The sequence below is a fragment of the Dermacentor silvarum genome, chromosome 8 (assembly GCF_013339745.2).
Source record: "Dermacentor silvarum isolate Dsil-2018 chromosome 8, BIME_Dsil_1.4, whole genome shotgun sequence".
Lineage (NCBI taxonomy): Eukaryota > Metazoa > Arthropoda > Arachnida > Ixodida > Ixodidae > Dermacentor > Dermacentor silvarum.
Genome location: NC_051161.1, coordinates 31,362,749 through 31,651,106, shown reverse-complemented (window position 1 = coordinate 31,651,106; position 288,358 = coordinate 31,362,749). Strand labels below are relative to the sequence as shown.

The following is a 288,358-nucleotide window of genomic DNA, read 5'->3' as shown; positions in this document are numbered from 1 at the left end:
CAAATGTCTAGCCTGTTTTTTCGAAAACTGTGTGTTTGTTGACACGTTTTGTCTTGTGTCTGTGAGCAGGGGACTTGGTGTTCCCCTGTGTCTAGGTTGTGTTCTCTGTGTCGTGCACTAAAATGGTTCCCCTCTGCTGTATTGCTGCAAAAGCTCCTGCCCGCCAGCTCAGATCCTCCTCCGCTTTGGCAAATATTACTGGTGGATTGGGTAAGTTCACTCTGGGCTGTTGTCAACGCAGCACGTTACATTTTGCATGCTTATCTGGTGCATTCACACTGGGGTATTTGTTGTCAAGAAAAATGTTTTTGTGTGTGTATGCACAAGTAATACCGTATATATACTCATGTAAGGGCACCACTTTCTTTTTCTCTATTTCTGCAGGGTGCAGATGGAGATGCGCATGTTAGTAGTCCATCTATAATTGTGTCGCTGGTGCTAGGACGCATTTTATCAGCACCTTCAAAAGGGCAGTCATCCTCGTTGCTGTCCATAGCATTAGAAATCCCTGCAACCTTGAGGTTGTTAGTGATAATGTCCGGAGACATCGTATGCCACACTTTCAAGATCCAGGAGCAGATAGGCTGTTTGTTTGCCACCTTATTTTTCCCCCTCAATTTACGAGCCATCAAGTACGGGGTGTGCGGCCCTTACTCAAGTATACTATACGGTATTTTTGAAGAATGTGTACTGGGCTGTGTGAACATTTTGTCAGCCCCTACAGAAAATATTGCCAAGTTCCACTGTTCTTGCTGAATATTGAGAGCTCCCAAGCTTTGTGAACCAGCAATTAAAGAGTTTGGGTACCACAGCAATTTTCACTGCAATAAGAATCAGTTTTATGACACCAAACCCCACTATGAACACGTGGAGGAGTTTTGACCGCAGTTCTGGGCAAGTTCGCGGTTGCCTAGACTACAATTGTATTAACACAAGAATCATCCACTAGATTAGTAGGAGTTATTGAACTCTAAGTTAAATGCAAGTGTGTTGGAATGGAGAAAATGTTCAAATATAGCTCTAATCTATGTGCCAACATATTATACAATATTGTTTGTGTAATGCTTTAACAGTGTAGCCAACATGATATCATACATGTGGATTACTGTTGAGGCCTGGTTTCGTGGTAATATTTTACATGCCTACAGACAGACAGACAATGAACTTTATTTTTTTACATGCCTAAGTGGTAAAAAATACAGCACACTAACATTAATGGAGAAATCAATGAGGTGCAACCACCCGCCTCTTGTTTTTTGCCTGGTTTCAATCTTTGGTACCCTAACATTTTATTCTGTTACTTTCATTGTAATGTCGCCCTGTAAATACAAAGAAGCTGGTTTCAAGTTTAGTCCTTCCTTGGCATTCCTTTAATCTTACTGCTACTCATAGATAACCTATAAAGTGACTGGGCACCAGATGTAAGAACAGTTGGAGGTGAAATATCACCACTGTGCATATTACTTACTGAGGGTACCATTAGCTACAAGGAAAGGCATAGAGAATTGTTTGCTTGGATGCCAACTGCAAGGAGCATTTCCTTGGAGCTGTCTGGTTTCGCTCCTTATGTTCTCACACCATGTAGTTGTTGAGTTTACTGGAAAAAAAAGAACAGCAGAAACGTGGTCGGTTGCTGCAGTCAGGCAAGCATCTTGCTAGGATGTTTTATGATGTGGAAGATGGAAGGGGAAACTGTCACAAAGAAGTTCACTCTTTCATTTATCTGTGTCTGTTAAAGCTATTAGTGGAGATATCTGATGGGCAGGGCCTGTGGGCACAACCATTCTCAGGTGGCCTAAGCGGTTACGGCAGCGACAGCGAGTCGAGCAGTGGTGCCGAGAGCGGAGAGGACTCTGAGGAAGAGCTGCAGCGCTCTATTCGCGACAAGCGAGCCGCGTTTGCCGAGTGGGAGCACCAGGTGGCTGAGGAACTTGACGAAGAGGACCGTCAGCATGAGCGCCGGCTGCAACAGCAGCAGCAGCAGCAGCAGCAGCAGCAGCAGGCAGCTCAGAAGGTAACGGAAGACGGGGGCGTACGTAACAGCAACAGGCCTGGTGAGTAGATTGGTTATTACTTTAATGCTGGCTTTGCAAGTTCAGGGGCCGGGGGTATGTGGGCAATGCTTCTAAATAACACCACTTCTGAAAGGGAACCTGCAACAACTGAGTTTATCCTGTAGAGCTCTGTGTTCTACATTTTGATCTCGCAACTCCTTTATTGACAGCATAGCACCATGATGCGTGCGTTTGCATCACTGAAGACAAGAGCCAGTGTCAGCACGTTGTCTCCAACAGGAAGACATACAGGGCATGCGAACAGGCACATTGGAAAACGTATTAGTAATAATAATTAAATTATGGGGTTTTACATGCCAAAACCACGATTTGATTATGAGGCACGCCGTAGTGGGGGACTCCAGAATAATTTGGACCACCTGGGGTTCTTTAACGTGCACCTTAATATAAGTACACGGGTGTTTTCGCATTTCACCCCCATCATTAAGGGGGGACGTGGCTTTGAAAATCAACTCCCTGATTTCTTCATGGATTTTGATGAAAATTGGCACAAATGTTTAGAATGTCTCCCTGATACTTCCATAAAAGTTTCAGAGTGATACCTTGAGAACATTTTATTGAGCAGAATTTTTCTCTCTTGAACTTTCTGGAGGGCCTGGAGAGCTTAAAAAACATGATGGAAGGCTCGTTGAGTATTGACTGCATAGCTCAATGCGTGCTGAAGGTCGTGACAGTCTTACTTTTTTTTTTTCGCAACACAAATTTTTTAGATAGTCATTTTTCAAGTTACCTTCGCACCAAGCACACTTTCGGGGTGAACGAATAGCCACGCCATAAATTTATAAAATGTCAAGATAAAAATGCGAGACTGTCTCGACCTGCACTGTAGTCCAAGGAACGTGACAAAAAAAACAGAATCAAAATAGGCTAAACGGTAACGAAGAAATCAGCTCCAGAAACTGAGCAGAAAGGCGAAAAAACAGTTTTGAGAAAACGGCTCTCAAAGTTGCACCTTCTCTTCAGTTCTCTAAAACGCACCAAAGTTGTAATCTTTGATGTGTTTTGTGATGTGGGGCTTCTTGGACATGTGGCCTCTGGTCTGCTGAGCCTTCGTTCTGCCTTTTTCATGTTTGTATGGCATTCTTTACTGCTGCTCTACAAAGAGCATGGTGCCTGGGTTTCAAACCAAGTGAGGTGCAGAACTATGTGGGCGTAATATATATATATATTATATATATTAATATATAATAAAATATACAGTAGTTCTAGCGTTGTATCTGCAGACTGCCTCATTGATAGCAGCCTATAGTGCAGTCAGTGAGGCATTGTTTTCTTTTGGTAGAATCGACCATGTTACTGAATGAAGGCTCTCAGCAGCCTTCTGAATCATCTTCCATTGACAATGGCTCTGGAGGTTAGGAGAGCCACTGATAGATAGGCAGCAATGCAGCTGCTAGGTGCTTTCCAGCCTGTACTTTTGTATCATGCCTCACTTCTACAGCCAGGTGTCTGTGCCAGCCCAAGTGGCCTAGTGAACAGAGCTCATGATGAGGTTCTCTTTATGAAGGGGTGGTATGATAGGTATTATTACTAGATATCGTGGCATTACGATAACAGAGTCGGCGCACGATGTGCTAAGTCGCGGGTCGATCCGAGGTGCCGATGTGCGAAATGCCTGGTCGCGGGTCCGCGGAATAGACGCTCGACGAGCTTAGTCGCGCAGTCCGAGGTGCCGATGCGCGAAATGCCTGGTCGCGGGTCCAAACGCTCGGTAAGCTCAATCGCGCAGTCCGAGGTGCCGACGCGCGAAATGCCTAGCCGCGGGTCCGAGGAATAGACGCTCGAGGTGTCGACACTCCATGAGCGATGTGCCGACACGCGAAATGCCTAGCCGCGGGCTCGAGGAGTCGACGCTCGAGGTGCCGACGCGCGAAGTGCCTAGTCGCAGGTCCGAGTCGACACTCGATGAGCGATGTGCCGACGCGCGAAATGCCTAGCCGCGGGCTCGAGGAGTCGATCCTCGATTAGCTTAGTCGCACAGTCCGAGGTGCCGACGCGCGAAATGCCTATCCGCGGCCTCGAGGAGTCGACGCTCGCGGTGCCGACGCGCGAAGTGCGTAGCCGCGGGTCCGAGGAGTCGACACTTGTTGAGCGATGTGCCGACGCGCGAAATGCGTAGCCGCGGGCTCGAGAAGTCGACGCTCGATTTGCTTAGTCGCGCAGTCGGAGGCGCCAACGCACGAAATGCTTAGGCAAGGATCCGAGAAGTCCGCGCGCGATGTGCTCCATCGCCGAGTCGGAGACGCCTACGCGCGAGAGGCTTAGCCGCGTGTCCGAGCATTCCGTGCCCGAAGCTCGGTCGCGAAGTCCGCGTCACCGATGCTCGGAATGCTTAGCCGCGGGTCTGAGACGTCCACAAAAAGCGGGATCGGCCACACTACTGCTATGTCCACGTAGCGCCCGCTTTAACACTCGTCGAAATTACGGAAACTGTCCGGAGCTCGCGAGGACACCGCAACAAGCGGAGCAGACGACGCCATCACGGAGCGAGCACCGAACCAATGGCGAACCGCGCTGGAGTCACGTGGCGGGCGCGGCCAATCGGTGGCTCCGGCACGACCTTCAATCATTTGCTTTTTGTGTGCTTGTTTCTGTATGGAGGAGATAGCTGAAGCGGCAGATTTGAAGACGGAGAAATGCGCTTTCCAACGAGACCAAGATGGCGGCGCTCGGCTGCGCCGTTCTGAAGATATCGTGGCTTGAAAAACGCCATTTTTTCGCGATTTCCGCGGAATTTTTCGGCACTTTGGCTGATACAACAATTTTTTTAGAGCACTTCTACTTGGTTTTCAGTGATGATATTTCGGAATCAGATAGAATAAGAGTTACAGAAACTGAAAATGTGATTTTCAAAAAATCGATTTTTTAGCCATTTTTCGCGATGCGAAAGCCGCGTCCCCCCTTAATAATAATAATAATAATAGGACAGTAATGGTTGCGTATTATTGCCGAGTGCACTCCTTTTGTTGCACTGGGCTTCAAGCCTTCTTGTTTGTTACAGATGTGGAGAAATAACAGTTTAATCAAAATGTGTTGCAAGTCCTCTTAAAATTGGATCAGCTTTTGCTAGGGGTGTGCGAATACTCGAATACTCCATTTCGAATTGAATAGTGAGCATTAAAATACCGTAATCGAACATCTACTATTGGACATTTTGAATATCCGGTTTTTAGAATGTTCAGTGAAAAACCCAGCTGTGCCCGGTGCCTTGACAGGCGAAGCGTGCTATGTCTTTCGGTACAAGGTTCGAACAGGTGAGCGGGACTGATCGAAATGATGAACGCGACACGGACAGAGGGAACAACAAAAGCAGCACATTTGAAAAGCATGAAATCATGTGCAAAGGGCCGATTAGCCATTGGAAGGCACATAGATTGTATCAAGTACGCGTGTTCAGTAGTGTTTACGCATGTTCGCAAACTGTTGCAGCCGTGGACTGCTTCCTTAGGCAATAAGTCACCCAGGAGTGCTAGTGTTGTCCACTTGTGAACATGGCCAACTGCACAATATCAGCCGCATGAAGCACAGTGGCTCACTGTATATGTGTTTGCAAGTATGGAAGGTGGGCAGGAATCCCCTTGTGAACTACATAGCTATACATTGAATACCAGGGTAATCCCCTCCAAGTCATTAGATTATATGCTTATGGGTTCTGTGCTGCAGACTACAGTCCTTTACAAGCTCACCATTGTAAACAGGAAAGGAACATTATAAAGGAAGAAAGTTCACAGCAGCATGCCCCTTATAGCTGTTCTTTGTATTTGCTGGTTGTATGTCAATTGGAACAAGCTGTGCAATTTTGGACTTTTTTTTTTTACCTCTGTAAAATTGTGGGATGCTGCTGTTCGTAGCAGGAACTTCAAACTGCCTCTAGGAAAAATATTTTGTAGCCAAGCTGCACAGATTTCATGTTAAACACCTGTTGTTCACATGTCATTGTGAACAGTCAGATGGTTGTTTTGAAAATCCTTGAAAAAAAAGCTATAGAAGAAGAAAATGCTGACAGTATTATATTTGCTAAAATTTTAGTGTCTGATGCGAGATTGGTACAGGGGCGCTAACGAGTGAAATGTGGCCAAGCAGCATTCAACTGCTTTCTGCGTGACTGCGGTGAATAATAGACTGTAAGACTAATGCTGTCAACATGGATGGCTAGTTTGTGAAAAGAAAAAGGGAGAAGTGCAGGGAACTATGCCAGCACATGTAGATTAGGGCATTGATCTTCTCTTCTATGACATTCAGCACTAATGTAAGCAATTAGAAGGAAAGGAAAAAAATTAGGGGTGCACAAATATCAAATTTTCCATTTTGAAGCGAATTCAAATAATGAAAACCAAGTGCGAATCGAATCGATTTTTTTTTTTTCAAAGAATACTATTCGTTTTGCAAAAATTAATTTTTTTTTTTTCGCTAGCCAGAGGTAAAAAAAAGTGCGAGTTTATTGCACAGCAAATAATGTACAGGAAAATTATGCTTTGTTGCCAACAAAATTTTGTAGTGCAGCACTCTTCTCACTTGACGGTATCATAACTGCAGTTATTTAATGTTTTCATGAAGGAAGAATAGCTGCTTGACATGTTCGGGCTGCAGCGACACCCTCCTGCATGTCACAATTTAGTGTCTGGTATCGGCAGGTATCTCTTTACAAGTCGAGCCAACAGTGGGCACGATGCTTATACCACCACTCACACAGATTCTATTTGGCCCAAAATATCATCACGCGCATATCTCTCAACCTGTGCTTGTGGTAGTGAAAATTTGCAGGTGGTTGATGAGCTTATGAAAACCTTTCCACAGTGGAAGGAGCCTCTTTAGAAGCTTTTGTTGTTGAGAGCATATCCCGAGTTTCTGGGTGAAATTTTTCTTGCGTCTTCTAAAGCCAGATTTTTAACTCAGTTTGCCATTGAAACATCTCATCCTTGTGGTACTCAACTAATTTAAAGTGAGGGTCTAAAAAAATTGCCAAACTTGCTACTTGGTCAAATTTGTGGATTGGAAAACATGTTTTTAGGCACTTCGCCATATTAGTAGCAGAGAGAGAGGTTTCCACCTGGTGGCTGGTGTTGTCCAGATGCATGAAAAGGTAGCTCAGTTTCGATACTTGAGCTGGTAGTGTCAGGTAGCCATAATAAGCACCAGCAGGGGCCCCGCGGCAAAGTCCCCATTCTTAATTTTGATATGCTTCATTGCATAGCGAATGTGCTTCACCACAATACAGTCTATGTTTCACCGCATAACACAGCCGTGCTGCTGCGGAGCTGCCTTTAAGATTTGACAACAGCAACTTTTGGGGGCTCGAATATTTCAAATAGTAAAAGTGTCCCTTGAATCGAACCGGATATTCAAATATTTGCACACCGCTAGAAAAAAATTAATGTGAACATCTTAATTTTTTTTGCCCTAGCATTACAACAGTGGCTGAATACCTACACCATCATCAGAATTGGTATTTCTGTGGTGGTGACCTTTTTTCGGTAACCTCAGGATTTGAACAATGTGTGAGGGTGCCATCGATAAAAAAAATTGTTGTCATTCTGCATAACTGATTGGGGTAAAATTTCATGTCACGTGCATAACTGATTGGGGTAAAATTTCATGTCACGTGCCACTGTACACATTACAAGAAAGGATGTTCAACGCTGGTACCACTGCAACAACTTCTGCAAATTAGTGCGCAATAAATGGTGCTGTGACTCTTGGGTTTAACAACACTGTGGGTAAACTCCATGTTTCTGTATGTGTTTTTTATCATCTTGCGAACATAACTTTACGCAGTGGATTAAGTAATCTTTATGGTTGTGTTTGTAGCCGAGAAGAGTTCTACCGGTGCTTTAGACACCGACTCCCCTAGAGAGGCCGTCCACGAGGAGACAGCAGAGCCTGATGACAATGAGGAAGAACGAGAAAGTGCTGGTGACACTCCGCAAGAAGGCTGGCCGAGTTCACCACAGATGCAACTTCCAGACGAAAAGGTCAACGACAAAAGCAGCAGCACTTCTTCTCCCGAGCACAATTCTTCGGAGACAGATGATCGGCGGCATGACGACACCTCCTCATCAAGGAGAGACCGGGAGAAGAGCTCAAGGCGCGAATCAATAAAGTCATCATCAGAGAAAACAAGTGTAAGCAAAAAGCGACACGACAGAAGGAGCCGCAGTTCTTCCCACCGAAGAAAAAGTCGGAGTCGTTCTCGGGACAAGAAGGAAAAGCGCCGGTCCCGGCATTACCGCAGCAGCAGCAGCTCCAGCCACAGCCGGAGTAGTAGCCGGAGACGAACCAAACGACGGAGCCGATCAAGGGAAAGAAAAGACAGGCACAGGCACCGGAAAAGTAGCAGCACAAGCCACTCCAGAAGCCGAAGTCGAAGCCATGGCCGACGAAGGAGTCGCTCAAGGAGTGCAAAGCGCTCGAGCCGTAGAAAAGATCGGAGTCGGAGCCGAAGTCGGAGGCGCAGACACAGCTCTGAAAGCACAGGGTCGGGTAAGAGGTCCAGTCGCAAAAACAGAGACCGATGAGACGTGACATGTTACAGGTGCAGTATGCCTTTTTCTTAGTTCTCATTTCGAGTGCCTTTGTTCTTCTAAAGCTATTTTTTCGTTCGTTTAATGGCTTTCTTTATTTGCTGCAAAAACGAAGCCACAAAGTAATATCTAACACAGACTAAAAGAGCAATATATACATATATTTTTAAAAAATCTTTGCTTGTTAAAAATGCCTTGCATAAGTAATTTACTGTTGCTATGAACTGCCGACAGTCATGGATAAGAAGTTACCTGTGCCAAACGGGGAAGACATGTCTGTTGGAAGTTATACTGAGCTATCAGATATTTCGGAAAAACAAGAACAAGAAACCCCTTCACCAGATAAAAGCTTTCAGTGCTTGTTCAATGGCTAAATTAACAGTTGACAAACCTCCGCTAAAGATACCGCTTGCTAAAAGTAATAGCAATATATAAATGAACTGTGCTAAATTGGAGTATAGAAACTAGCCGTTTGTCAATGTAGCTGTAACAGTGCAAATCGAAATTTTTGCCAGCATTTAATTTTAATTACATATTTGCAGTCCTTTATCAAAATGCTGTCATGGCAAAGCCCTAAGATAGGTTGCCATCTTTAGATTGATCTTGTAGTGTTAAGGGATGCTAAAAGCAGACATTTACTTAGACTAGACTGGTATATTACACCCTCTCAGGACTCTCAAGTACAAAGAGCTGAAAGTATTGCAACTGTGCACCAAATTTTCTTTCTAAATATTTTCTGGATTGCAAACTCCAGCAACAGATGTTGCAAAATCAAGGCATTCTCTTTGCACACAACTGCCAACATATCAGTGGGCGCCATGCACGGTTGCCAGCACAAGAGCAGAAACGTCAAACAAGAATGGATTCAGTCTTATGGCGTATAGCACAGGTGGGACTAAGAACAATATGTACAAACAGTACACCAAACGAGAAGAATGAGGGGATCCGAGGGGCTAATTTTTTTGTTAGTCACAACATAGGGGAAGTTGTATGTCACAAATGGGGGAAGTCAGTTATTTTACTTGAAATGTAGAAATAACCAGGTAAGGGGAAATGAAAGGATGAAAAAATAACTTGCTGCAGGTCAGACTGAATCTACATACCTCATATGAAGCGTGCGGTGCTTTACGAACTAAGCTACCGTGTACCATCTCTCTGGCCACTTTCTTGGGTATTCGTGTACAAAGTTAGTCCTGGGAGTGTTAGCCAGCGCTGACAAGATCATTTGATAGTCGTACCCAGTCAGCACCCAAGAAAACACGAGGACTGAAAGACGAATAAATGGACATGGACGATGCACTCCATTCGTTGTTGGCAACTCCATTACCTTTCATGGCTTGTACAATGTAAAGAAGTACAGTCACCGATCGATAAATTGGACAGCTCTGCCGCACCGCCACTGTAGACTTAAATGTATAAGGACAACCGAAATTTCAGACACCTTATAGTGCGTTGTGCGATAATTCGAGCTCTGACTGCACGGCCATATGCTAATTCGTTTAGATTCATCGCTGGCATGATTGTCAGCCATGTTGCTGACAGCACCTTGAAATCTATCACTAGCGAAGCATAGTTGATCAAGTAGTTGCCGACCATGCACAAACTGCAGGACAAATCAAGCCACTAAGTTGTAAATGCTGCATTCATGATTTGCATGATTTGTCATGTGAGTTGCTCTTATCATCCACCGTTCGTGGCCGGCTGATCCCGCTGATAACGAGAGTATTTCGTCGCTTTTACTACTGATGAAGTGGGAAAAAGGAATAGTAGCATAAAAGGTATCGCTAGAAAACTGCAGCCAAAGACTGTCAAGGCCTAAGGGAAGCTTATGTGCGTCTAGCAACACGTTGACAAACTTGAGCCATATTCTTGGACGATCACTTCCGAAGATGCTTCCACTTTTGCAATATTTCGCGTGACTAGCGCCAGACACGTCAACGGGTGGTAGGACTTCCACACTGTGATAAGATAGCGTGCAAAGAATGCCAGCGCTCGTACACACCAATGCGTCTTGCTAGATCTTGCTCAGATGACGTGAACGATAACATGCTCAGCACTATGCCAAGAATGCCTGCGCTCATAGACGCTGATGCATCTTGCGCCAGTCATGCGAAAGACAGCGTGCTTAGCATTGTGCCAAGAACGCTGTCCTTGCACTAGTCGCATGAAATTGAAGGTATCCCTGAAAGTGGCGATCCGAGAATACGGCACACCTTTTTTGGCCACTAGTGGATTAAAGTAACTTATTTTCTGGCGAAACTAGTATATTTCCGGTATGTGGACTGTTTGGTGGTCCCCATCGAGTCTGAACTGTCGGTCGGCGACTCTACTGATATCGAAGTTCAGTGGCTTTTGTTATGCTGCTGTGTCAAGCAATAACCACCTATAATATGAAAAGGCTGCGCTGAAAGCCATATTGGAACTAGTTATTCAGGATGCTTCTGATGCTGTTATTAACATGGCAGTTTGCAGAACAATTACCCCACCTCACTAGACATTTCTGCTGAATGCACCAGTGCTTCCCTGATAAATTTGCAGAACTTGTTCCCCGTTTGCTTTAGTGAGCACATCTGCATTTTATTTTTAAAAGTTATTTCAAAGTGTAACATCAAGCACTACTAAGTTTGTTTAAAGCAACGCAGAGGGATGGGTTTAGATTTTTCTGTGCCCCCAGTATGTGCCTGAATTTTTAAACTGCATCAGTACCTGTTTAAGTTAGCTTAAGCTAAGATCCAAGATATTGAGGGGGTGGGGGAATATGCATAGTGTCAGGCTGGAACAGATGTTGATGGTCATCTTGGGTAAGCAAGTATTTTGCCCTTTGGTTAATTAGCTAATCACGATTTTTTTGTCCGTTTTGTGTAAGGCACAGAAAGTACTCTTATTAAAAATTGTGGTGATCAAATTATCTTGTCATAGCAAAAGTATTAGTTGATACCACTTGTAACGAAACCTGATTACTGCGTGGGCAACATTTATGTCCAAATGTAAGAGCAATGAGTTTCCTGGAATAAAACAAATACACCTGAGAAAATTTATATTGAGAAAGCATTCCTGTAACGCATAGTGAGCCGCTTGGTAATCTGTTGCAGGCAAGCGATTTCAATGACATTTTAGAGGCGATCATAGTTGATGTTGCCCACAGTTACCAGCAGAAGCATCAGCAGGCAGAATTTTTGCTTAAACCATGCTTCATTCTCATTCTTTTTCACACACATAGCAACTTTTGCAACTAGATTCGAATCAAGTTTACAGTGACAGCCGTTGATCAGGTCTCAAAAGATTTCTGCTACTTTTATTTCACCCATTGTGGTAGCTCAGTGGCCACTATATTCTGCTGGTGAGCACATTGCCCTGGGCTTGACTCTCAGCCGCTGCCATTTTTGAGCTCAGCATTTTGAAGCAAATGAGCACACCAGCACATTTGCTCCTGCTTTTTTCCTGCATTTTGTATCCTTCCCCGTAGTGGCAGTAGTTGCAGACTATACACAAAAGAGGGCCTAGTTTTTGTTGAAAAGTTTTATGTTTTGAAACAGTGCATCGAAACATAAACACAATGTGCCAACTTTTTTTTGCATGTTCAAGACGTGCCAAATACGTCAACAATGTACAAACACCTATCAGCACCAGATTTGCCGCAGCAGCTCAGTGGCAGTGGCCATCTGCTGTTTAGCAAGATGTTGCGGGTTCTCTTCCCAGCTGCAGTGACCGCATTTCAGTGGGAGTGAAATCCAAAGACGCTTGTGTACGTAGATTTATATGCGGATTAAAGAATGCCAGGGGATCAAAATTAATCCAGAGCCCTCCACTACGGCATCTCTCATAACCCGCTGTGCAATTTCTGGACATTAGGCCCCACAATTTAATTAATTTAATTATATAGCCACCATGCCAAAAGGTACTAATTTTTGGGCCTTGTGGTTCAATAAGGTTTCAAGGTCGTTTCCAGCACTCTGGTAGCTCTCTCTCTCTCCAGCCCTGGAGCTTGAGAGGTGTGCTCTGTGTTCCATTTACAGGTGCAGACATGATGAGCACCTCTTCCTGTGGAAAGTCGTCACACACACTCAAGGGCTCAGCGTTGCGAGCACGCTGGTCAAGTATGATTTCCTCTTGTGAATAGTAGGGCATTGTGTACAGAAGCTGCAGTGTGCGGTACTGCAGCCACATTTAAAAAGAAATCCTACTGGTGAATGCTCAGTGAGGAACTCTGTCCACCAACCAACCTCCCGTCCTTCTTTCCTGCACTGTGTTGTCAAATGTGTAAATAGAACGAGGCTCTGAAAAGCCTCCTCCATCAATCAATCAATCACTCAGCCAAGTTTACCTCGCACAAGCACTTCCCCTCATTCACTCAGTTCTTTTCTTCGTGCCCAATAAAACTGCATTTGCTACGTTTGGTTTCCCATGGATTGGTGTTCTGCTGCAAATAAACTTTGCCAATGTTGTATACTGTGCTTTAGCAGTTGTCCTTTAAATTTGTGTTGCAAGCATCACTAGTCCCAACAAAATCAGCTTTGGGGTGTGGATTGGTGTAAGTCAAGGCTTGCACAACTCAAAGCCACGAAGGGCCAAAATGATTTTTTTATAGGAGCCACATGGGCCACACTCTATAGTGGGAGGTGTAGCATCTTTTGCTTGCAGAAAGGCAGTCTGTTTGGTGTCATTTGTTGCTGCCTTCGTCGTGTTATTTTAATGTCATGTCAGTCCTTAAACATTGAAGGTGACTGTTCTTCAGAGTCAAACAAAACTGCTCGCAGGCGTAGGGGTTTCCTAAGAGAAATGCTAGTTTCAAGGTATGGTTAGCTATGTTTCTGTGCTTTATCAAGGTTCCTATTGGAAGGGCTACTCTCTCTGCATGCCTTTTAGCTCTGGTAAACATTGCAGCTCTGGCTGCACTGTATTACTCACATGATAGCAGCGTTCTGGCATCAGTGAGAAAGGGTTGTAAAACTGGTCACTGTTTCTTACCTTCAAATTACATGAAACACTGTTTGAATTCTGTTAAAAAGTTCTTGACATTCACATACACAAACATTTATCCTTTAAATGGAAAGCATCTGTTGTTAGAAATTACCTAAAAAGACTGCATTTCAGTTTTTCATGCATATAGACAATATTGCAGCTTTCTCCATTAAAATGGACCATTCACCATTACAATAGAAGTGGCTCTGTCTGCATCCCAATACCGCAGTGAGTTGGGCATGTTGCAGTAGACTTCCGTTACTCCAGTCAATTCAATTTTTCGTATAATTTAATCCTGACCAAAGGTCCTGGGGAGTGCCCATGCATTTCCATGGGCTCAAAATTTCGTTATTTCGATCCTAAAATTGGCCATGCATGTCAACAAGATTGGCATATAGTTCCTATAACTTCCTACTTTACACTTGCCGCTATGAATACAAAATTCTAGCGGTCCATTTTGTTAATAAACAAACAAACAACATATTTCATGTTTGCCATGGGGCTATGCCGCCGCACTGTGTACAGCAGCATATTGATTTTAACTTTTTGGCACAGATTCACAGTATACTAACAGTGCAAGACAGGACAAAAAGGTAGACGACGTCCATGTGTTGGAATGCTATGATGCTACGAACACAAGCGACTGCAGCTCCTAAAAAATTTGTGGTGTCAGCTTTTACGCCTTTTGAAATATTCAGTGAGTACTTCTATACATAATTACAGCACACGCACTGCATTGCACGAAACAGGCTAGCGCTGAGATTGCAGTTCACAACAGAAATTCCATTCCACGTTCAGTAATCGCACAAAAATCATTTGCGGCTTCCTTCAGGGGCAGACGTGAGCTTTCGAGTTGGTGCTTGCTTCTGCATTTGGTGCAAGAATATGGCTAGGAGCAGGCACCGTTTATGTGCAAGTACGAGCAATATACACACACTATTTCTTCAGAAGCCGACGCTAAGCACGGGTAGCGCGCGAGTCTGACTGCATTGACACGGCGACTTTGCTGCAGCCGAATTCCGATACTGCATATGTGATAAGGGTAGCTGTATGGGTTTGTTGATAGGTCATGTAATTTGTTGTAGTGCAGGCAGAATGACACAGACATAGAAGGCATATGGGACCACACACGGTGCTGAATGACCACCTGTGAACAGTCGCAGCCTCTAAAAATCTGCTCCTGGGCCATATGTTGTGCAGCCGTGCTGTTAATAGATGCTGGGGTGGTATTTTCAGACTATTAATTTCAGAAATACAGTCGTTCTCACTACATTTCACGGAATCGGCACCGAACGCGTTGACATCTATGAGCGACAGTGTGCTTAGCACGCTAAGTGCTGTCACAAAATTTCACGAGCTCACGAAATCTTGTAAAAGTGACCATATCTCCAAATGTCGTTTTAGAATACCTCTCTTGCTTATCAGTGAAAGTCGCCAAGTAACAAGTTGGCCTGATTTTTTTTTTTTTTTTAACGGTGACTATGTGCTGTGCTGTAAATTGTTACGTAATTTATACTGCACACTCCGACTCAGATAATTTGTGCACTTAGGCACTGAAGATTCTGGTTCACACGTTTGCAGTCTACTAAACAACGATTCAATGAGTGACCAATCTTTCCCTGGTACACACTATCATTGTGTACCATCGGTTTTATTGCTGTGGCAGTGGCTGGGTGGGACCCTTCGCTGGACAACTTGTTGCATGCGAAAAGGTCCTGAAGGTCATGCAAGTTATTTTTATTACTTTGAGATTTAGAAGAATAAACTGAAAGCTATGAAAACAGTTTCCTTCCAAAGAAGAGCGGCGAGCAGTGCCAACAAGATGACACCTTGAACATCAGATTGATACTAGTCACTTTGAAGGGTATCGCCACATTCACAAAGTGTGTGGCAGGTTGTCTCAATTTTTTCTGGGGTGCTGACGAGTGAATCTGAAGAACTAACGAGTGAATCTGAAGTTCTAAAGCAAATAGCTTTGTTTGACTACCGTTCGACTGCTGGTGGCCAACTATCTTGCAGAGGGAAAGGGCTGCATGTGTGTTCAGAGGAGTGTGTGCTTGCTGATTGGCCATGCCAGTGCCTCCGTCACAACTGAAGTCACTCTAGGAAAAGCGGGCACCAGGAGAGGGAAGGGTTGCAAGGCATATATGTTGTCGAATTCCAACTAGCACAGGTTCTCGTGTGAGAGCTCTATGACATCCAAAGGCTTAGTTAAATTCCGTGGTCAGCTGTGGTGCTGTTGCATTTCCCCACCACCTCGGCTGAGAGTTGCTAGTTGTGTATGTTGCTGTGGTTCAATGTATGCCTTTTGTCGAGATTTGCCATTTGGTTCTATGCTGGGTTGGGCCATTCTTATAGATAGATAGATAAAGAACTTTATTGAGGTCCTGAAGGATTCCGCCCCCGTTTTATAGGGGGAGAATCGCGGGCCGCTCCCACGTAGGGACGGGGAGGCCTAGCCTCACCGCTGCGTCGTGGGCCTTCTGGACAGCCTGGAGTTGTAGTAGGACCGGGCTCTTGATCATTCTTATGATCATATTCAATGGTTTCTCTATGAATACTTTTTTACGCGAAGCACTTATAGGATTGCTCCCTGGGTTTCGATATGTCATCATCCGCTTGGGTAGTTTCCTCATCCTTCAGCACCACGTGTGTGTTTTCTCGTTCTCTCTAGACATGTGTCATGCATTGTACTCCAGCTGGAGTTCAGCATTCTACCACAGGTACAGGTCGGTCCACTGTTAGAGGGAACACGCGAGCGCGTGGCTCACGCTCCGCACAGCGCCATGCACGGGAAGCGGCGAAAACCAAGCGCATGCGCGAAACGATGCAGGGGCGGCGCATGCCGCGCGTCGTCTGCTACGGAGCCACCCTCTCGCTTCGGCAGCGCGCGGCCGCGCTGCCACGGCCCTGCCGTGCAATCGCACGTCAAGAGCCCCTCTTTTAAAGGTGAAACATTTAATTTCGTGCACTGCCAGCTGTGAGACGTAGAAAACACATAACTACACTCAACCCTACTGCAGTGGCGTAGAATGTGAGTAAGCAGCTGCGGAAGTAATTTCATTCGGAGACGGCATTGTTGGACACGCCAAATAACATCTCTGTGGTGCGTCTCGCGCATCTAATCCGCTGACGGAAACAGATTTACAACACCATCGCCAACTGCAAATTGTTGCCTATTTTCTTACACACACGCACACACGCGCGCACACACACACACACACACACACACACACACATATATATATATACAGGCTGTCCCCGTTAAGTTGGACCAAGCTTTAAAAAAGACCAAGAGCGCTAGAGAAATCATACCGACTGCATAGTAGCGACAGGTGTGTGTACTTACGGCCAGTATTTTTTTCATCACGAAGTATTAAATATTTGATTGCTTTTAATTCGTGAACTTGCAACTTGCAAATCCCTTGTAAACAATGTAACAAATTTACGTAAGATATAACTTGACATAAAACATTTGTTCGCTTTGAATGCTCTAACGGATGCAGTTTACAGAACTGCCATATCTGCTCTTGGATCAGAGCTACGAGTTTGTAAACCTCGTGCTTTTATTTTTTTCGAACTTAGGAATTTTGAAAATTCTTTTCAACAACTTCAATACCTAAATCAATATTCTGCTTCCCACAGTCACTAGAATGTAACTTTCTCTCTCAAATGCCACAAAGTTTATTAAAGTCGGTCCTGGGTTATCACGGAAAAGTGTTTCGGCGTTTTACATGCATTTGAATAGGCGGCATCGCAGTTCGGCCGGAGCTAAATCAGACGACCGCACGGCGCGAGCAGCCGAAGCGAGAGGGTGGTTCCGTAGCAGACGACGCGCGGCGTGCACCGCCCCTGCATCGTTTCGCGCATGCGCTTGGTTTTCGCCGCTTCCCGTGCATGGCGCTGCGCGGAGCGTAAGCCACGCGCTCGCGTGTTCCCTCTAACAGTGGACCGACCTGTACATCAGGAGCTCAGGGGGGTATGCATTAGTCTGGTTCTGATGACCCCTAACAAACCCAAACAACACATAGGAGCAGCCAAATGGGCTATACACAAGTGAAGTACTCGCAAAGCAAAAAAGTTATAACACTTGATCAGATGCGTTTCGTAACCAAATGCTTCACATTATTAAAGATTCCCACATTGTGTGGAATCTGCATAGCAAGTTTTTATTATGCTTGTGTGAGAATTAAGTATGTGAAAACCATAAATAGAGCAGCAAGCGGTACTGACAAAATTACATTTTGAACAGCACACAGACGCATGTCACTTTAAGGCGTATTACCATGTTTATTGATTGAGAGAAGTTGCCCGATTTTTAGGCAGCGTCCCTATGCGTGCTTGCGATGCATGATGTCCATGCCAAAACATTGGTCATCAACTCTGAAAGGGAACTTGCATGCAGCTAACCATCGGAAGGCACTCCTGCAATGAGGTGTGTTTAGAATAACTCTAGTGGATCAATGCTGTATGTGCCTGTGCAGTGTAGTTCTGTACTTTTTTTTTTTTTGAGTGAAAAATTTGCTTAACCTTTCCAGATGCCACTTAAGTATTCAATCAAAATTATTTAGACCTAAGTAAAAAAAGATGACAAAATTTGATTATGCGGTAGCAGTATTTACCTTGTAAACATACACACTTTTGTATGCAGGACCACAATGGCCGCAGATTCATTGAGAGCACAGAGCATTTTCGTGCTCCATGGTTGAGAGCATGAGTGTAGTTGTGATAATTTATATATGTTGTTTGTTAATACTGTAAAACCAAGGAACATTTTGCGTTGTGAATTGCATGCTGGCAGTGTTAATTGAATAGTATTGAAACAGCTCACTTGTCTCCAGTCTTATGTAGTCCACTAGGAATTGCTTTGCATTTTTGCCAGAATGCAAAAGATGCCACTTCTGATAGTGGTTGTCATGCCAAGATTGGGAAATGAGCCAGTGCTAAAAGGGTAGTCTTGTCCCTCTTTCTATAAATGACCTAGCATGTAATCTACACAATTGTGTTAGTTCAAGCATTGTTTGCAGCCTGACTGACTAGACTCAAAACGAATGGAGGTAACAATTGATAATCATTTCTCTCTTCATCAACTTTTTTTGTAGTGGAAAAGACTCTTTCAGAGTACTTTTTTAAAAAGCAAACTGGCAGCATGTAAAACAGTTGGTATTGCAGATATAAGTGCAAGTTTTGTGCACCTGGACGGATGCATCTGCACGAATCTCTGGCAGAGTTTATTAGACTGCTTGGAAAATCCATCTGCAGAGAGCATTTTTCTAACTAAGATGGCATGCCAGCATGTTGTTGGACAATACATGATTCCAATATTGGCCCTTGCACCATTTAACCCTCATTTAACCATCATCTATACACTATTGCAAAATCCACCTTTTGCTTAGACGGGCTTTGAAACACCTTTTTTTTTTGAAGTTGAGCAACACACTGGAATTCATGTGATGCCGTTCAGTAAATATATTTGTGAAAAAAAAAAATCAAAATGACATACAGGTAATATGAACAGCGATACGAGTCCAATATTTACTTTTTTTCTGTTGTTCAACGAATTGGTTCCTTTCAGTCGCGGCAGTGCTGGTAGCAATGCCCTGCCTATCACTTTCTTTTCTAGGTGGTGAACTTATGCTATTCTTTCGAGGCTAACGTCTCACAAAGGTGCCAAAGGGCAACAGAGAAGCAATGTTAGAACAGGCGGGATACATTAACCACCGACCACTTCCCCCGCTTCATAGAGAAATCTGGAACAATGGGTATGCATGTCCCAATGGCCGACATCCATGGGCTGTGGTCGCACTTTATGTAATTTAATTGCTGATGTGGCCTAGTGTGCAAGGACACAGGAGAGAGCAAGTGATCAATTATGTGAGATTGTAGTTTCCTTGCTGCATGCGTAACATTTGGCTTGCATGTTCATGGCAGCATTGTCTACAGATCAGGAATGTTTTCCTCGTGTTCAAAATGTGTTTGCCACCCCTTTAAGATCCAGTCTCGATTTAAGAGTCAAGAAGGCATGGTGGGGCAACCAGTGAGAAGAGGAACAATATTATTCCCCGAAAAGTGATCATTGCAGCAGCGCAGTGAAAATTTGACCATATGAAATTCCTAATGCTTAGAAAGAAAGAGTGAAATGTCTGCTCACCTGCTTTTTTGGTAGTTTGCAGTAACAAATGACACTGCTATGTGAACAGCAGTAAATATTAAGCAGAAATACTACTGGCAACATGTGGAAAACATTTATTTACAGCACTTCTCAGTAAAGCCATATAACAATGGCCATTCTATATTAGCTCAAGCATGGCAAAAAACGAGTGGGTTGCCATTACTGGTCAAACCTTCATTTCCTGCCCATGTAAACCCGTGTCTGAACGGCTCATGTTATACCAAAAGCAAGTTGTTTTGGGCAATGAACAAAAAGAACCTGCACTTCTGGGCTGTGCAGGAAACACCCAAATTAACATTTATTTACAGCATTTTTCTAGCAGAGCCACATAATGTGGCCATCTTGTACTCAAGTAGCCCATGCCCACCCATATGGTGAAAAAATTGCAGATATCCATTACTGGTAAAAATATTCATTTAACCGCCCACGCAAACTTGTATGTCTGAAGAGCTCATCTTGCGCCACGGGCAAGTCTCTGTGGAGGCAAGAGATTGAAACGGAAAAGGTACCTGCAACACCTTCGAGCAATAAAGAAACATCCAAATTAATAAAACTTAAGTAACACATTCATACACTAAAAGGAAGACTTAGTGTTCCTCCTCTAGAACGGATCATCTCATCACTGGGACAATGGATTATGGATGATGGAGGATAGCCAACTTGGAGTCTTGGGTGAAGAACAGTTGCGCTCCACATGTATCACAGTTACTTCCCGAAGCGCTGTTCTCTCTTGTTGTACTTGGCAAGTGCTTCCAAGAACTCCGAAAGCCGGAGGTTGTGATGAGTTGGCAAAGTGCTGCAAGTAATGATACCAATGACCTTTACTTTTTCTCTCATCTCTAGCTTTACAACTTATGGATGCATAATGCAAGTTGCACATGAAAAAAAAAATCGACTGTGCTTTTTTTGCTGATTTGGACAGCGAAAATTCGAACCCTATGCCTCTATAAGGTCAAAGCCTCTACACGAAACTTTTGAGGGAATTGGAGTGCTGCCCTGTGGGTTTCCAATAACCATATTTGTGTTTCTGCATATAAGTAACTCAAATTGATTCTTACGCTGCCACTGTTCTTTGGTGCCTTGTAATGTTGCATTACAAGGTTCCTATTCAAAAATGTACAAATCAACTGCAAATTCTCTGGCAACTTGAAACGCTTGTTAATACAAAAGTTGTTCTTCATACTGATGGTGCGACTGAAGTTGCCGCAGTCAGCCAGATGCATGGTTGGTACACGTCCTTGAAATCCTGGGAAATTTGGCACCATTATTTTATTTCCTGTGGTACAGGAATGCTTAAAGCAACAGCTAACGCTGTTGTGCCTGCCAAGGTGATTCAGTGACTATGGCAGTCTGCTGCCAAGCACAAGGTTCTGGGTTTAATTCCCAGAAACCACAGCTGCATTCTGACAGGCGGGATGCTGAAACTACCAAGCTTTGAATAGCATGATAAATAACTCCACATTATCAGAATTAATCTGGAGCCTTCCACAATGGCATCCCCGTTGCCCATGTTTTGGTGTAACACTATCAATCATACCAACACTACCATTACAATCCATCAATTAAGCAGCCTTAATTGACTGACATCGGTGAAATGTATGGCACAATAACAGTACAATGACGGCACACTTACACAATCTCTGTAAGTCTAATCTGCCAAGGTGGGTAACCCAGCAGGCTGTGTACACAACCACACCTCAGCAACAATTCAGGGTCAGGAACATCTGTCAAAAAAGAAAGCATGCATCAAAGAAAACATTCAAGTGCCTGGAATCGTAATTAGTTACTCAATTTCCAGTGTTGGCGCTGTCAGTAAAAAAAAAAAAATCTAGCCCTTCTCCTCATCCATTTTCTGTGGCAGACAATGCACTTAATTGATCGAACTGCTCAAACCTTCAATCACCCCCTTCCATGAAGCTATCGTTATAATTTCAAGGCATGCAATTAGACATTAAAGAACTTTCAAGCTGAACTATGGATGAAAGAAAGAAACAACGTGCTTCGTCTTTAGCAATGTGTTTACTGTTAGATGTAAATTAGGAACTCGCCCAAGCTTTTCTGCTTGTACACTCCAGGCAGTTTCAAAGCAGCTACCAGACAGAGATGATGTGCTACTAACTTTGACTCCCACCTCCAGAAATGTTTTGCATTTTACCAATGTAAAAGTCGTATCTTTACACTAGTGAATTAAAAACAGCTGTCTTCTTAAAAAGAAAGCAATAATCCCGGCTTAGCCATGCTGTGAGAAATGGAGTACTCCTTTCAATCAATGGAAGCTTTAATGTTCTTTATTTTTATTGTTCGCTGTCAAACAGCAATGCATTTATTACTTCCTGGCGTCATAAATGCTCAGATGGGTCCATACTTTTTTAGTTCCACTTTGTGGAGCCGGATGTCTTTCCCTTTGCGAAGAAATTTACAGCTATCTGTGTAACAGCTTGGCCCAGGCTTTTAAAGTTTTAAAAGAAAGGTGGCACAGCTATTATGCAGGTTAACTTTGTCATAAGAAATTAAAAATAAGTATGGCGCGAAGAGCAAACCCACCTCCCAGCTCTCGCTGTATTAAATGAGGAGTGATATCACTGGGTGCCATCTCTCCTCTCTCCACAGCTTGGCAAAATGTGCGAGCTATGCTCGCCAGGTGTGGGCGGCCATCATCACCGCTTGCAAGGTGCACGTTTATGTGCTGCTTGTAGCCATTCCTTTGACCTGGGAGTTCAAGACAATGATGAGATTCTGCAGCAGTGCAGCCACTGCTAGAAAGAGAAAAATGCTTGAACCATCATTTAACTTATATTTGCACTGATCCAAACAGAACAAAGTTTCACAGGCAAAGTAACCAATAGTAGTGAAACAAGGTATGTCTGAGTTTGCAGCCAGCACTTCGACAAGGCGACCTGTTTTGATCAGGACAGCTGTTTGTAATCTTTGCACTGAGTGTCAATTGCAATGACCTCGTGGCCCAAGAAATGAAGCCACTCCTTTCAATCAACCAATCAATTAAATTTTTATTGTTTTCTGCTGTGAACAAAGATTATTCAAATCTATGCTCTTATAATACATGTCCCATCAAAATGCACTTGTTGCAGCTGGAAAATGAATAAGCAAACTCGACTGCAGAGGCAAAACAAGAATGCATTTTGTACAAAAGCACAATGATAGACAAGAGCCTCGATTTGACACTTTCAGCTCGGAATTCAATTACAGCCTGAATTGTGCTGGACAGTGGCTGTGAGGCAGCCTTCTCAGCTTAGTGCTGATTGTACCAGGCTATATTCTCAAATGTCTAGATGGTATTTAACCTTTTAACCCCCAATCACGAGCTTTACTCTTCGTGGGAGGTTGTAGTAATACCGGCAATGACGAGTCGCACTAGTTAAGCCCTATGCTGTGCTGCTCCCACTGCCAAACATGAGTTACGGTTGACATTGAGTGAAAGCTGCCCTCAAAGGCGGCCTTTCTATTTAAAAACAAAAAAATTTTTTTTGCTTTAGTTCTAATCAGAAACCAATCAACTAATACATTTTCAAAATCAGAATGACATAAAAAATTATGACAAAAAATTTGGGGAATTTGGTACATTGTTACGGAATTAATTTTTGGGAAAAGGGTTAAGATTCAACAGTCTGTGAGGTTGCAATCCATTGTATTTCTGCTTAGTCTCTTTGCCAGAAGTCATGAATCTTGCTTTTCTTCACCATGCCCTGCACCTACGAGATTTACTAGTCTGACTTCAAAAGCTGCCTAAGTTACTGTAAAAAATTATCAGGTGTAGTCATAACTGCTCACCAATCAGGACCTCACCCCAACCTATCTTACAGCTCTACACACCTGTACATTCTTCTAATCCAGCTGTGCATCCACTGGGGAAAGGGGAAGAGAGAACTCTATACTTCCCCCCAAAAATCAAGGCCTCACATCAAAACCCAATCTAAAGACTCTCTTGTGTTGGCTAAACCACTATAACATAACATTCTTATGTACTATCGACCAAAAAAAGTTTACGGACCACGGGATCTCAGAAAACGCTAAATATCCGAGCAGCCTTTAAAAGTGGCCAGTAAAACTACATCACAATGTTGTTCGCATATACCAGTAGGGCTGGAAATGGGAATACCAGGCTGCATTTTGAGGCTGCGGAGGTATTCAGCTTTTTGTCAGATCCCTTGGTCCGTGAACCTTTTTGGTCGATAGTACATGTGTACAATAATAGACTAGAACACAACTTAAGACTTTCTGATGTCAATTTCATAGCTTATATACAAGCAAACAACATATATGCCAGTGGTACATTATTTTGCATCGGACCAACATCCCTTTTCCACAAAAAGCAAGCAAGTACTTTCAATCTGTTTTTTCAATACGTGATGAATATAACCTGCCAAATGTTTCTTCTGTATTAGAAAATGAGTTGGATATAACTAGTGAGGGGGTTCTTGCCATGCTATTAAAGCTAGATAATAAGAAGTCCACTGGCCCTGACGGACTGTCAAATGCATTTTTAAGGCGTTACGCTCAGCAAATCTCAAATTTTTTGACCACACTATTTAAATGTTCAATAACTTCTGGTGTCGTACCAGCTGACTGGCGTGTAGCCCGTGTGGCGCCTGTCCATAAAGCCGGTGATCGGCTACTTCCTAAAAATTACCGTCCTGTTTCTGTTACTAGTAGTTGTTGTAAGCTTTTGGAACACATAGTGGTGAGTTTTATTCAGGAATTTGTTATTAAAAACAATATTTTGTCTCCTCATCAGCACGGCTTTCGAAAGGGTCTATCTACAACCACACAGCTTATTTCGACGGTACACGAGATATCGAGCGTACTTGACCAGTCCGGTCAAATTGACATTCTGTTTTTAGACTTATCAAAAGCCTTCGATAGAGTGCCTCATGGAAAATTATTGCATAAATTAGAGTGTATAGGGTTACCTTTGTAGATTATTCAGTGGATTGCCTCGTACCTAGCCGACAGAAAGCAGTTTGTGGAAATTGATCATTGTCCGTCTAGAGAGCTGTCTGTTACCTCGGGCGTTCCACAAGGGAGTGTTTTAGGTCCGCTGTTGTTTCTCCTTTATGTTAATGATTTGGTGGATGTAGTGCCTCATGATGTATCCATAAGAATGTTTGCTGATGATTGTGCTGTTTTTAAGAAAATATCATCCACAAATGATCATTTCTTGTTGCAAAAAACTCTTTTGGCAATCGATGATTGGTGTATGCGTTGGGGTATGGCATTGAATTCGGAGAAAACTGTACTTTTACGTGTCACAAAGAAAAAAAATGCCCTAGTTCTTTTTCTTATGAACTCCATAACCAGCCTGTATTAGAAGTTTCCAAATGTAAGTACTTAGGCGTGACTCTAACTAATAAGCTTGCTTGGTCAGAGCATATATTGGACATTGTTTCATCAGCCCTGCGGAAGCTATGGTTCCTTAAAAGAAAACTTAAACATGCTCCAGTCAGTACCAAAATGTTAGCTTACAATACATGTATTCGGTCAAAACTAGAGTATGCTGCCTAAGTTATGGGATCCTCATTTTCAGAAAGATGTTATGCAACTCGAAAGAGTCCAAAGAAAGGCAATCAGATTTATTTTTGGGAGATATAGAAGGCAAGGTTCGCCATCCTTATTCATGCAGAAGTACCATGTGCCGACTCTCGAAGCTCGCCGGAAAATTAGTCGTCTTGGTTTTCTTCAAAATTGTCTTGCAGGGAAAACTAAGTTAATACTTCCAAATTGTATAAAACCTTTAACTACAAGGACAACTAGACATAGCCATGAATATTCTTTATTGCCAATTTTCGCTAGAACCGATGCACACAAGTACTCTTTTTTTTCCCACGAACGGTGTCTGAATGGAATTCTTTGCCCCGAAAGGTTTTTGAATCCGCCGATTTTATGAATGAACTCGAGTCTCACATTGTAAGCTTCCATGGTTGAACATTGTTACGGTCTTTGTGTTCTCTTGATTTTTGTTGTTGTTTATCTTCGTTACATTGTATTTATCCTTTGTAGCTCCTCATGCTAGGGCCAAATTACTGGCCTGCAGTATTGTGTAAATAAATAAATAAAATAAAAATGACCTTGCTAAAGCTGTGTGCAACTCGGAAACCCGTCTAACTGGGGCCTATGTTTAAATGGCAATAACATGTTTTGTAAGCCAGACGATAAATGTTTACTGCACCAGGACATTATCAGCACATCACACATTTTATGAAAACGTAGAGGGAAAAAAATGACATCAACCTTGTCTTAAATTTTCTTGAAAGTGCATATTCCACAACGTTTGAATGATTTTTACAACATACGATTTCTTTTTATCGCGTTTAGTTTTGAAACAAAATTATTACAGGGAGAACGGCCGTAAGGAGACATACCATTCTTTTCTGGCAATTCCTGGCCCTTTACATGCAGCGCAATTTTGCAGCGGCTGTTGAACCCAAAGTGTTCAACCTGGCTCCTTGAGATCTCCTTGTAGAGTCTGGTGACGTTCTCTTTTAATGCCCCTTAGCGAAAAAAAAGGACGAAGGATAAAGTCTCCGGTTCGTAAATATGCAGCTGTATACGGCGTCGCACGACGTTAGACAGAACACAAGTCCGTATCGCGAACAAGCGCTTCACTGCTGTCGATGCAGAACACTCAAGTCGAGGCAGAAAACAAATATGAAAGGGTGACGCTAGCAACGATAGAGAAACATAACACGTGTACTCGCCAACGCGTAGCGCGCCGAGTGTAAAATGCCACATGCGCACGGAAGTCGCTCGCTCGTCAAAACATCGGCTTAAGGAAAACGATGGCAAAAGCCGACGCACGATCAGGCGCCCGACAATGCCATCGTAACGCTACATAAAAGTTACCGATTAGCCGGGTAGCAAAGCGATAAGCTCGCTTGATAATACATAGCTACTTCTTTCGCCAAGAGTCATGCGCCGCTGATCATAAAGTGCAGTGTTGGGGTACTTTTTGGAAACAGGGCTGAGGGAACAACTTGGCGCCAAGGTAACTGCAAGTGAAAGTAAACCTGCAGATACGAAGATGCCGAGTCTGCGTGAAGCGGTCTGGCATAACCGGCATCCTCTTCCTCCATCACCTCCAACAACTTGTTGGGACACCGAACTAAGACAAATATATAAATGCTAGTTGATTTCTTATTCCTCGAAGACCACAACTACAATATGACGAAAGAAAGACGCTGTTTGCGGATAAGACAGTAAAAAAGAAGAAACGAACGCAAAAATATAGAGATCCGAAAAGTGTGTTAAGCGCAACTCACCTTCGGCATCGTAGAGAGTTACGTGCGGTATTCCGGCAAATAAACACCACACTACGAGATTTGCAGCATCTCGATACGAAATGTCGTGTTCACCAATTAAAACAGCTATGTGCTTGGGAACTTTCTGCAGTAAGTCCATGTCGGTGAGGGCACTCGAGGAGCACAGAAGTTTCGCGTCGGCAAACTTTGCATCATGCACACTCGAGTACTTCAACCGATGAAGCAGCTTGTGTTTCACCATAAGAAATACGTCTAAGACATATAGACATGCGTGTAAAAGACACAGTATAAATTTACACACAAAGCTAGTAATGAACATTGTGCAGCAAGCAAAATTCACCGGGTCATATCAACATAGTTACACGAAAGCGCGAGAGCGGCGAGCGAGGAGGCGTCTGGTGGCGTCGTGTTTACAGGACGGCACAGAATGCGGTGGAACGCAGCAAATCGAGTTGTAAGCATGCAGTTCTGTTAAAAGTTTGCAAGTATTTTCTCTTAAAAATTGTTCCTTACTTATTTGTTTATATTGAGCTAGCTTTATAAAAAGATACAAAATATTAATGATCTTGCTGTGAAACCCTCTCCCCCCTCTCTCCGTCTATGTTATGGCGCGAATTGTCTGCTTTGCAACACCATTGCAAGCGGTGACGAGTGCTCTCTTGGAAATGCTTTTGAGCTCATATGTTTGAACTTAATTAGGGCAATTGGCGCACGCGAGTGTTTTTGGGGGTTTTGTGGTTGTCTCTGTATTTTTGTGATTTACCTTATCTTTGTAATCCTCCCGTCGATCCCTATGATGGGTTTCGCTGTGAGAATAACTGGTTGGTAGAAAGTACCGCTGATCGCGTTGCTGGAAAGCTTATTTCACTTTTTTTTTTCTTTTCTTTTTGTTGTGTACTCCACGAGCCATGTGTACATCGCACTGTGTGCAGGCGTGAACGTCACTGTGCGCATTTGGTCACCTTAGTGGTCCACGATCTGCAGCTGTGCCGTGTACGTTTCGCGTGTTGTATGCCTGGCGCTTGCATAGGAAGAAAATCCAGGTGCTGTTGACTCAATGGAAGATGATGGCGATGCAGACATTTATTTTGGCCTTGGCGAATACTGTTCTGAAAGCACACCTGATACCAAGGAGTCGCACTCGGCGTCTGCTACCGAATTGGATCTTTTGGACTCGTCCGTCCTACCAAGAGAAGTCACACCTGTAAAGAAAGACCGTCGGCCACAAGTCAGCGGCAGACCTAGTGGTGGAGACGCAGTGAAACGCGGCAATAGGACTGACACTTATTTAGACCTCGCTCAGTCGTCTTCCGCGAGTAATAATGACTCTAAAGACTTTCATTCGCCAGTATCTGCCGAGTTGCACTTGGACACTTCTGTGCTTACCAAGACAAGCGAACCCAGTTGAAAAGGACCACCTTCCAAAAACTATCGCGAGACCTCGTCCAGAGGAAAGTTCGGTAAGCGTTCCCTTGCGAGTCTGATCAGATGTGCTTGTAACTGACATGTTTAGAATAAGGTTTACTAAGATAATAGTATGGTCCTCCCTGTGATTCATGGATGTGTTTACATGGTGGGAATAACTTTTTTAAAGCACCCATCCTTCATATACTTGTGCTGACTGGTGTACATCGATCACAAAATGTCAAAGGCATGTTGGCACTTAAACGTTTTATTTAACACTGCCATGTTTATGAATGTGTCAACTTTAGAACTGCGATGTGGCGTTCAACTGCCTTCTAGAATGAAGCACCTGAAAAAAATGAAAGGGAAAAAAATGCTTATCATTATGACTAAACTTTCATCGTTCATACTGAATGACCTTGCTTTCCAAAGTCATATCATTAACAAAGATTTGTGGGCAGTATTTAGTACTTCTGCTTTGTTTAGTCATGAGCTTTTCATTGCTGTGCTGAAACATGCACTGGCTAAGATTAGTTCAATTTAGCACTCTTAAACCACCTAGCTATATCGAAGCAAATCTAAATATGTACTCTGTGCACTTTCCGGAGATCATATTTTCAAGCCTGTCAGCTTTTGTTTTCCATAATGCAAGTCTTTATTAGGTCACATCCATTAGACACATTGTAAAAACATCTATATTTGCAATGTACACCTCTTCTCAAAATTGTCATGGTGTTTTAGCAGCAATTTTTACTTATGACTGCAATAATTATGTTAAATGCTCATGACTGTTGCTGCCTTTGTTTGTTTTTTCTTAGTGTTTTTAGAGCTGTTTTCTTCGTGCCTTTCGATTCCAGGTTGCACATGGTGCCAAGCCCAGCACCTCTTTTGTAACAACTGATGCACAAAAGACCATTCTTACATTGAAAAGAGAGAATGAGATGCTGAGGCACAATATTTCCATTTTGTACAAGACAGCCAAGCACCTTGTGGACTCAAAGGAGAAAGAGATCGTAAACTTGAAGCGAAGGTAGGTAAACGTCCTAGCAAGGTTTCGTGACTGCTTTATTGTGGCAGACTTATAAAGTTAAGCATGTTAATGATTTGCTGTGATAAACATTTGTTTGGTGCTTCTTGTTTGGCAACACATCTTTCACTCTTTAAAGAATTTATACTGTATTACTGAAGAACTAGTGTGTTGCCTTATGGAAGACTTGTTCAGACCTCTTTCCTGCATTGCCTGAGCTAGCTGACTTCTTAGTGTCACTCTTTGTCAGAAACCCTGCTTAAAGAGAACCCCCTTTTAATAGTTTATTATTTTTTTTTTTTCACCAAAAGTGCTAATTTGTTTTGGTGTACTTTTTTTGTTTGCTCTTAGGCAGTGCAGAGAGTATTTCTTTTGAGCTGATCAGAGTATTATTGGCAGAATGTTCATTAAATTGGTTGAATAGTTCAAGTGAGTGAGGACTGACATTTTAGAATATGTTTCCTTTAAAGTGGTTAAACGTGCATTGCAAAGCCCACTAACCCTCAGAATAAGCATGATGGGAAAACATTTTGTGAGGGAACTTTTCAACCTGCAGAATCTTTATTCTATACATAGTCATGTTCCGGAAGCACCAATCGTTAACAGTGGTAGGCATTTCATGGTTCACGAAAATATAGTTGCGCCTGCTCTAGCACCATTAAATTAAAATTTATGGGGGCGGTGAACAGGAAGCTCATTTTGAAGATTACAAGGTGATAATATAAAAATGCAAAATTTGTTAGAGGCAGAAACACGTGCTACACAATCACTAGGGGTTACAGTGATGCGTATGCATGGTCGTGTGGTTGATTTTTGAGGTTTTATGTACCACTGCAGCACATTGGCAATGACGGTTGCTACGGCAGAGGGCTTCGGACTAACTTTTATGATGATGAGGTCTGCGCATAATTTCACCAGAGAGCTTCACTCAGTTTTGTACATCTTTATCTTTCAGTACTGGACTACAACATTTACAGCGAAGCTGTTAAGGGCTCACCTTTCGATCGTCGCGTCCGGCAATAGAAAAAAAACTCTCATTGGCCGCATGCTGTATGTGCGAGTGAAAGCGAGCGAGGGCGAGGGACGCGCGCTTTCACGGTGAGCGAAAACACGGTGGAGAGCAAACGGGGCTTCCCAATGGAAGGGGAGTGGTGGGCGAGGAGGGCATCGAGGCACTCTAGACTGTGCGTATGCTGCCCGCTCTCCCACTGCGGCGCATGCGCGCAGCCTTGTCGGCCTCTGCCGCGAACTCTCTCTGGGCTCTCGCCCGCCTCTCACCTAATAGTGTCGACAACGGCGTTTAGCTGTTTGTCACGTAGCCAGCGTTTTGACAGCGGTTGTGTGCGGTCACACAAACAACGCGCACAACTGTTGTCGACAGCGGCGGCCTTTTGCCCGCGTTCGCACCGAACGCTCGCGGCGTTGATGACGTGTTTATAAAGAATGTGCCAACCTTTGCCGTACACCCTATGGCGGTGTACTGTAACAACCATAAGGCCATGGTGCCTGTGGTCACTAAATAAATTAAAACCAGCGGATCATATATATTTCTCATTCTTTAATAGTTCAAATAACCAATTACATCATCACATATTAATAGTCATAATTGGAAATACATAATTCCCACCATAGTACAGCTTCGCTGGTCTGCCATCTTCACCGCAGTGGAAGGGCTGACAGTTTTTATTATATAGCTTTGCTATTATTTTCTGGGTTCTGTCAGTATGGTGGATTGTATCAATGTTAGAGAACATCATTTAATCTGTATCCCAGACATTCAAGATATTCTGGCTGGTTTGGGCTTTAAAAAGTGGTGGTGACAATGCTAAGGAAATAGACCTTGTCTGCTTTTTCATTGGTGATTTCAAGTTTTAAAATAAATTCTAAAGTGAAATTTATATGAGCTGATATTCTGGAAGTTTCCGGACTGCTATGGCAGTGGCAAGTGCATTGCCCACGCAAAAACAAAGTAGTGCACCAAAAGCACAGTCTCCTTTTATGCATTTTGTCAATAAGTTGTTACAGAGCATCTGCCATTGGTGGCTTGTGCCAAACCTCCTTGCGTTGTCAGTCAATAAATTTGACTTAACTCATTGTGAGTGCTACTAATGTTGCATGTTTGCTTATGCAGGTTAGACAACCTTGTGTTCAAAAGGAACCGGGGGTCGCAAAATTCGTCGCATGCCACAGCAAGTGGAGGTGCGCAACAGCAGCGCAATTCACCCAGTACACCGACAACGCGGAGCACTCGTGATTCTCCTCTTCAAATCCCCTGCAGGAGAAACCAAGCTTTACAGAACTCACCGGTTGACACTACAAGCGCAAGAGATGCACGGCATCATTATCAGGAGCAAAGTGAGTCAGGCGATTCACCTAGAACACCTTCCACACAAATCTCTTGTGGCTCTCCCCTCCAGGAGCACAGTTGTCATATGCAGCCTGCTATGCCGACAAAAGCAAATGCTGACATGTCGGAGGATTTGCAGCGACTTTATCAGTACAACAGTGTAAAGCCCGAAAACAGAACTGAGTTCAGCCGGGTGCCTGCATTAGCGCTTACACCACAGAAGAAAAAAATTGCTTCCAGAGGAGTGGTCACTCCAACAAAGTCTGCAGCACAGTTAAATGCAAGAAGGCTAGTCAGAAATAGCATCAAGAACGTAACTGGGTCCCCAACCAAGCAACCAAGGAGGCTGGAAGTGTACAAAAAGAATGGTTCCTCACCGTTCAAAAGGAGAAGGGCTTCTGAAAGAACCGCATTTTCTCAAAATCTTGGCACAGCACCCCACAAAGAGAGAGGAGGTGCTTCGAGATCAGAAATTCCACCCGAACGTTGGGTGTGGGAACCACATGTCAGGCAGCCAAGGACACCACCCTACTCTGGTAGTAGGGTTTCTGAAAGACCCCGCACACCAAATCAAGGCTGGCCCGAGGAACCAGTTAATAAATATTACGGTTCGCCCCCACTCAGAGAAAAAACGGTTCCTAAGGGTTCCCAAACACCACCCGATTACCAGACAAGGACATCGGGCGGAGCGATCCATCATACTCCACCACCCAAAAAAAAGAGAGTTGTTAAAGGACCACATACGCCACCTGAGGAGCAGTCGGTGCAGTGGACTGTTGATAAATCCGAGACTCCTCCACTCGATGGTAAAATAGTTTCTGAAGTAAGGCAAACTAAACTCGAAGACCACCGAACGGACTCGCCTGCAACGCGGTCTAAAGTTACTGAGATTGGTGGACCATCAAAAAACGCTGTGGCACCAGTTAGGCTTGCGAGTGGCAGGTCGTCACCGTACCAGGAGATGACTGCTGGGTCGGGCAGACCGTCGGTAGAAGTCCGACCTAGGGAACGTTTGGGAATCAAGCGCAGGAGGTCCCCTAGTGAACCAACACGCAACAAACGTGTGCCTGAAAGCAGCTCCACTGTAGAGAAGCCTCTCAGAGCGTGCTCTCCTGGGCGTGGCTTGGCAGTGGAGAACTGGAGAGATCACAGTCCACGAGAGTTCAAAGACTCCCGCAGCATGCCAGCAAGACGGCACAGATCTCGTTCGCGCTCCTTGTCAGCTTCACCTCCACCAAGGCCCCGCTCTCCGTGGCAGCACTCACAAGCTCACAGGATAACAGTGCGTGACCACTTTGGCGTTCACCCCGAAAGACACAGAATTCCAAGCCACCGGCGCCATAGTCCCGATGATAGAAATATCCGTCGGCGATCGCGAGAGCGTTATTCTCCCTTGCCTCGCCGACACCATCGGTCAGAAAGGCCTGTGCGTTCACCGTCTCCACCTCGACTCGGAAGGACGCCTCGAAGACAACCTTCACCTGGAAGGAGACCAAGGAGTCCTTTGGTAAGAGATAAGGTGGCCAAAGTGGGTCCACCGAGCAAGCAGCCAGCTAAGGGGCCAGACAAAAGGACATCGAGCGTGGTTAGGAGTGTTGTGTTGGTGCAAGCGAAAGAGGACACTGGTGTGCGTCAGGAGCCGGATGTTCCGAGACCGCCTCCTGAGGACACAGTTCCTTGTCCGCTAGGAATGTGAAGCACTCAGGACAGACAGTGTTGGTGGCATGAAAGATGAGCCCAAAGAGCTAGCTGAGGGGACAGCTGTGTGTAATTCTGGCAATAGTTGACTATTGGACACTGAGATGTAGCTTCCTCTGTTATATTAAAGAAGAAAGAAAATGTTTATCTTGTTAATATACTATATACTTGAGTGTACTTTGAAGAGCCAAAGATTCGCTGTCAGAATTATAATTCATGTGCGTTCTGAAGGCACGCAGCTCTTCACAACGTTGCGAAGAAGCTTTATTTTAGCTCGGGCCTTATTCATATAGTAGAGTCCAGTTAGAAGGACGTCTTTCATTGCGGAAAAAGTGTTTGGTATATGGGAACATGCCCTCAAAACATATAACAGAACCGACGAAGGACAAAGCCGTCGCTTGAATCTCGAAGGCAAGGCCACAGAGCAACACAATGAATTCTTAGATCGGAAGGCATGAGTGATTTGAGTCGTGACGTCAATCGAGAAGGCCGGGAACTTACGCACTGACAAAAGAGCGAGAAAAATGAATAGCAAAGAGGAGGGGGGGAGTGACGTTATAGCCTAAAGTGCGCAGGGGCTTCTGTTGTCTAGGAGGTGGTCAGATTACTAATCTGCTAAAATGAGCTCTGGCGCGACGAATATGCGACGCTCTGTTGCCTGTCATAAGGCTAGCATTCGTGTAAAAAACGCTTCCTGAAATTCGCGCTTAGGTTGTCGCTTCATAAAGTAGAGGCTACTTAACGCCGTAGTGGATCTTATGTAAAGGGATTAACGAGGCACTCTCAAAGGAGTTAGTAGAAATAAGCAGTACAGGGTATTGAAGAATTGCGAGTGAGAGAAAGAGGGTAGGCAGGAGCGGTCACCCAATAATGGGTTCCGTCTTGCCGCACTGCACAAAGGTGGAACGGCGACATGGAGGCCAAAGAGAAGGTAACCAGGGCAACGTGCGCGATAAGTGGCTTCACATCCAATAGTAATACTTCCAAGAGATACTTGTTTGCGCTGCTGAGCACGAGGTCGCGGGACCGAATCCCGGCCGGGGCGGCCGCATTTCGATGGAGGCGAAATGCAAAAACGCCCGTGTACTTGCGTTGTAGTGCACGTTAAAGAACGCCAGGTGGTCAAAATTAAATCGGAGCCCGCCACTACGGCGTGCCTCATAATCAGAACTGGTCTTGACACGTAAAACTCCAGTTAAAGAAAAAAAGAAGATGCTTGTAATGGACAACAGCTCACGAACACAAGGACTTCAAGAAACGAAGAAAAGCGTCACTTCGCTTGCCTTCGTTCCCTTCCCTGTGATTCTTTTTTCTTTTCTTTTCCCACTACGATTAAGTTATCCAATAACTCCGTATCATTTTCGATCATGTACATACTCATGATGTCGAACAAAAAAAAAATTGACGTGGAGGTTATATTGCGTCACCTTAATTTTAATTTTAAATATTTTTGTCTAAACATTTTTAAAGGATTGCTTGTAAAGCAAGTTACGAGTTACCGCCTTACTGCTCGGAGCTAGGCATCCCCGCCGCTGCATTCGGTCAAACGTCAGCCTCAGAATCAAGTGGGCGCAGGTTCATAAAAACAGGATCATACTGAAGTATTTATTTCATTGTTTATTTACTCAATACGCCGCCCACCGCAGCCGCCGTGGTAACGTTCTTGTAACATGCATGCATAAATATTTTCAGCCCTAAGGAGTGCTTCTCCGCACGAGACCCCTTCTTGTGGTAAAGCCAGCTTGCACGAGCGCTTTTCACGAGCTACGCGCGCACGCTCGCAGGAACAGGCCTCTCGGTGCATGGCAAGTACTGTCTGTGCCGTAAGTTTCCCAGCTACTCCAGGAGTAACTGCAGCCGTCTATGGACTGCGTAGGCGTTCTTTCAGTGACGTTCCTTAGACCATAGCCGCTCGCGCGAAACATTATGCTAGTGAGTAAATTTATATAGTTACCTTCGATTGCTGTTAAGTTATGCCTTACCCCGTTTATTTTATTTATTTGCTGCACCTCATACTTTTTGACACCGGCTGTTTCATCTGTAAATGAAGCGCTGTAACCTTCTTGTCCAATAAAACATGATCATATGAGTTCATGCTTTCTATTTATTTATTTAGTCTCATTCTAAATTATATGCTGGATCATTGGACGTGGGGTTAATGACCGCTTGGGGTTCCTCACTTTCTTACAATATGATTACATCGCCCACAAGTTCGTGACAGTACAGATACAATTTACATTGCCCAATTCTTCCAACGGAATGGTCATGACACTTATGTCCACACTTGTGTCTCGAATGCTTGAGCGCTGCTTGCTCTGGGAGGCAATGAGCCATATTGTCACGTGGTAGTGACAGGTGCTGAAAAAAAAAAAAAACAGTAGCAGGATGAATAAGAACCGAGATATTTATTGGGCGAACTGGTGCCCAGAAAGCAGATCACGACTTTGGTGACAACAATAGCGGTGACCGCGATCGGCGAATCAAGTCGCGCTTCTCGAGCCTGTACCGTATACATGCTGGGTGTTCCCGCCAGCATGAACGATGTTAAAGAAAAAATAAAACCGAGACTCTCAGTGCGATTGTAACCAAATGTACGTTGTTAGTAACCTCCTTGAGAAGTTTCCGGTACTCTTTATGTTGGTGTAATAGAACAATTACTACTACTGCTTAATTAACATACCTTTGACGATGTACTTTTGTAGAGCTCAATTGAAGACATCACTTGCAGTTGTTTTCGGCGCCTTAGCGTTTGCGTGCTGTGGCACGCGAGTTGCGTTTTTTTACTGGTTTCGCGGGCTTTCTTTTAGGCGCGGAAGGAAGAGCTACATAAGAGATAACACATCGCAAACAACTGAGAGTGATGTTTATCAATGTGCTCTACAAGCCTTGCAATGGCATTGTGGACGTAAACTTAATCAAAAGTTATTTAATAAATCAGTACCAATTACTCTATTATTAAGAACAATAAGTACTTGAGGTTTCTTCCACACAGTAGGCTTTGATATTGTGTGTGTATGTGTGCGTGCGTGCGTGCGTTTAAACATGACCCGTGTTAACGGGACAGCTGGTATACACGCGTCACCGTACATTCCCGAGTAATCGCTGGTAGTTTCGTAGGTTGGGGATTGTTGAGCACTATATTCGCGTCGCGCGTGCAACCAGCTGATTATACACCCCTGTCTAGCGAGAGCGAGACATTACGTTCATGAAAGTTTGTGGCATATACGTAAGCGTAATCGTGCGTATTGCGCTAACGTGATGCCAATGACCGCCTTCAAAATTGGCCACCTACAAAAACAAAAGAAATCCTTCGCAGATGTATTCCAGTGTAGGCGAGTGATATACATCACGGACAGCGAAGCTGTGTAACCGAGTTCTCACACACTTCGCAATGCTATGACTCCGTTTGCTGGCTAACCTTTGTGACGGCTTCCACGCAGACTGCGTTTCAGCACAGCGGGATCAGCTTTCAGGGCCGTAGTCGTACAAACACCTAGCTGACTTCCAATTTGGAGCCGGTAAAACATGACGTGGGAAATAAAATAACGGATTACTGGCCAACAACAACGAAAAAAAAAAGCTAAATAAGTTGGTGTTTATTCGAATGAGATATACGCAAGGCAATGTTTATTTCATAATAATTGGTAATTACGTTTCAAAGCGAAAATTCGGAACTATGGCTGTTATTTGATTATCATTCGATAGCGAGCACGCAGCCTCAAGCCAGCCTTCGACGCCGCGCGAAAACAGCTGTGGAACTCCCTTCAACAGCTTCGCTGTAAATGTAATGTACGCCTGGCAACATTTTAGAGCGCAGCTCTTAGGCTCCCGTTGCTGCGTTGAGCGTCGGCGTGTCTCGGCGTCCCTCGGCGTAACTGAGCGAACGAGCACAGCGAAGGATGAAAGAACGAACGCGGAGCGCACCACGGGATGAAATACGGTGAGAGCGAAAGGAGCGAGAGAGGAGGTTATGGAGAAAGCGCGAGAAGAAAAGCGTACGGGCTGCGCAAGACGGGCTCTGCGGCGACGACCGTTACGAGATGGCGCCAGAGTAGCGCGTCGTCGTCTGTTCAACGATGATATGCGGTGAGCGCGTCCACCGATACCATATATGGAAACAAAGCGCTGCATGAGCGGAGGTCTGTCTGCGGCGGCTGCTGTGAATCGCACCCACGTGTCGCCCACGCGCTGCCTCTCGCGATCTCCCGATTGGCGAGGCTGTCTCGCCACACTTGGCTCCGTTTGCAATGTGCCGCGTGAGAGAGATTGTCCGCGCCAGCCAATTTGTCGCGAAATGAAAACACGTATAGAGCTGCGCTCAAATTTCGAATTAGGGAGCATCGTGATCGTTTCTTTTCTTTTTCTGCGTTGTTGCTGGCTTTTAGAGACGATGCTTGTGAGCAGGAAGGACCATACGAACACGGAAGCCGCACAGTGGTAATTAACCATGGGGTTTAGCGTCCGGGAACTGCACATTTGGTTTTGATGGACATCGTATAGTGGAGGTCTCCGGATTAATTTTCACCACCTGTGGTTCTTCAACATGCGTTCGAAGCACTGTACACGAGCGTTCTTGTATTGCGCCGGGAATCCAACCCCCGACCTCTCGCGCTCACTAGCAGAACGCCACGGCTATTAATCAATCCATCGGGGTGGGTGCAGCGCAGTGTTCAGGATGTCATCAAGATCCTCGCAGATACTGTCGCTGTGTTGAGATGTACATAGATGACGCTTTCTTTGCCTTGCAGCTCAGAGCTTGGGCGCTCCGTATACGGAAGTGCGGTAATTGTACAACAGTAAAACGCCTGTCACACGACAGTGGTTCCTTGTCGATTTACGATCTCGAAAGTCGGTGCCGTCGATAAGCTGCTGAGTAAAAGAAGCGACACGCTGGGCGGCTTCGCACACGTCGGCTGCGCTGCGAACGCTGCGTCTTTCTCTACACATACACACGTATATATGCACTGCCCGCGTGCACGCTCAATTTCAGCTCCTCTTAAGCGCCGACTCCCCCCTCCCCTTCTCGCGTGAACCCTTCCTTCCTGTTGACGCCTTGTCCCGCTATCTTCCTTTACTTTCTAGCTTATTTTTCTTTTTGTATCTCGGCGAAAACCGTCCCGACTCGATGTGCTAAGTTTCACCAACTGCTTATTTTCAAAAGCCATCTGTATAACGCGCAGAAAGTAAGCGTTCTGCACCGACATCTTCTTTATTTATTTTTTTAATCGCTCTCTCTTCGGCTAATTTACTTCGGGTGACGGGACGAAAACGAGCAACAAGCAACAGGACTGCTATCTCACTGAAATCCATGCAGCGTCGCAGAAGTCATGAGCCGCGCTGAGGCGGTCACTGTACGTACGGCACGCAAAGGAACAGTTTCAAGTTTTAATAGTCGTTAGATGGCGGGCCCGTTGCCGTCCATGCAAAACTTGAGCTTATATAGTACGCGTCAATGCAATGTAACTGCGCACAGCGCAATGTCGTCTGCAAAACTATTGCTGGAGCAGACAACGTCGTTCCCGCGAATATTTATGCCGCGAAGGAACACCCAGCGCGCCGGTATAATCTGCTCGATGTTATTGTTGGAAGACGCTGCAACTCGAACTTCTACGGTGCTGCATGGTTTTCTAGAGCCACGACGACATGAAGAGCGCCGCATGAGACGAGATCAGTGGGAGGGAGGAAAGTCGAGAAGACGTTTCACGAGCAGCTTCCGTCTCCTCTCCGCCACTGGGCGTGTGAGGCTTCTACGGTTTCATGGTTTGTACGCTCTTTTTTTTTTTTTTTTACGGTATTATTATTATTCTTTCTCTCTCCCTTCATTTCGGACGACGACTGCCACCTTTAGTTTGTTTTGCGACGGGCTTCGAGCGGGCGGCGACGGCGGCAGAAAGGGTTCGCGTGTAGTGGCTTCTCAGTAAGAGCGGAAGTGTTTGCGATGCGACCGCAGACGCGACGCAGGCGTACAGCAGACGCTCGCACTTCGCGTCGCATCAACTGGGCGACGAGTGAAATTTTCCTTGCTATTCAAGGCAACGCGTCGCGAACCCCCCTTTTCCTATTTCTTTCTTTATCGCATTTTTTATTTCAGTCTGGAGTGCTCCTGATCGCGCTATGCAAATTGCTACCGGTATTTTCGCATTCCCAGTTTCAAAAAATTATTCCATTCATGAGTGCTTATTCTCACTGCCATATCTGTTACTTTTCATCATTGCAGTCTCTATCATTACAAAAATGGAAGCCCTCTCAAGGCGTCAGAACGAGGCTTAAAAAACTTCGAGGACTTCGTCTTTAAGAGTGAAATGCGATAGCATTCAAATATCTCTGACTGCTTCTCACGCTTCCCGGCGACTGCTACTTATGTAAGCGTAATGTTTACCGGGAAACGCTGGCGGCGAACGCTATGCACGAAGGCGAGCTTTCTGGTAGAAACGCGGCCTCTAGCGTGGGCCAATGCCGGAGATAGTGCACAGCCGTGCAAAAAAAAAAAAAAAAAAAAGAGCACCATTTTCAGCTTTTTTTATTGTTTCGCATTTTTAATATTTGAGTCTGAGAAGATTTAACATAAAAGGCATGCGCTGTCGGTGTTTTGTTTCATGATGTTTGTGGGCTGTCAGTCTCAAAATTCCGAGGAATAACTTTGCAAAAGAATGTAAGACAAGGTATGAACAACTTTAGTGATAAAAATGTGTGGCAATATAACCCGCATAAACCGCATGTCATATAACAAGGCGTGGCATATACATATACCTAGATATATACGGAAATTTTCGCTCGCGGACTACTCCGCTGACACCGATGCCATATTTTCTGCGACACGGGGCCGTTAACGCTATCGTGTTAAAAGAATAGATTGTAACAGATGGAAAGGGCTCTGAGAAGAGCGCTCCGGCCAGTAGTTGGTGAAACTGCGGCATACCAACCGCACGCGGTATGTTTCAAGTCTCCATTCGCTGAACGCGGCCACCCTTACGTTCAGGCTTTCACCCCGATCTGATCTAAATCAGGAGTAATCGGAATTTTCGTTCCGATCGAATTAATACGTATTGTTATGGTATCCTTTGCCGAACAGGTTCGTTTTCACAACTTTATGTAATTTGTTGTTCTTGAAAACTGTACCAACTTTTTTTTCTTTTTTCTTTTTTTTTCTTTTCTTTTTTTTTTTTTTTTTTAACGGGGAGGACAGGCAGACAAAACACAGTGTATGGTCTGAAACTCCGTTTATCTTTATTTTTATTTTTATTTTCTGCTGCTTTCTATAGTGGACTCTCTTGTGGCTTTATTAATATGTCAGCCTTACCACCCTTGGCCTGTGCGCCAAATCATAAACAGAAGCATGGACCGTCGATGACTGTATTAATTGCCTCATTAACAATGTATTTTTGCTGGGCTAGTCGCTGCATACTGACTTGTTCTACTAACGTTTGGCAGAAAGGGGTGCTCAGCGGTGTCCTAGTTTTCTTTCTGTCCTCACCGTGTAACGTTATGCTGGCTGAACCAGTGCATTAATAACGTCGTCATAATTCTTCATCTACGTCATGGCTACCATGTCCGCTTCCAACAAGACGCCGGGGCGGGATCTTGGCTTACAATTTTCTAGCGCCGCCTTAAAGCCTTAACTACACTGAAGGGAAGGGTAAAGCGAATTTGTGCTACGCTCCGAAACCTGGTCTAATTACTTTTGCGTCCAAAGCGTGATGAACTTTTCGCATTTCATAACCTTGTATATTTTCTCAGAGGACGAACGCGCATCCTAGCTGCCTAGGAAACTGTAGGAAATAATCTTTTCTCAGCTCCGCTAGCTAAACTAACAGGGGTGCTCAGTTACACGACAACGAGTACATTTGCGAGGAGAGCATTAGCGCGCGCACACGATATATTTACTTTTCTTTTTTCCTTACGGTCGTTTGTGCATGCTCCGGATAGTTTCATGCCTCTGTGTTTTGCCATAAGAACGGACGCGATTATAACAGTACAACTGCCTCGTTCGAGCGCTTGGAATACTTGTCGATTCTCGTGTCTTATTAAAAAAAAAAAAAAAAAAAGAAAAACGAAAAGGAATGCATCAAGGTTTCCTGGAAGCGTTCTATTTTCTTTTTTTTTTCTCTCTCTCTCTCTCTCTCTCTATGGTTTCAGTGTCTTATTCTCTAGTGCAGACTTTTTCTTTCTTTAATTGTGCGAAATGCGGAAGGCGTCGAGGAGCAAAGGCAGCCCGGTTAGACTCCCGCTGTAACTTGTTTACAATTGGGTGGCGCTTTCACATACGTCTGGGAACCCGGAAATACGGTGCTCTAACTTAAGCCATCTACACTTACCGAAACTACGTAGATGTGGATGCTTGAGCCTACGAGTGCTATAGAACAAACGATCCTCGAAGGCGAAGAACCTGAATTGGGCTCTTTCACGTTTCGGTCATCACACGCAACTATGCGTGCTTGACATTAGTGGGAGCTTCAGTGTGACCAGGTGAGCTGAACGTGGCACGTGGCGCACAAAAACAAATGAAGGAGGAAGTGGACACACTATATGCTAACTCGCAACCGTTCATTTCAAAGCTCGAGCTAGTTTTTTTTTTTTTTTTTCCCCGATACCCGGTGAAAGAGTTTACGGCATGTATCAAACAAAACCGGCAACAGAGATCGACTAAAATGTTGAGAAATGATTCAGTGCGTTCATAGACTAACAATATGTTCTCGGCGTTTCCCAGCTTATCCAAAACGTATACTCTCTACATAGGAATGCAGATTCCAGCACAAATGCGAGGTGGGTTTCTTGTAGACGTTCGGCCTGGACGGGGAAGAACTCAGTGCTAGTGTGCACAGACCCGTTCGCGTCTCTGCATGTAATACATTTAGTCATACAAGTCGGCGCAAATATTGACAAAATTCTTCAATGCCGTTTGCGATGCTTCGGCGGCTTCGCTGAAGCATGTATATCGTTAAAAATACCAGTGAAACTGTTGGCCAAACTGAAGAGCAGGAGCTGCAATGTTCTTTATTTCTCATTTCATTTCTTCTTCTTCTTCTTTTTATTTTTGGGTGGCATCCACATCGAGTGGCATCCACATCGCAGCCATGTGGATGCCACTCGAACGGCCATTATTGTCCAGTACATGTTTCGAATCAAGAATTCTTCGAGGAAACCGTTTAAAGCTAAGTCACCGCCACGGTCTTCAATGACTCGATCGTTGCTTCGCCATGTTACCATCGCCGAAACTCACCGGTTTTGCTTCCTTGCGCAAGGTCGTATGTCCTATACTGCATGCGTTCTGGTTCAGAGGACGCCGAAACTTGCCGTCATCATTCGCAACATATCTAGCGACTGTTTCGAACAATCCATTGTTCCCCGTATCTCTTTTCTTGATTATCTGTATTTCCTGTGCCCTACCTATCAACTATACCCTTAGAGACTGGGGGGCGTTGCGCTCCTGCCAGAAGCAGGTGCCGGACTGTCTCCATAGCTCACTTAGTTGTGGTTTCCGACTGCGCTGACATTCGCCGAACTCCTAAATGTTTCGGTCGGGCTTAGAGACTATACTGGCTGAGTGGTGTGTAAAATAGATGGTGAATGAGCGCCTTGCTGCATCGCGAAATATATCGCAGAGTAATCGTAGAGAGCGCAAGGGACTGTGGGAGGCCAAATGCTTGTTGATGGGTTCTCTCTCTTCTATAGTAAATTCATATCACTCTTTGCTTTGGAACAACGGGAAGTTCCAGCTGGGACGAAAGTACGAGAGTATACTGTGGCTTTTCTCGGTTCCCATTTTCCCGCGCTAAAGTTAATTCTTAATAGGTATCAAACGATAGGGCCGATCGCACAATCCGTGGCTACAAAGAAACCGCAGAACGCTTTCTATGCTATATATATACTGCCATTGTTTTGAAGATCAAAGTCTTACCTTCAGTACCGCTGTAAATGAGCTAGACGGAAAACCTTTCTCGGTGAACGAGATCTCGCGACCATGATCTCGCATATCACAGCTGCCGAAGGTCACAAGAGCGCTGCTACTGCGGTTCTTGAAGTTAACCCGGACTGAGCGACCGTCAGGGACATATCCTTGAGATTTCCATTATATGTCGGCGACTCCAGTGCACATCAACTCTCGACTTTCTCTCCTTGTCTATTGATCATTTTTTTTTCGCCTTACCCCAGTGCGGGGTAGCCAACCGGGCTCAGTCCTGGTTAATCTTCTTAACTTTCATTTATCCTTCTTTTTTTTCCTCTCTCTCTAATCACGGTGCATCTTGCACGGCAACCGCTCATAGATGAACGGAAATTTTACGGGACGGAGCATTGTGTGAAGAGAATCGGGAAATCAACGCTCATCGACCACTTAAACGTATAGCCATTAAGGCTAGATGCCTTCTTATTCGGGTGTCACGCGGAATGTGCACATGGCCCTCTTTCTTTAATTGACCCCAATTGCGTTCACGTGCTGCGTCGTTCCCGAGGACGGAACGGGCCGTGAGAGGAACTAAACATGCTTTGGCTGAGTCAAACTCACCGTCGCGTGCACCTATCGTCTCCCGTGCAAATTAAGTGCACTGACATGCTGGTGTGCCAAGTCACAACAAATAATTTCGTAGTACAGATAGATAGATAGATAGATAGATAGATAGATAGATAGATAGATAGATAGATAGATAGATAGATAGATAGATAGATAGATATATAGATAGATAGATAGATAGATATATAGATAGATAGATAGATCGATAGATAGATAGATAGATAGATAGATATATAGATAGATAGATAGATAGATAGATAGATAGATAGATAGATAGATAGATAGATAGATAGATAGATATACTAATGAAGGTGTAAAGGTGTGAGATAGCCCGCGCTCATATATGCAAGGGTCAGAGAAATAATGATGGGAACAGCAGTGAAAAGAAAACAACACCTAATTAAATAAGTTAATAACACTTTGCTCAACATGTGTTTATGTATTGTTTCTGACAATTAACTTATATCGTTTCTTTTGTGCCTGCAGTCACTCTTTGCCTTGCAAGGCGTCTCCAAAGTTCGCACTGCGATTGCATCACGGCTCGTGCATTGAGCAGTGAGGACGTTCTTATTCAGGAGTGCAGACACCGATACATCGGGTAAAGACTTTTTGCTCTTGGGTAATACACAGCGTTTAGGGGACCATAATAATAACCGCCATATGCACGACCTTGTCCCCAGTAATTAGGTATCACCCAATTTCCACCGCACAGTTTCCTGTTTCAATATTCCCGCCAGCAGGAGTGAAAAACCTTCGAGTGGCGTAAATGTTGAGTACCCGACGTCCCACATAGGTCCCTTAAACCACCAAAGCGTTGACGACAGCAAGAACAGACGCGTCGTCTTCTCAATTTCACACGCTCCCCTCGCCCTTATGGATCCACTTCCTGAGGGCGGAAACTTTTTATGGTTATTTTAACAACAACAACAACAACAACAACAACAACAACAACAACAACAACAACAACAACAACAACAACAACAACAACAACAACAACAACAACAACAACAACAACAACAACAACAACAACAACACACGTGCGCCCGTGTTCGTCAGTGCCGAAGCTAGGTGGGAGGCGTGCACTTGAGTCTCCCGGCCGTTCCTTGGTAAACGCACGTGCAGCCGTTCTGAAAATGTGTCTCCACAGCGTCTTTAACGTCACACTATTTTGCCCTGAACAATGACGGTTTTATGATGGCTATCGCGATGAGTCCAGAGAAGGGAGCCGCGTTTCATTTCTATTCTTTGAAATTGATATAAGTTACCTTTTAGCCCTCGGCTGTCTGTCATAAATCGTGAAAACGTTCCTCGCAAGCATGCAAAGGTTATGATATACACGATTTACACTCTAAATCTGGTGTCTATACGCTCCTTTAATTTTGCTCGCGCAGAAGTGGGGTGCTGCGTGCTGCGTGCAACGTGAGCCGCATCTGCCCTTCCTAGCCGCCGTAAAAACTCAATGAGACTGCGTAATCTTTTAGTGTGTCTGTGCAAGCGTGCAAGTGTCCGTTTGATCACGTCTGTATAGTCGACCACAAATGTTTACAGACCACGGTATCTCAGAAAACGTTGACTTTCCGAACAACCTGTAACAGTAGTTAGTAAAACCTTACATCACAATGTAGTTCTCATATACTAGTAGAGACTGGAAATGCGAATACCAGGCTGGGTTGCCAGGCTGCAGATATACAGCTTTTTCTCGGATCCCGTGGTTCGTAAATTTTTGCGGTCGACTGTACGTGCGCGCAGTACGTACAGGCGTGTATCTCAGTAAAAATGTGTTTTCAAGTTCCTCAACCAAGCGGAGTTCTGGAATCGTTTACTCATGCCGCGATTATCGTCACCGTCGAGGTACCTCACCTAGCTGCCATGCTCCCTATGCCTTTGTCCACGAAAACAGGATAGAAAGCATATCGTTCAGAAAGGCCAGCATTACGTCATGAAATTTTCCATGAATGACGCGTCCTCACGCAGCACAGTTTTCGAAGATATATATAAATCATTCCTTCAGAAAAAGCAGGAGAAGGTCGTAATTTGTGTTGTAAGTTCCTGGCCCATCTCTCTCTGGCCAGAACAGTCTATGCTCAACAGGGTTCGTCAAAAGAAAACTGTAGAGGTCAGTCAAGGTAGAGGTATAATTTGCAAACAACACAAGAGGCAGTACCTTAAGTTAAGCAAGGGTATAGGCAATACAGGCGCATGTGCCAACGTTTCGACTAGGTGACTTCAACAGAACGCTTTGACGAAAACATTTGCACGCTTCGAAACGTCCTCCTTCTCTATATACCTTCGTTCTCCTTACAAACGCGCATCCTCCAGCTGCGTTCTATTTGCTCCAACCTTCGCCGAAATCGGCACCATGCAGTTTAGGTGGACTCGCTGTGCTGGAAGACGTTGCTCCGCTCCTCGCTCCATCCGCGCGGACACATCCCTCACGTTCTGCGCCGCTCTCCTCTGGGCCATTCATGTGTCATCTCGTGAGGCACTGTCTCAGCAAGTGAGAGGCGGTGCGTTCTCCCCCCCTCTCCGCTTGTCTCGGGACGACGGAGACGGCGGCGGATGTGGACGATTAGGTCGGCACTGCCCTGTCTCGGCGCGGCTGTCGCTGCCAATTGAAGCCCCCCCCCCCCCCCCCCCTCCCCCCCTCCTTCCTCGAGCGCCTCTTGCCCGCGGCAGCAACGGCCGTCATCTTTCCACCCTCGCGCCTTCTTCCCACTTTCGCTTTTCTCTTACTTCCACCAGCTCGTTTCACACGCACACGAGCCTCGAAGTAAAGCGACCGCCGCCGCTGTATCCACAAGTCTTGCGCGCTGTCACTGCTGCTGCTCCGCGGGTGCGCTATTACAACGGCGACTCGCTCGCCAAGGCTGTGTCTCACGGGTTCCGTATCTGTCCGAGCTCGTGCGCTTTTTTTTTTTTTCTTTCTTCTCTTCTTTCGAGTGAGTGTAGTGTGGGTGTGTGAGTGTGTGTGCTTGTGCTTGTGTCCGCCTCGTGTTCGATGCGATTCGTGAGTCCGGTGTCATGCCACGCTCTTCTGGCGACGATGTGAGCGAGCCTTGTGACACCGTCGCCGCCACCACCACCACCGCGGCCACCGACGGTGCATCGACGGTAGGTTTAAGGTTCACGTATACACAGCCTCACTTGAACGGCGGCGGAGACTGCGAGGTTGACCGCCGGCGCATGCGTCTGTTGGCAGATATATGTGCGGCCACCGCCGTTCAAGTGACAGCGCTTCCGGGTCTTTCTGCCCGGCGTTGATGGGCCTCGATATGCAGATAGGAAAGGCGGAGGGCAGAGAGAGGAAACGATCCATCGCAAGCAATAGCTTCTGAATGGTTTGCCACGATGCCTATTGCTTGGGTGGCCGTGAAGTACGCGTCGCTTTATGTATGCGCGCCGCATGCCAGCAGCGAGCTATGACGACCGCTTGAAACTGTAGCTTGCTTGCCTGCTTCGATAAAACTTCGGTTGGGGCTAGTTGGTACCATAGTATTTTAAGGTGAAAAAATTGAGCGCAAACACCCAGGACAAACCACAACAGCGCCGCCAGTGCGTGTCTCGTCTTTTCTTTGTGGTTTGTCCTGGGTGTTTGCGCTGACTTTTTTCACCTTAAAATGCTTGCCTGCCAGCAGTGATTATGAGTGACAATATGCAAATTACCTTGCTTGACTTTATTGCCTTACTGCTGACGCGCTTGCGAGTAGAGCCGCCACAATTTTAGGTCGACACTTTGCTCTTGCGCTGGTTCGTCCACGAAAAAGCGAAGCACCCATGTTGGTTTTTTTTTTTTTTTTTTTTAGAAATCAGTCTACGGGAAGTCTACAAGACGTCTATAGATAGGATGTGGTTACTCCAAATGTATAAGAATAATTGGTCAGTGGCTAGCTCTTCGCTAGCATATCTCGTTCACAGTCACGATTGGAATTGACCATCACTGTGACCACTGACCCGTTCCAGCGTACAGAAAGCTCTTTGAACACGTTCGCTGAACACGTCCGTTTGATCTCGTTTCTTTTAATTTGAACGATGCAGTTGTGGCATAGGGCAGGTGTTCTTTGTATTTTTACAACGAAGCTTTCTTTGCCGTACAAACAACTGGACGCATCAGACTTAGTTGTATAGCCTTACAGTTTATTAACTGCTTCACTTCCCATCAATTCCAGCATGTGCGCCGGACCTGCTTCGTTTTTAAAGCCTAAAAGTAAACTTTATACTGCAGTTGTTCTTACGGAGTGCTCTTTTTCTTCTTCTTCTTCCTTCTGCTTCGTCATCGTTGCGTATTCTTTCTTTTTTTTCGAGGGGGAAGGGGGGATGGAAAACTAATTACGCACGGGTTTTGTTTTTGTTTTCTTTTTTTTTTCTTTTTGTTAGATGTAGAAACATCTTTCATCCCCACTGCGACTCGGCAAACAAAGGACCTCCATACCAATTTGTGCTCTGTCTTCTAAAATGTTTCTTAAGCCTTCTAAACTGAACCTTAAGATTCACAGCGCGTATATATAATCATACACTGGGACAATGCAACGGGGCACACTGGTAGGGGAGCTGACATGCCTTTGAACTTGCAGGACATTTAATTTCATGGGCAAATATTCCAGCAGCTGTCAAGCAAATTGGAGATTGAGAGGGCGTTCGTGTGCAAATGAATCGCACACTGCCCCACACTGCCGACATACTGATAAAGTCAACCTTACTAGAAATATTAAAACATATCTGAAATGCGGAGGTCATCTGGGCCAATGTCAATAATTACACACTGGGGGTTCGCCGCTAGTAGTCTGTCTCTTCCTGGAGAAAAGAAAAAATCAAAAAAGGGGGAGAAGGAAAGGGGAGGAGGTATGCATAAATTTAACGGTTGGACCGACGACTGCAAATAGGCAACGCAATGTTCGAAGCAATTTCGTACCACGCAGCTTGGTCGAAATAGTCCTTACAGATGGTGAAATACAGGACGCACTACAAGCAGCAGCCGATGTCACCCAGAAATATGCCCGGGCAGGGGGACTTACGTGCGCAGCTCAAAAGTCAGAACTGCTTATAGTAAAAAAACTCCAAAGGAAACATCACCTACCACCTGACATCACGGTGACTATCGAGGGTGAACCTGTAAATAAGGTGAATAAATTGCGCTTACTAGGACTCCATGTTCAAGCCAATGCGAAAGCGACATATACCCTGACGCTACTGAAGAAACAGATTAATCAAGTAGTGCACATGATCCGGCGGGTCACGAACCGCCGCCACGGCCTAAAGGAATCCGACGTCATGTGCATCATACACGCTTTAATCGTAAGCCGCATTACCTATCACGCACCTTACCACCGTCTCACCCAAAACCAAACAAACCAGCTAGACACACTCATACGAACAGCAGTGAAAACGGCGACAGGCCTTCCTATCTACACCTCAACAGCCAGACTATTACAGCTTGGTCTACATAACACCACGGCCGAATTAATCGAAGCCCAGAAAGTCGGGCAGATCGAACGACTTAAACGTACATCGACAGGAAGGCACGTACTCAGACAATTACGTTACCCAACATCAGAGTTTTCCCCACGAGAGCCCCTGTCAATCGCCCCAAACATCAAAGAAAACATTACAGTGGCCCCCATACCTCGGAATATGCACCCCGAACACCATAAAGGCAGGCGCACTGCGCGTGCAATGGCACTGCACCGAGCATACTGCAACGACCTCGACACCTTCTATACAGACGCCGCGTGCTACCCTGACATTACAGCCAAAGTGGTAGCGGTGGCCGACTGGAGGGGCGAAGCACTATTATCAGCCACAATACGCACTGACAACTGCACGGAAGCCGAAGAATGTGCCATAGCCCTCGCCATCAGCGCTCAACCCCCAGATAAGATCATACATATTCTTACAGATTCCCAGCAAGCATGTCGAAACTACGCACAAGGACGGATTTCACCGATCGCTCATAAAATTCTACACAAGAAGCAAAACATTCCACTAGTTCACCTAGTCTGGACACCTGGGCATGCGTCTCTCCCTGGCAATGAGCGCGTTCATGCGGCAGCCCGAGGCCTAACCCTCCAGGCACCGGTGGAAGACCAGTCCAACCCAGACAAGGTGGAAACGATACCGCTTACATACACGCATATACTACAACACCACAGACTATCCCGTAGAATATTCCCCCCACCACACGTGAAGCTAAACCGTGCAGATGCAGCCGCTTGGCGTCAGCTCCAAACTAATACGTTCCCCAGCCTTGCTCTCCGCCACACTTTTTACCCTAGCCAGTACCCCGACAAATGTCCTTTCTGTGGTGGTCACCCAAACCTCTACCATTCTACGTGGGAATGCTCCAAACCACCCGGCTTACCTAGAATACCCAACCCCTCCCCATCCCAGTGGGAAGCCGCTCTTTCCAGCACAGCCTTCGACGACCAGCGATGCCTGATCGACCGGGCCAGCCGGATAGCAGCAGCAAATGGGGCCCTGGACTGAGGGCTCCACCCTCTGGGACTTCGTTCTTAAAACATAAAATAAAGTTTTCTACTACTACTACTACTACTTACACGAGGCTGTGGCTAATTTGACGTCATTTTAGGCCTTATATGTTTGGCATCATTCCTTGAACAGAGCTAAGCAAGAGAACACTCTGAAAGTAGATGCACTGTCTCAGGTCGCCGTGGCGATTTGGAGTACAGTGATCGTCTCACCTTTGGCGGTACACCTTGGTGAAGTGGCGCACTAGTGATGTGTTGTCAAAACCTCGTGATGTATAAACGGAACTGGCATTGCTGATAATTGGTGGAGGCGCGCCGACGCGTTTCCCCCGTGCCACTGCAAGTTCTAATGATGAAGCTTATAGTGGAGGCGTTGAATATACGGCTACAACCGTTCAACCATCATTCGCAAATATAGTCGTTTGTATTAACTCTTGCTCGCTGATCTATACGCCACCGTTTGCGCGTACGATCAGCTTCGTCGGTCATGAGCTAACCGTTATTCTTGAATTACTAACTAGGAGCGCCGTCAATACTGAACAAATATGAGTTGACATGGTCGTCGATGTTTTCTTTCTTTCTTTCTTTCTTTCTTTCTTTCTTTCTTTCTTTCTTTCTTTCTTTCTTTCTTTCTTTCTTTCTTTCTTTCTTTCTTTCTTTCTTTCTTTCTTTCTTTCTTTCTTTCTCAACGCTCTTGATAGCGAGTTTTAGCATTGAATCTGTTTCTAGACATTGTATGTTTATAAGAAGGAAACTTTCTAGAAGGTATGGATAACGTTCCGCTCGACTATTCACGACAGCCAACAATACAACGATGAAGGTTCTGGCTATTGGCCGTTCAAAGAACCATTCTTGCGCGCAAAGGGAATTTTAATCTCTAGAGGCCACAACGCCACATGCCCTATTTAGTTTGAACGTGAGGTACGTAACGTGTAGTTATACTGGACAAAGGACCTAACAATGGTGGTTGCGTTAATGTCAGGGCGTCGTGAAGCTCGCTGAAACGTTCCACCAGAAATGCTCGACAGAACGTTTTAGCGTGTAGCGTTGCTCTCCTTTTACCGTTACAGCCCCGGTCTGGTTACAGTTAGCGGTAGAGCGGTAGGCTTTGCTAAGCCGCTCTACTGTGCACGGGCCCATGCGCTGTGATGGGCGCACAAGTCGCTTTGTGCACGCTCTGTAGAGAGTGCAATGAACAGTCGGTTAAACATGGAACGCTCATGCAGCTAGGACTGCAAGTCGCATGGTCTGCTTGAATGAATCATGCACCGCGAATGAAGGGATTAGTATGGCCTTAAAGAAGCTGCGATGGTTCTATACTTACGTGATACAGTTATTTACGTGCTAATGCGTACACTAAGTTCATTCTTGACCGACTGCACACAGCGTGCCCACTGTCTATGCGATGGTCTTAGAGCGCAGTTCTTAGGCGCCCGTTCATGCAGCGATCGTCGTCCTCGTCGGCGGTGGCGTAACCGAGCGAACGAGCCCAGCGAAAGATGAAAAAGTGAAAAGCGGCGCGAGAGAAGGCGCGCGAGAAGGAAATCGGAGAGGAGGCTGCAGCGGAACCACGAGGCGGAAAGCGGAGGAGGGTATGGCGAAAGCGTGAGAAGAAAAGCGTAGTGCGGTGACGATGGCTACGAGATGGCGCCAGAGTAACGCGCGTCGTCTGGGAGGTCTGTCGGCGGCGGCTGCCGTGAATCGCTCCCACGCGTCACCCACGCGCTGCCTCTCGCGATCTCCAGATTAGCGAGGCAGTCGCGCCGCACTTCGCTCCGTTTGCAACGTGCTGCACGGCAGATTTTCCGCGCCAGCCAATATATTGCGAAATGAGAACACGTGTACAGCTGCGCTCAAATTTATCATTAGGGAGTATCGTAATGGTCGGTGAATTTTTTATCAACAAGCGTAAGACTGCTGGTGTAGCTCCTTCGATGTGGTGTAGCCAAGCTCTTTGTTTGATAAAGCGGATGTTTGCGGAGACGTTAATTCAGCGTGCTGGCTCAACGTCTACTGGGAAACGTGGAAAACGATGAGGGTGGGGAGTCAGAGCGAGCTCTAAATAAATATCAAAACATGTCATTAAGAAAGTAAGCTGTTCGGCTACTTTGGACGAAGTATTTAGAAAGAAAACAGTGCGAACTAACGGGACAAAGAAGCGAGACGCAGACACAGGTGCATGTGTATGTCTCTCTCGCTTGTCCCGTTATAGCCCGCACTGTTAGCGTTCAAAATATTTGTTGAAATGTTTCGACGAATTAAAAGGGTAGTGAATGCGAGCTAGTTGGTACGAATACATCGGTAAAAAAAAAAAAAAAAAAACTGCGCGAAATAAACACGGACAAGGGAGGAACACAGGACAAGCGCTTCCTTCCATCCGACAGTGCTTGTTCTGTATTCCTCCGTCGTCCGTGTTTATTTCGCGATGTTCTTTCACCGATGGCTTCGACGAATATTTCGCTCTCTCGCGGTTCCTTGTCCTCAACTAATATAAAGAAGGGGTTTAGTGGGTATCGCGGTTTTAACGGTGCACGTCGCCCTTTCCGGTGTTCCGCCACCCCGGCAGTGAAGCCACGCGGCGTCCCACTGAGTTGGCGTGTACAGTACGCATACACGCTCGGCACCTGTCCGTTCTGCGCACGGCGGCGGCGAGGGCGGCGACAGAAGAGGGATGTGGGTCGGGGTTCGGCGTCCTCCGTGGGCGAGCCGGCCGTTCCTTGGCGAAGGCGCCGAGCGCTTCGCGGGCGGCCGCCGCCGCTGGAGCACCGTGCGACAACAGCTGTGCCGTTCAGTTGCGCCTGCAGTGCCCGTCGTCGGTCACATCGTGGCTGCCGACAGTGATTGATGCGGCCGCGTCTTGTTAGGGGACCCTTCGTCGCCTCTGCGTCCGACGGTACGTACATGTACGCGGAAAGGGGGTGGGGAGGGGAGTGCGGACACAACAAGCCGGGTGTACGCTTGCGTCGGGTGCGAGCACGGTCGGGCGGCGGCACACGAACGCGTGCGCCGCGGAGTCGAAGTATAGCGAACGCGGGCTTTATCCCGTCACACATGCCTACTCTCCGCGTTGGCGATTGTTTTGGGATTAGGTTTAGGATTAGGCAAACCTGGATTAGGTTTGCGCTCCAGGTTAATTCCTCCGAATCTACGCGGGGCACGTTCAGTTTTAGCCCCTCAGGTGTATTTGGCTACTTTCCTATGTTTATAAAACTGCTATACTCGACTTGTGGCGGCCCGGATTCGCCAAGCAGTTGTTACAGTAGAACGGCTGGTGCAATCATAATAACGAACATACTCCTACAGCGAAGGCGTCCTACAGCGACAAACGGTTCATGCGAACTAACGGCATGCACTGTGGATTCGCGGCTCCTGTGTCTACGGCTCCTTAAAAATGTTGGTTTGTTTCCAGACTTTCTTCTCCTTTGCTATAATTCGATGCGCTTTGTGTGTTAAGTAATACACGTACGCTTGACATGAACATTTCACGTGAAAGAATGCTTTTTCTTTGTGGCCCCTCTCCATTCCTCCACCTGCTGTTGTTGTTGTTGTTGTTGTCGTCGTCGTCGTTAACCTAACTTAACTTGACATAACCTAAGCTAACCTAACCCAAAAGAAAAAGAAAGGAAATAATCACGGTGTTCTACGAACATAACAGAAAGTTTACAAATACACAATACAGAGCCTATAGGAACGTCATGTTAAAAGCGTGAGTAGCTTCTGAATCATGCTGAAATACTTGAGTTCACACAAAAGCGCATAAAAATTTACCGACGCGACAAAGTCATCACGAGTCCTGCTTTCTCTCTGTCTTCGCGTCTTGCGAGAACTTTTTTCTACATGTTTAAACAATACTTAGGGTGTGCACGTACCATCCTCCACTCTTCATATGTATTTGTGTGGAACTATGGCGTCGGTTCTAACGCGAAGTGCAGCGCGTGATGAGGGTCTGAAAAAAAAAAAAAGCGAGAAAGTTCGAGCTTAAGAACATTCCGTTTGCTCGGTGCATCAAGCATTCAATGTCATGGCAGAAAAAAAAAAGTTTGGAAGGGAGCACTGATTGGGAAAAAGGAAGCGTACGTGACGCGCTTAGACAGCGCCTTCCAAGAAAAGTACTAAACTTGTCGAGAAGCGCCGGTCGCCTTATTGTTTCGCGAGAGACAGTGATGATAGATCGAAGCGAGAAAAGAAAACAAAACAAAAAGAAACAAAAGGCCGGAGAGAGGGCAGAAAGCTTTCGCAGCAAAACGAAAGAAAAGGGGAGGCACGCGGGAGGGGGCGTCTCGTTTACGCATTCTCAAGAAAACCGTGCAGCAGCACAGGAGACAGAGCTGACGCATCTGGTAATACGAAATTAGAGCATACCGACGCTCCGCGTTGGTTGGCTTTCCCATACAAAGTTCCTTGGGTACTGTATAACCGGCTTTCTAGTAACCACAGTTCTCGTGTCTTTGTAGCTAATGAGAAACTCTACCTGCTGTGTTCGTCACCACAAACGCTTTTTAAACATAGAAAGAGTGAGAGAGAGAGAGGTGCATTTATTGATGTGACACAATTAACTGCACAGCTCGCGAACACACCGCACGTAGGCGTACCGGAAAAACACTCTCGTTAAATGTGTGAAACACTATCGAAATGTGTGCCAATGTTTCGCACTGCACGCTTCTTCAGTGCGCCTTCTCAGCACACGTCGTACAGTTCACGGCGATGTACTGTATTTGCGAGATAGAACGAAGTCTCTTTACGCCCGAAGACTCTCCGCAGGCGGCGAATACAAGCCTGAGCATCCCGCTATGCGCCGCTGGCATACTGCATCTCCTAAGGTTCGAAAAAAAAAAATTGAGCGCGTAATGAGGCGGAGAAGTTCGTGCGCTCTTTCTACACCTTCACTGTTGCGGGACGGGGGTACAATACACACTATGTTTCAGCGCTGCGTCGATTTCTTCTTCTTCCCTGCTCGTGCCTTAGCTACATAGTCGTGGCGACGTGCTCGTGCGTAGCATATGTGGACTCTGTGTGTCATGTTGCGCGCTTTTTCCACGCAGTCGGCCGACATGCCGGACAACGACGAGAACGGATGCGCCGAGGAGCCTGCCTCGACCGAAGAAGAGAACCTCGACTTGTTTCAACGCAAGATCAAGACCGATAAAGGTGAGCCGAGCAAAAGGAACCGATTCTTTTGGACTCTTGAGAATTCCGCAGAAGGCTTGGTCGGTTGGACTTCCTATAAAACTATCTTGCGGTTAATGTGAAACCGAATGTGCCAAAGTGGTGTACGGCCACCTACACTGCTATAGGACAACTAGACATACCCATAAAAGGGCACCTGCTTAAATTTTTACGAGATATAATGCTTATAAATACAGCTTCCCCCCCCCCCCCCCCCCCCTAAAACTTGGTCAGACCGGAACTCTGTGCCCTCCAGTGTTTCTGATGCATGTGACCTTTGTTTGCTTTTGCTGTTCCTCTGCTTTTATTTTTTTTCTTGCTTGTATGGTTACGTTTCTCAAGATTGTTTTTTACTTGTATGGCCTCTCCTGCGTGAACCACACGGTTGTCTGCAGTATTAGTAAATAAGTAAAAAAAAAAAAGCAAACATATTGTTATGATGTAGTGGACGAAAAAAAGGTCGAGTTGTATCTCGTTTCGCCATTTTTGGTGTCGTGGCCCCACTTGTTGTCCCCGTGTATACATAGTGTAAAGAAATCCCTTGTTCGAACGTGTTCCCGTGACAATACCGTTTTCAGAAGGGCTGACAATTTCTGCATTACGAAGAAAAACAGTGAGTAAGGTTAGGCAACGCGACATGTAGAAAACCATCTGTGAATCTGTTAGGAGCCCGGTCTTTAGCTTCTTCATTGTGTTTGTTTTTACCCTAAAGTATAAATAGAACCACTGAAACGGCGCCAAAGCGCAGAACGGCACGAAATTAATACGCGTTATGATAGCGATCTGTTCGATTAAAAAGGAAAATCTGTTAAACGAAATGGTCTCCTTCCCACGGCGCAGCTACGCTTACTCGTCCATACAGATCCATGAGTAAACTTGATGATGGTAGTAAGGGGCCTAAGGTACAAGTGGTGTTTCTGCGAGTCGTTTAAGTATAGAAGGGTTCGACATCTCATGAAAAGCTTGGTTTCAAGTTCGAAGACGCAGGATGTACATGCGGCCTTTCCGCTTTTCTGTGTGTGGGAGGCCAAGTGGAATGAATACAACTCATCGCGATAGCTTGCTTCAGAAGCCGGCGGAGAAATCTGGCAAGGCTAGATCGTCTAAGCGTCGCGTACAAGTCTGTCAGCAGCCTCATTGCCCGAAGTGCCCACGTGAGAGAGCAGCCGCTGAAATTACGAACTGTAGTTTTGATCTGTATTCACACGACTGTGCGAATTAAAGGCTGCGCACTAACGGTGAGAACCAGTTGGAATGCCATTGGTGCTGACCTGCCCTACTTTATCTCGGGCATGACGTGATACGAAGTGAAGTTTGAACGTTGTACGGACTCCGCCCATTACTGTCGAAAACGTGATGGGCAAACATGTGTGTACATGCTGCACCATCATCATTTATTATATATAGAAAGGCAAACAAGATAAAAAGACTGATTAGTACACATGTTACGCGTAACTAAATGAAATTGCGACGTGCAATCATTCCGTAGGCACTTTCTAAGCATGACGTAGTCTCAGACATACGTTTCAGAGCCTAACTTAAGCCACGGTTACAAATACAGGTGAACCTGGAAACACAACAAGATACTCAAGTCATTTTCGACTTGTTCGCGTTTGAACTTATGCTGATACTACTTTTAAAATGAACAAGATTATATTATGGGCCGAGAGATCCAAAACACAGACACAAACACAAATAAGGTTCTGTATTGCCTCTTGGGAAAACAAGAACATAATGTTTCAATTAAAAACAACATTAGTGGATCTCATTGAAAATTAGAACTATAATCTTCCGGCTCCCTTGATTTGAGCGCGTCCATATTTTCTTGACCGCCTATTGAGACCTCGTAGTCTGGCTTTTCTGCACAACAATCAAGTTTAGCAATAAGTCAACTTTACAGTGCTCTTCCGGGTTGCGTAGTACTTTGAGCGCACCCATATTTTCATAAGCGCCCATTTGGAGAGCGTAGTCTGGCTTCGCTGCTTAACACGTGAGCTTAGCAACAAGCCATCTTTACAGTGTTGAGTTGTTTTCAAACTTTCAAGGTTTCGTGTGTGCGTGCTACTTCGCATGCGGCTTGTTGATTTGAAAATTTTGCAGAAGAACTTACACGGTGTCATTTCTAGTTAAAAATGCGCACTTTACGGTGCCAACTTTAGTATAACCACAAAATTCTATAATGGTATGTGCGCAATGTGGCTTCGCGAATTTCTTAATGGTTATTACGGCGTAACCATTTGCCATTCACAAGAATAGTGTACTGGGTTAGTTGAAACGGAATCGTAATGTACAGAGCGAAATAAAGCAGCAAGAAAAGCTGGATAAGTAGCTGCGCTCGTGCTGTCAATACTTTTCCTTGTCTGCGCAGTTTTTCGCGCTGTAAGTTGTGAGTAATATGAAGTCGACCATCGAATTTGTTTTAAAGCAGCGGTTACTCGTGATGTGTGTATTTAAGTCTGATATGTTATACTGTAACAAGTAGCTTTTCCGTTGAGCATTTAGTCTCACTGAGTACTTTATGTGGGACATGTACGCTATGGCCTCTTGAAAGCAATTTAACCATTCTATTTCATATTGCTCGAGGGGGAATACATTATGAACGCATATCTTCGTGATACCAGTGGTACCACATAGCAATGGAAAATACCTTTATCTTAAACATTTGATCAGAAATTGCCTTTAGGCTTTAGGAACAACGAGGGAGATACAAACGACCCCGCAAATTGCGTCTCTGTCGCAAGGGTCTGTAGAAATTGAAAACATTCGCTTTCACAATTACCGCGTACTCTTGCTCATGCGCTGGACCCTTTTGCTACAGCCTCAAAGGATCATACCTGAACGCAGTAGCGAAAAAGCCAAACTTTTGATGCAATGCCGCGGTCACGTGCCTAACCATGAGCGTTGACTTGCAACTTGTTGGGTTAGCTGAAATATCGACAGCTGCTGACCGAGGCAGTCACTGTGGAAGCGTCGTTGCATGGTGAACCTACGAGCATGCGCAATACAGCGGCTGCAAAGTTGGCGGTTGATACCATCACGTGACAGTACGCATGTGGTAATAAACCCATGGTGATCCGACAGGAACCGTTTCATAAGAAAGCAGCGAAACGGTTCCTGTCGGAGACTGCTGCGGACTGCCGTGGGAAGTGCGTGTGACGATCGACCAGCTTCGCTGTTTCAAGCGTTGCGCGGCCGAGCTGCAAGGTTAAGCGTTATTTTTTATTTCTTCTTTTCCTACTCTTTCTCTCATTTCACTGTCGCGTAGTTTCTGAACCGGAAGCTCTCCTTTGTCCGCTGCGCTCTCGCAACCAACCGTTGGTAATTGAGTGATTAGCCATCGCTACAATCGGCGCATGTCATCATCAACAAAGGCATTTCTTTCGCGCTGTCACCGATGTGGAATAAACCACTCTGTCGCCGAAGCGCCGTCCCAGACGCACACACCCCCACGTCACAGAGGGGCCGGCTAATCTGCAGTAACGAGATGAAGGAACAAATGGGACGCGAGTCGCGGAGACAGTTGCGTCGCACAGCGCAGCGGAGAACAAACGGCACTCCCGGGAATGGAAGAGGACGCACTGTCTCGCTCTCTGGACGCGGCAGCGCAAAGACGTGGAGAAGAGAGGAGAGGAGAGCGTCGGTGTGTTCCCAAGTGCACCGGGGAGCAGAGGAGGCGGCGTTCGGAGGATGGAGAGCTCACGTGACGGTTCTGGCCCACGTGATGCACCCGGAGGCTGCCGGGAAGACCAAGCGAGGAAAGAAGAAAACGCGGGCTTCGGCTACCGGCCGCGTGGCGGCAGGAGAAGCCTTCCCTCCAGTGAAGCAGCGCTCGAAAGGGAGAGCCCCCATCACACACAGACGCACAGGCACGCTGGCTCGCTCGTCGCTGCTGCTCACTCCTGTGTTCCTTCGCAGTCTGAGAAGCGCGAGCTTTTTTGGCGGACCCCTTCGAGCTTCGGGGCTTACGCCTTGTGCTTAAACTGCCGCCGCTGCAAGCACTTATCTCGGCGCACCGATGCTGGAATTATTCGCGTGACGATGGGAGGAGACGGTGCGGCGATGTGACAGCGACGTTGCCGGGTGCAGACGGTCGGTGAAAGAAGCGTGCGGGGAGGAAACATCGCCGACGCACGGAATTTCGTCTGCAGCGGCGGGAGCAGGAGCGAGCGCCCGGTGTTCGCTGACGCACGGTTCACGAAGGTGCGTTGCGTGCAACGCGCGCTTTGCGCGCTCAAGCTGCTATACGGCTGCTTTTTTTTTTTTTTTTTTCTCTCTCGATTCAAAGTCACGGACAGAGACGGGCGTCCGTTTTCAAAGGCGCTGCGCGCGGCGACGAGCGCGTGCTTGCCTCTGGAACACTCATCGCTTATGCACGCGTGCAACGGATGACGCGATCTCGTCGAGCTCTGTAGCAACCGGACATTCCACACGTCTCGCAAAGGGAAACGGCCTTCTTGGTTTGCCACAGTGTCATCTGCTTTGCTCGTTGCTATAGCAGTCGTTTCTTTCCCGCCACCGGCTTTGAGCAGACTGTGTTTTCATCGCCCGTTTATCGACAACGTGCAACCAGCGACGAAGTGTGCCACCGATAAGGAAACCTACGATGTGGGAAAAGCGCTTTGCAGCGTGCGGCTTCGTGAATGCGTGGTGTTTGTGAGGTGCGTGTGGTTCCGGTGTCGGTGGCAGGCTGTGCGGGCTCCTCCTCTTCCTGAAAGTTTCTGTCGGCGTGTGCGTCGGAGTGTTAGTGTCCTCCGATCGTCAGTATGCATCGCAGACGACCCCCCGCGATCCCTCCGAGACCGTCATTTTCTGCAAGTTTCGGCAGCGGCGGCGGTGGTGGTGTCGGCGCCGAAAGCGGTCCTTCCAGGCGCGGAGGCTTCGTGATCCCCACGCTTGACGTGACCGACTACGACGACGAGGAGGACGACGAAGAGGCAGCGGCAGGAGGAGGAGAGGAGGACGAGGAAGAAGACGATGACGACGACGATGACGACTACGAGCGCGACAGGTGGCGTCGGCGGAGGCAGGACGACGAGCTCGTGCTAGACGAATGTGAGTGTACATTAAGCGCATCCCTGCATGCTCCAGTTTACGTACATAAACAAAAAACAACAAAAAAGTGGAGCGGTGGGGGGGGGGGGGGGGTGAAGTTGGGTTGCGAATCGTGGTGCATATAGCATCGTACTTGTACAGAATACACATAGTGCACAGTACAGAAGAGCCGGACTGCACCCCGCTTGTCCTCCGATACCCGCCGCTTTGAACGTAAATCACTGGCCGGAAGCAAAACATCGGAACATTCCACGAGGCATTGACCTGGTTTTGTTTCAGCTGGATGTGGCACATATGTCAGTTGTCTGTCTTCCAGGACCCCCAAAACAACTTAGGGTCACAATTAAGGGTCATAATCTGCGGCGACTAAGTGTGAATACCTGCAGCACAGATGTTGGCACGTTAGTGCGCGTAACCTAAAACTACAACTTACAATGCTTGAAAATACAGCGCGAGAACAGGACTAGGACGAAAAAAGGAGGGATCGGGATACGGTGTCCCGTTCTTTCCTTTTTCGTCCTAGTCCTGTTTTGGCGCTGTATTTTCAAGTATGCAATATTTACAACTAACCAGCCGTCTATTCTGCTTACAACTGACAATGTAGCAACAATGAATGCAGAAATATAGACAATACATATTAGGGGGGGAAAAAAACGAAATAGTGCTAAGAGCAGGAGAATTGAGTAACGTTAAGAGCTTAATGTTTTACTTTCTCTCGAATATATGAAGCGTAGGGGTAAGATTATCTCTACACTTTAAACACGACGGACTTTAAATTAAATTTGCATATTTTTCACATTTTCATCTCAGCCTAACTTGTGCAACCTCAAATGCGCCAGCGCGACTACTTTCTCTTTTGCTAATTGACCGCTACAGCATCCATCAGACGGCACCACCACCGTCATACTCAATGGGAACGTGCTTTAAGAACCTTATCGTTCCTTCCAGAACCAGTGCCGGTGTTTTATAGTTACAGTGCCTTGACACTTCAAAGTACCAGTTATATTTGTCTTCTTTTCAACACCTCCGGCTTGTTCCCTAAAACCTGCGCATGTTAAGACAGGCAACTAGAAAAAGCGTCTTTTATGTGGCATGACAGTGTTTTGAATAAAATTATCTCTATTTAGAGAGGCTTGCGCTTCAGCACGTGCCCGTGTTTTGGCGGTATACGAAACTATCTTAAGCGCAGCAATTTCTACGGTGCGCCGGATGTTCGCAAAAGAAGCAGCGCTATCTATCTATCTATCTATCTATCTATCTATCTATCTATCTATCTATCTATCTATCTATCTATCTATCTATCTATCTATCTATCTATCTATCTATCTATCTATCTATCTATCTATCTATCTATCTATCTATCTATCTATCTATCTATCTATCTATCTATCTATCTATCTATCTATCTATCTATCTATCTATCTATCTATCTATCTATCTATCTATCTATCTATCTATCTATCTATCTATCTATCTATCTATCTATCTATCTATCTATCTATCTATCTATCTATCTATCTATCTATCTATCTATCTATCTATCTATCTATCTATCTATCTATCTATCTATCTATCTATCTATCTATCTATCTATCTATCTATCTATCTATCTATCTATCTATCTATCTATCTATCTATCTATCTATCTATCTGCGCAAGATAAATAATGAAGGGGCGACACCCGCTGGAGTGTTTTCTTCCACCCGTCTTCCCACATCCGTTTCATCATCATTGCCTAACAGCAGCGTAGATGCGTGATACACCGTCCTTCCTAAGGAGCGCGCGGCAAGACCAGAAGAGCCAAGACGGCCGGTATAACAATACGGCACATTCGTCTGGCCGCCAGCAGAGCGCTCCGGGCGCGCTACGCAGGTCGTGCATGTCAGCAGCTAACATACTTTGTGCAAGCGCAAGCGGTTTTCAATGGCTATAATGCAGCTATAATAGGTGACTGCTAGTAATTACTAGATTATTCTAGTAACGCAGTTTAAAGCTATCCTAATGACTTCTGTAGCACAGCCAAATCGCTCCAGTAAAATGTGCGGTAAGTTATGTCTCGTCTCTTCTGATGAGTACCGTATCCGGGACGCGTGAGTATAAGCTGGTTAGTTAGCGATGGTATGTATGCCATCTCTTAATGAAACATAGGCATTCAGGGCTTCGCAACGTCTTGCGGAACTGTTATGCAATTGAGCTTTTATTGCGACGTTAACTGCACTCTCACGTCATCAGTATGGTTGTGTGAACTTAACTCTTACATATACTAAAAGAAGAGCGTTCAAACACACATAAACTGACTGCAAAGAAATAAGGATGTGCGTGTGTGTGGAAGGAGTGGGAAAGGGGGGGGGGGGTGCGTGTGCGTGTGGAGATTGCAGAATACATAGTCTGACTCGTCTGGGGAGCTACATACGTTGCAAGCAAGGATGGAAAGAAACGAGGGAAAGGAGTGGGGGGTAGGAGGAGGAGGGAGAAATGGACTCTACAAGAATGGGGGAAGAGGGAACAATTAAAAACATACAATTAAAAACACATGCAACAAGATGGCGAGTTGGACTAGTAGGTTGAAGTTCTCGAGAGAAAGCGATTGAAGCGCAAAAGCGCTCGCACAAAAAGAGAAGAGAGAGAGAGAGAGAGAAAGAAAGGAAAAGCGCTGCGCTGCCTGTATATTTCCTTTTTTTCGTGTTTGTGCTCTTGCGCTTCAAGATCTTTCTATTATGATAAACACAAGCGCACCGCAAGTGCTCCTATGTACACTAGCTCATCAAATTACTGCACTCTAAAGCTCCTTTTACGGACGCCGTAATATCTCAGTTAAAAAAAAAGAACAATAAATTAAGCAGCGTTAGTCTGAAAGAGTAAAGATTGGAAGCGGCACGCTCGTAATCTCTAAAATCAAGCTGAGGAACTAGCGTGTAGAAACAGTGCAACGAACGGGACTAAGTCGAGGGAAGACAAACACAGTGCTGTGTTTAGCCTTCTTTGACTTCGTCCCGTTCCATAAGCTGTTCATGCTTGTTCCATTTGTATGCCAAGCGGCCTACTTCTGCTGAAAATTTTAACGAAATGTCTCTTTCTCTTTTTCACTGTCCTCCCCCTGCGCTTGCTTCGTAAATATTTAGACGTGTAGGCCAATGAACAATCCAAACATACTCGATTTTTTAACAGCAGTTTACTGGCATAATTATACCAGGTCACATGTATAACCAACGGATTGAGTGATGGATATATAGAAAACGATTAAGAGAAAGAAATGGAGAGAGAGAGAGAGAGAGAAAGGGAAAGAAAGACAAGGAGGTTAAGCCAGTGTAAATTTTCTTACTTCAGAAAGAAATGAAATGTCTTAATTTCAGTAAAGCTCTCGCAAAAATCAGTGTTTGTTAGGATACAGTCCAATACTGGGATAAGAGGAATCTGTGTACTCAGCCAAATCAGACTGCCTCATAAAAATACATGTTATGTGCAAACGTTTACGTAACCGTCACACCAACATGATATAAAACATGATATATATAGTTTTTTCGTTTCATTTATGAGAAAATGCAAAATTCTAGTGAGTTGTAGTCGCAGAACTCTAATTTACACCATCAAAGTGTTTATAAAGATTAGCTATAAGAAAATTTCCAAACGAGAATAATTGTGACAAGTTTACAGGGACATAACTTCACAACTACATAACTTCTGCTATTTGCTAATGATAGTGAATTTAAACCTAACAAAATTAAGATCTTACCTTACAGTTCACATGCATTTTTATAGTAACTGGGCTACATGAGTTTAGCAAGTAGCTAAACAGCAGCGTAGTTTATAGCCACGTGTAATGCACCAAATTTGTCCGCTTTCTAAACACAGATTTCACAAAATTGCGATTTTGATTTGCTGCGGAGCTATGGAGTCATAAGCGTGGGTTTGAAAGTCCAATTTGGAATTTGACAATTTTCTTCATTTTTTGTTAGTAAAATAGCGTCTGCTATTATAATTTGACTTGTTCATTAAAGAAAATAAAAATTATATTGGAAATTTTGAAGTTGAGCGATTGCTTAATTCGAGCACATCTGCATTTGTCATGCATTTGCATCGGAAAGCTGGGTTTGACCCTAAGCTGGTGGTTTGCGCGACTCCTAACAGCGACGCAGCATAATGTATTGCCGCGCGGTATGCGTGAGTGTTCAACGTTAGATGCATATTTCGCGTGCTCGTGCATCTGGAACAGAAATTTATCTGGACCAGAAATTTATCAATCACTTGCAGTCGCCATTACTTCCAGACATGTTTGTTTTGAACAGCTTTCTGCGTCTCCGCCAAGCACATTTCAGGCTAGGTAAATGACATCGCAACGCTTTAACGAAATTAAACATAAAGTATCATACGTCGCAGCATACATCAACGACGACAATGACAACAACAAGACGTTAAAGTCATCATCATCATCATTAACGGCTCGTTTTGAATGCAACAGTGGTCTAGCCGCGTTTTCTATTGAATTATGCCATTTGATTTGAAAATCCTTTTTCAATCAGTCAACGACTTTTTATTTTCACCCATCCACTCACTCATCTAATCAATCAATCAATCAATCAATCAATCAATCAATCAATCAATCGATCAATCGATCACTCAATCAATAGATCAATTCATGAAGTAAGCAGGCAAGTAAGAAAGAAAAGTAGCTTGCAAATGGTAGCGAGTATTTTACCTCTGCAGTAAATTAAAAGTAATCAAGAAAACATAAATTATTCATTGCTTTTCTTCCGCTTCCTAACTTAGTCTTCGTCTTTCGAACGAGCCATTAATACCCCAGAATTATTTTGTATTTATTCGTAACAAGGCTTGGGGACGAGACTGTCAACGACATTAGGGTGTAGATTTAAGCGGCCTACGAAAATTTATTAGGTTGCGCAAAATGATATATATATATATATATATATATATATATATATATATATATAGAGAGAGAGAGAGAGAGAGAGAGACAAACCTTCTTGCGAGTTTTTAAGGGGATTTGCGTTACAATTCAGATGGAAAGGCTATAGGTTTGGATGAAACCGATTTTACAGCCATTTCAGAATATAGCAGGACGATCTAGGGCCCTTAAATCCTAATGTAATTTACTCGATGGCGCATGCAAATATTTAAATGACGTTAGTCTTAATGGATGTGCTTACGTAAGGCGATACCCAGCTCATGCGCGTTACGCCAGCATAAGAACGGAAGGAAATAAAGAAAGAAGGAAATAATTATAGAAAGAAAGAAAGGGGCGGAGGCCTAATGATCAACAGACAGCCTATAAAGATCCAAGCGCGTAGCGAAGGTCAAACATTACGCCAGACCTGGAGGGGAACGGCGAATCATTATCGAATGCAGGCAAAACTTTCGTAATGAACGTGAACGACTTTACATGTTTGACGCTCTCCGTTCAAAAACTGTGAATGAAAAATAAAATAGGCCGTCTCTCTTTGTCTCTCTTGTTGTAGACATCCGTGAAGGTATGCACATCAGATTTTAATTTTGCGTTATTTGCCAGGTTACTCTGTGTTTCGCTATGGCTCTTCAGTGAAATCTTCCGATAGCCATGGCATCTGACGGTATTAAACATATACATGCTACAGTGGCTTTGAATGCAGTAGAGTTAAGAAACTCAAGGCTTCAAGCATTCAATGCCATCAGCGACAATCATGTAACGCGGACATATTCGTAGTGCGCCGACTCGGACGTCAATTCCTCATGATAAACTTTTGTATCACTTTCTCGACGCCATCTTCACCATTCAGTCAGATCAAGTGAGCTTACAAAGAGACATAGATAAGAAAAAAGAAAGAAAAAGGAATAGGGAAATAAACTTGAGGCAAATAACATGAAAAAAAAAAGAAAAAAGAAATACAGCTCCTCGGAAAGGAAGACGAACTGCGTACTTCTTTACTTCTGACGTATTGGGGTTTATGTATTTATTATTTATTTCTGTTGCATGAAGTCTTTGACGTATTGTATTAAGAATACAACACCCACTCGCCAAGAAAACTATTCTTCTGCGGTGAAACAAGTCGACAATTTCTGCATTTGGGAAAACAGCGCTGTCAAGAATTTTTCATGTGAGAGAATATGTAACAGAGCCGTGTGTCGCTGGGGGCACATTAAATCAGCTTACCTTGGCTTTGGGGCATAAATGTTCATTCGTATCTGAAGCAAAAAGAAGGAGTAGAAACACGAAACAAGCAAAAACACTGAAATGACCCCGAGGGAACACACTGTATATAAGCTGTTCCTCAAAAGCGAAATTAACTCTGAGCGCGGAGTGCATCTGTCTTCTCCGTACTTAAGCCTGTCCGAGTACGCGCTTGCTTGCGAGTGAATATCAAGAATGAAGCCGCCGAGAAAAACAACGCGCTTCGCTCAGCTCGTCGTCTCGCGCACATGTGCGGCCCTTCCCAGAAAAAGAGGCGCTGAGCAATTGATGCGCGCGAGCCCTCGCCCAAGGCCCCGCGCCGTCCAAGAATAGGACCGCGGCCCTCTCGAAAAAAGTCGGCCGAAAAGCCGCGAAAAACCATTCACCTTGCCTTCCTCCGCGCTCTATATGCACGCCCGGTGGAAACACGCGGCTCGGTGTGCTCGCGCGGTCTGGAGCGAGTGCTCATCAAGGTTGTCGCGGTTCGCTGCGCGTGTTAAAAAATAAATTAAAAAAACTGATAGAAAGTGTAGAGACTGTATAGAAGTCGCAGTAGAAGAAAGAGCCTGGGAGGAAGCAAAAGCAAGTGCAGTTTGTCGGTTGTGTTCCGTGACACAGCGCCCGTGATCTCAAAACGCGTTGAAGGAGTCATGACATCGAGTCGGATGTATGGACACTTGGAAATACTAGCCACCTTGGAATGGTTTATATTTTTATTGCGATATCAATTATATGGACACTCCAAGCGCATTTCTGCCGTCACCGTGATGTTCCGTATATAGTCCAAACACGATAAAATCGTCGCCGCGCGCCGTATGCTGTATGTGCGAGTGAAAAGCTTTTTTTGCGAGGGTCAGCTGACGATCGGCGGACTACATCTAGCGGAGCGAGACAGGGACCCCTCGCTTCCGAGCGCGCGGCGTTAGCCCACTACGCCACGAAGCGCACATAGACACACGCACCACGATGGCAATAAATACCCAACATTAACGAAAGGCCGCGTTTCTAGCGCGTTTCTAACGCGTTTGTGCTAGCGCGTTACGGCCCGTGTAAGAAGCTGGTGTAAGACGCTGTGGCCTCTCCGCCTTACCTTCAACGCGTTTCGAACGCGCTGCCCAAGGCGGTGGCAAGTCAAGTTCAAGTCGAGGAGCGTTTATGAATACGGGGGGTATACTCTCTCAGCAGTCATGTGATGGCGTCGGCGAACGTGGTGCACGTTCCGGCATGTGTAAATGGCTGCGTAAGACGCTGTGGCCGCTCCCCCTTACTAGAGAGTACTGCACGTTTCTAACGCGTTTGTGCTAGCGTCCCCTTAAGCGGGAGATCCGATGATTCCCTCCGGAGCTTCGCCCACTCATCATCATTCACCCCGTGGATATGCTGTGATTTTTTTTTTTTTTTGCGAGAGTCAGCTGACAATCGCGGCTCAATCTCGCGCGCGCGAGGTAGGAAGGCGGTGCGGAAGCGCACCGTCTTCTGTCGCACGCGAGGCACGGGAAAGAGGCGAGGAAGGGGGGGGGGGGGAGTTCTACTGCCGCGCGCGCCGTATCTTGAAAGCGATCTGCGACGTGGACGAACTACGCCGGCGGCCGGTAGCTTCGTATGCACTGTGCTTTCGACGTTTAGTTCGCGTTGAAGCGAGACACAGCACGAAGGTCAATTCGCTCGCTGCTGCCGCGCTTCCTGCCTGCAGCGTTTTGACAGCGAGTTTCCGTAGTCATGCATGGAGCGAGATGTGTTCATGTTTACCTGTGCGCGCGTAACACCGTACGTGCTTGTTAATTTAGTTAGTAAGCGAATGTTTACAAGTTTATACGGCTGATAAAACTATTATCCTTGCTTCATATAGCTGTCTACTAATTTGCTATCGCAATCGATGCTTCGCCTTTCGGGCGAAACTGCGACTTTTTGTCACATTGAAATATTTGTTTAAATAACACAATAATAACTGTTATGCGCGGTTATGGTAATTAAGCGTCACTAGCTATTAGTGTAGAATGACTTTACCTGCCGGAATCGTCGAAACTAAAGCCTTGAAGAATATAGTGGAAGCACAGAATACGCACAAATTTCAAAACAGCACGGATGAAAGAGACAAGGAGAGATTGAAATTCAGGTCAATTCAGGTGTTTCGCGATGTACAGCGTTGAGCCACGCGCCTGGTGACCCATCGGTAATGTCGTTGAAGTGCCCGGAACGAGGTGACGGGCTCGATTACCAGGGCACGGCGGCAGTAGCATTCAGATGGCGATAGAATACGTGATTGTCCATGTGTTAAAACCACAAGCGCTTTAGAAGATATGGCGCACCATGGCTTCCAAAGCCATGTCAGACATGGCTTACGACCGTCGGCCAGCGTTCGATGCGACTTGCCCCTATTGCCCCTATTGCAGGCCTACCGCACCTATGGTGGGGTCGATCATACCGAATGACTGAGCTCATCAAGGCGTCACTGCTGCCGAAAGTAAACATCTATCCAGGCCGCCCACCAGACTACTATCTGTGAATGTATGGGCTGCATCGTAGATCGCTGCTGGACTTAATTGAACAGAACAAGCTATACAGGGTGTTCATTTTTAAGTTTTACGGAATTTTTAAAAATTGCCTGTGGCAGGTAGCATAATTCTTATCGTTGAGCTGGTTTATTCGAAGAGGCGGACATTAGTAGCACGAGAAAGCGAAACACATATTCGGCTAATTAACAAAAACTCACTAATTAACTACCTAGGTTAATTACTTTACGACACATATTGCAATTTACGAATTGTAGCCGGTGAGTTTGCAAGACGCATCCACTTGAAATTAATTTCCAGGATGACACCAGTTTCGAGATATTATTTCCCAAAGTGTGTGACGAAATAGCATGGGCGTTCCAGTTACTTTTGTGCTTCAATGTATAAAACGGCATTTTGGTAAAAAAGTAAGTGGAACAACAGTGCATTCTTGTGGCGAGTTTGGTGTCATTCTGGAAATTAATTCCAAGTGGATACGCCTGACAATCTCACCGGCTACAATTCGTAAATTGCACTATGTGTCCTAAAGTAATTAAGAAGTTAATTGGTGAAATTTTTAATTAGCTAAATATGTGTTTCGATGTCTCGTGCTACTAATGTCCGCCTCTTCGAATAACCCAGCTCAATGATAAGAATTATGCTACCTGCCACAGGCGATTTTTAAAAATTCCGTAAAGTTTAATTTTGAACACCCGGTATACGCACATGTAAGATGACTCACCCGTTTTATGCCGCAGGTTGAACATTTTACCTTGAAAAAAATGAAAGTACCCTCCTGCACGCCTTTTCTCATAGCCCATAACTAGGGCTCCGTGCTTTCGGATAAATCCGAAAAAATTCGATAAACACTCGCCGGTAAAATTTTTGACAATTCGGATTTATTCGATAAACTCCGAATTTAACGGCCAATATGACCCTGTTCCGTTCTATATCGAAAGGGCACGTTCTACGCAGTCATTGATACATCGGCCGGTTTGGCTGATATAAACTTTACCTCACGTCAACAGTATCTCGTAGACCACACCCATCGCACATTTAACAAAGGGCTTGTCGCGCACGGAGCGAGAGACGTATGACCGCTCAACGACTGTCACCGACCTTCATGGATACTACGCTGCTGTCGCTGAAAAGCGGAGACAGACAGTTGAGAGGAACCTTTTCGATGCACTCCAGTACACCAGTGAATCGTTTTGGTATAGTGTTCAAATTGTGAAACTAAATGTGAAGCATGAGTTACCCCGCGCGTTCGAAACGTAAGCGCCGATTTTTAAGTTAGTGTTTCTTGAAACCGACGACATGAGCCAACTCATGAGTGATTTTTGCGAACTGTCAGAGCTAATTAATCAGTAACATTGTAGAACCCCTGTCGCTTTGGTGACTTCACACTGTCCAATGGCCAGTGCTTTTTCGCTGCGCGCTGAGTCTTCTAGCGCAGACGTTGAAAAGGCATTTTCAAAGTTGAGAATCATCAATCGAAAGGAGCGTGCTTTCATCAGTGACAGTAACCTCCTAGAGTATGATTGCGTCTATTACAACAAGCTTTAAGGTTGTAATACGCACAGACGTAGGTGTTTTATATTCAAGAATTTGTACTTGTGTGTATATGTGTTTGTGAGTTCAAACCTTCCAGACAACAAAAATACGCTTCGTGTGTTCTGATATCATTTCATCTACGATTTTGGAGAAATGAGAATAATGCAAAATTTAACTCCGAATTTCGGTGAATTCAGGATTTACGAGAAATAAACTCCGAAATGCACCCTCCAAATTTCAAGAAAAATAAACTCCGAAAACATGGAGCCCTACCCATAACCAATCTAATATTCAATTTGATGTGTAATCTAATCTGATCAATTTGTAATGAATAACTGCATCATACCCTGCTTGCTCAACGCAGCACGTGTTTATTTATTTATTTTATTTTATTTTTTAGTGGTACAACGTGGCAGACACGATTGCTTCTTATCCCCGCACATACGATGCCACTTAACAATTCTTTCCCGTCGTTCCGACGCGCGCCCCTGTCGGTTTTTTTTCCCTCGAACATTACGGTTGCCCGACGATATATAAAACCTGGGGCATACCGCATTTTCCTTTTCCCGCCGCCTCGCGCGGCCGCGACGGAACCCCGACCAGATCGATGCTAATGTACAACTGACGGGCACGTAGGCGCCCCAGAGGAGACGTGCTTTTACGGCTCCGTACCGCGGGCCATGAGCTCATGAACGCGCGGGAAATGAAGTTCACAAGAGTGGATATGTCTGGACGTGTTGGTATTGCGCTGCTATATGTAATAGCACGAACACACACACAGACGGGGCTGAATTCACCAAGAGTGATGTGGGGGATCGGCTCCGTACCTTGTGCATTTCGCGCTTTTACATGCCTAGCAGCGCGGGAAAGTTCTCTTCGCGCGCTCGCGTCCCCCTTACGTGCTGTGCGCTGTGTGCGCTGGTGCGTTATACCGTATACTGTGGGAGCCCCGCAGTGGGGGCCTTCCTTTATTCATATACGAGTCGCGTAAGTTAACTTGCAACGCCCACACAGGTCGACCATAACTCGCTTTTGTCCGGGACTTCGTTCGTGTATACTAGTGTCACATAACGTATGACATTGTAGGTGTTGCGCACGGTTCGTAGGCATTAGTGGAGGAGGGGCACGGCTTCCTGTTTGGTTTAGCACGTAGACATGCGTGCGCGAAGCATGTTTAATTTAGCAAGTAGCTCGGAGTACCGCGAACTGTGGAGTTTCGTGTTTGTCCGCTGTTCGCTGAACTGTGTGATTCGCTATATATGCAGGGTATTACAGTGCGTTCAATACAACAAAACATGCCAGCTGCACAATTCATATTGAGTCCGCAACTGCAACTACGCTCTTTGTAACGAGAGAAATAAGTCGCCGGCTGCCCTATCAAACATTCCATCGGACTTTTGGACACTGTCGTATATGGCTATCACTATGCCGTCCACGTATTAGCCCTATCTCTTTACGTTTTCCGCTCGCGATGAGTATAGGCCATCACAGCTATCAAGTGTGATAGGAACAGAGATTAACTGGGCCTCAAGAAATGTGTATCGATTAACGCAGCGTTTCATTGTGGTCTCAATACCGATGCACAAACAGAGAGTGCTGTAGCGGAAGGAATGGGTCTCCGTGGGTGCCTAACGCAGGGCGCAGTGGGCGTATAATTTCGTCGCGTCCCCGTAGACAGCAGGCGAAGGCAGCGTGGGTGGCCGTCGTCGTCGTCTTTTCTAAACCGGGCACGTTTTCTCCGACGCCCCGACCCGGAAGCGGCCGGGTACGACCATGCGGAACCGCCCGATTGGGAAACGCGCGCACATGCACAGGGCCGAAGGCGCGTGGTTCATGATGCTTTGCTGCACTCTCTGGAGCAGCAGCTGCAGTAACTGCGCTCCCCTGTACTCAGTGAAAGTTTAAAAAATACATGAAATATGATTACTAAGATGGAACATGGCAGGGTACTTCAAAACAAGGACGTAGCAGACTGAACAAACTCGAACGCTGTACTGCAACTATCGGTTTATTACTGAATACGCATACATATGTTACGGTTAAGGTTAAGATGTATTAGTAAGCTATACGCTACTGCAACAGCAGAACGACCACTCTCAATTTGTGAGGGGGCTTGACGTGCCAGAAAAAATGTGGTTGATCCCTCTTATATAGGAATCGGTATAGAACACGAAAGTGAAACGTGTCTTCACAGAAGTAGTGTAATGTTTATTGCACATTGATATAGAATGTCTATTGGTGTTTTGTGGCTAAAGCGCCCTTAGGCGTTGATGCACCCACGCTGACGCCTGGTGGCACGTCTCCTCCATCACGACTACCAACGTCGATGACCATGAGCAACCGTCGTGCATACGGAAGCTGCACTACGCTGCACACGCTAGCACAACGCGAAAGACGAAGCACGTAACTGACACACTAATACAACGCGCAAGACAAAGCACGTAACTGAATCGTCACCGAGTCAAATCAGCGCGTACAGCGCGTCGTAATTGCAGCCTCCGCGATCAACTTCAGAAACATTTTCAGAGCTAATTGCGGAGGCCACGCTCCGCTGTGCTGAGTACGGTGAACGCCACCTAGGTGGCGTTGGTAGTGCTTCTTGATGCCAGCGTCCCTTCGAATGCTGGCATCGAGGCGTCGTAGTGCTGAGACCACCGAAGCGTTCACTGTCGGTGCGCGTTAGTGTCATAATGCAGTACTTCTCTTTTCTGCTCGTAGGCGGCGGCACCGCCCCGAGCAAGAGCGCGGGTACACGGAGGAGTGTTAGATATATAAGGCGCGTCTGTGTAGCTCTCTGCAAATGCGTTTGTGGCGCAATGGGTTAAACGCTCGGCGATCTATCGTCGCGGACCGAGAGGTCGTGGGTTCGATTTCCAAATTTTGCATGTTTGTGGAACTTTTTCTTCTGGTTTCTTTCTTTGTATTATGTTCGTGTACATTGTAAGCTGACGTATTTCCGTGACGTATTTCCGTGACGGAAATACGTCAGTGAAGTCTTGGTGGACCCCGGCATAAAACACTTTCGTGTTAAAAAAAAAAAAAAACGCTTAAGCGAGAGTCTCGTGGCGATACCGGGCAACGTTTTCGCACGAGCATACTGTGACGTCATACATTTTGACATCGCCTACTTGTGCTTAGTTCACCAGGGAAAAAAGAAAAAAAAAAAGACTACACTACATTTTAAAGAAACCAGAGGTGCAGTCTAGCAGGTTTTGATGACCTTCTCGCACCAGAATGACCGATACACAAGCACGAGAACGAGGTGAGAGCAGAAGCCAACGTTTCGACAAGTGGACTTTTCTTTTTCAAGGCAACGTATGCTCTCCTGGGCACATTATATATAGGTACGGTTCTTCTAAAGGGGAGATAGAAATAAGGCGAGTGGGCGAGGTAACGAGCGAGGGTGTGTTAGCGGCGAAGGTGTAGAATTGAAAAGAAAGATAATGCGCTACTGATCGTCGGTGGAGGAATTTGAGGCAGCACCTTGTGTTAGCCGGTTGACGTCTCACTCACTCACTCACTGCACCTGCGCGACTGTACTGCGTTAGCATTATCAAGATCGGCCCACCCACACCCTTGATTGCACTGCCTCCAGGGTCGACTCGCATTACGAACCACATTAAAACCCTTGCGAGAACACATGTCGTGCACTGGTGTCAGAATCGGGTCACCAAGAGACTTCCGTTGATTAAACAGTCTCCTGGATGGGCCCAGATTTGATTACATCATCTCCGAGATCGGTCCAGTCTTGTTTGGCGAGAAACCGAGCCACGCCAAACGCCGGCGAGGTAGGCAAAGAACGCTTCGTTAAAAAAGAAAAAGAGAAAAAATAAAGAATTTCCGCCACGTCTAAAGCCCCTATACATAGGGGCTTTAGCCACGTCAGCAGAAGCGCGGCGACGTCCAGTGGCGCCACTGGCGTAGTCACGTGACTCGAGCGGCGACATCAGAGCCGAAGCGCCGCGACGTCACGTGACCAACGGTGTTCGTCACAAGGTGCGCACAACGCAAGGTTCCCACAAAAGGTCGAGGGTACGACTCCCAACAAAGGTGGTGGGTTTATGTGCCTTACTTAACTGCGTCTTCGTCGTAATTAACACCAATGGTCGTGGGTGCGACTCCCACCAATGGTCGAGGGTTCGTAGCCTTTTTGGACCATCGTGGGGTCACGACAACACCGCATTTTGCTCATCATGAGCCATATCATGCTTTCGCATAAAAAAAAATAAAACGTATCATCGAAACAGCAATGAACAAGTTGCTTTTTATTACTCCCTCCGCCTATATACAAGCAGAACTTTGCACGAAGGTCGGCGGCCGACACTCCAGGTAACGCGCGATCACCACTGGAGTTCGTGCCCCCTGCTCGACTATTTCGGAGCAGCGGATTCCCGGTCTCTGCATGCAGCTGCCGCCCCGGCTGAAAACGTCGTGTGTAGCCCCGCTGTTTCCCCGGCCTGTTTCCGCGGGGAGCTATAGACAGCAGCCACGTGGAAGCCTATCAGTCGTTCCGTCGGGAATCGCGCTCCTCGGCTGCCCTTCGCTGCTTCGCGAACCTCGCGACAAGCACACCCCGAACTGTGCACACCGGTCGGAGGTGGGGAGGCGCACACAGCCGAAGGCCCCTCTCCCTGAGCTGAGCTATTTCAGTTGGCTGCGAGGCGACCGTTACGGGGCAATTCGTGTTGCGGGACTGCGCCCAGTCGCCGCCGCGCCTTCTGCGTGCTGGGCAATTGCGCCTTGCCGACGTTTCCACAGGTGCACCGATCAATAGAGAGTTTTAGATTAGGGGCCCCAACGCTTGCGTGCCCCCTCATCTAAAGCTCTCTATTCACTTCTTGGGTATAACGGAGCCGCAGAGAAAAAACACGAGACGGAAAGGAAGGCAAAGAGAACACATGGGACAAGATTTCCGCGTTTTGTTCTGTTTCCCCTACAATGGCTCTTACCCACCACGGGGAGAGAGAAAATGATAAATGAAGGGGGCAGTGAGGTTAACCAGGACCGAGCCCGGTTGGTTACCCTACACTGGGGGAAGGGAAAAGGGGAGGGAAAGGTTAAGAGAAGAAGAGAAAGTCCGCTGTGGATATCGCCGACGCAGTAACAGTTCAGAGGCGGTCATTCAGTCTGGATCACAGACGGTCACTCAATCCGGCGGTATCTTTCAAAAACCGCAGAAGCGCTTTTGTAGCCTTTCGTGGCTGCGACATGCGAGGCCATGGTCCCAAGATCTTGTTCAAGGGCAAAGGGTTTCTATCCAACTGATTTATAGCTGTGCAGAGGTCTTGTCTTTCATTTTCAAAACCACGGGGAAGTGGCCAAGAAGTAGGTGGTATTACAAATGTGTTTTTAAATAATATTATAATCAAAGTAACAGAATATTAGATTGTGGATGAGAGAAAGAAAAAATACAGAAATAAGAAGAAAGCTATTTAGGAATAAGATAATTCGAAATGAAGAAATAAAATGAAAGAATCGATAGATTAGTTTGGCAATTTAATAAGGTAGTCGTTTTGTGTCCCTAATAAAGTTGTGAATCGCAATAATGGTGTCCCTGTGGCTGAGTACCAGCGAAGACGCCCAAAGGGAGATAATGGCTGGCGACGTTAGTGATAGCCCAAGCTAGCGAAATGAAGCTTGTACAATTTTTAGTTTCTTATTATTTTTCTTTTGGTGGCAGGATAAAAAGAAGTTGCTCAAGAGGTTCTGGTACATTGAAAAAATAACAAAGTTGGCACTTCCTTGGTTCGATGTTTTTTTTTTTTTTTAATGGCATAAATATACATTCTCTATTAGGGATTGACCACGATTCGAGTGGAATTGAAGGATTTTTAGTTCTGACAAGAACACAACGGAAACATTTGGGAATAGTCAAAAGAATAAAAGTATTATAAGTAACTAAAGATTCAACGAGCGAGTCACATGGAACCTATTAATAAGTTCTTCAACGGCTGAGTAAGCATTCCTATGACATTGTCCAAAATAGGAGGAGGCTCATGGAGAACGTATATGTCGGGAATGGAAAAAAACTCACTGCAAGTTGTCTGAACGGTATTTCTAAAATGCTTTTGTTTTCTTGAAGATGAGAAATGGTAGCAGAATAAAAAAAATTATGATTACTCAATAAATGAACTCAAAGAGCAGATGATGATGATAAAAATTATAACTAAAATCTGGGGTTTCACGTGCCGAAACCACGATATGATTATGAGGCACGCCGTAGTGGTGGACTCTGGATTAATCTTGACCCACTGGGGTTATTTTACGCGCACCCAATGCACCGTACACAAGCGTTCTTGCATTATGCCGCCATATTTATTATTATTATTATTATTATTATTATTATTATTATTATTATTATTATTATTATTATTATTATTATTATTATTATTATTATTATTATTGTTATTAGTAGTAGTAGTAGTAGTAGTAGTAGTAGTAGTATTTAAACTATAGCTCAAACCAACTGTTTGGAAAGTATAAAGAAAATATACGAAAGAAACCGTCCGTAAATAAAATATTGCGTACTATGCGGTCTAGTCAGCCTTGTATTTATATTTCACTCTCATGTGTTATTTTTGACGCGATAGTGTTAAAGGCCCCGTGTCGCAGAAAATCCGGCGTCGGCGGCGTTGGTGTCATCCCGAATCACTCCGACCGCGCAAGGCCCTCCGCTTGGCGCAAGGTGTTGGGTGCAGGAGAAAATCATTCCGAAATATCCCGACCGCGCAGGCCCTCCGCGTGGTGCAAACTGTTAGTGAACAAAAATTGAAATTCTCACAGTGAAATCTGTCAGAAAAATGCTAAAGTACGACTTAACCACAACCTACAGACATGGTATAGCGTCGGACTGTTATTTGAATGTACGAGAAAACATACTTCTGTTACGAGGAAACTCAAACACAAACCCCTTTTGCCAGCCTTTTTACCATACAAACAGCGGCGCGCTCGGGTAGGCTACTTGCGAAAATCTTATCCAGATAGCGCTCGCATCCTCGGCTGGTCAAATTGGGACTTGGCCTGCCAAAGGCGTTTTGGACACACGCGTGCGTCGGGGCAATAGCAAAAAATTGATAAAATAATAAAAAAAGTCCTAGGGCCTTCACATTTTAATATAAGACGACTTATATTGCCCATGGAAAAACGTCTTCCCAGCAATGCATTTCTATTTAAAAATGAAGCCGACTTTAAGGGGATCGGTGTAAGCTTGGCCTTTGTAAGCTGGCTTTCCCACGTTCTATGTTGCAGTGAAGCCTACTCAAAGAAAATTGCGATGCGAACGGGTCCCGATAACGCTATCGCGTTCCACTCTTAAAGGCGAAGCTTAAGGGTCCTCCATTTTTTTTCTGTGGCGCCATTTCCGATATGAAATCATAGATTCGGCACGTGTGTTATCGTGCCTGCCTTCCTGTCACCTCTTTGTTATTATCTTTTTTTCTTACATTTTTTTGGCGCCATTGCCCAAGAAACGAACCCGTACTCCATACTAACACGCCAAGCCTTCCGTACATACGTCAGCATCATTTGCGCTTCTGAAGTATTTCAACGCAGAAGCGGTTTTGCTTCGTCTCCTTTGAGCTTCCTGTCAAGTCCTTTAAGGGATATTACCCAACCACCAACAAAGAGCTGAACCAGTGAGGAAGGTTAGAATTGGGGAACGAGAAATATATCTGGCGCTTTCCCAGCCGCGTACCAATTTCTCTAACTATATTCCGCCGTGCAACTGAGCAAAGTTTTGCCAACCTCGTGTTTCTTAATCCTGTTTATTTTTCGTCGTTTCTGATGCCTATATCTCTGGTGCGTGCCGTCTTACTCTTCGCCGTTACCTCGTTCCAGTTTCACGTTGTTTACATCGTTAAACGCGGTAGTTTTCTTTTGCCCGTGTGTTCCTGCTAACTTCCTCCGACAATCCATAAAGGTACGTTTACACTAGCGGTAAGAAAAAACGCCCACCGCGACAGCTGGCTCGCGCCAACGTTTTCTTACCGCACATGCGAACCGGTCTCGGAGCTAAATGGGGAGACCAATGATGAGCTGCTCATTTCGTCACGTGGGAATACGCCCCGCCGAACTATCGCGTCTTTCGACTCAGCTCGGAATTAGTGCCGACTGCAGTGAGTAGGCAAAGCGCAAATATCGGCTATTACAGGAGTGCCGTGGCGGGACGAGCTAAATAGGCTCGTCCTAAATGCCTAAAGAAAGATGCACTTCAAGTAATACAGGCAGACAAAGAAGGTGGTTTTGTCGTTCTGCCCGAAACGTTAATGAAAGAGAAATCTAGGTACGCTGTTGTGAAGAACTTTAAAGAAATTTCATTCGAACCGAAGAAATCAGAAGAAAGCCGCCGTGAAGCTACTCAAGGATATGCACCTGAACTCGTTGAGGCAGCTTGTCAACACAGCAGATGCAGAATTCTTGGAAGTGTTCTTCACATGCAAAACGCATAAGCCTGATCACCCTCTTAGGGTAATTGTATCCGAGAAGACATCTTGGCAGTGCCATCTGGGGAAGTTTCTACAAACTCATCTCAAAAAGCTGCCGTTAAAGGACCCATTCCTGGTAAGAAGTTCAGATGAAGTTATTTTGGCAATCAAAGAAACTCAAGAGACTGATCAAACTGCATTTTCAATAGATGTCGAGGACTTGTACTATTCAGTGCCGCATGATGGTCTTATGTCAGCTGTGCGTGAAAGAATGGAGGATTTTGGGGAATTTCAGAATTCTGTGGGCCTTAGCAGCAACAACTTTTTAGCGCTTTTAGAATTTTATCTTAATTCGACGGTCATCGAATTTGAAAGCCATTTTTTTTAAAGCGAACCGGAATTTGTATACGTTCAGCCATAGCTCCCATTTTATGTGACATATTTTTATGATCTCTTGACAATGCTATCGCCGATAAGTTAGTAGACACGCCTGTAACACAAGTGTTCAGGTACGTTGACGATTACCTAGTTGTTATGAAGAACAGCGATTGCGCCCTTTCACAGCACCAAGTTAATAACATACTAGACATTTTCATCAAATCTTCGCGAGGACTCAAGTTCACGCACGAGTTGCCGATCAATAACAGAATTCAATTCCTTGACATTAACCTACCCTTTTCATCAAGTAAGCATATATGCTGCTCCTATCAGCCTAGATCCAAGAAAACCTTGTTGCCATATGACAGCGCACAGACAAAACTGATTAAGAGGGGCATAGCCACCACGTGTATTAACGCAGCATTAAATAAGTCGTGCGAGCACGAATGTGAGCGTAGCCTGATGAATCAGCTGGCAAGGTTAAGAGATGCAGGCTTTCCCCAACATGTCGTCACATCTGTGTGTGAGACAATCCTGCAGAGAGCAAAAACAGAACCAGGCAAAAAAGAAAACAACCAAGACAAGAGACCAGTGCACGTTGTTCCGTACGTGCACAAGCAATCACACAATCTTAAGAAAGTTTCAAATAGGCATAATGTCAACTTGCTTTTCAACGCCCCTTGCAAGCTGTCTTCGATTTGTGCACGCATGAAACCAAGATACAGGCCCCCCGCTTGCACTGTCAATCACAAAACCCGATTTTTGTCTGATTGCACAAGTAATGTAGTGTATCAGGTTCCCTTGAATTGTGGAAAAGTTTACATATGTCAAACAGGACAATGTTTCAATGATCGAGCTCGACAACACTGCAACAACGTAAAGAACGGATATGGTAGCCATTTAGCTGACCATTGTAAGAAACATGCATGCGCTCCGATGTTTAATAAAACGAAATTTATAGGAAAAGGAAAATCTAAGAAGGAAACAGAAATTTTAGAGGCCTTTTGGATCAGCATCGAAGGTGACAATTGTGTAAGTTCGCCTTCTCTTCTACTATCGGAGAAAGAAATAAACTTCCTGAAAGAAAGATTGGCATTGTGATTAGCGAGTGTTTGATGTACGCATGTATTTTGAGTATGTATAAAAAAGGCTGGTTTTCTTGTAATAAACATTCAGTTGGCAGTCAGCGCTTGTCCTGTAGTCTTCGTTCCTTTCTCGTCTTTGTTAATTACGCGCTGTTACTTCATACCTTCGCTCTAAATAGGCGCATCTCGCGGGCGAAGCGGTACTCTGCGCACGTTCTTGCCGCCAGTGTGAACGCTTAACAGAACTTTAATCAGCACTTGAGCACGTCTGAAATAGACAGCCTGTTCAGATCGGCAAACTATGTCACTGGTGTCCTGAAGATGTTCATCCTGCGGATAGCTTCTGCGTTTACCTGCTCTGCTTTGCAAATTAGTCATGTACTTTTTTTTTTCACCTTGCTTTGAAAAAGGTCGTCGTGAGTTACGGGTTGAATAATTCACGGACGCCTCATACGTAACGTCAAGCCAAAACCTTAACTCGTACGCTCCATGTCGGAAGCACTGCCGTTTTTCTTCTTCTTGTGGCTCGTCCGTGCGCAAACAGCGGCGCAGATGTTTACGCGGATAGCACCCGGGTACGAATAAGACACGCGCAATGTTTACACTTCGGGTCTCGCGCAAACGTGACCCGTCTGGTTTTCCAGCGCTCTCTCTCGGATCCGAGCTGCATCTGGAGTCTTCCTTCCTGTTTGCTCTGCGCGGTAGCCCGATCCCACTTGCCTCTTGAAGCTGTATGGAGACGACAAGTTCTGGCTTCTGTCGGGCATTTATTTATTTGCTTTTTTACATCTTTATTCATTGCGGGATATGTTTCCTTTCTTGTACTTTCAAAAGCGAGCTCGAACGTCAGATGCCCATCTCGAAGGCATGATGACGACAGAAAATACTCGTTCCCACTGCTGATCGCTTGATTGGTTGGTTGATTGATTGATTGATTGATTGATTGATTGATTGATTGTCTTTATCGCCCAAGAAAAAAAAAGAGCGAGGGAGGTATAGCTGCGGCATACCGGCGCGAAGCAGCGGGCTATACCTATTATTGATTTCTCCGATTAATTTCGAAAGCGCCAGCGGATTCCTTCCCTGACCACGCAAATAAGCTGAGTTCAAGGTTTTGCTAGCGATGAAAATGCGCGGAAAAGAAACGATACAGCTCGAAACACGGACGAATTGCCACTGATTACAGTGACGCGTCATATTTCACCCATTCTCATTTGGAGTCTATAACCTGTCCCTCTCCACCTTCCATCAGCATTTTCATCATCGTCGACATCTGTCTCTCTCTCTCTCTTTCTCTGAAACGTCCTTGAAATGCACCCTTTGCTGGTTGCGTGATAATGCAACTCGGTGCTGCGTACGGCCCGAGTATGTATACTCTTTTTCATTATATTTTATTTGTATTCCGTTGCTGTATTTAACCGTTGAAATCTTTCCTGTATTCTTTATTCGTCGTCTGGCTATGTGCGGGGATGCTGTTTATCCCACTCCATACAGATGGACAGGTAGACATGAAGCTCCTTGAAATGTCCGTATACGGCTGCCATCGAACTCCTATATCATAAACAGTTGCCGAGAGCCTGCAACACATCTCGAAAGTTTCATCTCATATCTTCCGTTACGTGTTTTCAAAAGTACCTTTAGGGTGGCGGACACGCAAACAGTGCACCTGTCTACTGTAAAACGAAAATTACGAAAGCGATAACGAGGACGGAGTACACGTTATGTTATGGGCGCCCGAAATACCGTTATACACACAGAGACTCCCCAATTTAGATGCTCTGGCAATACGTGTATAGGTGAGAAAAAGTGCGACCACATTCCAGAGTCCGCATTGCGGGTTGTGCCAGTCCATACCGTATAGACTCGCGCAAGGTCCGCACCCGTGTAAGGACCGCACCCCCACTTGACATCCCAAAATTTGTAGAAAAAAAAATTCCAACGGAAGGGCAATCGCGTTCGGCGACCGAACCAAAAGATTCGGGACCGTGTAAGAGCCGCACCTTGTCAAAACTATGAAAAAAAAAAAAAAACGTGCGGCCCTTACACGAGTCTATACGGTATGTGGCCCGTCGTCTCGACGACTAGATGCTGCACCGTCCAGCGGCAATAGGCGTTTCGGCCGCACTGAAAGTATGGGCGCTTCGGGCGCCATTCCCACTCTGCGGTCTCAGCGGGGGCCTGGCGATTGTCTTCGCCGCACCTTCCGACGCCGCTTCCTTGTGTTCAGGGGCTTCCGCTTGGGATCGATGTTTATGTGAGCCCTTAAAGAGGGAAGCCGTGTTCATGGCCGAAGCTGTTCGGGGCTGCCGAGATGGCGAGGTGGAATGAGAAGGAAGGCGCTCGGAAGTTTCCTTGCCGACTGTTTAAACGAGGATCAACTGTTTTCATCTCTGCTTCTTTGGTTTCTATTCCTTTCTGTTTTTTTTTCATTTCGTGTATTTGAAGACGTGGACAAGAACAAGCGCAGATACAGGCACAGCATAGGAGGACGCTTTCCCGAAATCGTGATTTCGCGGGAAAATGCTGCGAGCTGTATTAAAAGAAGCACGGCTTCCCCAATTGAAAACATGCATCGAAAAGAGCATTCCGCACCCGGGTGCGCAGACAACTTGCAAGAAAAAGAAAAAGAAAAGAATTCCGTGGTATACCACGAGAAGAAAAGGCCTCCCGCTACTTCCAAGTTCAGTGCCGCACGTACAACATCGCGGCGTCCAAGAATGCGCATCTGGAGAGCGCCTCGAGACATTACGCACGGGCAACGCGGATGCCATGTCGGCGAGCAGGCAGTCGGCATCGGAGACCCGCACTTTGCTCGGCTGGCCTCGGTCTCCTAAAAGGAGCGGCGAATGACATCGGAATCGCCGTAAAAGCGGCGCACGCTATATACCGCGAACAAAGAGCGGCGGACGCAGCTATCCGAGCGCGTGATCGTTTTCTGCGGTCGTTGTGGAATGGCTGTGCTTTGTGGTTCTTCCCTCGCCGCGTCGCACGGGTCGCACTTCGTGGCGACCCCGACGCAGCCTGTCGCGGCGTTGCTCGCTTCTTTTCGGAGTGCTTCTGTTAGCAATATATTTTGGGAGCCGGGGAGAGGCCGGCGGCACGCAGACGCGATTCCACGCACCGATAGCGTGAAGCGTGTTTGTGTATTCCTGAGCGCGAAAATTGCCTTCATTTTCTTTTCTTTCCTTTTTTTTTTCCTTTTCTTTCCTTTTTATACACACTTGAAGGAGTGATAAGTTGGGAGGCGTGTTGACGGGGTCAGAGGCGAACGGCGGATTCGCCGGTTGTTAATCGTGCGCTACTGCGCGCTGATAATTAAGCGCAAAGCGCACGCCGGGTGTGTAACTTGCATGGAGAAATTCTATCTCGCGGTCAAGTCACGAGATTGTTACTTGACGCTTACCTTTTGCTCCGTCTTCCACGTTTGAGGTTTTGGTCAAGCGTATATACGAACCTGTACGGGCGGAACTCCGGGAACGCTCCGATCGCTCGTCTGATATCGTTCTTTGTTGGAATCGACCGCGGCTTCGCCGTAATCTCAAAACTCTGCGCCCGTATTACGGAGTGTTCGTGCGCGCGCAGATTAATGCGTCTTAACGAATGAGCGAGCCCGTGAAAGATAAGGGCGAGTTTTCCCCATGAATGTCGTCAACGTAGAACTACAATCGAGGCAGTATAAATGAAAACCTGAAGCTGAACACCGCATGACAGTAAATTTTGTTTCGCATATACCTTGTTCCGAATAGCACTCCGAGGCGTAGATCTTCAGTGGCAGCAATTCATCTTTCTTTCTTTCTTTCTTTCTTTCTTTCTTTCTTTCTTTCTTTCTTTCTTTCTTTCTTTCTTTCTTTCTTTCTTTCTTTCTTTCTTTCTTTGACTTCACATTTATCGAATCAAAGGGGCCCTTGATAGTTGATACACGTTTGATATCAACTGGTATCAAACACCAGTTGATAGCCAGCGCCCGTGTAGTCATGTTGTCTGCGCTGTTTGTTCAGTATGCCTGTTATGATTTTATTTGGTCGGCAGGATTGGCTGGAGCTATACCGTCTCCGTGTACGAACAACTCTGTGAGACATGAGCGTTTCCAATACACTCAATCTTGTATTCCCTGTTGAAAAAAAAAAAAAAAAAAAAAAATCTGATATGCAAAAGCGGGCTTCACCACAAAACGAGTGTTATTGTGGAGAAGCTAGCTTCCAAGGAGCAAACTACGTGCGTGCAGACGCTCTTGAAGTCGCGTTCAAGTTCATGTGCGCACAGGCACCTACTGTCCACAATATTGTTACAACGCTGGAAACAAGGTGGAATGAGGAGGGCACCATAATCAACAATGACTCCACATTCGAGATAAGTCAAGCCTCTTGGACAGACCTTAACTTTCTATTACGCAAGTACTCGGTCCATTTGTCATATCCCGCTAAACAGAGATGTGCCTTGACAGCTAGATATACGTGATTTTCTTGTAGACAGCAATCCATTTAATTTCAATCGATTAGTAGATTTTTATGAACTTTATGTAAATTGAGTGTTTGATGTCAGGACTACTCGAAAAATGCATGACCCATTTCACTCTGTGAAGGTGGATGACCAGCGAAGCTGTTTAGCGCACGGCACAGATATGACACAGAATTTTGAACAAAGGTACGAACATATTTATTGTCCTGATCCGTGGTCATCGTGACGATAGGTACGCACACACATTCGCGTATCACCTCGGTTATTAAATCTGTCCGTCACGTAAGACAATGAATGGCTCATACCCTTTTAAACAATGACTCCTACCCCGTAAACGCGGCTTCCCCGTCACGATGACAGAAGAGAAGCGAAATTCTACGCTGGAATTATGAGCGGCAACGCAGCCAGCTGTGGAAGAAGAAGACGACGACGAACGCGTGAGCAGTGGCACAAGCGCGTTCGCGCGATTGCGCAGACGGGCGCCAACGGACCAGCTGTGGAAGAAGACGACGACGCTCGAGCCATTGCTGATGATGATAGTTCTCCTGGCGGACGCCCCAAAACCCCATCTCCTAGCCATAGACAGCTTCGCTGTACATTCCTGTGTTACGTGTATTTAGTAGTGTATTAGTAGTGTGTTTATTGTACAGCGGACATGAACGTTTACCTAACGCGGGTGCACATGGGTCGCTTCTCCTGGTTTGGGTGTGTATACTTCCCATCAGGATGCAGTTATTAAACAAGTGCGGCGCGTCGACCTGGGATGCGTGTATTGGTTTATCTAACCCTGTTTTTACTGACATTGCATATGGCCACTGGAATCACGGGATCTCCCCCGCTGTATACCGCACGACAATGAAGCTAAGATTTTGCAACAATCTTTATCCGTATTTTTCTCCCTTCGTCATTGGCTGGCGCGCCACCCTACCACCGTAACAGCGGGGATCGGCCACTCGGCATGGCGAATAATTAAATAGAATAAAATTTCAGTAAAACAGTATTTACAGAATACGGCCATAGGATTGCATTAGTCGATTACAGAGGCGAGCTTTAAGTTCAGACGCGTGCCTCAACATTTTGTGAGCTTGAGAAGCGTTGACATACGTTCTTGTCGGTAAGACACACTTAAGAATGTGGATGGATAGATAGATGTATATATATATATATATATATATATATATATATATGTGTGTGTGTGTGTGTGTGTGTGTGTGTGTGTGTGTGTGTGTGTGTGTGTGTGTGTGTGTGTGTGTGTGTGTGTGTGTGTGTGTGTGTGTGTGTGTGTGTGTGTGTGTGTGTGTGTGTGTGTGTGAGCGTCCCCTCTGAAACGGTGTGGTGGGTTGCGCTGCCAAGCTCCTGTTATTATTTTGCCTAATGTCCTGCCCATATTTAAAGAAAAAATATCCCCACAGAAGTCCCAGTGTCATACTTTCTGAACCACTATAGGGAACTTTGTTTTTGTACGCCCCCGTTGTTTGTGATCTCCCTATTTTCCTGCCACCGAACTTCCAATCGCGTCTTACTAATCTCTATTTAATATAATCTCTCTGTTTAAGAGCCTTGACAGCGCTAGTTTATGTCCGCTCGCTTGTCCTCGTTATCAGTACGCTTAACCATTCTTAAGTATACGTTGCGAGTATCGTGACTACGTAGTTAGGCTTGATTTGTGGGGTTTAGCAACCGAAATCAACGCACGGGCATGAGAGACCCCACAGAGGAGGCTCCTCCATTATTTTTGACCATTTAGGATTCTTTGACGTGCACCAAGTGCTAGAAGGGCTTTTGTATTTCGCCCCCCCCCCCCCCCCCCGCCCCATCGAATCAGTTAAATCTGAATTTCGTATATTTTCTGGCGGCGTTCAACCCTAAGAGACAGCGTTTTGCCCTATTTCCTGTCTGTGTACACTGCGTGAGTTGTCCATCGCGCCTTACTAACCGTGAGGCCAGGTTGCCGCGAAATAGACGGCGAGCCGCAGTGGTGTATACGTGTCGACTACTAGTAAACATTTTTTTTAACTGCGCGAGCTAACTACCACAGAGAGAGCGTGAAACAAGGACAGGCACAGTCCCAACAAACAAGTTCTTCTAAATCGACTACCAGTTCCTGCGTGGATTCAATTATTCAGCTACACTCGCTCGAACTGCGACGCGAATATTTCATCAACCCCGGACAGCGGCTCGAGCTCATTTGAGGCCGTAATCCGCGCTCCTGTGTTTCGAGCCATGGAGCCGCGCAGCGTGTGCCAGCGTGGCAAGTATCGTATTCGCTCAATGCCAACGGAGCATTTGACTGAACAAACTCTGAGGAAACTCCCAAAGCGGATAAAGTTTCTCGCAAGGAAAAAAGAATATTTGCGAGATAAGGCTCATAGTGTTGCATACGTCAGGCATCTCACTCGTGCAAGCGTGCAAGAGATTAACGAATTCAAGCTCGATTTAAACACGCTCCTCGCGCCTATATAGTTGCTCCCGAGGCTATTGTTTTGTATCATAGTTAGTTAGTTAGTTAGTTAGTTAGTTAGTTAGTTAGTTAGTTAGTTAGTTAGTTAGTTAGTTAGTTAGTTAGTTAGTTAGTTAGTTAGTTAGTTAGAAACTTGTCATTTTCATTCATTAGCCGTTCGTTTCCATCTCTCCTGGGAAGTTGACTGCCATCCGTTTCATTTGTAGAGTCCGTGCCAAGGTCAGAGATGATCGCCCGGTTTGAGAAGGCAGCTCGGCAGCTCTCGAACACCACGGGGACAGTGGGACAGCGCCTTCACCGCGGTCTCGGTTCCGGCGCGCTCGGGGCGACCTGAGCGTTCCGCTACGCTAACATACCATGCCGTGCGCACTGTGCAACGTTCGCGAGCCGCCGCAACGGGTGTTGTGAGTCAGCAGCAGCAGCAGCAGCAGCCAAGTAGGCCTCCCAAGCTGCGCTCGCCCTTTACCTTCTCGCGCGCGCGCCACGATATGCTATTCTTGTCGCGACTGAGGGTTCTGCCCCGATGAACCTCGCCCTCTGAGCACAGAATGGGGCGCGCCCGCGAAAGAGAGAACGGGCTGCGCAAGTTTTGAAGTGAGGGAAGCTCGGAGTAAAATTGATCTCGAAGAACGACTGAGGAATGTGAAAGAAGGTAAATGGTGTGCGATAGTGTTCAGATATATTTGTACGAGAAGAACGTTGGCTCACAGTGGAGGAAACGAACTAGGAAGCTTACCAGCAAGTATCCGACTGGTATGGTCAGCAACATGGCACCAAAAAACGCCAAACGTAACGTCAGTAAGGCTGAGACAATCTCATGGGTGGCGGCAATGGTAAAAGAAACATGCTATGAGTAACTACCTAAGAGGAAATGACAAAATCAGGAAAGAAACAATTTATGATAACTCAAAGGGAAACTCTTTACTTTTCGAAGCCAGATCAGGATGCCTTAGAACGCGTACTTACAAAACTAGGTACATCAAGGAAGAAGAAGCATGTGCTTGCTGCGGCAAAGCTAGGGAGACGATGGAGCATGTTTTATTAGAATGTGAAGATATCTGCCCAGCGGTCGGTTTAGGCTCCTCTGGCCTCCTTGAAGCCCTTGGGTTCAGCGACAGCAGGGGTAAAGTAAACATGTCAGCAATAGAGATTAGTAAGAGGCGATCGGAAGTTTGGTGGCAGAAAAGTAGGAAGACCGTAAACAACGGAGGCGTACAAGAACAAAGTTCCCCATAGTGGTTCAGAAAGTTTGATGCTTAGAATTCTTTGTGTTTTTTTCTTTTTTTAAAATATAGGTAGAACATTAGACAAAGTAATAACAAGAGCTTGGGGGCGCAATACACCACCCCGTTTCGAAGGGGACGCTCATAGCATCCATTCATCCATACATCCACTGGGAGGCGTGAAGGAAGGGCACGCCGTTCACTTCGCCTTCGCCATGCGCGAAGGCTTTGCGGCTTTCCCTTTTCCCTATAGGGTCATTTTATGAAAAGGAAAGAAAATGACCTTCACACGCCGGTCGCATGAAGCTGCAAAAGAAACCCAGATGGGTTTATCAGCAAGAAAGCATCGCGGTTCAAGAAAATTTCGTCCTGGTTCGGGAATCGAACCTAGAATCAACGCCTCATTGCGGTGGTAGCTCTGCCTTCTGAGCTATAACCAGGAGGCTCAAGCAGATCTCAGGGCGAGGGCGAATTAGTCGACAACACGATGCGCCCACACAGTGAATATGGAAAAGGAGTCCTGCAGAAATGCTATTATTGGACGGTGATTTTGTAGCAATTACTTCCGCTCGGTTCTATATGGGCCACTCTTATCAGCCATCGTTCACGTCATTCTGAGCCCATTGATAACGCTGGCAAAAAAAAAAGACTCATTGCCAGAACAAATAATTTCGGAAAACCGACCTTACAAGCCGTCGCAGCAGAGGGCTACGAAGGCATTGCTGCAATTTTAAAGGACAACAAACCTACACAAACGATTTCAGCACTGACAAGCGTTAACTGTTATACTGTGCTGTGAACAGCAGGGATTGTGTACATGTTCTGTTTCTCTCTCTCTCTATTTCTTTCTGAACTTTCCACGACACCCTCCCCCTCCTTCTTAGTGTAGGGTAGCAAACCGAATGTTTGTTCTAGTTAACGACCCTGCCTTTATGCTAGCTTGTCTCTCTTCTCGGACCCCAATACAGACACCTAATCGTCTCTCCTTATTACTTTAGCTGCCCCATCTCTCTGGTGTTGAGGAAAACAAATGGTGATGTGGCGGCATTCCCAAATGATCGCGTGGAAGGCGCGGAAGCATGAGACTCGAGATGCGCAAAAAAGAGGATGCGTTACGCGTCAGTGCTCGACAGCAGACATTCGTGCCTAATTTTACATCATATAATTTTACCATATAAACGCAGCTTGCGAACATTTCTCACATTCACTGTAAAAGAAATGTTCGGCCTGCAGCGCCCTCAGCTCCTGTTTGGGGCAGAGGTAAGCTTTCTTTGCCAGGAGAATTGTAAATACGGCTTGTATTGTTTTTGTTTTCTTATCGATCCGCGCCACACAATCAAAACCGTGACGTCAAGCGTGACAGTATGGCTGAACAGGATCAGCGACTAGGCAAATAAAATATCAGAAAACAAAAGAGAAAAGGGCATCGTTGCATCACGTCACGCACGTGAAACGGCAGCTTTTGGCCAGTTAGATCAAAAAAGAAACAAAAAAAGTGGCACCTCGGATTACCTTTGCTCGGCACGCGGCGCGTAACGTAAGCCGCATCGCACGAGCGTGCGGGTGTGGGAGTGAAACCCGAGAACAAGTGGATGACACGTAACGGCATCCGAATGGGATCGGTGGTGGCCACACATCTACGTACAAATGCTACGTCATTTGCTGTAGTGCGACGAGACTGTTGGTAGACTGACGCCTGTACTTCGCGTGTCGCCGATTCTCTTGCATTCTTTGCGGTAAGAACGATATATCGTCTGCTATTATCTAAAGATTCGGCTAGCTGTCGATCCAGATTAGCATCATTGTAAGAAGAAAAAAGTATATTCAGTCACACAGACTATATCAGCGGGAAGAATAATAATAATAATAATAATAATAATATAATAATAATAATAATAATAATAATAATAATAATAATAATAATAATAATAATAATAATAAAAAGACAAACGGGCTCGATTTTTTTGTTGTTGTTAATCACAACATGATGTCAACGCGGATGAAAGAAAAAAAAAACAGAGAAAATTAAATGTCCTTTAATTGAAATGCGGTGGCTCTTGCATATTTGTGTGTGTTGCAGATCTAGCATTGAGATGGCTATTACCGGCGTCACTCATGGCTGTGACGGAGGATGTGAAACATCCTTTGAACCACAGGCGTCACGTAGCACGTGAAATTAGAAGCACGCAACTAGCAGATATACCCTCGTAAGCAACATTGAGTACCCCATGTCATTTTTGTTTAGCTTATGTCATCTGAAGTTATGCTGCGATGCGCTAGTAAAACTAGCAAAGACGTTCCACAGGGCGACAAAAGTCACCTTCTATAGTTCTAATCTCTGTATACCGCTTGGGAAAAGCTTTGTTTGTGGACGACGCTGTATAAGGTGGGCCCTTGTTGATGCACCAGTGCGGGTATATATTTTTTGACATAATTACGATAATTAGTGATGTTCTATGGTGTTTTCGATTCTCATAGAATGTTTTATTTTGTTTTAGAAGGCGTTCTGTGTGTTTATCAGTTCCTTATATGTGCATTTCGTGCTGAAACAACCTCTCTTTCGTACGGAATTCTTTGTTTTATTACATCGCCCCTTCGTAACAAGATATTTGTGGTCATAGTTCACATCTCTGGTTATTGTCATTGTTTCAATACTTACGCAAGTTACAGCGACAAATTTTAGGCCTGTTTACAGCCATGCTACATCTACCATTCACAGTATACATTCCTCCATTTCATAAACAATTCATTGAAAGGCCACCACCATGTGTATGGCGCTATTTGGTCATATCTGGCCCTTGCGCCATAAAACCCCATACATATCGTCATCATCACGTTGTATAAGTCCGCGAATGTGTTGCCGGCCATCTTCCAAGTGGTGGGAACAATCGTGAATATGTGCCTGGTTGTGTATGTGAATGGAGTGGACGCTGCGACGGAAGGAGATAGGCATGCGCGTTCATTTCCAAGCATTAAGCACTCGATACTCTTTCTGGAGCAGTACTTAAAAGCTGGTGGTTCGCTAGAATATGATCTAGACCTTGGTGACCAGAAAGCCAAGGTGAAGTTCTCAGGCATGGCTGGCTGTCGAGGCATCCCATGCCCCAAGCTCGGTCCTTTGACTCCGTGGTGCTGTCCGTGTACACCTCTATCTCTCTCCCTTGTTTTTATTTCCCTTCTTCCTTCCCCCATCGCAGGGTAGCCAACCGGACTGTTGAGTGATTAACATCCCTGCCTACTTTTTTATCTATCTATCTATCTATCTATCTATCTATCTATCTATCTATCTATCTATCTATCTATCTATCTATCTATCTATCTATCTATATCTATCTATCTACTATCTATCTATCTATCTATCTATCTATCTATCTATCTATCTATCTATCTATCTATCTATCTATCTATCTATCTATCTATCTATCTATCTATCTATCTATCTATCTATCTATCTATCTATCTCTTTCAGCGCTTGAATGCACACTTTTATCGCAAGTGTTAACACTCTGCCGTCTTGAGCTCGAGCAAGCGTTCGTTCTATTACTGCAATGCTGATGCGCTGTTTGTGTAAGGGGAGATAACAAACCCCGAAAAGCTAGGTATGAGTACAAAAGCGAGGCGGTTTCCCCATTAGTACAGCTCGACATTCGCAATAGCTGCGCCCATGAATAAAATACACTAAGTGTGCAGAGTGTGTAGAGTGTTTTTTTTATTTTATTTTGGATGTAAGCACAGGCCCTAACGAGTGACAGGAGCATGCAGACGAAATATAGGAGTGCGTGCAACAAGTGTAACCAAGACACGCTTACGTTTGCGTACATGCAAATGCGGACAGTTTCGCACGATGAACGGCGTTTTCTATTCAAAGTATGGCCTACGATAACATATTTATGCCTCCACTCCATGGATTTCTTTTTTTTCACTCTTATTCGATGTGGCCCTTATACATCGCCTTTACTTAATGTATACGCATTTAGAGAACGCCGTAAGCCGGCTTCGCATCCCGATAGGCTGCGATGAAGGGAACACAGATAGCAAAGGCTTAAACTTCGACAATAACGAGATCTCTCTAATCGTAAAGTTTGCGCGGACTTTAGGGATGGGCCGTCTGTCCCTCTCGTTCCTCTGTCAACAGAATACGGAATACATGTTTTACTGCGCCTCTTTATTGCCTGCCGCGATCCTTACGCCCGCGAATGTCCACGCGCCCTTATTAGACATTAGCAGCGCCCTGCGTGACGGCCAAATACCCCCGGCGCGAGCAGACCTTACTTTCTTGCTTCCTTTCCTTCCGCTATGCAGCCTTGCTGCTCGTTACGCGTGAAACCGTGGCATGTCCCACTAAAAACGTGCAGCACTGCGGAGGCTATAGAGATGACGTACACTAGGGAGGCGCCGAGTTCAAAAAGCTACTCCCGCTCATTCTCGTGACCCTATTAAAAAGATAGATAGATAGATAGATAGATAGATAGATAGATAGATAGATAGATAGATAGATAGATAGATAGATAGATAGATAGATAGATAGATAGATAGATAGATAGATAGATAGATAGATAGATAGATAGATAGATAGATAGATAGATAGATAGATAGATAGATAGATAGATAGATAGATAGATAGATAGATAGATAACCAGCGTGGCTCCTCGCCATGACGTCACTTCCAAGTTAGGGGGCGACCGCGGTCAACCTCCTTGACCGTGGTGAGTTGAAAATCTCGGAGATGACGTGCTTGGGATCTGCGTCATATTCGCTAACCACAAGGGGGTATGCGTCGTCTGTTTGAGCGCTGTTTAAAAGCTGGTAATAAGAGCAGTAGACAATTTCCAGCCCTTCAGCTTTGACAAGATTGCTTCAATAGTATATACAACTCATTTATAACCAATTTAGCCAAAGTGGAACTTTGTCGAAGTCGGCCTTAAGCTTCCGCGCCAACTCACCATAGAGTCATAGATTTTTACGGTGTCTGCTGATGTGTGCACTTGATTGATTATGTCAAATTACAAGGGCTACATTGCACTTGAAAGGAGCAAACGGACTTGACGAAGCAGGTTTATCGAATTTTTCTAGCGCAATGTGGCTATCCTCCCCACGCGCCTCTGGCGTTGACCGATATTGCTGCGTTAACTTGACCTCGACCGTTAGCCACGCTGTTGCTATCACTGAAGTTCACACCACTGGCTCTTCCCGTCAATCGGTAACCCCATACAACTCATTACTGCCAGGTTTACGGCGTAGTCGATGCGCAACGTAAGGTAGACACGCCGTTTCCGAACGCGACCATGCTATAAATACTGTCAGCAACACGTTCCAAATGGTCGTCTGTTATACGTTTACTGCATACGTACACAAGTGGCTGTCTGGCCGAAACAGTAACGATAACGGCAAACGGTAACGCTCTAGCGCTAAACGTTTATTGCATATAGGATATTCACAGCACATAAGCAGACAAAATAAGAAAGCCTCTAGGGGGGCTCAGTAGAGGGGACATAGAATGCAGATGAGCAGTCTACAGACTTATCCTTCGATAACGGTACGACCAGCACCCGGATGGCGGGAGCCAGCTCTAGTTTCTCCAGCGTTGCAGGGTTTTGAGATGGCATGCAAAGTGCGGATGACAGCGCACTTTTCTTTTTCTTTTCCCCCGATACGGATGTACGTGTGTCATTGTCCTTTGTCCCTTGAAAAGTCCGTCGCTTGCATTCTCCCAACCTCCCATGTCAAGCTTGCTTTATATCTATTTTTTCACATTTTTTGTTTAAACTTCTCATTTTGACGACCCAGAAAGCGAGCTTCCCGGAAAAGCGTACACTTGTATTTTCATCCTGTATGTCACCTTTGCACCCACGTGTTGCTAAGCCTGATAATACGTCTATTCCAACAGCAGCAGCGAGTGCATATTGCTGGGGGAACACTCGGCCAGAACTTTCACCGCCAGCAACAAGAACAAACGAAACAAACGCGAAAGCATTCTCATACTATATTTTATTATCTAAATACACTGCAGTTGGAGCAGCCATTGTCGTTCTGTGTGGAGCCCAATCTAAACGTTATGCCAACGTCGCTATAAGGGAGGCGTCTAACGTCCCCGAGTCTCGCATTTCTTGTATTTTATGGCTGCTTACATGAACGCCACCTTGTTGGCATGCTCTTCATCAGCCTATAGTTTCCGTTGTCCATGATGTAGTGAAAGCCAAGAGGGAAGTTGAATGCCGAGTACACACACACACGCGCGCGCGCACACACGCACACACGCACACGCACACACGCACGCACGAGCAAACTAAGTAACGGATATTATATATATAGAGAGAGATGGTGACGGTCAAAGTAGGAAATAAAAGAAGGGCGTCATATTTAGTGCTTATTGTCAGAAGCACTCAATGGTGAAGGAACCGGGCAGGCAACAAAACAAACAAGCAGAAAAAGAAGAAAGATGACTAACGGCAAGCAAATGAACTGCATTGGCCGGAAACAGCCGGTGTGCAACCGATTAAGAGCTTAGAAAGCCGCTGACACTGGCTGTTGCGACCGCACCAGCCCGGACTCGACCAGCGTGAGCCTCGAAACGTGGCTTGCTCCGCATTACTATCACAGTGCGCTGTCACACCATCGACTGCAGCCAATTACGAGTGCCCCAGTTAGCGAAAGCCGAATAAATTGGCAGCTGGAATGACAGTGAAGTTTCTTGACGAGGAGCAGCGAGCAGCTCTGCTTACAAAAAAGAAAAAAGAACCGTTCGAGCAACAACACGATGATTCAAAGAGTATTGCGGGTTTTAAATTGCTTAGCTCAAATTGGAGTGTGCCGCCCCCCGTGGGACCCGCCTGCAGTACATCACGCGAGATGAGTTTCGCATGCCGCCAGTGTGCGCGTGGTTCGGCGCTTATCACCTCGTCCCAAGGCGCGCCTCGGGCACCGCGGGAGCGGAAGCTCGTTTCTTCATCCTCGCCCCCCTTCCCCCTCCCCCCTCCCTCCCAACCTTCTCCCTCGTCGGGTGTATGCCTTCGTGCGGAACGCGCCACGCGGAGACGCTGTGGTAAGCTATATTATATGCCCACGTCCCGCTAGTTGCGTGCACTGGGCCAGAGGCTAAGGCTATAGGGTCCGTCCAATTAGGCGAAAGAACACGTCCGGAACAACGCGTGAATCACGTCACCTTCACGCGTGCTCACTTGTTCGAAGTGTGTGCTCGTGTTCGACGGACGTGCTTGGGAAGATGCGTCGAATGGGAGGAGGAATGGCACCGGGTTCCGCTTACTCCTATTTTCTTGAGCTGTTTGTCATGAATACCTGCATGGACAGACAGCCGGCTGGCATACTTGGAGGGGGGTGGGATAACTTCCCCTCCTCCTCCCCCATGTTTCGGTGCTCTGCGTACTGTATTTGTCTATCTCAGGTGGGTTTGTGGCAGATGGTCTCTCTCTAAAGTGCGCATCATTTATCTGGCGTAGGCGACGAAGTGTGCTACCTTTAAAACCTATAGATAAGCGCATACTTTCACCCCTCAACAATTATGAATGCCCGGTACCCGTCGACGCCCGCCCGCTTACACGTTCGCTTAATTACCCTTTTGCGGCACTAATTTTGCAGTAAGTGAAAATTTCCAGCACACAGTGGCCGAGATTGATGCCTATTGTTATTCTGTGAGAAAAATATGCTCGCACCTTTTACATAAAGCGTAGCCGCACCTGCCATATCAAAGCCCGCACGCGCCAGCACCTTGTAGACCGCGTGTAAGCGTGTCAAAATGTGCTTATATATGCGTTGTTTCTTTCTTTTAATTTTATAGCCGAGCAGCATCAAATGGGTGGTGCATATTATATATACATGTAGTTTGATTTAAATAACTGTTTATAGAGATGAAATCAATCAAGATAACGCAATCATTCTCAATTCAACTTTCGCATAAACGTTACGCGCGAGCTACGGGAAGAAAGACCACAAGAATGACTCAACAATGCCATGCACTAGTTTTTCCTAGCCTTCGCGCAAGTCCCACGCAACGTTAACTTGTAATTACATACTCGTTCCTATGCTTTTAGAAGTCTTGACAAAATTTAATTTATCTATACGTCTACGCTACATTGCCATTTATTTTTGGTGCCTTTAGCGTCACGCAGTGCTGCGCCGAACTATAGCTAGACCGTACGGCTGGGACGTGTGCTCACAGTAGCTGTCCTTTGTGCGACAGGCCCAAGAGTGTCGGCTGGGTCCCTTCGTCGTGGTCTCGTCGAGCACCTCCTACTGTTCGCGGCTGACGGCTAGGCGAGGAAGTTTTGAGCCGTGCGCGGACAATGGCGGTGCCTTGAGCGAGGTTTCGCTCCTCGTGAACAGTTATAAGAGTAGTGCGAGCTGGAAGGTGGGGAGCAGAGGGGGGAAGGAGGCGTGTTGGAAGTATACAGTGCGACATTGCGGAGCAGTGTCCCCGCGAGGTGGGAGAAAAAGAAAATACCGTCGTATACCGCTGTGGACACGCCGCGCGTGTCTGCCTCCACGGTGGTCGCACAAGGCCGCATCACATCCGCGAACGTTGGAAATTAGTTTCACACTTGACAAGCCTCCCGTAGGTCGGGTGTTTTTCAGATTTCATTTTGCTTTTCACCCCTGAGACGATAAGTTACAGCATCAAACACGCAACTCTATATTTTTTCACCTCGCTCGAATAACTCAAACGCTTTTATCATAACAATGGGTACGCATTGCTCGCCCAGTGGGTAATGTGACGTTCGTGTTTTTTGTGATGTAGACGTAGTGGAAACGCGCTGCTTCGAATTCCCCGTGCACGGCTTCACTCCGTCCTGTCGATCCGGACGTTTCGAAATCTGAGCTTTGCAAACACATCTACTGTTTCTTTGCGTCACCAATGTATCCTCATTCAAGCATGGCAAAGCCAGAAAGCAGTTTTCGGCCGAAGGAAGAGAGCTTTATAAAGCTATGTAGCGTTGGCTCTTCGCGTGCTACGAGACTGTACGTACACGCCACCAGTACCACCCCCACTACAATACCTTCATTCGCCTCGTTTAAGGGCACTCTCTTTATGCAGCCCACATACGTCAGAGCAGCGCGGCAAGCCTAAATGCCAACAATGGGGCAAAATAAACCAACGTTGGGCTTACTTGCATGCTCGCGAAAAAAATTTCCAAGTTACCGATTTCAAGTGTCCTCGTGTTCGGCGGTGAAAGCGAGCAAACTAAGAATAAACTAAACAGGCCTTGCTTTTTCGAAGACTTAATAATTGTAATGCCTTGACTACTTAGAGTAGAAAAAAATTTTTAGTAAATTTTGATTTCAGGTGCTTAAATTTCGCTGATTATCGCTTGTTTACAGGTTTGATACACCACGTCGAGCGTTAGCGGTGGGCGCTTCCTACGTGTTTTCCTCGCTATACAAACTAATAAAACTTTCAACTGGCATTGTTATGGTCTTTCCCTCGATGTGATACGTTTCAGAAAAGCTGTGCTAATTGGTATATCATAACTGTACAGGTATTGGCCCTGCTAACGTTACTAAGACGAACAAAAACGATGAACATCCAATAAACTCGAAATACGTACTTCGGCACCATGTCGACCTGTATGAAAAAAAGTGGTCAAGAAAATATACCAAGACGCCGCAGCCAGAAAAATGGAGCGAACAAAGAAAAAAAAAGACAAAGAAGAAAATAACAGAGCGAGAGCCTTGATGTCCACGTAATGCACATGGACGTTTCCGCGTCGTCCATGCTTGGTGGAGACATGCGCACTGCATGACGTCCAACTACATTTTCTTCAAGACAAAGTCCATTGATAGTTCGTCACTGTCGTGTACTGTGCTTCCTTTGCGCATCGAATTAGTTTTCAATTCAGCGCAAATTAATCCCCGAAACCAAGTACAATCAAGTAGCCTTGTTTTGTGCTTTGTTGGGAAAACTCAGATCCGGTAACGCCTGATGTTCCTTCATATGCATTTATTCATTTGCAACGATCGACACTAACTGTGATCATAGTAACGTCCCAGCTTACACGTCTACACGTAAATGCTTCCTATGCACTTGTCTTTAGCCTGCGACGGAAAATACGGAAGTGGGCTTTTTCACACTTACAGTGTCATTGTGGAGAAGCTATAGCCTAGGGTGCGTCTGCGACGCGTGTACAGGCTTATCCAAAGTCGCGCTTAACGCTCGCAAATGCTCGCCAGAATTCGTAAAACGGTAAGTATTCCTCTTATTTTTGCACGCTGTGGTAACGTCTGCTGCGGGCGGTGTATTTATGCCGGACTGACGGTGCTCCAAAGGTCCAGTAAGTAAGACGCACCCTCCTTTTCATGCTGTCTTACTGATGGTATACCGCTATATGAAATCTAGCACAGAGCCCTGTACTTGTCCGACTTATCCGGGAATGAGCCTTTGTCAGGTCAGTAACTGTAACGAATCGTCAGTACACTCGGCTAGTTAAGATTGGTTCATTCGGGAATAGGGAGCGTGAATCAAACGAAGGAAAGCACAACGAGTACAGACACACGCACCGATCAAAGAAGTCAGAAGTACTGGACTATTGAGCTCGAGTTTGAGGCATTACCAGATCCCAATCAATAGAACACGAATTTAAGAAGAGAGGCGAACTGGGCGAATTGGGGATGATTTATTCTTGAAAAGGCACGTGAGACGAACGCCGGGGGGAATACAATTGCGCCTTTAATCGGCGCATGGGGTCTGTATTTTTTCTCCACCTTGCCGATCGTTTGAAGCGCTTTTTAACGCGAGAGCTTTAAGGGTCCCGTGTCGCAGAAAATTCGGCGTTGGTGTCAGCATTGGTGTCGGTGTTGGTGTCGGCATGGGCGAGGGCCACCTCGACCGCACAGGCCCACCGCGTGGCGCAAGAAGTGAGTGAACGAAATTGAATTTCTCAAAGTAAAATACGTCAGAAAAATTCGTAAAGTACGACTTAACCACAACCTACGGACGTGATAGCGTCGGATTGTAATTTGAATATCCGAGAAAAAAAAGCCTGATAAGCAGCCAGGGATCTTTGAATGCTATCGTGTTCCACTCTTAAATACGAAGCTTAAGCGCCCTTCATTTTTTTTTTTTAGAATGTATCAGGTCTTTACTTCCTGCTTGTTTCTTCCTTGTTCACAATTTTATTTTATTTATATTATTAGATTTGCGCTAGCCTCAGTGGGTAAATAGATTACTATGGGTAGAGGAAAATACATAATTAAATAAAAGTGCTGCGAAAAAAGCTTCCGGAAACGTCCGTGTCCAAACCCACTTTGTATGCAGAGAAGATCGATAAATCGAAATTAAATAAAGTGAAGCGATACAACAGTCTTGGTGGTGCGGATTGGCGTTCGACCTATCGAGACAACGTTTACGCACATAAAGTCTGGTGTTTCATGTAACAGATTATCCACCAGTCACTAAAACTGCCTCAGAAAAGGCCAATTGTCCAAAAAAGCACATCCTGTAGTGGAGGTAAAGGATATTTTGTTAGCAGAGTGGAGCAGAGAGGTCGGGCCGAACTTGTGCGCTCTGACTTGCTACTCTGGGCCCGCATTCGTTAAAAATCTCTTACGCTAGGAATTGTTCGTAAGAGTAAAATCAAGCCAATCCTGATGCTGGACGTTAGCGAAGGCAGATGACCAATGGCAAATAAAATTTACGAACTAAACGCTTTTGTGCACTTATGCGACTGGACTTTGTGTCGCTGTGTTTCCGAGTCGAGTTTCAGGTTTAGTGTGGCATTGTCTACTTACGTGGCTTGACTTTGTCTTATTGTGATTTGGAGTTTACTTTCAGTTTTAATGCGTTTAGGTTAATTCTTTTTATACAGTATATACTATATCCATGTGAAAAGGGGTAGCAGACGCCAGTTAAAGGCGACAACATCTCCTAAGTACCACATAAAAGTTACAAAAAATAGAAGAAAAAAAAAAACTTAACAACGAAAAGCGTTTGTGAGTCTGTGCCCACTGGGGAAGGCGAAAAAGGGGAACTGAAGAGAGATGGAGGAGGATGATGACAAGACTGTGGAAAGGAGAGGCGTAGGACAGAACCAAGAATCAAGAGCAAAAAAAAAAAAAAGTAAATAAACAACGGCCTCAAACATTCCTCAGAAAGACTGCATGTTTAGTGACCCCGCTCTCCCTCTTCTATTCCTAGCGTTCTTCGTTGCAGACGGACGCAGCGCTTTATTACACGTCCTTCAAGCTCTGTGGAGAAGGATCGGCCTTATTCCTTGACCGGCTTGTACAGCCTCTTATATACGTACGGCGAGCCATCAAGCGCCCCCCCCCCCCCCTCCCCATTATCGCCTGTCGGCGATCGCGTGCTCACACGCCTCGTGAATGCTCAACGGGGACTCCTCCACGACCACGGCAGTTAAATAGGGCCTAAGATACGGGTGGTTCGCTATACAAACATAACATAAAAAAACACCAGAAAAATACGCAAAAATGGGTTATTTTTAGCGAATCGCCAGTCGGGCTGTCGCATCACTACAAAGCAATGATAAAAATTCTTTGCACACTTTGCTCTTGTATGATACGCTCAAAGAACACACACAAAAAAGCAAGTTTTCAATGGATACCCGGACATTGCAATATTCTTGGTAACACTGCAGTGGACGCAGCTGCGAATCGGGTGCGCAATAACGCAGAAGCAATTAATCTTCCTCTTTCGCGCAGTGAAATCCGTCGGCTCCCGAGACAGATATTCTGCTGTCTCAGCAAAACTACTTGATTTGATCAGCAATCTAAGAACTTGGAGTTGTACTTTATAAAAGACTCATGTATAAATCTATCAATTCCGTAAAATCTGAGAGAAAACAGCAAATTCGAAACATTAGTGCAGCGCCTGCGGCTTGGTACTGCATATACGCGACTCTTAATTTTTATGCAGGATAAAGCGTGCCTCTAGTCCGCAGTGTTCTTGGGGCCATCGATACAAATATGCACCTCATCTCCTCCTCGAGTGCACAAAATATGATTCACCACGAAGGGTATTGCAAGCACATTTGTTTCCTTTAGATAGAAGACCATTCGCTCTAAAAAGGTAGTTGGTCCATGGCCAACAACGGGACTTCAGAAAAGATTACTTCTTTCTTTGAAAAAGTTTTTCGAAGACAAACATTTTGGGGAAATGTTAAATTTCAGTTTATCCTAATAGGCTAAATGAGTGATATAAATGTTGTTCTGCGTTCAAAATTCATTTAGGTGGTGATCGTGTTTTTTTATGCTATGTGTATTTACTTATGTTCTGTGTTTTGCAGTGTAATTACTTGCGTTCTGTGTTGTTGCCGTTCAAAACATTTGACTTTACATATGCACATGTGTACTGAACTCATACAAAACCTTGTGATTCATGTACTGTTGGACTGTATTGTATTTATACGGTACGTCTGTTGTTCAACTGAGTGCCATATTTTGTGACATCGTTCACTCTTTTTGCGCATTCCTTCGCTAAGTGAAGCAAACTTGCTTTTTTCCCTGCCAGCACAAAATCTATCTATCTATCTATCTATCTATCTATCTATCTATCTATCTATCTATCTATCTATCTATCTATCTATCTATCTATCTATCTATCTATCTATCTATCTATCTAATCTATCTATCTATCTATCTATCTATCTATCTATCTATCGTCTATTATCTATCTATCTAGTTAGTTTAGTTATTAGTTAGTTAGTTAGTGTTAGTTAGTTAGTTAGTTAGTTAGTTAGTTAGTTAGTTAGTTAGTTAGTTAGTTAGTTAGTTAGTTAGTTAGTTAGTTAGTTAGTTAGTTAGTGTAGTTAGTTAGTTAGTTAGTTAGTAATTCATAACTCTCATGACGCTAAAAACGAAATGCGAACTCAGCAGTGACCTAACTAGTGCACCTATAGCACGACAAGATACATTAACCACACACAAAACTGCATTGGAAGAAATATAAGATATAGTGGCACTGAGAGTCACGAACAACACGTTCATACATCCATAAGTAATATTACAAACCTATTTGAGAAGCACTGCAGTAAAATACCGACGAAAAAGAAAGAAGTACGCAATGATAAATGCAAATACACGGTGTGCACACAGAGCAGCGAGGTAACGGAATGAGAATGCAGGAAGTCGCAACCGCATCCCCACGGCTGCACGTAAGCGTATATACGCACAGCTGGGCATTATACTCGTACACAGCTACTTGTCGTCATACACAATTGCACGCACACGCACCATCTGCGGTGGGGAGGGTGGTAAATTATATACGAGCCGCAGGTTTCGTGAGCAAGTGCGAAAATCCTCGCCTGGATACGGACACACGGACTCGCGTAGCCCATGGTATTTTAGCGTATAACACAGCACTGGTGGCACGCACGGTTGCACACTGCGCACCTGTCAATTATGGCAGCGAATGCGCAGGCTGCTAGAAAATTGAATTTTCTTTCATTTTCACGGCCTGGTGTGCAGGTGTCCCTACGCGTTTCTACGGTGGTACGTACACGCGGTTTGTCAACAGCGCATGCGATGCGTGGGGACGTGTATTCATATCTGGGCAGTGTGCTGAGACCCACATTCTAACCGCAGTGTTCTATCAGCCCAGATAGCGGGAAAAGTTAGCGGCCTTGGCCAGATTCACAAAGCTTTTCTTTCGTCAGTTCGCTTTGCCATTGGCTGGTAGTCTTCGCTAATGATATGTCTTGCATCCCGATTGGCTAAATTTCTTTCTTACCAAAAATTCTAGCGTAAGAAGTTTTTGTGAATTCGGGCCCAGAGCCGCATTGCGGCCATTATTCCTGACGCATGTCCCAGCAACCGAACTCAAGCCATGCATACGCAACGGCATTGTGTATACCTTTTTCCAACCTCTGCGCATGCGCAAATGCCCATTCATCATCGCTAGCTTCAAGGGCCGTATTCTGAAACGTTCGCCTAGGCGAAATTTCTTTTTTCGCTTTCAGGCGTGCGCCGATTGGCTGTTTTAGCAAAATTGGATGAGCTGATTGGGTGGTTGAGCCCGACGTCATTCAATTTTGCTCAACCAGCCAATTAGCGCGCACGCTGATTTCGCCTAGGCGAAATTAGGCGAACGTTTCAGAATACGGCCCAAGTACTAATTTCTATTTCTGTTTATTCTCTAGTGCGAGAGAGCGCGCCAAAAATTTGGCATCGCATAGGAGGCAATAAGAAGGAAACAAACAGCTGCACGAGAAAACGAGGCGCGTACGCGTCAACCCAATTATAGGTCTGGGAGCCGTCACGCCGTAGTATACGAGTATAGTATTGCGGGCGCCATATCCACAGCCTTTGCTGCTGTCCGTGACGTGCAGGCGGAGCCGCGGCGGCAGTGTCCGAGGAGGGAAAGAAAGGTCAGTGCGGGCTGCGTCAGATTGGCCGCTGTCAGGAGTGCGCGCGCAAAATTGGGTCCGATCGCGCTTGACATCCCACTGGGTGAGAGGAGGAGGGGAAGGGGATATCGGGAGAGGAGGAGCCGTTCTGCTAGTCGATCGCTCGTGCATGCGGTTCCAGCTGGTATGTGGAGCACGGGAATTCGCGCGTCTGCAGGGACGTGTGCTTTATCGACGCGCGAAGTTGATGTCTGCCGGAGCGTTTGTTTAACTGCAGCACGAACGCCGCTGGGCTGTTCGGCTAATTCGTTGCGTGCGGTACAGTGCAAATGCAGAATTGTATGGAGGATAGAAGAAACGAAAGAACAACGCAACGCTGCTACCTATTTCCGTCGGTGGCGCTGCCTTAACAATCGTCAGACGTGTGTCTTCTTCAATGTGTTTGTAATGTGTGCTCCGTTGGGAGCTGTACTTCACACGAAATGTCAGTTGAACATTCGCGCATCCATATTTTTTTTATTATCTTAGTTTCTTTGCTCTTTGACGATGTTGACTTAGTCCTTGCCTTATACTGTGTGACCTGCTATATCAATGGTGTGGCTGCGAGGAGCCTTATTTTCAACATCTACCCCACGAAGATGCGTGGTTTGAGAGCATATCCCGTCTTTGTTTCTAACCTTATCGTGCAAACCAAGGCCTGGTGTATCGTAAGGACTACTTACGCTCAGTTAGTATTACTTTATTGTCATTCATCGCTCACGACCGGCTGATGCTGGTGATGACGTAAGCAAAGCGCCGCTCGGAGCATACTGAGGAACCGCAAGACGGAAATAATTTTAATGGAATCGTTATATTATCCTAATATCCTAATATCCTAATATTATTGCAGGTGTTTTGCAAACGGGGGTACACAAAATCGCTCAGGTCCTACAGCTTATCAATATTAGCGCCGAACGTGTATGGATGCAGGTTTTCTTGCCGGGCAAGTTGGTATACATACTGGAAACCAGCGACCAGACAATTTACATAAGGGAGCAAATATATGGGACGAGCGCTGGACTTACGACTAATTTTATCCTTGAAGGATCTTCCACAGATAAAGCAGGGCATGCGCAACACCATTTTGGACAAAATAATACGTAAGACTGTACCAGGCTACCTGTCGTTGCACGATTTTGCTGTTGAAAGCAAAAAAAGTTCGCACATCTTTTGTGGCACAATTTTTCTTGCAGATACGCCTCGACAAGCACGTTCGTGCTTCGTTTTTCCTCGTCCCAATAACGGTGACGTCACTTAACGCGAGATCGCAACCGCACTCTTTACAATGCTGCGACAAATATGTGCCTGGAGGGACCACGTTCACACAATCTGTAACCAATACTTCTCTCTGACGTACACATCAAAATTTCCAGAGGTTGGTAGTTGTAAGTCTAGCACTCGCGCCGTCCATGTTCTTTTCTCGCGTAAGCATTCATTTGCAGGTTTCCTGTTAATTCACATGCGTAGCTGCATGATACTTATGTATGCATGATGCTTAGTTGTTTTTCCTTTACCGATGTTGCATTAATTTGTAGCAGCGGGGTTCTTCAATAACAAGTCTCCACGAGCAGCTCTTCTAAAAATAAGGACATACTTCATCCGGCGGGGAATAAATCATCATATTCTTGTCTATACTAATCAGACGGTTAGAAAAGCCTCAAGTCTCCCGGTCGCGCAGCTGCAAAATTTCAGTAATGGCTTTATTCTACGATCGGCGCGTTGAGCAATGTTTGTATATGTGCCGAAAGCAGAGGGAAATGTGTTTGTGTCTTATAGTCAGAGAGTCATGCGCCACTCTCAGCATTGGGGGCCCATAATAAGAAGTCATAACGAAGCTCACATATTTTCAACTGTCCATTTCTCTGGCACTTACCTGCTACCAGCTATTGTCCGATAGCATTAATGTGGGTAACCTTAATGTGTCCTTCCTTCTGCGTGGTGTCGACCCCCTTCTGATACATGCTGCGACCGAAGCACTGAGGGCCACGACACCGAATTACGTTCTACTCGCGATTAGCCTATTAGCGCGAAAATGTCCTTCCCAACGATGGCAGTATATATAGCCATCACCTTCAGATGTCTTCAACGCAAATCACTAGCTATGGGACTTGACTTTGATGTCATGGTGCTTCGCTGCACACACAATGCTCACTCTCTACCTCTTTTCCTCTTTTTATTCCCCCTTTCCCCTTGTGTAGGGTAGCAAACCGGACGTTCGTCTGGTTGACCTTCCTGCCTTTCCTCTCTTTGCTTTCTCTCTCTCTCTCTCTCTCTTTACCGTGTGCCGCTGCCATGAAGTGCACGCACATTGTAATATTGATTGATATGGTAAATAAAATGACAGGCCGGAGAGCGCCAGCAGTCAACCCCCTATAGGCTTCTCGTGTTATTAGTAAGGTCAACAGTGCGGCCGTTGCAGAAATCTGAGAAATCCAACGTTTACGGACCGTAATACCGAGTTGCATTGCACTTATGACTAAGAACGAAGATGTGCTGGTTTTGATGGGAAATGCAGATGTTGATCTGACCACGCGTACATGACGCGCTTTCCGCTTGACGAAACAACTCACGATGGAAGCGGTCGATCTCTCTGCATTTCTGCATCTGCATTTCTCTGCGGCTGCACTGCTGCAGAATAAGTCGACGGCCGCGAATGGACTTGAACCGGCGATGTAGTTCGCCCTGCTTTCTTTGTGAGTGGGTGCAGTGAGTGTTTCATTAATCAGCCACGCCTGTATGGCTTCGATTATTCCTCCCGCCGACAGCGATGTTGTGCTTGGTGTCGACTGTATGCGCTCTTCGGATGCAGCGGAAACACCTGCACGACCGGGCTTGCTCGGGACTTCCTGGTTCGAGCGTTCAATCTTGGCCATCGCTGCCCGCCCGCGCCATGCCCGGCGCTCATCGGACCGTTATACGAAGACATGTGTCCTTCCTTCTTGCTTGGATGAACCAAAGGGAGGAAACGAAACAAACAGAAAAGCATCTTGCCGCGCCAGTGAGCGAATAAATAATGGCAGCAAATACAAAAAGAAGGCCTGACTCATACTGCTTGCTCGTAGCCATCCGACCAGGAGAAAGGCCGTAGCGTCCTCCACCATGCGATGACGACGTTGGTGACTCTGTCTCTTAAAAGCGCGCACCGCTGTGGAAGCGGTAGGGCGGACGAGCGTCCACTAATAAAGGCCAAAATCACGTCCCACCGCAGTAAAGGACAATTTCTGAATGGTCGGTGCCCGTGCGATAACCAGTCACGATAACCAACTGCGGGACATCTAAGGCGTGGGATCGGCTAATCACATGCAGGCCGAGCTCACAGACGCGTTCGTTCGGGAGAACTTTTTTGGCATTGGCTGTGGCCTCGTTTGTCATCTCGTTCGATTCCACAATTGGCCGGCACCCGTCCTTTCGAACCGTACCGACACAAGGAAATCCTGGCGTGCTTAATTGCGAATAATGTTGTTAATCCGAGCCTCGACTAGCCATGCCCAGCTAAGATTGTGTGCATAAATGCTGCACTCTTTTAGCGAGTAGGCCAGTGGACATTCTTCATGGCTTCCCATTCTTTTGCGGGGGGAAAAACGCAGTGGTCGCGAGATGGCCACAGAAGGGAGGGTAGGTCAGAGAGATTGGGGGAGGGTGACGTGAGCGCTGTCGAGTGTTATGCAGGTACGAAGGAAGAGAAGAAAGGGGGGGGGGGGGGAAGCAGAGGGGGTCCGTGCTCGCGATTGAAGGCACGCTTAAAGAGTCGGACGGCGTGCTTCCAGGCGCAGTTCCGGTCGCCGCCGGCGTGAGTTCGCAACCTGTCCGCTAGCTCGCAGCGCGTCGGCGCTGGCAGCTTCTGCCGCCCCCCGGTCGTGACTGCTTCCCGGAGGCGCACAAGAGAGAGCGCCAACGCGCGCCCGCCTGTCCCCTTCGACGCTCGTGCATACCATTTTCTTTTTTGGTGCACAGTGCGTAGCGTACAGCGCCGGCGTATGTACCTGTGGCGAGCGCGCTTCGCCGGCGAGCTCGTGTGCGCGCGTGCGTGTGCGTGTGTGTGTGCAGCCGTGCTGGCTTTCCTCAATGACGACGCGACCGCGTGGGATTCCCGAGTTTGATCAGCCGCGACTGTGCGTCGGCGGGTGCAGTGTCGCTTTGCACGCGGTATGAGAAGGAGGCGACCGTCTTTGCAACGAAGGCCTTTCGCTGTTCGCTGCCGAGCTAATTTATTTTTTCGTCATCCTCGTCTCCCGCTTGCGTCACCTCTCCCCGGAAGAGTCTGCGGGTGTTACGTGTGCCGCTGCTGAGCGAAAGTTTCGATTACAACGTGTTTTGAATTACTTTGTGTGTGCGAAGCAGCGCGTATACTTCGCGCTTCGGCAATGAAAGCGCTCCTGCTCAGATTAGTGTCGGAACAATGTTATCTGCTTCATTTGACTCGTTTATCGATGTGCAATTAGAGTTCCGGATGGCCGGGCCGGAGCGCCCGTTATCGTCCTGGACCCGCAGGCATTCCTCTACGCTGTCGACGCGGCGGCAGCGGAGGCCCTGAACTGCCATTAGCCGGCGCTCGAAACTTTTCTGCGTGCCCGGACAGTGCCGCGCTTGGCGATGCACGGCACTACCGAAGTGGGAGAGCCCCTTTGCATACCCCGTCAGCCGGCGGCGTCCGAGGAGCCCAATCGTGTATCTCACGTCCGCGACGAGAAAAGAAGACAACGTCGTGCGCGAGACGTCTACGCTGGACAGAATTGGAGCAGCGGCGGCGGCGGGCCGTCGACGAGCCGTCCCTGAAGAAGTGTCTCGATCAAAGGCGGCCCCTTCTCCGCTATTCCCTTCGTAATTTTGTTTTTTTCCTTCCACCACCCGAGAGCTATCAAGCAGCTCATCCAGCGATTCTTCGAGGCGCGCGGAGTCGTGCGCCAGCGCTCGTCTGCTGCGAGGAGCATATTGCAATGGCTCGGCCGGGGCTTGCCGGCGAACACCTGCGTCCGAGCTCCGCCTCGCTTTTCGGGTCCGGGGCTCAGACGCCGCCAGCTGTGAAGCTTTCCTATACCGCCGGCGTGTCTCCATAGACGTCGCTTCGTTTCTGCGCTGCCTCGGTGCGTAAATGCCGCGGATGGCGTCGGAATTGGCGGTGTTCCCAGCCTCACTTGTGTGTAATCAGTGTTGTGTGTCATTCACGGGCGAGCTGTGTACTGTGTGCGTCAAGGTGTAACCGACCTGCTGCTGGCTGGTCTATTTTTTTTTTTTCTGTGCTTCCCGGCGTAGGATAGTGCGGTCTGCGCCGATGCCGCACATATACCGACGCGCCGTCGTCACCACGTGGAATACGCACTGCAGTTCCAACACGTGCGTTCTTGAATACGCTGCGCCGGCGGTATTACGATGTCCAAAATTAGCGGACAGCGTCAGTCTGTGTGAACCGGCATACGCGCCGAGCTTTCCGATCGCACGCGCGCCGGCCGTGTGTATTCACGTGCGCGAAGAACTGTAATCTCGTCGCCAGCCTGAAAAATTTCAACCTCGAACGAGACTGGTCCTCCCTTCGCATGGCCAAGGTCATGTGATGTCCGTCACGCAGCGTCAAAAGTCCAGGAATTGTCCAACCACCCAGTCTTTGTTTGGACGACAACGCGGCCTCCAGACGTGAAGGTCGCAGCGGGAGCGCTTGATTCTCGTTTGCGTGCCCGATTCACGGTGAAAGGAAAGAGCGGAAAGACCAGTGAAGGCAGCTCATCTCGATAAACTCGCTGTCACTTTGGTGGTTACTGCGCAGCTGGACGCCTTGCAGGATAAAATACACCATTCAAGCAGTGTTTCTTTTCTTTTTTTCCCCTAACCACGGGTAGTTGAGGGATCCTATCGTCCGAGTGGGGTCGCAGCCAAGTGCACTTTATGTTTACCTTGTAAAGAACGCTCTTCCTTCTCTAAATCTTCTCATCGCCCGAGTTCTCAGTTCCAAGATTACCGAACTGCTCTGCGCACTCCCGTGAAGCAGGTGGAGTTTTTGCTTTTGCGAAAGTTCCCACGACCCTGCTGGATGCTGGTCGGCGATGGATGTTTGATGCATGAATTCACCAGCGCGGGGACCTACGGCGTGCATTGTACAAGAACTTTACGGATGGTCGAGCATTTTCTTTCCTTCTTCTAGCATTTTTTTTCCGTGATTGCAACAGTGCACGAAGGCGCGCACGCTGAAGAGAACGAAGAAGGAAGCCACGCTGTGTATAACGCGTTTTAGTTCGCGCCTTGGTGTGTTGCGGTTCTCTCGAGCGTCGACCATCTCGAGCCTCCCGACTTGAGGAAAAGATAGCGTTATAGACGAGGGAAATCCCTCCTGGACGAAACGAGCGACGTGTGAAGAGGGAACCCGTGCCCGAGACCCTGTCTGCGTGACACCATAAATCGTTCCGGCGTGATCACAGCGGCCGCCGCATCGCCTCCGCGGAACTGGAGTTGTGTGCAGTGATCTCGTATATATACACACACAAACTCGTATCGCTCCAGGTGGGCGTGACCTGCCGTAGTGCGCGGGAAAAACGACGGGCGTCAACCGAAGCGCCGCCGAACTTCGACACGATTCGTGAGAGGCGTCTTCTCCGGCCCGTGCTCGACCCCGAGGCCCGGAAGTAAAAAAGACATAATTTTGTTTTTCTCGGTTCGGTTGTCGTGTTGGGGCGCCCCTTTTCGACGCCTTCGAGACCACCGCTTGTGACAAGTATATACATGGTGAACCGTTCCTGGTGCTGTAGTACCTGACGGAGACTATGTCCAAGGTTGCCTGGTTGAAGATCAAGCGCAGAATGGGTGAGTTCAAGTCGCTGGAATCTCTCTACGGAGCGGAAGTTGTTGCTCCTATATATGAAGTTGCAGTCTTTGCAGCCGCACTTGCAGTTTGCGTCAGCGATGGTATAGTTGAGTGTTCGTCTTCGTAAATTCTGAACTATTCCCCAGAGAGAAAGGGAGAAGGGGGGGGGGGAGAGACTTACACACAGAAAGAAGTCTGAGAGAACAAGTTCTATACTTTGACTCTCATCGTAGTCAGAGCAATCGAGTTGGGTGTGTGTGTTGTGTTTCGCTATACCACCGTTTCCCGGAAATGAATTGTTTAGCCCAACAAAACAGAACTCTTCCCGCGAGAAGTTCCTGTTATTTTATTTTTTCCCCAACGTGTTTGTAGGGAAAGTGACAGTTGTTGCAGTAAATCGAATAGCTATAGACAAGGTGGATACTCTGAAGAATGACGACCTCTGCAAATTGTGTGTGTGTGTGTGTGATTGGGGGGGGGGGGGGGGGGGTGACTTGTACTTAATTTTGCCTGTTTGAGGTTGACTGTCTTCACTGAAACCGGGCTGTTTTCGAGACTATGGCGATATTGTCTTCATCGCTATTTAGTGTTGTTGTTTTTATCCTGAATACCATTTCCTTTCACACCTATTATTATGTTTTATGCCGAATATCGCACTGTATACTTCGCATTCACGATTCTCCCACTCATGTACGCCCCGGAATCGAAGGCTTATTTATTTGAGTGTAAATGGGCCTGCTCATCAGGGTGTCGCCTCGGTCAACTGCACATTCTAGGACTGTTGACTGATCGTAAACGCGCTTATTGTTCGAAATGCAAGCCTAATTTAAAGCAGTCGTCACTATAGGCTGCTGACCAAGTTCCAAGAGCTTGTTCTTTCACCATCTTGATTCACTGACATAACTGCGCTTCAAGTCGGGCTATACGAAGCTTTCAAGGTTGTTCCGGAAGTGTGTTCACCTGTGGGACTCGACTCTCGTCTGCGATGCTCCTAATTTATCGTTGTGCAATGCCCTCCATCTTCTTGCTTTTTCTTCCTTCTTTTCTCTTCTTGAAGCAGGTAGGCGTGGTGTTCCTTTCAGGAGATAAATTGCTAGCGTGTTTATTCTTCTATTCTGTGTCGTGTCTATGTTTACCTGCATAATATCATCATTATGATAGAACGTCCGGAGTTGTACCCATCTGTTTCGGGCGTTGTCTTCCACCGGAGGAGTATGAAGCTGTATAAGGTAGAGTAAAGGACCGGTAGGTGGATTATCAACAGGTGATTATCATGGCTGCTACGGCGCGGAAACGACGCAGATGAGACCAAGGAGGAACGGCGCTGGCGCGTTTCTTTTTTTCCCCAACTGAATGTGTATTGGATTAGCGGGCCGGGCCGTAACATGTGCGAAAAATCATGAAAAACATGAAAAACGAAAAAAAGAATAATGAATCAACAGGAAACAGCCAAAACTGATATAGCAAAACTGTGAAAGTAACCCGCCGAGATTGCTTAGCGGCTATGGTCTTGGGCTGCTAAGCGCGAGGTCGCGGGATCGAATCCCACCCACCGCGGCCGCATTTCGATGGGGGCGAAATGCAGAAAACACCCGTGTACTTCGATTTAGGTGTGCGTTAAAGAACCCTCGGAGGTCCAAATTGTTCCGGAGTCCCCCACTACGGCGTGCCCCATAATCAGATCGTGGTTTTGGCATGTAAATTACCCCATAATCTAATTACTTCTTTAACTGGGAAAGCAAACAGTAATAAAAACACGGGTGATCTCTGGGAAGGTGAACTCTTTTTCTATGGGGCGACAATTGACTGCCTTACGCATGATACAGCGTTAATTTCAACATTTGAGGCTTCCGCAATCTCACGGGTGCCCTGATCCGGGGCGTGATGCAGTGATACTTGGTGCAACGCATGTGTCATCGATTATGTAATGATACGCTACCGACAACGCTGATATACCGCTATGGCAGTGCTGCAATCTTGCGCTTCCTGGCGTATCGCGCGTTGATTGGCAATTGCGTTCGCACGCTCTCATTCGCATTCTCGTCGTATTACATACTTCGACCGTTCAGATGTATCGGCACGGTCGCATCCTCTCCCGCACAGACGTCGTGCTGAGCCAACGCCTCCTAGATAGCAGGCCTGTGCACTCTGCTTTATGACGTCATGCTATGCTTGGACCGAAATTTCCTCTGTCAAGCCCGGCGTGACGAAAGCGGTGACGTCAAAATCACCGCGGCTTATACTCGGAAGCATCCGCATTGGATTCTATGGCAGTCTGGCAAGGTATAGCATGACGTCGTGGATCGAAGTGCACGGTCTTTTGCTATCTAGGAGGCGTTGGCTGAGCCCAATTGTGCTGTAACAACCAGTGAGATTTTGTATCTTTCTCTGGGACGGAAGACCCCAGCCGGCGTTCGCACAGCCAGGTTTTACGATATAGTTCCAAGGGAAGTGCACTACGGTCCGAAGCCACACCAGGTTGTCTGCGAACACGGTGTTCTAGGAGAAAAATTTGCCGACGACGACCATACACACGCGTAGTGTGTGGAAATACGCATAGATTATAGAGCATGTTTGGTTAGCATGTCGCAGTATCTATCCAGAGGTCAACGAGGACGCAGTAAACCTGTCCGAGGCCTTGGGCTTTAAGGATAATAAGAGGAAAGGTTAATGAAACTGCGGTTGAAATTAGTTACACATGGCGCTATTATTGGCTGTGTAAAGGCAAGAGACAGAGGAAAGTTGGGGAGGATTAACCAAAAGTAGTTCTCCGGTTTGCTACCCTGCGCGATAGCTGGGGAAAAGGGGGATATCGAAAGAAGGTAGGAAGAGATAGAGAGAGAGAGAAAAATAAGTAGTAGCTAACTATAGGCGTTCACTGCTTCCGGTGGATCACAAGAAGCACAACAATGGCTTTGACAGTCTTCTGATAAGATATAGAGTCCCCCTACCTATGTTGGAGGATTGTCTCTTCCGACAGAGGTCGGTCGTCGAACTTGTTGAGCGCAGCGGTAAGTGATAATCTCTGTGCACAATACTGCGAACACTGGCACAGAATATGGCTGATGGCTTTCCTTTTCACCGCATCAGATGACATCAACCACCACCTCGTTTCAAAGGCTGAGCTTATAATATCCATCCGTCGGCCTAGGAGTTCCATGCTAAGTAAAAATTGGTGGACTACATGCTGGTGCTTGCATTTCTGCGTTGCAGAGGTGAAACAATAACATCGATCGCTCGAGAATAGAGAACACGGCAGCGATGTAAAAAGCTAAGTCGTGACATCTACACCTGCGCAGTTTCAATGCCAAACTACTTATTGTACGAACTGACTAGCCTAGCAGTGTGCTTTGTTGAGCAGGCAAGGGCTGCACATTTGACGAATAATTCGTTTCATTGCATGATTTGCAGCGCCGTAATAAATCACGACCTTTTCGAGTGCACGTGTCGCCAAATATAGATCATGTCTGGTAAGTAAAACTCACCATGCACAATTACCTTTTAATATGAACAGTTGTTTTTGTTTTCAATGTTCTGAGAACCATCGGATGGTAGAAGTTAGAATCTGAATGAGATAATTGTTGCCATACAGCACAATTGGAGAGAAAAGAAAGAAAGAAAGAAAGAAAGAAAAGAAAGAAAGAAAGAAAGAAAGAAAGAAAGAAAGAAAGAAAGAAAGAAAGAAAGAAAGAAAGAAAGAAAGAAAGAAAGAAAGAAAGAAAGAAAGAAAAGCGAAGAAATAATGTCAGAATTAACAAGGCCTCTTCAAACTGCGGAAGCACGAATTTTAGGCAAATACATAATGTACTTACTGGGAAGGCACACAGGTGGCGCACGCAAATATACCAGCGCCAAAATTTCGTCTAGTTTTGTTCCTAGTATAAATCTCTATGAGTCACGTGATTGGTGCTTCTCACGTTTGTCGCAATGACCTTTCGGCGGAGGCAGCAAGAACGACAGAGTTTAGCGATGGCGTGAACAAGTCCACGCGGGTGATAAGGGAGGGGGTGGTGGAAGAAAAAAAAAACGTTATTGAAAGGTGATCTCAATCCAGAGCTAAAGGGGGGAAAGGGGGGTGGGGGATCTGGAGGAGACTGCGGCATGAACACACCTGGCAGCTAGTTAAAGACGGGCGCTATAACCAAATACTAGAAGGATACACATCGCGTGTTTAGGAGGCCTAAAAAGCGCAACAAATATTATTCAGCCGCGCCCTTAGCACGCAGTAAATAGAAGCGCAGTTAAATTCAATGATAAACAATAAGTTAAAGATACGAAAACGGTTTTCTTTTGTTTTGTTCTTTTTGCAAGTATCGCATGAATGATGTTTTAGAGTCCATGTCGAAGTTATTTTTTGACGCGTAAATCACAGCAATGAGTGAAAGTGTTGTACTTGCTTTATACAGTTTAGGTGTGGCTCACGCTTCGTGCATCAGAGATTCTTGCTGTGCCTTTTATTATTTTTTAACGCCATTCATGCTTTAACGTCTCGTCCTGCGGCCAACTCTGAACCATTTTGAGTAAAGTTAAGAAAAACATTCGCTTTAACGGGACCTCAGCACGGGACCGCGTCACAACCGTTGTTCCGGGTGGTCGTCGGCGCGCGCGCGTCAGGAGAGCTGGCGTTCGGCTTGTTACCACGGAGAAGGCCGCGCCATCAATCTCGAGCTAATAGTTTGTTGTCCAGACAAGTCAGTGGCGCAGCGGTCAGGTTTGGGCCAGCGGCCAAGCTAAACGTCGTTACACAAATAAAGTCTCGAGCCTGATGCGGGGGGCCGAGCTTCCCCATTTCCTGTCGGAACAGCCGCGTCGTTTAGGAGCACGCGGAAAGACCTTCGACTGATTTGCCGCTCACGTGGACAGAGCGCTCTTTGTGCATGCTCTGTTCCTGGCAGAAGTAAGCGCAGTTGTGAAAGCTGAAGCAAATACTATTTGTAAGGAACCATTTCATTTTCTATTGCTTTCACTCTTCGTACGGCTCGGACGTCGCCACGCTGCTGTTATTGCGAGGACTGGTCACTCGGCACGATGGATGATCAAAAAGCATGAGAAGTGAAATGGATTGTTACGAAATACATGCAGTTCCTTGGGGGCAGTATCTTCGATTTACCGCTTTCTGAGATGTTGCTCTCTTGCACGCTCTGATTGGCTGTGGCTGCGGTGGCGGACACGACGAAAGAAATTCGCGTCGTTGTATAGTTTTGCTGTGAAGGGTGACAAAGGACGCCGGGATCTCGAGGAGAGACGCACTTCGCTCGCGGCCAATGGAAAGTCGAATTCTTCGCTGCTGAGAGGGTGACACTCTCGCGTCCTCGCGACATCTGTGTGTAGCATTTTGTGTGTGTGTTTTTTAAGTTATATTTTCTCTTCTTCGCGCCATTTTCTATCCCCTTGTTTCTCGTTGCAGTCTGAGAGATCGCAGTACCAAACCGCGATGACCGAAGAGGCAAATAGAGGAAAGTTTAAACAGGCCAGGGTCAACAGGCAGTCATCCAGTTTGCTGCATTGCTTGGAGAAAATAGTTAAGGAAGATTAAGAGGGCTAGAAAGAGTGAGTGAACACTGCGCGTAAGCTTTGTCTCTCAATGCCTGCCGTTAATCTTTCCGTCCGCTGAGCCACTTGGACAGATCGAAGCACCACGGATGGATTAACGGCGCAGCACAATGGGGCAACGCATGAGCCCTTTTAACAGCAAAGCTGTTTAAGCTATCCGTAAAAACGTGCTCGAAAAAACATCGCTGAGCGATGAGACACCTGGGTTGCCTAGCAACCACCTCGCGGAGCGGCGTATGTTTCACCTCCTCTCCGTGCCGCGCACTTGTTGCCTTGACATGGGACGTTAAGGAGAGGAAAGGAGAGCATGCGCGCGCAGTGCTCGGGAGAGGGAGAGAGAAAATGAGAGCGAGAGAGAGATAAATTGTAGCAGCACCAACGAGGCAACGCGCAGAGCTGCTGCCGACGCCGCCCGCGTTTCCACGCGTTCGCGCCAAACGCGCGTGGTGTCCGCGACTGCAGCAGGCGCCTCTGGCGGTGGCACGGCAGGTTTCTACCAGTCACGCCCCGGCAAGTGTGGAGCCTAGTAAAACTTGGAAGAAGCTAGGTCGATCAGAAGCTCCGCTGTTTACTCCAGCCTTGCGCCACTAGTGGAAGCTGCCCACGTTTTTTTTTTCTTTCTTTTTTTTTTTTTTTTAGAGCGCAGCTCTTACCCGTTCTTGCGTTGAACGTCGGCGTCAGCAACGGCGTTGTCCCTCGGCGTAACCGAGCGGACGAGCACTGCGCAGAATGAAAGAGCGAACGCGGAGTGCAGTGTGCGATGAAAGACGGCGACAGCCAAGAGAGGGCGAGGAGAAAAGCGAAGGAGGAGGGTGCAGCGGAACCACGAGGTGGAAAGCGGAGGAGGAGGGTATAGAGAAAGCGTGAGAAGAAAAGGGTAGTGCCGCGCAAGACGGGCGACGACCGCTACGAGATGGCGCCAGAGTAGCACACCATCGTCTGTTCACCGATGGCATACGGCGAGCGCATCCGACGATACCATATCGGTATACGAAAACGAAGCGCAGCATGAATGGAGGTCTTTCTGCGGCTGCTGCTGTGAATCGCGCCCAAGCGTCACCCACGCGCTGTCTCTCGCGCTTAGCAAGGCAGTCGCGCTATACTTCGCTCCGTTTGCAACATGCCACACGAGACAGGTTGTCCGCGCCAGCCAATATATCGCGAAATGAAAACACGTATAGAGCTGCGCTCAAATTTCGCATTAGGGAGTATAGTAATCGTCGGTGAACTTTTTTAGGATCTCGTTCATCAGTGGCTGAAGCGATCAGTAGACATGTGACTGGGCTGCGCGGGTTTGGTGAGAACGGAATACAAATGATGCGCTGCCGATCCCATATATACAGTCAGTCACTCAAACACGGTGGACCAGTGGTAGCACTCGAACTGCTCGCCATCAACAGGTGTGTTCACGGTCTCAATTCATATTGTAATCTGTCTACATTAAGTCTTTTTTATTTCTTATTTTTTTCATATGCGCCGTCTTCGTCTCGTCTTTCGAGGAGATTCTCGGTGCCTTGGTCATTAGAATCTTGTCCCTATCAACCACGAACTCTACAGCCGAAGCCTGGCATATATCGCATGCTGTGTTTAAGCCGGTAAAAGTAACGCTAAAACATTAGAGCAATGCTGAAATGAAATGTTGCTGATCGCTTTTGCTTTATAGTCTCCTCACAAAACCCGCCGTGGTGGCTCAGCGGCTATGTGGCGTTGCGTTGCTATAGGGGCGAGGCTGCTGGTTCTATAACCGTCCGCGGCGACTACATTTCGATGGGGACGGAATACAAAAACGCCCGTGTACCGTGCAAAACCCCCACTACGGAGTGTCTCATCGGATCATGGTCTTTGGCACGTAAAACTCCAGAATTTATATTTGTTTCTCAGATCCGAAGACTGCGTGGGAAGATAATCGCTTTTCGACTCGGTTCTTATTACCGACTGTTATTTTTTTGTTCAACTACTCTGGTTTGGGGCTTAAGGCAGAATCTTAAAGTAAGTGGAGAAAGTATAACCGTCTCTTCGCGTTCCTTACCGTCGAAACCGCTTTTGTTGGCCTTAACACACAGATGAAGGTGTAACGGATAGGTTGGCATGTTGATGCCGCATCAGCGTCGTGGCTAAGGCTTTCAACTAGCGGCATTCGAAACGCACTTCACGAGCGATTTCCGTCGTCTATGACGACGCAACCAAAATTAGTGTCGATTTTCGCGATAGCTAATGGGAAGAACTATTTTAGTACACTTTCGCGTGGATCCCACTTTATATCGGGAATGAGTAATTTACGTAATCACCTCCGAGTTAATTTTTAACAGGATTGAAGGCAAAGTTCATTATGTGATGTACTCGTAATTATAAAACTGCAGTTCTAATTCACAAAATAGCATGCACTAACGATTCCTTTCCGTCATCGTACCTAGAGCGGTCCCATCGTAACACAAGGCAGGCGAATTGCATGAATTTGAATTGGTCAGAAGCCCAGTGAAATACCCCTGTGGATTTAGCATACCCGGAATTTTATAGCCGCTTAAAAAAAAACACATAATACCACAAATACCACAAAATTCTTTGTCTTATTAACATTAGACGTAAAAGTGTACCGCACGTAACCTATCCGTTAGCTTCATTAAACATTACATAGATTTTGGGAATATCAATTATATCCTCTGTATTCACTATCCATGTATCCACTTTTTTTATGATATATTTTTGTGATGTGTGTGCCTTTTCGATTGCCTTTTGCGTTCATCTGTTTTGGAATATTTTTATGTAATAGATCCATTACTAGCCTAATTGGCTAAGGATGCAGATGCGTGGTCACAGTATTGCTGTACCACTTATAGTTGCCAATAAAAGTATTTCATTTCATTTAACACTTCGTGACTGCGGGAAAATCGGTAGTTTTCGGGTAGTCTGGCTATTATTTTTTTTCCAGCCACAGGAAATGATTCATGTTGAAATGTATGGTATCAAATTGTAGAAGAAGAAATTATCTTTCCAATGGTATTAATTTCAAACAGCATATTTATTAAAAATACTACGAAAAAAATTATCAAAACAAAAAAATCTCATCAAGAACAGAGCAGAAGTAAAGGGACCATGGGTACGGCAATAAAAGACGATTTTTTTTTAAATTTCTCTGACTATGAATGCAACTTGAAAGTGGGGACAGCATGCGTTCCAAACTCAGCATCGCGAACTTCCCAGTGCACTTGTCAATCTCAGTTTACGCGTCTCAATGACCAATAAATTAATTTTTTTTTTCAGCGAGCCCATCGTCCGTACACTTTTGCTCACGGCTGTACAGGGGGTCACAGGAGGACATGCGTGCAGCGCCTGCGTTTTACTCGTGAGGGGGGCGGGGGGGGGGGGGGCAAAATGTGTTGTAACTCTGTATATATATAAGACCGCCTGATACTTTAGTATATACCATATAGCCACGACTGCGTTTTTCCAACTTCTCTTTGGTTTATTTTGCCGTTGCCGCAAATATTCGTGGGGCGCACGTCATACTTTTCGGGACAGCTTCCGTGGTAAATCGGCAGAAGTTTACTTTCCTCCGCTGAATGAGCCAATCGCGAGGCCGGGGCATCATCGAAGGAAACCGTTTCGCAAGGCGCCGCCGCGGTCGGGCGAGGGGTTCGCGCGGCCGCAGCTACAGGGCTTTCGATCTGCGGGACCGCGACACCGGATCCGCCACGGCCTCTTTGGCCACGCGACCCACGTCGCCAGGCTCCGGGGGCGTAAGCTTGCGACCGACGCTGCCTGTCTCTTGTCCGAGGCAGCGGCCGAGACTCCCCCGGTGCTGTTTGGCGCTCATCTCTGTCGATTGTCCTTTATTTTTTTTTCACAAGGTTGTTAACGCGGCGGGCGTGTGATTGGACTGTCGAGTCAATTTGAAACCCGTCGGGCAGCTTTTGATGGCAGCCAGTGTGCCATGCTGACCATTCACGAAGGAGTCGTGCTCGGCCGGCCCGGCCCTCAGGGTTCGGGCCTCGGTCCGCTGGTGTTACCTCCTTACTTCGGAACGCTCCAGGCGGTCCCCGAACAGCGTGAGTGCATGCGTTTTTGCCTCTTTTTATTGTATTTGTATCGACAAGCGTGAAGCGTGAAGCCAATGCCAAACGCCGCTCGGGTAATCAGGAGTCGGAAGGCATTGTTGTGGACGGGCCGGGCATACTAAGCCGCATATGCGGCAAGATTAAAATTAAACGATGCTTTTTTCTAGAGATTTCTTCAGCGCTCAACATCTTTATTATTTTCACTGCTCAGGTAGTTTTAACCGCTTGACTATACTTTTATTTTACTTGCAGCAATTTTCGGACGCCGTGATTACATTCCGATGGGGGCGGAATGCAAAAACGCGCTTGTGTGACAAAATTTCGGCGCGAGCTAAAGAATCTCGGGGGGTGAAAATTAGGCTGAAGTTCGCTACTACGTGGTGTCTCTCATAGTCCCATGTGCCGCTTTGGGACGCTATCGAGAAATCCGCGAACCAGCCACGTCTCACTGTTCTCGCAACCCACTCGATGCTGCAGTGCACGTATCACATTCTTGCTCTTCGTTCGACTTACCAAGTGCACTTTTATCGCTTTCTGGTGCACGCATCTGACGCGCTTCTTTCACTGATGGTTTGAACCTTGAGCAACTTCAGTTCCTTCTTTCCTACTGAAAAAAGTCACGTTTACTTCCCTTGTTACCTCGGAGGAGCAATCACGACCGCCGAAACTGTCAAACTATTGCTATTGTATACCCTCATACCGTGAAAAGCGTAATTATGCGATATCTCACATATTGCCGCTCTCTATGGCTGATCTACACTCGAGCCGCCCAGCGCCGCAAACCGCACGCGTGTGGTCGTGCGAAAAATTGCACATGTCGGACGCTTGTGCACAAATTTCGGTTTACACTGTGTACGGTTTACACTGTGTACACAGTATACACAGTGTAAAGTAAACCGAAGTTCGTGCACAAGCATTCAACATATGCAATTTTTCGCACGACCGCACGCGTGCGGTCGTGCTGGGCGGCTCGAGAGTAAATCGGCCTGCACTGGAACACGAATGAAACAGCAGAAAGTCAAGGGTCCCCCCGACCCGGCTTCTTCACTTTGTCAGTCTACACACTTCGTACGAGTGGTAAATCATGTCCTTATCTTGAGATAGAGAGAGAGCGAGAGAAAAAAACAACTTTATTCGGTAATTTGAGCCGCCTATTCTTCGCCCGAGATAAGCGGCTGAAAGAAAAAGAGAAACAAAAAAAGAAATAGGTAATGCCGGTGAAATAACGTTTACTCGTGGATGTATGATATCACTCGAGTAGACACTTATGTATTCGAAACGTTTAATGACGTATCAAAATCACAGCTGTATACAGTTGTTAACAAAAGTAACGTGAGTCGTTTACATTTTCCACTGAAGACCTCCGTGTTGAGCTGGCATTACGCCCTCGAAGCATCACATACGCTGTCTAATCACGTGAGAACAACGTGAGAGTGCTGTCTCTTTTCGCGGACGTTCCCATAGAAAATTAAAATTTAGTTATTAGCATTTCCAATACTGAGGTTCTAAGTATTGTCAGATGTGATTGGAATTTTGTTTTCGTCCAGCACGCCTAAAATAGCATCTATTAAAAATAATTATGGGGTGTAATATCCCGAAGCCGCCGAGTGAAATTCCTGCATGAGGAACCCCGTAGTGAACGGCTCCGGATTAATTTTGACTGTCAGGAGTTTTTTACAGCGCACATAAATCTAAGTACGGGAGCGGGTTTTTTTTTTGTTTTTTTTCTTTCCGTCCCCTTTGCAACGCAGCCGCCGCGGCCATGAAACGAACACGCGACCTCGTCCTCGACCTCGTCCTGAGCAACACGAGGTCGCACATACACAATTTGTGTATGTTCTCTCGAGCAGGTACCCGACTATCGCCATGGTATACAGCGTTGGTCGTGGCAGTGCCCAAGCGGATCTCATCGGAAAGGCCCACAGGGCGTAAAGGAGGTACAAAAACAAATAAGAGGTCATCACCCTACAGACGAGTGTGCAGAGAATGGAACTTAGGTTTCGTTGCTATCGGGAAAGTGTCCAGTACCGTGCCTCACTCGGTTGTGGAAAGCAATTTTGCCCTCATCTGTGTTTGCACTAAAGGTATACGACACTCTGGTGTACCAGTCGAGTCTCGCCTCTGCGGCAAGTGGACGCATATCGACTCGAGTTCATCGATCAATTGTCGCACACGCGTACCTGAACACGCGATGCATTGCTCCATCTCGCGTCTCCAACTCGCGTGGTCTGCGTGGTATACGCAGTATTGGCTTTCGCCCGTCGATTATGTTGCGTCAAGCGCTGCATGGAACCACACTTCGACCGGTTGGCAGCGAATGCTCCAGGGTGTATGTTGCGGACTGCGGTACTCGCATGTGTGCGACGTTTGAGTATATTGTTAATTCGATCCTCGGTCTCACTTGGTCTGGGTATATCGTGATTTGTTCCTCTTATATCTCTATCAAAACAGAAGCCGCTATCCTTTAAACGACATACTCAAATCGAGAAAGAAAGTGCTTGTCTGTTGAGTTCGCTTCATTACCAATAACTGTTATATCTTCTTCTGTGGACAAAATGCTGCTTTGCTGTAGGCGCGATTCTTAAGTACACTCCATAAACTAAGTCATCTTACAATTATTGCTTCCATCAATAGCAGCTGGTGGCAGTGAGATTGTTACGAGCGGTTACAGTGTACAGAAATGGCGACATGAATGACGTATATGCGCCTAATTACGCCTATTGAAGTTGTGAATGCATTTTTGCTGTTTTAAAATTTAATCATCTAGTGCTCTCTTGTCAACCTGTTTTTGCGTTACCGTATTTATAAGACGCTACTGTAGACCCTGTGTGCCAGAAAAGCTCTCTACCTGTACATTAATATGCTTACATTAACTACTTATATGTCAGTTACGCAAACCTACTTATTAAGCGAACTATCTGTGTGCTGTATACATGTGTTGCTGCGCATCCATGTACGTGTCGTTGAACTGTTCGTATGGTGCAAGGAGGGGTCGCTATCCAGGGAGATTACAAAACTGTTTTATATACACTGTACATGGTATATTACAGGGTGGGCTCCATGATATTGGAGCCGTCTACGTGCTAACATCTTTGCATGTGGTAGCGTTTACATCTCCGAGCGTTCTACATGGTCGAGCGTGCTCTACATCGTCAAGCGTGCTCTACATGGTCAAGCCTCAAGCCTCCTTCACAACACTCAAGTCCCCTGTTTTATCCCTTTCGTTTCCCTCTTTCACTCGACGAGGGAACACACTGTAGTTCTTTTAGCCAATCAGCATCTTGGATCAGGTGGCCATATCCCGCACGTGATGTGTCGTCGTTTCCCGCCGGGCTCCGCCTCCAATCTTGTTAGGTCGCCCCCGAACACAGGCAGCGGTTGACACCTTGGGAACCGAACGTTGATGTCGTTCCCCCGGGATTGCCAGACACGGGCCCCTTTCAAGATTCGCCTCTCCATAGCGGTCAGTTCGCGGAACCAGGTAGGGCGGTGGCTGTCTCGAAAGGCAGCAGTCGGCGTAGCGTCGTCGTGGTTCGCTGAACCAAGGCGACAGCATCTCCAGTATATCAACTAATTTAAAGACAGTTAGGTTCGACCAATACCATAGGCCACTGAACCTTACATAGAACTCCATAAGGCTCTAATAAAGTTCATGCTTAATATGAAACAGACAAAACTTCATAGGAAGATGACAACTTGAAATGTTCAACCGTAGTTGGACAAGAGATGTCTCAGAATCCAGCGCTTCGACAAAATGGTTAGTCTTCGTCAAGGCAGTGTCAGTGTTGCCTTTGGCAACGCTGACTGTCCGCTGACTGTCCGCTGACTGACTGTCCCTGACGAAGACCAGTCCTCTTGTCGGAACGCTGACTCCATAGACACCGGTTGTTCGACCTACACTTGATCGTACTGAAAATGAGCGGCACGTCATTTGGGACTTGCGATTTGAAGGCCTGCAAACGCTTGCGTCGATGTACGAAACTAATTGTCACCTTTACCGTTGGCGCCAACGCAGCACACTATAGCGTTTCTTATGAGTGTGCAAGCGTGTGCTTTTGGTGATGCCTAAATACTACTAAAGTGATATAGAGACGTCCAGATTTCGGCGCTCAGTTCCACAGTACGCATGATTAAAGAACGCCACCACGCGGCTTCCCGTGGCGTTGCGTAATATACAGGCGGCTCTGATGAAAGAGCCGCGCGCAGCATATACCGCTGTGCAGCGGAGTCGGGTTCCCACATATGCTTCATCTGAACGGAGCGCCTGCGCTTGTCAAAACAAGCCCCTTAACGAACTGACGTTTACAAACGACCGCTTTGTTCTCCAGGCTGATGCGGACGTGCTGCGCGGACCGTGCTTTATTAAACTTTTCACTCCTTCACGTTCCCGCCAAGCCACCTGCAACTTAAAACTGCATCGTGCAGTCTACGCTTGTCCTTCGGGAAACCATAGCAGCACTCTTCCAGTTCTGTGTAAAGGTGGCGGCTGAGGTTAGAGCCCCTGTAGCTTTTTCGCCGTGAGTGGTCGATTGTCTAGCCGGCTTCTCCTGAAAACTCACGTGCGTTGCGTTGCACTATCGTTGTGGTCCATTGTCAACTTCATCTTGATATCGTTTCTGAGAGTGAGAGGGTAAACCAGAACGCTTTTTATTAAGCTTCGGCAAATGTCAGCTATTTTATTGGCTGTCCTCTAGAGTCAATTTGCTTAATCATATCGTGTATTATAAAGATCTTCACCTACGTACTTGGCTTCAAGACTATCCTCCATTGTTCGTGCCGCCTTTCCTTTAAGCGGCCTTATATTTGCTTTTTGTCACTAGCATCAGTAGTCCTTGACTTATCGTTTTATATGACTCTTGTAAAGTATGACACGAAAATTAAAAAGAAGAAAGAACTTTTCTGTCGCTTATATAATAAATGATTGCTGCACTTTTATATGAGAAAGGTACAGGAGCGAACCTGCGTAGCTTTGGATTTCTTTGTTATTAAATGACGAGAACATGGAATGGTTCATGCGAACGAAGTGCTTTCAAAGGCTCTTTTAAAGGCATCGTGTATTGAACCCAAGTTTCCGGAATTTTTAAGCGTATAACTGCTGCCTTGGCACAGGTATCTATAATACTGAGCTCGCAAAGCTTTTCCTTTGTAAGGAGCAGAAGATCTTGGACCCGCGTGGCCTCGTGCGTCTGCTATGTACAGGGCTACAAAGGCGCTGCTGCGTTTTTTTTTTTTTTTTAGGTGCACTGGCCTGTATGACCACCTGTGACGAAACTCAGCGATGAACGCTTGACTGTGTAAATGCGCAAGGTGTGAACTTCTCTCTTCCTTCTCCTCTTTCAATCCCTTCTCCCCCTTCCCCAGTACAGGGTAGCCTACCGGGCTCAGCCTGGTTAACCTCCCTGCCTTTCCCTTATGACTTTTCTCTCCCTCTCTCCTTTGTAAGAATTGTTCGTCAGAGGCCTGCCAGCGTTTGTTCTTACGACTACCTTAACGTGTGATTGATCTTCTCATTGATCAATTATTTACCGTATAATTATTTAATTGACCTTAACGAAGCAACATAGGGACCACGAGAGACGCCGCATTGGACGACTTCGGATTAATTTCGACCACACGGGGTTTTCTTACGTTCGCCCAAAAGCTTAGTACTAAAGCGTTCCTGCGTTTCGCTTCCATCGGATGGCAGGGAATCTAACCTGCGACCTTGTTCCCTGCAATAGAAAGCTTAGAACCACTGAGTCTATGCTGTTTAAAATCAAACTCGTTCGTATACAGACTTTCCATTGATTATTCATACACACAGCCGAGCGATTCGACGAACAGAATAGTCGGTAAACCCTTTCAATACTGCCCTGCATGCGCTATGTATGACGCACGCTCAGAAAAGAAGCCACACTAATGAAAATAACGAAGCCAATCCTTCCGTTAGCATGCTCGGAACGTTGCGCTTGGTTTGTTTCAATGTTTATTTATTTATTTATTTATTTATTTATTTATTTATTTATTTATTTATTTATTTATTTATTTATTTATTTATTTATTTATTTATTTATTTATTTATTTATTTATTTATTTAATTTATTTATATATACATTACAGGCCCCTAGATGCATGGTGTAAGGGTGGCGAATACAATCAAAGACTATAACATATACAATAATTAGAAAACATATGTGAATACATATACACAAAAAGTATAGGGTAAGAAATACGCTAATATGCAGTAATGTAGCGTTACATTAGTACTGTTTATTCCTTCATTTCTTCCTTCTTTATTTCTTTTTTAGCAGCCACCCTAACGAAAATAATGAAGCTAATCCTTCCATTAGCGCGCTCGGACCGTCGCGCTTGGTTTGCTTCATTAGTATATAGTTTATTACTTTAATTCTTCCTTCTATATTTTTTTTTCTTTTTTAGCATGTGTGATACCTAGAGCGAGACAGTATATGCTACGCGAGACAGCCTTTGCCGAAGATTTACTCCCCGTTGCACGTATAGCTCTCAGTCGGTAGCGCACGCAGGATCTTGAGCCGCTTATTCACCCGCGCATCCTCCGTGAACCAATATTCTTACCGAGCCTGCAGCGTGTACGCCCGGTTTGCACTGGGAGGTGAAAGGCGTCCGGGATTAGAGGAAATAATGAGCGTCCAGTGCACGCTGATAGGCTATACGGCACTCCCTTACCCTTACGAGGAAAGTGCACCGACGCGTTCCGGGGGCCGAATTAACGATGCTTTTATTTCGTAGAAAACTGCGTTAGTCGATAATATTATGTTGGACATTGTACGTTTGGCTGGCCCCTGCTGTCACCAACTACCTATACGCCAGTGCACGTGAACTGACAACAGAACACCTACGAACGAAAAACTTTGTGAATGCGGGCCCTGTTCATTGTGTATACGAGCTGCCAGTATTCTTGTTTTTTATTCGTTCCGGAGCGCGGCAAAATCACCTACTGATGATGATGATGATGATGATCCTATAATATGGCTCGCACCCACCATGGGGTATTGGCCAAGTATTGGTCACCTGAACTTTTGCATGATATGCCAAGAAACTGCAAGCTATGTGCAACTGAGTAATCAAAACAGACATATTAACGATTCTCCTACAACGGAACAATTTATAATAATGCTAGGATTTAACACAGAACTATCGCTAAGATAATTTATAAAAGTAGGAATTTAAAATCCTATTCGTTTTGTCGATTGAACGAAACCGAAGAACGGCATCAAAGACGCCCCTGTGGCTAAAACCCAGTAGTGAAGCACCGATAGTTAGTACAATTCCTGATGTTAAGCTTACCCCCCCCCCCCCCCCCCCCCCGCCGTTTAGCAAGCGTAGTTTCAAGAAGTCTTTTTCTTAGTAATTTTATACCGGCAACATATTAAAAAAATTGTGTTCTATGGATTCTATTTCTTAGCAGAATTTCATTAACAGTGCGTTATTCTTCTTTCTGTCCTAATTGATTTGCCTCTCTTCTTTGCGTCTGCGTCACTCCAGCTCGCTCGAAGCTTCCGCTTGTTTCTACGTTGCGCCATGGCGCGCGCCAAGCGAGGTGTCTTGCGTAGCCGGTAGATGTCAGCATCGTAGCGCACGAGAGGGCGAACGCCTGTATGGCAGGGAGCGACCCACTTTTCAGTGGCACCGTGCAGCCTTTTCTTAACTATGAGGGAACAATAAAGCTGCCCTGGTGTTGCTCACTTCTCAGGAACGAAAGAACTAAAAACACACACACACACACACACACACACACACACACACGACGTATATGCGAGCTGCTCGATCTGATGGAGGAGGTAAAACTAGCCACACCTACCATATTCTCGCACTTGTAAGCGTGGTAGCTTTAACGCGATAGCGTAAATGTCGCAGAAAATCCGGTGCCAGTGCCGGTGTCGGCGTCCCGTGAGCGAAAATTACCGTATATGTTTAGGTATATGTATATGGCACGCCTTACTATATGACATGCGGTATATGCGGATTATATTGCCACACAATTCTATCGCAATTGTTGCTCATACCTTGTCTTACATTCTTGACAAAGTTATTCCTCGGAATTTTGAGAATGACAGCCCACAAACAAATGTCACGAAAGCAAAACATCGACAGCGCATGCCTTTTATGTTAAATCTTCTCAGACTGAAATATTAAAAGTGCGAAACAATAACGGAAACCTCAAACTGATGTAATTCTTCTGTGCGTGGCTGTGCACTACCTCCGGGATAGGCCCACGCTAGAGGCCACGTTTCTACCAGAAAGCTCGCCTTCGTGCATAGCATTCGCCGACAGCGTTTCCCGGTAAATATTACGGTTACATAAGCGGCCGTTGCAAGGGAAGTGCAGTCGAGGATGGCGGCAAACTAGGTGGGACGATGAAGTTAGGAAATTTGCAGGCGCAAGTTGGAATCAGCTAGCGCAAGCCAGGGGTAATTGGAGATCGCAGGGAGAGGCCTTCGTCCTACAGTGGACATAAATATTGGCTGCTGCTGCTGCTGCTGCCGGTGATGATGCTGATGAAGCTGCAGTTGCCGGGAAGCATGAGCAGCAGCCAGGGATCTTTGAATGCTGTCGCTTTCCACTCTTAATGGCGAAGCTTAAGCGTCCTCCAATTTTTATATCGCGTGCATCTCAGTTTGTCTGTTGTTTCTGCGTTTGTTGGCATGCTAACGGTTTAGCTGACGCTCAGGTTCTTTATTTTGTGCTATTTTACTAACACGATTAATAAGTACATGTTAAGAAAAAAATTATTTACACGATTAAAGTAGAAGTGCATCGCAGACGTTTAAAGTAATAAAACAACAAAAGTTTACAAGCACCAGGAAGGGCGTAGAAAATCGCAAAGGTAAATGAAAGAAACACGTGGTATAGAATGTCAGTAACAACACATAACGTCACGTTACTAAGAGTGCTCGTGAAGCGAAATTTCCATTCGAATGCGATTATTCGATAAAATGGTCTTCGACCAAATGCCTGCTATTTTCTCATTTCGAAACAAAGCGAAGTATACAGTCTCGTGACAAAGAAGTATATAGGAGGCTTGTTCACACCATTTGATACATGTAATGTCGTTCAGAACTGGATGTCCGCTCAAGTGAGGGGCTCGTAAGTGTGAAACAACTTAAAGGTGATTCGTATCTGGCACACGTTGAGTGCTGTGTTCGTTGAAGGAAAAATGTGCGATACTACAAAACCGCAAATCGTATAGAACGATATGGGATTTTGAGGTATTACACAGCACATAAAGGGACGCCAACATGGCGAGATCGTCCAAAAAATAAGTTGTTTTGGCTAATTGTATTCATTAAAAAAAGGTTAGACCAGAATTAAACCACCGCTCTCTGATATCATACTTAGGATGTGATGATTGTGACGTCTCGACAACTGCGAGCGCCTGCGTCGCGGGCGTCCTTCTACACTCTCATTTATCAAAGTGACGTTTCTCGTATCTCTTACAAACTTGCGATTTCGTGTCCCCTGTGACGCGTTCGCGTACGCTCAACGCAGCTCGAGTTTTCGGTTAGATACGTCTAAAATGGATGAAGTCCCCCTATATAATGCTATAAAGGTATGCGTGACCGATGGTTGGATCGAACTTCTCTGTGTCTTTTAGCACAGCAGCCCAATGACCTAGCCACTGAGCCACTGTCGCCTACCGCCAAAGTGACTCTTTGAAACGAGCGTCACGTGTTATGGTTTCTCGCATTTCTTCCCTCGTGAGATCTAATACTTTCTGGCGCTGGTTCAGACAGTACTGCTTTCGGAATCAGTCCATATTTTTTTTTCCTCAGAGGAACGTGATACCTCCAAGGTGGGCGAAGTCCGCCTGTATAAGGCTATCGCAATAAAATTCGTAAGATGCCTAAAGGCGAGGCATCCTTACTGAATTACTTGAGATTATTGAGCAGATGTTAGCTACTCCATGCATTGACTCAGTAACTGGTGCCTCTGCACAGCAACCGTGGCTCGCCTGCAGCAAAATGATTATAGTCTAGTCCCCACTTGCATCAGCATTTGTGCCCCGAGGCTATAAGCCCAGAGGCCAATTTTCAATCACGAATAAGGGCCACCACCCCATTTTTTTAATAATTGCTGTTATTATATATATAACATATTACAATAGAAATGAATATTCGAAAACTTTTAATAGCCTAGTGCATGAATACAGTATTCTACTCCTATTCGAAATATCATATATTCGCACGCCTTTACACGTGAAAAAAAATGACATGTAATATCACTGCTTCCACAAAAACAAAAAAAAAAACACGATATTAAATATCATTCAGACAAGACAAAAATCCGAGGACAACGAAGCACTTCATATGAGTTGTGAATGCGAAAGCATTAATTTCCAATTGAAGCGCCGCTGAGCGGTCCCTTCTAGTTATGAACTCCTTTCGTCCACTCTGCTCCGTCGAGGTGCACTCGTGACGTGGCGTCGCAGCCAATGGGAACCTGGGTGCCGTTTCACTGTTACAGACGCCGCCGGTTTTTTCGCTTAATAGGCCGTTTGATGCTTTCGCATAAAAAAAAGAACGTTATGTTCACTTGGTGTCTTGATCTCGCAATATATGACTGGCACTCAGGCTTTTGATTATGATAGCTTCCAGTGTCTCATAATTATGCACATGAAAAGACATTAGCATGACGCGTAAGAAACGAATACTAATATTGACTGGTTGATTGATTGAGTCGTTAATTTATTTTTTTCATTCATTCATTCATTCATTCATTCATTCATTCATTCATTCATTCATTCATTCATTCATTCATTCATTTGGATAGTTGAAACGCTAGAACCATTTTTCGCCTAACCATGGGTGTGACGGCATGTAGCCATTAACGTAATCTACGCAAATATAGAAGGCACACATCAAATTATAAGGTACCAAACGGCGCACTGAGCGTCATACTTTCGCATTCTCTTCTGAATGCTTATGAATGCAGCTTGCAGGACGCAGGAGATACGAGTCTGTCTACAGCCTACAGGTACCGTCATCTGTACAGCCTGGACGAGGATGCGTCCCATGCACTTCGGTTAAACTGAACTGAACCGCGTTCCCCATATCTCGTCACGCTTTGAGAGCGGCAGATAGACACGGAGAATATGCGCACGCCTCTCTTTGTCAACCTGAATCGAGTCGTCCTTCCGTAATAACAGTCGTTTCCTATATCTATTATCTCCATCTGCATGGCGCCATACGAACGTCTTTCCAACGTGGGTCTCGTTGGCCGCTGGTTAAGAACGGGGCGCGCGAGTCATAAATTTGGTTATGCGAAACAATAATCATATCACTTCGACGCATACCAATCGCAAACCTCGCGGTCAACATGAGTCTATTTTTATTGTCCACTGCAGGACGAAGGCCTCTCCCCGCGATCTCCAATTACCCCGGTCTTGCGCTAGCTGATTCCAACTTGCGCCTGCAAATTTCCTAACTTCATCACCCCACCTAGTTTTCTGCCGTCCTCGACTGCGCTTCCCTTCTCTTGGTATCCATTCTGTAACTCTAACCGTCCACCGGTTATCCACCCTACGCATTACATGGCCTGCCCAGCTCCATTTTTTTCTCTTGATGTCTATTATAATATCGGCTATCCCCGTTCGCTCTCTGATCCTCACCGCTCTCTTCCTGTCTCTTAACGTTAGGCCTAACATTTTTCTTTCCATCGCTCTGTGTGGTCCTTAACCTGTTCTCGAGCTTCTTTGTTGACCTCCAAGTTCCTGCTCCATATGTTAGCACCGGTAAAATGCAATGATTGTACACTTTTCTTTTCAACGATAGTGCCAAGCTCCCAGTCAGGATTTGGCAATACCTGCCGTATGCACTCCAAGCCAATTTGATTCTTCTGGCGCGTTACCGCGAGGTAACGCGCCACTAACATGCATGTGAGCCACATAACCACTACCGTGCATATTAAAGCAATATCTATTTTAAGGGCTCCGTGGCGCAGAAAATCCGGTCTCATCGGCGTTGTTCGTGAGTTTACCGTGAGTTGACCGTGAGCGAAAGTTCTACCAATCATAGCTCGGCACGCCGCGTTTCTACCAATCACAAAGCGGCGATCGGTTCCCTGCAGCACCATCAGATGGCGCTCGCTTCTGCGCACCCGCGGAATCGGCGGCACCGGCCGTGCGGGGGACAGAAAAAAGAAATAAGCAGAAAGCTCGCCTTCGTGCATAGCGTTCGCCGCAAGCGCTTCCCGGTAAAGGTTACGATTGCATAAGCTGCAGTTGCCGGGAAGCGTTGTACTCTTACATGCTATCGCCTTGTACTCTTAAAGGCGACACTTAGGCGTCTCCCAAGTTCTTTACCATTTTGATGACATTTTACTGTTTGGGAGAACCTTCCATGGCTTCGATAGAGCACAGGCTTCACACATTTTTGCCGGTTTTACGCTTTGTTATTCACGGTACAGAAAGAGGGGTGTGGTTTGAATAAGAAATGTGGGAAAGTTCTGAGCAGTACAGGAGGGGAGAAGGAGAGGTGCCACAAGAAAGCACGCCGGTAGTCCGCACGTTGATATTTTGAACCGCATATTCGGATCATGTGTGAAAGAAAAACAAAGTAAATTATAACGCGGAAAATCCGGGAAATAAGCCTCTATCCCTTTCTCTCTCTCTCTGACTGTGCTTCGATTTTTTATTGGTCTATTTTTTATAACTGTACCCGAAATCAAGTTTCTGCTTCCAATAGTCGGTAGAATATGAACTTCCTGCCTTAAAGGTAACTCATTTCAGTCAAATCAGTTAACCGGTTATCAACTGAGATAACTTCTGCGTCTCGCACGCATTCTAATAGAAAAATTGGAGTGGACCCTGAGATTTGTAGGCGTAGGCGAAAACAGCAGATGAACACATTGACGTTCCATTTCTTCTTCACTATTCCCCGATTTGAACAATTAGATTCGGCAATAAAACTCTTGCAAATTTGACCTCAAGCGTTACCTTATCCATGGCAAAAACTCGTGTCACTACAGCGTCTGCGGTAATTTGGCTAATTGCGTCCAAAACCTCTTGCGCGCGCATCACTCAATGGAAAACGGCGTCCATGTTGGCTACTCCTAAACTGACGGCTGCTCCGCCGCTGCACTCTGACGTCACGCTTGTTTAGTGCGCCGTGGTGCAGTACTATAGCGTCTATCCCCTACGGCGCGTTGCCTTTGCAGAACGCGGCTTGCCTTCGCCTCTATCTTCTCTCTTTCCTAGACGACCCCTCGCTCGCTTCCTCCTCCTCCTCTGTCGTCATCTGCATCGAGGTCGAGCAGCCGTCATCTCCCACGACAGAAGGAAAGACAGACGGCGACAACCGACACCGAGACGTGACAGACGGGATGAAAGAAGTCACTCACGGCTTGCTGCCGGCTGCTTTTCCATGTGATTCACCGCGCGGATGGATGAATAGACGAAGGCACACTTTAGTTTACAAAAGACGCTGGGATCAGCCTCCGATGGCTTTACCCCGCCATAGCGCAGAGCTTCCTTATTGCCGAATCAGTTTGCGGTGAACGGAATGGCATAAGACTGTAATGCCGTTCTCTTATAGACGGCTTGTAGTAAAATTACCCCCTCTATGTATACCAGATGTACCGGATTACGAGATTATTAAAAAAAGGGCAATCGTGATTTAAAGACGATAGTTTCGGCTACACATCAGTTGTGGTGGTGGACGTCAGCACCAATGTCATTATCACTATTGATCGATTAAATTACCATTTAACATTTACTTTAAAAAGAATGGGGCTATGTTGTAATGAAAGCTGTAGGCCAGCTTTTATGTAAAACGTATGCAAAACATACTCATTTATTATATTCACTGAGCACATCCCTCGAGAAATGCATATACAGAGTATTTCACTTTAGCTGCACCAAATTTTAAAAAATTGCCTGTGGCAGACACCACAATTATAATCCTTGATCTAAACTACTCGATGAGGCGGCCATTACTTCCACGAGAAATCAAAACGCCTAATTGAATAATTAACATAATTACGCTAATTAACTTTCTTAATTAATTATTTTACGGCACATCTTTCAATCTACGAATTATAGCCGCTGAGTTCGCAAGGCGTATCCACTTGGAAAGAATTCTCAGGACTGAACGTTTTGAGATATTAATTTTCAAAGTGTCCGACGTAATGCATGGGCGTTCCAGTTAACTTTTTGAGGAAAACGCTGTCTTATGCATAGAAGCACAAAGTTAACCTGACTAATAAAAATCGGACCCCTCGGTGTCATTTCTTCTCGTTCACACACGCACACGCACGCGCGCGCGCTCACACACACACGCACACACGCACGCACGCACGCACGCACGCACACACACACACACACACACACACACACACACACACACACACACACACACACACACACACACACACACACACACACACACACACACACACACACCGCTATATATATTATTGGACGAGCAGCTTCACAGAAGTGCGATTGTTTCACCACGCGTTCCATCATTCCCTGCAGGGATATAACAGGCGCTAAATTAAACACTGTGCGTATCTCGTTATCTTTGGTCTACGCCTCCGGCCTTTCCAATGTAAGGTAATCTGCATGCACTGCCAGCAATCCATAGCGTCTGCTATGCGATGCACTTTACACGCTTCGGCTGCGATCAAACCCTGAGGCTGTTTGTTGTTCTGCCTACCGTAGAGAATGGCTCATTTATACTGGCTGCCCGCTTGGCGCCAAGACCGCCTGGTATAAACCATACGAGATGCGTAAACAATAGGCGCTCCTTTGCACATCCTCTTGTTAGCTCGAGAACGCCTCAGAGCGGCCTCTGTGTGAATAGTGCCCCGTTGTCCCAGGAGACGTGACAAGATTAAGCGCCCTCCTTTCTTAAAGCTGATTTACGCTCGAGCCGCACGGCCGCACCGCCCGCCTGCCGTACGTGTGCGGTCGGGCGAAAAACTTTACATGTCGCACACTGGTGCGCAAATTTCGGTTTAAACTGCATGTGCGGACACAGTGTGAACCGAAATTTGTGCCCCATGTGCGACATGTGTAATTTTTCAGACATTTGGGCATGAGGGGGGGGGGGGGGGGGCGTGCCCGGGGTGCCACGCCCTGGCTACGCCACTGCTGGCACATTGCTGCAATATATTTATGCTGCGAGACACCGTAACTATCAGTTCGCGAGTCAACCTCTTGATTTGTATCGCTGATTCGCCTTTTCTAGCAGGCAATAGTCGTTGCATCACGCCGTAGAACCTCGGACGCCATCGCCATCTCTGTGTACCTTTATCGACGGTAAATAACACGCATCAGAGAACGCATTTCTTTGCTCAGTTTCAGGTAGAAAGGAAACAAAAATAGCGGCACTCCCGTGTCGAGCGTTATCTGTTTTTCTCCTGCTCTGTGCGCCCATAAGAGCCGATAAAACCCCCCATAAAGTATTTTATCTTTGGTCAACGATCTCCTACCGCTTACGAAGTTCGGTTGCTTGAGTGCCGAGCAGGTCCGCTTGACTTTGTGTCGCGCAAACACTCCCGCCTACAAAACTAGATCTAAAAGCCACCGCATTCTGTAGTCTGTGACTTGTGTGAGCTCGAAGCTATACTACTCGCATTTTGCTCCGGATATAACGTCACGCATCACGTGCTGACTTCATCGCGCGTCAATGTCAACATGTCCTAATAACATCGAACGCTCGTCCTTTTCTGCTTCCTCGGCGTGAGCAAGGGTAATTCCCCGAGGAAGGGAGACCAACCGGGAGACCAACCAATCTGATGATGAATGCCACCATCAGCATGTTTTCTTCAACTGGCCCTGCAGGGCTCGTTTTGCAATGGCATCCAAGAAAACTACGACAAAAAAGACGCATCACGAATGGTCGCAGCGAAACTCTTATGTTTGCACGTGACCGGCCGAGTGTCACGGGCCTTGCGCACCTGCACTAAATCCCGCGATCCGACGCGCTCATGATGTCTCGAGGAGTGATTAAAAAAAAAAAAAAAAAAACACACACACACAGACACAAGGAAGCGGCTGCTTCAATAAAAACGCGTGGAGGTGAGGCGGTAGTGAAGCCATGCAGTAGTCTGAACATGTTCTCGCTCTCCCTTGGCTGGGCACGCTGCGACATCAGTTTCCTCCGCGCTGCACGCAATTTGCTCGCGGCAACCGAGAGAACAATGACGGAGCAGCCACGCGACCGTCCAACGTATGTACTCCAGTGCAGAGCGGCTGCGCGCCACCGCGTAAGCGTATATATAATACATGTGTGTACACGTGTACGAACATGACTGGTGGCTGCAGAGCGATGGGCCCGCGTCTTTTTTTCTCTCAGCGGCGGGGCGAACGCACTCCGCGAAGAACCAAGGCGCGTACGCGTTCAGAGCTCGCAGCTGGCGTCCGTGTGCGTATACCGCCCTCGTGCGCCCTGACCCGCTCCGCGTTTCGGGATGCCCCGTGGATTATTTATGCTCCGGCGGCGCGTGGGTACGGAGGACGAGCCTCCACCCAGCTCGGCACGCTCTTCCGCGCCGTCTCTCGGGTTTTAAGGCTGACGCTGAGCGGAGAGGAAATCTCCGCGAGAGAAATCTCCGAGGAAGGGGAAACGGCCGAGTCCGTGAAGGTGGGTTCGCGCTCTGCCGGATCCCAGAAAGCGAAGTGCATTCGGCGCCCGCCGCGTTATACTGCGGACAATGGGAGAGACCCGAGGGGGCAAGGTGATTTTATTGTGTCTGCCGCCGGGTAAAGAAAGCGGCACGGCCGGATCGAGCGAACCTGCAAAAGGCTAAACACAGACTCCGCTTCCGTGGAGGAGGGCTCGGCATACAAGACAGTTAACGAGTGGCTGCAGCTTCCGTGACACAGAGAGAAGGCCTCGGCTGAAGCTTCGTTTGCACGAACTCTGACGCGCGAACGGGTCGAGTCAGAAATGGGGCTAACCTATATCGACCTGGCGACGTTTACGTGCATGTACAGACTCAATGCGCCTCCAGGCTCTGTCGGTATATAGCCCGATCCGCATACACGAGCCGAACGGCATGGATTCCGGCCCGACAAGCAGACTGGGTCCCGACTCTATAGCTTATTTAAACGTAGCTCTGAGAGCGAGTGAGGGTAGTTGGGGTAGCCAATCCTCACCCACGTCTTGTTTCTAAGTACAGCCAACCACAAAATTTTACGAAGCGCGAGATCTGAGAAAAAGCTGAATATCTGCGCAGCCTCACAATGATTATTTACATTTACAGCCTCTACCGTGCATATGTGAACAACATTGTGATGTTCGGTTTTGTTGACTACTGTTGCAGGCTGCTCAGAAATTGATAGTTTTCTGAGATCCCGTGGTCCGTTAACTTTTTGTGCTTGACTGTACGTCCATAATTTCCTGGCTTAATCAGAAAACACTCACTCCTTATTTTCGCTTCAAGTTCGACGTTAACCATTCTGGTTGAGTCGAGTTGTGAAGAGCCTGCCTGGCGGAATTTAGTGTTGACGTCGATTATAGCTTATAGTTAGTTATAATTATAAGTATAGTTGTAGATCTGTATAACTATAGTTATAGTTATAACTATAGAAAGTTATAGTTTATTTTGCTTGAGCTTGTTACCCATTACCATGAGCGCTCTGAAACTGTTTACGTCGCTTCCGTTCTTTCTTGCTTGAGCTTGTTACACATAACCATGAGCGCTCTGTAACTGTTTAAGGCACTTCCGTTCTTTCTGCTCGTACACGCTGATTTGTAGGCTGCAGCCATGCATATTAATTACGTGCGGAGGAAAAGCATGAATGAATGCTGTGAATGTTGCGTTTCCTTCAGCTTCTTCACCCAGTATCGATGTATACAAACTTCCATTTCTCGCAAAATTGTATAGACACACTCGGAAACATACCGAACGCCAAGCCGAAAGCATGTTAGTTTCTTGGTCGGAGAGTATACTGTGACCGAGCAGATCAAGCACTAAAAAATCTTGCCGTTACCCGAGAACCGGCCTTTACACAATGGGGACATTCAATCTTGTCCCCTCCCCTTCCTGCTACTGTCATTAGCGTATGTACAAAATGCCCGACACTATAGTACTGCATGTATAGGCTCCGCCGCCAGACAATATGCATCTCAGAGGTGGGTTTTTTTTTCTGTTCTTTCTTTTCCCAAAGGAAATATCCGGCAACGAGAGAGAATAGCACAGGGCCACGCTCGGGCGGCAAGACTTCGCGGTCGTCCTTCACGCGCTCGTGAGCGCGGCTGCAGTTTCGAAAATTGCCCCCACTTGGTGGCGCGACGCCGGCACAGCTCGCGAGGAGGCGAAACAGCGTGGCGCGGACTGGCGTTTACTACGTCCATCAAGCGCGGCGCGCGGTCTGTCACACGCAAGATCACGGAGCACATGACGGCCGCTCGGTGTGCGGAGTCTATAGTGTGTTACGCCACCGGCGACGACGACGACGTTTGCACCCACGTGTGTGTGGGAAGAATAGAGCTCTCCCTGCATGCAGGCGAGCTCTGCGTTCGGTTGCACTCAGAACCGTGCAGTACTGCTGCAGATGCCTGCGCGTAAAATAAGAAGATATAGAGCGTTCAAACAGCGGAGTGTGTCCTTCCTATCGGCGCAGTCCGCATCGGCGCACCGTCGCTTGTGTTGGCGAACACTGCAAGCAGGCGACACTGCGAAGGAGCGGGCGAGTTTATACAAGAACAAGGTGGAAAACGTCCGCTCGAGTTTAATATACATATCGTATATTAATAAATATTACTCGGTGCAGCAAGAGCTTCTTGCCTGGCTAATATAAATTGCATGTTACAGTAAATGAATTGCCTATTATTTTAGTGTGACAAAGTTCAATAACATAAAATAGTATTTTTTTTTTGTTCAGTATGGTATGGAGGCCAATTAACATTTACGTTTCTACTGTATTCGTGCACGAATATGGCCGATATGAGGCGTAAGGCTGCAAGACACGCTTTGCGAAGCCTTCATGCACTTATACAATGTATTGGACAAGGTAAGTTCAGAAATGCTAATTAACTGAGTCGTCTCCTTATGTGTAACGAGCGGTACACAGCACGGATCACGCCTGGAGGCAGAATCCGAGTTCTAAGCGGACATCCAGAGTACCGTATATATGCAGCCTATACATTGCATGCCCAGCATTTATCTATAAGAAAAGGCTAATCTGCAGACACGGCGTTACCCGCGATGCTAAATGAAGCCCCGTTGAAACTGTCGAAACGTATGCGATCGTTTCTTAATATATACTCCACAACTCGTAGTTGTCACCTCAGCACATCCCGTAGCTACGACCACGCTGCACGGTATTAGCGAGTCGGCGTGCAGCTCTGAACGCACGCCACTATACGCACGACGCTGCACAGCGCATACACCGTTCCGCAATGCACACATATACGGGCGCGCCGTGCTCAATTACAGATTGCCACGCCAGCTGAGCTGGGCTGTGCATCCAACCGTCCGTATCCAATGCAGTGCCGGTGCTGCCCACAGCGTGTATACGTATGCAATGCACTCACTGCACTGGCTGCGGGGCCACGCTTGCAATGACGACCGGCGCCCCAGATTTGTGCGCTCGCGTGCGGGGAGCCGCAGGTGCGTTGGATCCATTCGTGTCGTTCGACGATCGCCGCTGTGCGTATTACTGGCGGCGTCCGGTGTGTGACGAGGCCGCGCGTGTCGACGTCTGGGCGCCGACGTCGAATTCTGGGACTCTTTTAACAAGATAGCGTTAAGGGCGCCGTGTCGCGAAGAATCCGGTGTCGACCTTCGTTCGGCGAAAAATAATTTCGAACCACAACCACGCAAGCCCTCCGTATAGACACTAAATACTTCTTTTACCACCTAAGTTGCTCACACTTTGTCTTGCATTCTTTACAAAGTTATTCCTCGCAATTTTGAGAAAGCAGCCCACAAACAAATGTCATCAAACAAAACACCGACAGCGCATGCCTTTTATGTTAAATCTTATTAGACTGAAATATTAAAAGTGCGAAATAATAACAGAAGATCGGCCCACGCAAGAGGCCGCGCGTTTCTACCAGAAAGCCCGCCTTCGTGCATAGCGTTCACGCACCAGCGTTTCCCGGTAAATATTATACGGTTACATAAGCTGCAGTTGCCGAGAAGCGTGATAAGCAGTCAGTTATGGATCTTTGAATGCTATTGTGTTCCACTCTTAAAGGCGAAGCGTCCTCCAAATTTTTTCCAGCTCCACCCTGCTTCTGGCCAGGGCAAAGTAAACCACACCTGAAACGAATATATATATATATATATATATATATATATATATATATATATATATATATATACGCAGAGCGCCATATACGCGCTTTTCCCCGCTCTTCTTCGTGGACAGTTCCTATAGATCCCTCATATATATGCCGCCAACAGTATACGCGGCAAAGACGCTTGCATTATTCGACAGCTGCATGTCGACTTCCCGCACTTCCACTATATACAGTACGAGGCCAGAATGACCCGGTTGCAATGAATACCCGTCATTACGGTACTGCTTGTATATTCCCGTATTTGCATATGAAAGCATGCCACGCCGACATTGCTATAGCTCGCGTGTAACACCTTATATGCACTCGCAGTCTTGATCGGTCTGTCTCGTGACTCAAACACCCAACATTCCAATCCTTCAGCGTTCAGCCAGCATTCATTGTGACAGGTAGGAATCAACCAGCCAACCAACTATAATCAGCCACCGGTACTCTTGTAAATATGAAGAGGAATTTGGAAAAGTGCTCTCCGCAGTGGGTAGCGTTATGTCAGCGCAACCAGCTTTCACCATTTGTATTTATGAGCATCTGTTTCAGTGTGTGTTTCAGGCCGTCTTCAGGCCGTCTTAAGACCGCCTGTTTCAGGACGTCTTGTATGGTGCAGTCCCGCTTGCGCCTCTTGTGTCTCCGTGCGCGCATCTTTTGTCGTCTGCGCATTTTCCCCATCTGTGGGCCTGTTAATCACAGACGGCATCGTGGCCTCGTGTCAGTATAGTGTGTGGTGCAACTTGTCCACCGAAACCTTTGATATATCTGTGTGCTCGGTTTCCCAGACCATCTATCGGGACCTCGTTTAAACTATTTAGCTCTCTCCGCTCTTGATTTTCCGAACATGTGAGGTTTCTTATTATGTTAAAATAATGTAGCTAAAATTAGCATTATACGAATAAACGTAGCCGTGACCATTATAAGGCGATCAAATCTCTTTTATTTACTTGTGGAGGTTGCTTATAGTGGCTATGGCATTGCACTGCAGAGCACGAGGTCACTGGTTCGAACCCTGCCGCGGCGGCCGCATTCATGGGGGCAGGGTGCAAAAAGCTTGTGTACTAGTGCGTTGGCGTGCACGTTGAAGAGCAACGGCTAGTCAAAATTAATCCGGAGCCCTCCAGCTAGCTTCCCACCCTCATAAGCCATGTGCGCGCGCAGTTTCGGGACGTATACTATAAACCCCGCAATTTAATCTCCTTTATTTTCATTTCAATAAGGAAAGAATGTAATGACCGAATGGAAAGTCGCAAACTGCATCGGTATGGGAAACGATGTCCTGCGGCAGACAGATGGGCCTGAGAGCGCACCGGGTTTGCCGACTTCAAAAAGGCCACCGCCCCGAGAAGCTCGTTTTGAGATTCACGACGAGCGGACCAATGAGAACGCGAAGAAACGCTCGGCCTCTGCGCATTAAGCGAAGCTATTTTTTTTTTTTTTTTTTCACCAAGAACGACCCGTTTCTTTTTTTCTTTATTTCTTCCGGAGTCATGTCCTGAAAGAGGAGGAGTGGGTGAGAAAGAGGGTAGCTTTAATGAGAGACGGATGGGGCGGCGTTTACTAATGGAAGGGCTCGCTGCTTCGAATGAAGACGAATGCGAGGGAAGTCAGGCGAAATGCAAAGCGTTTTAGATGAAAAGAAAGAGAAAAAGAACGTTGCGAAAGAAACGCCTGAAGTGCGTATTCTTCTGCTTCTTGCCAGACTCTCCCAAGATGGTTTAGCTGCATGCACTAGTTTTTCGGTTGGCTTCCCCGCGTTATGACCGCGGCTCAAGCGAGTAATGATAACGAAGATGACTAGCTATGTTTTCCAGCAGGAGGCATCATGCGCTACTAATTGCGTTCTGACTAATGGCAAAACTCTTGCGATACTAGACGACAGTGATTCGTCATTCTGAGCAAAGCGGGCAACTGAGCTTTCGACGCGTTAACAGTGAAGACACTCTTAATCCCGCGCTTCCATAGCGTGCGCTATCATTCTATTTCACGTCAAAACCATCTTCATTAATGTATGTGCTCCTGGCCTTGGCAATTATTAAAGGACGTTTGTTCGGCGAAAAGACCTGGACCAGTATTCACAAAAATTTATTACGCTAGAAGTTGCTCGTAAGAGCAAATTCCAGACAATCGTAACCGATAGCCATATTATCAGCGAAAACGGTCGGCCATTGGCTAAAAGCACTCACGAACGAGAAGTTTTGTGAATTCGGGCCCCGATTTACTAGTGGAGAAAATTGACTACGACGCGCTTGGAGTTTTTCATTTCCTGTCGCGTCGAAAATGCGTAGGCTTTGACGTAAATAGATGAATGACGTTCCAGACTCCGCGGGGATTTTATTTACACGCGTCTGGGTCCTTCTTGCAGAATATGAAATAAGCCTAAAAAATTGCTATTGCAATTTTGTTTCGAAAGACACAATTCACTGGCGTCGGCCAGTCGTTGCACGTAATATGTGACGACATAAGGAGGAACTTCTCGAATTTGAGGGTGGGGCGCCAGCCTTGTTTCACTTTTACATACGTGTTTTCTTGGCTTTCAAAGCAAAATTTCCAGATAATCGTGGCTGACCTAGGAGGGATAACACCAACTGATTGTTTCCCGACGAATTCATTCCCGATCACCTGACGTGGCGATAACTACGGCACTACATGGGGTGTGCATACGCGAAGGGCGAATATAATGGCTATAAAAATGGATCGTTATGATCTCGGAGTCTAATGATCACAAAACTTTTCGGTCGTAAATGATCTGTGCGTATGGCCGGTCGCCTTCATCAGTGATCCAAGCGGCGCCCCGTGCAACCGCTATCCTCGGGATCGGCTGGCAGTAAACGGTAGATGACAAGCAAGGGCTATAATGAAGCGAAATGAATATTTACATTATGCATGCCCATGCAGCACTTACCAACGAAAAGCTCCACGAATTCAGCCCCGAAACTCCAGTAAGCCACTTACGAAACGAACGTCACACGTCACATTCTTCGCATGGGATGGACTAGGGCCCCCTACGCTAGAAATATCCGTAAGAGCAGATGCTATCTAATCGTGATGCCGGACATGACGTCATGTTAGCGAAAGCGGCCGGACAATATCAAACAGCGTGCAGGTACAAAAAAAAAAAACTGAATTCGGCACTGTAATTTAGCATCGGTGACGGTGAACGTGCGTGGTCTCATAACTGTATGATTTGTGCGTTGTCCGCGACGCACAGCCGCTGTAATAACCGACAATTAAAATTACGACCGCGCGATCGCGCCGCACGTTCGAATTACTGTGATGATCTCGTCACTCATGTATACTCAACTTCTGGGCCACGTATTCACAAAGAGCTCTTATACGCTAGAGAAAACAAGGGGAATGCGGGAGATTGCGATTCAAGGCGATGAGTAACACGAGAACAAGGTGAGGGCAGGAGCCAACGTTTCGACAAGTGGACTTGTTTTCTTCAAGGCAACATATGTTGCCTATGTTGGAGCATATGTCGCCTTGAAAAAGACAAGTACACTTGTCGAAACGTTGGCTCCTGCCCTCACCTTGTTCTCGTGTTACTCATCGCCTTATACGCTAGAATTATTCGTAAGATAAAATTTCAACTAATTCCGATGCCGGACATATCATTAGCCAAGGCTTGGCCGGCAAATGGCAAAACGCACTTACGAACGGTAAAAATTTTGGAGGACGCTTCAGCTTCGCCTTTAAGAGTGGAATGCGATTTAGCATCCAAATATCCTCGACTGTAGGGACCCTACATTCAAGCGCAGCAACTTTGGTGGTAAAAGAAGTATTTAGTGTCTACGAAGGACCTGCGTGGTTAGGGTTCGGAATGATTTTTCGCCATGCGTCGGTCGGCACCAACACCGTATTTCTTGCGACACGGGATGAATTCGGCCTCAAAGGAGCCGGGCCTCGAAATACGCTCGGGAGCTATAGACTCGTCCGAGGGAAGCTTCCCGCAGTCGCGTCAGCGTTCGACGGCGTCTTATCTCGGCGTCGCCGTCGACGCCTCACGTAGGCAGGCTCGGTCGTCGTTTATACGTGCTCTGTCGTCGGCGAGCGTATAGCATATTTTTGTAACCGTGCGTACAGGGGTGTGGGGTGAAAGGATCGCGCAGAATGCGCGCGAGAGTCGCGGGAAACTGAGCGTGAAGGATGATGCTGGCGCCTGTCGCGCGCGTCGTGGTGTTCCCGCCAAGTAGAGAGAGAGGGGAGAGGGTGGGAGAGAATATGAAAAGAAAGGAAAAAGAAAGAAAGAAAAGCGAGATAAATTAAGTAAAACACGATGCGCGCACAACTCGTCTTCTCTCTGCATCCGGGGTGCCCTTGCCGCGTATATATAAGCGCATGTGTATGAGCGAAGCTGCGGCGGTGGCGGCGGCGGTATAGGCGCGCCCGCGAAAGCGCGTCCAAGCGTCACATGCCCTGTGACAAACGGTGCGATTTATGACGACGCCGGACGGGAAGGCGAAGCTGCATATACTGAAGCCGAGAAAACGAGCTATAGGAGCCGTGCATTGCGTCGCGGGAATGAATTGCGGCAGTGGGAAAACGGGTGGCTTCGCAGAGCGTGTGTCAACGTTCTTGGACCGTATAGCGACAACACTCCAAACACGGTGACATTGAGATGTTCGCATCTTGAAGGTATAACCGAGGCTGTTTTGCTCCAATTTGCTCGAAATAGCATCCGCACTGATTTCCACGTTGGTGTATTTTTAGCCAGGTATATTTTTGTATGAAAGCATCTTTATTACATATGTAGGAGATATATAGTTCCGCTGTGCTCCGCCGGAAGGGAAGTGGGGTGTCAGAAAGGGGGCGGGGGGTTGGAGGGTGAGCCTTCTCTGCTGTTCTCCGTAAATCCCAGAAGGAATGTCGCACGGGAATCAGGATGCTGGATAACAACGACTGGTCAGCAATCGCAGAATAATTTACGTATACAAACCACAGGTGACTGTCGCGCCAGGTGTTATGTATAATATGCATAACGTGGCGCATGACACTTAAGTTAAATATGTGGCGTTTTTCTAAGTTTCGCTAACACGGACGTTACCTTCGGAACTGGAAAAAGGTAATAGATACACCCAGCATGTGGCGCAGCTGCAGTTACGGTTACTTTACTCAAAAGAGCGTCGGCCACCTTTAATAACGAAAATATGCACCTCCAAGCATGTCACTCTGGAGTAAGCTTTGGGGTGGGCCACTTTGGAGTGGGCTGAAAATGATTGAGAATGTTTCATGTGTGTTGCTGGAGTAGCGCAGCCGATTTAAAACGATCACGAGAGCGCCAAACCTTTCTGCGTTTTAACAGTGCGTGTTTACCCGTTCTGTGGGGCCTGTAGCTATTAAAAAAAAAAGAAAAAAAGAAAAAAAAAGCGAGGTGACCTGAAGGATCGCGCGATGAATAGGAAAATGATAGCCGTTATGTTAACACGTACTGGAAACGCTGCAGTATGGAATAAAGATGAAATGTGAGTAGATTAATGCTCCAGTTTTGGTGAAGAAAGGTTGTCAGTCAATGATAAGCGGTGATTTATTATATAGGAGCAGCATGCGTGTTAGGCGAATATAAGCGCACTCGAGTACAACCGAGTGTTAGACGGACTGATGAGATCAGAAAAGTCGCGCTGTTTAGGACTGAAGCAGTCGGCGCAGGACATGAGTAATTGGAGAACTCTATAGCGGAGGCATTTGCCCGGCTCATGAATTCACTCGGCTGATAATAATGACAATGACTTCAATACTATAGAAGCGCTATAGATGGAGGTACCCGCCAAGTTTTGTTGGAATAATGTATACATAATCGAGCGACCATATTATAACTGACGAAACTCCGTTCTCAACTGATTTTCTCTCTAAATTATCGAGTCCTTTTCTCAGAAAACGTTTGCTTTTTCACGACCACTACTCACACATTTATAGCAGTATTGGTATCTCGTTCATAATTTTCTGACGCAAGCCGAATCACGGCTTTTAGTCTATATGCTCCTTCTTTCTCAGAACGAAAATAAAATTCAATGAAATATAGCGTGAACACTGTAATATGCAGCAAATATATTGAGCTGTCGTTTGATGACACGTTCGTAAGCTCTTAATATTTAAGCGTCCGTTGTTTTGCCATCTGTACATTTGCTGTGCGCTTGTCTTACAGAGTCACTGTCGCGTTTTGCCTTCGTCCTGTATAGTGTAACCTCCGCACTTGAATAAAATAGTAAAATCTCACATTTCAAATCACTGCAAAATGTTACGCTTAACTCTGGACGTCACTACTGTATACACAACGCGTAACTGCGTGAGATAGAAGTATCAAAACGATGCGGCCAGACTTGCCCTGACCCACTTTTTTTGCCACGCGAATGACCACGCTCCGCTGACACCCCCCCCTCCGCTCTTTTACACAATGCAACAACAAACAACCAGCCAATGCTCAGTCACTTAGGGGGTCACGCTAAACGACTGTTCTCTCTCTCTCTTTTTTTTTTTTTTTTTCGGACTGCCTCTTCGAGTATAAAGTACACAATGCCTCTGCGTCAGCCATCATGCGCTGTTATGCGATGCGTGTAAATAATGCGTACGTATACACCTGACGCGGTGTTTCGCTTTCAGCAACTGAGAAAGCTGCCGCGCGTATAGCCGATTTCTCGGGAAGTCATTATGTAAGGTTGCGTCAACGCCGACGGCAGGCTCTCTTGCAACGTCCAGTGTCCAGTCGCGTGCATTTATACTTCCCGCGGAGATAAATCGCTGTTGTGTTCATTGAGTTGCAGGCACGCAGTGGCGTTACGTTGTACCGAAACGTGGGGAGAAGCGATGGAGTAGGAAAGGTGCTTGCGCGTATACTTCTATACCATTAGACTTTCGGTTTTTTTTTAAAGATTCGGTTCTGTTTTATTGGTTATTTTAGAGTTTATTTAACGACAGATTATTCCTTTCTTCGACGACTATACGTGCTGACCGGCATTTATACGGTGTCTATTTATTTCTTATAAAAAGAACACTGCCGGTTCCTTCTACTTCTTCGATTGTTATTACAACAGCAACAACAACATAATGAATGCATGTTTGTGCGCTCTTTCGGCGGTGGCAGTGGGAGGGAGGGCCGGGGCAGTATCAACTGTTGCCGCCACCAATACAGTGGAATCTTGTTGATACGATCTTCACGGCAACCAGAAAATAAAGCGTATAATCCGAAAATCGTATTATCCAACCAAATCGTAGTATCGGTTAAAGAAAAAGAAACGTATTATCCCGAAAAACGTATTATGCAGAATCGCATCAACGAAATTACACTGTCCAGGAAAAGGTGAGCGCCACTATGGATACGAGATCAGGTAGCTTAATTCCACGCTGTAGACTGCTCGATCCTCGATCATTTACGCGAACAACCCGACCCCCTCTCAGCTTTGCGGCCGCCAAGCTATTCTGACACGCATGAGGTGCATGAGAAGTTCAGTTATATATAGTCAGATATTTGTATGTGAGAACGCGCGCAGCCTACGCTTCCGGCACGCGATGCTTAACCTTCAATCAGTGAGATCACCCATGTGCCGGCCCAGTTATCCTCGATGTTGTGTCACAATGCATCCGATGAGTCCATTGCATACGCGGCGACCAGATATTTCACCAGTCGATCCAGTCGCTCTGGTTGGCTCGGTCAGCTATTTGACCGGCGTTTGTATAAACTATTTCTAAATATTTCTGCGGAAGCTTTTTTTTTTCTTTCTTTTTCGCTAAGCCACTAATGGCGCATCGGCCCGTTACTATTTCAACCCTACTCGACGGGCACCCCTCCTAAACTTCACAACAATGATGACATATTGGGATTCGATAGCCAATAACCACAACAATGGTGGCATTGCGATTCGAGACCCAATATTGCAACACCTGACAGCACACCGGTCAGGGCAGTACGCCGATAGTGCCTCGTTCAGCGACTGCCAAGGAACGTCCCGCCGTCGAGAGGAGAACCTCAAAAAAGGACGCGCTCCGAGGCATCCGGTGTGCACGGCGTCGTCGAAAGGTCCCGCTAATGGTTCTGCCCTGTCTGCTTCACCCGGGGCACCCTGGGTTACGGGAATAGCAGTTGCAATAGAGCACACAACGGCGTCTCCGCCCCGACTGCTGCGCGAGCTGGGCCCTTCTCGCGAGGGGGGCGCTTGAGGATTGCGGTTGGGGGTATGCAGAAAGAAAAAAAATAAATAAAAACGAAGGAACACCTAAACACTGCTCCACGACAGCGCATACTGCTGTAACACAGATGATTCGGGGGGAGAAAGAGAGAGGAGAAGGGAACCATTCATCTGGGTTTCTAGGTCAGCGTCCGTTGGGGCGAAAAAGCGAGAAAACGGCACAAAAACAAGACTCGGAACTCGCTGCGTAGCAAAGAGTGGATTCGCCCGCTCGTATAGCCGCAACCTATACACCGCATCGACTCTTGTAGTAGCCACATGTCAAACGAGTCCGCCTGTTATACATGAGCGACACATTGCAACTGACACTTCCGTGTTTTCTTCCGTTCATATGTTTGTATACTTTCTCTGCTTTTCTGTCTCGCCTTTCTTTCTCTCCTTGCCCCTTTCCCACTGTAGGGTAGCAAACCGGATGTTTCTCTTCCGGTTAGCCTCCATGGCATTCTCGTCTCATTAAAGGGACACTAAACAAAGACCCTAGGTCAGTGAAGACCCATAAAATATTATTTTAAAACTTGATATTTGCCGTATTAGCATGGTTATTAGGAGAGAAAAAAATTATGTCAATGTTTCACTTTCAGAATTTCGTGCCGGAACCCGAAAACCGCTACGTCACTGTGATGTCAGGGATTTCAAAGCATTTTTTTTTATTTGGGCAGTTGAGGCTCAGTAAATGTTCTCGAAACTGTTAATAAATTCAGTACCTGGCTCTTTTAGGTTACAATATATTCAATCTTTACCGGTAAAAAAATTAACTAGACCTGCGTAGACGCCGCTAAAATATATGACGTCACGGGAAGTAGTGCGGGAACCTGAAGGCAGCGTCGCCACCGTCCTTTCGTCTTTCCTGGCTTGTCAAGCCTCTTCTCAACATAAGAGTGGCTGATTTGGCATTGTAGAACGTAATTTACAAATACCGATCAAATTATTTTTCTCGCCCTTTAATAGAAACACACGTGTAATAGCCCCGCCCACAACAATGAACCCAAAGTTCCAGAATAAGTGTTTCTCTGCGAAGAAAGCATTGAGCCCAATTTAGCCGTGTCGAGCCAGTCACACGTCGGTTCGTTTTGTACATGTACTCTTTCTTTGTTATCGGATACGTGCCAGGGCAGTTTCATTTTGCTAGTACATACGCGTTGCCTTTCTAGAATGAGTATGTACATAAAGAAAGAAATAATAATACTTGGCGCTCTATTCTTGTCGCAACCGCAACTGTACTCCGTGCGTATCCTCCAAATAACCAAGAAATGGCGTGGCTATTACATGCGTCCGGGCGGTATTGCGCGGCAGAGACCGCGCAGCTGGTTCACCGTGGACAAAAGAGCTACGCGTCGTCGTCTCATATGCACGTGTATTGCGACACCGCACCCGTTTATCACGTTTATGGCGCGACAGATAGAGAGTATTTTTTAAATCACACTGCAAGCGTTGTACCGAAAGGAATGATCAACTTCATATCTTCTTTGTTTTCTTGCGCGCGAGTCTGAAAGAACACAAGGTATAGCGCTTGGTGGTACGTGATGCCATATTTTCTGCAACAAATGAAAGCTATTCTTTTTGTTCTTAGGTTATCCGTTAACAGATATGTGTTCGTTAAACTTTTTGTTCTGTAGCATTTGTGGCAAAATAGTTGCAGCATTTTGCCACGGATATACGTTAGGCAAAAGCCACCCACAACGTGTCGCTTCGCCAGCACGTTGTCGTTTAATCTTCCGTAAAACAATTGAAAGTCAGGCCTGACAAATTCACCAGGCTACGTGGTGCCAATATGGCCAGGTACGGAGGGGATGCAAGAACTGTAGACTAGACAAGAGCAAGAAACGTTTAAGCGCGATCAGACAGGGCACTGTATAGACAACTGTAGCCGACGTCACTTCAGAAAACACGGTCTTGGAGGGCGCAGGAGACCATTTTTTTTTTCTCCTGAAATTGGGGTCAGCCAGCCGTAAATGTTGTCTTATGTCTAGACGCCGAGCAAGCTTTGTCCATGCATTTCGTGATAAACTTTTGCAACTATAAAGGCAATCTCGAAGCGTTGTAGCTATCGCCCTCAGTCCGCTTGCTTAGAATTGACGATAGTTGTAAAAAAAAAAAAAAAAAATGATATATGTTCTTCCACACCTAACGTACGAATCTTATCCGATTACTTTAGTCTGTTTGAATTTGTATAGGATGAGACGCCACTATAGAGACGTTGAAGGGACCGTTAGATTAAGAAGATAAGGTTAACATAAGGTTAAGGTTAAAAAGATAACGTTAAGAGAAAATAAAAGTTTGTTCGGGTTCATTGGTCACGAATCAAGGAAGGGCGACAGAAGGCGGGTACTGCAGTAAAAATGCCCTAAAAAGAAATCAGGCTGGATTTTTTCCAATGCACAACTGTACAACATATATGGCCACCAATAGACTGTTCAAGCGATGAACAGTCTGTGAGCAGGTGCGTTGTTCTTACCGTTGTTCTTGCCTAACTATGAGCACTTTTTAGATCCTTGGAGCCGCGAATTCTGCCGTATATATATATATATATATATATATATATATATATATATATATATATATATATATAAACACACCGGTGGAAGTCGTGTTCACGAGTCTATAGGTATTCCACCGTGCTCCGTTGCTAAATGTTTGTTTACACGAATCTGAAAGGCACTGTTCAAGACTTAGGTTTGAACGAGCCCGAGGTCATATGTGTAAGGATACTTTTACTTCCATTCTATTAATTTCTTATCGGCCATCGCAGTGAGTGGCCGAGACTGGCGATAACGATGATCTGGCCTTGCGCCAGCCAATGACGACTAAAAGAAAAAAAAATCATACAAAATATGGCCCCTTAAACATGTTGGTGTCCTTCATGCTGTGCAATGTCACTTCGCTACAGACGCAACAGTGCGGGCAACGAGACATCTTCTGGAATCTTACTGCCATGACGGCCTTTTCACGTCATTTCTTTATTGTTTTATTCTTTTCTTCTTTTAATCGAGCCTCAAAACGTCACCTGACACCCAACTGAATATTCTGTCACACTCTTTACCTTAGTCTTTTATGTCCGTTCACTTCTGAAGCACACGAAACACAAGTTGTTTCGCGTTTCCAGGTCAATCCCCTCTTCATAGTATACGTGCCACTTGTGCAGAAGACAACAGCACACGCAGTTGGACCGACAGTGATGTGGATATAATGCTTTGCGACGCGAACAGAATACGACGATCGCAACATCTGCCTTACCTCACTGGCGAACAATGCAAGTTCTTCCCTGGTCTCAGCGGCTGCACGCAATCGGGAAGAGAAAACGGTCACATCGATTGATTGCAGAGCGCGCCTCGAAGGTGTTCTGCAACGGTGTATATGAATAATGGACGCAGAACAATAGTCCTTTACGAGAGAATGTTTGTTGAAACTTTCACTGAATCTGAGAGACGCCATATATTGAAGATATATCTATTTGAATTCAAATCAACGGACACGTTGTGGCTATATAGTTTGTGAAGTAGGTTTAGTTTTGGTGTCTTCAAACGTAAGCAACGTGTGCTGTACGTGGACGTACCTGGTCCGTACATCGATTTAGCTTCGAAAGGACGCGGAACAGCTTTAAAAAGCGTGCTGTTGAAGAGCATCGAATGCTCTGCAAAAATAGTAACAATAATAAATAACAACGATAATAATATGACTACTAAATAATGATAATCAGGACCATAATAATGAGAAGCACTGCAAAGCAAATGAACGCAGATTCTGTTTCCTAACCGCCCGGTAAAGTGAATCTAAATAAATAATAGTAATAGTAATAATAAAATGAGGACATCACTCATATACTCTGTCGCAGTTTTCTATAATCTTTGTAGAAACCGTGCCTTCGACCACAGTTTCACATTCGTAATGTTGTTATTGGTAAAAACTGATCTTGCGAACATAAACTGTTCACTTCTAATGAAACGTTGACATGCGATGACGCACGTTACTTATAGAGCGCTTTACTCGCAAAGCGATCTTTGCGGCTTTGTAACTAATAGCTTTGTTGACCTGCCCTTGCGAATCTCGGTTTGAAGTTCTGACCCTCCGTTATACCGAATGAGAGAATCATTCTAGAAGGTTATATCAACTCAGCTCTATGGCATAGCCCGCTCTATATCTAGCGTTCCTAATCTGACCTGACGTTACTAACCTTATTAACAATACGCGAGCGCGGGAGGTCAGAAAAACAAACAACACAGCTGATATTGGTAACGGCCCAATGCACATCGCGAGCGCATGTGGTTTGCTTAGCAGGATCACATCGCGGTCTCCGCTTGGTTAGCGCGCTTCCCGAAGGCATATACTTCTAAGTGTATGTCATCTATACAGGTTCTCTTTTTGCTCGTTCCATTTGGCGTTTACTGAAACGCACGACGAGTTTCGTAAGTCAATTGTCTTTCCTGTCTTTCCAAACGCAGCATTTCCTCTTGTCATAACCTCAACCAACTTTTTGTTTTGCCATCACCTTCCGTATTTATATAAGAGATATGCGAAGTACTGGAAGCAAGCTTTCCCACACTATTAGGCTGCCCTATACAAGATGGCCGACCTCCCGCTCACGGCATCATTTAGCCGAGGCCCGAGGGTATAGGCTTGTAAGCAGTGAGGATGTAGTAAAGGAGAGAAGGTAGTTAGGATAGCGGCACGAACTCATGCGCTGCTGCTGCTGTATTTCCACTTATAGGGAGACGTCCGCCATCGCGTGCGAGTGAAACGAGATGTGCGGAGAAGCGCACTTTCAGAATTTCGTATGTTATACAGTCGATGACTAGGCACTATAGGAGGTGTCACGTGAAAATATGTAACGCTTTCTTTCTCGAGATGTATGCTAAGGACCCTTCTGGGAATTTTATTTTTATTTTTTAGTGGGCTGAAAGTGTGTAAGGAGGGGGGGGGGGGGGAGCAGGGGTTGAAGCGAATATCAATGCAACAAACGGCACATAAGAGAGAGAGATAGAGAGGGAAAAAAAGGAACAGAAGAAGAGAAGAGGAAGAAGCCCAATGCACTCATAACTACCAAAAAGGCAAATTAGAACATCACTTTGGTAGCGCGATTCTCAGTACAAGTTTTCAATGAGTGGAGAGAGAGAAATAACTTTATTTTGCCCAAAATGTGGTTAGAGGAGGGGGTAATGACGAGAAGCCTCCCCCGTCCCCCCTTTAGACGGCGGCCGGCAGCCCCTGAGCCGCGGCGGCGTCTTCAGCCATTTGGACTACTCTCAATTGCTTGAACATCCGGGTCCGAGCTGAGCAGCACGGTCTCCCTGCTCATTTCTTATTATTAAACTTTGTTGTTGTGATTTTGAACAGTTATTGTTATGATATTGTTTCTTTGGGCATGCCCAGATTATGTGTTGAAGATCTGCTCGGTTGTTACAATGCTTACATATGTGTGTGTATACGTCTGGGTGATAGCGACTGAAGGCAATGGGGTTGGGGAATGTGTTGGTTTGTATTAGCCGCCAAGCCATCGATTGCCACTTGTTTAATGAGCAATTTGCTGCCGGATATCTAGCCCTGGCTAGTCTGTAATGATCAGTAATTTCTCTAAAGGAAACCAGCCTATCTCTGCCCGACCGGCGGATTGCGAATGCGTCCGTGTTGGTGACGTCGTCTCGGTCTGCGAAACCTCGATCCGCGTCATGCGCTGCGCATTCACGTTGCCTGGCAGGCCAGAGTGGGCTGGTGCCCAGATGATTTGTATTCCCCTAACTCGGTCTCCGTGGAAACCAGCCTGGAGGATTTTTTGCGCCTTTGGCGAGATGTGTCCTTTAGCGTAATTTAATATGGCGGTCTTGGCATCACTTATTAAAATTTTATATTTGGGAGAAGATGTCATTGCTAGAGCAATGGCGACCTCTTCTCCTACCTCTGGCGTTGTTAGGACTGTGCCTGACGCAATTGCATGTCCTTGATTATTGACTACTGCCACTGCCATGGCATCTTGATGTTCGTAGTCGGCTGCGTCTACATAGAGCACATCTTTAGAATTTTCAAACCTTCTTGCTAATGCTTTGGCTCTTTCTTTTCTTCGTTGTGCGAAGGATGCATGTGTTTGGGTAACGGAGGGATATATAGGTGTCTCCTAATGTCCACTGGTATATCTGTTTTGATGTCAGTTGTGGGTACATAGTTGATGCGCAGTGATTCAAGAATATGTCTCCCGTTTTGACTTTTGGATAGCCTCTCCATCTGGGCAGTTCTGTGAGCTTCTATCAATTCTTCTATGGTGTTATGGAGCCCCAGTGCCTCGAAACGTTCATTCGAAGTGGAGACCGGGATCCCCAGAGCTTGCTTGTAGGTTTTCTTGATCATGACGTTGATTCTTTTCTTTTCTTCAGTTTTAAGGTCTAAGAATGGCGCTACGTTGACGATCCGGCTGAGAACAAAGGTTTGAATTAGTCTGATCAAGCTATTTTCTTTCATACCGTGGTGTTTATTTGCTATGCGCGAAATCAGACGCGTTGTCTGATATGTAGTGCTTTCTAACTGTCTGATGGTTTCAGTATTGTAGCCGTTGTTCTGAATCCGCATACCGAGGATCTTTATACTTGTAACCAGCGGTATGGGTTGTCCTTGGTTTGCGAAGAGCTGTATATTGGGGACTTCAGTTTTCTTTTTCCCTCTTGACGTTGGCTGGTATAGCAGGAGCTCGGATTTCTGCGGGGAGCATCCCGGACCTCTCGACCCAACCTATGCTTCTACCGCATCAATCGCCTTTTGCAGTGTGTCCTGAATATGACCATCACTGCCTCCCGCTATCCATAGCGTAATATTATCTGCGTATAGACTATGATTTAGATCTTCAATGTTATTAAGTATTTCTGGGAGGCCTATCATGGCGACATTGAAGAGAAAAGGCGAGAGGACAGAGCCTTGCGGCGTACCTCTGCTCCCCATTTCTAGCTTGTCCGACGCGCCACTCCTCAATGAGAGTAAGTGCAATTATAAGACGCAAAAAAAAAAAAAAAATGAAATAAGGACCTAGCGCTTAACACATAAGCTAACTTCATGTAAATGAACGCAATAGATTTTTTTTTTCTTTATCGACACAAATTTTTAGTCCCACGACTTGGAGCCATGGAGCATGAGCTTGTTTCAAGGGCACGAAGGGAACACAATTTATAAGATCAATTTGAAGAATTTGAATGCTATTCGGTATATATTTTTTTCTACACTCTTGCACGCACTGTAATTATTAGGCGAGATATAGAAGCAAAACGAACTGTAATGCATAAAACAAAATCGGAGAGCCAGAGCGCCCCCCCCCCCCCCCCCCCCCCCCCCATTAGGAATGAGGAAAAATCAATTAGATGCGCTCAGATATACATATTTCCTACCTTCACGGTCGCTGTTTGTATAATTGCAGTTTGCGAAGGGCGATGTTAGGGCGCGTTTATTTTTTATTTTATAACGATTCTCGCCTAACACACGTTGTTTGCGTCGATCTGGCCTTTTTCCTAGCAGTTTTTATCCCTTCGAAATATACCGTGCTCTTTCAGCCGTCGCCGCGTGTCACGTACTCGCTCCTGTTCTCGAACCACCTGTTCCGATTGAGCTGCGGCGCGGTACAGTTGAGCGCGAGGCTCACGAAGCGCGGCGTTTCACGCTAGCCGCCTCTCCTTCCGTCAGAACTCCTCAAAAATCACCGCACGATAGTCGGACGAAACACGAAACACTGCGAACACCATCGAAGCAATTGCCGCAACTTGCAAACGGCTTGACGCGCGGTTAGCGCGGTCAGCTGTTTCGAAGCAGGCGCGGGTCGCACGCAGCCGTCGGCGCCCGCTGGCTTTGCAAGGCATGTAGGGATACGTGCCCTCCCATTTCCTCCTCCATCGGACGCCGACGACGCCCGAACGAGGGGGTGTTCGTGCATGCGAACCGCGTGGCCGTGTGTGTTACCGCCGCGAGCCGCCGGACACCATCTACACGCCGCCTTGCACGGTACTACACAGTCCGGGATACATGTGCACGACATGGATTCACCGGTCGCAGGTAAGCGCTCCGGCGCGGCTCACGGACCTGTCAGCTCAGCGCGACACAAAAGAATTCACGGAACGAGCCGCCGACACCGCCTAGCAATTTTTTGCCGCGTACGGCGTGAGTTGCAAGCCAGCGCGCTGTCCCGTGTAGTTGCGATGGTGGTGCTGCGAGCGGCCCGGAGCTGGCTGCCTGGCTGGCTTTCTTGCTTGCGCGGCGCGATTTCTTTCTGGTTGTCGCCGCGGAGGTGTTTCAGATTTCGTTTTTCTTGTTTCTCCCGTCGCTTTGGCGGGGTGAAGTTTGCACTTGAACGATAACGCTCGGGACACTGGTTTCTGTCGGGCAGCTTGCGATGCTCGCTCCGTCCGCTGTCCTTGATGCTGTCTAGCTCGGAGACAGCGGCGTCGGTAGTTTATTGGTTCCACTTTGTGGGAAGTAAAAACAAAGTTCGGCGGCTCTTAATGAAAGAGAAGTAGGCAGCGCGGCATCGATCAGCCAAATCTGAGTTCGTTGACGATGCCTTGGCGAACTTGCGGCAACTTTTGAAAGATTACTTCGATCGCGTCGAGGTGTCCCGTGTCGAGAAAGTACGTGATCGTTGAAAAGCGTGCGCATCGCGGAACCGTCAATGAGTATGGAGAAATGGGCGTGAGCCAGCAAAGATGCGTACGCTGTCTGGCGTGCAAATTAATGTAGCTATGTTTTTCTTTCCACGCAACGGGCCATTGTGCGCGTGCGTGCGCGAATTTCCAACTAGCAAACCGGGCTGCTTCGGCTGCTCGGAACGGGAAGTGCTGCTGCCGCGATCGCGTGCTGTCTACCCCCCGCGATTGTTTTTGTTCTGATTTGGCTTCTGTCCAGCGTCTGTTTTGGTTTCTTTGTATAGTGTCCCACCTGTCGCGGCCTATGTATATTTGCATTGCGATAACTGTTTGTTTCGATCCGATGCAGTTTATGTGGGATATTTCGTTCTCGGCGGCGTACAAAGGGAGCGCACGAAACAACTTTGGGAACAGGTGGTTGTGCGTTAGTTCTGGCAGCCGCGCCTTGCTTGATGCCGGAAATAAAATGCAATGTAATGAGCTTAACGACACCTTTCGTCGTGGAAACGTGCGGTATGCACTCGACGCGCACAACTCTTGCGTACGTGCATGCCAACGGCAGGCGTTGGTACGTGCCCTAGCTGTGTGTCACACCGTGGTGCGTGCAAATCGCTTTTTCGTAGCATATGCAATATCACTTGAAATCTGAGGTCTAACTGGCCACCGTCGCCGGTTCAACCTGGAGACGACACCGCTCGCGCGTTCTAGACAAATGTGATCGGAGCTGTTTTAGGTGCACGCACTGGAGATTGCTATGGAGCAGGTTCACTTTATGAAAGGTTATTGCTTTTTGTTTGTATTTACAGCGGCTTGTGAAGCATACACTCATGACAATCTAACAACCGTAGAGCAATATATACGATGTGTGTTCGTATGTGTTCTACACATACAGTGTCCTCAAGGATAATTGTCTGAACTTTAATTTGCTGTATTATGATTCAGGAATTAAGGGGGGAAACTATCTTACTATGTTTTCTTGAATCTAAACAGCCCTTTTTTATTCTACGCCCGCAATTACCATAGTGGAGCAGAGCTCTTCTATCTGAAAAAATAAATAAATAATAACACTCATTCAAGGCAGCAAACACATTTTGTCTTATTACATGGTAACGCAAAACTAGTAGCACAACAGGTGAAAAAAATTATTCTTGACTGCTTTCTTTTGCTAGAGTCCTTTATGCAGAAGGTGTTCTGCTTTGATACTCTTCAATCACTCTTAGTGTCTCTTGATATGGAGTCCTCGATGTTGTTGCTCAATCTGCTACCCCTGCTGCTTTCGACGTCAGATAAAATTTTAATTGAGGTTGCTGTTCATGCTGGGTGCATCTTCTGAAAGACCTACACATCTGCTTGAATGCTGGCAGCTATTGTTTGAAGACAAAGGTGGTTACAGCCACTTTATCTTTGGTGAGGCCTGTCTGTATAGAAGTCCCTAGACTCGGGTAGATGCCAAGGTTCAATGGTGTTTTATTTTAAAGAAAGAAAGCGGCGATATTGAAATTTTCAAGTGGCCAGGAATTTTTGCCTAAAGTTGAGGCTGAATATTTTTATATGAATTGCGATTGTTTGTTACTCTTTTAGTTTCTTGGTGTGCCACTAATGCTGATAATCGCATTGTTTTTATTGTTCCAATTGCATGCCTGGATTGGTATAGGCTGTTTGTGGTCATTAGAGGCAACAGTAGTAACAATTCGTAAGTAAGCGTAGGAATACATTGCTCTTTTTTAAGTCTCTTGGATTTTGTTCGGTGGAGAAGTCACATAGGCACCAGCGGAAATCATCATTTAACACTTTTATTGTAACCAAAATGCCATAGCAATAATTTCTCATTCCACAGCATCCTATATTTTATGGTGTTTTGTTGAGATTTTCCATCACTCTTACTTTAGCAAGGCCCCGTAAGAGTTGATAGCTTGATTACATTCAAATGCAGTGTAGTTATATTCCTACCAATTTGCGGTCAACTAGCCGCACTCAGGCTGTTACTATGTACTGTGGCATTACAGGCAGCTACTTTGAGAGTTTAAAGATGCTATCACTACCTGTCTTTTTCATTTCAAAAGTCTAAACTGCCAGTATAACTTGAGGTAATTTCTTTCTCAAGTGTCCACCATGGGAGCTGATGTCCCTTTTCTGAAGATATGAGTAATGTCCAGTGCTGAACTGGATATAGTTAATTCTCTGTATCAATGCTTGATCTCAGTGACATCATTTGTAACGGAAAGCACCCCAACAATGTAAATAGAAATCCTTATGTGGAGCCTGGCATTGATGGCCACATCTAAGGTTTTGCATGTACACAAAAGTTCAGCAACCATTTTTTAATACTACTGTGTTTAGTGACAAAACATCAGTCTTGCAAGTGTGCTTGGAGAGCAGATTAATTTTAATGTACACTGGCAAGAGGGAATTCATGCCTGAGTTGATAAAGGTGTCAGCACAGCATTGATGTCTCACATAGTTATAGCGTTACTTATGAAATGGGAGCACTTGCTTATTTTTATCCTCTTTGTTCCTTCGTGCAGACGAACGAGAGGATGTGCAGAGAAAAACGTTTACGAAGTGGATCAATTCGCAACTTGCCAAGGTATGTCGCTTCTGTGAATAAAAGCCCAATAAATAGGGACAGCGCTATCTTGGAAGTGGAGGCAAGATAAAGAAAAATGTGCATCTCCTTTTGATCTTCATTCCATTGCCTCCACCTGTTCACAGGCCGACCAGCCTCTTGTCAACGACCTCTTTCAAGACTTTCGGGATGGAACAAGGCTTCTGACACTGCTTGAAATCCTCTGTGGCCAGCAACTGGTGAGTTGCTAACTCAGATTTAAAGGGCCCCTCACCAGGCCCCATTGTAAATTTTGATTATACACTGGAAAATGTAGGGTGCCATCTAGAGGGTGTGTTACTGCAAGAATTTTAACGATTGGTCTTGGGGGAGATAAGAGAAATTGAAATTTAACATTGCCATGTTGCCAGGAGGTGATCTTCACTGAAAATGTAGACAGTCTCTCCTCGTGCCTCGACTATTGTCTGCAAGTGACATTTCTTCCCTGCCTTTTCCCATACTGGAACTGAGAGACTGTGCCACGTTTACATCACAAGCCCAGCCTCTTCTTTTTTCCTTCGCTTCTTCTTTTTGTTGTGTTATGCACTCCCAGTGGCAGTATTGCATGTTCTGCGTTGTACGATTTACTGAGGTCATCTGCCATACTTGGTGAAGTTGCAGGTAGTGTGTCTTCCAGAGAGGCATTTTTGCATGTGACCTTGATTCTCTGACTTGAAGCGGGGCTCCCTCTCGAGAAAGGGCGCACAGGCTTCTGTTTCAAATTTCAGCTGTTTCATACTTTACAAACATGATTGCCACTGCGTGATGCACGTGCCATGCTTGTTTTTTTGCAATGCCCAAACCTAGTGAGTGGCCCTTTAAGACATATCAATTCTGCAGAAATTCACAAGGTGGAGGAAGTTTTATGAAAAGCAAAATTGTAATCCAACTGATAGTAGTGTGAAATTATGAAGAAAATGCATATGGTTTTCTTTGTAGCTTCATGCTAATCTCATCTTTATGACAGTTCTTCCCTTTCACCTAGCTCAGACTTGTTTCAGTGGCTGGAAAGGCAATTAGGGACCATATTTTATAACAGTCTGTATAAGTTGTCATTGTTTTTTTGTCTCTAACTTATGCATGTTTTCTTTGATATCGTTTATCATTGGATCCTTGCTGGCCCTAATTTATCTGGTCGCTTTGGTGGCCGGTATCAACTATTGTTCTTGCAGCTAAACTTATCCTGCCCAGAACAGAGAAGTGCAAGTGAATTTGCTTCTCACATTAGCTCAGCCATTGAATACCAAAGATGCTTGTCATAGGTTAAAGCCTGTCTTTAGCAGAATGATCGCAATGAAAGTGAGCTTCCTGTTACATATTCAGGATGATGAATGGGGCTGCATGGGGAACTTTATTAGTAAAAAGTATAATGACTACGAGAAAAATAATTTATAGGTAATTTATATCCACAACGAAATGGATAGAACTGAATCAATTAGGACAAGCCCTGCGTGACAATTGTTGTGAGAGGTGAAAAGAGAAGTTTGAGGCATAATTTAGGATGCAGTTATTAAAAAGTTATTCAATGTGTGTCATTTTTTAAGCATGCTTTTGACACATACACTTTTCGTTATGATTCTCATATTTCTATATAAAAATTATAGCTTACTGCCGTAAAATCAACAAAGAAAAAAAGAGTTCTTCAGAAACTTTCTTAATTCTGTGGCTGTGGTCCATTAATTTTTCTCCATGTATTATTTCTTATACAATGAGAATTTCCAGGTGTGCTTTCTGTTGCATAATGTTCTCAATTGATTTTTTCTTCTGTCCTGACAGAAACGAGAAAGAGGGAATTTAAGAGTTCATCATATCAACAACGTTAGCAGAGCACTCCAAGCGCTAGAAGCTAACAATGTGAGTTTGTTATTTTTCTAACTTCGTGCTTTGCACGGGCTTTACTTTGCAGTTATTTGACCAGACCATCTTTGAAGGCAGCTCCGTTTGTTGCAATTTGTGCCTGCCTTTGACTGCTACCGATGAGAATGCTCAGGCTCACATCCGTCGTGTGCACTCATGGAGAAGGAGGCTGTCTTTGTGTGCATGTGTCACAGACAGAATAAAGCCCGTTTGACATGGTGCGATTTTGTCTGCGAATTCGCAGCTGCGGGAAATAGGCCTCCGGACCCTTCGTGCGTGCAATTTTTCGATGTTCGGCGTGCTGAACTTCTCTGCGAAAACGCAGATGCGGTGGTAGCCACTGTAGCGGTGGAAACAGACGACCAATAGGAGGCGGCTCGCTCATACGTCATCGCCAGTCAGAATGCAACTAAAAGCAGCTGGATCGCTTTGTTTTTTTTTTTGTTTCATTAACTATGTTAATAAAACTTTCAGGAGTTTAAATATATAGTTTAGAAACATTGCAGAGTGATTAATTTAGCAAAAAAAAAGTTGGTAAAAGATACACCGAACAATATGTGAGCTTGCAAACCCTGTGCTACGAGTGTGCAAAAAACGCAGCTGCCGTGGATCCATGTGAAACGGGATTGCGAATTTCACATTTGCGGAAATCGTAGCTGCGAAAAACGCACTGCAAACTCGCACCATGTGAAACGGGCTTAAGGAGTTGTTCTTGGAAACATATTTTTTTTATATATTTCACAAGTATCTGTTAAAGTTGTTTCAGTGCTTCTACATTGCAGTGCTGCTTTTGAGACTCTTGTCCATCTTTCAGGTAAAGCTTGTCAATATCAGCACAAATGATATTGTTGACGGTAACCCAAAGCTCACCTTAGGCCTTATTTGGAGCATTATCCTTCACTGGCAGGTATGTAAGCAATCTAGCCAGGCTTCTGATTTACGTTACCCCACTGCATGGTGGCACACTTGTGCCACTAATGTGACTATTAAAGATTTATTTTAGGTTGTTGAAGTCCTCTCAAAAGTTTTTTAAAGTCTCCATGCTCACTTCTAAGTGTTATGAAGTTACTGCTGATGAATTGTCGCATGAATGGTAGTTTACGATACTGACTATGTATTACGGTGCAATAGGACATGACACATATTGAAGTAAGATCAGGACAGGAAAGACGCTCTTCCATGTCCTTGTCTCATGTTCCATGTCTTATTGCACTATCGCACCTTAATAAGTATGAACCAACTAGCCCAGTAACAAGTAGTAATAGGTTTACTATATAATGTTTTTCGTATTTAGCAGTCAATGCTGTGAAAGCTACGCAAGTTGTGTGATACAGAAGTCCTGTTCCATGTGTTCCGCAGCGCAATTATTTTTTATCTGTGAGACTTTCTATAAAATAACTACTTCATAACCTACGACTTGTGGATGTAAGGTTATGTCAAATAACACATTATATTTGTGAACCTGTGTGCTTCTAGTATGCAGCATACTACGTTTTGGTTGCAAGCAGAAGCGCTATGCTGGGGCCGCTAGTCACAGAAACGTGTCACTCTGTGCATTTGGCAATAAATAGGTTGAGATCTACCACACCTTCCATACAATAAATATGACGCATTTTGCGACATTGAAGTATGAGATTAATGTTACATTGAATTACATGAGGCATACCTATATCTTTTTTTTTGTTTGTTTGTTTGCTCCCTCCCTATTTGCTTCGTGTCCTTGGGTTATATGTGTACAAACCAAATAATAATAATAATAATAATTGTCAATGAGATCAGTGTGAGAAATCTCTGTAGCCTTCATAGCTTTGCCTGCTACATATGAAACAGAATATAGCTATCTCATAATGAAGATAATTAGCATTGCATAGCTACACCAGTAATTGGTCATGGACACTATTTTACCTGTTATGTCATTGTTTGCACCAGGTACATGGTGTCTTAAAAAGGGCTTCCAGTGACATCCACCAGACAAACTTGGAGAAGACGCTTCTCGCCTGGTGCAGAGATGTCACCAAAGGGTCTGTAACTATGCAGCTTTTGTTCAGGACTTTCATCTTTCAGCATAATTTGAGCTCATATCCTAATTCTGGCCATTGCAAGAACTACCGTCTGGCAATTTGCTGTGTCTGGGTGCAGCAGCAAATGCACATAGCTCAGTTCCATTGTGATAAATGTGTCGATAGCCTGGTCACCAATGGTAATGACAAATGATTTGTTATATGGCATTCAAAATTAAAAAAAAATGCTTGCATTTTCAGGTGCTATAGTCGTGTGACTGAATGCTCTATTTAAAAAAATATGCGCACTAGCTATCTAGGAGGTGTGGGTATTAAAAATTCTAGGCTGGTCTTGCTTCACAGGGGTGGAATATGCAAATTACACTGAAAAGAGACATTTTTAGAGTTATTGTGTGTCATGTAACCATGCCCCTAGCACCTTGTCATGACGCTGTATGTATGCCATCCAATTTATGTAGCTTGGTAGCCATGTTATCTTTTGAAGTTCACTGTATCTTGTAGCCTGTATCCTGTATCAATGTAGCCTGTGTATTCTCATAGGTACATTGGAGTGGACATCAGGAATTTTACGACAAGTTGGATCGACGGCCTTGCATTCAATGCTATTATACATAAATTCAGGTGAGTTGCGGCAACTAAGCACATGCCATGTAAGTTTTCTTTGTGATGAGAGAATGTAAGAGCTAATGCACCGTGTTAATTTGTGTTTACTGCATTTCTTTGTTTCTTTTCTCATCTCTCATCTAGGCCTGACTTATTTGAGTACAAGAGCCTGTTGAACAAAGACCCTAACTCCAGGCTTGAACATGCATTTCAGTTTGCAGAGAAACAGTTAGGCATTGAGCGGCTTTTAGATCCCGAAGGTAACGGCATTCTCATACTGTGTTAATATTTCTTCTTTTCTTCCAGTGTCGAATGCCTGAAATCAAGTATGGCTGTGACTCGTTTTAGGACTCGCTCGAAATGTGTTGCATGAGTAGCATTGTCCTGTTGTGACAGTTCTAATCTGACCTCACTTCTTTTCTGTTCTTTTTTTTTTTTAGATGTGAACACACTTCATCCAGACAAAAAGTCTGTCATGATGTATGTCATGTGCTTTTTTCAAGTGCTTCACCAGCAAAACATCCCTTTGCGAAAGGGCAGCTTATCAGAGTACTCAGATAGTGAAACTTCATTTCATCAGGTGAGCCTTTACCTTATAATTCTTTGGTGTGTAGAGCCTTTGCAATTAGGCAGAAATGCACTCTGGATGCTTTTGCATTTTACGTAGCTTATGTTCCTCTCTTTGATTGAGTTGCTTGAAATATGTATTTGAGTTTTTACTAGAAGCTACATGCTATCTTGTAAAAGTGGCACTTCTGGGTCTTTTTTGTTGCTTTGATGTGTCTAATCTTCCCATTGTATTTGTTAAAACTAAGTCAAGTTTAGTATTTTGTTTATTCGCATGTCACATCACTAATGCACACACGCATACAATGAAATCTCGATACAACGAACTTGGGGGGACTGCGGCAAATTGTTCGTTGTTTTGAAAGGTTGTTATAGTGAAAGCCCCAAAATTAATCATTTTGCCCATCAGCCCATCAGTTTATCAATTGACACGACGTGGGCTGTCCACGAAAACATCGCTGTTGGATCTAGGCCCGTACTGTTGCTATTTTCCATAGATTCTGCCGCCTCGCACTACTGCAGCCCCGTGTTTAGAGAGGCGTGTGCAAACAAGACATTGACGCCGAGAAAAACCACCGACAAAGAAAAATCTTCATGTCGTCTATAAAGCGTAATGTTTCTTTTTGTTTGTTTTTCACATTCCTTGAGTGGACACTGCAGCTTTCTTGCTCGAGGTGGACACCTGAACTATTCCAGGGTGCAAGTGCGTGTAAATGACATCGTCTGGAAAGTGTCCTTGCCGTGGACACCGCTACTATTTCACTGGAGGCGGACACCTGAACTATTCCAAAGTGCAAGCGCGGTTAAACAACACCGCCCGGAAAGTGCGACAGTGTGGCATCCCCGCGAGCACGGTGGTTACATTTTAGGGGTGTGCGAATAGTGACTTTTGACACCGAATCGAATGCGAATTGAATAATGGCACAAGCGAATCGATTCATATATGGTATAGTTTTCGAGTAGATTTCAAATAATCAACAGCCGTTATCACAGTTAATATAAAATGATGTTCACATCCTAGTATTCTTAAAGTTACCAAGTTATTGTCATTACATAGCACATTATGAAGTGTTTATTAAAAGCACAAATAGAGCATTAGGAGCAAGCCAGTAGTTTCTTTGCATGCACAGGACTCTTCAGAGAGTGCGAATGATCGCTGTATAGCCTGTAATGTATGGCTACCTAAGCGACATAGCCTGCTCCACTATGCAGGCTCTCATGTTTTATGTCTGTACTATGCCCATGGGGATGACAATTTACCGTAGTTTTGCTTCAATTTTATGTTTAATTGGGCGCAGTTGAGGTTTTGAAATAGTTGAAAAGTATAAAAAAATAGTTGCATGTATTAACAGTGACTATTCGATTTGAAGGCCGAATTCGTTATTTGAAAATTTAGAATATTCGCACACCCCTATTACATTTCTCCGCGCATAGCTGGTACGACCGCAGAAAGAAGCACGAGAAAAGGGGAAAAGAAGGTAGAGATGCTCCTTCGGTGCTAGGCGATGCTTGTCTGGGTGGAGCATGCGCTCACAAAACCTGATGCGCCCGTGCACAAAAAAAGAAAAAAAACCTCCTGGCGTTTTTTTTCTCCTCTGGAACCGTCTCTGGTTTTCCGAACTTATGCACCGTGGCGTCCGCTTTCTTTGCCTTGTCGTCTGCTAGCTTACTGTTCCAGCTGCCATAAAGGATACACGGAAATCCAAGAATCCCCAGATTTCGGAATATTAGTTCGTAGTGGTGAGGCATTAACATGACGGAAACTGAGTAAAGATTGTTATTCTGAAAAGTTAGGTATTCTGAAGTTCGTAATACTGAAATATTTTTACATTGAAACTATAAGCAATTAGCATGGGATTTATGAAAAGCACATTCATCTGAAAAGTTTGTTAATGTGGTGTTTGTAGCAATGAGGTTTCACTGTATACACACATGTTTGTGGGAACAAACACGTGCAAATGCATGAACACATACAAAATGTCCTTGCTTGAGTAGGTAGGAAGCATAATCCATTATTGAGCACATTTTTCTGCACGTTTTGTGTTTGTGATGCCCAGTAATGATAGTGCACTTATCAGTATAAGTTTATAATCATATTTGCAACACATGGAGATTGAATTCCAGGCAGCTGTTGTGCACAATCATTGGTCTGTGAATACACAAACCCAGAATTGTGGAACTGCCAAGAAAACCAGTCATGAGCACTGTTTAGACATTGGCTTGGCAGATTCTAAAATTTGATTGGGACATTACTAAGGTGACACACCTTTGTCTTGTAAAACCCCACACCACAAACTGGTATGCACTCGTTGCTTGACTTTCTCGCTGGCTCCTTTGAGTGCCCAAGTGCTTGAGGGCTTTCAGTGAGGGTCACACTCTTTCTGCTGATAAGGAGAGAATGCGAGATAAGCATGTAGTTGTGCCGCTTTCTCGCAAGGCTGGCATACTTTTTTCTTTTACAAGCAGTCTGCCTTTGAGCCAAACTGTGAAGTGACACCTTACACTGTCTGTGCTGGGAGGGAAACATTACGGAACGGTGGTGCTATAGTGTGTGTGCGTGTGTATATTGTGAAAAAGAGCTGCCATATCTGATTTGCTACTGAGATTATACTGAGGATGGCAGATTCAAAGGTATGCTGTCTGATATTAAGCAATACAGCGATTTCTGTGGCAGCTCGGCTTCTTGGCAGCTCTAGTTCTTTTGGTCGTAGTAATCCCCATCTGACATTGACGATTGTGCTAAATGTTCAATGGAAACTCATTACTCTGCTTTGTGCAGGAAATAACATATACGAAGAGGGCTTAAGTTTCATATGTGTTATTGGAGGACTGCATTTGCAAAATTTGTTTGCTGTTCTCATTTGATTTTGCATATAAAATGACATTTCTCAAAACTGAACAAAAACAAATCAAAATTGACAATAACCAGCATAATTCACTGTTTGTTATTTTGTGTGTATTATAATTTCTACTGTATATATATATATATATATATATATATATATATATATATATATATACAATTAAAGAACACAAGTTATGATTAGCTTCAAGTCTAATATATTAATATTTGCATTGGTGATAGAGTGCACCTTGAAACATGAACACTAATTCATCCTGAAGAAGGTCTACAGTAGCATTTAATTTTGTGGCAAAAGAATATATGTTATTTTCCCTGGATAAACATTGCTCCATAAATGTTTGAACACAGAGCCACAGGCAGCATAAACCCAATCAACCTTATTCTGCCTGAAGAAACGCACATTTTTGTGTGGCATCAGGTGTGTAAACTGTATGTAGCTAGGGTGTTCAGTATGTACTGATAGTGTAACGGGAATAGTGTAATGGGAATAGTGTTGCCTCAAACAGTTCAGTGCTACTTATACAACTGATAATTTTGGTTCTACATTATTGTTGCTTGTGAGACACAGCATTTAGTTTTGTTTCTTTAGTTTGCTTTGCTAAATGGTATTGTAGAGGGAAAGAAGTACTCATAAAGATACTTGATCAGTGTTTGACAACCACTGTCCATGATTCATAAAAGCAGTTATGTCACTGATCATAATCAATTGAACATGTGTGATTAATGCAAGGCACCACACACTAAACAGTTATTTGTGTCAAGTCATTAAAATTGTAATTATGCAACTATATGTTTGACTTTCAAAAGAAAATATATTGCATTGATATGCTAGTTGGCAATGTGTGTGAATTCGCAAAATATAGACAGCCATAGCATAGGTTGTAGCTCTACTATGTCTGCTTTAATATATTGCTGACTGTTTTCATCTTTCTGCATTTGTGATACCCTTAGGTATCACAAATGTGCTCCTCACTGCATTTGAAGCATGACTAGCATGAATTTATGATTTGATTTTAAGAACTGTGCGTTGTGACTAAAAAGGGATTAGGCTCAATGTGGAAGGTCCTGTCACCATGCAGAAGCGAAGACATGGGGCCCAGAAGCCTTACAAGATCACAAAATCACTGTTCGAGCTCACACATAACATAAGAAAGAATTTTGAGAAAAAATAAAGCTGTCAAAAGTGATATGCTGACAAAGAAAGCCGAGCAGCTTTCAACCTGAACTCCTATTTAGGCTCCTGACACGATTGAGAAAGGATTGCATTGATACCGCTACAGTCGTAGCACATGCGCTCGATTTTTGCCTGCTTTTTGATGTCAGCAGCCATATCAGCTGCACTGCAGCTTTTCTCTGTGATTTTTCTTCGTGTTCTTGGGACACATGAAACACCATGTGGAAAGCACATTTTTTTTGCTATCAAAATCAAATACGAACACACAATTAAGCAGCGTGATGGGTAATCTGCTACAATGATGAACCGAGCACTTTGAGCCTTCTGCCTGACATTCTGCCTACTTAACTAGCAGCAGCCTGGTGCAGCAGTGGCATAGTAAAGCTTGCAACAACGTTCAGTGATGATGTTCAGTGAATCTCTTTCTCTTGCCTAGGATGTTGGAAAGGGTGCCAGTCCCCTGCTCGCATCAAAAGGCGGTGCAGCAGGCGGGTCCACTTCATCACGTGGCGGTGTCACCAACGTGAACAGCTACCAGAGCAGCCTGGAAGACGTGCTGACCTGGTTGCTGGAGGCCGAGGATCGGCTGGTTAATTTGCCCCCCATAGGCAGTACTGTGGCGCAAGTGAAGGACCTCTTCCACACGCACGAGGTAATGTGATATGATCTTCACCACTTTGTACATAACATGCTCATGTGCCGTCAATGCAAGTGGCTTGTCATCATGATGTGGTCGTGCAATGTTTGTGATAAACATTGCATGTGAAACTGAAGTGAACATGAAAGCTCATCTTTCATGCAAGCGTTCACTAAACATTTAAATTTATGATGTGCTGCCAAATGTTTAAAGCTGTGTCACTAGCATGTTGTTGCAAATTAAAATTACATTTTTAACCTTCCTCCTGTAAGTATGATTGAAGGAGCAAGCATATGTTTGAGAAATCGCTCCTCTTCTGCAAGCCCCGATTCCAAACAGCGCAGGAACTGCTCTGTCACTCTGTGTGTAATAGTTGAATTTCAGTAAAAAAGTAAATGAGAGATCATGCTCATGGTTCTCAGGTTTGTCGTTTGGCTTTTGACACAACCATGGTAATTAGTGTATGTACAATATAGTCCACTGTTAGAAGGTTGTCACAGAGAATTGCAACCAGCTAGCCCTGTTAGTCACACAATTTCTTCTTTGGCTGCAGGACTTTATGCTGGAGCTGACACGAAACCAGGGCCGTGTTGGTGAAGTACTCCAGGAGGGGCAGCGGGTCATTCGCGGAGCAGGCATATCAGCACAGGAGAAGGAGGAAATCAAGGTACAAATGGCATTGCTCAACACGCGCTGGGAGAGCCTTAGGCACAGCGCCATGGACATGCAGACCAAGTGAGTAGTGGGATTCATTTCTTGTTCAGATCTTATTCGTGCCAGAGCTGATGCAAAATGGGGGATGGTGCGTTTCTGGGGGAGATTTTCATCCTTCAGAAGACGTAAATAGGCTCATGTTGATGAAAACTATGATGCTGATGACAGTGAGGATCTAGAGATTAGATTCCAGCTGCTTAGCAAACAGTGGCACATCACCTAGAAGTATTCAATCTTAAATGTATGCTTCTAGCGGGAGAAGTGAAAATTTTACATCCAGAGGTTAATGGCCAAATAGTGTAAGTATATTGCTTTATTTACTTTCGTTATAGACTCTAGCTGTGCTCACATAGTAGCTGCATTTCCATTTTTGGAAGAAACCTTACTAGTTACATAGAAAAGTGTTTAGGATTGTGCCTCCATATAAGGCACACTCCTAACTTTAGGAGCTGTAAATGTGCCATCTCTCTGTCATGGAGGCGGCAAACTGAGCTTATTTGTGTCATGTCGTCACCATAGTTGTACAGTAGTGTATTTTGTAGTGCTGGAGTTACCCATCTCAGTGTTTGGTAGGCATTGTCTTTATTATGTGAAAAAAGAAGATTTGAAAGAAAATAGAAATTGCCTTCAGTGAAAGGGCCCTTAGTTAAAAGAGGAGACAATTCTTTTTTATAACAGCTCCATTTCGGATTTCAGTACATTTTTTTTAGAAAAAAAAAAAAAAAAGAAGGGGTGGGGGGGTTCTTTGTGTCAATACAGTATGTAGTGAATGCTATATTGAGTGACTGTGTATGGCACTTTTCCTGGTGTGTTGGTTTTATACAGTTGACTTGCATTAATTCCACCCTGATGGGACCGACGAATTGATACAATTATCTGACGGTTCAATTAAACAAGATGCGGAAAAAACGGCAAAACAGTCGCTGATTCATTTGGCAGTATTTGCCTCACTCTAATACGCCCCAAATTAAAACGCGTGCCCGCTTTCTATGTGTCCAAAGTAGCAAACTAACGTAGAAATGACATTAAAGCTCCTAAAAAAAAGTAGGAAGTCTAACGCGTACCCGATCTTTTAACCAAGAAAAATTGTTGCACAAGGGTGGCTGGTTTTCTAAAGTCAGCTTCACCGCAATACATGTGTTATGCGGTAAAGCACACGAATGTTGCGAAGGCAGTATTGGTTTTGTGCCCAGTTGCACCGCGCAGGTGATTTTTGGCCCAACTTTCTGGGGGAAAAAAACAAAACAAACGTCGCATGTTAGAATCGGGTAAATACTGTAATCGGACATTGTGAGCTACGGTTATTGCTTGAAAATATTCCTGGGGCGGGCCGCAAATAGGGGTTTTCGACGAGAGATGAAGTGTGTCCAACGCATTCACTGTCCCCAAAGCTCCGCCAAGACAGACGCTGCCACTAAAAGGGTTGCTATCAGTGTCACCATAGGGGTTAGGCGTGTGCATGCTGTCTGGTCAAGTTCTAATTATCAGGTGAAGGCCACTTTTAGGATTGAAATATTGAAAGTTTAGGCCTATAGAAATGCATGGGGGCCGTCCGGGATCAAATTAACTGAAAACAAAAAACAAAAAACGAATTAACCGGAGTCAAATTAACAGAAGTCTACTGTATTAATGCTCGTTTGAATGCTTAAGTTTGAGACACATACCTTTTGTTTTTTTTTAAACATAGGTTGCAAGAGGCTCTGATGAAGCTTCAGCAGCAGCAGCAAAATGCCTTGCGGCAGTGGTTGACTGAGACAGAAGACAGGATAAGCAGGTTCGGCCCGGTTGGACCTGACTTAGAAACGGCAAGACAGCAAATGGAGCAGCACAAGGTGAGGTCAGCAGTGTTGATCCACAACAAAGAAGAAAAACTTTAAGAATTTTTTCATTTTCTAGGAAAAATGTATTGAGATCATCACACGGCATGATTATAGATGTACTTTCAAACCTTTGTACAGTGACTACTGCTCCTAGAAACTGTTCGCTCTGATGAATTTCTTTCATCTACCAATACACAAAAACTTTTAACCTGACAAATGTCTTTTTATATGTAATGCTGCCTGCACGTTTTCCTGAGGCAGCACCACATTTTTGTGTGCTAACAGGAAAATTAAAGATCATTGTCTCAAGCTTTTGTGCACATAATGTTGTGCACACAAAATAATGTTGCTAAAGCTAATACAAAATGACTAATATTGAGCATGCAAGTGGATGCCCTTTCTGTAGATGGCAATATTTTGTGATTGCCAAGAAGGCAGTGTTGATGATGATAATTATTTGGGATTGTTGAGAGGGTTCGACAGTTTCTGTTGAATTGTGCAGATGAATTAGCAACTGCTGATGTGCTTATTGAAATTAGCTGAAGTGGTGAAGCTGAAATGCTTGTGTGAACATTATTCACTAAGAAGAGCAAAGTGACATCATAAAGCACATTTGCGTGAGGATGATGAGTTATTAGTTGAAGGCAACAGGCAAAATGTTGAAACTGAACTATGCCCCACTTACTTGACATTTTCGTTGTAATAAGAAAAAATTTGGCATACATAGTACTTATATTTCCATGTTCTCATGCTATAAGAATTGCAAAACACTGCTATTTTAAAAGGGAAAACAGTTAACAGCTAATACTGACCTGCATGAGTATAACCTATTTATAAATTTTTTTTTTTTCAGATTTTGTGGCAGTAAAATCTGCACGATGATAAAATTTTTTCTCCATGCAACTGAAAGTGTTGGTGTGATGGGTTTCAGCTGTAGAGTTTCCATTTCTCGTTGTATTATGCACTAGAAATTCTTGTAAGCACATTTTGTACACGATAGGCTGTTAACTTTTGGTTTATGGCATTTCAGTGTTTATCAGCCCCTTTCTTCTTGTGAATTATGTGTGACTTATTATTCATTGTTGGCTTTCTCTAGCTGCTAATACCTGATTTTGTTATCATTGCTATACCTATCACTTTTTCTTGCCATATTCTGTTTGACATTCTGTGTGTCTTTTTTTTTGGTTTCTACTGTAATTGCTAGTTGCGTAGGTTGCTTTTTTGTACACCTTATTGGAAGGTGGTCCTTCTGAATTTTCTTGCTTTGAGACCTCCCTTGTGTGTGTCTGCTTTTTCTTATCCCAAATAAGAAATAGGCTTCACATTCTACGTACTCTACACCATCATAAGGTTGCACATTTTACAAATATGCCAACTTGTATTGATAAATTAATTATTTATTCCATGACATTGCATTAACCCTTCAGAACATGTGCATGTTTAGTACATGATTTATCATGCCAGTGTTCTTAACATTTACAGCAACTGCAAGATGACATAGAGAAAGAACAGGAAGTTGTGAATTCCCTGTCGAACATGGTTGTTGTTGTGGACGAGGCCAGTGCAGACAATGGTGCGTTTCGTTCCTATTTTCAAAATTAAAAAAAAAAAAAAATCTTGAATAGCTATGCAAATCAGTATAAGATTATTTGGCCAATATTTTTCTTTTGTAGTGCCACAGTGTAAAATTTTCACTAATATTTCTTAAAGTAACAACTTTATCTTGGATCACATTTCCAAATGTTCTGTTTACAGTTTACAAATGTTACAGTCATAGATTGCCCTCTATGACTGTAATTTAGGTTGCATTCAATAATTGCTTTTGGTTTGAGGTCATTGTCGAGCAGGTGCCTTATTACGTTTTGTTGCCAATATACTGCCAAACCTCAAATAAGGTGCATGGATATAACAAATTATCGAATATAATGGAGTAAATCTAAAATGTTTCTTGCTGGTATCGGCTTGTAGCAAATGTATATTCTTTGAGCGAATATTAGATTTAGGGAATCTATTTTTGTGCTGGATGTGACTGCATTATCATCTATAATGCATGCATCCTTTTTTAATGCATAAGAGAGATTTTTATAAAGTACAACTGCTTTCTTTCCACTGTGCTGTTGGACATTCAGTGGTTATTGAGACTGCCTATGTGCGGTTAGCATAAGGATATTATGAACTGATCTGCGTAGCAGGAAACAAATGAAATTGATTGCAAGGATAATGTGTACATTTGTTAGGAATTCGCTAATGGGGGATGATAGTACCAGCATATATTGACATGGTGTGCAGTAATGAGTGAGCGTTAATTAGCAACGAATTTGTGCCCTTTTAGGTTCATCTAGCTTATCCGCTATGGCTACATTTTTGGAGAGGTATGATGACGTGAAAGAGCAATTTTCTACCTGTGTATACAGCATTTACAGCGCTGGAGGACGAGCTGGCAGCATTGGGCGAGCGCTGGTCAGCGGTGTGTGGCTGGGTGGAGAATTACGGGGCCCAACTGGAGGCTCTGATCCGTGCGCAGCAGATGCTGAGCACAGAGGAGCCACGACTGCAGCAGTGGCTGCTCATGCAGGAGGCTCAGCTGTGCCGCATGGAGAAGGCCGACGCCACAAGGGCTTCAGTCCAGGAAGTGCTGGACATGGTCAAGTGCCTGCAGGTGTGTGCCTTAACTCTGAAGGCCCCACGGGGAAATATATTGATTGATTGATTGATTGATTGAGTGGCCTATGGTCGTTTGATTGACTGACCGAATAATTAACAGAATGACTGATTGATTGGCTGAATGATGTTGATTGATTGACTGATTCATTGACTGACTGACTGACTGACTTATGATTGGTTAATTGGATTAAGCATTCTAGAGCAACACAAAGGCTGTGAGGGAGGCTGTATTCGAGAGCTTCAAGTTAATTATGACCACCTGGGATTTTTTAGTGGGCACCCAATGCTCAGTATATTAGGGTTTTTGCATTCTGCCCCCATTGGAATCTGGCTACCACTGCTGGGAATCAAGCCCGTGATTCCTTACTCAGATGTAAAAAAGCGTAGCCATTGAGCCACCATGGTGGGTCAAAGGGTGGTGAAAGTAGAAGCTGTGGTTTTTTTTTTTCTTTATTTCTTTCCTCGGACGGTAGTCTATGAGGGGGCCGAGACTAAAGTCGAGCAATGCCTCGCAGGGTCTTGGCCCACTTTACATAAATACACAGCAATTTAGTGTTCAACTATTCGGGCAGACAGGTTATGCACACTTGGAAACAAATGCGAGTACATAACTTGCAACAGTTAACCATTTAGTACCAACCAGTAAGTATTAACAAAACTGTGAGAGCAATATATTAAGAGCATGCAAATTACACTCGACACATATTACAGAACTAAAATAATAATAATAATAAATACAGCAAGAGGAATCAAATTTGTATATATTTGTGTATACATATTTGCTGAAATAAGCTCAGTAGTATGCATAGAAAGTCAGTGTACATACATAGAAGCAGGCTATTATGGGAAGAACACTGGACAGGTAACGAAAACGGGTCCAAAAGCTTTTGGGCACAAAGCAAACAATACACAGGAATGCAATTATACAAAAAAGAGGGTGTATAGGGTTGTTTATCCAACAGTAATTCCAGCAAACCAAACCAAAAGATTAGTAGTGATTACACTAAGGAATCTATGTTGTTTGACTCATGTTGAGCTTAATGACTGGTGTAAAAAATTGCAGTACAGAGAGGTGAAATTCGTAAGTGTGAAGTGTGCATGGCGTACCACTCTCACGGTGCACTGTGTGAAGGTGATAAAGACACATACATTGCCTTTATGAAGTCTCATGTTCCAGATCAGAGTGACTCGTGATCATTTGTGCAATTCACAATGATTTTGAAAGAATCATGTTGAAGATAGCAGCATAATATTGTTTTTCTAACATAACACAAAGTTCTTCATTCATTACTTTTTTCCCTGTGCGGCTGGGCACTACTCTGGCAGATTCATTTCATAGGTACACTGAATAGTGAATAGCTCAGGACCTCATTTGCACACCATAATGCAGTAAAGGTTTTTGTTTGCATTAGCTTATTATAGTACCATGACAGTATAATAAGCAGTACAGTAGACTTCCGTTAATTCGACTCCAGTTAATTCGATCCCGGCAGAGGTCCCGGTTGGCATCCGTGCCCAACCTTTCGTTTAATTTGAACATGACCGGGCAGCACGCATGCACCTGACCCCTATGGTGACTCCAGTAGCGACCCCTTTAAGGGCAGCGCCTGTCTTGGTGGAGCTTAGGAAACAGTGGATGTGTTGAGCACACATCATCTCTTGTTGAAAATGCCGATATTTAGCCTGCCCTAGGAATATTTCAAGCAATAACCATAGCTCACAATGTCGTATTACATTATTCACTTGATTCTAACATGCAGCTTTTTGCTTTTATTTATTTATTTATTTATTTATTTATCTATTTCTTGCAAACAAACATGTATCCTAACCTGGTGGCCTGCAGCAGATTCTATCCAGGGCAATACAATCATCAATGCAAATTATGTAAAGATGGGGCGGATCTGCCACATATTCTATGGGTATGCTCGAAGGCGGCTCCTTTCAAGGGTCGTCCTTTTGAGGGCCGCAAAATTCAAAACTGGCAGCAGTGGGAGACCCTGCTGATCAGCTCAGACCAGCAAGACCAGGTCTGGGCCGTCCAGCTAGCCGAAGCAGCCGCTGAGACCCAGCGTACTTCGGCCGTCTGCTATGCGAAGGGAGGCTGCGTCTGCCCTCGTGATTGCTGGCACCAATAAAAGTTGAATCTCTCTCTCTCTCTCAAGAAAATTGAGCCGAAAATTGCCTACAATTAGACGCGTCACCAAAACAGACTTTGCGGCATTTTATGCTTTACAGCATAACAAGGATGTATTGTGGCAAAGCTGACTTTGGAAAGCTGGCCGCCATTGTGCAACACATATTGGACGAGTAGGTTGGTTTTCTGGGCCATTTGGTGCATGGTGACAGTGTGATGGTTCCAGCAGGTAGAGATGCGAGCACTTAGAAAAAAGAAACGCACAGGACAACTCTGGACGCATATATTAGACCCTTGGCCATTTTTCTTGCTAAAAAGTCGGGTGCGCATTAGATTACTACTTTGTTTAGGAGCTTTAATGTCATTTCTACGTTAGTTTTCTGCTTTGAACACATAGGAAATGGCCGCGCATTTGATTAGGTGTTGTGTTAGAATTGGGCAAATACTGCGAAATGAATGAGCGGTGTGTTTTGGTGTTTTTCTAACCCCTTGTTTAATTCGAACCGCCAGATAATTTGATCAATTTCATCAGCCTCATCAGGGTCGAATTAATGGAAGTCGACTGTATAAGCAAAGAAAATATTATGCATTGTACATGACTGCACACACAATTGTCTTTTCCAGGTCTTGGAGAAAGATTTGGACTTCCACAACAAACGGCTTGATCACATATCAAATGAAATCCAGAAGGCCATCAAGGCCCTTGACAAGGGATCACTAGCTGCCACAGAGCTGTCCCGCAAGCAGGAGCAACTAACGCACCGTTGGGATGCGCTGCTCCAGAAAATGGAAAACTTGAGCAGGAAGGTGAACACATTTTTTTTTTTGAATGAGTTTACAGTCAGGTGCAACTTTCGTTACAGTTCTGACAGCATGCTGCACGTTTATACACCTTATTGTTCTCTATGATCAGTGATATTGTTTTACTGTCTAGCAAGAAAATTGCACTAAGTGGATTTCCTTGACACCGTGCACTGTTACAACAAATTTGACTCTCATACTTGTACTGCATCCACATTTGTTATAATTAAGGGGTAGGCAGATGGAAGAGAACAAAAGGAAAGAAGGGCTGGTGGGTGTTTTTGTCGTCAAGTTCAGGCCCTGGAATAATAGTGGAGGTGTGAAAGGCACGGTTATATCAGTCCGCATTTCTTGCCTGCCGCAAACAATGGGCTTCAACGTGACTTGCAGAGACACTTGATCCACATTCTGAACATCACATGCAGGTCGCACTAAAGAGAGGGCTGTATGTGTGCAGAAGACACAGCTGTAACATATCATCATGCTGTCGGCTGTCTTTCTCGTGCTGGGGCTGTCAGAGCAATGAGAGATCTCAGTTTTCGATCTCACTGTCAGTGCCATTGATGAGAGCCTAGCAAGCACTTTCAGTTGATTAACTGGGCCTTCCATTACATTCTGTTAGCAAACTAATTAAATACAGGGTAGAGAATCAGGTTAGTATACGTTAATGTTGGGGGGAACTATGCAAAGAGCGGTGCAAGGAACAGAAAATACAAGTGCAAACTAATAAACAGACATTTATTGGGAAAATATATACCAGGTGAGGGTTCTTGGATACAGAAAAACAAGCTTGCCTCAGCTGGAATGCCCCTATTGAGTAAAACAATGTGAATAAGGTAAAGGATACCATAAACAGGGAAATTATTATGCTGCCACAAGACCTAACTCTATCAGTGCGGCTAGGTTACCTCGGTAGTTAGCGAACCTCTTTGAGTGTGAGAACTAATTGTTGGAGGGGAATTCATTGGCATTTAAATATTTTACTTAAGAGGCCACTCGCTAGATTTGTAACTGTAAACAGATAGTTGCAGTGCATAAGTCACACAGTGACAATCGTGTTTGCAAGGTAATACATTGATGTACGCTGCAAAAACAGCTGAAAATTCGAACAACAGCCCATGCACTCGTCTGCTTGAAGGAACCACAGGGGGACCTTGTGAGTGACATCGCACACAATAACGTTTGGGCACCGGTTGCACTTTGCCTGCAGCGCATAAATAACTTGCAGCAGCATGAACAACTCGGGAATTCCCATGAAATGCATAGCACGCTGAACCACCCCTGGAGGTGCAGTGCCCAGCAAGAAAAATGGGAAGAAAGGCAAAACCTAGGAGGGGTAGGCGCCGCTGCCTTTTGTCTTTTTTGTCCTTGGCAGAGGCAGCCCCAGGATTTATCTGTTTGGGAGGCAGGTCATGATTTTCTATTTTTGTTGGAGGTGGAGGAGGGCACCCAATCATTTGACACCCCATATGGGGGTGGAGAAAATATGTGAGGGTGGAGGGGGGGGGGTACTCGGCTTCCCCCTGCACTTCCCCCTTTGAGAGCCCATGGTCCTTGGAAGGCACTAGAGGAGTGTCACTTGGAGGCGCTGGGAGAGAGCATTTGCTAACTTGGGCCTCCTCACATACCATTTCATTTGCTTCTGTCTCGGCTACTGCTAAACCCTTCTTAAAACACCATCCTGGGACAGCCTGGACAGCCCTTTTACAACTCCTAGTGTAGCATAACCAAAATTTATGGTGGAGCCTTCCCTCTCCTTTCTTTTCATCCCTTAAACCTCTTATCCCTGCGTAGGGTAGCAAACTGGATGTGCATCTGGGGGGTATTCTGTAAGAGTCCACCTAGTGGACTATCCACTTCGGCTGTTGCGATTGGCACCTGCGGCACGCGCGAGAAAGGGACTGACTGGCTCCTTCTCGCGCGTGCCGCAGGAACCAGTCGCGACTGCTGAAGTGGATAGTCCACTAGGTGGACTCTTACAGAATACCCCCTTGGTTGACCTTTCTACCTTTCCCATCTCTCTTCCTGTTCCTCCTCTGGCGAAGCCTGGGGACAGGCCCTTTAAAGATGCTGTCTAGGTAAACTTTTTGAAGTTCTCTTTGCCTTTCCTCAGAACCCATTTAAAAATTCCATATTGTTCCTTTCTTTTAGCTGGCCAAGTGCAGCACGGAGCAGAAAGTGAAAGCAGAAGCTGAGGAAAAGGCCTTTACATACAGCCTCTTCAAGAAGGAATCGTATGGCAATTCTCCAAGGACTGCTTTGGGAAGAGAGGTGTGGACCTTGACTTATTGTGTTCGTTCATGTTACTTTGTTACCTTGAAAACATCATCAAGGAGTGTATTACATAAGGGGTAGGGTTAAAATAGAATGCTGCAACCACAGGGCTTCAAGCACGAAGGTGACTATACATCAAGAATAGGAATTGATGTTGGAGAAACTTAGGCTATATTGTGAGAAGTGATGATTGGAGTGGCACTTCATTGTGGACATTGCAATCTTTCAGCAAAGATGGCATAGCATTGTACTCAAAAGTTTATATTAGCTAAAGATTACTTCTGTAAATGACAAAGAAAATCACAGCTACTCAGCCACAGATGACACAGCTGACCAATTTCACACTGTACAATAATTTCCTCTTAAAAGCCTGTTATGAGATATGATTGACAAATTGACTTTCAGGGAGTATGTATCATGTTGTTAGAGTTGTACTTGCACTTTTTGTAAGTAGCAAAGTGCTCTTTTGTGTTCTCTTGTTATCTTAGCCCCTGTCTGACTTTGGAGCCAAGAAGCGGCGTCTCGACAGCTGGAAAGTGAAAGAATGGCAGAGAGCCCTGGAAAACGTCACAGCCTGGCTCGAAAAAGTCGAGAATCAACTGGGGATCGATCCCGATCGACCGCTTTCGCAAGAGCAGCTGAAGGCACTCTTGGAGCGCATGAGTGTTGAAGAACTGCAAACGCTTACTGAGGTAAGCATGAGCTTGCTTATATCGATAAACAAAAAGTATCTTTATAAACAAATTATTGTTGAAAGCGCAAATGTTAAAGGAAATAAACTTTTTCGTTTTTTTAATGATTGTTTACGTCAATGAAATGTGCCTGAAGTGCGCTGAATTGTACCGAAATGGTCAATAGACACTTCAGGTTTCATTTGAATGGTCTTGATATGCTTTGCTTTTTGATAAAAGGTTGTTTTACACATGGTTCAGTTATAATCAACTCTTTTTTTCTTGTTACAGTGAAGTTCTTTAAAGTTTAGTTTTATACATATGGATTTCATTGTGTTGGTGGCTGCTGAGTGTTAAAGGCCTCATTATAAGTTGTGAGCCCAAATGGGACAGATAACATGTGAATTTTGCACCAAACGTCAATGAGAGCATTTCGGAGGCCTGGGAGGTTTCCCTTTCCATATTGCTTGCTTTGTCATGAGAGATGGCATTGTGCGATTCATTGCCCCCATTATGCCATTCTTTTCATTTAGGATGTGGAACGACAAGTTGCCATGAACAAAGGAGAAGTAGCCCAGCTTGTTCAGCAAGGCAGAGATGTTGTGGAAGGCCTTGATGCAGGTGTGTCATTTTCTCTGTTCTGTACGGCCTGTGTACATTCACTTGTTTAGCTTCAGTGAACGTTCATTGTGTTGGCGCTTAGGTTCTCATTTCCTTCATTGTCCTCGTGTTTTTCTTGTGCCGTTTGGTGCCTAAAAATTTTGGCAGATCACTCTCTTGCTTTGCCATGGCAAAGAGCTAGCATTGCCAGCTGATCGCTGCTGGTTTTGAACAATTTTCTACTCTTGGCCATCTGGTTGGCAGCCATATTCTTCCCTCTGCTCATATTCACAGAGTGCTGATGTTCCCCTGCAGTCCTCTTCATCCTTTGCTCCACAGCTTCTTTCTCTGTCCTCTGCTGCATTGTGCGTCACCAACTCTGTCTTACAAGTTTTAGACAGCATTAACACCACCACTTTTTGAGCCTGCATTGTGCATGCTACAAACTTTGCACAAATCGTGCAAATTCACGAATAGTTCAGTGGTTGGCACGTCTTGCTGCCAGTCAACTTCCAGTAGGCCAGTAGCGTAACTGATTAGGCCAATTGGTATTGCATCATTTGTGTGTGAAGTGCAAATGTTTAATGAATAATGTTTAATGAATACACAGAAACGTCTTTAAAGACATGTCCTAGTGTCTTCTTGCTTCTGCGTATTTGTTAAACATTCACATGCCAGTTGGGCATTTTGGTTCCAGTTCCTACTTTAATGAGCACTGGCATGACACTTTTGATTTATAATTCTTTTTTGTGTTAAATGAAGGTCCAAACTCTCTAAACCCTATAAAAAGTGCTGGCAAGCGTTAAAGTACCTGAAATGATTTACTGCAACACTTGTTTCTATGAACCAGTTTTGATTTCGGTACACAGGGTGACAATGTGTCATGATGTCATGAAGCATCGGCTGGCTTTGTTGCTGCTGTCGCTGCTGTTGCTACACGCAAGCGCAGCCAGAAGACGTGTGTGCAGCATTCTTGCTTATGCTTGCGCAACCTCATCATACCTAGCCTTATTACTACATGGAATCAGAAAATCTTGCTCAGTGTCATGACTTCACGATAATGTCGATGATGCCAGGGTGGAATTTTCAGATGAACTTTAGTATCAAATTAAAATATCCTATAGGTGTTTCACAACGTTTATGCTCACTAATTGTTAACACAATGTACGATAGAGTTAATACAACTTCTTAAATAAGTGTCAGTGCTCCTTTAAGTTGCCACAGTGGCTGCGTTAGGCAAAGTTAAAAAAAAAATTATTTTCTTTGTTGTGGTGTCAGCTATATGTAACTGTTACATCAGCAGTGCGCACCAACCAATCAGCTGGTTCCTATTCCACCCCCACTACTATCAAAATATCTAATTTTCTGAAGCAACAGTGGCTCTCAACAATAAAATGAAGTAAAGATGAACTTGTGGTCACAGACAAAGTAAAAAAAAACGACACAAAGTAAACATGTTTCGGAGCCCGTACCGGTTCCAAAACATCCTTACTTCTTTCATCTTTGATTTGGCCAGTGAGTGCAATTTTACCTTCACCATTACTTGGCCAGATAAATTTTCATTGGACCTACTTCCGCTGCTTCAGAAACTTACTTTCATTTCATTGAAAGGAAGTAGCTGTCCAGAGATTGACAAGCACCAGGTCAACTTCTGTTAATTTGAAAAATTTGCATCCACCTGGATTGTAACATGAAGCTACGAAGGAAACCTATACAGGTTTCTCAAAAAGAAAGCTTCGCAGTTCAAGAAAAATTCAATTCATCCCTGGAAAGGCATTGGTCCTGGGTTCGAACCCCGTACCAGGATGAACTTTTCTTCAAATTCGAAGCTTTCGCTTTGAGAAAGCCGTATGGGTTTCCTTTGTAGCTTTATGCTACAATCTAGGTGGATGTCAGTTTTTAATTTTCACTAATCTTTCTCCACCTTGCGGGCTTTTGCAGAACTGATTTGCCATATTCAGGCCAACCTCTTTGCTTTCCTCACAGTAAATTTCTTGATGTCTGAGCAGTTGGGGAGCAGACCAAGGAGGTGCAGGGAGTCCTGCGGGAAGTGGAGGTGCGCTGGCACGAGGTGCAGAACATGGTGCAGTCGCAGAGGGAACATCTGGAAGGGCTGCATGCTTGCCGCGAGCTCCGGGCCGAAGGGGACGTACTTGAACGCCTGTTGGCCTCGCATCGGCGCTGGCTGGAAAACTCACAGACCATGGCTCGACAGCGGCGGGAGTCAGGACGATGTGCGAAGACTGTTGGAGCAGTGCAAGGTAGGTGGCCACTGTTGTCAGCCAAAAGTAGTGCCGTGGTTCCAAATGTTTTCGGTAATCCTATATCTCTTGTCATGGAAGGCTAGTTAATATAAGGCCTAACCATGTCTAGAAATCAGCACAACATTGTATGGTGTATGAAATACAGTGAAATCCCAATAATTTGAAATGTTTAATTTGAATCGATAAATAATTTGAACAGCTCTGTTGGTCCTGGCAACGTCCTATGTAGTTGAATAGATAAAAACTCCCGTGAATTGGAACTTCAAGAACCACGCAACAGTTATTTCGAACAAAGTCTCTTGGTCCCACGCACCGCTTTTCGGACAAACCTGAGCCAAAGGCGAGGATTCGATGCTACCATCGCATGCCATAAAAATACCAAGGAATGACACGCGGGAAGCCGAGACAGAACCGGAGCAAGCAGAGCAGCATGCACCCTCCTTTCCCATCGGCCTAAAAGGAGCAGGAAGGAGCCCCCAGTATGCGCTTGATCACGGTACTGTGCCCCTTGTGCGTGCGCTTAATCACGTTACCGTGCACTCACCTGCCCCCCCTCCCTCCTAGCGCATGCTTGATCACATTACTGCGGCTGGTGGGCTCACCTATGTCCCCCTCCTAGAGTGCTCGATCACATCATCTCCAACATTGGGCACGCAGGAGTACGGTGCACGTTAAGTCGCCATCTTTCTCGGCTCACCGTTACATGCTTTCCCTCGAACCCACAACAAACGGTGCACGAGGCCCGATCTTATCGCACTTGGAATTTATATGGAACCTAGGCTTCTTTCGGCATATGTTGTGGGCTGATGGAGGAAAGATAAGACTTTTTCAATGCGAGCCCAGCGACGGTTTTGGTTTTGCGCACTGTACTACAGAATTGATTGCCTGCTTTATTTGAAGGGGCTCTCGTTTGTTTGAACTTCATTTTATTTGAATAAGTTTCCGGTCCCCTTGGAGTTTGAATTAATGAGATTCTACTGTACAGTTGAACCTCGTTGTAACGAAGGTGCATTGAACGCGAAGAGATCTCTGTTATATACAATATTCATGGTAAGCATATATTTGTTACAAGCTGATCTTGGCAAGAAACACTTGAGATTTACTTCATTATATCCAATAATTCATCGTGCATATTCATGTTCATTATCTATAGGTTTAGCTACCATTGTTAGAACCAAAGTTAGAACCATTGAGCTGCTCTGGAGAATGGGTCAGCGTTTGTAACATGTTGCTCCTTATATGGATTGGGGCTGTTTACAGGACAGCAATTGCATAGACAAAGTGTCTAATTAGATATGCGTGAGTGTGAAATAGTATTACTAAACAAATGAAATAAAACCAACCCAGATGAGACTGAAGACCCTGGACAGCCAGGAGGACAAGGTGCAGAGGCTACAGGAGAAAGGGCAAGCCCTCCAGGCCAGGGTGCCCACGCTGAGCACTGAGCCAGTGTTTGGACAGCTTGAACTTCTCGCCAACCAGTGGGCAGAGACAGTAACCAAGATCGGTGAGTTCTTTAATTTAGCTTGTGGAGCCGAAACAGTGTAACCTTGCCATGTGAGGTATGCATGCCTAATACAGTTACACGAGTGTACGATCAAATGTTGTTAGAGTAACTCCTATTTAGAAAATCTGTACTTCTCTCTTCAACCTTGAAAAATAAAGTATCCTTTTCATTTTCATTCTAATGCTTTCCATGAGTAAAAGAAAAGGAAAAGTACAGGAGGGGTTTGCTATAGCAATCAGCCAAAGCAGGAACGTTGCTTTGGTAAATGCCATCAACATGGGCAGTGCTACTATACAGCAGAAATGGCCACCTGTGAAGCTACCTGAAATGTAAAGGCTAAGCATTTGCAAGCAATCCAGGGGATTTTCCAGGGCATCTTCAACCCAATTGTGTTGTTGACCCTTGTTTTCGATTTGCATCTTTTCAATTTCTGGTCATTACTCACCATAATTTTTGATCCACATAGTCAAATCACTCTGAAATGGGTAATGTTGTTACCGTAACCTTTAATTTTATTAACTGTATGTTCAGTTTTTAAGTAATTTAATGCGACAAATTGTGTTTGGAGTGCCTGTGCTTGTTGGTAAAGCTTTCAGTAGGTAGGTAGGTAGTAAACTTTATTGACGTCCTGAAGTAGTCACCCCTCGTTTTCATGGAGGGAGGACCGCGGGCCGCTTTCAGTGTAGTAAATAAATTAGGGGTGTGTGAATACCGTATACAGTGAAACTTCACTTGAACGAACTTCAAGGGACCCCAGGAAAAAGTTTGTTAAAGTGAAAGTTCGCTGAACTGAAATAGCTATGTTGCAACTTGTGATCAGGAGCTAAAGAAAACATCAGTTGTTGAAATGAAATTTGAACCCTTTTATTTCCAATGTTGCTTATTTGAATGTAAAATTCTGCTTATGTAGCATGTTTTGAAGACTGCAGTAATCTTTTGCTGCACTTGTGCACTTAGGACTGCAGTGGTCCACACACCTCTTTCCATGCGATTCCATAACGCGCCCGAAAACGATGCAACCATCCATTGCTTGCGTCAAAGCCAGTGACATTGAAAAGTGCTGTGAATTCCACAGCCTTCTCTTGAATCATGGTTCCTGAAACCTGAATGTTTCTGGATCGTAAATTCTTTAGCCATGTGGCAACAACGTCATCTACTCTACTGAAATATCCAGTGAACAGTCTCTTGCGCGCGGGCTCGAGCTGCGCACTTTCCGATGTGGCCGCGATTGCTTGAATGATGACGCCGGGATCCCAAATGCCTTCACAACCTCGACTTGCGCTGCCTGGAGTCCAGCCTACGCAAAACATCCAGTTTTTCGTCTAGAGACAGGCGCTTCCGTTTAGGCACTCATAACGAGCACGCAGTTGCAGGGCTAAGGCTGCAGCTGTCACTGTGGCTGTACCTCCATTTGGTTACGGAAATACGTACGTAGCCAGCCAAACCAGTTCAAGGCCAAAGGGGTCCGACTGTTTGTCAGGTGATATGAAGCGCCATTATCAGTTTAAAATAATGGCCTCCGCGATTGGCGCCGGTGGCGCACCACTGGCGGAACTTATCGCGAAGGCCGCGATAAAGCTATGCTACAGAAAGTGCGGTTGTACTTGTGATCAATATGACGTGGGAGGCATTGGATGGTGTCACAAAATATGTTCGTAGAACTGAAATGCGCTCTGCACTATATTTTGTTAAACTGAAATGCGTTAGCATTGGGTTCAATGGCACTTCGGCGGGGGATTTAAAAAAAGTTCGTACAACTAAATAGTTTGTTTAACTGGCGTTCGTTAAAGTGGTATTTTACTGTAGTAGATTTCGAATCGAATATCGAACCGAATCAAGAAAAAAAGCCAAATCTCAAATCGAATATAGAACATTAGAAACATTTTAACAAAATTTAACGCTTACTAATTTGGGCAAGAAATACGTGGCTGCACATGCTCGGGAGTGACCTAGCTGTTCGTAACAAGGATATAGCAAGCTATCAGTAACATAGGCACATAGAAATCAAGATATACAGTACGGTCTGCTCTTATTAAGGGAAACACCAAATTAGTATGCCAGCACTGATTACAGCTCAGTTCTAGTATATGAAGGTAAAAAAAATTTTTTTTCAATAGGATTTTTATTGAATAGAATCAAGTGCTTTTTTTCCTCTGAAACTAATGAATTAGTAATGTTCTGTTGTGCTGAAAACCAATGAGGTTCATTTAATAGTGGACCTGTGTTTTACGGCAATCCATTATTTATTGTATAGAGTATAGAAAGTTTTGCTTTCCTGTTTTTCGCCAAAATGCAGAAAGCCTATCCCACTTTATGGCAGGTGGGTTATCGTAAGGCCAATATGCGCGACGGACGAAAGGACCGCGCATCATGAAACTCGGATCACAAATCCGCGCCTAGCTGGCGCCGATGGTAAAGAGCAGGTGCTGTACGCGTGTCTAATTTGGCATAAATTGGCACCTGTCAAAGAATCTGAAATCTGGAGGGCCATGGCAAGTTTGCGATGCTTGCTACCCTCAGTGCTCTTGGCGCTCCTTTTGCACCGAAAACGAGGTGAAATGCTTGCTAGGGTGGCAACGAGCACGAGGGGCTTTGCAGCGCATGCAACATGTGGCACTGCTTGGGTCCCTACACCGAATATGTAGAATATTCGAAAAATTGAATAGTAGATATTCGATTCGCGAATCGAATTATTCGAACGTTCAGTATTTGATTCGATTCGGTGATATTTGATATTCACACACCTCTAAAATATACTCTCTAGCTTTGCCCTACTGTTTTGTAGGGTTCTGCTTTTTCGCTACCTGTGACAGCCTTGTAAATCACCAGCTCTTCTATGCTCTCTGCAGCTGACCTAGAAGCACAGCTGAGCCGTTCCCTTGAGCGGTCTCCACCGCCGAAGCTGCTAGAAGCTGTAGATGCTTTGGAAGCCTGGATTCGGAGTGTCCAGCAGGCGCTGGAATCAGAGAAATCCCATGTGGACACAATGGAGGTCATGGAGGATCAGCTATCGAAGTACAAGGTCAGCATTCAATGTACATTCTAGTTTGACAGTGGTTACTGTTGACATGCAATGATGCAGGCTCTTTTAATTCCTAAATAGTGTCGATAGTTTGGTCAGTTAGCTATGTTTCCAAGGGATCTTAATTTTTAATTACTCTCAAACAAGGGCTTTGGCTAATTCAGACCTTTAGAGCAGTAGTAGTTATAGCAGCTTTTGGCTGTCAATGCATCTGTTCGTCCACCTGCCTGTGCGGCCATTCTTCTGTTGCACGACTCCTCTGATTGCAAAGCTGGAGATACAAAAATTTCTTTCCGATAATTATGTTGCTGCCGACACATTTATACTGGCAGATAAATGAATCATAGTTAATCATTGCAATATGTGTTCTGCATGCTTTGTTTGACACACCACAAGATGTTGCCACAAATATGGCTGCTCATGCCTATGCTGTGTGGTTGTGCTCGTGTGTGTGCGTATGGTGTGCATGTGGACACATTAGTATGTCTATGTTATGCTAAGATTCTCTATTGTGAAAGCAGCAGAATTTGTGATTGCTTGATCGTATGTTATTGAAACAGAAGAGTCTCTAGTTTGTCAGTTATAGATTATCGGAGAGACAGTTTGTCTGCCTCTGAGCAATTGGTTGCTGTCTAGAATCCCAGCTCAAAGAATGACACCTTAAAGGGGCCCTGAAACACTTTTTGAACATGAAAAGGTTGCCAATCTGTGCAAGACGCTCCTATGAACACGTGAGCCACTGCATGCAGCAGATAAAGCCAACAGACAATAAAGCCAATGGAAAGCATTGGGGAAATTAAATGTGGTTGAAATTGGAATGTAGAAAATAATGAAGTAAAGGGAAATGAAAGTGCACGAAAAGATAACTTTATGTGGTTATGATTAACAAAATCGAGCCTCTCGGTTCGAACCCCTTCTTCTTTCGCTTATTCATTGCGAGGGTCTCGAATCTGGCAGCCTTGATGTCATTAGGTAGCATGCGAGGGTTTATTAGCCACGTGCCTGCTCTCCCAATATCACGTGTTACATGACGCCATTGGACTAAAAAGGATGTTCCACATCCTGCCCACCGTGGTTCTGAGTGGCGCTGGCTGACACACCTAGGGCTAGATCTAGTAAACATAAATACCCAAGTTAGTGAACGAATTGATGGCCGTCGCCGTAGCACAATTGGTAGTGCAACGCACGCGTAATGCGGAGGTTGCGGGTTCGGCTCCCGCCGGCGACAAGTTATCTTTTCGTGCACTTTCATTTCCCTTTCCTGCATTATTTTCTACATTCCAATTTCAACCATACTTAATTTCCCCGATGCTTTCCTTAGCTTTATTGTCTGTTGGCTTTATGTGGTTATGATTAACAAAATCGAGCCCCTCGGTTCCCCCTTCTTCTTTCGTGCATGTAGCAGGGAATTTACAATCTCATGTCGAAAACAGCAAGAAAATTTGCTTGCTCTTGCTTCCTCATTGTCATGCAGAGCATCGCAAACAGCTGGACCCACCAACAGCTATTGGCTGATTTCGTGATCGCGAGAACATTCTCAGTCAACCATAATTGCTAATTTTGAGTTAAGTAAATGAAACATATAGTATATATCTGCAATCTCTAAAAGACAGGAAGATCATTTCCATTCTTGGCACTGCCTATCTACTCACGACAGTTGCGCATAGCTGCGTATGCTGCACGTGGCCTGCGAGATAGCAGCAGCGTGCTGCGTAGCGTAGTCTACTGTGGCCGTCATGGGGTGCCGCGACAAGCTCTTTCACTGCCGAGACGCTCAACTTTTGGGTGAGGCTTTGCTCCCATAGCTTCTCTCCTGTGTAGCTTCCAGCGCATTAGTGGAAACGAAAAGCGAGAGAGAGCTGCATTTTGGTGCGATAACTCCACTTATACTCGAAGGATTCGAGAACTTTTTGCGGCATGATATTCATGAGACGATGTCCTTTAGCAGTGAGGCCATTCTATGATTAGTCAGAGAAGTGTTTCAGGGCCCCTTTAAGTTAAAGTTGAGCATTTGGGTACGTGTATAATTGCAATGAAACTAAGCGGAGGTTTATGTACATGTTGTTTTTTTTCCTTTGTTTTCACTTCTTGCAGGAAATGCAAGGAACTGTTGACGAAGAAGAGTCCAACTTGCAATACGTTACCAGCTCTGGGAAGGAGCTGTTGAGGAAGGAGCCTGACGCTCTGTGGGCTCGTGAGCTTCGAGACAAACTGCACAGTCTGGGCAACTGCTGGGACCGGGTTGGCTCTATGCTCAAGGAGCGGCTCCAATTTCTGCGAAAACACATGTTGGTCCTCAAGCGATTCCAGGTAAATGCATGAAAGAGGTATGTCTTGAGCTGTTTTAGGGCTGACAAAAATACCTGTGCAAGCAGTTATTCTGTTCAGGATCTTATTCTGACAGATATGCTTGCTCTCATGTTGAAAATTCAGTGCAGCTTGGAGATACAAGACAAAGAAAGGGACACGTTGACATGAGCGCAGGGTAACAACTGATAGGTTATTCATTCATGTTACTGTGTCTCTTCCTTTGTTTTCGTCTGTATTCGTCTGTAAGTCACTAATAAGTTTACTACATAAACCCTTACCAAGTATAGCTCAACTTACGCCCTTTGTGAGTCACTGTGTTGCATTAATCTTGATAAAAGACAGTGATTCATTCATTTACTTGTTTGTTTGTTCATAACTAATTAAGTAATTCATTCATTTCTTTGTTTATTCAGATTACTACATGCACATGGATGGCATTATTGTAGTGTGACAATTAGTCCAATTTATGCAAACAAAAAATATAGTGAGAGAAATACATACAAAACAAAATGAGCATTAGTGTTTATTGAGTCATAATCATACAGTTGAGTCAAATGTAGAAGAGGGGAATATGTAAGAAATGTGGCAGGTGTAAATTAATGTTCTGTAACCAATTCTATGGCATGGGGCGGCACTTGTAAGTGTACGTGTAGTTTTTACTCCGCTCTGCATGGAACACAAGGTGATTGTCGTGGCATCCATGGGTATTTGTGGCAAATCCGCTGCTCTTTAGCAGCATGCGCATTAGCTTGTTTGTTTTGCAATCCTTGAATTTTTATTATTTTTTTCAGGAGGAAATGAAAAGTGTTCAGAAGTGGATCAATGATGTCACCTCATTTCTTGAGGACGAAGAAGTTGCTTATGGAGACCAGGAAAAGCTCGAAGCGCAGTTGGAGCAGTCAAATGTCAGTTCCTGCTTTTTCAAAGCATGGATACATAATTTGTTTTGTTTTTTTACATAATGGTTGCATATACAGCCAGTGGGACTTGCTTATGGGATTAGCATGTAGCATGGCTGTGACAGACTTTAGTGTTTAGTCAAGTGGTTAAAATTGACTGCCATCACAACAGCATGTAGCCAGTCACATTATTTGTGCTCATTCTGACTTCAATGTCAATATATCGGTTGAGATTTTGTCACAGAGTACTTAGGCCAGTGTTGGGTTAAGAGCTGATGTCACAGAGTTACGTCGTTATACGGATACTTATTCTTTAGTGACTCAATTGCATTTGTATGAACTGTAACTAAATTGTGACTCCGTATCGTAACATGAAAAATTTGATGTTTTAACTTAACTGTTTAAACCCTGGCAAAGATGCTATTTATGCATAACATTAAGTTCACTATTTTCTGGCTTTCTTGATTGCGAAAATCTTGAAATATTGTGTGTCCTTGCCTTAAATAGGAAGCCTTCAGTGTTGCATTTACAATGCTGGTTCTTATGTGCTTTGGTTTTTCTCTAGGCTCTTGAAGATGACATTGGTGCTATACAAAACAACGTCGACAACATTAACTTAGTTGCTGAGGGTCTGATACAAGATTCTGAACAGGAGTTTGGCGATGCTCTGCAGAGGCAGGTTGATGACCTCAACAGGCAGTGGGATAAGGTAAGTTTATTAGATCTCTTAGGGTGTTCCACATCAGTGTGTGCTATTTCACGTTGTATGCATTATGTGTGCATTCGTTTCTACAAAAATTGTACATTGCTCATTTATCTATAATTTTATTATCCTTATCTAATGCAAGCTTGGACTTGTGGTGTTTGGCACTGGTATATCATGTTTGTCTGGTTTGTGTTGCAAAGTTGGAGTAAAATAGCATAATTTTGCTTGAATCTTGTTACCTAATGACATCGTGGATAATTTACCTTCAGTTACATCAATCCAGCTTTTGTGCTGGCAACCTTTTTTTTCTACCTTTAAATGTAGCGAGAAATAATTCATTTTCATTGAACTGGGGGTACACATGATATGGACGAAGTAAGAAAGGCATAGCTAATTGCTATGTATCAAAGCAGTGTTCCTACTCCCCTTATAATGTTTATATTATAAACAGGATGCCATTGCGCAGGTACCGTTTTAATATCGTGGTTGCAGTGATAACAGGGATACCCAAAATAAGCATAGCCAGCATGCCTTGGGAAGTTTACTAAGACACATGTATTGTTAAATATAAGTGCACGATAAAACTGAATGATTCATTTTTCTGTTCTTTCCAGGTGATGGAAATGACCCGGAAGAAGAATGCTACCCTGAAGAGGGCTGTTGAGACAAACCGGTGTGCCTCTGAAGGTATTGCTGACTTGTGTGAATGGTTACGAGAGCTTGACATGGAGATACCACGGGAGAAGCCCATCAATACTGCTTCAGAACTGCAGGCTAGGATCAGGAAGCTGCAGGTACTTTGATTGCTGAAACGGGCCGATCTTTTCAGCAGCTAACAGCCATCTTGCCTACTTTTGTGGTGATCAAAATAAATTATTCGTAATGTGATAAACTGGTTTTATTTGCCATTATTCTACTTTGTAAATTGAGATGGTGCACAGTGGTGACGATTGCTTGTTGTCGTGTATTTAATGACGAGTTTCTTGCAGCATGCTCAAGGGTGATTGAACTGTTTTTGTGTTACTAGCATTCCTGGAACTATATCTTAAATAAAAATAAAATAATTCATCTTGTGTGTTCTTTCTCTTACCCCATGCCACTGCTGACATGTAAATGCCCCACTTAGCAGTTGCTCTATGACATTTGTCTGCTTTGCCTTTGCTTTACTGGTCTGCTCCATGCCATATGTTTGGCTTTTTGCAGCTTTTCTGTATGGCCCAAGTACTGTAGGCATTATTTGTGTGCTACAGCAACGTTTCTTTCCTCTGTACAGGCGTGTAAGGACAAGCTGGATTCTAAGCTTTCCGAGTACAACAGGCTGAAAGAAGCTGGCACAAAGCTTGCTCAAGGGAACAAGGCGAGGAACGCCGAGGAAGCGCGACGTGACGTGGCTGCTCTCAACAAACTTTGGGGAGATGTACAGGAGAAGATAACCAAGTACCACCAGGCTCTGAAGCAGTCGGGGACAAACTATGCCGAATTTCGAAGTGAGATATAATTCTTGAGTTGTCACATTCAAAACCTCATGCAGTAGACTTGTGCCTTCAAGACAAACACATTTAAGGTTTACTTTCAGATACGCTGAAGCTGAAGGTTGTGAACTTTTCATAAACATAAAAAAAAGTTATTCTGTGATAAAACAGCCGTTGTTACCAAAGAAAAAAAGTATACACAATGGAATGGTTAAAGGGAGATGTGGATTTCAGACCTAACTTTCTTGCTTCTTAAAGATTCATGTAAGCACAGTGTAAGATATGTAAAAAGATTCACACCTTCAAAATTCATGCTAAGGTTCACTTCAGTTATTTTCAGATTCAGAGATTCAGATTCTGTTTTAGCGATTCATGTAAGTGCAGTGAGAAAACCATTAACTTAGTCACATTTGCATAGCAAAAAAAAGAAAAAAAGTTTAGTTTTGATTTAAACATTTCCCATGCCTTGTTTACAACTCATGACAATAGAAATGGGAAGAAATTGCTTCAAGCGAGTTATATTAAGTAAAATATGCAATGAGCACATTTTTTTAATGTCCTCTGTGTATCTGTGTCTCTTGTCAGCATAATATACTAACCTTAGTATATTATGCTGACATATCAATACATTATCAATTTATTCGTGTTGTTGCTTATGACCATCTTCTAGATATCATCATGCTAGAGAATGACTGGCTTGACAGATTGGAGAAGAAACTGAAGAGATCACCCGAATCCGCTGCTGATGCTGAGGAGATTTCTGAGAACCTTGACGTAAGCATTTGAGTCTGTTTGCTCGTACTTATGTTGTTTTGTGTGAAATTTTAGTTTTGTGCCTAGATATATATACATAACAAAAAAAGAGAAAAAAGTTACCACTTTGTATATAGCACATAAGGTAAGTACAATAAAATATACTCTCAGAGTTTTTCTGGTTGCTGTACTAGAGCAGATACATATATATAAATATTTTTTTTTTGGGGGGGGGGGGAAATATTTTTTTGCTGTTATTCCTAACTCCTGAAGGTAGCCTGGTGTTAAAATCGGAGATGTAAAAAGTAAAAGAAAATTTATTAGTAATCCTTGTATTTGCTTGTCTTAATAAAACTGATGACTGGTTCTTGTTGTTTAATAATCTTCACTCTATGTGTATGCTTTGGACTGCACCTTGGTAGTTCAGTGGCCATATCTGCTTGACTTGCTTCAATACTCTGTTGGAATTGCAGGATTTGGAGAACTTTCTGCGCAACCACCCAGATGACCGGATCCCCAAGATACAGCAGCTCTCTGAGGAGCTTGTGGAGAAAGAGGTGCTAGTTGGGCTAGTCCAGCATGAAGCAGAGTCGGTCGTGAAGCGTTGGGAAGAGCTAACTCGTCAGGGCAGCGAGCGGCAGCAAGTTCTCGAGAACAGCATTGTGCAGTACCAGAAGTGCGAGCGGCAGATCCTGAGCGTCCAGAGCTGGATGAATCACACGGACAATGCGCTGCAGAACAGGCTGGACAATGACATCAGCGCCCAGGACGTGCCTGACGAGTTGGCCGTGAGTACTGCCACGCTTTCCACATGTGGAAGACACTAATTACAGACAGAAAATGTATAAGCAGAACCACTACAGTGGTTGTCCTTTTACTTCGTCTCATGTAGATTGGTATGTGTCATCTCTTTTAAATTTGAGAATGGTTGCTGCATTTGCAGGAGTACGTGGCTTCAAATATAATGAGACCAAGACTTTTGATACCCGCAGCAGTAGCTTAGTGGCTATAGCATTGTGCTGCTGAGCTCAAGGTTATGGATCCGATCCTGGCTGCAGCGGCCACATTTCAATGGGGGCTGCTGCGACACACATACACACTTGTGACATACAAACACACTTGTGTGATTAGATTTAGATGCATGTTAAAGAACCCCAGGTGGTCAAAATTAATTCCAAGTCCCCCACTGCGGCATGCCTCATATTCAGATTGTGGTTTTAAAATTTAAGACCCCTAAATTTAATTTAGAAAGTTTTGATGCCTCATTCACGTTGAGTATAGTTTATGTTATATTTGGAGGATGGCTCTAAATTACAATCTGGGGTGGTTCGTCAAGCTGAAAATTTTGTGGGAAAGAATGTGGTGTTATTTTCGTGCAGATACAGTGTGTGAGAACCTTTGATCTATGATGAGGGGCTGTCTTTGTTCTCTTGGTCATGAGCAGTGAACAGTAGCAGACTATTCGATTAACTCTTTCCTTACCATGGGGAAAATAGGTGCTTTTTGTATGTTACGACAGATGTTTTTTTCTGAAGGAACTACTGCACTCAATATTTAATGTAATACATAAACAGAAAGCATATTGAATGCACTTTTCAAGCATAAAAGTTTTATTAACGAGATGTATGTCATAAAAAAGATATAAATTGTTAAAATCAAGATTGTGCGATAAAATTGAACAATGTTTGTTTTTAAAAACACGCTTGGGTATCTACTAAAAAAAAATGTTACGAAAATACGAGATATACAAAATGTAATTTCGAAAATTTCAAAAAAATTGAAATTTTTAAGTTAACAGGTATTTCGCTACAAAAATTTAACTGCAAGCACTATGGTTGGGCGTGCCGGGCTGTGGCCGCCGATGTTACGTCTGGTTTGCATCGTCGCTTTCAGACTCAAAGTCCGACGAAAAGTCGGCGCCCTCTGACTTGCTGCTATTCGATGTATCGATAAGATCAGCCGCAGAGGCAGCGGAATCGCGAAATCTGCGATCTCCCGAAGCTTTCGCGCCGTTTCCGAAGCCGGACATTTTTGCATTGTGCTTTGATGATCGCGTAATTTCGGAGCGCAAAAAAATCACCGCCTGGCGGGAAAAAAGCGAACTGCTTAGAAAACAAAAATGTAGTTTCGCCTCTTTGACATCCGATGGCGTAGTGTGACTGTGAGTGGCGCGGAAGGTCTCGAAAGCGGTGTTTCAAACTATCGATAGCGGGCAGCCATTTTTCCGTTCTCCTATGACGATCAGAGCGCGTTTAAATATCACTGCCTCGCAGGAAAAAAGTGAACTGCTTAGAAAACTAAAATATAGTTCTCCTCCTTCACGTCCGATAGCGCAGTATGTCCGTGAGCGGCGCAGTATGTCCGTGAGCGGCGCGGAAGGTCTCGAAAGCGGCGTTTCAAACCATCGATAGAAGGCTAACGATTCCCAATGGGCACGGTACGAAAAGAGTTCACAGCTAATAAATATCCGATTTGAAAATATTTGGCCCGAGTTATTATCCCCTTCGAAATCGCTTTGAACTTAAAATCAACTACAGTGGAGTCTCATTGATATGATTCTCTATAATAAGTTTTTGGGGATAATACATTTATTTTCTGTTTTCCCGATAATACGATTTGGTTGGATAATACGTTGGATAATACGATTTTCGAATGATACGCTTTATTTCCCGGTTTCCATAAAGATCGTATTAACGAGATTCCACTGTATTCATACATGCCTAGTAATACTGGTGGACAAATACAGAACAGGTACAGACTGTCATTACATCTATCTGTGCAATATCAGTGTAGAGTGAAAACAAAATTCTTTGCTCTAGACGTCAAGAGAGGGGTGCGGTCCTTGTTTGTTAGATGAGGATAAGATGAATGCATGAGCCGTAAGTGCAGCCCTTGATTGATTGCTTCCAAGCTCAAGGCAAAGTTTTTCACATTCGAGGTAGTTTGATGATTGTGTGTGCTAATAATATATTTTACTGTCACTATAACCTAGTGTTTTATTTTCTTTTGCAGCAATTCAAGCAAGAATTTCTTGAAAAAGAGGAGCAGTTGAAAAGCCTAAGTGATCAGGTTGATGCATATCATGCACAAAATAGGGTGGAAGCTGCATTACGCCTAGATGAACAGCTGCAGCTCATGAAGGTGAGCAACAATCTTTTGATACTGTGGCAGTGAGATGGATGAGAACAATAATATTGTGGCTAATAATTCAAATGTGTTTGAAATTATTTCAGGATCACGTATTGTTGCCGTCTTTGTAAGGAATACTATATAGTCTATATGTAGTATACTATAATATAGAATTTATTACACATTCTATAGTACTTACACCTATTGTGGTCAAGAGCTTTCTAGTGAAAGTGAACGAAAATTTCATTCTGGCTTGAGTATTCGTTTAACCTGTCTCAGACAACTTGTCACTCTATTTGTACTTTCCTCTGTTAGAAGTATCACTGGTAGGAACAGCAGATGTTCATTGATGTCGAGTGTTTGACCTGGCGTCTATATTCCAATCCTCACTTTGGTTGTTGCCTTGACCGTTGTGCACATGCGCACTCACTCTCTGTGGCATGTGCACTTGTGTGTGTACACATAGCCAATTTTGGGACTACTCATGCGTGCAAGATACCGTCAAGCGTCGGTATAGTGAACACGAATATAACAAATTATTGGGTATGAAATGGGATTTATAGCAGCGGGAAGATGTCTCAGGCTTGACTGAAACCACCATCTGGGATGGAGCTCCATTAGCTGTCGGGAGGCACTGGCGATACTGCTGAAGCGCTTATCATTCTTCTTTACAGATATAACAAAGTAAATCTTACAATATTTCTTGTCGATATGTGTGTGTAACGATTGTATGCTTATAACAAATATAGGATATAACAAAGGTATTTCTGTGTTGGATGTGAGTTTGTAATAACAAGGTTCGACTGTATGTACACAAGACTGTGATCACATCAAGGGAAACAGGCAGTGCGATGGTGCAAGTGCGGTTGCAGAATGAGGCAAAAAGCTGCTGAACGGCATTGAAGTGATGCAGAGAATGTTGATCTTTTTGACTATGTCACATGCAGATTAGTTAGCAAAGAAAGAAGGTAATAGAAAGTCATGCTGGTGTCTAGATGTAACTGACATGCAACTGACATACAACCCTATTGAAAATAAAGTTTGTAGTGAATTGGTATATGTGATCATAACAGTGTATATAAGCGTGTCTGTCTGTAGGTATGTATGTACAATAACAGTATGTTTATGGTTACATCAAGTTTCCACGCTTTCAGCAGGTTGTGCTTTGGCGTATCTTTAACATAGAGAGAGAGAGAGAGAAAGAGAAATGGATATTAGCAAATTAGCTTTTGTTTGTTTTATTGTAATTGTTTATATTTAACCTGTTGGCCTGAGTGGCTTCAGTTTTACATTCATTATGATGCAAATGCTGTCACTAGCTCTATTTTCTTGCAACTTACAACAAGACAAGGACATTGGAGCTGGGTAAATTCAGTAATTTTAGCTCTCTGTCTTTTGCTAATGCTTTCAGTGTCATTGAAGACAACAAATCATTACTGCTCGTTTTTTCGTTCTTTGTACCAAACGCAGATGAAATTTGAGGACATATCAGCAAAGCTGAAGAGGTTTCAGTGTCCCAATGACCTTGAGCCCAAGCTGGGAAGAATCAGCAAGTTGCTAACTGAAGTGGAGCAAGGGATGAAGCAACTCGACCTGAACTCTGAGAGCCCCGACAAGATTCAGGACCAACTTGTGCAGTGCATGGTATTTGGAACTGTTTACTCCATTGTAAAAAAATCTTGTGTTACAGAACTTGAATACTAGTGAACCTGTACTAACCCCCCCCCCTTTCCAAGAAAAGAAAAGAAAAAAAAAAAACTTTGAGAAAAGGCAGTTAAGTGTCTTATCACTGTAGCAGTGCAGGTTTTGACTCAATTTTATTTGAGCTAAATTGCAAGAGCAAGAATTAAAAAAAAAATTGCTCACTTTAGAAAGGCTGTAAAAAAGCTTTGAAGCTGCAGTTTCTATTTCACCAAGCATTTGCTTTCTTGAATGGTTTAGGATGACATAGAGGCAGACTTGGTGCAACAGTTTATTTAATGCAATGCTTGGCCATTCACACATGATGCTGTCCTTTTTATCTATCCTCTTTCTGTATCATGTTTGTCTTGTATGAAAATGGCAAATGGGGGCTTTTATCATCAGTTGCTTGTACAATCCTTGTGCAACAGACACAGCAAAAGATTGTGAAGAATTGAAGTGTAAGATATGGGAGATTGTGCGTTCCTGGGATACCAGTAGTCTCGCTCATGTATAGCTTTATGGCTCCCTCTGCCTTCATATATAATTACTTCTGGTCTACAGCATTTCTACAAGACCTTAAGTGAAGTGAAGAGTGAAGTGGAGCAAGTGATTCGCCAGGGCAGGCAGCTGGCTGAGAGTGGTGAAGCGGACAGGCCGCGCGATCTCAACCAGAAGCTCGACGGCATCAAGAGTCACTACAACCAGCTAGGCGCAAAGGTGATGGGTCGTCTTAGTTGCTTGATATACTGTCTTGCTGGGGCTGTGGCCGCTGCTGTCTTTGTTCATGCAAGTAGTTATACTATTGTAACATTGTCTGAGGCAGGCCTTTATTTACAAGCTTATGTTCTTTGTGTTGCGACACTGTAAAGGTGAATTGTGGGAAATCGTAAAGGCACCGGCATGCTTATGTCATCTATGGAGGCATGCTTTTGTCCTAATTCTTGTGGTCTTTCTAATGGGTGCATTTTGACCAGCCATGGCACTGGCTTTGGAATTCTGCTGCTTATCAAGAGATCATGTGTTCCATTCTTGGCCGCACTAACTGCATTGTGATGGAGTTGGAATGTGAAAACGGTTGTGTACTTATATTTAGGTGCTTGTTAAACAACCCCTGGTGAGCAAATGAATTCACAGCATTTGATTATGAGGCCTTACTGCTCAAATGTTGCTTTTGTGTAGCAAAACCCATCAGTCAATGTAAATAAACGTAAAAGCTGTAAGACGAATGCTTATTCTATACGAGAGCAGCTTTATAGGCATTATTTTGACTGTCTGTGATTTTTTTTTTTTCATTTTGTCTGCCTCTGAATGGGATAAGTACCAATCTGTGAACATTTTGTAGTGGTAGTGTTTGAGGGTTTATCTCAGTAAAAGACAGGACGCTTTATCAATAGTCATATTGTTATTGCAATTTAGCTTGAAGGCCCCGAGGTACTACTGTACTTTGACCTTTGATGAAGGGTACTGGAAAAAAAAAAAAAGAAAGAAACCAGGGGATAAGGAATACCTTTGCCTGTGGCATGACATTTACTCTTATCATATTAAATGCACATAGTTCATGTCTTATATGTATATTGATCATTACTACTTAAGATCATTATAAGCTTGCTGCTTTGGTTTGTGTTTTGTTGTAGTGTTGATCAAAATGTAATTTCATGTATTCAATCAGGTGACGGAGAGCAAGAGTGTTCTTGAGCAAGCTCTGCGTCTAGCTCGGTGTCTCCAGAAGGAGATGATCGCCCTTCACAACTGGATGGCTGCAACAATGGAAGAAATTGAGAAGCCTCACGAAGCTGATGATGAGCTCAAGTTTGCAGAGGTAAATGGAAGAAACATGTAATGCTGGAGCAAGTGAAATTTTCTTATGACCGATGTGGCACCTATGGCTTGCAAGCAATGGCGTACACTCAATATGAGAACAACCATTGCTTATTGTTTGAGATAGGTCAAGCATACATATTTAATCTTCCAATGCTTGCAGAACGAGCTGGAGGGAAAAAAAACGTTAGCTTTTTGTTATTGAAGAAATTTGAGTAATGCAGACACAACAGATTTACAAGCATCAGTCGTGAATGATTACAAAAACATTGTGGACAGGTGTTTTATTAAACAAACAAATGTAACCTATGCAGAAATTACTGCATAAACCCCTAGTTATCCAATGCTGTTATACTAGGCATCTTGAATACAACCACACCATGTCTTCCCTATTTTTTTTTCTTCTTAGTGTTGCTTATGAAACAGACTGAGTGGCTCACATCTGGTTGGCATTACAGCCTGTCAAATGCCTGAGGAAGGACTTGTCTGTGCCTATCTTTTGCTCATCTTTAGGGCACTACGTCCGTCCCCAGGCTGGGTCTCCACTACTTTTGCAGTGCCTGCCCAGTCGCTTCTCACTGCATGGGAGCCAGCCGTATACTATGGAGACACTATGCACCTGATATTTTATGCCTCTTGTCGCTGCCACTTCAGGCCTCGCTCCTTTGCTTCAATTCAGTTCAGTTTTATTTCCTTAAAGACCCCTTTGTGGTGAAGGCACCACAAAGGGGTCGTAAAGTATTACATAAGGGGTGGGTACATTTGATAACATACATAAGAGAAACAGGTTTTTAGAAAAGCTGAACATGAAAGCTACATTTCGCAGGTGTATAAAAACAGAAAGGAAAGAAAAAAAGAAAACCCGCCACAAATGACATGTGAAAGAAGAGATTATTTTTTAGCCAAAAAAGACACATTTTTGAAGAACGATGCTGGGAAAGTGCAGCGACATGGTGGGGAAGAGCTTTGCGGGGGTGCGAATCTGATGCTGTGCGGGAAAAAAAAAAAAAGATGAAGCAAAAGTAGTTGTATGGGTGCGTCTCCCTAATACTTGTAGTGGGTGCCCAGTTCGTAGCGATATGCTGGCGGGTGGTGTGATATATGGCTCTGGATTTAGGGAACTGTAAAAGAACTTATAAAAGAGGCAAGGGCTGGCTGTAGCTAAAGTCCCTAGATTTCCTGCTCTTTCTTAAGTAGCGACATCTACTCCGACGGCCGCCATTATCTTCCTAGATAGCATGCGACCGTTAACGGCCGCTGCCATCTACGCTGCTCGCAGCAGCGTGCAAGTGATTGCGGGGGAACAGCGTTAGGAAGAACATGGCTGCCGGAATGAGCATCGCCCAATGAGATTCGTCGGCGGTGCTTCAAAGCTTGTCGCTACTTAAAGAAAGCAAAAAATATCTAGTGACTTTAGCTGTAGCGTGGCAACATGCAAAGGGCTGTATATCAGATTTTGCTCTTAAGGATGATAGCGTACGTCATATGAGTGGGATGAATGGATGTATCTGGCCATGCCATGCGATGAAAGAAAGTTTACGTCACCCTAAACGTACCCCATAACTTGTGAGTAGCTATTGGGAAAGTGGCACCCTGTAAGTGACAATTGACTCTTGGTTTTCGTGTCATTGGGCATGCATTGGAAAAATACAGATGACTGCACCTGACAGCCAGTAGGCCTTTCAAAATTTTGCGCTCTGGTCTCTCTGCACTGCTGCTTACACAGGGCAAGCTGCGTGAGTTGGAGCAGAAGAAGCCCTCGATGATCGCCATTGTTGAGCTCAGTGAGGGATTGACAGCGCTTGCGCCTGGGCACAAGCTTCCCTCACTGGCCAATACTGTGCGCACCCTCAAGCAGCAGTGGGCAGCCTATTGACGACAACCTGCGCAAGAAGGTGCCCCTGGTGAGTGCTTTTTCTCAACTGAGTTGCTGGTGTCTTAACCTGGAACCGCTTGGCAGGTTTTTCGTGGGCGGAAAATCGGTGCTCGGCAAACATTTGTGCCGCCACTGGCACGAAGGCACCTGCACATAGGAAATGCCATCTGCTCGTGCCTGGTTAATTTTTTTACCAGTAAAGAACTAACAATCATATTCTAAAGGAATTAAAGACGGAACTTAGCAAGTTTCTGCTCTTGTAGGGTAAGAAATTGCTGCTCTTGTAGGGTCCCAAGGATGTGGAGAAGATGTTCTCCCGCTTCTGCAACCACCTGACGGCCATCAAGACGTGGCTCGAAGGTGCTGAGCTTTACTTTGTTGCCAAGACAGAGTACAAGGAATCAGCTGCTGGGCAGAGAAAGCTCAAGGTCAGAACGCCTGCTTTGTTATTGTTTTGTTTACTATTATTGTTATTTTTTGCTATTGCTGCTGCAAGGTGCATGAACAATTTAAATACTAAAGAAGAATTCTATTCGGAAGTCATGATGCATAATGCCATGCATGCATTCTTTTGCTTTTCTGCTGGTGATTGTTCTGACAGAATTATCACTGTTATCTTATTATCAGTGCCATGCCAGCTGCACTCGCTGTATTGGGAACTTTGTGAACATTGTCATCAATTCAGTAGCATGACTGGCACGTCTAATGATATTGTTCCTGAATAGCGTAACACATTCTTTAACAGAGGCAAGCACCATCGACTATATTGAAATGTGTAATGATGCATGTTATATATTATATATAACTGGTGGGCTAGAACAGTCGTATTTGTGTCGGCAACTGTCAACTGCGCTCACTGCTAGCATTGTCACTAAAGTGTTACCTTGCTTTCTTGGCACAGGTTTGTTTTTAACAAAGAGTTTGATTCTTCCCTTTACATTTTATTTTAGTGTTTCTGCTTCAGCACTTTCACTACCTCTTGACATTTTCTTTCCCTCATATTTCATGCAACACCTCTTGCCATTATGCCCATGCATGAAAACAATGGCTTGGAAATGCCAACTCATTTGGTGGCTAAGCTTTTTGCTGAAAGCTGTGCTTCTGTCACCAGAAATTTTTTGTATGCGTTGCTCCCTTTTACAGAATGCAGATCTGCTAACTTAATAAGCATATGCCTGAGTACATTGTAATTTCATATGTACTAATGCTTTGCAGTATTAATGCGAGAGCATTACTTGGCTCATTGTGCGAACCCACCATCATCAGAAACCCATGGCAGAAAAGCCGTGGCAGAAAAACGTCACACAAATTACGTCATCTTATTTAACCCCCCAAAAAAAAGTGTCCATGGGGAGGATTCGATCTTCTGGCGCACCGCTACTGCTACCACTCCATAGCTGAGCATGCTAACCACTGTGCCACCAATGCATTGAGCTACCACTACAACGGGCGACAGTGATGAATGTCTTTGAGGCTGTGCATGTGGTTGGGCTCTGCCTGGTGGGTGAATCACTAGATGATGCACGGCGCAGCGCAAGCACATGGTGGATCGGGCAGCATGCCTCATCGCAAGTTTTAACTTGCGTTCCCTACTGAAACACATGGACGACGTGGTGCATGATGTGTACGTCAGCAGAGGCGACACACTTTGCCTCATGGAGACACGAATGAGGCCAGATGACAAGAGACACATCACGGAATACTCGTTTGTGTGTGCCACTAAGCAACCCGACAATGTTGCCACCAGCGTCGCCATATACGCCAAGCCAGGACTTGAACTACGACCCATCCAGCTCGGAGACTGCTTCGGGGCAGACAGAGATGTGCGCTGTGCAGTTCATAAAAACGGGACTCGTGGTTGTGTGTGTATATGTGGTGCCGAATCCGTCTCAAACAGACGCGGCAGCGTTCGTGTACAGGAATCTGCCTACGCTGTGGCAAGTCCATGCTCGTCATAGGAGACTTCAATCAGGACACACATTCAATGCAGCAGCACTAAACTCAACAACATTTCACTGCAACACTAAACTCGGCGATGTAACTTGGCAACACACTCGGCAACAAGTAATGCTCTCGCATTTACCCATCATAAGAATTGCCTAGGTGCCCCCATATTTTTTGCTACTTAAAGCAAATTCATTATTTATGGACTCATTGCGCTGAGGTGGCATCTGGTTCATAAAATTTTCTGTAGATTTGGGAAGCTTGTTTCCGTTTTAGCATTGCTATGTAACATTTAAACTACAGTGGAATCTCTTTTATACGATTCTGCATAATACGTTTTTCTGGATACATAATACATTTTTTTCTCATACAGTCAAACCTTGATATAACGAACCTTGATTTAACGAAATTCGCAATGTAATGAACTATTTTTATTTCCCCATCTTAGTTCCATTGAATTAACGAAACCTCGATATAACAAAATTCTCGATATAACAAGATTCTTGATATAACGAAGTTTTTCGCTGCAAGTACAACTTCGTTATATCGAGGTTTGACTGTACACCATTTATTTTTCTTATATATGATTATGTTCGGATAATACCATTTTCGGATGATAAGTTTTATTTTCCAGTTCCCGTGAAGATCATATCAACAAGATTCCACTGTATTTGGTTAATTTGACTGCTTCATGTTTTGTTTATGTAATTAGTTGTTCTTGCTTGTGTTCGCAGAACTTGCAGATGGAGATGGCTGAACAGAACACGAGGGTACAAATGCTCAAAGAGGAGGCGCTTGAGCTGTTGCGTCAGGGACCCAGGTACAGCAAGACTGTTGAGTCAGAGCTGAGTGCCCTCAGCGAGAGGTGGAATGCTGTGGTCGAGAAGCTCAAGGTTACTCTTCCTTTATCTACTCTCGTCTGTTCCTTGTGCTCACCGACAGTATGCATGCATACAGTGCCCAATTAGTAGAAAAAAAAAAAAGGAAGAAAGAAAGGCACCATGTGGGGTTGTTTTGTACAGTATGGGCCACTGTTAGAAAAAGGAACATCTAATCAGTGATAAGGCAAATACAACTGGGACATTTCGTTGTCTTTATCAAGAAGGAGTGGTTGATTTAATCAGTTGGATGTACATTCAGCACATAAAAAATGAGTCTGATGGCCTTTATGTCAAACCTTGGCAATAATTGATGGCAGAATACCAACTGTGTGTTTTCTTTAACAGGGGACCGTGCTGTGCATAGTTAAATGTACAGGTAGGTCCATTTTTAAAGGCAACATGCAGGCAGTGGGCAACTTTTGGGGGCTGCAGTTTGCTGGTGCCCATGGAAGTGCTGCCGATGAACTATGTAGGTACACAAAGAAGAGCCACCGTAATCTTCCGCATATCATCTACGGCGAAGCTGGACGTTTCCAGATTTGCTGCAGAAGGGACTTCACTCATGTTCTGCTATTATGTGTTCCCTTTAGCAATGAACCTGCGTGCACATGTAGCAACTACTATTTGTTCAGCTTTGGTATTCTTCTAGAAAGATGGCAATTTTGTGTCATGCATTTCATTTTTTGGCAATTTGTCGCACTTATCTATTTGTTCATTTATTGAAGCTCTACACCTTTTTCAGCCTTTTATTTATGAAAACTGGGTGGCGTGGGATGCTGTACGTGTCTCTTGATCACTCCATGTTTCGCAAGTCGTGTGGAGTTTTTCCTCTCAAGTTCTTGCTTTCATAGGTACATTAGGCTTCTTGGGCTCATTGTGCAGCATTTGCTTTTTCCTACAGCCATCTACAAGTGCACGTGAGGCAATCATTATATGTTAGCCAAGCCATTTGGAATTAAATTGTGTATCCCAGTAAAGAAAGCTTTTTATAAAATTTTTGGTGGTTTGTTGATGCCTGGAAAAGTAGGTGTCGGTTGTTTTAGACTTAGAGACTATGACGGGCTTTAAATCTTGGAATGTTTATAGTACCACTAGATGAATGTGAGCTGCCTTGGCGCCAGTGCTCAGCTGTCAGGTTGGTAGCTGATTTTTAAAAAGTGTGTGCAATTTCTTTTTTTAGACCACACATACCATAGAACCAGTGTGCATAGAGGTTCAGCGAAGCCTCCTGAATGAGCTGAGAGCATCACCTGTCAACCTGTCATCAACTTCATCAGAGGCAGACTTGTCAGCAATTGAGCAGCTTGAGGCCAAGCTGCGTCAGGTGAACAAGAGGGTTGAGGCTCTGGAGACACACTTCGACAAGGGCATTGAACTTGTCACCAATGATGTCGTCGAGGAGAGTGAGCAGACGATCAAGGTGAGGTTATGATGTGTTCTTTACTCTAGATAATTTGTGTTACCGGCAGAAGCAACGCAAGAACATTGAAAAAGTGCCTGTGTGGCTATAGCAGATCTCTACAACCTCCCTGAACATATATTTAAATTAATGATGGTGATGATTATTATTATTGGATGTTATTGGCTCAAGGGCCAGGTGTGACCAAAGAGCACCAAGGCAATAATAATGAGCTGTCAATGGTGCATTAAATGGTTTAAATTAAACAAGAGACAAGAAAAACCACCAAGATTGCATGTGTGGGCCACCATGTGTGAGCATGTGTTTGGTTTCCGAGGGCAGAGAAGAAACTGTTTTTTTTCAGAGCACTATTGCAGTCAAAATTTTTACAGAGAAGCTGTATATGGCTAGGCTGAAACACTTGTGGTTCGACCACAGAAACCCTCCGGCGGAAATAAACCTATTCAAAACCTATCGAACACTATTGAAAACCCGCGTCTCATTCACTTGGTATGTGCCAAAATTGGCATGGAAGGGTACGAATGTATTACTAACATGACTGATAGGTCATGACATCAATGACATCACATGCTCATCAGTTACGTCACGATTAAGGATAATAAATTTGCGTGTGGTGCATACCACGGCCACACATTGCAGCTTCGCTGGTTTACCATCTGTACGGGGTGCATGGGCGGTGAACTTTTTTCACTGATACAGTTGTTTTTATGTCATTAGGTTTTAAGTTGTGTGTCCTTGATTTAACATCCATGATACAGGTGGGGATGGTTAATCTGTCCTTTCTCGTCACTTGCATGCCTTGTTTTTTCTCCTATACATGGGCTTTCTTCTGCCTGAGCTTCTACATTAGCAAGTTTTAGCAGCTTCTGATGCGTGTTCTGCAATTCACTGGTTGTGTGGTCTTTCCATTTGCAGAAGCTCTCTTCAGAGATTGAGCACCTTGGGCTGGCCGTCGACCAGGTGTCGACAGATGTGGACAGGGCTGCGCCACGCTTGGGTCCCGTGCCTGCAGCTCTCGAGCGCCTCCGATCAGAGACAGAGGCGTTGGAGTCCAAGTGGAACACAGTGCGCAAGGCAGCTGAGCAGCGCCGCTCCCACTACCAAGACCTGGTGGTACGCTGGAAACTACTGCAGCAGCAAACAGATGCAACCGTGGTGCAAATGGTCTTGCTGCTGAGAAATCTTGAGCACGCACGCACAGTCCAGAGTCGCCAAAAGGTATGTGCTTTAGTGATGGAGCAAGACAGCACAATGAGTGATGTTGGCAAATGATATGGTAGCTAGCTGGCTGTACAGTATTGCAAGACATTGTTTTTAAGCAAAGAAAAATAAATTATGGCAGAAGCATTCTTTATAAGTGCATTAAAAGGGACTTGTTCCTGCTAAGAGGTCACTCACAGTAACAAACTGACAGAATAAACATTGGTGTCAATTGATGGTGTGGGGATGCGTGACTCTCACGCGTCCCCTGATGTTTTCCCCGCATGGCTCTCGTCTCCTGTAATCCGGCTTCGCCGCATAGCTTTACGGCGGCGGAGTTACAGCTTATTACGAGAGATGGCTCCAGTGTTGCGCTGCTAATGCCACCTGACGGCGGGGGGGTTACGCGGGCGCAAAATGGAGAAGGCTGTTCCTCTTCGTGTTGGGATCGGTGAGCGATGCGGACGTCCCGCATGTGCGCCGATCCACGCTTCGCGAGACCGTCTCGCGTGGCTACGAGCAGGGCACCGGTATGGACGAACACGGATCGTTGGAACACACCACCGTTCGTGTGACCGTACACGTGAACGACTAGGCGATGGTGTCATAGCATGGGGCGAACATAACCACTGCTGGCTGTCTCATTTGTTAGGTCATGTTTTATGTGCATATTGTCACCTGTAGTAGTGGGCATAGGGCAAGCGCAGAGGCGCAAGAAGAAAGAAGTGCGCGTGCTAACCGCCCCGCTCGATAGCTGCCTGTTTGTCGTTAGATAACTCGGGATTAATGTCGACGGTGCCCAGTCACTTGTCAGCCAGCCTCACTGGTTCAGGGGCAAAACATTCAGCTACGTGTTCCACTTCTTCGGCAAACGCTATCGAAGTACCGCGGAAGAGGTGTCGATGCTCATTACTAAAGCTGGTGACTAGCAACTTAGATCGGCCATCACGAAGCTGTAGCACACTCCTGGCCGCACAAACACCTTGTGTCAGTAGATGCGCTAAGTTACTTTCTGCGACCACTCCACCTTCGCGCATTCCACCGCACATCACTTCGACTAGAACACTGGCTCGTGGAGGAAGCGTAACACTTTCGGCGGAAACACGTAGCGCGTCATCACGTCGATTGTCGTCGTTTGCGTCGATTGCTTGGTCGGCTGAGAAGGTGACTACACCGCCCCGTAAGTCAATAACAGCGCCGTATTCCTGCAGGAAGTCAACTCCGAGAATGACGTCGCGGGAGCATTCGCGTAGGACAAGGCAACTTGCCACGAATGTCGATCCTCGAATCCGAACTCTTGTCGTGCAGGTTCCCAGTGGAGTAACGACGTGACCGCCAGCCGTACGAATCTGCGAGCCATGCCAAGGTGTAATTACTTTCTTCAGAAACGTCGCCATCTTCCCGCTTAATATAGAATAGTCCGCTCCGGTGTCCACTAAAGCGCTAACCGCGTAACCGTCGATCACCACCGGTATGTCGAGCGAAAGCCGGTCATTCCGTTCAGTTGATGGCGTACCGGTACCCTTGTTTACTCGCGTCGATCGGAGGTCTTCAGCGCGTCGACTGCCAGCGGCCTCGCCCCCAAAGGTCGCTGTAGTTAGTTTTCCCGGCGGGGACTTGGCGACCGTCCGCTCGAATACCGCTGGGGCGATGGTGAAAATCGCCTTGGCGACGGCGAGCGTGACTGCCGCCCAGTAGGCGGTGGCATGCGTTGCTGAGCCAGATAATCCTCAATGTCCCGAGGTCGTTGGCCCAGTCGGGGTGGCGGCGAATAGGCAGAAAAGCCCCGCAACCCGAGGCGTCGGTATGGGCACTGGCGGTACAAATGATCTGCCTCACCACAGTGGAAACACAGAGGACGGCGATCCGGAGTGCGCCAAACCTCTGACTTCCGAGGGGGCATGCGTCGATCATCGGCGTAATGCACTGGTCGCTCTTGCGGAAGCACAACCGGAGAAGCGGCATGGGGAAACGGTGGAGGCGTGCGTCGTTCCTCGATGTATGGCACCGGTTGGGCTGGTGGGAGTGCAACCGGATGAGCGGCTTGAACAAACAGCGGCGGGGACGAAGCAGGCTGTCGCAAGACTTCTGCGTAGGTCGCACGGTGGTGTACAGAAGGTGCAGGCGCGGTGTTAGAAAAAGGAACGGTGGACCGGAGCGCTTGGTGCACTTCATCTTTTATTACACTCGCAATGGAGCTCACCGTGGCTTGTGGGGTGCCGTAAACCTTCAGTATCTCTTCGCGCACAACGGTGCGGATGAGGTCACGAAGGTTGTCATTGTGGCTTCCGAGGGCCGTGGACATGTCCGTAGTCGCGTTCACTTGCCGCTCGTAAAAGTTAGAGCGCTGCTGAAGCGTCTTCTCCATACTGACCGCCTCGGATAGAAATTCGGCGACAGTCGGCGGAGGATTGCGCACCAGACCAGCGAAGAGCTGCTCCTTCACCCCTCGCATCAGGTGACGCAACTTCTTGTCCTCGGTCATTCCAGGGTCTGCTCGTCTGAAGAGGCGCGTCATATCTTCAACGAACGCGGTAACGCTTTCGTTGGGAAGCTGGACGCGGACCTGAATTGCTCGTTCGGCTCGTTCGCGGCGATCAGGACTGGCGTAAGTGTCCAGTAGATGACGGCGGAACTCGCGCCACGACGTCAGTTGCTCCTCACGGTTTTGAAGCCATGTACGCGCGCCGTCCTCGAGGCAAAAGTAGACATTCCTACGTTTAGTCGCGTCATCCCATTCGTTGTATTCGGCGACGCGCTCGAAGTCGGTCATCCAGTCTTCGACGTCTTCGAAGATGTCGCCATGGAACGACTTCGGCGCCAGCGGGTTCTGAAGTGTATACCGGTTCGTCATTGCACGTTCCATACCGGTTGAGGTAGTCTGAAGCACTACGGTGTCTTCAGGGGGCAGTCCCCGGATCCTGCGGCTGGTCCGATGGATGGGAGTATGGACTAACACAGGGCTGGTGCTTCTGCTCCCAGGAGGAGTCTGTGGCATGAGTGATAAATACCCAGCACCTCCACCACTTTGCCACGGGTCTTCAAAAGGGGCTGACGACGTTTATTGGGAGCGGCTGGGGCTCTGGCGAAAACGGCAGCGAGAGGCAACTTTGCCACGGGTCTTCAAAAGGGGCTGACGACGTTTATTGGGAGCGGCTGGGGCTCTGGCCCGGGGCGGTTAGCACGCGCACTTCTTTCTTCTGCGCCTCTGCGCTTGCCCTATGCCCACTACTACAGGTGACAATATGTTTCTGTGTCTACAGTGGAACCTTGTTGATATGATTCTGCATAAGACTTTTTTTGGGATATTCCGTTTTTCCCCCCCGATAATACGATTCGGTTGGATGATACATTGGATGATACGATTTTCGGATGATGCGCTTTATATTTCGGTTCCCGTGAAGATCATATCAAGGAGATTCCACTGTATGGGTTCTCACCCTAAATAAATTAGTTGGAAGTCCAGCCAGTGTCATCATCAGTTTTTTTTTGTGTCTCGTTTTCAGTGTGCATCCTTTTAGTGGTGTTATCTGCTTAAATAAGCGCATTAGTAGTCCATATTTCGGGTTGTGGGATAAGGGGAGTGGGGGGACTGTTCTGACAAGGTACTTTTTAAGGTATGTTCTATTAACATAGTGTTTGTGTGTTTAGCGAGGCAGAGTTTATATAAATAACGAGCTTCTGAAAAATATGTTAGTTCCAAGTCAGCGTCCTGTTTTTGCATGCATGGTCTATCTGTGTCTTTGTCTTTTGTGCCGTACCAATGGTGTCGTGGGCATGGCCGCTGGGAACTTGCAGGCAGCTCTGGAACAAGCTGCACGTGTAGGCCAGGAGGTGTCCTCCCTCCAGCAGCAGGCGCGATCCCTGGAACAGGAGCGAGGTGTGCCCTCAGCGGCCACCCAAGCCCTCCTGCAGCGGTTGCTTCAGCTCTGGAACCAGGCTCAGGGCCAGATTGCAGTGCTCCACTCTCCCGAGCCGTCGTGTCGTGTCGCTGACGGCACGCAGACCGAGCAGCCGCTGGCGGTCATCGTAGACTCTGGTGCCGTCACCTGCATCCCCGACTACGTGGCCAAGGTGGCCAAAGTGCGGGAAGCCCTGCTCGCTGTTGGGAGGCAGGCGCATGCCCCAGAACTCTGTGGCAAAGACTTTGAGGACTTTGAGAAACAGGAAGGCATTCTCAAGGTGAGCTGACGTCAGATTCGTAGCATAACTTCATACAACGGAAAGACGCAACACACCAATAAAAAGAGAGGCGAAAGAAAAGAGCGTGACGTTCTTTCCTTTCGCCTCTCTTTTTTTTTTTGGTGTGTTGCGTCTTTTCGTTGTATGAAGCATGTACCAACTAGCCCAACAACAAGTTTTATTAAGATAGATTGTAGCATAACGATGTTTTGTGAGTTCTAGCACGTTGCTTGCCACATATTAGTATTTTCTCCTGCATTTCGTGCAAATTTGCCGAGTGTTTACTTCATTTATGTAGTGGTGGCTGACTCTCTGTGCATTTGTAATGTGTAGTTGCTGTATAGTTCTGCTGCCCAAGTAAAGACACACTCTTTAATGACACTTGGGCTGAACATGTTTCGTCATGCTTTACATTTATATGGTTGGGGGTACTTATGTTGGGTAGCACTCTTTTCACTTTACTGCATGAGCGTAGACTCACTTATATGTGATGGCATTCTCTCATCATATAAAACCATTATTTTCACCACTAAAAAGAAAAAAGAAATATTATTTCTGTCATTGTGTTCGAACATAGCCATCATCTAAAAACAGTTATGAAATGTCATTAGTAAGAACAAATATTTCGCTGCTCTTTGTACATACGCACACGCATGAGCTTTAGTGATTGGATGTTGTGTACCTTGCATCCTTCATAGCCTTGGTCGCAAGGCATAATTTGTAGATTTGTTAGGATTTTCACTAGAAAGTCAGGTTGGTGCACTTGGCCTTTTATATTGCCACAGTCTGTGAAAGAAGCCCTGGATGCCCTCAAGCCTACCGTGGACTCTGTGAAGCAAGAACAGGCAGCCATAATGCAGAAATCAAACGACAAAGATGCCTTGGAAGTGTCTCGTGCAGTCGAAAAAATGAGTGAAGACTGGACCAAGCTGAAGCAGGTCTACGCAGACCGTCACAGGTATGCTGCTGTCTGTATGATGTGCAAGTTGTCATGGTTTGATTGAGATAAAGTTGTGCAAAAAGAAAGGTTGGCCTGCCTACCAAGCATCCTGTAATTTGCTTCTGTGAATGTATCACGTAATAACTTTGTGGTAACTCATTTGTTGTCTTATATCTCTTTCATAAAATGGTCACTAACACCAATGAAAGCTTCACTTAAACAGACTCCTACAACGTATGGGATCCATGAGTTCTTTTAATTGTAGCTTGCATGTAAATAATGCATTTTTTTTGTTCCTAGTGCTGCATAATTCATTTTTGAGATATCACTAATATAGCCACTTGCAATCATTTGTTGTATGCTTTGTGCATATCTAGTGAACATTAATTTCTTTCTGTTGTACTTTTTCAGTCGTTGGCTGAAGACACGCGAGTTTTGGCAGCAGTTTGATTCCAGCATTCGTGGCCTCAACCTCTGGATGGAAGAAATCGAGACAATCCTTGTTCAGTGCCACCTTCCGAATGGAGATCTGGACGTGGAACTTTCACAAAAACACCAAGAGGTAAGCCTGTTTGATTAACTCAGTGTTCGTGTCTCTAGACTTGCGAGGAAGATCATGTTTAATCACATTATGAATCTTAATTGATGTTTTACAGCCAAGCTTTCATTGTACTTTGCAAACAAATAGTTGACTGCAGTACAGCTCTTGATCTTTTCAACTATACTATAGTGATCTGTGCATGATTTTCTGTTCTTGTTTTAAGTTTGCGTTAACAGCATTGCTTTCACTTGAGCAAATGCTCTTGATAACTATTTTTACTTGTGTGTTGAAAGGAGAGCATTCTCATTGAAGTAAGTTATACTTAAAAGCACTTTCGAGTTGAGTTCTTTTGATAGTCGTTGCTTACTCTTTCTGAGTGTTGACACGATAGTATAGTAAGAAGATTTGCTTGTAAGGCATTGGACTCGGAACCCAATGAGACCAGTCATCACCTTGAGAACAAGCATCTGTTTTTTTTTCTCTTGCAGTCAATGGAGAAGCAAGTCACTGAAAAGATGCCGCATTTTGAGGATGTGAAGACCATGACAAAGCAGATCATGGAGCAGTGCTCAGCTGCCGATGGTGTGCTTCTACAGCAGAAACTGGACACACTGACCCGCCGATGGAAGTCCATTATTTCTGAGCTTCAGTCAAGAAGGGAAAGGTAAGTTGCTTTCTCACTGATAGCTGTTAGGCGGCCATTGCCCTGAAATGCCGAATTGAGCCTGCTGTTTGATAATAATGGCAGCATAGTGGGCCACGTGCAAAGTGGTAGAAGGGTTGCAGTTAAAATTGCATGTGGCAGAAAACATGCATTATTACTCTGCTGGTTTATCCATTACTCATGTGAATGCTCGGGAGTAGACTACGTTGAAAGAAAATTTTGCTTAGCGTCACAATTGGCTGATACACTTTGCTGCGGATACTTGTCTATATTTTAGTTGTGATGTGGCAATATTATGGGAGAGTCACTGGAGTGTACCGGGGTGTTATGGAAATGTCACAGGAGTGTCGTATTGTTGTGGCAGCTTGCAGCCAGTCAGGTGAGATAAGATTGAGCAGCAAGAACAAAATTATTTATTTGGATGAATTTCTTTCTACTGAGCAACGAAACAACTACTGAAGCTCAGGTCTTTGTGATGAGTATGGTCAGTGTTAATCGCAACAAAACAACTAAACTCAAGTCTTGGTGATGAGTATGGTCAGCGTTAATCACATCTATTGCAGTGGCTTTTACGCTGGTCCTTATTTTAGGGTGTTGCCATACTCTCCAGCTGATTTGATTATTGTTATACTAACGTTTCAATAAGACACTGCTAGCATTGTGGCAAACAGCTTGGTACAAGATAAGTCATGCAGGACTTGCACCTTGATGGGACAGAATCTTGCGTCTGGTACAACAGTAATGAAGTTCATGTGGCAGGAGGATCCTTGTTGAAATTTGCTGTTTGAAAATGAACCTAGAACCAACACAACATACAGTGCCTTCTGTCCTATTGAAATTCATGTCGTTTTTGCAGCGTGAATTTCAAAAAGTATGCACTGCTATGTCACTGAAGTTCTCAGTTTACTAAATGGGACAGTGATATTTATTGCATTAGTTAAAGGAAGGCTATGGGTCCTCACCGAAAGGACTGGTTGAACAGGGCAAATGGTGCAACTGTCTGCTTCGCTGAGAAAATTGCCTTTTTGACCTAGCATTGCTACAGACGATCTATACAACTCATTACAGAAAAAAGAGGCAGGGGCTGTGCTAAACCTTGACGTTAGACAAAATGCTCCATGAAAAGCTGCCTCTATTTGAAATTTGAATGCAAATTAGCCAGCAGTTTATTGGGAAATGCCATTTATACCTTGCACCCTTATTGATGCAACATTTAGTTCGGGGTGTTAGCCATTGGTGAACCTTAAAAGCTTCTCTCACTGGCTGTGAGACTCTTGTGAGACATTCAACTCTTGAATGTAGTTGGTTTGAGAAATGTTGGTCTAAAATAAAACAAAGGCCTCCTTAGAGCATATTGGTAAGGTGACTTCAGGAATAATTTTTCACGCACAAGCGTACACACCCCACCTGTGAAATTGGTGAAGTTATGATTGAAGCCGCGAGGGAAGTGAGCACCGGAAAAGGAAGGCACATGGAGGTGGAGGAGAGAACCGCGCACCGGGGAAAGTACGGAGGAGCGCGCTGAGGTGTGCGGCAAAGCAACGCCACCTAGAGGAAAGTGTAGGGTGTTCTACTTCGGCAGCTGCTGCGTATGGCACTGCCGCGCAAGCCTATCTTCAAAGCGATGTGCGACGCGGACAGAGTCTAGGCATCTAGGCGCACAGAGGCCGATAGCTTTGCGCGCGCTATAGCACCCATACGCTTGCATGTCACTCACGTTCACTAAGTGGAATGTCACTGTAACTTTTTTTGAATAATGCTGGTAATCAGTGCAACCTTTCTTTATATTTTGCAGGCTCGCGGTTGACAACTCCCGCACAGAGCAAGTGAAGGAGGACATGTTGGAGTTGAAGCCTTGGCTGATGGAAGTTGACCGCCTGCTGTCGTACAGCCCCAATGAAGATGATGACATTGAAACTACAAAGGAGAGGCTTGAGCAGCTAAAAGTGAGTGATGTGCACTCGTATGTTGAATAGAGTAGAATATTAGTTTATTCAGACATTTACAGAAATGTCCAGGGCCACCTGGACCAAAGGTAGACCATTGATGATGTTACAATAACATTGTAACATCATCAATGTGTGCTTCAATTAACAGTAAATCATTGAAAATTTGTATCTTTCTAATGATAAACAAAATCTCTTATATTACTGCTTGAGTTTCAAAGTGTTGAAAAAATAACTTTTTTGAGATACGATTTATTCTCAGTTTCAAGTAATCTGAACTTTGTTAAATAGGTTTACTTAACTTTGTAACAGTTGTTTGTTGGTGAAAAATGTTTACTGAAAAAAAGATGAACATTGTACGTGCACCAACATTCTAGTGTTTCAACAACTGAGAATAATAATAAATTGCATCTTTATTTTCTGCTTCTGTAGCATTTTTGTCTTCTTCTTATGGTCCTTCTTTTTTCAGAAATGCGAAGAGGAAATCGGGGCCAAGAGATCAAACCTGCTTTCTGTCATCCTTGGTGGCTCCCTTGTCCGTCCTGCTGAAGTTGAGAGCCTTGAAGCACGGTTTCAGAAGGTGAGCGTTGCTTTGTCTTTTTTACTTAGGTAAGTTGTACGGATAGCGCTAGCTGTGCCAAAAGAAAAGAAGTAAGAAGAACAAAAGAAACGTAGAAAGTTGTAGTTGTGGAGATATTTGACATCAGTATAAAAGTCGAACGTTTTTATACATGACACCTGTGTAATACCAATGAAGCTATTACTTAAGTTCTTGTGAAGTTTGTTGTTGTTTTATGCTAGAAAGAGAATGATGTGTTGTCATTACATTACATCAAGTTATGTGTATGCTTCCTCTATTAGTTGCAATAATGTGCTCATTATGTGTATTATTACCTTGAAGCAGTTCTTTTTTTTTTCCATTTTCGAAGTTAATTTTCAAAGGTTATTGTCTCCTAAGGGCTCAAGGCATAGCCAGAAACTATTTTGATATTTATCTATCTTTTGATGCAAACACTTGCCTCACTTTTCAGGCCAGCACAGCTCTCCCTCAGTCACGCAAAACCCTGGAGTCATACATCCCTCAGCTTACTGAATTCGAAGAGGAGATTGCAGCTGAGCAGCAGAGGCTCAGTGAAACTCGACGAGATGTTGAGAAGCTGCTGGCTGCTAAGCTTCTTGGAGATCCATCCCCGGAGGTCAAGGTTAGCTAGCGGCTGTATTCTCAATTTATCCGTCAAGCAGATACAGAAACAGGGGCAGTTTATTTGCACACTGAAATTCTGTTTTGCTCAAATGGTGTCAACCTTGTCTGCACTTTACGTCATTCGCTTCACCCTGTCCTCTTCTCCGAGGACGAGGAACACCGTATTTGCAATGATATAATGTGATCGCGAATATTGTGCAGAGGCTGGCTTTTAGAGGTCTTAAGACAGAGAAAATGCTGTGAGGACGTGCTGATATGGGGCTGATTGGCGCATGTTGCTTTTCATGCAGTAATCAGTTTGTCTAACACAAAACTGTTGTTTTTATATGAGCATATTTTGGTCATCCAGCTATTTGAGGAAGACAACTTGTCGGTTTTAAAAAGCATCTACATGACTCAATGGCAGGCGCAACCAAATCTAGCAATTCATAAAAACACATAAGATGCACACAAATGCTTGGAAAAGGACGAATAATGAGTGCTTCCGAGCTTTTTAGTCGTTCTGTCCATCATCTTTGCGCTTACCTTCGTTTTATCTCTTGCAAGCAGTACAACTTGGTGGAAAAGTGGCCTCTTTTTAGCCTCTCTCCACTGCCATAATTGCACTCACTTGCATCACTTTCCATCTTACACACATTCATGCACTAAAATATGGCATGGTTCATAATAGCATAGTGGGAATCATATCTGCAGGATATAAATTATATGTAAAGAAAAGACATGTGAGGGTGCAAGGATGGTACACTTGCGCGAAACTATTTGGGGTTCTTTTGAGTCGGATTAAGTCAGAAGGGTACTGTTAAGTTGAAATGTAACCCAAACAGGAAAACTGAATAAAATTAAACAGCAGTAAGAATGAAAGTTTGAGGTTGATGCATGTGGAGTAACAGGTGCATTTGACAAATTTTGTCCTAGATCCAGCAGTCCTCCAAAGTGAAAACCAGTGGTACTAGTATTTGGCACTGGTCAGACAATCTTTTACAGCGAAGCTGTATATGGCTATCCTGGCAAATTTTCTGCGTCCATGCGTTTACACCGTCGCGTCGACAAAGAAAAATTTTCGTCTCCAGAGCCAGTGGAATTCTGAGTTTCTGCGTAAAAGAATTATGTTTTCTAGTGTGTTCAAATTATTATCCGATGCTATCATGTCTGCAGGTTGTGTGTCAGTCGTACTTTACAAATTTTGTGATGTACTTTATTTTGAGAAATTGAATTTGTTCATTATTCAATAATGTATTTGCGCCAGGCGGAGGGTCTACTAGAATGAGGATACACGCTGCACTCCGGCACGCCTGCATGCGCGCATGACGAACGTGTGCACACGATGTATCTGTCCTTGATGAGTGGGCAGAGCTCTGTCCATTGCATCGGTCGCACAGAGTGTGCTGCGACCGTAATCGACTTCAGGGCAAAGATGTGAGTTACGTGCAAGCGTACGAACGCCGCGAATGTGCATTGCGACGTCGAAGCACCAACGGAAAGGGTGCGAACGAGCTCGTGGAAACTACATTGATCTCGACGGTGTGATGACTTGTGGTGGTGGCGCTTGTGTAACGTCGGCAACAGCTTAGCTGTACATCCACTTTCACAGGGTGGCATGGAGCCGGAAATGTTTTTCATGTATTTGTGTTTGGATTGACGAAACCTGCATTTCTTTCTTTCGGCTGATGCATGAGAGGTGTTAAATAGCCTTGATGTTTTATTATGTATTGTGTGTAGATTGTAGGGTGTATAGTATGCTGAATGCAGGGCTTACAAAATTTCCTGAATACTGTCTGAAAACTAGATAAAACACTGCGTAAGCTTAGCTTTTTCTTCCCGTTGAGAAATGAAATACACAAAAATAGAATCCGGAGTGAAACCACTATAACAGATAGTTTCTTCTTTTTCTTTTACAGGTTGCTGAAGATACCCTTTTGAGGCATGGCAACACGATTCAGGAGATCTGCTCAAAGTCAAAGGAAGTGGAAAAGCTGCTTCCTCTCTTGCCCTCGACCAAGAACAAGCTCAATCATCTCAAGGAGTCATGGGATGCTATTCGACAAATAGTATCCAGGATAGGACCACCTCTCTCATTGGTCATTGGTGTGTTTGTGTTCCTCGTTCCTTGCTGACATTACGTTTCCTCCTGTATGACTTTGTAGTTTAGTCCTAAAACCAATTTGGCACCCAGATAGATGTTAGACAAAGCTAGGACTGGTCGTACTTCCATTGCTTCCCAAGTATTTCTGATATCTTGGACCAGGCAAGTGCTTTTATACGAGTAAACTCAAAGAGGCGTTAAAATGCAGGGATCTGTGTAGATTCTAGTAACAATGTGTCCTGGCTTCCCAACGGCCATATCAAGATGTTAATCTGGGCGCAACCTGCCCAACAAAATTTTCTTGCTGTATTTATTATCTGTTGCAGATTTTGAAAACATCAGCCACCCTACGTCACCCACCATAATCCCGCTGGCGGGCTACACCAAACAGTGGAACGACCTTGCAGGTGAGCTTGAAAAGTGGCTCAAGGCTCGGGAAAATGAACTGGAGGCCCTCAAGGTCGACTATGGTGATGAAGAGTCCGTCAACTCGGCCATTGAGTACCTAAAGGTCAGCGCATGCACCTTCTTAAAAGTTAATGCTAAGAATGGATGCATGACTGTGTGCCAGCATGCCATCTATAATTTCTTCTCAGCATGCTCTTCTGTTCTTGTTTTACTGATGTGGTGCCGCTTAGTAATTTTAAAATCATTTCTTGTTTCTTTTTCTTGTGCATTCATTGATGAATGTTCTTGGTGCATTACTCTTGTGTTTGTATCATTTGTGTTTGCTTTGTTTTTATGTGTTAAGTGCTGCGTGCTGTATAAAAAAAAGACGCAAGTACTTTTAGGCAGGTGTATAGTGTGTCATCTGACAAATGACCTGGATGACAGCTGTCTTTCAAGGCACGGACATGGTGCTGCCTACTTTATATGTTTATTTATCAGGTTTCTACTTGACAGAATGGTCTTCCTGATGCTCGTTTCAATGATATAGAATAGAGGAGCGCTTCCACGTAGACATATATGGCAGAACTAGGTATGTGTGGTAGGGGTTGTGTTGACTTTGCTTGATTGTAGCTGCTGACAGATCCCTAGGATTCTCTATGTGAACGCTAGCCCTTGTGACAGGCTGCACAGACCATGGTGACATGCCATAGCAATACTTGTAATTATGCAGCAAAAATATGAGAACTGGTGTTTGTGTCCTAGCCTGCAGACTGAGTTGATCCTCCAGTACAAAACCTACTATTTACTGTAACTCAGTTTTCCTGTGAATTTACTGCATAGTTCTAGCTGTACCTTTTTTCTCAGTAGTTGCTTTGGCATTTCGTCTTTTGCAAAGACTGGAGGCACCAATATCACTTCATTTAACTGTGTTTACGAAGTAACTATCAAAGAAAATGAGGCATAAGTGGTCACCATATAAGTGCATATATCTTGAATCTGACATTGTTAATTCCATCAAGCAACTGGAATTGTGATTGGACCGTTTTAGGTAACTGAAACCATTTTTTCATTACTTAAGCTACTTTGTCGTGGAATCTTATTATTTTTGCGTTACTCAAAAGTTCTCATGTAAGGTCCTGTTCTTTGAGGTTCTCTCCCTCATTGTAAATATACACGTCGTTGATATTACTGTTTCATATTTGGGCTGGCGAAACGCGCTTGCAAGCGCTGGCCTTCGTGAATGACATTTCGAGTCGAGGCGACCCGTGTTTACGGCGTGCACGTGACCCCGAAAATTTCGTGGCCCCTGCAAGGCTGGCTTTACCTACGTGTAAGTGCTGTGCGGGCGAAGCACGCTTTACAGGCATAGGTTGAGGGAAAAGGTGACTAAACAACGAAGGACATTTGCATTCTCTCGCGTAATTAACCCTTTACTTGTTTGTGAGTGTTATCATTGCTGTCTTGAAATTGTACCTGCGCTATGAAATATGTGCCGTTTAGCGCAGCGCTGCATTGCGTAATCTTAGTACCTTGGCGACGTAGCGGCGGCTGGTGATGCAGCCGGTGATGACGCCAGTGATGACGTAGCGACGGCTGGTGATGCTGGTGATGCAGCGAGAGCGCTTTAAGAACAGCGCAATTGTCTTTGAGATTATGGTTTGCATTCGTATATGATTAGAATTGTTAAGTAAGCATACACATCCCGAATCATTCATGTAGCTTTGTGTGTGCCAACAGAGCTGTTATTGGCAGATATGCAGCTTTATTTTTTTATGTCTTTGAAACGGTAAAAAACTTAGTACTACAGTAGTCTTGTATCGCGTACATTGCGCTTGGTTAACAAAAAATTGACCTTCAGGCGCTGAAAATTTTATGGCGAATGCCAGGGAGTAAGTGTCACATGCATTTGGGGCCACTGAGGCACATACGTGAATTCAGCGGTCGTCATAGCGCGTTCCGTATTCCCAGAGCTGCCATCAGCGTTACGCATAAAAGCGTCAGTGAAACGTAGTCACAGACATAGGTGCGAAAAAAAGAAATAGGGTGGGGGTGTAGTTAGGTGGTTGAGGGGGTGTGGCGAGAGTCAGGTTAATGAGGGAACGGCTGGCGGCGCGGTACGGGCGCAAGCGAAGTCACTGCGAGGCGCAGAAACGTGACAACACCGGGACGCGCTCGCGTGCGATTTTGGGGAGAGAGGGAGGGTTGCAGCGACGGCGACCGGAAATGAGTCGTTGGGAGGCCGCGAGATTGCTGGCGGCAGCGGCGTGTGTCGTCTCGGACCCGGAAGCCGGTTTCCGTGCTCCGTTTGTTCGCGGCACACTTCGTCGTAAAGCCGAACGCGCGCCATTTTTGGTTTACGGTTCTTCCGGCCGCGGTTCCTCACGCTCCTCGCTGGCCCCAGCGAGTTCCGCTTCGTTCATTGCCTTCCTTCCGTTTTATTCTTACTTTTTTTTTATCGCGCCCGACACCCGTGTTCTCTGGCTTCGTCGTCCGCCTGGTGGTGGTGCGTACGCGTTTGGCTTCCGCGCGTGTAGCGAGAGTGCCGCGGCTAGTCGGTCGTGAGCCGTGGTGACGTCACTATCGTCTCTAATGGTCCTTTGCTCTACGACGATGAATAGCGTGTTGAGCAAGAAAGGAGTCGATTGAGTTTATTAGGCGGCGCAACCGCGAGGAAATGCATTTGCGACGTACATTTGGCGTGGCGTCGCCTGGCGTCATAACTTAATTGTTAAAATCTAGTACCACGCTTGATTGCCCTCCGTCTCCTTGGGAAGGCGAGCGATCAAAAAGGAAATAAATTATGGGGCTTAGCGTCCCGAAACTGAACGTTGGGTTATGAGGGACTCCGGATTAATTGATAAAGGCCCCGCATTAATTTTGGCCACCCGTGGTACTTTTACCTTTACCCAGGCCGCTCTAGGGTGGTGGCTTTGATGAGTCAGTGATCCGTGACGTTGACCTTGTGCGTGCTGTTAGTGGAAAACATGTAGCACGGTACACGTACGAATGTTCTTCCATTCCGCCCCCACTGGAATGCGGCCGGGGATCCAACCCACGACCTCGTGCGATGCAGCCCAATGCCATAGCCACTGAGCTACCGCGGCAGTTAAATGAAGGGTTTACGACTGAGCGGAGTTTTGTCATTAAAACAAGGCCTGTGTGCTCTCCTTTGCTTGTTTGCTCGCGCCCTCGTCTTTTGATTTTTTTTTAGTTTTTCGCACTAAACCTACTGTTTCTTGAATTTTGCTATTACACTAGTTGTCTCTCACCTTTCTCTCTCTCCTTTCTTTCTTTCTTTCTTTCTTTCTTTCTTTCTTTCTTTCTTTCTTTCTTTCTTTCTTTCTTTCTTTCTTTCTTTCTTTCTTTCTTTTCTTTTCTTTTTTCATTTTCCGGTGCCATTTCATCTTGGCTGGTTACGCACTCTGCAGAGCCGCCTTTGTGCCGCTGTCGATGCACATTGAAGATCTATTTTTTTTTTATTACTTTCTCCCTCCTAACAACCTCCTGAGCCTTTTCTCGAGACGGCCTCGTTCGTAAGTCCCTCTTGTGCCTTGATATTTGGCTCGCGGTAATAAAGCAGGAAATATAACGCTGGCGGCACCGCTACAAACGCGAAAGAAACGCAATATGCAAAGTTTACAAAAAAAAAGTAAATAGATAAAGGACAGTCGAGACAGTATATATGGGTGAAAGCGAAAGTCGTGAAACACTATTGCGAAACGTGAGAAGCGGTGTCCGTGTGCGGCTTGCACAAGACGGGCTATAGTCAGCCAGCGCGGCGCTGATAAAATATGCAGGATTTCCAAGTTAAGAACTTGCGCACAGAATGGCGCGCCGTCGTATCCCTGACTCGTCGGAATTTTACCTTTTCACTGCGCGCGATAGCCTCCGAAGACGAGCGCGGGCCTCTCTTCATCGCGTTGCTTTGTTTGCGCTTAGGGCTTTTCTCTTTCTAATACTGCGGAGCGTCGCGGGAGCTGCGAGCAGTGCTTAGGGCGGTCGCTATTACGCGGAATGACGTTGTGCCCAGTTTCGACAGTCGGTGTGTTCGTAAAAAGACGTGACGGTGTGTCCAGTTCGGCCGGTGGTGAGGTGGCTCGCGACCGAGGTGACTCTCTTGGCGAGGTGGCTCTCTTGGCTCGCGATCGGGGTTTAGCGGCGGTGACGATTGTTGCGTATGGTGTCTGTGGACGGTGACGTAGGTGACGCGCCGCATGGTTGATTCTGCTCGGGAAAAAAAGTAAAACGTGCTTTCCAGATTTATTTGCATCCGTAACATGTCTTTCAGGGCGTCTGCTTACTCTTCTCGAGAGCAGACGACGTGCAGAGCAGATGGTGCAGAACACATATTTTGTTGCTGGCGTTGGTTTTCATGAGTGACTGCCGAGGGCGGCATTTTGCAACTCGGCGTTTTGTCTTAGCGAGGTGCCTTGATTGGCCTCGCGCTACTCTGCGCTGGTTTCGCCGAACTCGGAATCGGCGCTTCGCAGGCGTCATGGGTTCGGAGAGAGAGAGAGAGAGAGAGAGAGAGAGAGAGAGAGAGAGAGTCGCTCGCTCGAATACGGCATTTGCGTCCCGTCTTCGAGAATCCGTGTCTTTTGAATGCGCTGAGCATCGACGTCCGCGGTCTTTAGGAAACGCGCCGCTCCTCCCCATTCTCGTATCCTCTCCGTCGTTTCCTGCTCACGTCTAGGGCCACTGTTGTGTGGGTAGGTCTGCACGTTTTCGAAGTCTCGCGCTGCACATATTTATCGGCTTCGCGTACCGCGCTAGGCCGGACAGTCGTGCTGGCGTGGCGTCTATAAGCCGCGTCTTCGTGTCGCTGCAGAATTGTGAATTAGAGATTGCGTCGCGTCAACTTCTGGCCGCAGTGCGGTGACCTCGTCCACGCGTGTTGCGGCGAGGATTGCAAAACAAGGCGGTTCTTTTGTTTTAGAAAACTTTTGGGAAAGTTTCGGAGAACTCCTCCCGACTTTTGTTTTCTCGAGGGGCGTCATTTCGTGGCACTTTGGCAGCGCAGAACTAGTTCAAACGGTGATTCGGAAGTTTTTTCCGAGAATGCGATGATGTAAAGACGCTGTGTTGTTCCGTTATTATTGTCTTTCTTTCCTTTGTTGTGTTCGCGCTTACTTGTGTGGCCTGCCTTGGTCGTTTCTATAGTTTTGAGGGAGATATCGCTGCTAACTGGAAGTTTCAGTTGGGCCGGTTTAGAGTTCCGTTTACGCGGTTGCGTTAGCGAGTTGCAGAACTCTTTTCTGCGCTCTGCCCAGCTTACTGAGAAACTTCGTGTACACGACGCGGGAGCTGGTCGTAGACGTAGAGCTCTGTTCTTAGTATTTGTCTAAAGTTATGCGAGAGTGACCGTCTACATGCCCACGTCTCAAGCGGCGAGCTGTGCCTATAGCGTGTTGCGCCGGCGCCAACCAGACTCACCATCTGCGCTGAGCAGCGCGTGACTGTCGTATTTTCAATGCGCATTTGTCAAGATTCTGCGAAATGGACGAATACCTCTTGACGAGATGCGCATATGTCGCACGTGAAGCTAAACAGCCGTCGTCTCTGCGCCGTCCACGATGCTGTGTGCTTCTCGGTTTGGGAGTTTGCGTGTGCGCTGGTACATACATACAGGGGTAATTTCGAGGCAACCGAAGGTGGTCGGCCTCAGTGTTGCCGCCGCGTTTCCAGTTTCGCGTGTTTTCGGGAGAACTGACAGTCTTACAGGTCCATTCCAAGCGCACGGACTTTCCATGTTGTCAGGGCGCGCTCAGCGGAAACGGAAGCGGCCGGAGAGTTGCCGATGTCTGTGTGCTTCTCCTTACTTTATCGATTTTTAAAATTTTTTGTCGTACCTGTGTTCGCCGGCGCTGCGAATTGTTGTAAGGCGAATTGCTTGTAATACCGTGCCCAGCGCTTGGCAACCAGCAACCGTAAAAGCGAGAGATAAAGCCAATAAGAAGGGAGTTGGTGAAAGATACGTAAGACGTGTGCCAACGGAGCGCTGCAGTCACTGTCTTTTGCTGAGGAGGGGGGGGTCGCCTAACTGTGGCGAGAAGAATAGGACTAGGGCGAATAGGTGTAGTCGCAATTTCCAACCGTTGTATGCGTGATATATGCGCGCATTCAGTGGCTGCATTGTGGTATACGGCTAACGCACGTCGCACGCGTGCAGCTATTGGAAGAAAAGCACTAAAGTAGAGGTTGTTGCGCAACCGCGACGCGCTGCTAAAGGCGGTGCAAAACGAGCTCGCCGGAGGTGCCGAGCAGGAGAGAGAGTGAGGGAATGTGAGAAAGAAGCGATAGAGAGAGAGAGAGAGAGAGAGAGAGAGCAGGATGGAAGGATTTGGTCGCCTTGATGCCCGTGACGGGATCGTTCCTGCAGCAGTGTCGACAGAACGAAATGGCCGGGAACAGAATCTCTCTTCTCGCGTTCACGGCGCACTCTCTCTCCGCTCGTCTTTCCGCTCCCTTTGCATCGAGATGTACAGCGCGGTGTTGCGGACGGGCCGAGTGAAAACGGTTGCAGCCGGATTCAAAGGGCGAAGAAGAGTGAGGTTAAGAGAGTGAGAAAAAAAAAATAAAGAAGCGTGTGTGTATTGAGGGAGGGGGGTGGGGAAGAGTAGAAAGCGACTGGCGAGTGAGCGCGCTTTTGAACTTTTCATTCTCTCTGTAAATATTTTGTTTGAGCATTTGCTCTCTTTCTCCTCTTTAGCCGTTAGAACAAAACGAATCGTTCGATTTTTTTTCTCTTTCATGCTTTTTTTTCCCCCTCAAACGGCTTTCGAAGCTGCGCGTCGGGCCTTGCTGTAAGAAGACTTGCGTCTTTCTTTTGTCATTCAGTGCGGCCCGGCTTGGCTCGGCTCGCCTCTCGGAGCAGTTGCGGCGGCGCGAAAGCTGCTGCTGCTACTACTACTGCCGCCGCCGCCGGTATCGTAAAAAGAGCGTGTCGGCCGAAACGAGCTCGGAAATAAAGCCTCCGCTTCTGCGCGCCTATAGCGCGCGCGCGAGCGCGCGCATGGAGCGGCTTTCGGCGTCGAAAAGACGCACCCGGCGAACGACCCATTCGGGGGGACCCTCCGCTCTGCACACGACGAGGGTCCTTCCTTTGGACTCGTCGTGCGCGTGTCTCTCTCTCTCCTCAGTTTGTGGCTCTGCAAACAGGAGCCGTTTGCCCCCGGAGGCAATAAGGTTTGGGCGCGATTCCCGCTTACACCGCGAGGCCGCGCGAGAAAGTTTGCGCGCTCCAACAACGAGACGGGTTCAATCTGTGGAGAAGCTCTCGCTCGCGGTGTAATCAAGGAGACGTGGGTCTGCTCGCTATTTTCCCGCCGTGTCTGTCCCTGCGATCTGGGTTTTGTAATCGACGTTGACGCCCCGCTTCGCTCATTTCATCGAATAGGCTTCCGTCAGTGGTTGCATTGCGGACGCATTGAATTATTGCGTAGCGCGCTCGGTCGCTTCTTCCAGTTGAGATTGGAAAAGCGCGCGGTGCTTCTTAATGAGTTCGTCGAGCCGAATTCACTACGGACAGCGGTATACGACAGCAGGAGCTAAGTCTCGCGCTCTGTATCATATACTAAGGCGCGTATACTTTCTTGCTGCGTTAAACGAAAAAAAAAAAAAAAAAAAACTGCTGCGAACCAATGCACGTCATCTTTGCAGGTAGACCAGGCGCGTGTGGCTATATAGTTGGTCGTAGTCTCGCGCATGTCACTCTTCAGGCAATCCGCTCCCGCCATGTAGCTTTTTTGCTGCAAGCCATTGTATATCAAGAGTTCGACAAAAGTTCGTTCGATCAAATGTCATAACTAAGAAATTATTGCGGTCACTGACAAAGTCAAGGTGCAAATCAAAAGTCGTTTCAAAGCCCGTTCTTTGGTCACTGCAAGTCATGTTTAGCCTTAGTCGTGCATCTTGCAAGTTTGCGCTTTCTGTACGATATTTTATAAAAACTTACAGAAAGAGCGAACATAAAAAAAAAAAAAGTTTCCTAAGCACGTAGCTTGAAATGGAAAGGCCGCAGACGATTATCGAGGCAGGGGTATCCGCTCGAAAAGTTCGTTCGCTCTAGCATATTGCTGCAGCTCGCTGTTATTTTTTTATTTAATTAATTTCTTTGTCTACCTTCAGCTAACTAGCTTGCAGCGTATAGTTGCGGGGCTTTGACCTCGCCGAAACAATTAATTGATCGATGAGGTGAGTTCTTGTGGTCAGAGTTTCCATTTCTTCATGCGCTTCCACATAAGGCCGGCCTTGAAAAATTTATGCAGGCGGCATCAATGAATCGATGTGTGATGATGAGCCTTCGGGGGTTTTATTTGCTTTTCCTGACGAAACGGTTCCTTACCCTGAGCCAATGGCAAATCACACTAACCACAACATTGAAATTGATGGACGCAGATAGCGCCGTCTCCTATTTTGTTCATGTGGTTAGTGCCCTTATTTTCCAGGTTACCTGCCGTAGATTCGCTATTACAACTCACCCTATATATTCCGTGCCCCTTTTTGTCCACTAGCGGTTTCTTAGTTTCAATCCAGTAGTTGTAATATCGGTATAAATGCATCCCGAGATAACTGAAATACCGCAAGCTGCAGTTATTTGCTGTACTCTGTGTTGACCACGTCTATTATGTGTTGTACGGGTGACGGTTGGATACAGGGTCTTGCGTATTTCACATCCTGGGCTTCGCCGTCTATTGATAACAGTAAGTTCACGGGGTGTGTTTTTGAGGGTGTTACAAGTTCGCGAGGTTCTCGTGTTAGAACAGCAACTTCACCGTTCGCGTCTGCGAAATCCACCTTCGAAATAAATTAGGAGTTCAATAACTTCGAAGACTACTGAGCCAGTTAAAGTATGCCCAGGCAGTGCCCCGAGGCACGTCTGGGGCATGATTGACAGCCCAACGTTCCAAATTGCGAGCTCGTAACGGCATCTGTAGTACAGATCGTGGAGGTTCGAACGGTCCGTTCGAATCAATGCGAGCTATAGGCACGCAAATTCTGCTCGAAAAGCACCTAATGTAAATCTGGCCCGTGCGGAGTTTTGCTCTCTTTGCTTGAGCGTCGAGGGAACCCGCGTATACATGGCGTGCAGTTCGCCGGAAAAAAAAAAAAAATGTAGATGGTTTTTCTCGTACTGGTAGAGCGATCGCACTGCGTTTTATTGGTTCGCGCTTTCTTGATTTCCATTTTCTGTTGGCCTTTCGCTTTTATAGACAAGCAAACAAATAAAGCTTCAGTGAGAAGAGAGGTTTGCGTGCTTGAAACGGAACGTTTCTGTAGCTCATTTGGGTAAACAAGCGAACGAACGCGCAAACAATAACTAGAAGTCCGCCTACAAATACAAACGACCTAAGTACCGGCACGAACTCAATGGATCAAACACTATATACGCTTTGTGCGCATGCTTCATCATTACCACATTCCATTACGTTTCTCTTTCTTTTTTTTCCCCTTCTTTTTCATAGTTATTTTTGTTTTGAGGAGAAGCTGCCCGTAAAGACGAGGCTCTCTCGAAGACCGAATGTATGGAGTAGTAGTGCACTTGCAGTATAAAGGGGAAGAATATCAAAGAAGTGTAAAAGAAGCGACGAGGAGCAGGAGAAATATAAGGAGTCTCGACAAAGTGGCCCGGCATTGATGAAAGGCCGGCTGTAAGTGCTACGACAGCTGCGTTCGTTAGACAGAAGCAATTTGCTGTATTGTTCTACGTGCTCCCTACGCGTTCCACGGGTTTCCTATTGATCGCGCGGTATTGTGTAACTCCCTCCCCTCCAAAAAGACGTGCGGATGGCATGGCCGGTCCAGAACTGTCTGGCGCAAGACACTTGGTTAAGAGCGCTCGCGAGAGCGAGAAGGATCGGCGATAAAAGATTATGCTGTACCCCATGCACTAAAGCGTGCAGTACTGCTCAAGCTATTCGCAATACGAATTCGCATATAGCTCTTGGCCCGTTGGAACGGCTGAAGATGGGACGGCGATTGGGATTGGCCGGAGCTCAGGGTGCAGTCAACAATGAACTGTTCAGGAATGCACATGTTCTGTTTTTTTGTCTATTATGGGAGGAAAACAACAAAATATAGTATAGCATATGTGCCGGCTATCTAAAAAAAAAGTACGGAAGGTTGGGCCCCTTTGTGTGTTTCTGTCTCTCCTGTACTTCCGTGATTGTTGTTTTAAGTGGGACCTGAACAAATCGTAGATAATGAATGCCTACGAGAAAGAGATGAAACGAAATGAGAAGGAATATCGAAAAGGAGCAGGTTTAGAATTGACCACGTTCACACACATTACATAATCACGCATTCCATTAAAAGTAGGTTGTCATGGTGCGCGATCGGAAATCTCTAGCGTAAAAGCGAGCACCGCTCTGTACTCATCGACGTGAAGCAGCGAGCATGCATATATATATATATATATATATATATATATATATATATATATATATGACGAACGTACTTAAGTTCACCCTCGCAATACGCTCACCACTTTAGTATTTCAAGATACAATCGCAATATATTGTCTTCCATGGGCACAAAAAATTGAACCTGGGTGCGGTAATATGGAAAACGAGCGGCGAAACGAACAGCGATACGCACGCGAGAACAAGGTAAAAGTATGAAGAGTGCACAGGAGCACATCTAATCCAACACCCGCAATGTGATAGGGCGCCAGCCATGCACTTTGTAACCGACCGGCCCATCGCGGCGGCTCAGTGACGTTTTGCTGTCAAGTCAGAAGGTCACGGGTTCGATTCGCGAGGTCGCGAAGGCCGCATTTCATTGGGGGCAAACTGCAACAACATTCTTGAACCAAGCCTTCAGTGCAGGTTATAAAGAACCCCAGAGGGTCAACATTGAACCTTAACGCAGATCTTCCACTGCGGCGCATTTCTTAGCCACAGAATTGCGTTTGGATGTTGTGACATTACGAATCAACCTCGGCGACCGAATAGCTTTGCGAATTCGTCGTCTGATTAATCGACGGCACGTATAGCTTGCACTACGCTGCACGGTGCTAACGAGACACGAGCGTAGGCTGAGAGCAGACACACTCATTGGACGAAATAAAGCCGCGAACGCAGCCTTGGTTTTTCGAGAGGCGTCTCCCTTATATGCGGAGATCTGCTCCTCGAGACTCGCAGGAAAAGAGCAAAGACATAGGTGCAGCGAAAGGAAGGACGGCGTATGTCTTCTCGAGCTGATCGGGAATGTCGCAAGATGGCCGAGTTGCGCCTCGATAAGACGATCAAGCACCGAATGGCTGCTGCTGCTGCTGCTGCTGCTGCTGCTGCTGCTGCTGCTGCTGCTGCTGCTGCTGCTGTTGTTGCAGGGAATCGTGCCGTCGTTCGCGTCTCGATTCCATTGTAATGAACCGTAAGAGGGCTCCCCGTCGGCGTCGTGAGGAAGTGAAACAGTGAGAGCAGTGGTCTGCACAATTCTCTTACTATACTTTCTTTTTTTTTCTTTATCCTTTCTGTTGCGTTGCTGGTTACGCAAACGACGTGACAGACCAACCCTGGTGGCGCGCCAGCACGGAGGCTCGAGAAGGGCTATACGTCGGTGGCGATAATAATCGCTCGAGGCTGTGTGAGGGCGTTGAAAGAGAGCGCATTTTCGTTCTTTATTGATTTGTTCAGAGTGCCGCCTAAGCAGCAGGAAAGAAGCGAAGCAAAGCAATCCTGAAGTACAACCTTCATGACACCTGCGAGCGAAGACACGTGCGGATACGCTGTCTTTCTTGATCACGGGCGTAGACGCCTTTACCTTCACGTTGTTGTGTTTGGCGTTGGCTGCATGTTCCATCCCACCGCTGTCAACCAGTTGTTTCGACTCGGGTCCGGTGCTCGTTCGTGCTCGTACATTAAAACTCTCAAAATGTAAACGTTGCAAATAAACCCTTTTTTTGCATCTCTTGCACGTCGCCCCGGACATCTTGATCGCCCGGCACCTGGCACATCACCAGCCAGTTGTTGGGTTTGGCGTTGGCTGCAGGTTCCACCCCACCGCTATCAACCACCAAACAACTGTTGGCAGCGGTGGGATTGGTGGTTGTAAGTGGTGGGTTGGAACGTGCAGCCAATGCCAAACCCAACAACGTGCCGGATAACCCAACTCGGTCACTGTCACCGCGTCACCAATGTCCAGACAAAGTGGTTGCTCTTAATGCAGTGTGGCACTGCGGAAACATTCTGGTATGCCGTGTCGTATACTTGCTTTCTTGATTATATAGGGGACTGCGCGTGTAAGGAAGTTTTCAGTCTTCTCAAACCCTTTTACATAAAGCGCCGCTTAGTGTTACTTAAGCAGACAGAGTGTGGGGTATTCATGGTTATAATCGCAAGAATCGCACGTTGGAAGGTTTAAATGTCGCACGAATGATCGGAAGGCGGTTGCACAAGTGAGGAAGTGGGGATCCAGAGATGGTCGATTTTTTGGCTCGGCGAGTGTAGTCGCAGCGCTGCTTAGGCGGTCAGTGGCACGTCAAAGCATGGCGTCGCAATACGCGGATGCTTGCTTATTTTACGTGGAAATGACGGTGGGGACGGTGGTCGCCAGTCGTGCGTTCAGTGTGTCGTGCGATTTCTATTGCTAAAGTGAACCCACCTTTAGACCTACTCTCTTTTTGGCAACGCATGTTACAGAAAGCAATCGCAGTGACGAGCGTTAAGTCTGCTTTACAGAACGACGATTTTTGCCTCCTGCACTTTCGTATCCTGTTTTTGAGTCCTTGCTGTTGAGATCGCTTAAATGGACACTAAATATGAATGTTCAGTTGAGCTGGATTGGTAAATTAAACCTCCGGAGTGCCAGAGACGCCAGTCCAGAAAAGGTGCAACCAGAAAAGGCGCAAAAGCGAAGGATGGTCTTAAAGTTGATAGCTACTCTGAAGAAAACGAGTAACAGCGCTGAACAACGGGACGTGACTGAGACAGACGAAGCGCTGAGACTTCAGACATGTACCAATCGCCCAAGTTAGCACGTTATTGATGGCTACTCGGGACGTCACGCGTTTTGCATAGTGTCTGCTGGAAACTAGTTAATAGTGTATCGATAAACAAGGATTAAATTGCATTCTAAAGGAACCATACTCAACTTTTAGTGAACTTGAGAGCTTTCTCACAACAAAGACGGACTGGACGCGCGAAAATACTCCATCTTGGCGGGCACATCGTTGGCTGTAGATAAAACACCTTACGCAATTCTTCGAAAGCACCGCTGAGGTCCAGAGGCAACACATTTTGACCTGTTCGTTTATATGTGACTCTATGACCATCGATTGTATTAGCCCTTTCCGAACTCTGTTCAGGCGGTTCCGTGTCACTCCGAAGCTGTGAACTGGGAGTCACATCTCGCGTCCGTATACAACAGCTTTCGCGATTACTCATGTTAGGCAATGCGTGCTCATGTAGTAACTAAATGAACTTGTTTAACCATAGCTGCGGGGGTAGCCCGTGCACCTGCCTGGTGTACTGCCCCGGATGACTGGCGTCGATGATAAAAAGGAACACGCAGTACGTGAAGATACTATGGATGCATTACGGGGTGCGTGGAGCCTCTGGCCAGCGTCTGAGCTCTGTGCGCGCTCTTCTCTGCGGCGCGTCGTGGTCGCGTCTCTTTTATCGGAAAAAGAGGGGGCGCCTCTGTCGTCGTGAAAGACCGCGACTGGGCGGAATGAAGCGTCTCCATGGCAACGAGCGCCGGCCCGCGCGCGCCATGGCGGCCGCGGCGGCGGACTCCGGAGGCCGCCCCCACTGTGCCAGCGGTCGTCGTTGCGAGCGCGCGGTCCTGCGCGCCTCCGTTTTTTCCTCGCTCCTTCTCTGCACCCGAGGCTCCGGCACGCCGTCGGTGGCTTCCGCTGTGAAAAAAACCACTGCGGGGTCTGCTCCAAGTAGCGGTCGTCCCTGGGCCTGCGAGGGAGGTCGCCGCCCTCAGACCTGCCCGTTCCGTGCGAAGCGAGCGGACGTGAACGCCGAGGTCCCCGGTGCGGTGAAGAAGCCGGGAGTCTCCTCTGCTCCTTCTGAACAAAGCCGGCGTTTCGGAACGCGGGGTCCGTCTTACCTCTACGTCCGCTGGTGCTTCGGCGTTTCGCGGCCACTTACTACTGCGTTCCTGGTTTTGCCGGGTTGTGTGCTTCGCTCGCCGCACGTGTTTGTGTACGGTGCGCGATAGTGGCCGGCTCTTACTGTGCTGCGCGCGTGTGCGAGGCCGAGTTCAGGTTTGACTCCTCCACCCTCCCTCTTTCTTTAAGTCCTCCGCGAACGAAACAAAGAGGGGGGCGTGTACCCGAGCACGCCAGCTTACGAGCGGGCCCCGCGTCGGGTGATGTGGCGTTGCGGCCTGTGCGTCGCGCCGGCCGGAAACTTTGAACCGCGCGCCGTAGACTCGAGTGGCTTATCGCTCTCGCTATCGCGTCTGTGAAAGATGTGGCTCTCGCCTGCTGCTGCCACCCTGTAGGACCTCTCTCTTCGCCAAGCCAAGTACGCTCCGCTTCTGCGAGAAGGGCACACTAGTCGTCGCTGGGCTGCGGAGCCGCAATAGTTATGCTCTGCGCACGAAACACCGGGTCGCCGAGTTGTTGCAATCTGAGCGCGCCTTCTTCGCATTCTTCGCTGGCAGTGTTGTGCGCGCAAGTCGTGTAAGGTGGTTCCCGACGACGTGTTCCTTTCCTCGTGTCGTGTGTGCGAGAACGGCCGCCCTATAAGGCTCATCGGACGCGTCGTTTTCGAATCGACTCTGTCTATCCGTCGTACTTTTGAAGTGTCGTCGACTCCTGGAAACCTCTTCCGAGCAGTGCCGTTGTTGTCGGTGGTGGTGGTGGTGTGTGGTTCTCCGCGGCAAGAGCATCCGAGTCACCGACTTTGACCGCGCTCCTCCATCGGTGCTTTGCCCACATATATATATTTCTTCTCGTCCCCGTAGTTCGCCCGTGTCTCGTTCGCCGCCTGTGCTTTTGTATTAACCCACGCGACGCGTGCTAACCGGAGAGAGCGTGGACGTGCCGGTGACAACGCGACGCGACTTAGCCGCGCGACGGAGCTTTGGAACCCGGCTGCCTCCGTCGCTGCGATCGGCGGCGCTTTGCCAACGGTACCGGAGACCGGCTTTAGCTGAACGTGAGTATTCTGACGCGCGTCATCTTTTCTCTGCTGGCTTTTTAGGTTATTTTGTTTTTAAATTTTTTGCGGAGAGCAGCTTTCCTAGTTCGGGAAGTTGGCCGACGCTCACTAGGATTGCACCTGATGACGTGAGACGGGAAGAAAATCACGACATAGCAAATGAATCGCAGCATACTTGTTAGGAAAAAAAAAAAAAAACACGCATGCACCTACAGGCACACTGCGCAATCTGGAACTTGATATAAAAATACGCTTCGGAACTCTGTAGGAAGCTACGCGCCTAAATGGAAATGAAAATGCACATCAACGGGTACAAGTTCAGGGGCGCTTTCTTGCAGTTCCTTGTTTAACGTCGTTATGTTTAACTCATTGCGATCGAATCGTGTGGACGCTAAAGTTGATAACTGCGATTATGCTAGTTATATGCGACTATTGTGAAGTGTTGGACTTGAATTCTAGGTGTGCTAAGAGGGGACTCAAAAAAAAAAAAAAAGAGAGAGAGAGAGAGAAAAAAATTGAGTTTTGCAGCCTTGCGGAAGCTACTTATAGACATGAAATCAAAATAACATGGTGTCATCGCATTACCATTATTGCAGACGCAATTCTCGCTGAGTGGACAATTACACGTATACGCACTGCTTTGTGTGATGCGAATAAAGTTTTGTACTCGAGGAGTGTCAAGGCAACAAAAGGAAGCAAGGCAACAAAATTTGTGGAGTCGATGTTGCATCCGAGACACAGAAAATCCTTAAAACGTTTAAATACAAAAAAAAGAAGGAAAAGAGAGGTATATCGTAACACTTTGGATACCGTAGTTCATAAACGGAAACGCAAAGAGAGCGGCTTCAACCGTAATCCGCACCCGGAAGACACGTGTTTGTCCCTCGTAAAATTTATCCGCATTTGTAGGGTCTTTCCGCTTTTTCTTTCTTTCTTTTTTTTTTTCCTTGTTCTTGTATGATGTATGCACATTGATGTGGCGTCGAGCTTTCATGCTGTTTAGCGTCGCAAATTGCCCGTGAACAGCCATAAGCTTCGAGCACTTTGTTGTCTTGTTTTTCGAAGAGTGACGATCAGTAAACCACGCGCTGAGTTAGCGTGCCGTACGATGATGCGGGCGCGCTGTTCTCTCTCGCGCGCGCAGGCAGTTTGCGCTCGGGGCCACTGACCCCCGGGTTTCATTTCCTGCGGGGCGACCGACTAGCATCATCGTTTCGCTCCCGGCACAACTGCGCCAATAACGGATGGCTTGAAGTTTTTTTTTTCGTCTTTTTCTGAACTTGCAATGCAGAAAGCACGTAGCCCATTTCTTGCGCACAGTGATATTAGCTCGAATTCGAATACCCTTTACAGCAAAAACCAGTCAAAGAGACGAAAGACAAGAGAAGGGAATTCACACCACCGCGACTGGTGATGTGAAATACCCTTCTTCAAGTACCCTTCTTTCTTTTTGTCTCTCTTTCATATAAGTGTCTGTCTCTTGAACTATAGTGTGCACAATTGGCATAGAAGGGTCGCATACATTCGCGGACGATTTATGACATATCACCAGCGAGCTTTAGTCCTCCGTAATGGTTAAGTTTATCTATTTCGTGTATCTTCGCCTCCTAACATTTTCTCTGATGGAAGCTTTCTAAATAATTTTTTTTGCGATGCTTTCGAAACTTTACCGATGATGTGACGCCTCGTTTAGAATGATGCTTTTCAAAGTTGTGACGTGCCAGCTTAAATCTTTCCTATTTGAGGTTAAACCATCGCGTCTTCAGCTGTGCTCACGAAGGTTTCTGGTTTTCGAACTTTTATCATTCGTATATATTTATGCTCCTCTAAAAACACATTAATAATAGGTCCTATTTTTAGTTCACAAAAGTTTGCCCATGTTTCCTTCTTTATGTATAATGATGATCATCCTGAACTATGGCACATACTCACTTAGGAGGGTAAGCCAAGAATCGGGTGACAGGAGAAAACGTAAACAATAAAGGTACTCTAACTAGAAGCAAGAAGCGCAACGAAAGAAGAGTCGCCAAGAATCACCGCCAAACCTTTTAATGTTTTTGCATTTTATCAATATAGGAGCGGAATCTTTGCCATTTCTAGGATCTTCTTCGACACCTCAAATGATGTTTTGTTTCCCCGTTAATCCATTGTCACGAAATGACGCAGATTAGCTGTGTGTCAGATTAGAGGAGCAAGCAGGTGCATTCACGGAAACAAACTCACAAGGAGCCATACGGTTCAAACCTTTGTGAGAGGCATCCGAGCGTCTGTGTGTCGGAGGTGGAGCGTACGACCATTTTGCTTTTTATTGAGGTGGCATTTGTCGACACGTGCGGACAGTGAAAGTTCTGCGTACGATCCTTTCGTCCCTACGAACTGAGCTGTGCCAGCTCCGAAACCTTTTCAACCCGAAGAAAGTAACAAGCATCGTCCTGTATCGGCACCTGTGCGGGGTTGTTTCATTTATTTTCAGTCTTTACTTTCTTTTTTGTTTTGTTTTGTTTTCGACATGATGGAACTTGAGAGCTGGTATCAAGTTGATTTTTTTTTTTTGTGTCAACAGCAGCAATTTGTTTGACAGCTACAGGTTTTCCTTCCTGTGAAATTTAGAAGCATCGGTGAGAGGTAAATTAACAGGATGCTTTATGCTATGGTGTTATTATGCCTCACGGGAACTATTTGCTACCTAGAAAGGTTTTAGTAGAAATTTTCAATGCTTGTGGGACATATAAGCTTCTAACACTTTTGGTTCAACATGATTTGAGCGTATTTCCTAACAAACGCCTGAGCATGGCCACGCCATCAAATAGCTAGGTCAGGGCTTCTCGTGTCGCTAGTAGGAAATGGGCGGGGGGTATTACCGAGAAATGTGCTTACGGGTAGTAATTGAACCACCTAACAGTAATCTAGAATGCTGGGCTTTCATTTTACCACTTGTTGCCCTTTAAACTAACTGTGAGGGGTACGGATCTGACGGAAAACCGTGCAGAACGAACGACCGAAGCGCATCGGCTTCTATGTTAACTGACGTTCCTACTCCTCCCCGAAGCAACACATTTTTGTACTTCTCTTCTGCGTCTCATTCTGTGCGGAACGAGAGAAGTATAAATTAGCTACTTCGCTGGCAATACTTCTGAGATTTCAAATACATTGTTTTAAAGATAAACGGTTCTTTTTTTTTTCTTTTTTTTTCTTTCTTTTTTGTGTGAGGGAAACCGTTGCGCAGGTTTTAAAGGGTAGTGGCGTCACCGTCGAATGACTGAAGCAGTTCCCAAGCTCTCCCGGGGGCGTCACTTGTTGTGGCAACTACTAACTGATACAAGTCAATTGATAGAATGTTTGGCGATTTCATTTCAGAATTACTTTAGACGAATGCGGAAGCCCCGCATCTGATGCTGGTGCGCGCATTAAGGGCACGTCGAGGGGATTAGTGTCTGATAAGCTAAAAGAGTCAGGTGGTATCTGTGCATGTCAGTGAGAACTTACTGTTCCAACTTTAGGCAGGAAGTTTGTCGCAAACCGAAACGCCAATCTTTTCTTTTCTTTTTTCTTTTTGTGCGTGAAAAGGAAGCTTTCAACTCGGGAGCTCCTATCTGAATACATGGGGACTGAGAAATCGCTTTCCTCGCCATCCACTCCACCGAATTTAACGTCTTTTATTGCATTAAAAACAAGAAAATTTATAGTGACTGTAGAAAGCAGATTCTTTATTTAGCCTGTTAAATTTTTTACGAAGATGGTTGAAAATTGTAAAATTATGTATTAAAAATTTAAGTACCACTAATTTCTGAGTAGGACTTTTGCAAAAACCTTCTTTAAATACTTACTGTACCAATTTCACACAAGCCATATAAATTCGTATGTCACATTTCTCCGCTTGAGATGCTCTACCAGTTTCAATTGACAGAAGTGCGATATCTGATTTGGTGTAGATCTTCGGCGATGTTCGGAAAATTGTGTAAAAGATTTTGTCCTAAATCGAAATTCTTCTTCCTACACTTGCTGGGATTTAACTCCCCCCCCTCTCTCTCTCTCTCTCTCTCTCTCTCTCTGAGATTCCACAAATTTCATGAAAATTTGTCCGCCGGTTGTCTCACGAAGGCACGTCTGCGTTTTACATGTATTTAGACGGGTCCGAGTTGGTCGCGAACTAAAGCTTCCTACTAAGAATACCTTGCACAAGATCGGGCGCGAAGGGTATGGCAAAGAGGAGAAGCCAACGGGCGCGCTGTGAGGAGAAGAGCCGGGATATGCGAAACGGTGGGCAAATATTTGCGTAGCTGCACAGCGTCAGTTGCAGATAAATGTGTTCGCGACTTGAAAACAGCTTTTGGCAGGCCTTCTTTCTTGTAATCTTCTTGGCGACCGTTTGTAGACTCGGTGCGAACCTTCAAATGTGCGCGCAACTGTGCTCTCCCTCCTCTCTCTCTCTTTAATCCCTATACCTCCTTCCCCCCAGTGCAGGGTAGCAAACCGGACGTGGGTCTGGTTAACCTTCCTGCCTTTCCTCTCTTCTCTATCTCTCCTCACCACTTCAACTGTGCCCCATCAATGACGTGAGTTTGGTTGCAAGTATTCGCTGAAAATCGGTAGAAGACGCTTCCTTGGTAAAGCAGTTAAATTCGAAAAATTGACCTGGGAACACTCATTCTCTCGTTTTTATTTTTTGTTTTTGTTTTTGTTTTTCAGTGCGGGAAAAACCTTACAATTGCGAAATGATTGCGGGTCCTGTGACGTCATACGATGACGTTATTTATGCCACGGCTTAGACACGAAGGATGTTTAGTTTCCATTTCTTCCGCTAATGAGTAACGTTATTCTTCGCCGAAATAACGACAGGGTACTTTTTCGGTAATGGCCTATCGACCACTCGATATTCTAAATCCAGTGCAGTTTGCTGTCCTTTTTGTTATAACGAACTCAACTATGCAGGATGCTGAGGCTGAGCTATACGCGGGACAAGTAACGGCATGTTAGAAGTGAAGCTCCTGTGGTTTCAGGTAACGGGCGACCTCAGCCGGGAAATGTCAGGAAAGGCAGTCGCTGCGGCCCGAAGAAGATCCATTTCCTCGGCGCCGCTTGGTAGAAAACTGGTGAAATCAGGCTCTTGCAGCGGGAAATCCCTCGAGGTTTCCCCCCAGAGCACGGTGTGTGTCCGCGACAGCTCCCCCCGCCTTCCCCCTTGCGAGTGACGGCATCGTGTTATGCGATGGCCAAGGATGTTTTCCTGACCTTGCTCGGGCTTCGCAGAAACCCTGCGTGAGAAGATGGGCTCAGCTAGCGCTTCCAGCCTTCTGGGAATTTCTTCCTGACTGCGAGTCGGCTGATCCGCAACGCTGATTCTGTACGCTTTGTGCGGGGCGATTGTGTGGGGTGCTAGTTCTGTGGTTATTACTACTTGGGTGCCTTAATGCTGGCTGTCTTGTCTGCATATTAGTTATGCGAAGTTCATTCTGCACTAAGAAGTCTGAGTGCTTGTTTAGATATTATATTTTTTTACGCGAAGAAAGTGCAGTTTTTTGCGCCTGCGCTGATTAGTTGCCCGCTGTAGTTTTTATTAAAAAAAAAAAAACAAAAAAAAAAAAAAAACTACAGAGCCCTGTGTAACCCACATTAAATCGATGGCGTGATCAATAATTTATCTCAAAATTTTTCTTTGTGACTGCATGCACGATGGGTGACGCATAAAGACGATTGTTTGGGTTTAGGCTCAAGTCTTGATAGGTTTAGTTTTCTTGCTAAGTCAATTTCGTTAACCAAACTCCTGTCGCAACGCCGAAGCCTAGAACGGAAAAATGTCAGTGGAGATCCGTTGTTATTGTGCTATGCGTTCTCCTGTAGAGTTTAGCCGCTTGCGCATTTGCTGTACCACAGAAATGCTGTAAAGAGAGAGAGAGAGAGAAAAAAAATCAGACAACTACGGTGACGTTTGGTTTCACTTGTTTGCAGCTGCTTGCTAAGCGTGTGAACAGTTACCGTCACTCTCTACGCTTTGTCCCACTAAATGCGCGCGATGTTGGCGGGACAGTTTCGAGCTGGTTTCGGCTGACCGCGGTGTGGCCCGAATATGCGTCGCTGCGAGCTCGTAAGAAAAAAAAAAAAAAAAAAAAAAAAAAAAAAAAAAAAAAAACCGGCCAGACGTTTTACTTCTCGCACCGACTGTCGTGTGGTATATAGAGCGTCGTCGTTTCATAGGACAATTTTTTTTTTCGAGGCAGTGTACTTGGGTTCTCGAAGAGCTCTCCTGGTAGGACCAGGCCGATTCGGCCAGGCCGATTCGGCCTGGTCCTACCAGGAGAGCTGATAGGAGGAACCAGGAATCGGCCTGGTAGGAACCAGGCCGATTCGCCGGCTGTGGTGCGGCGCGTTACGCTATTGACTCCCAACACAATTTTGAACCCCCCTCTCCGCGCCAAACGCACGCCCCACTCCGCCTGGTGCAACGTTCTCGCTTGCTTCCTGCATGCGTGCGACGCCGCTGACGTCTCCCCTGCAGTGTGGTTCCATGCCCGATTATTCCCCCATGGCTGGCAGCCGGCGCTTTATTGACTCTACTGCGGCTCCGCAGCCTTCTTCTTCCGCTTCCACCGGCGCTGCCGATGTTTCGTATCGCCCCCACACGTGTCGGTCAGAAGCGTTATAGTAGTCGCGTTGTATCTCGCTTCACCGCATGATCCCGAAACCGACTCTGTCGGCGTCTACGCGGCGGGCTGCGGAAGCGAGCTGCGATGTTTGCCCGTAAGTGGCCCAGCCTAACAGTTTGAACTAACCAGCCAGGATAGGCGGAATAGTTTAGCGCTTGAAGGAGAGGGAGAAGAAAGAGAGGGGGAAGGTAGGAAGGATAACCAGAACAGGAAACATGGTTTTTTACGCCGCATTATGAGACGGGGAAGACCATTCTCAGAACAAACCATTGCGTAACTTCATTAGCCATTGCAGTTCTTAATTAAGGACAACAGACCGGCAGAAACAGCTTGAAGGAGTACCTTCAAGCACAGACAAGTAGCTCAAGGCCAAGGAATTGCTTGTTCCTGTCCTTCACGAGTTAACTGGGGCGACGTCGAACAACACTTTATACCTTCATTCTATTTATTTATTTATTAATTTATTTATTTATTTCAAAATACTACGAGCCAATGATTTGGCTCAAGCAGGAGGGGCAATAATAGCACATGATAAAGCATATGACGTTTTCATTTTCTTTTTAGTATGCAGCATAGTAGTACGTTTGAATAATAACCCTACTTCTACTATCACCACCTACTACTGCGGCTGTGCTACTACTACTACTACTACTACTACTACTACTACTACTACTACTACTACTACTACTACTACTACTACTACTACTGGCTGCTGCTGCTTCTCGCTCTCTGGCGTACTATTCGGACCTGCAGCGCCCTGTGCGCCTCAACGGCGGCAGGGCGACTGGCGCTGGCTTTTGCTCGCTTCTGCTTTGTCTGGGCTGCGCGCCGCCTGAAATCGATCTCGCGTCCTGCGGCGGCGGCGACGACGGAGCAGAGGAGACACGCGCACAGCGCTGGGGGGCGGCCGCCGCCGCCGCTCGCGAGGGGGAAGAAGAAGCCGAGGAAGAGCAAAGCGCGCTCACTCGCTCGCAGGGGAAACGACATTCGCACTCGCGGAAGCGGCGCTGGCAGCGGAGAGGGGGCGCTCGCCTCGCGAAGCGCGCACGCCTTGTGTGCGCTATCGTCGTCGTCGTCGTCTTCTTTGTGATCTTCTTCGGCCACGACGCTGTCTCACCAGGCTCTTGTCGAGACGGGGCCGCGCGTCTTTTGCCGCAGCCGCCACGCGCAGAGCAGCAGGATTGCTGGGGCGCGTGGTACGGGCGTCGTATAGGCGTGACATTTGCCTGCTGCTGCTGCTGCTACTACTGCTGAAGACAGGGACACGCGCTCTCTCTCGACTTTTTCTCATCTTGCATTCCTCCTTCCCGCCGTTTTCCTAATTTTCCAGTTTTTTTTATCATCATCTCCTCGCACGTGTAGATTAAACATGGTTATTTTTTCTTTATTGCCTCACACTTTTTCTTGCTTACCTCAAGCGAGCTTCACTGCAGCCTTAGTTTTGATGCAGTGAAGCAAATTCCTTTCAGTGAATTGTTGGTTTCATCTTTTTTTTTGTCGTCTTTTTTTTTTGTCTGAGCACGTGTTTGGGTCGCTGTGTTGAGAGCCGTACGTATTGCGCATGGTCTTTGCGTTCTGTTATACACGATTGACATGTGCCCTAGCTTTATGTCGCCGAGAGTTTCCGGATTCAGTTCCCGATGGGCTCCGATCACGTGTCGTAAATGTCGGGATGCGCGCGGACCACTCAACGTTTGAAACTTCCCCCAATCCGCGTTGTTTAGAGCGCACAACGTGAGATTTAAGCGAGTAAATCCTGAGCCGGTCCCTTATTGCAGTTCGGGTTGCCTGCCCGCAGAAAACATTTTGTACAGAGCTGGGGCCTCCGTCTGCGCGCCAACTAACGCGTCCTCTAAAGATAGCAAAGCTCATCGCGGACCGAACAGTGGTATGCATTGCTGAGGGTCAAAGTTGTGTCGAGGCGTTTGCCCTATTGTGAAGCGACGCCAGGATGAGCAGACGGAAAAACCATGCGTTCCGCGCGCGGGGAATTCTTCGGCCGTGTGTCTGAGACCTCTTGGTGTATCGTAATGACATTTCTTGCATCATTTCAGAGCGTCGGTGCAGACACACCACGTCATAAGATGAAAGAGACGAGTGGCAGGCCCTTTCTTCGTCTTTTCCTGATTCAAATTGTATTCGTGCTTTGAAAGAACATCGTGTAATTGCTCTAACTAGGCCCTCAATAAGTGATTTTATGGCATTTTCTTTAACAGTTGCCGTCATCCCTTTTGGCAAAACGATCTCTCTCTCTCTCTCTCTCTCTCTCACTTGTTCGTAATTTTTCTGCTCCGGGGCGCTGGGCACATTAACGCGCGCTGGCGTCGGTCAGTGCGTCGGAATGGGCAACTAGGGAAATGCGGCTGAAATGCCGCGCAATGGAAGCGGATAACTGCCGGACGGTCTCGCGTCGGTGATCGAGTGGTCGTTGCCTTTCTTTTCGCGTATGCTATATCGAGAGGGCCATTCGGGCGAGTGATCGGCTGCGAGTACTAATTAGCGTAATAGCGTCTTTCAGGGCCCCGAATGGAAATGTTGCAATGGGACGTAGCAAGGCGAACCAGTTGCACGGCGTTCACATTAGTCGACGGCGTCGCGTAGAGCCCGCCGATTAATCGGTGACGCGAAACGCGGGATAAGAACCGCAGTAGAAAAAGAAGCGGAAGGAGGAAACATTGGTCCGGTCTGTGGTAGATTACCTAATACCACTGTAACCTGCATTCCCTCCCTTTTCTGCGATATACGAGTATTGCGACTTAGTCCTCTGTAATGTCGCGAACAATTGTTGAAAGGTTTTTCTAGGTTCTTGAAAGTGCCGAGTTTCAAGTTTTCCAAATGTGCAGGGCTCTAATTGCAGGAATTTACCATTATGGAAAAAAAAATCGCATAGCTTATATGGGAAAATCGGAGGTACTCTCTCCGTTTCTTGATCGCCCAACGAATGACGGACTAACTAACTAACTAACTAACTAACTAACTAACTAACTAACTAACTAACTAACTAACTAACTAACTAACTAACTAACTAACTAACTAACTAACTAACTAACTAACTAACTAACTCTATGAATACATAAACTAACTAAACCACTTCGCCCATCCACGCACCATTCTGGTGGTTATGAGTCGAATAAAAGGCGCGATTTCGATCTCAGATTAGCTGCCTGTCCTCCAAAATTTTGTAGCGAACTCACTTGTTGCTTTGCTTTATATTTTTGGTGGTGAACTTTCTGTGTGAGATCGCTGTCTTAGTTCGGTGGACACAAAAGTCGTGCCCAGTCAGTATTCTTCTGCCTGATCATGTACTCATAGACGATGAAGATTAAACTTGGTTTATATTTTTTTTCTTGCCTGGCACTTTTTCTTGGTTACCTCAAGCGAGCTTCACTGCAACATTAGTTTTGATGCAGTGAAGCCAGTTCTTTTCAGTGAATGGTAGGTTTTATTTGTCTTGTTGCTGTTCCTTACGTTTCATTCCTTATGTTTCGACGTTCGAACGAAACGGTCGTAATGAATTCGCGTATTAGAGCAATGGACATTCGGCGTATTTTGTGTAATGTTTGGCCTGTCTGGTGCTGTTAAAATATCTTCTCGGACATCCATATGCCGCTGAAGGTGATTAGCGATACTGCCATCTAACGCAGTGAACACAATACGATATTTTATAAATACAGTTCTTGTATGAGGTCATGGACCGACATTCCTCGGCGCACGCTCCGGCTTCCCGTACGTAGACTACGGCCTTTAATAAGACGGCGGCACTCTGATTTAGGAAGCGAGCCATTTGAACGCAAAAGCTGCGAGCACGATAGGCGTATTAGTTCATATATCGTTGTAAATCGAGCGTAGAGATATACCTGGGCGGACAGAGCAAATAGTGCAGAGAAGGAGGGAGAGTTAGATATAGCAGTTAAACTTCTTGCTTAGTTTCCATGCCTCAAGAACAGAAATCGATCGATTGGTTGGTTGATTGATTTTAAGGTTCCGAAGCTACAGAGGCTCTGAGGAGACGCTGTTAAGTCCTCCGGGTCAAGTTCAATCAGCGGGCGTTCTTTAATATGCACAAATATTGGTATGAGACCCCGAAACAGCCTCAGGTAGTCCGTGTTGCATTCGAACCTTTGTTTGTTTTAACGATGCGCTAGCAACGGCGCAGGTTCAATTAGGTTGGAAAGTTAGCACGAGAGAAACAAAATATTACAAGGAAATAAGGAAGAGGGGAAAAAATGTATAAGGGGCGGGGGGGGGGGGGGTGAGGGAGAGAAACGTTTCGCCCTAAAGAAAAGACTATCTATAGAGTCGCGCGCAGAGAAGGGGAAAAAGGGGGCAAGCGGTCGAGTGAAATTATACGGGCGACGTACGCCAGCTGTCGAGAGTTGACGCGCGTCCGGCTGACGGCGCGCTTCTCTTCCTCGCTATGACGCGTCGCGTCCCGACGCGGTTGAGTTGGCTCGCCGCGCGTTTAGGGCAGTCGGGCACTAACGACGAGACCAGCAGAGACGAGGGTCCGCTGCCGCCCGCACTTTCTGTCCGCCTGGTCGCTGCTGCTGCCTCGCGGGTTGGCCGCCGTGTGTCGGAACCGGTGAATTCTTAATGCCGGGTCGTGCTGGAAGAGACGGCCGGGCGTTCGGCGACGCGCACGTCTCGCCCGCTGCTGGCTTGCCGGAGAGGCAGGCGGCTGATTTATGCGGGAGACGCGAGCGCGACGGAGTGACTGGGGTGGGAGGGAGGGGTGAGGAAGCTGCCTGGAGCGCGGGGGTGGTTCTGGTTCGCTCGGAGTCAGGAACAGGGGAAAGAGAGGTTTTTTTGGAAAGCTCCGCGTACGGAGTGGTCACGTCTTGCCTGCGTCGTTACATCTCCATCAGAACGCGTGGGCGGGCGCAGACACGCGCGCGCGCGCCCGGCGTCCGCTTGGTCGTACGCACCTGTGTGCGTGTCGGTGAACGAGCCTGCTGTATGCACGCGCCACTCACGTGAGCCGGCGGCCTGCTCCGCTGCGGCCGCACCGGTATTCTGGCTTGTGCCGGGTGGTGCTTCCACAGCGATAGCTGCGGTGTGCGATCGTTCAGCGCTTTATATGTCGGGTCACGAAAAGTGTCGTCATTGTCGAGACACAAGAAGTATGGAGTCGCGGTGTATGAATAGATGAACGTATTAGTAACGTTACCATGGGTTGCCCGTGGGGTTACTGTCTGGAAACCGCAAGCGTTGGGCGTCGTAATTGTGTCTGCACTATTGGATGAAACTTAGTGTTTTTTTTTTTTTTTTTTCTGGTACGTACTGCGCGCTTTACATTAGCTTACATTGGTGCCGTTCTCCAAAGTTGAGCTCGTGTACAGTTCCTGCATGTCAGAATGCATTTGCGAAAGGTGAAGAGGAAGCACTACTTAGCATGGGAAACAGGATTTACGGGCTGTAGGACACGTCTGTATGCATTCTTCGATGGTTTCTTGTTTAGATAATGTGAGATAGTTGTAGCTCGTTTAAAATGTTTCATTTGAGGGTGCTGACGTAATCATTTCTTCAGTGACAGCTGCTTGGACAGCAGGAGAACCGTTGTTTGGAAACACCGCGCGCTTTTTATACCAGCAATGGCGGTGCGGCATGAATGACTGCCCGCAAGTATTCGTCGCTGAATGGCTGGAGAACCAACTGCGACCTATCAGGAAACCAAATGAAGGCGTTTCATTTATTCAGCTAAGCGCGGCGCAGCATCGTTAAGGGACATGTCTGCTCGTGGCTTTTCCGCTGCAACTATCGGATAGAAGCTTTCATTTTCTGCATTTATATAATTTTTTTTCCCTTGGCTACTCGGCTCCCGTTTCGGTGAGAACGTTTCTTGTGACGGCCTGTACATAGGCTTAGCGAAGAAACCGCTGCCTCCTCTCCGTGTGGTTTTCTCTCGCTCGCTTTGATCACCACGCTCGGGGTCCGTGCGCGCCTGGAAAGCGCGTGGCTGTCTGAAAAGTGGCGACACGGTTTTCCCGTTAGGGTGGCACTCTGTGGCGTCCCGCTGGGTCCGCCGGGATTTGTTAGTGCTCGTTTGTTGGCGGCCGTTCTTCGGTTGGCTGTGCCACCCTCCCACCCCCACCCTCTCCCCATGCTTCGAGCACTGTCGCGGCTGGTTTCGCTTTAGGGTTGATCTCTGTCGCCAACCTCCGCCCCCGCGCCTTCCCCGCCTTCTTTCTCGTTTGCATTTTTACTTCTTCTTTTGTCCGGCATCTCGCGAAGCTGGTGTGCACAACGAACGCTGTTGTGCTGTTACGGTTCGGCGATCGCCTTTTGTCCGGTGCCGGATGCAGCATCTCGTTCGTGTCCGACCAAAAAAAAAAAAAAAAGAGAGAAAAAAAAAGGGGGGGGGAATTTTGGGCCCCCTTCTCCTTTATATTTTTTAAAAACTTTTTCGAGGGAGCTGCCGTCCAGGCACAGCTTCCAACCCGTTCACTCTCTCGAAGCACCGAGTGACATTGATAGATACATTTTACGAGCTCCATCGCAAGCTCATAAAATCGCGTGGCGCATAGACTCACGAAGTACAGACTTTGTATCGCTCAGTAAAGATGCCCTTTGGACACTTCCAGCACCGCTCCGCAGTGACCGCTGGCGCGTTGTCTGCGGGGCTAAGCGCATGCGTTATATCGAGAGTCAGCTACCCGCAGGACAACCGCATATAGACTCATCTAAAAGCGTTGGTGGGTGATAACTTGACGATCCCGGAATAAGTGGGTCGCCTGTCGTTACTAACACTGGTGAAGTTAGTACATTTCCTTTATTTCTATTTGCAGTGTGCCTAGCTTTAGTGAAAAAGAAGACTCAGTTAACACAGAGGCCAGCACAGTAAAACACGTTAAGTACGCCTGACCGCAAAAACATTCGGAGCGCAGAGTCGTAGTATAAAATGAAATTCGGTTGCAGCAAGCACGTTCGTGCATCCTTCGTGCGATACTTCAGCGTGCGAACACTCCGCACTGCAGGCCTGTATTCTATAGGCTGAGTGACTAGGCTGTGTGAAAGTGTTTTTTTTCGCGACTTCCGTGCTCCGAAACCGTTTGCCGTCGGGCGTACATCACGCATACTATATACATAGCACTGACAAGTACAGACACGGCTAAAAAAAAGTTGACAGTCACTTATCATACGCTAAAGAGGATGAATGCAGAAGCCTGCGTACTCAAGAGACATAAATTAAATTACTTGCCATTCTCATTCGAATTTGTTGTTACTTGCTATTACTTTTCTCCCACCAAAGGTTGTGGGTTCGAGTGCCATAATTAACTCTATCCTTATTAACTGCGGCTTAATTAACTTTGCATTAGTTAACACCAAAGGTCGTGGGTTTGACTCCCGCCCATAGTGGTGGGTTCGAGTGCCTTAATTAACTATATCTTAATTAACTGTACCTTAATTTCGCCTTAAGTAACACCAAACGTCACTAATGTGGAAAGTTGGGTGAGTTGGTGATTAAGCATCATACCGTATTGGTGAAGCAGCGCACTGACCAGGACAAAGTGGAGAGACGCAAGAATACAGGACACTCGCTTCACGACACAAGAATACACGACACCAAAGTAGTGGGTTCGAATCCCACCAGAGGCTGTGGCTTTGAGTGCCTTAACTTACTTAATTAAGGCACTCGAACCCACGACCTTTATTGGTGGGACCATGGGGGCACCATGAATTATTTGTAGGTGCTTTAACGCCCGACGTCGGATTTGCCGACCCATGAGTCATCTAAGGCTTTCGACCTAAAGGTATGGGACCTGCGAGCGCGTTGCAAACTGCATTCGTGGGTTCTTTAACGATCGAAGCAGTCGCCTTCTGTTAAGACATGTCATTGCGCATGCGCGTGTTTTCACACCCACTCTTTGCTTACGCCAGGAGAGCGTTGTCCTTTTCGGCCGGCGGTGTGCACGTCACAACGATCGAAAGAGAGAGTGCTCTCCTAAGAGACGCACTTGTGTGTCTGTCGCTTTTATTTTCTCCGGGGTTTACAGGCTCACATATTTTTCTTCGCTGCAGCTAATGTGATGTTCCTCCTTTGGCATATAATAACGCTTCCTGAAGAATTTGTCTTTGTTTTAACTTGCGGTTGAGAATTTCTTTATTTACCTTTGTTCACGTTTTTCTCAAGCTGGTCAATCTTTTTTACGTAACTAGATTCAAACGCGCCAATTTTCACGTGTCCTGAAGCGGACGGCGAGATTAAAATCCCTCCCTCCTCTCTCTCTCTCTCTCTCTCTCTCAGAAGTCGATTGGTTAATATACAAGTGTCAGTTTGCAAGCGGTATTACACTGTCAGGTCAGGGTGTCATTTTTTCTTGCTCTTAAGGAGGCGTTTTTTTTAGGCGGAATATATATATATTGATATCACACAGTGTGTGTGTGTGTGTGTGTGTGTGTGTGTGTGTGTGTGTGTGTGTGTGTGTGTGTGTGTGTGTGTGTGTGTGTGTGTGTGTGTGTGTGTGTGTGTGCTGCTGCTGCTGCGTTTGCGCACCGCTTGTCAGCCGGCGCCCAAGGGCGCGATCTTGTACGCGTTCCAAAATGAAACGGAGGCGGTCCGTTCCATCGCCATCGAGCCGCCCACGATTGGTCAATTTGAACCGTGAGCCGCACACGATTGGTCAATTTGAACGGTGACGATCAATTCGTCATTCGTTCTTTTGGAACGCGTACAAGATCGCGCCCCAAGTCTGGCCATAGCCTCCTCTATAACTAGTATAGAGGAGGCTATGGTCTGGCTCATCTGTTCCGGACGATTTCGCGCATGTGCGCTGATGTTTTCCCTCGCCCTTTGATCACGGCGTTCCTTTATAAAGGACTGCGGATCACGCCGTGGGCGCTTCTTTTTGTACACCTTCTTTCGGCAAGCATGCCGCATTAAAAGTACATTCTCCCTTCTCCCGGCGTCTTCTTCTCCCGGCTTGGAACCCAACTCGGCCAAACGTAACAGTGTGTGTGTGTGTGTGTGTGTGTGTGTGTGTGTGTGTGTGTGTGTGGTGCCGTTACCCAGGATATATACTTGCCAGCTCGCGTGACAAGTTGTGCCGTCGATATTACGCGCGTAACCGTCTCTTGCGATGGAAGCGACAAGTGGCGTGACGCGATCACGTTTTCCAGCGGCGCGCTTTTACGCGTACGTGGGCGTTCATTGCCGAGACGCTTGTGATTTCGTGCCGCTGTCGCCTCCTCGCAATCTCCCGCCCCGCTCCGTTGAGAGTGGCAAGGCGAGCGAATTGGCAGCGTTGGCCCGCCGCTGCTTTATCGATCACCAGTTTGATTTGCAGCGCCTGCCCGGACGAAATGGCAATCGCGAAACCATTCCGGATTGTTACTGTGTTGTGTGGGGTGGCTACTGGCACCACTTCAGTTCCGGCTGCAGCTTTCTCGTTGAACATCACTCCCCGTTCCTTACTTACTCTTCGTTCAGTCGTTGTCTGCCACGCGCTCGCTGGTGAGGCGTTTCTTGAAGGGAAACATTCGTGAGAGGACGATTTCTGCGTGGATTTCAAAGCAGAGCCAGCAGTATGAAACACATCGATTTAGTTCGATCGCTTCTGTCCCTTGGTAACGTCAAAAGTTCTGATTGTTGGTTGGTCACCTTGAATATCGAACAAGACAACGCAAGAAGGACAGAATAAGAGGACGCAGACAGTGCCATGTGCGTCCTCTTCTTCTGGCTTTATTCTGTGTTGCGCGTTTCAAGATTTAAGCCTCTGGACCGTTCTTATCGCCCGCGATGCCGACCGAATAAAGCTGATAAAATTGACAGTCACTTAGGTATCCTGAGTTTTCGTCGTTCTACCTTGACTACAAGTCGATAATCGAGTGCACTGTTCTGCATAGCGAGTGCTTCCGAACGAACCTTTTTTGAAACATAAAGGTATACCTTGCCGCCCGCCGCTGTGACGTAGTGGCTATGGCGTTCCGCAGCTGAGCGCGAAGTCACGGGTTCGTTTCCTGGCCGCGACCGCCGAAATACGCGTGTCTGCCGTGCTTTGGTTGCCCGTCAAAGAACCCCAGGCTGTCAAAATTTATCCGGAGCCCTCCACTAAACGGCGTCTCTCAGAGCCCCGGTGTCCAATCAATCAATAAATAAACCAATCACTCTCCGCTGCTTGCTTCATTTCCATGAGTATTCCAAGTCCCATGGACATCGCAGGAGACACTGAACGGCCTCGTTTGCTTATCTGGTGCACCTCCGAGCGCTTGGCTCAGCGTAAGCTATTTGTAGCGGCCATCTGCGGAGAAATGAAGGGCCGGGCAATAAGTTCCGGCGGAAGCGTTCTGTAGGTGAGCCGGCAGCTGCAGCACACGTTTCGTCCATGGTGCACTTTTCGCGGACTGGCTGCTGGAGGCGTGTCCAGGACCTTGGCGCGTTGTTGGAAGAACTTCACCAGCAGAGAGTCACACGGCGTTGGCCGAAGACATGCGCACCATGCACCTGTGGACGGTGAGGCGCCATGTGCTGAACGAAATTGCGGAGGGCTGCGAACGAACGCAATCGCCCAGAGAACTGCGGCTCGGGTGCTGGGTGCGGTGGTCGTCAATTGCTTCCATTGCGTCTTAGAGAGAGAGAGAGAGAGAGAGAGAGAGAGAGAATAAACTTTATTACAATATCGTGGAGACCAGTTGTGCCTCGAAGGTGGAGCCCTTAGTCCGGGACCCCATAGGTAGCAGCCACCGCCTCGGCACGCTCGACCAGCCATTGCTGGGAGAATGACGAGAACGCGCGTGCTTGTATTGCTGGTGGCTTATCTGGAACATGTCGCGAACACCTCCGCTTTTTTGAAGCGGCAACTTCTGTACTGCGTGCGCGGATCCCTATCCTGCGGCTCCACTATTTCGTGTGGCAGCGCATAAACGTATTTGCCTCCTTTATTCTTTTTCCATTTTATATTTTTTTCTTGAGTAGCGTTTTTTTTTTTTTTTTCGCTCCTGCTACCTTGCTCTGGCTGCTGGCGCCGTCTTTCGATTCGAACTGTGTTTAGAGCGACGTTTCGGTTCCCGGCGCCATCGATCGGCCTTAGTCGGGAGCGCGCCTTTTTGCCCTCCTTTCTCTCTGCCTCTCTTTGTCTGAGGTGTTAAACGATTTTTGCGTTGTGCCTCTCTCTTTTCAGAGTAGTATTTTTTTTTTTTTTTGCTCTAGCTTGCTTAAACGAAGCCGGGATCCGTATTCAAAAAGCGAGCTCAGTGTTACGAGTGGTTCGTGAAACGCGCCCAGTCGTGATAATTGTAGTGTTCGAGCCCTGTCATCTTGCCGTTCTAGCCGTACCTGTGATTTAGTGATTGCCTGCCGTCTTCACAAGGACAAGGGTAAGTGATCTTGCTATATTTCGACGTACGGGAGGACGTACGGTACGGCCCTGCAGCTAGGTGTCCCTGTTTCATGGTAATTTCGCGTGTATAAAACTATAGCGAAGGCGCTGGTCATGACGAGTGTTTTTTACAAACAAAAGCATTTGCTGATTCTGGCTTGGATTTCTAGCTTGAAATTCTACCTTGCAATTTTAGGCGGCGTGTATACCAACATGGGAGCATGTATACTTGTGGATTTCAGGGTTACTTTTCCGAGGCTTAACGTTATTCTGTGTTGAGAGAGAGAAACTTTAATGAGATCTGCGTTCGTATGTGCCTGAAGTTCCGAATTATTTTTTGTTTCCCTTTGTTTCTTTCTTCGCACCGAAAGGAAACGGCGTGACTGGACATGTAGTGTACCCTAAAAGTTCCCAAGTCATGTCTTGCTATGATGTGATGTCCGTAACGATAATTTCGTCGGATTCACTGTGACTTTAAGTGAAGGGCACAGTCCCTCTCTGAAACCGTGCGCTGTGGGGCGACGAAGTACACCAAGCGTAAAGGAAACGATAAGTTGTAGCGCAGGCTGCATAAGCGGAGAGGACACAAGGCCACGATGGACGTGGCGGCGTCAATGTCGCTCACTGGCTCTTCTTCTTCTGCTCTATACGCCAGTGCTCGAACTTGTATCCGTGCGCGTGACGGCGAGGTTTGAGTGACGTACAGGAGTGAGGCCTCTCCCGCGAGCTCATCGCGACGCACTGTCTGTTCTCTCATGCGGTCCGTGCTGATGGAAGTGCCGGCCCGGCACCTCGCCCTGCTGCCAGGGTGTGGATGCGGGCGGGAAAGAAGCAAGAGGAGGAGGAGGAGGAGGAGGAGGAGGAGGGGGCGCGATGGCCTCCGCGTGATGGATGTTCCCAAATTGATGCGGTCTAGGTGGGCCCCGGCAAAGTCCTCCTGCATCACACTCGCTCCGACATCCCCCTTTCTCTTTTTTTTCCGCGGGACACACAGCCGCGCTTGTCCGAGATTTGTGCGCGTGGAACAGAGACTGAGGAAAAGAACGAAAAAAAAAAAAGGAAAGGTCGCGAGAGAAGAAACAGGCTTTGTGGTGGAGGAAGACCGCAGACGCACAAGTGGCTGCTGCGTCTGGAGTCCTGTAGCCAGAGCCAGGGCTCCCGACAGCACTTTTTATTGTGTTTGGCTCGGCCTGGTCACAGAGGGCGCTGGCTTCGGTCGGTCGAGTGACAGAATTCTGTCTTTTGCCTACGGTCTTTTCGTCATCGCTTAGTTTGTTTCATTGCTTCCGTTAGTGATGTGTACTAGTATTTCCTTTTCCGCGGCAGTATACTTCGAAAAGCTTGAGTTGTTTCTCATCGACTGTTCCTGATGCTTTCTCTCTTTCCCCTTCGTCGAGAATGCATGTCTGGTTGCATCCCGACGGAGTCGGCGATTGATAGTGGTGCCGCGAAGTAAGACGAGTGTACGAGGCATCCCTCGTTCGCTGCGCGTGTAAAGTCAAATTTGCGTCAGCCCCTTCGCGAGATGTATAGCTTCGGCGCTGGACGGAGGCGCCAAGGAAAGGCTAGCATGTCTGACATGAGGCTAGCAATGTCTGACTATGTCGGACTCGCAGTTCGTGCATTGTGGTTCATTGCAGTTGAAGCGTGTGTTCGCTCGAAGTGGATGCAGTTTTGATGGCGTCAGTTTGATGTTAGTTAAACCTTATCTGCGTAGTACGGGCCATTGCTCGCTTCTTTCTTTCTTTTTTTCCTTTTGAGGAAGACGGTGGCTTGCTTTCGAGATGCCTCTTCTAGGTAGGACAGTTTTTTCGCTCCTGCTATACCGTTCCCATAGCCCACTTGCTTCGCAGGCTCACAAAGCAACGTGGGCATTACTGTACAGTTTCCGAAATCGACGGGCTTCAGCGACCGTTTGTATAACGTGACGGGCAAAGCTTCGTTTCCTAGCCGCCCTTTCCACTTCGTCGAGTAGTAAACCGCGGGCGCGCGTCTGGTTGACCTCCCTACAAATCCTTCCCCTAACTCTCTCCTGTTTTTCCTTCTCGGGCTACCCACTCATTCACGCGCCAACATGCATGCGCGCGCACTCAAACTTGCGGTGCTGGGTGTGAGCTTTATCAGTGTGCCAGCCATTAGCGATGCCTGAATCTGAGGGCAGCCCCCCGGATAATTGAGATCCGTGCAGCTCTCGCTTTCAAGCCACACGGCTGTGCTCACTTGGATGGAAGTTATTGATTTGCTGAAAGTCACTCCGCCTCGGGAATTAAAGTAACTGCACCGACCGTTCTCGACATTTTCTCCGAGGGAACAATTAAGTTTAAGTTTCAAGTTTGTTAATTCATTTCGACGGACTTGCAATTTTATACACGATGCTTGTAGGGAAGGGGTGGCAACGAGGCAACTATAGGGCTGACAATGAGCCAAAACCTGCCTTATACTACCGAATTGCAGAGCGCTCAGCACACTAGGCACTGGGACATTCTTCAACGACGCAGTACTGAGACGTAACATGAAAGGCTCTTTCCCACGTGGACAAAAAAAAAAAAGTATTAACACTCCACCGGATGCGACTCTATCGTTGAGGAGCGCTTCCTTGCGCCAGGCGACGCCGTTGTGTCTTCTGCTATTTCTTTGGCAAAGCTGTGTCTTTGGCAAAGGTTGGGACAGCTGAAGCCTGCGAATGTCACCTAAACCAAGGTTTACGCGTAAGTACTGTGCGTGCTGTGGTGATGAAGTTAGGAAATTTGCAGGCGCAAGTTAGGATCAGCTAGCGCAAGACGGGGGTAATTGGAGATCGCAGGGAGAGGCCTTCGTCCTGCAGTGTACATAAATATAGGCTGCTGCTGATGATGATGACTGTGCGTGCTTGGCCCGAACGTGTGCCTGCGAACCATTTCAAGAGGAGCCAGCGACTGCAGCGCTGCTGTTGACCGCACACGTACTTTCCATGGTCACGCAAGTCATCGTCGCCAAAGCGCGGCCGTCTGTTCAGTACCGTCGCACGGCGGTTACTGCACTTCGTTCCGGAGAGTGAGGGCAGCGGTTAGGTGACTTAGGTCGCGTATACTGTTTTACCATAAACTTCTGTTTCCAAATCAGTGTGCCTGTCCCCTTCTCACGGTTTCCTTTATATAAATATTTTATCATTTGTACAGAACATAAAAAATTGTGGTGAAGCAAGGCCACTTGCAATCAATGAATGAATCAATCAATCAATCAGTCAATCATGCCCTTTCCTCGCCACGCTTGTATGCAACGAGACATTGACGACGGAATGACTTTAGCCTAATATTTTCATCTTTTGTATTAACCATGTCGATTGGCTCATTTAGGTTGGATTCAGCGATGCTCCTAGTTGTTGCGATGCTTTTATTGGTCACTGTAGCGTTCACGAACTGTGGGTTGTGAGGTGAGCGGCTGCATTGTGTTGGGCAAGCGCGCATCCGGAATCTTGGGTATCGTGTTCGGACAACGCGGTAGCTCCGCGAGCAATCACTAACCGCTCCTTTACTTGCGAAATAGTCGGCATATAATCAGGCCCCGATTGACCGACGCCAGCTATGGCGGCCACAACAACGCGCGATTGGAGAGGGGCCGTCTAGAGAGAGCGGCCATCTAACAACGCATTGTCTTCGCGTCGCGCAATTCCCGCAGCGAACCGCGGCTGCATTGTAAAACGACTGATTTCAGAGAAGCTTCCACGCTTTCGAGTCGTTCTCCGAAAAGCCATCGCGAGACATCAGGAGTATTCACGAGAATTCACAAGGACCCTATCAGTGGGCCGCATTTTTAATTAGATTTTCTCGACTTGAAGGGGAGCGAAAGCTTTCGAGCCGGAAAGATATGATGTCGTCAGACGAGTGAAGCTGCTTTATAAGCCGCGATAATGAATCGTATAAGTTGTTATAGTTGCCAACCTTTGATTCCCATTGTTGTGCTCCTGCCGCGTGGATAATTTAATCATCTTTAACGAAGTCGTGCGAGGGCAGTCAACAGTGATCGAACAAGGGATTTTGCTGGAGCTAATGTTTCGACGCGGAAACTTGTCCTCGTCAGAGCAGCGAGTGGTGCGAGGGCTTTTTGAAAGAAGTCTTTGTTTTCGGCGACAGACACGACCATTGAAAGTAGCACGAGCACGTGCACCGGCGATGGAACAGGGTCGAAACGGGAATTTCGAGTTTTCTGTAAGGTGCGCGCGCCTCCTTTCTCGCACTCTCCGAATGTGTGCGTGGCGAAAGCAGGGCCTCTACATGTGAGAAGCTCTACAAGAACTGTGGCCTTAGCGAGTCAGCACACCGTCTGTATTAACGCGATAGCGTTAAGGGCGCAGTGTCGCAGAAAATACGGTGTCGGCGTCGGCGGAGTTGTCCGTTTGGGAACATTGTAATTAGGTATGTGTATATGGCCACGCCTTTCTATACGACATTCGGTATATGCGGGTTATATTGACACACCATTCTATCACTAAAGTTGCTCATACATTGTCTTACATTCTTGACAAAGTTATTCCTCGGAATTTTGAGAATGACAGCCCACAAGCAAATGTCACTGAAACAAAACACCGACAGCGCATGCCTTTTATGTTAAATCTTCTCAGGACTGAAATATTAGAAGTGCGAAACAATAACAGAAACCTGAAAAAAAATGATGTAATTGTTTTGGCGCGGCTGTGCGTTACCTCCGGGGTCGGCCTACGCAAGAGGCCGCGTTTCTACCAAAAAGCTCGCTTTCGTGCATAGCATTCACCGCCAGCGTTTCCCGGTAAACATCACGGTTACATAAGCTGCAGTTGCCGGGAGGCGTGAAAAGCAGTCAGGGATCTTTGAATGCTATCGCGTTCCACTCTTAAAGACGAAGATTGCGCGTCCTCCAAGTTTTAACGCGATCGCGTTTAGGGCCCCGTGTCGCAGAAAATCCGGCGTCGGCAACCGACGTGTGATCGCGGGTGGCTGAGAAAATTATCCAACCACATCGACCGCGCAGGCCCTCGACGTGGTGCAAGGTTTTGGTGAACAAAAATTGAATTCCTCACAGTGAAATCCGTCAGAAAAATGGTAAAGTACGACCTTACCATTCGGCGTCGGATTCGCCGTCGGATTGTTTACCAATCGGCGTCGGATTGCAATTTGAATGTACGAGAGAACCTAATTCTGCTACGAGGAAACTCAAATATTTCTACTAGACCTGCGCGCGTCGGGGCAATAGCAAACATTTAATAAAATAATAAAAAAGCTGCTAGGGCCTTCACATTTTAATATAAGACCACTTATATTGCCCCTGAAAAAAAAAAACGTCTTTCCAGCAATGCATTTTAGTTTAAAAGTGAAGCCGACTTTAAGGGGATTGGTGTAAGCTTGGTCTTTGTAAGCTGGCTTTCCTACGTTCAGAGTTGCAGTGAATGAAGCCTACTTGCCGTATGCGAACGGGTCCCGATAACGCTATCGCGTTCTACTCTTAAAGGCGAACCTTAAGCGTCCTCCAAATTTTTCTGTTGCAGTGATCCATCTCCTACTCAATAATCGTGATCTAATGAATGACTGAGCACGTGATCAAAAGCTCACATTGAAAAGCCGTGACAGGAACTTTAACGTTTGAAGAGAGAGCAGGAACAGCGCTACTTACTAATACACGTATATATTCAGAACATTAGCTACCTAGACACGACAAGTATTGCACTCTACTAACGTGACCTTCGTAGGTGACGCTTTCGACAATTGTGTACATGACTTTACGTTTTGCTCACCATACATAGAGAAAATGCATTGCTTCTCGTGTTAGTAATTAAGAGAGAGAGAGAGAGAGAGAAAGCTAGAAAGAGGGCAACAGAAAATAAAAAGATGGTTGTGCGCATGTGTTCCTTTTTTCGTTCTTTTTTTTTTTTTTTTTGCAAGAACCTTATGTTCTTGCCAAATATAAGGCTACCATCACCTTATTCAATGCTGCAATTCGCCGGCGCTCCATTTTACTAACCGTTCTGGCGTTACGGCTATAGCTTCACGAATTTCAGTTCCGCTTGTTTTGTTTTCCTGCCTCGCTCAAACGCATATTGGCAGGCGCCACGGGAGGCTTGGCACTTATATGCGCTTACTGCCACTGCGACAAGAGGTCAGTCAGGTCGGCGAAAGCGCGCGCGGCCGCCATTCGCGCAGGCCTGCGGTCTCGACGGTTGCGCGTTGCTCAATGTGGCAGCTAATAGGTCTCCTCATCGCGTCCCAGCTCCCCTCTCTTCCCCTCCTCGTCTCCGTCGGCGCCGCGCGTGTGTTTGTGTGTTTGCTGCGCTCTGGGCAGCCGCCGGACGGGGATCGATTAATCCTGTGCACCTCGTCGCCGTGGTCAGGCCGCGTGTAGGCGCGGACCTCTCGCCAACGCCGCGGCGGGCGCCTGCAACGTCCTCGAATAAGCAGCGCTGTTGAAGGTAGGTGGCGAGGAGACGGGTAATACGAAAGGGGGGGTTCTCGGCGTAGCGATAATTGAGATAACGTTGAACCAATCTCGAACGGCAGCCGCGCCTCCCCGCATCACTCAGCCGTTCGCGAAGCCCCTTCTTTTGTCCCGCGGGGTCTCGTCTTTCCTCCTCCCGCGCGTTCTTTTGCGGCTTGTGCCAGCTTTCGATTGTCGCGCCCTCGTGTAAGCCGTCTGTGCTCTGCTCGGATTGTTCGCTCCCCCCTTCTCGTGTTTGTGTTGCAGCGCTTTAATCACCGACCGGGGGCCTTCCGAAGGATGTCTTCGTCTTGCCTTTTTCTGGCTGGCTTAGCTCGCTCTTTCGTTTCGAGGTCACTGTTTTGGTTGTTCTCTGCGAGCTTGCCTCGGGTCAGGCGCTTTGTTCCCCGCGACCAGTCGGCGTTTCTTGGACTTAGCTGTTTGGTTGCGTCCGTTCCGTCTAGCGGTAGTGGACTTTAAGAAAACTGTATACTTCTTTTTCAAGTTCTAATTTTTTTTCTCGCTCCTCCGTGTATTCTAAAAAATGTTATACTAGCTGCGAAAAGATACCAGAAGGTAGCGAATGGCATTTGGCATTTCTTATCGTGTGCTTTGTAATGAAAGGGGAAACGCTGGTGCTTATCTCTTCAATGTTCCCTGAAAGTTTTCTCTTTGAAGGCGAAAAATAGATCTCTGTATTCGTTGCTGTTTCATTGTGTGATTTCTTGTGAAATGTTAGAAAGGTAAATGAGCAGATACGTGATAGTATCGTATGTATATATTCAAGATTAATTTGATTTCTCCAAGAGAAAAAGGCTCAGGACAAAAATCTGCCTTGAAACAGCTTTTTGTATATATATATATATATATATATATATATATATATATATATATATATATATCATAGTATATGGGATATATGCAACAGGCTGCTTGTGCGGCTGTCTGTCAGAACAGATTTTTTTTTTTTTAGATGATAGAGAGCGGTAAGTTTAGTAAGCGTTTGCGGTGTTTGTGTACTGGCACGGCCGCTGGATAAAGAAAAATGTTGCAGTTTCGCCCGCAAGGCGAAGCATCGATTGCGATAGCAAATTAGTAGAGAGCTATTCGGAGTAGGGATAGTAGTTTTATCGGCTGCATAAACTTGGACACATTGGCTTACTAACTGAATTAACAATCGTGGTGTCAGCGCGCACAAGCAAACATGAATAGATCACACTGAATGACCGCAGCCAACGACTGTCAAAACGCTGGCAGCAAGCGCAGGTTCGCACGGTCTATCGCTTCAACGGAAACTGAGCGGCGAATGCACCGCGCATACAAAGGTCAGAGCCGTGTGGAGATAAGAGATGGTGCGGATGACCGGCATCCCCGGGCAAAGCGCAAAGGAGAAGTTGTTGGCAGAAAAGAAGCTGCCCCCCCCCCTCCCCCCCTCTTCCCGCTTTGTTGCTTTCGCGTGGGAGATTGAGTGGCAAGATACGCCTTTGGTGCCGGAGCACAGCGCCGCCCCGCCTCCCTCCCTCCCTCCCATATCCCCACGATCTTTCCCGCGGCGGTCAAGTTTGCTTTCCGCCGAGCGTTCGCTCTCCGGGATAGCGCGCGGGAGGGGGGGGGGGAGGGGCTTCGCCCTCCGTGATAGCGCGCGTACCCCGCGCGCCTTCGCTCGCGCATACGGCGCGCGGCGACGATTTTATCGCCCTTTAAATCTATACGGAACCTCACGGCGACGGCGACGACGACGGCAGAAATCCGGTAGAAGTGTCCATATAATTGCTATCGCAATAAAAGCACCTTTTTATCCAGTGGCCTGAGTACTGATAACATGTGTAGTAAATTGTGTATAGTATTGACGGAACGACGAAACCGCTCGTTTCGATTGCGGTACCTTTTTATGCATTGCCGACAAAGGAAACGTCCACCGGGTGCTGCTAATGCTGAAGCGTGCGACCGAGCAGCGGATGGTCGTACTGATTGCATGCGTCCTTTCGAATTTGCCTCTGTATCTGCAGACGGCGTCGGTAAGCCCCCAGCGTGTGTATGGCGCTGCTGAGCACGATGTCGCGGGATCGAATCCCGGCCGCGGCTGCTGCATTTCGTTGGAGGCGAAATGCAAAAACGCCCGTGTGCTTACGTTGTAGTGCACGTTAAAGAATCCCAGGTGGTCAAAATCAATCCGGAGCCCTCCACTACGGCGTGTCTCATAATCAGAACTGGTTTTGGCACGTAAAACCCCAGAAAGAAGACGAAGAAGAAGCGTGTGTCCTTCATATCGGGTCGCCCGCCGGACGTATTTCTCCCAATATCGTCGAGTCGTGCTATACCTGAATTGCATGCCAGCGGGTATACGAAGCCATTTGCGCGCAGTCTGATAAATGCCTACACTGCATGTCTTGCAGTCCCTGTTTAGCTTCGGGTGGCAGTTTGGAGCTTCGCTTTTTATGTTTCTCTCGTTGAGCAGAAGCATTTACGGCGCGTGTGATTGATGTTGCGTCGCCACGTTCGATCGTTCGGGTAATATTGGACTGCGGAAATGAAGTGCATGGCGGTTCAGTTTACTCTGCAGTCTCCTAACTAGTATTATTTCTCTCTCTCTCTCTCTCTCTCTCTCTCTCTCATTTTTTTGGCGCATACGTATGCTCGCGGTTAAACTTTTCGTCGCTTCTCTCATATAAATCATAATGCGCCTTATAGTTTTGCCCTGCACTTCGTGCCTTGGAGAGTAAGTGCAACGAACATTAGTGAGTCGACGTCAAGCGAGCACGTTTCCGGTCTGTTAGTTTAACACCGGTTGTTGTTACTTCCTCTGGAAGTTAGAGCCGCTACCGCCGCTGTGTATACATAACAGGTTTCTCGACATGTAGCTGTCTCTGAATTTATGGCATACACGTACGTATGTGGCACGCATGCAGGAACGGTCTATAGTTATGACCCACTTCGTGATCTCAAGTGTTCCATGTACTGCTATAGCTTAGATATTATAAAGACCGGGAGCCGAATTCACAAGGGTTTTTGTTTGTAAGAACGTTTTCCGATTGGTCGGCGGCTTTCGCTAATGATATGTTTGCTCTCCCTATAGGACTGTTCTTTTTCTTACGAACTTTACAAGCGTAAGAACCTTTTGGTGAATACAGGCCCAGGTTTTCTTTTGCTCCGAACGTTTTATTCGCTCTTTCTGGTTAACTCGATCAGGAATTGGGAGTCTCGCCTGCGGCGCGTACTTGAAAGGTCACAGCTAGGGAGATGTGTGCGACGATGGCGAGCTACAAATTTGACCGCGTTCGCGCCGCGACATTTGATAGCGCAAACAGGCAATTCTCTCGAAAAGCGCGACCGCTGATAAGCGACCGAGGAAGGAGGGTGTATACATGCACACACTCGATCTCGGTGAAGGAACATGCCCGCCACTGTTGGACGGGAGCGCGCCTTCTTTTACGGCCTGCGTTCTCCGCTCCTGTAGTCTAGCGCTGCACCGCAGCGATTTTCTCGAGCACCCATTTTACGACAAGGCTCGGCATTCCCCGTCTCCGTGTGTATATACAGTGTATAAGAAAGAGGGGAAAAAAAAAAAAAGACGGAAGTGAGGTTGCGGGCACCTTTGTAAGCGTTTGCGTTACCGCGCGGTTTCCTTTATTGGCAGCGTGTTCGGGATCGCAAGCGAGAGTATCGATGAAGGAAGGGGCGATTGTATACACCACTGGATTCTCTCTGCTGGGCGGCATAGCCACGCGTTCATGAAAGCAACTTTTTTTTTTTTTTATATTCTCCAGTTTAGCAGTTCGTCGTGTCGGCGCCTTTCACTGGGTACTGCCCGTGGAGTGTTTCTTTTCCAACGCTTCTTGGTGGTTACAGCTTCGCTTATTGCCTATTAGCGGGCCGGGCGTTCGACGCGCGCGCTGAGCTCTTGACCGCGGCTTGTACGTACTACGTACATGCACGCCTCCGGCCAGGCGCTCGCCCGCCCGTTAGCGCTGGCGCTATTGTAATGAACCGGCGTGCCGCGTCCGGAATACGTTAATGGCCGCGCATAACGGCGCGAGCGAACGATTGGGGGAGGGGACAGCATTGAGGCGCGCAGCGCCGCAGATAAAGATGACCAAGTAAACAGGCGTAATAGGCTAAACGAGGCCCGTTTGTTTTGTTGCCGTGTTGCCCCTGGTCACGCGCGTCTCTCCTTTTTGCGTGCCTCCTGTTTTCTTGGCCGCGTCATGTCCCCGGTATACACAGCTTGCCGTGCGAAGCAGACGCTTGCTGCTCCGCGGTGGCGGTGGTGGTGGCGTTTTGTTGGCGCTGGTTGCTCGGTCGTGACCGCGCTTGATCGATGCCGACGACCATGTCGGGACGGGAGGCGACATGAGCGGCGCGGCCGTCGGTGCGGGAATTCCCCGGAGGGGAAAGGGGGAGTGAGCTTCCCTGGAGAATAGGGAGAGGGGGAAGAAAAAACGAGAACGAAGCTAGCTAGACACCATGGCGTTTGCCCAAGAGGGAACGCGCCGGCAACTAACTGCTCGCCGTCGGTGCATGGTGGCGGGGGATACAGGGACAGCGACGGGGTTGTGCGCTTGCGATGGTATACTGTGGGTATATTGGCGCACGCATAGATGGGATACGCTTGTGGTATGTGTTTGTTTGGTTGGTTGGTTTATGGCGGGATTGTTATAAGGGGGGGGGGGGGGGTCTTAATTGCAAAGCTTGTGTGCAGCACAGCCGGGCCGTATGGTTCGCTTTTTTGATGACGTGCGAGAACGTTGAGATGTGACTCTGGCTTTCGCTTTTATGTTGTCATGGTTTCAAGCACAGCGCAGTGTTGAGACACGCACTTCAATACAGTAGACGGACAGGACGGCGACAGGCGGCGGGGCACCAAGGACACAAGATTTGTTAGTTAGTACACAGACCTCTCGGATAGCTTGGCACTATGCTGGGCTTAACTGCACTTCCTGCTTGCGCCCAACAACGCGTCGTTTTGCTACGAAATTTCGAGCGGCAGAGTAGTCATATACGCGCTCATGACTTGTGATCGAGTGTCTCAGGATAATCGAACGCAACGATGAGGAAACCTTTTAAGCTTGCAGGCCAGTGTTTTCAGGCGCTTATAAGCCGCGAAGTCGCTATAAGGCGTATAAATATTCTGCTGCAGTGACACCTTCGTGCATTTGAGCACGAACGATTGTGCAGTGCAATCGTAAATTGTAGCGTAACTTTGTTTATTTGGCGCGACGTTGAAATGTGACTACCCGTAAAGAAGCGTCCTGAATTGGTTTTTACATTGTACGATTAACTTTAGTTGGTAATGACTTGCTTGAGCGCCTGAGGCGAACACTCTCGAGACACGAGTTAATTGCAGACCCATAAGTTCACAGAGCGTGCCGTGCCAGTTTTCACATGCCACGTCAATTGTACGCGTATAGAGCTCAATTATAATTGAACGCTGATTTTATCTGTAACCTTTGGAAGCGAAGTCTGTGTCAGCCGACGTGCTCCTGTGATGTTTGGTACTCCGGTCTTGTGAGAAAATCGTAGCCCGCCGTTTTCTTGTCCTCTGTCGGTTTGTCACCGCTGCCGCGATGCACTTCGTCTGATCGGCGCCAGGTTATACCGTTAATATTTTTTTTTTTTACAGCGAAGCTGTTTATGCGGACCCGGTGCCGTCGTTGTTACGTTAAAAAGGGGACCACGTGACCTAGCGGGAGAGGAGAGGAAAAGAAGAGCTCAACAGGAGGAAGGGGGGGGGGGTAGAGTGACCCCTTTCCCCATGTGAGAATGCTGTTAGAGGGTGCAGATGAAAAGGGGAATGTGGAGGGGGGTTGACGTAAGTCGCGCCGTCCAATACACGCGTTGGAGGGTGAGAGCGTGAGGCGCGCCAACCAATGGCTGTGTAGGAAAAAGGTCAACGGAGGAGTGGGGTGTGAGAGCAGTTCCCGTTAGCGTTGGTTGTATGTACGGAGCTTTGGTCAAGGACTCTTCTTGTCTGGGAACATCGCAGAAAAAGCGTGAGGAACGCGCTAGGAGCGCCGTCGCCCGTGGACACCGACGCGTCCCATTCCCCGCAAGTAGCGCCGTTCACAGCTTCGCTGTTCGACCATCTTCACGGAGTGGAAGGGGCGGTGATTTTTTTTTTTTCGAACGATGTCAGTTTGCATTACTTTACTCGTTGTAAGGAACTGTCACTCGTCGCAGATTTTGGTGGCTGAGATTGAACTCGTCATCATCTGTAATCTCGCCACGCATCGATTGCGTGGCGTGGCGATTTCACGGTGCACTTTCGCCGTGCGCACATCAGCCAAGAAAAGTAAGCGATGCGAGACGTTCTTTAATAGTGTCTTCTTCTAATATAGTGTCTTCTTATAACAGACGTTAATCCTGAGCGCTACCGTTACCACACTTTCGTGTGGTTGTTCATATAATACTAATACATTATTCCACGACTGCACCCTTTCCCAACTACAGCCAAGAACCCTGTAACCGCAGGCTTCTTGCCCTTTTCCGCGTAGTGGGTGAACGCAAGTAAGGATACGGTGGTTGTCTCCACTGGGGGAGAATGCTGCTGTTGCAATAAATGATTTCACAGCCGAAGGAATCACTGAAGTCTGCTGTTATTCTTTTTAATTTCGAGGCTGCGATGCCGACATCACGTCGGAAACGATGATTCTGACATACAGATATATCATTGTGGACGAGACTTTCGCAATTACTGTTTTTAAAAGGAAGTGTTGGTACTGTGTAGGTGTGGGAGCCTAATTCAGCTTTGGCGAACTCATATTGAGTGAAAAAGAAAACTGCACTTACGATTGTGTCCGTTGATGAATGCGGGTTTTCTCGTCCAGAAGCCGAAATCCGGCTCGAGAACTAGTACGAACGCCTTCTGCGACCACTTTTCTTAGTAACGCGTGAAGATGGCAAAGTGATAGATAGATAGATAGATAGATAGATAGATAGATAGATAGATAGATAGATAGATAGATAGATAGATAGATAGATAGATAGATAGATAGATAGATAGATAGATAGATAGATAGATAGATAGATAGATAGATAGATAGATAGATAGATAGATAGATAGAGAGAACAGATGGGTGTGCTGGCGCGTAGATAATGGGAACATTTTTCTCTTGGAATCGAGTGTTTCGAATATCAGCGGGAATCGGTTATGTTTTATTCTGTAGGCGCACATCGTAGAGCCGAGACGGCTGAGCGCAATGACGGATCGGCGGAGACGGCGAAGCGCCTCGAAAACCGGAATGAGAAGCTCTAAATTGAGATCCGGATGGGCTTTAGCGAAGTCCCGGTCGCTTCTGTTGTCTTCGATGGCGCTTCCATTTCTTCTCCTCCGTTACGATGGCTCTGTGGCTTTAGGGATCATTCGGGATTAGTTCGGCGATCCTCTTAGCGGTTTTATAGTTTCGTTCTTCCTTCCGTCGCGGCCATTCTTCCGGGAATACTCATCAAAAGAAACTGCCCGAGCTTAGACGAATCGAAGCACGGTGGGAAAAAAAAAAGAAGGAAAAAAGCACGATGTTAATGCGCACGGCACCGTGAAAAATGCGTCCAATTGGCCGAAACCCTCTTGGTTTTGTTATGGCTGTCTCGAGATTCATTTTTGCCTGGTTTTCGAGGCAGAAACTTTGGCTATATTTCATGCAGCGGTGACATATTGCGAGCTTTTAAGTTGTCAGGATATCGTGCGCCATCGGAGTTCTCGTGTTGGATCGTTATGGACGATCATGAATGTGGATTTTGTGCCAGTCTCTATTTCGAACAACTCCCAAGCTTTTTCTTCAGTCTGAGACGATCGTTTTTCGTGAGACTACGCTGCGTAGTCTGCCTGCGAATGTCAGGCTTATTAGGGAAAAACGTTCAGTTTTACAACTTTTAAGCCCGTCAAACTGGAAAACACGGCGGGACATTAAACTATTCAACGCTCGCTTAAGCATCCCGAATCTGACGCTCACAGTGGTAAAGCTAATCGCAAAGCCCGCAAATAATGAGATTCCGCACTGTGTCACCGCAACTGTGCAGTTTCTCGCTGTAATGTTTATATTTTGTTAATCTTTTGGCATCCTTACATGCTAACTCTTACGCGCATTTTTCTCCGGGCTCTTATACGTATTAGTGTTCTCGTAAAGTTTCAGTCTTCTTTTTTTCAATTTTATAATTGCGATAGCAATTATATGGACACTCCAGGCGCATTTCTGCCGTCGCCGTGATGTTCTGTGTAAAGTACAAGGCGATAACATCGTCGCCGCGCGCCGTATGCTTGTATGTGCTAGTGAAAGCGTGCGAGTGAGCCGACAATAGCGGTTCAATCTCGCGCGCGCATGGGAGGAAGGCGAGGAGGAAGTGCGACGTCCTCCGTCGCGTGCAAGCCACTGGGGAGGGGGGGAAGTGCGTTCTACTTAGGCGGCTGCTGAGTATGGCGGCGTCGCGCGGGCTCGATTATCTTGAACGCGATCTGCGGCGGGGACAGAGTCCGCCGTGTGCTATGTTTTCGCCGTTCGCGTTGAAACGAGAGGTAGCACGAAGGTCAGTTCGCTCGCTGCGGCCGCCGCGCATCATCAATCCAGCGTTTTGACAGCGAGTTACCGCGGTCATCGAGTGAGATGTGTTCATGTTTGCTTGTGCGCGCGTGACAACATGCGCTATGCTTGTTAATTTAGTTAGCAAGCGAATGTTTACAGGCTTATGCGGCCTGATAAAACTATACTATCCTTACTCTGTACAGCTGTCTACTAATTTGCTATCGCGATCGATGCTTCGCCTTTCGGGAGAAACTGCGACGTTTCTTTCTGCGAAAAACAGTATTTTCGAAGCGTTCATTAACAGTCGAGAGATTTAATTGCCTGGGTTCTCAGAAGCGCCGCTCGCAATGCGGACCTACCGTGCTATATGTTTTATAAAAGTGCTGTTCGTCCGCCCGTGTCGGTAATTGCGTTTTGTCCCACGTACGAGCGAGCGTTTGCGACACAACCCATCTTACCCGTGGCCGGATAAATGCGCTGCGTTCAGGCTGCAGCGTGTTGTTTTCATTTTGAACTCCTTAAATGTAAACGATTGTGCTGCGCGTTACGATTCGTGAATGCGGGTCGGAGGCGTGCGCCCTGTTCACATACGGCTGTGTGAATTTTCTTATTCTGCAGTATACACGCTGACGCCTACCGTGAGTCATCGAATGGTCGCCATAATAAGCGCCGTGACCGAACGACTGATCAGTTCATTTTGCTCCATCAGTTCCACGTTCTTTTGATGCGAAGGCATTATATGCTCCATTACGCGAAAATCCGTCGGCGTGGCCGAAAGATGGTGTTAAAAATGGCCGACGCCGCGAAGGGTAAGAACACGTCAAAAATGCTCGGATTGACGTCACATTCCTCAGGGAGGTTTCCGTAAACAAAGTAAATTAATCGCTATGAAAAGAAAATCTGGTACATCTCGGTCTGTGAGGGAATCGAACCCGGGCCTCGGAGGTGCGAGACGAGCACACTTCCCCGACGCCACGGCGGTTCCACGGTTCTGGCTGACTAAAGGTGTGCCTACTGCTTGCGTGATTGCACACGTACGCGTCGCAGCCATCTGGCTGAGTAAAGGCGTGGCCTAGTGAGTGCGTCATTGGGCACGTGACGGCGCAGACAATGGGGAGGAGGTGGCGCCACGTCTTGAGCGTATAAAATGAGCGCGTTCATAACGTTCCGAGGTCTACAAACGGTATAATGCTTTCGCAAGACCACACGTAAGCAGTCTTAAGTGCCTCTGCCGATTTTTTTCTTCTTTTTTTGTGAGCAGTCCAATTGTTTAGCAAAGTATAACATTTGCAAATAACTCGCGCATGCACGCAGATATACGCACACTTACACTTACGCACCCGCACACTTACGGCACGCACGTTAAGAATAGTTTATTCAGAGGGGAACCAGCGGGAACCGCTGGTTCCATGCATTCCACTATACGTTCCCTTACTGAAAATTATGTCTTTCGAGAATACTCCCCTTTGGTTTACTACGCTGCCCTGTGCAGACGCACAATTAACGATGCATTCTCGCCCAGCGGACTCTGTCCCGGAAGAGTGGCCTAGCGCGTGTGAGAAGTACTAACGTTGAGTCCCTTTAAGATTGCCAGTATGCTTACCACGTTGTGGGAAAAGGAAGTGTAGAGGGGGGGGGGAGTGGAGAAGGGGGCTTGTCGCATTCCGGGAGCGGAAGACTTATTGCCCGGAAAAGGACCCGAGCGAAGAGAGAGAATTGAAACTGAGAACGACCTCGCAGAACGGCTAGATTGGGCCGAGGGCGAGGGAAATCGGATGTTGAAGGAGAAGTGGGAATGGCTGCCGGAGGAAATAAGGAATCAAGTCTGTATAATACGCTCGCGCGCGCGCAAGTTACGTATAGCGACGAGGGACTCGGAGAAGGCGGTGTGAGGGAAGGTGGGTTGGGTTGTGGGGCGGGAGGGACACACATCGCAATCGTCCTCAGAGTCTCCTGAATTTTAAAGATTTAAAGCGACTCGGAAAGGGTGGATATAGAGGGCGAGCGGGGAGAGCTTTCGAGAACGCGGCCGTTAATTAAGTTCGGGAGGCGGAGGAGAGGGCGCATTAATATCGATTCGACGGTAACCGAATTGGCCTGTTCGAATCTCCCCGGCGATTTTCGTATACACTCGTGTTTTGCGCCTTTCGCTTGCCTTGTCTCTTTATTTTTTTTTCTTATTTTTTTTTTCGTCCGGTTCTTTTGGGAGGGAACGCGTGCCCCTGCTTGCTCGTGTTCGTTGCTGCCTATAAGCTGTTCTTGCTTCTACGTATATAGCTTGTTCATTCGTTGTCTCGGACTTTCTGGATCTGTAATCGGTTTCCCCTGTTAGCGATATTCGATTTCCCTCCCTCCGGCCTTCCGTACTTTCTTTATTACGACTTTTTTAAGTTTCCCATTTTGCTGATGCGGGATTTCATTTCCGCGTAAAATGTGGAAAACGCGAGAGTTCGATACCGCGCTGGGATTGGTGGACCAATTGATCGTGGTCTGTCGTGCCGCTTGTTTTATTTCTCAACTTTTTTTTTTCTCTTGTCTCTCTCAAGTTCGACCGGTTTGCGTTTTGTGCCTTACTGCCATGGTGACGTATATAACAGCACTAGTGAAACAAGTGACTTCTTAATATACATCTATATATTTTTTATGTGCTTGATCGTCCCTGGTTCGTTAATTATTAACCGAGCGAGATTTTGTTGCGCTCGGTGTACGAGCGTCTCCCGCCCACGAGACATGCGGTGAGATCTTAGCGAGATTGCTGCGAGTTCACTGCGTAAAAGCTGCCAGAAGTGCTCCAGGAGCTCGAAAAACAAAACATTGTTTTTTTTTTCCAGTCTATAGACTCTAATGTATTGTGAATAGTACAGAACGCTGGTGACGCAGTATGCCGTTTACGGAATGTACCCATTCGACTGCTGCTTGAGTCTGTTGCAGTTGATTGTGATACGAGCCACCGCAGTTTGCTACCTTCGTGATAAGCGACGCGCCAGGTGACGTCAGCAGAGGCTCTCCAAAAAGCGATTTTTGTTTTACTCCGTGATTATAAAGTGACCGCGAAATACTCCGCACTTTTACGGAATATAGCGTATTTCCGAGCGAATATCAGCGCGAGCACTCCAACTTGTTTTATCTGACGAAAGCGTGATCGCTCGTTTTCGAGTAAGTATAGCACCCGAAAATCGCTGAGTCAGCAGCCTCTCTCGCAACAACCGCTGTTTGCCGTCGAAATCAGGAAGGAGCGTCTCTTAGGTTTCTTTTTTTTTTCGTGAACGTGCTCGAGAGGAGCGTTTCCTCTGAGACGTCGACGTGACAAAGGAGGCGCAGTGCGGAAAAGTTTCTCCCGCAACGGCTTGTTACAGCGGGGCCCGCTGCGCCTGCGGATCGGTCAAAACTTCGAGCCTGCGAACTCTCTCCCTGCGCGCGGCAGCATGCAGCCCGGGGCACATCGCGTGCGCAAGGGCATGTTTCCGCGCGGGCTAGCGGAATCGCCCGCGGCATATAGCGGTGCGGTGCCAGCGTTTCCAAGTTGTCCCGCGCGCCTTTTTCTCTCGCCCCCCCCCCCCCCCCCCTTCCACACCCCCTTTGAGGAGCGCTGTCGCGCGCGGCGTGCTAACGGTGCGGCTGCCGCAAACGAAGATCGGACCGTCATTAGCCGCTCCGCCGACAGGTCAGAATTATCCATTCGCGCAGCACACGCCACGCTTTGCGAACACCGTTTCTGGTGCAGCTGCGAGAGCGGCGCGGCCCGAGTTGCCCTCGGGGGCTGCCATGCTCGTTAGCGCGTTTCGCGGGAGTTGGGGGACAAGCACGGGGTGTGGGAAGGATTCAAGAAGGGAGGATGCTGCGCTGTTGGGATGGCGCGCGAGGCGATGACGACTGTGACGGAGAACGAAAAAGAACGGCGGCGCGCACTGCAGGTGGATGTAATGCGAGAAAGGCACCCTCTGTTTGTGTAGATTTCTTGCGTACTTGTTGTAGGGGGATAAAAGGTCTGCAGTTGTGCGATGCCGTCTCATTGTGCGTTGCGAGGCGCAGGCGCTCGCCGGCCGCATTGGGAAGCAGTTTCGGGGGACGTGCGTTTTGATTTCACGTGCTTTCGGTGGTCTCGCGGCCTTACTTTATCCCACGTTTCCTTCCTCTCTGGGCTGCTCGTTTTCGCACCGCAGCTTTCTATTACTTGTCGTAGGGTTGCTGTATAGTCTTTGTGCCGTGTCATCCCTTCCTTTCTTCTTACCACCTCCCTTTTTTGGTCCTCTCTCTTTCCCCGAATAGCGCACAGCTGCTCTGCGCATTCCAGTGGCAGTTGCCAGGCTGTTTCTACTACTACTACTACTACTACTACTACTACTACTACTACTACTACTACTACTACTACTACTACTACTACTACTACTACTACTACTACTACTACTACTACTACTACTACTACTACTACTACTACTACTACTACTACTACTACTACTACTACTACTACTACTACTACTACTACTACTACTACTACTACTACTACTACTACTACTACTACTACTACTACTACTACTACTACTACTACTACTACTACTACTACTACTACTACTACTACTACTACTACTACTACTACTACTACTACTACTACTACTACTACTACTACTACTACTACTACTACTACTACTACTACTACTACTACTACTACTACTACTACTACTACTACTACTACTACTACTACTACTACTACTACTACTACTACTACTACTACTACTACTACTACTACTACTACTACTACTACTACTACTACTACTACTACTACTACTACTACTACTACTACTACTACTACTACTATAATAATAATAATAATAATAATAATAATAATAATAATAATAATAATAATAATAATAATAATAATACATCTGCGCCAAGCGTGCAAGCGTGGTCCGCCATGTCGTGCCAGCCGGTAGGCAGACAACCCTACCCCCCCACCCCCTTACTCCCCATCGTGTTATTTTCATGTGAGCCAAACTTTTCAGTCTATATCCGTGGCAATAACATCCGTGCTAGTTTTTTCCTGCTTATAATGTCGCAGTGTAGAAATTTAGTTTATGGTGTTGAGCAACTTGCAATGTCTCACTGTGGACAGAAAGAGGTGGTTGTGCGCCGTTCCCCCCTTTCTATTTCCCGTAGCCAGCATAATGTTCCTCGTGCGTTTTATCAGAAGTGGTTTTGGCACGTAAAACCCCAGAAAGAAGAAAGTTTTCCTGCTTCTTTCATCTTTACTCGAACCTCGTTCGCCTGTCTCTCCCCTCTCTCTGGTTGCCAGCCGACTCTAAATACTAGTTTACCGCCCGCCCGAACCTTCATCGCGTTCTGTGCCTCTGGGTACAACAGCGAGGGCATTCGGGAGGCGTCGGAGGCAAATTGCGAGCGGCCTATCTTTATGTGCCTTTTACAGAGTGGAGTTCGGTGTCGTCTTGTTCGGCAGTCGCGGCTTAATTGCGTCACGCCGGGCCCGCGGCTGGGCCGTTGGTGCTGGGACGAAGGTTTTACAGCCGTGATTCGGGCCATGCACCGGAGCCGAAGAGCAAGAGATATCGGCGGGACCGCAGGATTCTTATTTCCTCGCTGTGCGGGCGCTTTCCGTGCCAGCGGATTTCCGGTTAGATTGGTGCAGCTCTGTTGAAGGCGCGTGTAGGCGAAGGAGAAGCTGTGTTTGGGACGATATAATGTGGTATAGGTAACTTCGTAATCTAAAAAAATGTAGCTCTAGGGCCATATGTATAGCTCGTGCGTTGACTTGAAAATTAGTCAAGGGCGAAAATAATCACTTACCAGCACAAAAAAAAAAAAGTTATCGTTTGTCCAGCAGTCGTTTGGGTTATGGGTGAGTGAAACTTTACCGAAAAAAAAAAGGGGGGGTGGGGGGTGGGGCGGGGGGGGGGGGGGGTTGCAGGTTAGTTGGTCTCTTTGCAGTGGTAAATTGTTGAACGAAAAATGTCCCCATCAGGATGAAAATGAACACGTTACTGGGGGGAATCACGTTATGGGGCGCATACGCAGGGCTGCTGTTACTCATACGTAATAAAGTTAAGAAAACATTTAGCGAAGAGAAATGATGCGCCGCAGCGTGTCCGCGGTAAGTTAGAAGACACCACCAAATAGTGATAAATAATTCACTCCTAAATTCATGCCCTTCAGTCGTCGACGTCTCTTGTACCCATGAAAGACGTTGTAATGCTTTGTGAGACTTGTTGCTGGTTCTAGTTAGGCCATTATGCTGAGACATGAACGAACGAAGTGATTTACGCGGGATGGCGCCAGTCCATGCCTGTCTCTTCGTTTATCCTCGTCTGTGTTGCGCTGCAGGTTTCGAAGCGTAAAAAAAAAAGGAAAAAAAAAAAAAGCCTTGTCAGGTGATATGACTGACCAGCGAGTTGATTGCGCCGGTGAATGGCGCAAACGAATGATTTTTATAGTACGCAATTAAATCAACCACTCACCGCTCTCGTAACGGTCACAAACGAAAAGCTTCGAGCACACGGCACGCTGAATTTTTTGCGGGCGCTGCAGCCGCACCTTCTACAAGACTGCACCGCTTTAGTGAGACACAGTGCTTGACCTTGTCGCGGACAACCTTCTACGATGGCCCCAAGGGAGACCGAGGCGGCTTAGTACGCTAGACGAGACAACGTGATAGGTGCGCAGGGCCGACCGATGATGCAACCGGCGCGAGGCGTCCCGAGGCGTGAGCGCTTTGCTGCCTATAGTCTTTATTTTTTTGCGAGCGTTTCGCAAATGGAGGATTAACTTGCTTTTTCAAGAATACTGTGTGAGGAGGAAGATATATATATATATATATATATATATATATATATATATATATATATATATATATATATAAGAATGATATATTAACATGGAGCTGAACCTGGCTGAGCCCGGTAGGCTACCCTGTACTGGGGAAGGGCGTAAGGGGATTGAACGAGAGAGAAACTGGGAAGGAAAAGGTAGGGAGGATAACCAAGGACGTGCCTGGTTGCCTACCCTATACTTGCGGAGGCAGAAAGGGGAAGAACGATTGAAAAGTTTGTTCTTTGCCGTAATAAGTGGACTCCTTGCTTTTAATAGTTTGCGATGTGCCTTATGTGTATTGGATCACGTCTTGCTGTTCTGGCTCCCTTTTGTAAGTGAACCTGTATTGGTAAAAAAAAAAAAAATGTCGCAGTTTCACCCGAAAGGCGAAGTATCAATTGCGATAGAAAATTAGTAGAGAGCTATTCGGAGTAGGGATAGTAGTTTTATCGGCTGCATAAACTTGTACACATTCGCTTACTAACTGAATTAACAAGCGTGGTGTCAGCGCGCACACGCAAACATGAATGGATCAGACTTGGTGACCGCAGACAACCACTGTGAGAACGCTGGCAGCAAGCGCAGCCGCCGCAGCGAGCGAAGGTTCGTGCGGTCTATCGCTTCAGCGGAAACTGAGCCGCGAATGCACAGCGCATACAAAGGTCAGAGCCGTGTGGAGATCGCGTTCAAGATACGGTGCGCGCACGGCGCAAAGTACAAGCGCAGTTGTTGGCAGAGTAGAAGCTGCCCCCCCCTCTCCCCCTCCCGCGCTGCCTTCCCGCATTCGTCCTTTCGCGTGGGAGATTGAGTGGCCAGTTCCCCTTGCGCCCGGTTGCAAGATACGCATTTGGTTAGGTGGCGCGAGCATAGACCAGCGTTATATTACGTCAGCGATGTCACATCGGAAAGCTTTCACGTTGCTTCAAGCGGCGCTTTCGTCCTATTGATTTACGCAAAGCGACATGTACCACGGTGCACATATGAGACCCGAACGCAAATTCGTCAAAAGTTGAAGGACTATACGGTTGAACTATATAAAGGAATCTACTCAGTGTGCCAGAGTTGAACTTCGACCTTTGATAGGCTATTCTTTGCAAGAAAAGTTGTGCGTGGCTCTGCTGTCGCAAACACCAGAGACGAGCGGAAGGAGATATAGTCGCCTCACTGTGGTGACGGCTGCTCTTTACGTGGCAGCTAGGAAGAAGAGTAATGATGTACTCTGACCTGAAGAACTGTCACAAGCTGAATAAGGCAAGTACGAAGCTGTCTACAAAGACTACATAAGATGCCAGTGTAGGCCAGAATGTGCGGTAAGTTGAAACGTCCCAGGGAAAGCTGAAAAGCCATAGGAGGAGGCGGATGAGTATATTTTAATGAAGAGAAGGGAGGAGAGGTCGGCCTGGAGATCGTGTCTCTAGCCTGCTATTCCTCACTGGGGTAAGGGGAAGTGGGAGAGACAGGGAGAGGTAGGTGGTAGTTGGTTATGATATCGTACAATGAGCTACTATATTTACGCACGTTGTCCAATACGCGGTTGTGCACTTTTCACACGCCATAGCCATAGCTATGCTTTAATAGGTCACAGTGTGGTCCGAGACGTGCATGTTCGCATGATGAGAATTAGGATGCAGAAAAAAAAAAGAAAAAAAAAAAACGTGCATTCATTTCCTTCGTGTCCACAAAAGGACACAATTTCCTGCTGCATTACACATTAGCCCTGCCCACGGCTTTATCATCTGCGCCTCGATCACCAGATACATAATTCAGAAACTGGGCATTTTTATCTGTAATCAGGTACGCTCTCCAGAAAAAATACTGGCGACTGCGCAATACGCAACTGGTAGGACGGTGCAGTTATTTTAATTTTTGCAAAGTGTTTCGCTGTCTTCTTTTTAAATAAAATCGCGCGAGCGCTTTATGTTCTATGCAGGAACTGCAGAAGCTGCACGAACCACAGAAACATTGATACAGTCGTTCTTGCTCCTCAAATTGCAAACGCGGCGAATTAGTAACTTTCTATATTAAAAAAAAGAAAGAAAAAAAAAGACGAGAAAAAAAAAAGGAAGGATCGTTTTCACGTTTCATTTTCTCCTTTACTTTAAGTCTGGGCAGGATTCTCAATTTTTTTCTCCGTCTCTCGCCCCAAACGTTAAAGTTCGCTCGCCATAGCCGTATTTTAATACGGACAGCTCCACTAAATCAAAGTGGAGGCTCGCCTGATTTATACCGCCTCTTCCAAACGCCCCCTTCACCCCACTTTCGTCTCGCCGATGACCAATGGTCGCGCAAAGCGTTCTCCTCGCTCTTCCTTTGCTTTCGTTTTAATTTTTTATTTACTTCTGAGGAAGTCTGCGTGTCTCTCTTGCTCACTGTAGTGCCCTTTACTTTTATGTTTTACGTTGATACAGCGCTATTTCTGGGTTTACTTATTGGAGATCTTTAATCGGCGCAGGCTACGGTGCTCTTACTTTTCTTTTCGGTGGCGTGGGATCGCTTATTCCGAAGCATAATTTCGTGTCTCGCGTTCTGTGCACCAGGGATTCGCGTTCGAGTTTCTTTTATTTGAGTTATTAGTTGTTTGAGACGTTTTATGGTCCCGGGAACACGAGGGGAGTGAGGGGATTCGCTTCTATGTCACTCCCATCGAAGAACTTCAGTACGTTTGAAGCGGTGAAAGAAATGTGCGAGTGTACGGCGAAATGTATTTTTAATGTTCGCGATGAGGAGGAACGCTTTCAGGTTAGGATAGCGGGGAGCATTTTGCTTTCCACCCGAGTCCCGCCGAAGGATGGTGCGCAGGATTGGAAAAAGGGGGGAGGGGAGGGGGTTTCGGCTGCAGTTGGAAATAGATCTGGGTAGTTGATTGATTGGTTGTCAGTGGGAAAATAATGATGGTCGGCCGTTCTGTATAGGAACGCACCTGTAAACGCAGATGTGTAATCGACGAAGGTCGAACAAGAGACGTCCCAGGCCGGAGGCAACGTTCTCATAATCGGATTTGTCCACTCTTTCTTGTATACTGTCCTGTGAGCGTAGAATGCTTTTTTATTCCAACATCAGCGTCTATTTCCACAGTAAAGCTTTGCTTAAGGATTCGAACACGCAGCTTTTATTCGTCAAATGTGGAAGGCAGAGGGCGGTTTCGAGGGACTGATCAACCGCTATCCCAACCGAGCACAACCTCAGCACAACTGATCACTCATCAACTGACTTGAAGCCCTGACCAGGACATCATGGGATTTCAAGTGAACTCCGGACATCAGTGAACTCAATTGAACTCCGGCAACTCCCACATATCTCGACACAGAGGCCTTGTGCTTCCCCATTTATTAATGAAGGACTTTCATTTATTCGTAAGCGTCTGCAGCTCTACCGCGTACTGGGTTGAAATGGTCTAATCGTTTTTTGAAAGGCTATTTCTTGCTCTGTATTTTGATACGTCTAGTAGGTACGGCATTTCCATTTCAGTACCCTAAGTTTCGGGTCGAGGAATAAGCGTTGCTTTGAGTTATCTATCCGTGGCAGCATCGGTTGGGCCCTTAATTGCTTTACAAACCTAACAAGGGTGTAGGCTGCGGGCTAGTTGGCTATTCATAATTAATACCAACAACAGAAGACAAACACAGCGCAGTGTGTTTTGTCGTCTCTCTCAGTCCACGTCCTTCGCGCTGTACGTGGTATTTGTGAAACGTTTTGCGGCGTTTATTGCGCAGTAGCTGCACTCTAAGTGACGAGGCTCGTCGATGTTCTGTGCTTGCTCCAGATTCATTGTGACCCGCTGGAGTTTCTTAACGCTTAACGGCTGTCTCTGCATTTTGCCTTCGTCGGAATGTGGCCTTGGCGGCCGGCATTAGTTCCCGCTCGTTCGCGTTCGGCAACAGCGTTAACACCATTTGCCACTGAATCATCCCACCGGGGTCCGCAAAAAGAATAAGGCGAAAGAAAAGACCGCTTTCGTAGCAGGGCGCGGCTGCAAGGCTTCTCTGCCGGAGCCTCTGATTTCGTGGTTTGACGGCCGGCGGTGAACACGCGTTTTGTGCGCAGACACTCCGAGACGGATGCTTGCTTGCGCTGCGCTTTTCGGCTGGCTCCCACCGCTGCGAAAATATTTGTCTTGGTGGACAAAGGAATCCACCCTCCACCCTTCTCCATGTGTCCTTCCTGTCGCTCTGCGAGATGAATCCCGTGCCCGGCCCCGTGTTGTTGCTATATGCCGACGCCCCCAGTGCGCCTTCTTTTCAGCGTATCGGTGCTGGGCCGGCGCTGCGTTTTCGTGACACCGCATAATGGTGCGGCCCAAGAAAAATACGCTCCGTGACGGCGCTCTTCTCTCTTGGCGCTAACTGGTACCCAGAGAGCGTAGCAGCGTTTTCGTTTGCTACCGAGCGCAGCTGCGTCGTTCGCTGGCTTCCCGCCCATGTTTTCTCGAGTTGATATCGCCGAAGGTGCAGGCGGTTTTCATTTCACTGTCATTTCTTTCTTTTTTTTCCCCATGTGGGGGACAGTAGACGCGGATTTTTGTTTTCTTGTTTTCCGCGCATAACGCTTTGCGCACGGGTCTCTTGATCATCTTTACCACCTGTGTTTTTATTTTATTAAGCCTGTATACTTAGCCGAAGCTCGCCCAGGCGCACGCGTTTGCCATTGAAAGTCTAAAAGGAACACTGGTCGCACATTAACGTTTTGTGAGTTTCAACACCGACCTACACTTGTGCTATTTCGGAGAGAAAAGCTTGCCGGATATTATGCGAAATAAAAACGTACAGCGCCAATCTCTATTTCTGACTTCACATTTCTCTTGTCCCCTGTGATGCTCTCCCTTGAACAGCGCAATTGGATTGCGTTGGCTACGTCAAGGTGAACTGTCCTCGCTTGTTTGTCGATTTTTGTGTTACCCCTTTCCGACACGTCAGCAAGAACAAGAGAATTCGAATTCCTCTGCTTCCCGATGGGATGATCTTTTATACCGTGGAATACTCAAACCCAGTCTTCCAAACGCTTTTTGATCAATGCCAAGAGATCTTTCTTTCTTTGATGCAGACAGTTGATGATTTTCGCATAATCTTTGACTTGGAGAACATTAAATCGCAAATCCTCTATTGGATGCTTTTCTTTGTGCTGCCAATGGATAGAACTACGGAAACAAGCTTATTTGCATGCGTAAGCACCGGAGCCAATCTACACAATCGTCTCATTGTAATCGGCTGCAACTGACCGGGGGGCCGGTGTTGTCGGTCGGCGTTCGCGCGTCTTGTTCTTTCCGCGCCCCCCTGAATATTTTATCACGGTCGACTCGAATCTGGGCAATCGCCCGCCGTCTCGCGTATCATCGTTGCTTCACATTACCGCGCGCGTCGATGTTACGGGCTCCCGCTTTGGAAGATCATGAACGAAGATCCAAAATCGCCGGCGATCGCTGCAGCTGTTTTTCCCTTTGTTACTCGAAATCGAGACAAGCGGCGCAATTGTTTTCTTGTTGACAGCGCCCGCACTACACATTCCACCCCGGCGAGTCGTCGAAACGTTGTTTGCAGCGCGCCTTCGCCGGGTGTTGTTTTTCATTGTTTCGTGTATACGCTCTCGGCACGAAACAATTCGCTTTCCGAATGCGGCGCCCGCGCATCGACGGGTTCGGTAAGCCGTCGGCTGGAAAAACCGGAGCTCATGTTTTATGTCTCACGCGGCGAGGTATCGGGTCTGGCAAGCAGCGCGCGGAGCCCGGCGCTCATGTTTTAATTCTCGCGTTGTTTGAACTTCTTGCGTGCCTCGGTGCTCTTTTGTTTCTCGCGCCTTTCTCTCACCCACCCCCCTCGCCGGTGCACTGGGCGTCAAAATTGACGCGCTCCGCGCTGCTTCGAGTATTGCGCGGAAGGAGCGTTTTAAAACGTATTTTTACACCGTATTTTTACAGCGCAGGGGTTGGAACTCTCTGTCGATGACTTTCATTGTTCATTTTTTTTCTGTATCTCCTTTTTCCTTTTTTGCTTTCTCTATTTTTTGGGGGGAAGGAGGCGGGAGAGGAATTGTTTTTTCAATCCGGTGGGCGTAAGAGAGTCGCTTTCATCTCTAGTGTGTTCTCAGGCTTTTCTTTCTTGCTTGTTTGGTTCAACACGCGTTTCCAATCTGTGCAGCGGGCCGCGGTTCTTGATATTAGGCTTTATCCACACTCTCGCGCCGTATTGAGTACAAAGCGAAACTGTCTGAGATGCACGAGTTGCTCGGTCTGTGCCCATGTGTCGGCAAGATTGCTTTTGAGTGCGCATCGTGCAGCTGGGTTCCGGAGTGTTGCTTTTTCGCGGAGTTCTTAAGTTCTATATGGCGTAGCGGAAGAGGTCCTTGCGCTTGGCTTCAATTGGCAGTCAACATTTCGTTGTGTGCATTTCTTTTTCTTCCGAGTAAGAACTCCCTCAATGTATGTGGCTAGGGGTTGGTAGGCTCGAGATTTAAAAGCTTGAAACTAATGTCTTGAGCTGTCATATGTTTTATTGCGATAGCAATTATATGGACACTCCAAGCGAATTGTTGCCGTCGGCGTCGTTGTGAGGTTCCGTATATATTTAAGTATTATGTTTGCTGTATACCGTGCCATGCTATATGACATGCGGCGGGGAGGGGGGTTATCTTGCCACACCATTCTATCGCTAAGTTGATCATACCTAGGTCTTACATTATTGACAAAATTATTCCTCAGAATTTTGAGTACGGCGACCCACAAACAAACGTCATGAAACAAATTTTGTCGTTTCCCAAGTTCTGGGATGCTGCTCCTCAACAACACTGTTCTTGCAGTGAAGTGCTATTCCGGTAACCTGAAGAAATAATTCTGTTTTTATAGGCACGGTATGCTACATGACAACGTGCACTGAATACCACTGTCGAACAACTGTATTTAATGCGAGTGTCGCTCGTAGCTGATGTCATTTACTGAAAGTTAGATCGGAAGCATCACGGCATTCTTGAACGCAGTCTGCTACGACTGTGCCCTTAGACGTTTGCCGGTTTATCTACGGGCCATCTACATCAGTGACGCGAAGGTATATCAAAGTGTAAGTAGTCAAAAGTTGGCGCTCTCTTTCCTTTATTCTCTAATGTTAGCTCCTCGTACGATATGATTAAAAAAATTACTACTTCGCCTTCGCGACACGCTATCTTGCCTTTATCAATTTTGAATTGGCTTCTTGTTCTCTTGACATCTGATTAACAATGGTGTCATATTGGTTTACCTGCCAGCTTTCTCGAATTTCCCGTAGCGTTTGCGAATTCGGATTCGTTTTACGATTTTCAGGATTTTGCGGCAAGTTTCGCTCGTCGGTCGCCGACTGTACATTTGGAAGTCTTCGTTTTGTAAAGTGATATAGGAGGGATACTAGTTTTTAGCAACTTTATTCAAACAAGTTCCTGAAGCAGGAGATATTGGCAGCAGCAGTGTCTCTGGAAATGTCGGTGTGATTAAAATATTATGTGGTGCTCGTCAATTTTCGGCTAAGTTTGGGCAGGCCATGTAATGCGTAGGGCAGATGACCGGTGGACCGTTAGAGTTACAGAATGCGTGCAAAGGGAAGCAGGGAAGCGCAGTCTAATTAAGACGGCGACAAACTAGGTGGGTTGATGAAGTGAGGAAATTTGCAGGCGTAAGTTGGAATCAGCTAGCGCAAGGCAGATCTAATTGGAGATCGCAGGGAGGGGCGTTCGTTCTGTAATAGACATAAAAATAGGCTGCTGCTGCTGCTGCTGCTGCTGCTGCTGCTGATGATGATGATGAAGTTTGCTGCTGCTTGTGTGCTCAGTCTAAAGGTAAATCATCGTCAATAATGTGCCTATGTATTTCTCAAATAGCGCATGCTCACCGCAAAGTTCAAAAAGAAAAAAAAAAGAAAAGAAAAGAACTTAATACAATTAAGCAGCGTGCTTTTTAGTACCTTCAGTATTATTCAGTACCTCCAGTAATGCCCGCCTGCGATTTCTCCATGCAGCGATTCGGAGCGTGGGGCTCAATTTTCTGATTTCTACAGCATTTGTCGCACCTTTTAAACGGGCGTTGTATACGCCAGCGTGCTGTTAGACTTCCACGCTGGGATCCCTGACAGCACTGCTACAGTTCTTTAATTAAGGACGACTGGGCTCTGCGAGCGCCTTTGATTGCGCGGTGAATTAACGCTGTTAGGTGAACGCGCTCGTCGCTTCTGATCCATTTCCTTCTGCTTTTCCATTTTTCCTCTCCCGTGTAGGGTAGCAAACCATGCTCATCTATTGTAAGCTCCCTGCCTTTTATTTTCATTCTCTCTCTCTCTCTCTCTCTCGAGAGAGAGAGAGATCGCTGCCAGAAAGATTTAAAAAAAATTACGCGAGAAGTGGTGATTATAACAGCGAATACAGGCTGTGCCGTGTGTTCACGAAAAACGAAGCTTTTACGAACACGTGCATAAAGTCGTTTAGACTTGGCTGCGTCCTGCCGTGTGACCATGAAACGTTTAAAACTAGAACGCTTCTTCAAGGTGAGTGACAGTGTTCGGTTCCTTTTTCAGAACTTCCGAGTTGTGCAGAGGCGACGGGACGAAGAGAGGGATTGGATGTCCTGGAATCATCTTTGGCTTTGCTCAAATAGCTGCATTTCTTTACAAAGGCTGTACGCTTTGAGTACCTTTTAGTAACTTACTTTGATAGCTTTGTTTCTTTTTTTTTAATTCCTTTTTTCTTTAAGGCATTACTATTCGGAGTTTGCCTTGTCTTCGCTAAAGCGTCGCCGCGGTCAGCTAGTACAGTGGCCGAATGTTATTCTTTGCATGCTTACGTGAACGGAGCAGTATTTCAGGCAGTTTGGCTTTCGAGATATACATTGGCGAGACATTTCAAGGTGCCGCTTGGCCGTGCATCACCAAGTAGATTGCCGTTGTCTTTGTGTGTCGCTTAGCAGCAGTATAATTGTTGCATTAATTTAATCTCTTGCAGCAAGGTCAGTTTCTCTTCTGCAGTTGAGCGCAATCCTTAACTCCATGTTGCGGCCCCGCGCACTGCTATTCGCCCATGGGTGTGAACGCGGCCCTGAAATTATCTGCGTTGCCGCTGGCGCTGATTAGGAAGGAATTTCCCCGCTGCTTTTGCGTAAATGCAGTTGGCTGTTTTCGTTTCCGTGTGTACGGGATTGTGCGTACTTGCGTGGGGTATAGTGGAAGGAAGGGTTGTTTTTATGATTTGCGGAAATGGACCTCGGTATCACATTTCGCCGGGCGCCACTTAATTGTCCTGCGTGATATCTACTGCCGAATCGCGCCTATTTTCAGAAGTCACGCCGTTTCCAAGCGACCGTTTATAATTCCGTCGTTATAGCGTTATCAAAGTTTAATAAGCACGTCTCTCTCTGTCCCATATATTTTCAGTCCCCCACATTTGCTATTGTTGAGTGGGAATTATTATGGCGGAACAGGGAAAAAATGACGAAATCGCTCCTCATAATTAACCCGATGTGTCGACGCCAGTGAAAAGAAAACGTGGTTTTAGGGCAGCGATATTTTACAGCCTTACATTTTCTTGTTCTTTTATGGAGGCAGTTGTAGTTGCAGCGCTGCCTAACTTTTTTTTTTTCATTTTCTCTTGCATTAGTTCCCTTGACGCTCCTCATTTACAGTTCTTTTCAATACGTACAAACGGCCAGATGAAACGCGAATATAGCAACTGTAAAGCGTGCGCACGCACACACAGAAAGCAGGGAAAGCAAGCACCGCCAGCGAGCAGTAATTCGGTGATGCTTAGCTTATCGGTGTCACGTAACGGGTATCATCATTATTTTAATGGTATTTTTTTTGATATAGTATACAGTAGAGATAGTTGTATCTAATGACGTCACTTGCAGTCCATAAGGTTGGTCGGCCGCCGCAGCTGAGCTGCGCTTTGTGGCATTTGAGCATGTTGTCGAGACCTCCTTATCGTTATCTTTATTCATCTTTATCAGCCACCCGTCGCTGTAGCTTAGTGGCTATGGCGTAGCACTGGTGACCTCGAGGTCGCGGGTTCGGTCCCGACCGCGGCGTGTCTTTTTTTTAATTTATTATATGGTATTTAGGAGATGTTGTCGCCTTTAATTGCCGCCGGCTACTCCTTTTCACGTAGAGATATGAAAAAAAAAATAACCTACGCGCATTAAAACTAACAGTCGACTCCGAATCACAATAACACAGTTTTTAGATTTAGGTGCACGTTAGGGAACCCCAGATGGTCGAAATTAATCCGGGGCACCCCACTACTGCCTGCCTCGTAATCAGATCGTGGTTTCGGCACGCACGCAAAAAACCCCATAATCTAATTAGACAATTAATCATTATCAGCCTACCCGTCTCATGAGTTGTACACGTGAAATGTAGGCAAAATCAGGATTTTGACTACTGATAGGCCTGACATGGGAGGGTTAGTCGACCCCGTAGGCTTCTGTGCCTTTTGTGTCCTTCGTTTACCTCTCCGTGGAAATATTTGGTGCCCGAGCGCCGCGCGGCGTTCCGTGATAGTGTCGCTGCGTTTCGCCGCACCTCGTTCCAAACAGTAGACGCGCTTGTGTCATGGAGGGTGCGGAAGAGATATAACACTTACCGTGGTCGCCTTCGTCTGTTACGTTCGCAGTAATGTGAAACCGCGTCATTAACGTCGCTGAGCATGCATCGAGTTGCTCGCGTCGAACCTGGTCACGTGTGCGTGTACGAGAGAAAAGAGATGAGCAATTTCAGAGAAGTGAATTTCAGAGAACTTCTGAACGACGCATGCGAGCCCGCGAACTTTCCTCACTGAACGGACTGCGCGAAATGGGGCTATATACTTACGAACTGGAATTTTGTTCGTGCTCTCCGTTCTTAGTCCTCCCCTACCTATTTTGTTATGCATCGCATTTAAGCAGCAGTCGCGATGTTGGGTTGTGAACGTGCTATGAATGCTTCGTGAAAAGCGAAAGAGCGCCGAGAAAGTTTAACTTTCCAAAGCCGGACGAAATTATTTGATAGGGCGAGAAGATGGGCTTCACGTTTACTAAGAAGCCAATCTGCTAATGGCAGTGCCGGGAGGGCGTTAAACCAGGCGGGCAGGACATGAGCATCTGGGGTTTCCTTGGTTGTAGTGCCTAACCTATGGACCATTTATGTTTTACTTATTGTTCTTGCTTTTTATTTGTTGTGGGCCGTAAATGAAAATGACATAACTAGGTGTATATACGCCGTTTTCTTAGACTTTACGCAAAAATGAAAATTTGGGAAATGAAGTGAGAAAGCACGCGGAAACGGGTCAATTTTGATTGCCGGTCCGTTACTTCCGGAAGGCTCCGTGCACTTTGAGTTGAAAATCGCCACGGCGATGTCGCTGTTTGTCACGACGAATCTAGGCAACAAAATTTTTATTGTTGAAGGGTTTATGAAAGCGCATCTTCATTACTCTCTCGGAAATAAGTGGACGGGATGAATTAATTTGTCATTTGCTGAAGTTCGCGGACATAATTCTCAGCTGCGAAGTCACTCTTTTTTTCTGTGCTTATGTTAAAGTGGCAAGCTGATAAACATAGCAGTTGAGTCACCTTAGCAAGTAAAGCGGATTTTCAGGCACAACAGAGATTAATGCATTGCACTCGAGAACGAAAACTTCAGAGAAAGGAACAAGCTCAAAGAAGTTTCACACGCAGTCTAGCGCACGTGCGTGTATGCCCCCCCCCCCCTCCCCTCTTCGCTCTCGTCCCTTCTCCTCTTCCAGACGCGGTCACAGATAGAGGCCAGGCGAGAGTCTTGATGGAATGACTTCCGTAGGTTTTATTTAGCTCTTCCAGCTTCTCTCTCTCTTATTTCCTTTCTCTCTCTTTTCATCCCTATACCCCCTTTCCCCAGTGCAGCTTCCCTCTACCTCCTCATACCTTAGCCCCCGGCATCGAGAGTTACAATTCCCACGGCCACTTTTTCTTATTCCGTCAGCAATAAAACACTACTACCTGTTTGTTTCGTGAATCTCGCGCGTTCACTCGAATAGATATCGCAATCGCGTTCGTCGTTGTACATTACTAGAGCTCTACCCAGCTCATCAGCACAAGGAATGCGGTCAGTGCATGAGGCAGATTGGATGAGAAAGTCATTAGTGCAGTGGCTTCGGCCTCTCTGCGCGTGTTGCGAACGACGGTCGCAGCAGCTGGAGGACATTCGCGAAGTCGACGAGGCGCGGAAAGTCATCATGTCGCACGTTTTGCCTCGGCGCAGCGACGTTCTCTCGCTCTGTGCTGCCTTTCGTCTGACCTGTCAGCGATCGTGCCAGCGCCCCTTCGTTCACTGCCGTCGTCGCCGTAGATACCAAACCGCCTATCGTGACGTTGTCGGGGTTTGGGGGTTCTGTCGGTTGCCAGGCACCGGGGAAGCTCCGCAAGAGAGGCCTGTACGAGGGTCTAAGGGAGACGAGCAGAGGAGGGGGTGATGGGCGATGTCGAGGGGTCGGCGAGAAGGCTGCTATGCGAGGCCGGATACGGTGGTCTCACGGCTTGCATCGCGGGGCGTGCAGCACGCCCTTCCGGGCCCATTCGGCTCCCAGTGAAAGGCAGCTCGAGGCGGGCTCCGCGGGTTGCTGGCTAATACGTCTGGATGAGTGCCGTCGGAGAGCCGACTGCCCGATCGGGAGCGCTCTTTGCTGCACAGCTTTTGCCCCGTTCGGTGGTTGCGCTGCGTTTCGCCAAAACCGTGCAGCGTGTGGTGCGTCAGATGCGAGGAGTTCAGAGACAGTCTATAGAGAAAGGTTTAGCAGTGGTTACATTTGCTTCGATATTGTTGCTTTGTGAGCTGGTGGTATGCGGAATGATTTAAACGTGTTTTTCAACGTGTTTTTGAATGATTTCAACGTGGTCAAGAACAGAGTATTCGCTATTACGAGGCCCTGAATGTATTTTTGACATAAATAAGACACCAACGTGTGTGTGTGTGTGTGTGTGTGTGTGTGTGTGTGTGTGTGTGTGTGT

The 288,358-nt window shown here is 46.1% G+C and overlaps 5 protein-coding genes across 40 annotated transcripts in view; 4 read left to right on the top strand and 1 right to left on the bottom strand.

Annotated features, from left to right (window-relative positions):
* The window catches only part of LOC119460960 (arginine/serine-rich protein PNISR-like), a 40,355-nt gene extending 27,310 nt beyond the window's left edge, over nucleotides 1-13,045 (top strand). For 8 of the 9 annotated variants that reach the window (XM_049672632.1, XM_049672628.1, XM_049672624.1 and 5 more), the window contains 3 exons: nucleotides 1,791-2,054; nucleotides 7,884-8,607; nucleotides 12,613-13,045. In XM_049672632.1, the coding sequence (XP_049528589.1) occupies nucleotides 1,791-2,054; nucleotides 7,884-8,590 (971 nt within the window). In that variant the 3' untranslated portion in view covers nucleotides 8,591-8,607; nucleotides 12,613-13,045. Of the gene's footprint in view, nucleotides 1-153; nucleotides 211-1,790; nucleotides 2,055-7,883; nucleotides 8,608-12,612 lie in introns of all 9 variants that reach the window. The other variant, XM_049672625.1, reaches the window with a different exon arrangement.
* A 6,743-nt stretch (nucleotides 13,046-19,788) lies between these two features.
* Nucleotides 19,789-27,432, bottom strand: LOC119460959 (dehydrodolichyl diphosphate synthase complex subunit nus1-like). Its single transcript, XM_037722114.2, has 5 exons — nucleotides 27,005-27,432; nucleotides 26,108-26,236; nucleotides 22,275-22,439; nucleotides 21,364-21,454; nucleotides 19,789-20,526 (listed from the first exon to the last, which is right to left on the bottom strand). The coding sequence occupies exons 1-5, from the start codon at nucleotides 27,321-27,323 to the stop codon at nucleotides 20,436-20,438; spliced, it is 795 nt and encodes a 264-aa protein (XP_037578042.1). The 5' UTR covers nucleotides 27,324-27,432; the 3' UTR covers nucleotides 19,789-20,435.
* An 88-nt stretch (nucleotides 27,433-27,520) lies between these two features.
* LOC119460958 (serine/arginine repetitive matrix protein 1-like) lies at nucleotides 27,521-33,624 on the top strand. Its single transcript, XM_037722113.2, has 3 exons — nucleotides 27,521-28,464; nucleotides 29,266-29,438; nucleotides 31,567-33,624. The coding sequence occupies exons 1-3, from the start codon at nucleotides 28,327-28,329 to the stop codon at nucleotides 33,476-33,478; spliced, it is 2,223 nt and encodes a 740-aa protein (XP_037578041.1). The 5' UTR covers nucleotides 27,521-28,326; the 3' UTR covers nucleotides 33,479-33,624.
* A 13,137-nt stretch (nucleotides 33,625-46,761) lies between these two features.
* Nucleotides 46,762-188,489, top strand: LOC119460957 (utrophin-like). 7 transcript variants are annotated; one of them, XM_037722108.2, is made up of 22 exons: nucleotides 46,762-47,101; nucleotides 55,515-55,620; nucleotides 160,251-160,312; nucleotides 160,438-160,530; nucleotides 162,107-162,184; nucleotides 163,002-163,094; nucleotides 164,117-164,208; nucleotides 164,749-164,829; nucleotides 164,956-165,071; nucleotides 165,252-165,391; nucleotides 169,852-170,067; nucleotides 170,606-170,787; nucleotides 172,454-172,598; nucleotides 174,069-174,159; nucleotides 175,001-175,245; nucleotides 178,009-178,191; nucleotides 180,337-180,456; nucleotides 180,948-181,151; nucleotides 181,664-181,751; nucleotides 183,740-183,991; nucleotides 185,342-185,501; nucleotides 188,351-188,489. In XM_037722108.2, the coding sequence occupies exons 1-21, from the start codon at nucleotides 47,012-47,014 to the stop codon at nucleotides 185,437-185,439; spliced, it is 2,775 nt and encodes a 924-aa protein (XP_037578036.1). In that variant the 5' UTR covers nucleotides 46,762-47,011; the 3' UTR covers nucleotides 185,440-185,501; nucleotides 188,351-188,489. The 7 variants fall into 7 exon arrangements, with proteins under 7 accessions (XP_037578036.1, XP_037578038.1, XP_037578035.1 ...); XM_037722110.2 differs by lacking the exon at nucleotides 46,762-47,101 and adding an exon at nucleotides 53,251-53,365; XM_049672008.1 differs by lacking the exons at nucleotides 46,762-47,101; nucleotides 55,515-55,620 and adding exons at nucleotides 108,566-111,069; nucleotides 114,482-114,540.
* A 14,569-nt stretch (nucleotides 188,490-203,058) lies between these two features.
* Nucleotides 203,059-288,358, top strand: part of LOC119460956 (dystrophin) — a 392,574-nt gene continuing 307,274 nt past the window's right edge. For all 22 annotated transcript variants that reach the window (XM_049672005.1, XM_049672006.1, XM_049671994.1 and 19 more), the window contains exons 1-14: nucleotides 203,059-203,197; nucleotides 203,457-203,597; nucleotides 205,848-206,006; nucleotides 207,175-207,414; nucleotides 208,330-208,632; nucleotides 212,413-212,796; nucleotides 213,582-213,754; nucleotides 214,148-214,298; nucleotides 214,766-214,941; nucleotides 216,737-216,887; nucleotides 217,357-217,467; nucleotides 217,919-218,089; nucleotides 219,990-220,176; nucleotides 220,501-220,685. In XM_049672005.1, the coding sequence (XP_049527962.1) occupies nucleotides 203,478-203,597; nucleotides 205,848-206,006; nucleotides 207,175-207,414; nucleotides 208,330-208,632; nucleotides 212,413-212,796; nucleotides 213,582-213,754; nucleotides 214,148-214,298; nucleotides 214,766-214,941; nucleotides 216,737-216,887; nucleotides 217,357-217,467; nucleotides 217,919-218,089; nucleotides 219,990-220,176; nucleotides 220,501-220,685 (2,511 nt within the window). In that variant the 5' untranslated portion in view covers nucleotides 203,059-203,197; nucleotides 203,457-203,477. The remainder of the gene's footprint in view (nucleotides 203,198-203,456; nucleotides 203,598-205,847; nucleotides 206,007-207,174; nucleotides 207,415-208,329; nucleotides 208,633-212,412; nucleotides 212,797-213,581; nucleotides 213,755-214,147; nucleotides 214,299-214,765; nucleotides 214,942-216,736; nucleotides 216,888-217,356; nucleotides 217,468-217,918; nucleotides 218,090-219,989; nucleotides 220,177-220,500; nucleotides 220,686-288,358) is intronic.

Excerpts from the sequence above, each read along its gene's own strand:
- LOC119460959 (XM_037722114.2), bottom strand. The coding sequence starts at position 27,323 with ATGTTCATTACTAGCTTTGTGTGTAAATTTATACTGTGTCTTTTACAC. Across the intron at positions 26,237-27,004 it reads AACTCTCTACGATGCCGAAG|GGGCATTAAAAGAGAACGTC; the intron begins GTGAGTTGCGCT and ends TTTTTCGCTAAG. Across the intron at positions 22,440-26,107 it reads GGAATTGCCAGAAAAGAATG|GTCAAAGGAATGGCTACAAG; the intron begins GTATGTCTCCTT and ends TTGAACTCCCAG.
- LOC119460958 (XM_037722113.2), top strand. The coding sequence starts at position 28,327 with ATGACTCTAAAGACTTTCATTCGCCAGTATCTGCCGAGTTGCACTTGG. Across the intron at positions 28,465-29,265 it reads CTCGTCCAGAGGAAAGTTCG|GTTGCACATGGTGCCAAGCC; the intron begins GTAAGCGTTCCC and ends TTTCGATTCCAG. Across the intron at positions 29,439-31,566 it reads ATCGTAAACTTGAAGCGAAG|GTTAGACAACCTTGTGTTCA; the intron begins GTAGGTAAACGT and ends TTGCTTATGCAG.
- LOC119460957 (XM_037722107.2), top strand. The coding sequence starts at position 60,402 with ATGCATCGCAGACGACCCCCCGCGATCCCTCCGAGACCGTCATTTTCT. Across the intron at positions 60,691-160,250 it reads CGAGCTCGTGCTAGACGAAT|ACGAACGAGAGGATGTGCAG; the intron begins GTGAGTGTACAT and ends TCCTTCGTGCAG. Across the intron at positions 163,095-164,116 it reads GCATTATCCTTCACTGGCAG|GTACATGGTGTCTTAAAAAG; the intron begins GTATGTAAGCAA and ends TGTTTGCACCAG.